The sequence below is a fragment of the Ornithorhynchus anatinus genome, chromosome 16, assembly GCF_004115215.2.
Source record: "Ornithorhynchus anatinus isolate Pmale09 chromosome 16, mOrnAna1.pri.v4, whole genome shotgun sequence".
In the NCBI taxonomy this organism is placed as follows: Eukaryota; Metazoa; Chordata; class Mammalia; order Monotremata; family Ornithorhynchidae; genus Ornithorhynchus; species Ornithorhynchus anatinus.
In genome coordinates, this window is record NC_041743.1 from 859,172 (window position 1) to 1,132,108 (window position 272,937).

Here is a 272,937-nt window from a genome sequence, read left to right on the forward strand (position 1 = left end):
GCCCCATTGGTGAGCGGTCTGCATCGGGGCAAGACCCGGTCCTCCACTGGTGAATAGGAGCAGTTCCGCAGGTCAGGTCAGTGACACTTGATCTATAAGTCCTGCAGACTTACTGCTGCCCACCCAGCAAGCCCTGAATCATAGCAGGAGTGACCTCTCAGAAGGGGATGTCCAGGGGTTCGTCGCCGCTCCTGGACACCTGCTCAGAGGCAGGCCAATGTGCCTGTAGCCTGATGAGGGGGAAAAATGGGGCATCGTCTTCTAGACTGTAAGCTCGTTCTGTTTACCAACTCTGTTATAGTGTACTCTCCCAAGAGAGCACTTAGTACAGTGCTCTGCACACAGTAAGCGCTCAATAAATAGAGTTGACTGATTGATCTTTCGACTTCAGCTCGATTGGGTGCCCAAGTCTGGAGGTGTGGTACAGGCCAGGCCCACCCCACTGTCCCACCGCGCCCAGTGGGTAAGGAATAAGCCAGATGGGGCCTCCTTCCCCTCTGCTTCAACCCACCCTTCCTCCATCCTGAGGTCTGGTGGATTTCTCGGCCTAGCAGGGTTTTCCTAGCCACCAGTGAAACACTGAACTCTGGAGGGTCAGAGTTTTGAAAACATGATGCAAAGGTCAGGCGTTACTTTTTGTACTTTCCTCATTTCTTTTGCAATCATGGCCATTTTCATCTGTCCCTCAACATTTGCGAGGAGATGGCCCAGAACAAAATCACGGCTAAAATGGCAATTGTCAAAGAGAGATGGAAGGCCCTTGGGCTGGCTTTCTCCGTTCCAAAAGGCCTCGGTCTCTCTATATCATCATCTTCATCATCGTCATCACCAGCATATACTGAAAGTCTACTGTGCGCTGGACCTTATGTTTGGTGTCTCCTGATCTCAGGGCACTCTACTGGAAGTCTTTTATGTGCAGTACTGGGGGTTTGGGATCAGAGAAGCAGCGTGGATCAGTGAAAAGAGCCCGGGCTTGGGAGTCACAGGTCATGGGTTCTAATCCTGGCTCCGCTGCTCACCAGCTGTGCGGCTTTGGGCAAGTCGCTTCACTTCCCTGTGCCTCAGTTCCTTCATCTGTAAAATGGGGATTAAAAACTGTGAGCCCCATGTGGGACAACCTGATCACCTTGTATCCCTCCAGCGCTTAGAGCAGTGCTTGGCACGTAGTAAGTGCTTAACAAACATTAAGCATTATTATTAGTATATAATCACAGGGGGAGCCTTCCTCTCAAGGGCCTTGCAATCTTTGGGGAAGACAGATGTGGAATGTGCACAGCACAGGAACAAGACATTATTGTCTCTGTGGCTGAACCGTACTTTCCAAGCGCTTAGTACAGGGCTCTTCGCCCAGTAAGAGCTCAATAAATAATAATGTTGGCATTTGCTAAGCGCTTACTATGTGCAGAGCACTGTTCTAAGTGCTGGGGTAGACACAGAGGAATCAGGTTGTCCCACGTGGGGCTCACAGTCTTAATCCCCAATTTACAGATGAGGTAATTGAGGCACAGAGAAGTGAAGTGACTTGCCCACAGTCACACACAAGTGGCAGAGCTGGGATAAAGACGACTGAACAGACGACAAGCGGCGTGGCTCAGAGGCAAGAGCCCGGGCTTGGGAGTCAGAGGTCACGGGTCGGAATCCTTGTCAGCTGGGTGACTGCGGGCAAGTCACTTCACTTCTCTGGGCCTCAGTGACCTCATCTGTCAAATGGGGATGAAGACTGGGAGCCTCACGTGGGACCACCCGATGACCCCGTATCTCCCCCAGCGCTTAGATCAGTTTTCTGCACAGAGTAAGCGCTTAACAAGTACCGACGTTATTATTATCATGAGGGAGTGTACCGGGAGGGCCGGGTTCCAGGCCCGGGACCGGGGCGGAGTGGGCTCCCGGAGGGAAGGGCGGCCCTCCTCGGGGGCGGGTCTGTGTGCGGGAAGGCGGGTCCGTGTCTCGGGGGTGCGGGCGGAGCTGGGCGAGCAGGAAGTGTGCTGCTGCAGGGAGCGGGCCACCATGTCCCGGGGGTGGCCGGCCGGGCCCGGCGCCTCCCCCGGCCCGTTGGCCGGAGGGACCCCGGTGCGGGAGGAGGATCTGGCGCACTGGGGGCTGACAGGTCAGTGGGGTCCGTTGGCCGGGGGGGAGCTCTCCCTGGGCCCGCTGGGCGGCCGGTCCTTCCCCCTTCCACGGTCACCCCAGCGGAGCGCCCGCCTCCCCGGCCTCCCTTCTCCTAATCAGGCTTTGAACACTTAGAACCGCGCTTGGCACATAATCATGTTGGGATTTGTTAAGCGCTTACTATGTGCAGAGCACTGTTCTAAGCGCTGGGGGAGATACAGCGTCATCAGGTTGGCCCATGTGAGACTCACAGTTGATCTCCATTTTCCAGACGGGGGAACTGAGGTCCAGAGAAGTGAAGTGACTTGCCCACGGTCACACAGCTGACGAGTGGCAGAGCCGGGATTCGAACCCATGAACTCTGACTCCCAAGCCAGGGCTCTTTCCACTGAGCCGCGATGTGCAGAGCATTGTTCTAAGCGCTGGGGGAGATCCAGGGTCATCGGGTTGTCCCACATGAGGCTCGCAGTCTTCAGAGTGGGCGCTTGACAAATAAAAATAATGTTGGTATTTGTTAAGTGCTTACTCTGTGCGAAGCGCTGTTCTAAGCGGTGGGGGGGATACAGGGCGATCAGGTTGTCCCACGTGGGGCTCCCAGTCTCCATCCCCATTTTCCAGATGAGGGAACTGAGGCACCGAGAAGTGAAGCGACTTACCCAGAGGCACACAGCTGACAAGTGGCGGAGGCAGGATTAGAACCCACGACCTCTGACTCCCCAGCCCGGGCTCTTTCTACTGAGCCACGCTGCTTCATCATTAGACTGTAAGCCCGTCATTGGGCAGGGATTGTCTCTATCTGTTGCCGAATTGTCCATTCCAAGCGCTTAGTACAGTGCTCTGCACGTAGTAAGCGCTCGGTAAATACTATTGAATGAATCATCATTATTATTAGTAGCCCGGAATCTCCCCGCTTACTGTCGTAGTGTCCCCTCCCGAGCGCTCACTATAGTGCTCGCCACTCGGTAAGCGCTCAATAAGCAGTGCAGCTCGGTGGAAAGAGCCCGGGCTCGAGAGTCACAGGTCATGGGTTCTAATCCCGGCTCTGCCACTTGTCAGCTGTATGACTTTGGGCCAGTTGCCTAACTTCGCTGTGCCTCACTGACCTCGTCTGGAAAATGGGGATGAAGACTGTGAGCCCCACGTGGGACAACCTGATCACCTTGTATCCCCCCCCAGTGCTTAGAACAGTGCTCAGCACATAGTAAGTCCTTAACAAATGCCATCATTATTATTATTAAATACGATCGACTGACCGACGTGCAGGTCCCGGACTGTCTTTCCGCGGAAACTCATGGCCCAGGATTCCCAGTGCCTCCAACAAGGAAAATTATAATGATGGTGTCGATCAATAATAATAGTTATAGGTGAATAGTTAATAGTTAGGTTAATAGTAATAGTTAATAGTTAAAGATTAATAGTAATGGTATGTGTTAAACCCTTACTATGTGCTAGGCACTGTTCCATGTGCTGGGGTATAAACTGAGGCACAGAGCAGTGAAGTGACTTGCCTAAGGTCATATAGCAGACAAGTGGCAGAGGTGGGATTAGAACCCATGACCTTCTGCCTCCTAGGCCCCTGCTCTATCCATGCCATGCTGCTTCTCATGCATTTAAGCACTTACTATGTAATAATGATAATAATAATAATGGCACTTGTTAAGCGCTTACTATGTGCCACGCACTGTTCTATGCTCTGGGGTAAATACAAATTAATCAGGTTGGATACAGTTCCTGTCCCACATGGGGCTCTCTCTCTTAATCCCCATTTTACAGATGAGGTTACTGAGGCACAGAGAAGTTAAATGACTTGCCCAAAGTCACCGCCAAGCACTGAGCTAAACTCCGGAATAGATACAATAATAATAATAATAAGATAATCAGATTGGACGCACAAACGGGCCTCACATTCTAAGGGGTAGGGATGTCAGGTATTATACCTGTTTTCCAGGTGAGGAAACTGAGGCACAGAGCGGTTAATTGACTTGCCGTAGGTCACATGGCAGGCCAGGGTCAGAGCCGGGACTAGGAGCTGGGTCTCTTGACTTTCGGTCCCATGCTCTTTCCAATGGACTACGCTACCTCTGAGCCCTCGCCACGTCTGTCCCTTTCCTGCCAGCCTCAACCGATCAATCAGTCAAACAGTGGAATTTATTGAACCCATACTGAGTCCAGAGCCCTGTGCTAAGCACTTGGGAGAGTATAGTACAACAGAGTTGGTAGACACACTTCCTACCCACAACGAGTTTACAGCCTACAGGGGGAAACGTATTAATATAAAAATACTTTATATTAATAATTTATAGATATGTACATAGTGCTGTGGGGCCGGGGTGTGTGTGTTGGGCAGGGGCGGAGCGTGACGGGTGGTGTAGAGCCCTACATTTAAGGAGCTTTCACTGAGGTATGGGATGCAGACATTAAAATACATTACAGATAGGGGAAGCAACTGAGGATGCTGTGAGGGTGAGGAGGTATGGACTTCCGTGCTTAAGCAAAGCAGGATGAAAGGAGGATAAGGCAGGGAGATGAGGTAAATCAGTGAATTCTTCCTGGATGATTTTAGTAGGGCTTTGAAGGTGGGGAGCGTGCTAATTAGACGTGAAGTGGGAGGAAGGGCATGATCACGGGTCGTCGGCAAGAAGGTCGAGATCGAGGTCCAGGGAAGTAAGATGGACTTAAAAGAGTGAAGTATCTGGACTGGAATGAAGTGAGAGAGAAGGCAAGGATAGGTAGGAGAGAGAGAGAGAGAGAGATGACTGAGTTCTTTTAAAGCCAATGATGAGCACTTAGTATACTGTTCTGCCATCAGTAGGTACTCAATAAATACCATTGATTGATGAGGAGTTTCTGTTCGATGTGGCAGTAGATGAGCAACATAATAATAATATCATTAGTTCAGCACTTAGTATGTATCAAGCATGTTCTAAGCCCCGAGTAGATGAGGTTAATCTGGTTGGACACAAACCTTGTCCCACAAGGGGCTCACAGTCTAAGTAGGAGGGAGAACAGGTATCGAATCCCCGTTTTGCAGATGAGGGAACTGAGACCCAGAGAAGTTAATTGATTTGCCCAAGGTCACACAGCAGGCAAGTGGCGGAGCCAGGATTAGAACCCAGGGCTTCTGACTCCTAGGCCTGAGCGCTTTCCAGTAGGTCAACTCCCTCTCCCCAAGGCCCCCAGTCCTCCACTGAGCCACCGTAGGCAGATCTGCTCTATTTCCAGGGATCCGGCTGCGTTCCTACCAGCTGGCCGGAGTCAACTGGCTAGTGCAGCACTATCGGCAGCAGCACGGCTGCATCCTGGGCGACGAGATGGGGCTGGGGAAGACCTGCCAGGTACGTCCAGGCTGGGTAGCCGGTGCCAGCCCCATCCCCTCCCCCTCCACCCTCCCAACCCTTACCAGCTGCATTTTCTGATGCTAACGTCCCCACGTGTCCACTCTTTTCGTTCACTCCACCCGAAATACTGACCAGCTCCAGAACGGTGGCCCGTTAGACTCCAGACCGTGGTCTGTCAGCTCCCGGACTCTTGGAGGCATGCGGGGCCACGAGTGGTCAATCCACCCTATCCGGGAGAACCTCCCCAACCCCATCGGCAGCTGGGCCTTCGCCCGCCTATTTCCCTTCCCCACGGCCCTTCGGACACTTACACCGCTGCAGCCCCGGTTTCAGTAGAACTGGACAGGTCCTGGCCTGTCCGACGTGCTCTTTCCCCTCGAGCCCGGACCCAGGGTGATGGCAGCCGGATGAGCCTGGGGACTTCCGGCGTGACCGCGGCCGGGCGATGCCTGGCCCTCTGGGATACCCCCGCTGAGGTGCCTCTGTGTCTGCGTTCCAGACCATCGCTCTCCTCGTGTACCTGAGGGGGAACTTGAAGAGCAATGGGCCATTTCTCATCCTCTGCCCCCTGTCCGTCCTGGGCAACTGGAAGGAAGAAATGGAGAGGTGAGTCAGAAGGCATCTGTGCTCAGAAAATTCTGCTGGGGCCTCTTGGGGAGCTGCCCCTTTGGATTCCCTCGTTTCCCCTTCCCCTACCCCCGCTGTCATCTCCCACATCCAGACTCCCAGTTCACCCCGGGGTGCCCGTCCTCAGAGGTTACCCGGTGAGGACGGTGTGATGGCGGCCGGAGAGATGAGCAGCAAAGCCGTCCAGTGCTGCAGCCGTTCCCCCAGAGGGACAGCTGTGCGTGATGAGGCCAGCGGGGAACGTCTCCTCGCCAGCCCCATATCGCTTAAGCCTGGTGCCGCCCCCTCATTGTCTGGGTGTCTCCGGGGAACAGGTTTGCCCCTGGTCTTTCCTGCGTGGCCTACACAGGGGCCAAAGAGGACAGAGCTGGCCTACAACATGAACTGAAACAGGAGGAGTGCTTTCACGTGCTTCTGACCACCTATGAGGTACCTACTTTTGGGCCCCCTCCTAGCAACCTGGGGCACTAACCCGGACCACTCCCGGCCCCTTGATGGGTGGGCGGTTTAGATTGGCCCGGTGGGTTTGAGGGAGTGCGCTCAGGGACCACTTGACTCTTCTTTGCTACCTAATGTGGAAAACATGGGTGGGTTCGAGACCCACAGGGCTCATTGGCCTCTCCTGGCCCTCCCCTTAGGCCCAGCATCCTGCCTACCTGAGGTGGTTGGTGGTCAGGGACCCCATGGGTTGCAAAGGGGGAAGATCTCCACCCCTTGGTTTCCTTTCTCACCAGCCACATTCCCCAGCTCTGACCTCGGCCCTGGCAGCCAGGCGAGAGTGGGGCAGCTCCCTTTGGGGCGAGAATCTGGACCTGATCCGGGGAGGTGGGCGGGGGCCCAAGTGGGGCTGTGACTGACCGCTCCCCTGGCCCTGATTGGGGTCTCTCTGCCATCCAGGTCTGTCTGAAAGACGCATCGTTCCTGAAAGCGTGAGTAGCCGCTGGGTCGTGAGCACCCACATTTAGGAGCAAGGTCTCTCCTTCCCATCGCTCCTTCCTTGGTCTTCAAGGGGCGAGGTGGGAGGAGACCACCAGGCACACACTCCCCGGACGGACCCAGGGGCACAAGGCACCTAACCCAGGGGCAGAAGCCCCCAAAGGGTTACTGCCATGGGAGCAGGAAGGCTATGCTCCCAAACAGGGGTGGTGGATGGGGCAATCAGGGCACGAGGGGACATTGTGTGCCCTCAGATTTTCGTGGTGGGTGTTGGTGGTGAACGAAGCGGTCAGGGAGTGAGGGGATATTTTGTGCCTTCAGGTTTTCATGGCGGGGGTTGGTGGTGGACGAGGCAGTCAGGGTGCGAGGGGACGCTGTGTGCTCTCGGGTTTTCGTGGTAGGCGTTGGTGGTGGACGAGGCGGTCAGGGTACGAGGGGAGGCTGTGTGCCCTCAGGTTTTCATGGCAGGCATTAGTGGTGGATGAGGCTCACCGGCTGAAGAACCAGAGCTCCCTGCTGCACAAGACCCTCTCCGAGGTAAGTGTGGGCATGTTTACTCCGGCTCTGGGGGCTCTTTGTTTACAGCTGAGGCCCACGAAGCTCTCGCGGTGGTTTTCCTGGGTCAGCGGGGCCCCCCGTGGGCTGGGCACAGGGCCTGGCTGCCGCTGGGTGGGGGCACTGACGTAGCCCCACTCTGTTCCAGTTCTCCGTGGGCTTCAGCCTCCTGCTGACCGGCACGCCCATCCAGAACAGCTTGCAGGAGCTCTACTCCCTCCTCAGCTTCGTGGAGCCCAGCGTCTTCCCTTGGGACCAGCGAGATGACTTTGTTCAGCGCTTTCGAGGGGTGGAGGAAGACACGGAACCTGGCAAGTGCCCTGGTCCGCCCCGGGTCCCCCCTCCCCGGCCTCCTCCCGGCCGGCCCCCCTCCCCACGGTCACTCTGGCCCTCTCCTTCCGCAGCCAGAGAACTGCGTCGCCTCCTTCAGCCCTTCCTGCTGCGGAGGGTGAAGGCGGAGGTGGCCCCCGAGCTCCCCAGGAAGGTGGAGCTGGTGCTGTTCCACGGGCTCTCTGACCTGCAGCGGACCGTCTACAGGGCCATTCTCATGAAAGACCTGGGTAACTGGCACCTGGCGGGGGCAGCCCTCTCCCGCTCTCTTTGGACACTCGAGGGAGGATTTGCCCCTCGCTCCTCCCGGGGGGAATCATGTCTGTGGTCTCCCCCGCTTTTCCCTTCTCCCAGCCCCCTGTGCTCCCCTTTCCGTTCTGGGGAGGTGGTGGTGGGCCATGGTGAAGAGCTCCCTGCTGACCAACGCGGGCTTCCTGCTGGCTCTGTTCTAGATGCTTTTGAACGGGAAATGGGCAAAAAAGTTAAACTTCAGAACATCCTGTCACAGCTGCGAAAATGTGTGGGCCATCCATACCTGTTTGAGGGTGAGTGGGTTTGGGGACTGGGAGCCAGAGGCTGAACTTTGACCTGCTTGCCCCCTAAACAAACAGCTGGTCTGGTGAGCCCCTGAGTCCTGGCCCTCTCTTTCCTCACCCATAGTAGGGCTTCTCCCTTGGGCCCAGGGTGGGGATAGGGTGGATGACAAGATGGTCATTTTTTTTTCATGGTATCTGTTAAGCACTTACTATGTGCCAGCCACTGTACTAAATGCTGGGGCGGGTACAGGATAATCAGGTTGGACCCAGTCCCTGTCCCATAGAACTCATGGTCTTAATCCCCATTTTCCAGATGAGGTAACAGGCACATGAAAGTGAAGTGCCTTGCTCAAGGTCACACAGCAGACTAGTGGTGGAGCTGGGATTAGAACCCAAGCCCTCTGACTCCCAGGCGCGTGCTCTTTCCACCGGGCCGAGCTGCTTCTCAGTCCTATAGGCAACCCAGCCTCCGTCGGTTGCATGATCGGGTGACCCTTGCACGGCCTCCGCCCCGACCCTGGCCCCAAGTGCTCTCTGAGGGCGACTCCGGGCCATCCCTCATGGAAGGCTTTAGGAGTCTGGTGGGGCCAGATAGGACTGGGTGTCCCTGGGCGGGGCCGAGTGGGGCTGGGGGCCAGAGCTACCGCTCTGTTCCAGGGGTGGAGCCGGAGCCCTTCGCCATTGGAGATCACCTGGTCGAGGCCAGCGGGAAGCTCCACCTGCTAGACAAGCTGCTGGCATTCCTCTATGCTGGGTACGTGCCCCTCCACCCCCGCCCCAACCCTAGCCTGCTACAGTTCCCCTGGGGACTCCCGGTGGGAGACTACCTGTAGCCCCCGGGGAGGGTAATTCCATTCAGCTCAGAATTCCAGCACGGCAGCTAAGTCAGAGTGGGAACAGGGCAGGGGAGGGTCCCCGGGGGGAAAAGAGTATGGCCCGCCGGGACACTCCCATGGGGAGGCACCCGAGGTCCGGGTGGTGCTGGAGCTTCGGAGGTCCCGGTGGACCTCTGGGGAAGAAGCTCTGGTCTGTTTTGGCTCTGGCTGTGGCCACGTGGGCCTGGATGCTGGATTCCTCCTTCCCAACATGCAGGGGCCACCGGGTGCTGCTCTTCTCTCAGATGACCCGGATGCTGGACGTCCTCCAGGACTACATGGACTACCGAGGTGACCCCTGCGGGGCCCGGTTGGGTGGACAACGAGGGCCTGGGAGGGGATCAGGGAGCCCGGCCCTTGGGACCCTCTGGGTGGTGATGGGGTTGGTGAGACAAGGAGCAGAGTGGTTGGGCAGGCAGGACTTGGGTCACTGCCGAATTTGAGGGGCCACAGGAGTCCAATCGCATGAGGAACAGATGTGGGAAGTCTCCCTCCACCTCCTCCCTGGGCTGGCAGGGACAAGGAGGAAGAAGACGGCCTGGGCCATTATCCACGAAGGACCGAACCTCTCAGTTTGCCATGTTTCCTTGCCGCCCGGAAAGGCTATAGCTACGAGCGTTTGGACGGGTCAGTGAGGGGAGAAGAACGACACCTGGCCATCAAGAACTTTGGCCAGCAGCCTGTCTTTGTCTTCCTCCTGAGCACCCGAGCAGGTAGGGGCTGGGCAAAACCAGGGCGGGCTGGGGATTGGGGGAACAGCCGAGTATCTCCTAGAACCAAGTCCCAACCCTCCCCCACTTAGGCAGGGGAGCAGGCCCGCTCCCCAGTCCTGCTTCCCGATTCCTGATCTCCACCCTTTGCTTCCCACTCTCTGACTGTAGGCTTGGGTCAGGCTGGGGAGAGAGCCATGACCTTGTTCTTGAGTAGGAGATCAGCATGACCTGGCGGGTCTGGGATTGTGCAGGAGCTAGTCCAATCAGTCAATCAGTAGTACAGTCCAGAAGTTCAGCCAGATGCTGATGGATTTCCACACTAGCTGGGAAGGGGTGAAACTGCTTGGCTAGAGGGAGGCATCCCGGCGGGGGCCACCTCGTGGGAATTTGCCCTGTGCCTGTGGGGGCGAGTGGATGTCCAGCACCATGCCACTGCCCTGGCCCGATTCGGCCCGTGTTGGCTTGTCGGCCTGTGGCTAACTTCTCTTTTGGGAGATGATTCCGGCCTCAGCTCTGACCTGGCTGGGAGGACCTTGAAGTATGAGGGCAGCTCAGTCCCCAGGTCCATGGGAACTAGCTCTGCCCTGTTTCAGTTAGCACTTCCTTAGGGCCTACTATAGGCCAAGCACTATAGACTGGGCCCCATCCCGACATTCAGAGCTCGGGTCTACAGTCCCGGTGCCCTCCTGCTCACAGCGGGGAGGGCTGTCAACTGGGCCTCTCGCCTTCCTGGCCGGGCTGCCTCCCAACCCCTGACTGGCCTCCCTGGGGTCCAGGTGGAGTGGGCATGAACCTGACTGCAGCAGATACGGTGATTTTCGTGGACAGCGACTTCAACCCTCAGAATGACCTGCAAGCCACGGCTAGGGTACACCGCATTGGCCAGAGCAAGTAAGCCGGGGGTGAGGCCGGGGAGCTCTGCCAGGGGCTCGGCCAGGGACTCTACCTTACCTCACTCTGTCCTGGCGGGAAGCTCCGTGGGTAACAGCAGGCTGGCCTGCCCCTGGTAGGGGGCCGAGGAGCTGGAGGAGCCGGCAGACCTGTCCTGGTGTTGCCGTTGGCCGGTTCGACCCCAGCCGCCACCCCCAGCACGGGGAGGAAGGGGAGCTCAGGCTGGGCGGCACTTCCAGAGATTGTTATTGAGGGCAGAGTCCATACTTTGGGGCAGAGATGGCCGAGGGCCAGTCCATCGGGGCAGCTGCCAGCCAGCTTGCTGGATGGAGCCCCACAGGGAAGGGAAAGGAGAAGCATCCGTCCTTCCGCTTCCCAAACCAACCCAAGGCGGGTGGATTTTCCCATCTCCCTGTGGCCACGCTCCAACACGGGGGTTCAGGGGGCTATCGGGGGGGGTCGAGGGGGTCCAGGGACCCATTGGAGTAGCTACCGCTTCGCGCCACGCCAGGCCCGTGAAGATCATCCGACTGATCGGGAGGGACACGGTGGAGGAGATCATTTACCGGACGGCGGTGTCCAAGCTGCGTCTCACCAATGCCATCATGGAGGGTGGCCACTTCGCCCTGGGCCCACTGGAGGAGCCCGCCCCCTCGGCCATGCAGGTGCCACAGGGCGGGGCGTGGTGAGGGGGAGTGCGGGAAAGGATGGAGGGCTTGGTTTCGGTGGGAGTTCGAGACTGGCCAGGGCATAGAAGAGACCGAATTCAGGGTCGAGGAGCAGAGGCTCGAGGGAAGCCTAGTGGAGGCAGGAGAAGGGTCTTACTTGGCCCCCCCATAGGAGAAGTGGAGGCTCGAAGGGCTAGGGCCCCAGGCCAAGTCCCTGATTTGCAGAGTGGGAGAGGGCTCTACGTGTGGGGACCAGTCCCTTTAGACTGTAAGCTCGTTATGGGCAGGGAGTGTCTGTTATAGTGTACTCTCCCAAGCGTTTAGTACAGTGCTCTGCACACAGTAAGCACTCAAAAAATACAATTGACTGACAGCAGATGGCCAGGCTGGGTGGGGGTCGGGGGGGGTTGATGAACAGGTCGGGCACCAGAGTGCAAACACGGGACATCTCCTGACCATCCTGCCAGTGGATCTCGGCTTTCCCTCCAGCTGTACCTTTCTGCTCCCCTCTCCCACTGCACCCCAGCTTTCACTCTTTGCTCCTCCCAAACTCATCTCAGCTGTCCCCAGAGAGCACCTTCCCCTTCAAATCTGCCAGACCACAGCTCTCCCCATCTTCAAAACCTTTTGACCGACTGCCTCCTCCGGGAGGCCTTCCCCGGTCGGGCTCTACCTTCCCAGTTAGGACTCCGCCTTTCCAGACGTGCAGGTACTCGAGCAGGTACTCCAGTCCTGTCAGTAGGCCACCTGGCAGGCGTCTGATGTGGTTCCCCCCACAACCCAGAGCGTGCCCGGTCAGTTCTGCTGGTGATGATGATGGCAGACTTGTTGGTGACAAACATCACCAGGCCAACCCTCATGCTGCAGCCCAACCAGGGCCCGCAGGGCTGACCGAGGCGAGGGGAGAAGGTGACCGGTGGCTGGTGGGGGGGATGGACGGTTCTCACGTTCTCTGCCTCCTTCCCCCAGCTGAGCGAGATCCTCAAGTTCGGTTTGGACAAGCTGTTGTCCTCCGAAGAGAGCAGCGGGGAGGAGGCCGACGTCGACCTGCAGAACATTCTGGGAGAGTCTGTCGGCGGTTCGTGGGTCGTGGAGGATGCTCCCTCAGCTGGGGAAGAGAGCCAGGAGTCAGAGGCCGATAGTACGTGTAGCCACATGAGGCCAGGAGAAGGGTTGGGCACCCTGGGACTGAAGGCGGGCTAGAGCGGCCGGGCCGGAAGGCTGCTGCGGAACTGGCACTGGCTCGGCTCTTACCTCCCCACAATTGGCCGCAGGAATACGAGCCCGGCCCACGAGGTTGTGGTTTAAAGGGGTCAGAATCCCCTCCCCTCAGCCACCTGCAGCCATGCTCCTTCCACTGCCGGCCCCCTCGGCCCTAAGTGAGCTGGAAGCAGCCGGCACGGTGCCAGTGGGGAAGGGTATTTGGAGCAGATGGAACTGAGGAGTCCTGTTTTTTGCCCCCCACAGTAGATCTCTGGAGCCCCAACAGCTGGGGTTCCCCCAGCTTTCCCAGTTCTCCCAACATGGATGGGGCCGCCTTTCCTTCTGCCAGGAGCAGCACAGTAGAAAGCTCGCTCACTTTAATACCCTGATCGGCTCTCGCCGTCGGTGAGCCAGGGAAAGTCAGAACCTTGTTAGTGCCTCGGGGCCAATTGGCGTGCCAGTCGGACGTTGGTCTTTTAGGCACCGTCTGGCGGCCCCCTTCCCGGCAGCCATCCCCCCGCCGCACTCTGACCAACTTAGACTCACTCAGAGGCTCAATACCTCCGAGGTTATTTTTTGATTACCCTCCATCCCCTCCATCCCCTCTAGCCAGCGGACCCTAGCCTGCCCAGACCACAGGTCCGGGCCCTCCGGACAGAGGGGGATGGAAGCTGAGGTGGCCCTTTGTGTCCGGGCCCCTGTGGGAAGACGGGGTGGTGGCGGGGGCCCTGACCCAGTTGCCTTGGTCCCCAGAGCACATGTACTTGTACGAGGGGAAAGATTACTCCAAGGAGCCCAGCGTGGAAGACAGGAAGTCATTTGAACAGCTGCTGGCTCTGCAGAAATCTCTTCTCACGGAGTCAGGCAGTCCAGCTGGCCCGTCCCTACGCAGCAGAGGCAGTGTAAGGCCTAGCGGGCTGGGTGGGCATCAGAGCGTGGGCTCGGGGGGGGGGGGAGGAGCATGCAGGAGGGTGGGGGGCTTTTTACCTCTTGGCCCTGTTGGTGGGGAGAAGCCGAGTGACTTAGGAAGAGTCCTGGGTCCTCTGCTGTGGTTGAATCGGGGTCTCCGTGGCCTTGACAATCAGTCAGTCCTGTTTATTGGGCCCCCACTTGGGGTGAGCATGGCCCTGACAATCAAGTCGATCGTATGGGTAGAGCACTGCAGATCTTGGGTGAGTATTCAGTACAGTTAGCAGACAAAATCCCTCCCCTTAAGGAGCTTAGAATCCAGCAGGGCCGACAGGCGCTGGAGTCCATGACGGATAGAAAGAAATGAGACTGGGAAGCTGGCTATGTGGGTTTTTTTTTTCTTATTGGTATTTGTTAAGTATTTTCTCTGTGCCAGCCACTGTACTAAGCATTGGTGTAGACACAAGCTAGTCGGGTTGGACACAGTCGTGGTCCCACATGGGGCTCACAGTCTTAATCGTCATTTTACAGATGAGGTAACTGAGGCTCAGAAAAGTGAAGTGACTTGCCCAGGGTCACACTGCAGACAAGTGGTGGAGCCGGGATTAAAACCCAGGTCCTCTGACTGCCAGGCCCATGCTCTATCCACTAGGCCACGAAGCTGCTCTAATGGGTAATGCTTACATCGTAGGGTCTGCAAGTCGATCTGTGCAGAGCACTTTCGGTGCTGTGAGTGGGCAAGGGCTGAGGTGGCAGACGGGAGGCTCCAGTGAACAGACCTTCTGCCCCAAGCTGGGGTGAGGGAGGGAGGGAGGGAGGACCCAGTGGGTTCAGGTTTGGGGGAAGGTTCCAGGCAGGGACTTGCAGAGCTGCCTCCCCCTGTCCCGGCCCCCAGCGGTCTCTGTCACCTGCGCGGATCTACAGGCTCTTCCCCCGGGGCTGCTGCGGCGAGCACCTAAGCGTAAACGCGTCCTGAGCCCGGAGGAGTTGGCCGACAGGCAGAGGAAGCGGCAGGAGGCGGCTGCTAAGAGAGCCAGGATGCTGGAGGAGAAGAAGAAGGAGAAAGAGGAAGCTGAGTATAAGAGAAAGTATGAGGGGGTCCTGGCGGCCAAGGGTCTCGGGAAGAGCCGACAGGGCAATCCTCCGTTTGTGGTCCCGGGTGACCGCGTTTTACGGGAAGGATGGGGACGGGCCTGAGGAGCGAGATCATGGCAACCTTCGAGCTGGGAGTCCCAGTCAGCCCTTCCTGGCCCATTCCAGGCTGGCCTGGTGGGAGACCAACCACTACCATTCCCCCTGCCTGCCTTCGGACGAGAGCGAGGTAGAGGAAGAAGAGGAAGACGCCGGGGAGCCTGGGACCTCGGACGAGTTCGAAGACGAAGATCCCGACCAGGCCGGCATCCGCTACGTCAGCGGCGATGTCACCCACCCGCAGGCCGGAGAAGAGGACGTCATCATCGTTCACTGTGTTGGTACGGAAATGGGGGGAGGAGGGTGGGTGGAACGCCAACCTTGTTCACTGCGTGTGTTGGTATGGAAACGTGTACGTGGGTGTGGAGGGGGGAAATGTCATCATCTTTCACTGCATGTGTCAATATGGAAAAGTGTGTGTGTGCATCTGTGTAAACTCCATCATTGTTCTCTGTATGTGTCACTAGAGAAATGGGGGGGGGGGCGGTTGCGGGGTGAACGCCATCATCATTCACTGCATGTGCCAAGTATGGAAACGTGTGTATGTGTGTGTGTGTGTGTGCCTGTGTATAAATGCCATCATCGTTCTCTGCATGTGTCGGTAGGGAAATGAGTGTGCATGTGTGCATATGGGAGGGGAATGTCATTAACATTCACTGCGTGTGTTAAATGGCGGGCGGGTCGGCGGTTAGTGGGGGTTTGTGGCTGAGGGGTGTGCAGTACATGCCAGTTAGCCAGAGGCGGGCCCAGCCAGAGCTGCCTGCCTCAGGGTGCCATCGGACACCGCTCCGGTTGCGGCATGGCCTCCACAATCCCCGCTGCCCTCTCCTCTAGATGACTCTGGTCGCTGGGGCCGGGGCGGCTTGTTCTCGGCCCTGGAAGGCCGGTCGGACCAGCCCAGGAAAACCTACCAATTGGCCGGAGAGATGCAGGGTAAGAGGGGAGGGCTGGATGTGGTTGGGGTGGCTGGGGTGGCCGGGCCGACGGGGGGAAGGTGGAGGGGGCTAAGCCAGGGTGGTAGGAAGGGTCCAGCCCTGGGAAATCCCTCACAGATCCAACCAGTCCTGGGATTGTCCCTTTCCCACCCTCCTTCTTGCTCTTGCCTGTCTTCCCTCCCCAGACCTGGCGCTGGGCAGCGTGCTGCTGTTCCCCATCAACGACAAGGAGTCCAGGAACTCAGGCCAGGACCTGGTGAGGACCACTCCCCTTTGCTGGGGGTCTCTGCTGATGCCGGGAGCTGAGTGGGTGGGATCCCGGAGACAGGCCGAAGCCCTGGACAGAAGTGAGCATCGATCAATGGTATTGATAGAGCGTTTACTGGGTGCAGAGCACTCTACTAAAACATCATTATTTTGGGGGCATTTGTTAAGCGCTTACTACGTGCCAGGCACTAGCACTGGGGTGCAAACAAGCAAATAGGGTTGGCCATAGTCCCTGTCCCACATGGGGTTCACAGTCTTACAGTAAAATAGAGTTGGTAGACATGATCCCTGCCCTCAAAAAGCTCACAGTCTAGTTGGGGAGACGGACGTTAAAAAAACTTTCAGAGAGGGGAAGTGGCAGAACATCCCTGTCTGTTTCAGCCCTTGGCCTGTCGCTCAGTTGACCCGTGAACGCACCTTTTTGGAACAAACCGATTCCCGCTGGCTGCTACTGTATCCCCCAGCAGAGAAGCAGCGTGGCCTAGTGGATAAGGGTTGGGCCTGGGGGTCAGAAGGACCTGGGTTCTAATTCTGACTCCACCTCTAGTCTGCTGTGTGACCTTGGGCAAGTCACTTCACTTCTCTGGACCCCAGTTACCTCATCTATTAAGTGGGGACTAAGACTGTGAGCCCTATGTGGGACAGGAACTGAGTCCAACCTGATTAACTTGGATCTACCCCAGCACTTAGTGTAGTGTCTGGCACATAGTAAGTGCTTAACGAATACCATACCAATACAAACACCATTAAACCTCCACCCCCCCCCCACCAAAACACAACTTTTGGGGATTGGGCCTCAGCCCGTGGAAGAGACCAAAAGAATAGTCACTCTGCTGTCAGCCCATTAAGAAGCCTAGTCTCAGCCCCTTTCCCCACTTCTCGGTTTCTCCATCTGCTCCTCTCACCACACCTGGATGGGCAGACAGTGGGAAACGAAGGAAATAATTGCCCACAAGTGGAACAGAGGGCTGGAGGAGTCTGCAGGGTGTCACCGCCATATAGAGAGGGTAGGTGAGGCAGAGGGGAGGGAGGCTGTGGAAGGCTCAGCCTCCCCAGCCCAGAGCACGAACCCCTGCACTTGCCCAGCTGGACTGGCCCGGGGCTTGCCCGGGGCTACATTTGAGCTTTCTGCCCTAGCTGGCCCTCATTGTGGCACAACACCGGGACCGGTCCAACAACTTGTCTGGCATTAAGATGTCTGCGCTAGAAGTGGGCTTGAAAAAGATCTACTTGGCTGCCAGGAAAAGGAACGGTAAATTGACGTATCGGAGCATGTGTGTTCATGTGTGTGCGTGTAACAAATGTCCTTCCCCGGGTAGACCTCCAACGAGCTGTTTCCCAAGGTGGCTGCCAGAATCCAGGGCCAGAACTCTAGGCAGTGCTGGAGGAAAGGTCCGAGCCCGGGTTCGGTGGGCACTTCAACCCCGAGCCCCAGGTGGGTTTCAGTAGGGCCAGCGCTTGACCCCTGGGGTCCCTGATGTAGGCTGCCAGCCTGGTTCATTCATTCTTTCGATTGGTATTGATTGAACAGTTAGAGTGGGCAGAGCACTTTACTTAGCGCTTGGGAGAGTACCATATAACAATAAGCAGATACATCGTCTGCTGACTTCTGCCGCCTTTTCCTTGACTCTGCCCTGAGGGGTGCCACCGGACGGCACTAGGCGTGTGGGCTTGCCCTGGTTTTGTGCACCCATGCCAAGTCAGCCCCGTCCAGTCCCGCTGGCCCTGCCCCGGCAGCAGCGTTTAATGCCATGTTGTGGGTGTGCCTGGCCAGGGCACCCCTACATCCCATCCAGGCGAAACCACACCCAAGTCCTTTTCCCTCTCTCTCTAGCCAGCGTCCACCTTCCCCGCATTGGCCACGCCACTGCGGGCTTCAACTGGTACGGCACAGAGCGTCTCATCCAGAAACACCTAGCCGCCAGGGGTATCCCGACCTCCGTGTATCCCTGCTCAACTCGACCCTCACCTGCTCGCCCCACCTCCCCTAGCCCACGCGCCCCGTCCCTCACCCGCTCACCCCGTCTCCCGTCCACTCGCTACACGCCTCGCCCGCACGCCCCGCCTCCCGTCTTATGGCCATGTACTTTGCCTGCGTGCCCAATTATCCTCCAAGCACTCCACCCCATGCTTGGGCTCCCTGCCCCGTGCCTGCACTCTCCCCGCCCCCAACCCTCTCCCCTTTTCCTGCTACGGGGGGGTTAAGATGTACGGGCTGGCCAGGCTCGGACCCAGGGCTGTGAGGTTCGCGTTTCTGTCTGGCTTCGCTGCCCCAGCCCAGGGCCGTGGGGCCAAGGGGGCAAATGGAGGTTAAGATGGGGAGCCCCACATGGAACAGGGACTGTGTCCAAACCAATTTGCTTCTTTGCAATTTTTCCCCAGTGCTTAGGACAGTGCCGGGCACCTAGTAAGCGCTTAAATGCCATAATTATGATTATCCGCGGGGCCGTGGGGACAAGGGCTTCCCCGGTTTGGTCCATTCTTTCTTGCTGTGTTCCCTTGACTCTCTCCCAGATACTACTTCCCGAGGGGCAGAGCCTCCTCCGCGTCTTCTCAGCCATCTTCATAGTCGGCGGGATCTCCGCCACCGAGATGGCCTGAGAAGCGCAGCCCTCCCACTCTCCCACCCTCGTCCCCTGAGCCGCTGTGGGGCCAAGGGTTGCGGGGGATCTGGGGAAAGAGGGAGTAGAGTGCCGGCTCCTGGTTGACTCCAGGTTCCGAATCGGAACTTTTTTTCCCAAATGTGGCTAGCTTGCTTCACCCCAGCATTGCCGGAAGACAGAGCTTGGAAAGTTGGGAGTCTGGATGGACTCGGGCCAGTCAGCGGTCTCCTGGCAACCCCCTTCCCGAGGCGCATAAAATCATAGTTTTGCTACGAGGAGTGTGACCCCTTCCTTCCCTTCCTCGCCACCTACCTTCTTTTTCCACCCTCTAGGGCGGTCCGTTGCCTTGCAGGTCTCCAAAAGCTGGGGCCGGTGACGCCCTGCACTCAGGATCTGCGTCGGGTGGTGGGAAAGCAAGTGAGAGAGCTGTCCCCTCTGGCCCCCCTGCTAGGCCATCCTAGTGCCTGTGATGCCTTCCTGGCTTGGAACCACTGTTCGGGGAATCGCCTTCACCCCCCGTCCCCAACTCCTGCGCTCCGGGGTTCCCACGGGACTCCCCAGGGTGAACTCGGAGCCAGCCGCGCCGGGCCCCCCGGGAGTCTGTTGCCTTTAATTCCTGCATCCTCTGACTTTTCCTCCCGGGCCTACAGATGGGACTCTAGCGCGAGAGCCGGGGCGGGGAGGAAGGGGGAGGTGTTTCCTGGCTGGACTTCATCCTGCATCCGCCCTTCCCCTTCCACGTGTTCCCAGAAACTCCCCAACGGCGCCGGCTCTGGGTTCAAGTAGGACCGGGGTCGCTGGCCAGTGGCCACCGGGCGAGCGGGGGCTCTTTGTGTGAAGGGGGCGCGCCGGGTAATGCTGCCGGCCTCCCACTAGAGGGCGGCAGACGCCAGCTGTGGCCTGGCCAGCAGGTGTAATAATCATAATCATGTTGGTATTTGTTAAGCGCTTACTACGTGCAGAGCACTGTTCTAAGCGCTGGGGGAGATACAGGGGAATGAGGTGGTCCCACGTGAGGCTCACAGTCTTCACCCCCGTCAGACGTCATGGGTTCGAATCCCGGCTCTGCCACTTGTCAGCTGAGGGACTGTGGGCAAGTCGCTTCGCTTCTCTGTGCCTCAGTGATCTCATCTGTCAAATGGGGATTAACTGTCAGCCTCACGTGGGACAACCTGATGACCCTGGATCTCCCCAGAAGCAGCGTGGCTTGGTGGAAAGAGCGTGGGCTTGGGAGTCAGAGGTCACGGGTTCAAATCCCGGCTCTGCCACTTGTCAGCTGTGTGACTGTGGGCAAGTCACTTCACTTCTCTGTGCCTCAGTTCTCTCATCTGTCAAATGAGGATTAAGACTGTGAGCCTCACGTAGGACAACCTGATTGCCTTCTATCTCCCCCAGCGCTTAGGACAGTGCTCTGCACATAGTAAGCGCTTAACAGATACCAACATTATTATTATTAGACCAGTGCTCTGCACATAGTAAGTGCTTAAAACAATGGCAACTAAATAGAATCAGGGTGATGTACATCTCATTAAACAAAATAAACAAAAGAAATAGGGAGATGAAGATATATACAGTCGAGTGGATGACTATTATTACCCTGTCTGGCTCTCGCCCCTCTGGCCCTTCCATTCGCTCTCCTCCATCCCCTCCCCCCCGGTGTATAACCCTACCCCCGCTCTGGCCATCACTAATTCCCCCCATCACACTCCCCCTCAACTCTCAGGCTCCCACTGCTTTCTCCTCCCTCTCTCTCTGGTCTTTTCATTCGCTCAGTCGTATTTCCCGAGCGCTTACTAGGCGCAGGGCACTGGACTGAGCGCGCTTACTAGGCGCAGGGCACTGGACTGAGCGCTTGGGGCCTGGACAACTGGGCAACAGAAAGGGCCCAATCCCGCCCAATGACGGGCTCACAGTCCAAAGCGGGGGAGCCGGCCAAGCGAAAGAGAACCAAAGAGAAAGATTTATGCGCGCTGCCTCCCTTCCCTGTCTCCTCATGTCTGCCGCTAGTCAGCTGTGTGACCTTGGGCAAGTCACTTAACTTCTCTGGGCCTCAGTGACCTCATCTGTCAAATGAGGATGAAGACTGGGAGCCTCACGTAGGACAACCCGATGACCCTGTATCTCCCCCAGCGCTTAGAACGGTGCTCTGCACAGAGTAAGCGCTTAACAAGTACCAACACTAGTATTATTAGACCAGTGCTCTGCACAGAGTAAGCGCTCAAAACAATGGCAACTAAATAGAAGCAGGGTGATGTACATCTCATTAAACACAATAAATAGGTTGATGAAGCTATATACAGTCGAGCGGACGACTATTATTACTCTGTCTGGCTCTGGCCCCCCTGGCCCTTCCATTCGCTCTCCTCCGTCCCCTCCCCCCCCCCCCCGGTGTACAACCCTACCCCGGCTCTGGCCATCACGAATCCCCCCCATCACGCTCCCCCTCAACTCTCAGACTCCCCCTACTTTCTCCTCCCCCTCTCTCCGGTCTTTTCATTGGCTCAGTCGTATTTCCCGAGCGCTTACTAGGCGCAGGGCACCGGACTGCGCGCTTGGGGCCTGGTCCACAGAGAGGGCCCGATCCTGCCCGGCGACGGGCTCACCGTCCCAACGCGGGGGGAGCCGGCCAAGCGAAAGAGACTTTTTCATTAAAGAAGGGGCGCTGCCTCCCTTCCCTCTCCTTCTCTTGTCCTCCTCTGCCCTTCCGCCCTCCCCTTGGCCGGGCGCGAGTCGCACCCCTTCGGGGCGGGTTCCCCGTGGTTTCTTCGAACCGCGGCTCCCTATTCCTCCCAAGCTGAGGTGGCTCTGGGTCGGGTCTGGGAACCCCGCCCTCCCCGGTGACAAAACCGGCTCCCTCAGCCCCCAATTCGGTGCCCGAAGCTTGTTCCTTGGGCCCCCAAAGGCCGGGCCCGGCCGGCTGAGGCGAGGCCGCGCGGGCACGTGCGCGCGCCCCCCGCCCCCGCCATTTTCTTGGCCCACGGCAGGCGGCGCGCGGCCGCGGCCCGCGCTTTCCCCGCCGCGTGCGCGCCGCTGGCGGTGCGTGCGCGCCCCCGCCGCCGAAGCCCGCCCGTCCGTCAGAGGAGAGTTGGCGGGGCGAAGAAAGGAGGAGGGCGGGGAGAAGGCGAAGCGAGGGACGGGGACGACGTCTCGTCTGGGGCTTGTCAGCGGCCGGCGGGGACGAAGCTCCGTGCGGGCCCGGGCCTCGGCGGGACCGGCCGGGGCGGAGGGGGTCGGGCCGGGCCCGCCCCCGCAGACAATAGGCCCCCGAAGGGCTCCCCCGAAGTGGCTTCCATGGCGTCCCGCGGCCTGGGGGCCGGGCGGCCGGGACCGGCCGGGGAAGGCCGCTCTTGCTCGTCGCCAAGGGGCCCTCGGCTCCCGCGATGAGGCCCCGCCGTCTGTCCCGCTGAGCAGGTGAGCGCCCGCCGAGCCTCCCCGGGGACCGGCGCGGGAGGGAGGCCTCGACCCCGACCCCGACCCCGACCCCGGGGGTGACCCCCTCCCCCCCCGCCCCCGACCCGCGGAGGACGAGGGGGCGGAGGCAAACTTTGGGCCCCAACGGTTGCGGAGCCCCCTTTCCCCTCCCCGCCCTCGGGCCCGCCGACACAAAGCGGTTCCCACCTGTTGGGGCTCTGCCCTCCGGCCCCTTTGCCGGATTTAGCGGCCGATTCGTTGGCGAAAAAGGGGAGAGACGGGGGTCGTCGTCGTCCCCCGCCCCGGGTCTCCCCTCTGCAGATCTGCCCCGGAGGAGGCCCCGGCCCACGTGGGGGCCCGGGGGTCGCCTCGCTGCCACACTGCGCGACGCCCTGCGGCTCCCGCACACGGGACCGGCCGGATTTGCGGACGAGGGGGTCCGTCGAGCGGAAGGGGATGGGCTCCCGCTTCGCTCGGTAATCGTGTTGGTGTTCGTTTAAGCGCTTGCTACGGGCCGGGCACTGTTCTCAGCGCCGGGATGGATGCGGGGGGTCATCGGGTGGACCCCCGGGAGGCTCACGGTCTTCATCCCCATTTTCCAGATGAGATAACTGAGGCCCAGTGAAGTGACTTGCCCGCAGGCACCCAGCTGACAAGTGGCAGAGGCGGGATTCAAACCCGTGACCTCCGACTCCCAAGCCCGGGCTCCGGCCGCTGCGTCTCCACGCTGCGTCCCGGGACAGTGCTCTGCGCATAGTAGGCGCTCAGTAAATACGATTGAATGAATCAGAGAGTGAAGTCGCCTCCCCGACAAGGGGGCCGCTTTCTGCCTGGCCGTGGGGGGCAGCCACTTGTCAGCTGTGCGACTGTGGGCAAGTCACTTCACTTCTCTGGGCCTCAGTGACCCCTTCGGGAAAATGGGCATTAACTGTGAGCCTCACGTGGGACAACCTGATGACCCTGTATCTCCCCCGGCGCTTAGAACAGTGCTCTGCACGTAGGAAGCGCTTAACAAATACCAACATTATTATTATCCAGGAGGGCGTGGGGATGATGGGCCGATGGCCCTCTCGCCGACTGTCTCGGTGGGTGGATCGGTGGGACCCAACGAGAGGGGAAACCCTTCTGGAGCGCCGCTGGGGCTTTCTCTTTTTGTAAAAATGGTATTTATTAAGCGCTTACTATGTGCCAGGCACCGTACTGAGCCCTGGGGTAGATACAAGCTCAGCAGATTGGACCCAGGCCCTGTGCCGCATAGGGCTCACAGTCTTAACCCCCCCCATTTTACAGATGAGAGAACTGAGGCCCAGAGAAGTGAAGTGACTTCGGCAAGGTCACACAGCAGACAAGGGGAGGAGCCGGGGTTAGAACTCAGGTCCCTCTGACTCCCAGACCTGTGCTCTATCTATTAGGCCACACTGCTCCTCCGAGCTGCTTCTCTTTGGCTCCCAGGACGCGAGTTATCCCCGGGTTTCTGTAACTCTTTCCGGGTGCCCATACAAACCAAGCTGGGTGTCGTGTTTGGTGCTGGCGGCGAGGGTGGTACGTGCTGGCAGTCCAGGCCCGAAGGCTGAGGTCTAGGATGGCAGAGGGGGCCGTGGAGTCCACCTGAGGGTGAGCAGGGACTCTGCGTGGTCCAGCCCTTCGGTATCCCCCTCCCCACTGGGCCCTGGACCCTGTTTGATGATCGGGAGCTTGGCTCCCTCAGTGGCCCAGCCCTGAGGCTCCGGGGTCCCTCTCCCTGCATCTTTCTCCACTTTGGCCGTGCCCGGTTTTTGCCCTCGTACAGCACGTGCCAGGGGCCTAGGGATACACCCGCCCGTGTAGCCGCAGGTTGCCCTGTGCATGGTTTTCTCATGAAGGCACGGCGCAGGCTACTGGTGTACAGAGCACGGACGGATGGGCCACTGGCACACACTCCCTCTATCCCCCCGATCCCATTTTGGCGACCCTTCCCACCCCCCATTCTCAAGTGAGGCCTCCCTGCTCTCCCACGCCGGGCTACTGTGAAGGGTCATCGGCGCTGGCAGCCCAACGACCCGTCCCTCACGTACTGACACCGGGCACCCCTCGCTCTGACCATCAGCCAACCCTTCTCCATTTGTGGGGACGGTGGCCAGGATGTCCTGGGGACCGGTGTCTGGGGCATCCTAGCTTGGGGACCATCGGGACTGTCCCCTGTGAGCTCCAGATCGGAGGGAGGAAGACCGGGTAGCCAACAGGACCCTGTTCCCTCAGGCCGGCCGACCTGCCCGTTAAACGGTGCCGAGCCAGGGTTGCTCACGCACAAACTAGCCACTTGACGCCTCCGAATTCTGAGCCCCCAGGCTGGGTACCGGATTCCTACTGAGGAAGCGACCCTTCTCCGCCCAGGCACCTCCAAAGTCGTTCTTTCTGACCGAGACTACCCTTCTAGACTGTAAATGGCTCGTTATAGGCAGGGGACGAGGCTGCTGATTTTGTTGTATTCTACTCTCCCAAGCGCTTAGTATGTGCTCTGCACACGGTAAGCGTTCAGTAAATGTGATTGACCGAGATGGTCCAGGCTGCCCCTCTGCCCTGACACGTGTGGGCAGAAGAGTTTGCCCACACAACCCATCCACTCTGACATGAATGTGTGGGCAAGATGATCCCACTTCCCCTCCGTCCTGACACGTGTATGTGTGCGCGTGCGCTTGTGTGCACAAAACCGTCCACGCTTCCCTCCACCCTGATATGTGCGCAAGGGAGACTGCCCACACAGCCCCTCTGCCCCAGCGGGTATGTGGGCATTTGGCCAACTGGGATATAAATGCCCCACAAAATGAAATGTATATAAGAGTAACCCGAATGCTCCACGAAGTGAAAATGAAACGTCAATTGAATAACGTATATACTCCAGGGAGGATGGCTCTAAGTAAGCGCCTAAGTGCTAGAGATGGCTGATGGGTTTCGATGACTTGGGAGCCGGAGGAGGCTTGTTGAAGGAGATGGGCTTTCGGGAGGGATTTGAACGTGGGGTCGGTCGGGTTTGGGGAGCAACGAGGTTCGGAGGGGACGGAGGCCGGAGAGTCGAGGGCAAGGTGCAGCTAGAAGGTTGGCTTGGGAGGAGTGAAGACAGTGGGTTGGTGCGTAGCGGGAGAAGAGAGCAGATTGGCAAGGTTGGGGGAGTTGTTGGAAAGCCCTGAGGTGGGGGGGACAGGATGTGGAAGGACTCGGGGTGCCGGTGGAAGATTTTGGGGAACCGAGAAATGTGTGCTTAGGGAGGAACCCACAGTGAGGATGGTCAGGACCTCGGAGGAGGTCGGGGAGAGGCCGGGTTGAGAGGGAGGCTAGGGAGAGGCTGGGGGGAAGACCTGGTTTCCCAGTGACCCATCACCAGGTTCCTCACTCTCTCCCTCCTCAGGTTCTGCCCCTCTCTGCCCTACCTTTCCCGCCCTCAGGCTTTAACGGGTCTCGGACTGGTACGGGGTGGCCCGGTGCTCTGAGCTGATGCGCATGGGGGCTCAGAGCTTGGCATAGGGTTGCCCACCGGGGCCCTCGTCCCCACCAGGTCCTGGCTTCTCACCAAGGCCCAGAAGGTTCAGTCAGTAAATTCAGTTGATTGATTGATTTTTGCAGACCTTGGGGGCCTGGATTATCTAGGGAATTGGGAATTGTCTGAGTCACTTCGCTCTGTCCCCACCCAAGAGCTCTTCTGGGTGTGTCTGTGTATTGTGTGTGTGTGGTTCTGGGAACCAGGAGGCCTGGGTTCTAGGCCCAGGTCCGCTGTGGGTTCGAGAGATGGAACACGGCTTTGGGACCCGGGAGACTGAGGTTCTAGTCCTGGTGCTGCCCGTGGCTGGCAGTATGGGAAGACCACATATGCACTTGGCCCCAGGCCACACTCCTGCCCGCCTCCTCAACTCATTGCACCCTGTGCCCGTCCAGGCACGTGACGGGCAGGGACGAGAAGAGCGTGCGAGTGGTGCCGCACAGGCCACTAGTACTGGCATCAACTCTTGCGTGTGCAGTCTCAGTGGCCGGACCGAGGCTCTCCAGTCTTTTGTGCCGGAAGATGCTTTCGACCTTCCAACTTTCTTAGAAAGTTTCCTTCCAAGTGGAAACCTCACGCCCCTCAGGCCTCGGGACACAAGATGTGGCCGGGGGGGCCAACGGGGCTTGCGGTCAGTCTCCCCCTGCCCAGAAATGGGCCCACCCGATCGAGCGACTGTCAGGAGGCGATCGTTCCTCCAGGAGGTTGTGAGCAGAGCTGGGGGAGCGGCCCTGGGGGGCCTGGAGACTGGCGTCCTCGTAGCGAAGATTCTCCTCCTCTAGACTGTAAGCTCATTATGGGCAGGAAATAGGTCTGCTAATTATGTTGTATCGTACTCGCCGAAGTGCTTAGTGTGGTGCTCTGCACAGAGTAAGCGCTCAGCGAATACCACTGATCGACTGGTCTGCTGCTTTCTGTGTGGAGAAGATGCTGGGTAGCAGTTCCACTGCCAGGTCTGCAAGAGAATGGGCATGACAGTTGGCTAACTGGAGGCTTTGGATTCTGTGAAGAGTTTGTTTCTGCTACTCCGATAGCGGAAAGGGGTGGTGTATATTTTTTTTTTATGGTGCCTGGCTCTTACTGTGGGTCAAGCACTGTTCCAGGCTGGGGTAGACGCAAGATAATCAGGTCAGACACAGTCCCTGTCCCGCATACGGTCTCTTTCGGAGGGAGGAGGATTTAATCCCCATTTTCCAGATGAGGTAACTGAGGCCTAGAGAAGTTAAGTGACTTGCCCAAGGTCACAAAGCAGACAAGTGGCAGAGCCGGGATTAGAAACGAGGTCCTCTGACTCAGAGGCCGGTGCTCTTTCCACTAGGCTTCGTTCCTTCCCTTCTATGATGAACCTGAGAGCACCTGAAACTGAAATGAGGCCCTGGAGAGCTTGGTAGGCTTCCACCATCAGTCAATCAGTCAGTGGTATTTATCGAGCTCTTGCCGTGTGCAGAGCACGGTACTGAGCGCTTGGGAGGGCACAGTACGGTGGAGTTGGCAGACACGATCCCCGCCCACAGGGAGCTTACAGTCTAGAGTGGGAGATACACGTTAAAATCAGTCGTGAATCTGTCCGTAAGGGCTGTGGGCCTGAAGGTGGGGTGGATATCGAGTGCTCGAAGGGTACAGATCCCAGTGCAGAGGTGACACAGAAGGGAGAGGGAGCTGGGGGAAAAGTGGGCTGAATCGGGGAAGGCCTCTCAGTCAGGGCACCGACCAATCAGTCGTATTTATTGAGCGCTTACTGTTTGCAGAGAACTGTACTAAGCGCTTGGGGGAGTACGGTTTAACAATAAAACCATGGCAGACACCGTGTAGACACTGTGTACCCCAGCGGTCCACAGGCCATAGGAGGCCAGCAGAGTGCTCCGAAAGCCCCTTGAGGTCAGGGAGGGGGACTCCCAGCTCTGTTGGACTCTCCCAGATGCCAGTACGGCGCTCTGCACAAAGTAAGAATTGAATTGATGGGTTGCACACAATCGGCGTCCGGTAGAACGCTCTGCTGGCGGCGGGAGCCCAGTACAGTCCTTGGCTCCTGATCCCACCTCAGCTAGGAGACTTTGGGCCCGTACCTGGAGGAAGGATGTCTTCGGGAACGTCGGTTGCGGGGAGTAGCGGAGTGGGGCCGAACCTCCGAAGGCGCCGGTAATCTGGGCTTCTTGACGCAGGAGGAATATTTGATTTCAAAAGGGAAACGTCAAATAGTGCAGGGATGGTACCGTCACCCCTGTTTTCCTCGTGAACGCCTAGAAGTCATCTTTGTTGGTATAAATGAGATCATTTAGCCTAATTAGTTCTGAGCTTAATTAGCAGTAATTATCCCAACATGGGAGTAATATCCGAGCAGGAAGTGCCGAGTCCTCGATTAGCTAAGATCTCTAATTGGTGTTACAATATTGTAATTAAAGCGTGTTTAGACGCCTCTGCCTCGGCGAGCGATTTGTTTCATGACTGATTAAACAGGGGGACCGGGCTGTGAGGCTGCCGTGTGCGTCGTGGACCGCGGGGCGGGGGACACATCTGGGAGAAGGGCGGGAGGGAGGTAGCGTGGCCTGGTGGAGTCCGGAGTCCCAGCTGGACCCCGGCCTGTTCTGAGATCTCAAGCAGGTGGCCTAACCTCTCTGGGCCTCAGGTTGCTCATCTGGAAAATGGGGATAAGAGCCCTGAAGGGAACGGGGACTGTGTCTGCCCCAGCCCTCGGTCCAGTGCTTGGCACCAGGGAAGCACAACGGTCATAATAATAATGATAAATCCAGGGACGGGGACAGCCTAGGCCAGTTGGGCGGTGGGGGCGGGTTCGGGATGTACCCCCGCGGGAAGCCCGAGGCAGACGGAGGTGACCTAACAGCCCACCTCCTCCGGGAGGTCTTCCCCACTCCATTTCCAATCCCCACAGTGGCATTGGCCCACCAGCCGCTCTTCCCCCGGTGAATTAGGATCCTGCCCTCAGCACTCGGGTGTACGCGTAGATTTATTCGTGATTCAGCCATTTCACCCTGTTTGTCATATCCTGGATCTTCCTCCTTTTTCTGTCTGGAAGTCATTCAGCTGCGTCGGTCTCCTCTGTTAAACCATGAGCTCCTTAAGGCCGGAGGCCGTGTGGACGGCTTAGCCTAGTGGAGAGAGCACGGACTGGGAGTCGAGGGGACCCGGGTTCTTAACCCGGCTTCACTGGTCTGCTGTGTGACCTCGGGCAAGTCGCTTCACCTCTCTGGGCCTCAGTTCCCTTATCGACAAGATGGAGATTCAATATCTGTTCTCCTTCCTACTTAGAGCCTACTTAGAGCCTACTGATTATCTTGTATCTACCCTAGCGCTTAGTATAGTGCTGGGCACATGATAAGTGCTCAACAAATACCCCAGATACTTTCCCAGTTGCTTAGGACAGAACCCTGCACTTGGGTACTCAGAAAATGCCACTGAAGGATTGAGGGATGGGTGAGTGGATGGAGGGACCGGGTGGATAATCATCATCACTGGAATATTTGGCGAGCTCTCACTTGGGGCCAGGCGTTGTACTAAACGTTGAGGTAGATCTAAGGTAATGAGGTCAGACACAGTCCCTGAGCCGTGTGGGACTCAGAGTCTAAGTAGCGGGGAGAGCAGGTATCGAATCCCCATTTTACAGATGAGGAAGCGGAGGAACAGAGAACTGAAATGACTCGCCTACGGTCACACATCAGGTGAGGGATGGAGGCGGGATTAGAATTCAGGTCCTTGGACTTCCAAGCCCGTCCTCTTTGCACTAGGAGGGTGGAGGGATGGAGGGAAATCCAATTGGCGAGGGATAAGTCTGACTGGCTCGTTAGGCCTTCGGAGCATCCCGGTAGTATTGGAACGGGGGGTGTTCCGGTGTCCCCCATTCACCATAGTCTCCGCAACGCCAGTGGTCGATAATTTTTTTTTTTTATGATATTAAAGCGATTCCTATGTGCCAGGCACTGTACTAAACGCTGAGGTAGATACAAGCTATTCAGATGGGACACAGTCCAGGTCCCCTATAGAGTTCACAGTCTTAAACCCCTTTTTCCTGATGAGGTAACTGAGGCACAGAGAAGTTAAGTGACTGGCCCAAGGGCCCAGAGCAGACAAGTAGTGGAAGCAGGATTAGATCCCAAGCCCTTCTGACTCCCAGGTCCGTGCTTTATCCACTAGGCCACGTTGCTTCTCACATAATGGTTAAGTGTGTGCCAGGTGCTAACCATTGTGCTAGGCAATGGGAGGGGTGGCATGGGCGTAATCAGAGCAGGCACAGAGGGGTGGCCTTGGTGCATAATGACAATGGTAACGGAGGGGTTGATGTTTCTGGAGCCCCATGCCACGTGCTAAGGCATCCCGGGGCTCGCGGTCAAGGAGGGGCAGGGGCGTTTCTTTGCCCTTTGACGCTCCGGCTGTACCCGGCCCCTCGTCGGTTTCCCGGCCCACCTCTCTGGCTGGAAAATTCGAGCTTCCCACCTCCCCCTGGCCAAACGTGGGGATTTCCCCTCTGAACGAGGGATTAGGTACACACCCCTCCCCGGCACGTAGCCCGGGCCGGAGAACGGTTTCAGATTTGTGGTCTTTGGTTGCTTGGGGAGGATTCTGGATTTTGTGGCTAGTGGCAGCCCTGGAAGTTTGGACTTTGAAGTGTCTGGTGACCAGAGGACGGTCCTGGATTTGGTGGCCTCTAGTTGCCCAGGAAGAACTCGGGATTCCCAGGACGTCAGTGACTTGGGAAGGGGCTGGGATTTTGTGGTCTTTGGTAGCAGCCACTGGAAGTCCACCACTGGAAGTCCACAGGGTGGAACAGGCTCGTGTTGGTCCCGGGGCCGGGCTCCGGAGCGGGGAAGGAAAAGGCATTTTCCCGTTCCGCAGCGAACGCGGAGCGGAGCTCCAGGCCCCGGAGCATCTGTGAGTAAGGCCTCGTAACCAGAAGGGAGGAGCTGTGGCTTCGGGTAAAAGCCACAGAGGAAGTGAAGGACGTTCCTGCCTTCCTGTCTGTGGGTTGAAGATTCTACGCTGGCACAACTGCCCGGCTCCGAGTCCTCTCCGAGGAATCGACTGCCGGTCCCTGGGTCCGGCGAAGCACTGGCTTCCAGCTGTGGGAGGGGAGCATTTGAATGTGATGATAATAATAACTGTGGTGTTTAAGTGCTTACTATGTGCCAGGCACTGTATTAAGCGCTGGGGTGGATACAAGCAAATCAGGATGGACACAGTCCCTGTCCCACGTGGGCTCACAGTCTCAATCCCCATTTTACAGATGAGGTAACTAAGGCACAGTGAAGTGACTTGCCCAAGGCCACACAGCAGACAAGCGGTGGAGCCGGGATTAGAACCCATGACCTCCAGACACCCAGGCCCGGGCTTTATCTACTCCTCCATGCTGCTTCTCATGAATGAGAGTGTCTTCAAAGGGCGTCTGTGTGTGCAGCATGCCTGGGATTTCTCCCTGAATTTCTCCATCACCGTGGCGGGTCTCTGACCCTGGGGACCCCCGGGGACCCCCGGGGACTCCTTGGGGGTCACCGACCCTGGGCCCCCGGAAGCCCGGAGCCTCTTCAGGAGGGACGGGAGGGTGGGGGTGGAGGAGAAGATGAAGCCTGAGCAGTGGGGAGGCCCAGGGGGCTTTGGAGGCTGAGGATAAAACCCTAGGATTATTGAAGACGCAGATAAGGTTTCAGAACACTTGCAGGGGGAGGAGTGGGGAAGGAGTTAGTAGTGGGGTACGGAGTTAGAACAGTTCCTGCTTAGTGAGAAGGGATGGGAAGGCGGAATGAAGAGGAGAATGGGATCCGGACAAAGAGGAGGAGGAGGAGATGGGGGTGAGTGGGTTAGCTAGAGGGAGGGGGAGATGGAGAGGCAAGATTTAGAAAGGAAGGGTCAGATGGTTGGGCGCTTTTTTTTTTTTTTAAATGTATGAAGTACTTTGTATCAAACACTGGCTTAGATACAAGATAATCAGGTTGGACACAGTCCCTGTCCCACATATAGGGTCGTAGTCTAAATCGGAAGCGGGGAGGATTTAATCCCCATTTTACAGATGAGGTAAGTGAGGCACAAAGAAGTAGCAAGCAGTTGGCAGGTTCGGGTTTAGAATCCATAGCCTTTGACTCCCAGGCCTGGGCGCTTTCCACTAGGCCACGCTCCTTGGGGTGCGGGGAAACACACTTGCTCATGCACACACTCACTCTCACTCACACTCATTCACACCCACTCACACTCACACAGAGCTTCAGGGACTGGGATCAGGGCAGCTGTGGGAACAAATCAAATGAGCTGAGGAACAATGCTCTGACCAGCACAGACATCCAGTAAATGCTATTGATCGGCGGGGGGGTGGGGTGGTGGTTGATCGATCGATTGAAGGAATAGGCTTGCCTGGGGCCGTGGCATTCTGGTTCACGGTGCCCAGAATATTTCTGAGGGCTTGACTCGGGCACAGGGGACAGGAGAGTTGGGGGAGATGGAACTGGTTAGCTGATCAGGGCATGGACCAGGAGGTGGGTAAGGTAATCCATCAGGAGACTTGGCCGGGGGGGAGGGGGGCAACCAGAAGTGGGCCAGAGTAATAATAATAATAATAAGTATGGTATTTGCTAAGCGCTTACTACGTACCAGGGACTGTACTAAGCTCTGGGGTGGATACAAGGAAACTGTGTTGGACCCAGCCCCTGGCCCACGTGGGGCTCACAGCCTCGAACCCCATTTTACAGAGGAGGTAACTGAGGCACCGAAAAGTGAAGTGACTCGCCCAAGGTCACACAACAGACAAGTGGCGGAGCCGGGATTAGAACCCATGACCTTCTGACTCCCAGGTCCATGCTCTATCCACTGTGCCGTGCGGCTTTCAGCCTAGTCCGGGAGACAGATGCTAAAACATATTACAAGTAGGAGGAGTAATAAAGTATAGTAACTCCTCCTCTAGACTGAAAGCTCCTTCTTTTTTATGGTATTGTTAAGCGTTGATTATGCGTCAGGCACCGTACTAAGCACTGGGGTGGATAGATGCTAGATGCTCACAGTCTTAATCCCCATTTTACCTAGATGAGGTAACTGAGGCAGGGAGAAGTTAAGCGTCTTGCCCAGGATCACACAGCAGAGCAGTGGCAGAGTCAGGATTAAACCCAGATCTTCTGACCGCCTTGTGGGCAGGGAAGGTATCTTCCAACCCTGTCTTATTGTAGTCTCCCAAGTTCTTAGTACAGTGCTCTGCATCCAGTAAGTGCTCAGTACATACCACTGATTGATTGGTCATGGGTTCGAATTCTGACTCTGCTGCTTGTCAGCTGTGTCACTGTGGGCAAGTCACTTAACTTCTCTGGGCCTCAGTTACCTCATCTGTAAAATGGGGATTAAGACTGCGAGCCTCACGTGGGACAACCTGATTGCCCTGGTATCATAGCCCAGCGTTTAGAACGGGGCTCTGCACGTGGTAAGCGCTTAACAAATACCAACATTATTATCATTATATTACTATATTATATTAATAATAATAGTGTTGGTATTTGTTAAGCGCTTACCACGTGCAGAGCCCCGTTCTAAGCGCCGGGGGATGCAAGGTGATCAGGTTGTCCCACGTGGGGCTCACAGTTTTAATTATTATTATTTAGGAATGGACTTGTGTGCCGCTGGGGGATTGAGTGACCAAGTTCTAAGATGATGATGTGGTAGTACTAAATTCTCGGCTGGGGGAATTGAATGGGGAGAGGTGAATCAGGAATGACCTTCTGGAGGAGATGGGCTCTCAGAATCAATGAGTCAATCAGTGGTATTTATTGAGTGCTTACTGTGGGCAGAGCACTGATCTGAACACTTGGGAGAGTACAATACAATGGAATTGGTAGACACGTTTCCCGCCCACAGCCAGTTTACAGTCTACAGATGGGTTTTATAGATGGGGAGAACTCTGGTCTGCTGGAGAAGCAGCATGGCCTAGGGGAAAGAGCCTGGGCCTGGGAGTCAGTGGCCCTGAGTTCTAATTTCAGCTCGCCGTGTACCTGCTGTGTGACCTCGGGCAAGTTACTTAACTTTTCTGGGCCTCGGATCCATCCTCTGTGTAATAGAGATTCGATCCTGTTCCCTCCTGCTTCGACTTTGAGCCCCATGTGAGACCGGGACTATGTGTGGTGTGTGTATATATATAATATATATAATATATATATACTATAAGAAAAGCAGTGTGGCTCAGTGGAAAGAGCACAGGCTTGGAAGTCAGAGGTCATGGGTTCAAATTCCAGCTCAGCCACTTGTCAGCTATGTGACTTTGGGCAAGTCCCTTAACTTCTCTGTGCCTTAGTTACCTCATCTGTCAAATGGAGATTAAGACTGTGAGCCCCATGTGGGACAACCTGATCACCTTGAATCCTCCCCAGCGCTTAGAATAGTGCTTTGCAACATAGTAAGTGCTTAAATGCCCTTATTATTATTTATATAATAATACATACATACATATATATATATATCTACCCTAGTGCTTAGAACAAAGTTTGGCGAAATAGTAAGTACTTTACAAGTACCATAATTTTTTTTATGAAAGGAGTGGGAGTGTGAGCAAGCATTTATGTATATAACCCTAATTTATTTCAATGTCTTTTTCCCCCTCTAGACTGTAAACTCCTTAAGGGCAGGAAATGTGTCTACCAACTCTGTTGTATGCTCGCATGCCCTGAGTACAGTGCTCTGCACACAGTAAGTGCTCAATAAATATCATTGATTGACTGAGGCAGGAGAGATAAAAGCAAAGTAAGAAGGTTGGTGTAGAGGAGCCAAGGGTGTTGTCTGGATTGTAGTGGGAGAGGAACAAGGATAGGGAGAAAGCTGACAGAGGATTTTAAAGCTAAGGGTCAAAAGTCTGGCTTCTTGATGAGGGGGCAAATGGGCAATCTTTGTGGGTTTTCGAGGAGTGGGGAGATGTGTGCACAATGATGTTTTAGGAAAAGGATCCGGGCATCAGCGTGCAATATGGACTGAAGAGGGGAGAGACTGGGGGCAGGGAGATTAGGGAGGAGGTTGCCGCGGGCATCGAGCTGGGGTTGCACTAGTGCCCGGGACCAGCATTGCTGGGAGCGGAAGAGGTGGATCTTGCAATGTTGTGAAGAAAATGCGAGTCCGTTTTTGAGTAGGGGTTGTCTCTTTTTGTTGTCGAATTGTACTTTCCAAGCACTTAGTACAGTGCTCTGCACTCAGTCAGTGCTCAATAAATACGATTGAATGAATGCAAATGCCCACGGGATCTGGTCACTGACAGAATTATGGGGGTGGAGATGGGGCGGATGGTGGTGGTGTCAAATGGGAGGGGAAGGTGAGGGAGGAGAGGATTTGGGAGGGAAGATGAGGAATTCAGTCCTTAGAAAAGTCTCAAGGCCTCCTCAGTTTCATAATCTGTGAAATGGGGCTGATGACCCGCCCTTCCCCCTGCCACTCAGGGATGTGTTGAGCACAGGAGGAGAAGAGCATTGATGGGGAAAGTGAATTGATAGATCAATAAATCAATGGTATTGAGCACCTACCAGGTGCTTGGGAGCATCAAAATACAACAGAGTCGGTACACATGACGAGAAGCAGTCTGGCCTGTGGGAGTCGGGAGGACCTGGCTCCTATCCCAGATCTGCCACTGTCTTCTGTGTGACTTTGGGCAAGTCACTTCACTTCTCTGGGCCTCATTTACCTCATCTATAAAATGGGGATTAAGACTGTGAGCCCCAGGGGACGGGGACTGTGTCCAACATAATTAGTTCGTACTACCAGTGCTAAGTTCAGTGCCTGGTACAGAATAAGCTCTTAACAAATACCATTTAAAAAAAAAAATGTTCCCTGCCCGCAAAGAGTTTACAATCTAGAGCCAGAGACAGACATTAAAATTAATTATGGCTATGTACGTAAGTGCTGTGGGGCTGAGGGTGGAGTGAATACAGGGTGTAAATCCACAAGCAAGGGCAGCGCAGAAGCGAGTGGGTATATAGGAGATGAGGGCTTAGTCAGGGAAGACATCTTGGAGGTGATGAGATTTTAATAAAGACTTGAAGGTGGGGAGAGTGGTGGTCTGTCGAAAATGAAGGAGGAAGAGGGTCCAGGCTAGAGGGAGAACGTGGGTAAGGGGTTGGTTGGCGACGAGAGAGACGAGATTTGAACAGTGGAGGGACCCGACACTGCCATGCTGAGAACCTGAGTGTCTTTGCCGTTCATTCAATCGTATTTATCGAGCGCTTACAATGTGCAGAGCACTGGACTAAGCGCTCGGAATGTACAGTTCAGCAACAGAAGAGGCAATCCCTGCTCAACGAGGGGCTGACGGTCAAAACGGTGAGCCGGTGAGCAGGCAGCCGGGATCCTGTGTCCCCCATTGCCTCCTGGCACTGCCAGTGGCCTGGGGGCCCAGAAGGCTGGTCAGGCTGCGGTCTCAGGACCCGCTGACCCAGTGCCCGCTGTTGTGGCCAGCAGGGCTCGGGCAGTAAAAGGGGGAATACCCCGAGAGACGGGGACCGCCTCTAATCGCCTCTTGTCTGCTGAGGGAACTTTACTTCTCTGGGTCTCGGTCACCTCACTTGTAAAATGGAGTTTGAGACTGTGAGCCCCACGTGGATGAGGGACTGTGTCCAAACAGATTTGCTGGTATCCACCCCAGTGCTTAGTACAGTGCTTGGCACATAGTAAGGGCTTAGCAAATAGCATTATTATTATTAATAATAATTCCCACCTGTGTATTCTTTCCTGGCACTTAATACAGTATTCCACACACAGTAAGCACTTAATAAATACTATTATTACTAACAATATGACGACTAGGCGGAGCTGGTTGTGATGGGCCAAGCCTCTAGGACAGTAGGCTACCATGGAGATGGCAGTGGCTGGCTCGTGTCCACCCGTGAGTGGCGGGACGGGACTGTACGCTCGTGGAACGCCTTGGTGACACTCAAACTCCAGGAGCGGGACTGCGGGCAGGGGCCTGGGAACGGGGAGGCTCCAAATTCACCCCAGATGGCCAGGTCCTTGGTGGAGCAGTTGAGAGTCCCTCAAAAAGCCACGTCTGTCCCGGCCACAGGGACCACTTGAAATGGCCGAGCACCCTTGAACTCTCAGTGGCCAGCGTTTTGGCCAGCGTTTTGTCTTTGTTTGAGGTCCCGCTTGGTGGTTGAGGAAGGGAAGCCGAGCCTGGGGCCACCAGCGGGTGATTCTGTGTTTAGGTGTGGTGATTGGGGGTATGGAGGGGGCTGTTTCTGTGACAACAGGGGTACAGAGCCCTGTCCTGGGGGCCTGTACTGAGGGCCTGCTGTGTGCTGAGCGCTGAATTGAGTGCCTGCTGTGTGCAGAGCCCTGGGCTGCAGTCCTGCCCTTGATAATCTTAAAATTGGTGGAGAATGGAGGAGGCAGAGAATGGCTGGATGATTTCTGCTACAGGGGCTTGGGCACCAGCATATCCCACCCAGCTTGGCTGCTCCTGGTTTATCCTGGACCTAAGATGACTCCACGGTGATTCAGCTGGCCAGTTCAGAGTCGGATTCACAACTGGATTTGGATTCTGGGGCCTTGTCACCTGGAGACCGAAGCGGGGTGGTGTGCTGGTTTCCGCTGCTCCATTCTCGATCTGCTACCCTGCTCCAGGATACGACCAGGATACAGGAACTGGGGTCGGAATGCCGGTCTGTCAGCCAGGATCTGGGAACTGGGGTCGGATCACCGGTCCGTCAGCCAGCGTCCAGGAACTGAGGTCGGATCACTGGTCCGTCAGCCAGGATCCAGGAGCTGGGGTCAGAACGCCGATCTGTCAACCAGGATACAGGAGCTGGGGTCGGAACACCGGTCCGTCAGCCAGGATTCAGGAGCTGGGGTCAGAACGCCGGCCTGTCGGCTGGGATCAAAATGCCGGCCTTGTCAGCCAGCATCTGGGAGACGGGGTCGGAACACTGGTCTGTCAACCAGGATCTGGGAGCTGGGGTCGGAATGCCAGTGCGTCAGCCAGGATCCGGGAGCTGGGGTCGGAACACCCGTCTGCCAGCCGGGATCTGGGAGCTGGAGTTGGAATGCCAGTCAGTCAGCCAGGATTTGGGACCCGGGAGTCGATGGCTGAATTCTGCTACCCAGGCAATGCACTGACCAGTGAGGTTGGAAACCAGGCCCAAGGGGCCCACTTGTTCTCAGGAAGACAAACGGTGTGGTCAGAGGTGGGCACTGGGCTTCAAACTGAACTGACCAATTGCCACCTACAACTTCTGGAGCAGTCCTGCCCAGACTCAGTGCCGCAGAGCAGAGCCGTTTCGCCGACACGACGAAGCAAAGCGTCAGGTGGGCAGCAGCGTCGGACGGCTCAGACTGGCCCTCGACAATAATGGATAATAATAATAATAATAATAATAATCAGGCCCGGGGAGACTAGGAGGACGTGGGCTTTGAGAAGAAACCTCCGTGACCCGGCAGCAAGGGCCATGCCAGTCCACTTCGTGGGTGTGTCAGAAGCATCTGTCAGTCAGTTATGTATATTAAGCGCCTCTTGGGCGTCTAGCTCCATGTGGAGAGCACCGTACTAAGTGCTTGGGAAAGTACCACAAAAGGGACACAGTCAGGGGTAGAGACTGGTAGGAAAGAGAGGGGACCAAGAGAAAAAACAATGCTGCAGGTGTGATGGGAGAGGTACCTGGCAGAATAAAGTCCCTGATAAACAGATTTGCTGCTTTGAACCCTTCGTAAAGTGGATGTTATCTTCTTAACCCCACTATGCAGGTGGGAAGACCGACAGCCTCCCGTTCAGTCGGGCCTAGCCAGGTGGGCCGCTTGGGCGAAAGGCCTTGTAGCACGAGGCTTAGCTTTCCGACTTAGCCCACAGGTGGGAACTGGAACCCGGTCGTCCCAGAATCCCGGCCCAGGAGAGGGTTTGGGGGGGGCCCGAGTGGCGAGGCCGGACCGAAGGATGGACGAGGGCAGGAGGAGGGCCACGTGCAGACCTCTCAGGACCCAGGGAGTTCCCACCAACTCCCTGGGTGTTTCTCAGCGAGTGCCCGGCAACCCCAGGCGAGGGTCTCGTGCTCCCTCTGCCTTGCGCTCCCCTGAAACCACCGCGATACCCTTTACGTGTGACCTCGCCCGTCCGTGTTACTCCGCGCGGCCTGCATCTCGTCGACGATCTCTCTCTCCCCCCGCCCCGTTAGCCAAGCTGTTGCCGAACTGTCCGTTCCAAGCGCTTAGTCCGGTGCTCTGCACATAGTAATCGCTTAACAAATACCAACATTATTTTTATGATTAACAGTGCTCTGCACCTAGTAAGCGCTTAACAAATACCAAAATTATTACTATTATTAACAGCGCTCTGCACCTAGTAAGCGCTTAACAAATACCAACATTATTATTATGATTAACAGCGCTCTGCACCTAGTAAGCGCTTAACAAATACCAGCATTATTTTTATGATTAACAGCGCTCTGCACCTAGTAAGCGCTTAACAAATACTAGCATTATTTTTATGATTAACAGTGCCCTGCACCTAGTAAGCGCTTAACAAATACCAACATTATTACTGTGATTAACAGTGCTCTGCACCTAGTAAGCGCTTAACAAATACTGTCAAACGGCAGGGACTGTCTCTATCTGTTGCCGACTTGTTCATTCCAAGCGCTTAGTACAGTGCCCTGCACATAGTAAGCGCTCAATAAATACTATTGAATGAAAATACCAACATTATTATTATGATTAACAGCGCTCTGCACCTAGTAAGAGCTTAACAAATACCAACATTATTATTATGATGGAGAAGCAGCGTGGCTCAGTGGAAAGAGCACGGGCTTTGGAGTCAGGGCTCATGAGTTCGAATCCCAGCTCTGCCACTTGTCAGCTGTGTGACTGTGGGCAAGTCACTTCACTTCTCTGGGCCTCAGTTCCCTCATCTGTAAAATGGGGATTAAAAGTGTGTGAGCCCCACGTGGGACATCCTGATTCTCCTGTGTCTACCCCAGTGCTTAGAACAGTGCTTGGCACATAGTAAGCGCTTAACAAATACCAACATTATTATTATTATTATTATGATTAACAGTGCTCTGCACATAGTAAGCACTTAAATACCCAAATTATCATTAACAGTGCTCAGCACATAAGCGCTTAAATACCAACATTATTATTATTATGATTAACAGTGCTCTGCACCTAGGAAGCACTTAAATACCAAAATTATTATTATTAATAGCGCTCTGCATATAGTAAGCGCTTAACAAATACCAACATCATTATTATTATTATTAACAGTGCTCTGCACCTAGTAAGCGCTTAAATACCAACATTATTATTATAATTAACAGTGCTCTGCACCTAGTAAGCGCTTAAATACCAACATTATTATTATAATTAACAGTGCTCTGCACCTAGTAAGCGCTTAACAAATACCAACATTATTATTATTCCGGCAGCGGCCTGGACTGTGCGGCCCCTTTCCCTCCAATTCCCCTTCCCCGTCGGGGGTGGGGGGAGAGCGCGCGGGGCTGGGGGAGAGGCGCCTGGCCCTTTAAGGGGGCGGGGCTATGCAGATGAAGGGGCGGGGGCTATGCAGATGGCAGGGGCTCGCCAGTGGGGGGGTGGAGGCGGGGAGCGGGAAGGTACCACGGCGGGCAGCCGCGGGGGGGGGGAGGCCCTCGTGCGTGCCGGGGCGCAGGCGCGCGCGGGCGATCCCCCCCCCTCCTCGCGCCGGGTGCCCGCGCCCGTCCGGACGGGCCCATCGGCGGGGGGGGGGGGGGGGCGGCGGACAATGGAGCCGATGTGCGGGGCCGCGGCCGGGAGCGGGACCCCGACCCCCACCGGGACGGCCACACGCACGGGGACGGCGCCGGGGGGGGACGCTGCGCCGCCCGTCCCCGCCCCCCGGGGCTGAGCGCCGCCTCCTGCCCCCTCCCCCCCCCCCGGCGGCGGGGTAAGTGGCCCCGCGGGGGGGGGGGGCGGGACGGTCCTCGTGCGGCCGGGGGGGGGGAGGGGCGGGGGCCCCAAGGAGGCCCCGCACCGCCCTCGCCCGCCCCCAAACTTCCCCCCCCTCCCCCCGCTTCATCATCATCATCATCATCATCGTGTTGGTTAAAGCGCTTACTCTGATCGCGATGATGTTTGGCATTTGCCAAGCGCCCACTGGGTGCCCAGCACCGTTCCAAGCGCCGCGGGGCCATGCAAGGTTAGGTGGGGCTCCCGCTCTTCATCCCCATCTTCCAGAGGAGGGAACTGAGGCCCGGAGGAGCGAAGTGGCTTGCCCGGAGTCACCCAGCTGGCCTGGATCCGTGACCTCCGATTCCCAATAATAACAATACTAAAACGGAGGCCCAGAGTAATAAAACGGAGGCCCAGAGGAGCGAAGTGGCTTGCCCAAAGTCACCCAGAGGGCCTGGATTAGAATCCGTGACTTCTGATTCCCAATAATAAAACGGAGGCCCAGAGGAGCGAAGTGGCTTGCCCAAAGTCACCCGGCTGGCCTGGATTAGAATCCGTGACCTCCGATTCCCAATAATAAAACGGAGGCCCAGAGGAGCGAAGTGGCTTGCCCAAAGTCACCCGGCTGGCCTGGATTAGAATCCGTGACTTCTGATTCCCAATAATAAAATGGAGGCCCAGAGGAGCGAAGTGGCTTCCCCAGAGTCACCCGGCTGACCTGGATTAGAATCCGTGACCTCTGATTCCCGATAAGAATAATGTTGGTATTTGTTAAGCACCTACTATGTGCAGAGCGCTGTTAATAATAATAATTATAATGTTGGTATATGTTAATAATGTTGGTATTTGTTAAGCGCTTACTAGGTGCAGAGCACTGTTAATAATAATAATGTTGGTATTTGTTCATAATGTTGGTATTTGTTAAGCGCTTACTATGTGTAGAGCACTGTTAATAATAATGTTGGTATTTGTTAAGCACTTACTATGTGCAGAGCACTGTTCTAAAAGCTGGGGGAGATACAGGGTCATCAGGTGGTGCCCCGTGAGGCTCACGGTCTTCATCCCCATTTGACAGATGAGGGAACTGAGGCCCAGAGAAGTGACTTGCCCACAGTCACGCAGCTGACAAGTGGCAGAGTAGGGATTCGAACCCCTGACCTCTGGCTCCCAAGCCCGAGCGATTTCCACTGAGCCACGCTGCTTCTCTGGTTAAGCGCTTACTATCATAATAATGATGGCCTTTGCTAAGCGCCTACTGGATGCCCAGATGAGGGAACTGAGGCCCAGAGAAGCCAAGTGGCCTGCCCAAGGTCACACAGCAGACAAGTGGCAGAGTGGGGATTAGAACCCACGTCCTCCGACTCCCAAGCCCGGGTTCTTGCCACTAAGCCACGTTGGGTAGGAGATGATTACGTTGGTATTTGTTAAGCGCTTACTATGTGCCGAGCACTGTTCTAAGCATTGGGGAGATGGCCTGAAGGCATTCATTCACTCAGTAGTATGCATTGAGCGCTTACTATGTGCAGGGCACTGTACTAAGCGCTTGGAATGTACAAGGAGTGGAGGGGTTTAGGCAGCGGGGACCCAAAATGGGGAAGGGGGTGGTGGTTGGACAAGGGACCGTTCCACACCTCAGGAAAAAGCTGGGTACAACTGATCTCCCAACTCTGTTACATTCATTGTCCTCTCCTAAGCGCTTAGTATAGTGCTCTGCACACAAGAAGCGCTCAGGAAGTGCGGTTGACTGATTGATGTGGGGTCTGTGGCTAGGAGGTGTGGATTTGTGGCTAGGAGGTCCGGTGCAGGTCCGGTGTGGGTGGAGGGCTGCTCTGTGGGTGACAGAACCAGCTCGTGGAATAATAATAATAATAATAATAATAATAATAATAAATAGTGGACAGAACCAGCTCATGGAATAATAACTACAGTATTCTTTTCAGCACTTACTATGTGCCAAGCACTGGTCTAAGCGCTGGGGTCATAATAATAATGTTGGTATTTGCTACGCGCTTACTATGTGCAGAGCACTGTTCTAAGCACTGGCGTAGATACAGGGTGATCGGGTTGTCCCACGAGGCTCACAGTTAATCCCCATTTTACAGATGAGGTGACCGAGGCCCAGAGAAGTGAAGTGACTCGCCCACAGTCACCCAGCTGACAAGTGGCAGAGCCGGGATTCGAACTCGTGACCTCTGACTCCCAAGCCCGGGCTCTTTCCACGGAGCCACGCTGCTTAGATACAGAGTGATCAGGTGGTCCCATGTGGGGCTCACAATCTCAATGCCCATTTAACAGAGGAGGTAAGTGAGGCACAGAGAAGTCAAGTGGCTTGTCCAAGGTCACCCAGCAGATGAGTAGCGGAGCCGGGATTAGAACCCACATCCTCTGACTCCCAAGCCCGTGATCTTTCCACTAAGCCAAGCTGCTTCTCTGTTTCAACCCTTGGTCTCTAGGCATGGCCCCCCTCTGGACTGTAAGCTGGTTATAGGCTAGTAGTGTTTTATTATATTCTCTCGAGTGCTTAGCGCAGTGCTCGACACGGAATAAACTCTCAATAAATACGCTTGACCGATGGCTAGGCAGAACGCCCACTGACGGGGACTGGAGCGAGAGCTTGCAATGATGGGGGCTAAAGCGGGTTTGCAAAAGACAGATGATCTGGGTTCCAATCCCGGCACTTCCCCTTGTCTGTTGTGTGACCGTGGGCGTGTCATTTAACTTCTCTGCGCCTCAGTCACCTCATCTGGAAAATGGGGATTAAAACTTAGACCCCCGTGAGCCCGTGGACCGTGTCCATCCTGATTCATTTGTTTCTACTCCAGCACTTAGTGCCAGACGCGTAGTAAGTACGTAACAGATGACATCAAAAAGAGAAGCGGCGTGGCTCAGTGGAAAGAGCCCGGGCTTGGGAGTCAGAGGTCATGGGTTCGAATCGCGGCTCTGCCACTTGTCAGCTGTGTGACTGTGGACAAGTCACTTCACCTCTCTGTGCCTCAGTTACCTTATCTGTAAAATGGGGATTAACCATGAGCCTCACGTGGGACGACCCGATGACTCTGTATCCACCCCGGCGCTTAGTACAGTGCTCTGCACATAGTAAGCGCGTAACAAATACCGACATTGTTATTATTTAAAAAAAAAGGATGGGAAGATGGAAGGGCAGCCGGGGTGACATCCTGGCCCAGCGGAAAGAGCCTGGGATTTGAAATCCGGAGGTCCAGGTTCTAGTCCCGCTTCTGCCTTTGACCTGCTGTGTGACCTTGAGGGGGTCGCTGAACTTCTCTGGTCTTCAGGGTCCTCCTCTGAGAAACGGGAAGGAGATTCCCTGCCCTCCCTGCACAACTGTGAGCCCCGTGTGGGATGGGTCCGATTAGATCCCTCTGGACCGTGAGCTCGCTGTGGGCAGGGAACGAGTCAGCCGACGCTATTGCATGGTACTCCCCCAAGCTCTTAGTACAGTGCTCTGAACAGAGTAAAGTGCTCAATAAATACTACTGATTATCTTGCATCTGCCCCGGCGCTTAGCGTGTTGTCGGCTTTTAATAAATACCGTCGTTAAATGGCTGCAGAGTGGTAGGAGGAGGCTTGGGTGACGGGGTGAGGATGTGCTTCGCTGGTTATCAATCAGTAGTTTTTACTGAACGGCACAGAGAGTGCGGTACCGGGTCCTCCAGGCCACAAAAGAGAAAACACAATCTCTGCTTTGACGTGTTTACGCGCCGGCGGCGGGGAGAGAGTAAGCCGGACTGTAAACTCGTTGCGGGCGGGGAATGTGTCCGTTATATTCTCTTCTCTCAAGTGCTCTCGACAAGTTTAATTGACCGCCTGAGCAAGAGTCCCCGAAATGGATCACAGAAGCGGGAAACAGTGCTACGGGGTTGCAGGAACCTGGCACTCGGGTGACACGGAAGGGTCGAAATGGTAGATGGGGGACAGAAGATGGCGAGAGTGTCGAGGCAGGTGGGAGAATCCCACGACAGATCCGGGCCACTTTGAGAGGCCTATTCCGGGTCCCGCGGGGAATTGTTGGTATTTGTTAAGCGCCTACTCTGTGCAGAGCCCTGTTCTAAGCGCTGGGGGAGATCCAGGGTCATCAGGTTGTCCCACGTGAGGCTCACAGTTAATCTCCATTTTACAGATGAGGGAACTGAGGCCCAGAGAAGCGAAGTGACTCGCCCACAGTCACACAGCTGCCAAGTGGCAGAGCCGGAATTCGAACCCATGACCTCTGGCTCCCAAGCCCAGGCCCTTTCCACTGAGCCACGCTGCTCCCCCCGAGCATTGGCAGCTGGTGCCGGGGAAGTAAACGCTCACGGTGGCCGCGCGGAGGCCTTCCCGAAAGTGGGCTGAGGACACGGAGCAACTGGATGGGGAAGGCCCCGGGTGTGATGAGTCAATCAGGAAATCGTATTTATTAAGCGCTTACTGTGTGCAGAGCACTGTACTTAGCACGTGGGAAAATACAGTACAACAGAGTTGGTACGTGTGCAGACCCTGCCCACGACGAGCAGTATGGCCTGGTAAAAAAAAAACCGGGGCCTGGGAGTCAGAGAACCTGGGTTCTAGTTCCGGCCCCGTCACTTACCTGCGGGGTGACTTTAGGCAAGTCACTTCACTTCTCTGTGCCTCAGTTATGTCATCCGTAAAATGGGGATTAAGGCTGAGCTCTGTTTGGGACAGGTACTATGGCCAGCCTGATTAGCTTGTATCTACCCCAGCGCTTAGTACAGGGCCTGTCACACAGCTTAACAAATGCTACAAAAAGTGGAGCTTATAGTCTAGTGGGACAGACACTAGAGAAGCAGCGTGGCTCAGTGGAAAGAGCACAGGCTTTGGAATCCGAGGTAGCGGGTTCTAATCCCGGCTCCGCCACTTGTCTGCCTTGTGACTTTGGGCAAGTCACTTAACTTCTCTGGGCCTCAGTTACCTCATCTGTAAAAATGGGGATTCAAAAATGTGAGCCCCACGGGGGACGATCTGATCACCCTGTATCTACCCCAGCGCTTAGAACAGTGCTCGGCGCATAGTAAGTGCTTAACAGATACCATAATTATTATTCTTATTATTAAAATAAGTTCCATGGGGGGAGACGGGAGTGTAAGCTTGCGTATATATAATGCCGTAGGGCTGGGGTGGGGTGAATATCAAGTGCTTTAAGGGGTACAGATTCGAGGGCGGGGTGATGCGGAGGGGAGGGCGCCTAGGGGAGATAAGGACTTGGGGAAGGCCTCTTAGAGGAGATTTGAGGAGGGCTTTGAAGGCGGGGAGAGCGGTGGTCCGTTGGCTGTGTAGCGGGAAGGAGTTCCAGGCCACGGGGAGGACGTGGGCGAGGAGTCGGCTGTGGGATGTTGAGATCGAGGTGCAGTGAGCAGCTTGGTGCTAGAGCAGCAGGTGGTGCATGTGGACAAGGCACTTGTTTAGCCCTCTCTATCCCACCTGCTGGAGCCGTCTCCCCTGCCTTTACCCTCCCCCCTAATCTGGCTCGACACCTGGGGGGGGGGTCTCGCTGACCTCTGAAAAAAATCTAGGCTTCTAGGGCATCCCTCGGGACCCAGACCCCTCCTCCCCTTAGTCAGTTGACCAATAGCATCGACTCAGTGCTGACAGCGTGCAGAGCACCGCTAAGCGCTTGGGAGGATACACTCAAGTTAGAAGACAGAAACCTTGACCTCTAAGAGCCTGCAGACTTCTGCAGGCAGAGCACTGTGCTAAGCTTTGGGAGAGTCTAGAACAGCCACACAAGACACGATCCCTGCCCTCTGGAAGCTTAGAGTCCGGCAGGGGACACGGGCCGGTCACTCCCTGTCTAGTTCAATCCATCAATCAGTCAGCGGATGACCGGTGGACTGGTCCCTGTGACTCTCTCCCTTCTCCTGCCCCCAGCTGGGTCCTGCTGAGGAGCAAGGGACCCTAGTCGATTTTGTGATGGGTGGGAGGGTGTGGGCGATGAAGAGATTGGAGGGGTCGGGGCGGTGGGCTACTCTGGGGTCGCTGGACTTCCTGATGGGTCCGCAGGGACAGCTTCTTGCTCAGGATGGGATGCAGAGGATCAGCGTCTGTCCCTCCCGCGGTGGGCGGCGTCGCTTCATAATCACGTGGCATCGATTAAGCACTTCCTGGGTGCCTAAGCACTGGGGCGCTCCCGATAATCGGGTCGGACGCAGCCGCCGGCTCCGGTGGCCCCAGGCGGGACCCCCGGTCTCGGACGTGGGGAGAGCCGGGTTCTTGAGCCTCGTTTTGCAGAGGAAGAGAGCGAGACCCGGGGGGCCTCGGTGACCTGCCAAGGCAGGTAGTGATCAAGCTGGGACGAGAACCCTCCCTCCTGCCTGGAACTTCCTCCCTGCCTTCGCATCTGGCAGACCACGGCCCGGCCCGCCTTCACAGCCCTTCGGAAATCCCACCTCCGATTCACTTCTCCTCGCCCCACCTGCCACTTCAGCGTCACCTAAGCCCTTGGGTACTCAGAACCCCCTGCTGCACCTAGCTACGTAACTTTCTACTCGTAGAGCTTCCTCCATCTCCGCTTTATCTTAGCGCCGGCTTTCCCGGCTCGACTGTAAATTCCTCGAGGGCCGGATTCATCCTGTTTCTGTGGTTCTCTCTGAAGCACAGAGTACACAGTGCTGGGCACACAGTAGGTGTGCTGCTCAAGACCTGGAGGAAGAGACTTCGGAGCCAGGGGGACGTAGGGGTGACACCCCTCTGAGGGACTGCCCTCTTCTCCCGAGTGAGGGCTCCGGAAATAGGCTCCGTTGGACGTCCAGGTCCAGCGGCGAGGGAAGGGGTGACCGGAAACCCGAGCCTGTGGGCGCCAGCCCCGGGGGAGGCAAGCGTCTGGGGGTGGGGTGGCAATCAGTTCCATTAACCTGAAAGAAAAAAAGAGCAAGGAGGGCCCAAGGGGACCCTTCTTCCCAAGGCTCTCTCTGTGTGAGTGGGGCCAGGGACTTGTCCGGAGCCTACTGAGAAGCGGAGCGCTGCTGCTAGGAGCGCCTCTCGCCCTTCCCTTCCCTTCCCCTGCCCTGCCCACCTCCTGCGGGAGCTGCCAGATATTTACCTACGTGTCACGCACCTGCCCACGAACAAGGGGGCCTCCGCCCCCGCCGAACCAACCAGAACGCCCACCTGCTCGAAGGGGAGGGGACGGATGGCAATGAGGGGAGTGAGGCCGTCAGTCAATCAGTCGTATTTATTGAGCCCTAACTGTGCAGAGCCCTTAACTGAGCGCTTGGGAGAGTACCGTAGAACAATAACAGACACATTCCCTGCCCACAACGAGCTTATCGTCTAGGTGGGGAGACGGGCATTAATATAAATAAAATTACAGATATGTATGTAAGTGCCATGGGGCTGGGAGAGGGGATAAATATGACTGAATGAGTGAATCTTCATATCTGACCTACAGATACTCCTTCTTCAAAGCCTTATTTATTGAAGGCACATCTCCTCCACCAAGAGGCCTTCCCAGACTAAGTCCTCCTTTCCTCTTCTCCCTCTCCCTTCTGCGTCGCCCTGACTTGCCCCCTTTGTTCATCCCCCCCACCCCAGCCCACAGCACTTCTGTACGTATCTGAGTGTCTGTTTATTGTTCTTTTGTACTCTTCCGAGCGCTTAGTACAGTGCTCTGCACACACTTTGCACTTAATAAGAATGAATGAACGAATAAAGGGTGAAAGGAAAGAGAGATGGGTCCCCTGGGTTGGTGCCAGGACCGGCGTCATGAGCGTTCTCAGAAAGGGAGTGCGCGGTGCAATCTCCGCGTTGGTCTCCGCTGCGTCGGCTCTTTTAAATGGCAAAATTCCGATTCACTCATTCGGTTGTATTTACTGAGCGCTTGCATGTACAGAGCACTGTACTAAGCGCTGGGGAAAGTGTAATACAATAAAGAGTCACATTCCAAGCCCGCGACGACATCCGAACTTGTTCTGGTATTGCACCTCTGGCCTATTTGATCTCGTCCCAGTCTTCTTCACTGTCTGTCTCCCCCGATTAGACTGTAAACCCATCAGTGGGCCGGGACCGTCTCTATCTGTTGCCGATTTGTACATTCCAAGCGCTTAGTACAGTGCTCTGCACATAGTAAGCGCTCAGTAAATACTACTGAATGAATGAATTCTTCACAGTCCGCTGAAGGTTCCATCATTAAGGGCAGGGAGCGTGTCTTGGGCTTTGGTTGTCCTTCCCAAGCACTTGGAACATTGTATCGTCCCTAGCGGGTGTGCTCGGTCCAAGTCGTTCCTGTTGTTGTTGAAGCGGAGGGTGGGCAGGAGTCAATTTCCGGAAGGTCACCCCTCTGAGGAAAGTCAGACCTGGCGGCCGGGACCCCGGGCATGACGCGAAAGAGAAAGTTGACTCTTCTCCTAAAGGGGCAATAGGATGGCGGGGTTCTTTAGAGAAGCAGCGTGTCTCAGTGGAACGAGCCCGGGCTTGGGAGTCAGGGTTCACGCGTTCGAATCCTGGCTCTGCCACTTGTCAGCTGTGTGACTGTGGGCAAGTCGCTTGACTTGTGCGCCTCAGTTCCCTCATCCGGAAAATGGGGATTAGGACTGTGAGCCTCACTCGGGACAACCCGATGACCCTGTATCTCCCCCAGCGCTTAGAAGAGTGCTCTGCACGTAGTAAGCGCTTAACAAATGCCAACATTATTTATCAGGGAAGCCCTCAGCCTTTCCGGTTTCTGGAAGGACAGAATCTCCGGGTAGGGACAGGGTAGAGCCGGGTAACGGTGGTGCCCAGAAGAAGCTGTAGGTGGGGTGGAGACTGTAAGCTCGTAGGTAGGGACCGTGACCGGGATATACATTGTACTCTCCCGGAAACTTACTCTGCCCACAGTAAGCGCTCAGTAAATACCGTAGACAGACCGACCGACCGAGGGAGGACAAAGAGGAAAGCGGGTTTGGGGCGGTGGGTGGGTCGGGCCCTGACATTAGGGACTCCCGGCGAGAGTGAGCGGAGAGGAGGGCAGGGGAGCCACTGGGACAAACTCTGGTGGAGACCCTCTAAATTCTGTTCATTCAATAGTATTTATTGAGCGCTTACTACCTGCAGAGCACTGTAAATTGGTCCCTCTAGAATGTAATCTCCTTGTGGGCAAAAAACATGTCTATCCACTCACTTAAAATGTATTTACTCTCCCAAGTGCTTAGTAACGTGCAATGCGTACAGTTAATACTCAATAAATCCAAGGGATTGAGAGTTAGGCTACGGGGAGTGGGGTGATGGTGGGGCCAGAGTTGTTTTTTGGGGTTTTTTTTCCCTCCCCTCCGGTCGCGGAGGCAATGAGTGAAGGTCCAAGGGCCGTCGGGGGAGTTCTCCGCGGTCTCCGGGGGCTCTCCACACTGGGGGGGACTTTCCGGGGGCGGCCGCGTCCACCCTCTCGGGGGGCTGCACGGCAGGCTGTCAGGTGTGCGACTTGGGTGCCGCGGTCTCGTCCCTGACTGAGCGGTCCTCGCCCGCAGGTGTGTCTGGCTCTGGCGGACCGGGCCCCTCGCGTCGTCGCCTCCGGGATGAACGGTGCAGTGTCGTGACGCCGGGGGTGTTGGTGAGCGGCCCGGCGGGAGGAGGGTGGGTGGGGTGCTGGGGGCCGGGGAGGGCGGGGAGGGGAGGTCCTTCGGCCGGGACCCGTGAGCTCAGGGCTGGACTCAAACCCCAGCTCGGCCACCGTCCTGCTGGGTGACGTGGGGCGGGTTGCCCACCCTCTCTGGGTCTGGGTTTCGACTGCAGTACAGCGGGGGTAAGAGTGCCCCTTCCTACCTCCCCTTCACAAATTAAGCGTGGAGAAACCGGAGGCTGCCCTCGGCTACGTCCGCCGCCGTGCAAGGTTGATCCTCAGTGACTCTTGCACGGAGGAGCGGTGTAGCCTAGTGGAGAGAGCCCTCTCCCCAGGCCGGCGGGGGCTTAGCAATCCCACTGGCATCGTTCCAGCGCTGACGCTGTGATGCATGCACAAAGAAGCAGTCGGTCAGTAATATTTATTGAGTGCTGACTGTGCTCTGTCTGCACTGTATCAAGCGCTTTGAAGAGTACAAGAAGCAGCGTGAACTAGCGGAAAGAGCATGGGGCCTGAGAGTCAGAGGATCTGAGTTCAAAATCCAACTCCGCCTCTTGTCTGCTGGGTGACCTTGGACAGGTGGCTTCATTTCTCTGTGCCTCAGTTACCTCACGGGTAAAATGGAGATTTATGACTGTGAGTCCCCTGTGGGACAGGGACCGTGTCCAACCTGATTATCTTGTATGTACCCCAGGGTTCCTGGAACGTAGTAGACGCCCGAACAAGTTCCATTTAAAAAACGAAACGAAAAAACACTGTCCGGCAGCTAGAAGACGGTCATGCATTCATTCGATCGTATTTACTGAACGCCGACTGTGTGCAAAGCACTGTACCGAACGCCTGGGAGAGTACACCGTTACAATAAACAGCCATTCCCTGCCCGTAACGAGCTTGCAGTAAGATCAAAATGTTGGTATTTGTTAAGCGCTAACTACGTGCCAAGCACTGTTCTAAGCGCTGGGGTAGATACAAGGTGATCAGGTGGTCCCACGTGGGGCTCACAGTCCTCATCCCCATTTTACAGATGAGGGAACTGAGGCACAGAGAAGTGAAGTGACTTGCCCGAGGTCACACAGCTGACAAGTGGCGGAGCCGGGATTCGAACCCATGACCTCTGACTCCCAAGCCCACGCTCTTTCCACCGAGCCACGCTGTGTCTGTGGTCCCCGCCTTTCAGAGGGGGCAGCTGAGGCCAGGAGAGTTTCCGGGACCAGCCCAAAGGACCCGCCCTTCAGCCCGGGGCTCTGTCCACTAGGCCGCACCGTCTGTCCACGGTGTGCCCCGGGGGAGCGCGCCGTTGCCCATCTAACAGACGTTTCCCCCCCGGGCCCCTGGCCCGGCGTGTCCCCAGCGTGCCCCGGAGATGCGAGAGTCCTACGCGACGGCCGCGGCGGCAGGCACCCGCCCAGAGGATGCTGGAGCTGGCAGCGGGGAGAGCCCACGACCGCAGCCGCCGAGAACGGCCCCGAGGGACGGGGCCCGCAGACAGACGGCGCTGAGGGGCACCCACGGCCCGCTCTGCTCCTCGGCCCCCGCCGGCCGCCCCCCTCCGCCGAGGGGCCCTCGGTGAGCCGTCCCGCCTGCCGCCCACAGCTCAGCGTCGATCAATGCATCCCAGCACCCCCAAAGTGAGGAACTCCCCGTCAGGAAACGCCCAGAGGTGAGTCGGGCGGGCGGGGGAGGGGGAACCGTCCCACGGGCACCGCCGGGCGCTCCCAAACCCGCCCTCCGGGACCCCGGCTGGTCGGCGGCGGAGCCGGCCCCCGCGATCCCCTCGCGTCCGGTGGGAGACGCGTCTGGACGTGCCTAGAAACCGCCGTCCCTGACCGACGGCGGCCCAGAGCCGCGCCGCGCTGCCCACCATCTGGCCCCTCGTCCTCCCTCCGCCCCCCCCCCCCCGTTGCCCCCTTCCCCCCCGAGCCTGACCCCCTCCCCGGTTCCTTTCTAGCAGCCCCAAGTCCAAGCAGGAGGTGATGGTCCGCCCCCCACCAGTGATGTCCCCGTCTGGAAACCCCCAGCTGGAGTCCAAGTTCTCCAGCCAGGGGAAGCCAGGGGGAGGCCCCGCCGGCCAGGTGCAGCCCGACCCCAAGCCCGGGACCCACACGGCCAAGACCCTGCCCGGGGCGGGCGGGGGCATGGGGCTGAAGAACGGGGCCGGCAACGGGGCCAAGGGAAAGGGCAAGAGGCCTCGGGGCGTCTCGGCCGACTCCTTCGACCAGAGAGATGGCGGGACTCCCGGCGATGATGCCGAAATCAAAGGTGAGCCCTCCCGTCCAGGCTGCTCCTCCCCCTCCTCGTCTTCCCCACCCCGGGCTGCCAGCCTCGCTCTCGGGAGCCCCCCCGGGTAGTCACGGGAGGTCTGGCCTCGGCCTCCGGTCCTTTCTTCCTCCCACCCTTTCTCTCTCTCTCTCTCTCTCTCCCTCTCTCGTCCGGCCCCGGCCCTCATCACAGGGCGGGAGCCGGCCGTGCCGGCCTGGCCCCCCGGAACCGGAGGGCCCGCTCCTGGGCCGGTGTCTGACTGAGGCCCGGGGGTTGCTGCTCTGTCTGGTGGGCGGCCCCGAGGGGGAATCCCTAACAGCTCTCGCCTCGCTACACCCCGGCAGACCTGCTTGGGCTGGGCAGAGAGCAGATGGCCTGCCCGGGACCCCTCTGAGGGACAGGTGTGTGGCGGTGGGGGTCAGGGGTGGTTCAGAGCACCCCACGGGGTTGGGGGAGCCGTGCCATCTTAGCCCGGAGCGGCTGCTGGTCTCCACGGGCTGGAATGGCTTCCCGCCCCTTCCTCCCTGGTGGCAGCCCTGCCCACATACCCCCCCCGCCCCGGCCTCAACAGATTGCAACTCCGCCGAGCACGGCAAGACGCAGGAACCCCCGCACCCGCCGCACCCCATGGCTCCTTCCAACGCGGCGACCCCCAGGTCTTCCACCCCCGCCCACAGCCAGCCCGCCGGGGTCGAGCCGGCTGCTGCCCAGAAGACGCCGGCAAAAGTGGTTTACGTGTTCTCTACTGACATGGCCAACAAGTGAGTCCCCGGCTAGGGGTGGGGCCGGCAAGCCGGTGTGTAGCGAGGGCCGTGGGCTGAGCCGGGGCGGGTGGGGGGGGCTCCTTCTCAGAAGCGGCCTCGTCTGGGCGCCCGGGTCGGAGCCCGAGACCTCCTCAGTCGTGGGACTCCCGCGTTTGCCGCTTGCTGGGGCCTCTCGCCTCTGTCTCGGACCCAGCTGGGGTGAGATTGGCTTGGGGCCGGCGGGAGGGAGGGACAGGGAAGCAGGGGGGACCCCGAACCCAACTCCTTCGAGCGGCTGCCTGTGATGATTGAAAACAGAAGGGCAACACGGCCTAGGGGAAAGAGCACAGGCCTGGGAGCACAGGCCTTCCCCTCCCCACAGCACTTGTGCGTATTTGTATATATTATTTATTACTCTATTTATTTTGTTAATGACGTGTATATATCTGTGATTCTATTTATCTTGACGATATTGACGCCAGACTACCGGTCTGGTTTTGTTGTCCGTCTCCCCCGTTTAGACCGCGAGCCCGTCGTTGGGCAGGGATTGTCTCTCTCTGTTGCCGAATTGTACCTTCCAAGCGCTTAGTACAGTGCTCTGCACGTAGTAAGCGCTCAATAAATACGATTGAATGAATGAATGAGTGAATGAACGAGTCAGAAGGACCCGGGTTCCAACCCCGGCTCTGCCTATTGTCTGCTGTGTGACCTCGGGCAAGTCGCTTCTCTTCTCTGGGCCTCAGTTCCCTCGTCAGTAAAATGGGGATTAAGCCTGTGAGCCCTATGCGGGACGGGGACTACGTTCAACCCAGTGATCTTGTATCTACCCCAGCGCTTAGAACAGTGCCGGGCACGTAGTAAGCACCGAACAAATACCACAGTTATTATTATGCTGATTATAATCATAAAGCCCTGCTCGGGTCCCGGGGGTTCAGCGGAGAGGGGAGGTGAGAAGCGAGAAGGGCTCGTCTCCTGTCTCCTCCTCTTCCTCCCTTCCCTCTGCCCGTGCCCCCCAGACTCCCTGCCCCCCGGGGAGGTTCCAGCTGGGAGGTCCGAGCCGCCCGTCTCGTTGCAGGGCCGCAGAAGCCGTGCTGAAGGGCCAGTCGGAAACGATCGTGTCCTTCCACATCCAGAGCGTTTCGAACGGCAAGGTGGAGAGGAGCGGCGCCCCTCAGGTACTCACACGGCCCGGCCATCCCACCCCGCGGACCTCTCCCTTTCCCCAGTGGGTCTCCCTCCCGCCGACCCCGTGGGCCTGATCCGGTCCCGGTGCGCAGCCTCGCCCTCCCCTCGGAGCCAAGGGCGCTGGTGAGTCTCCGGGCTCCGGTGCCCAGCTTGGGCCAGAACAGACTCCGTCCTGACCGAGACCAGCCCCGCTCACGCCCCTTAGTGGGATGCCAACTGTCCGAGCGGGATAGCCGGCCGTGTTTCTCCGGGATGAGGGCAGCACCGGGACTGCGGGAACGGCGATGTGCCTCCTTGCCCGTCCGTCCTCCCTGGAGTCTGCCCGTCCCCCCCAGCGGCCCTCCCTCTCGGCAACCAGGCGGCCCGCAGCCTCGGACAGGCCGGGCAGACAACCAGCGGGCGTCGGGTTGCCGCCCGTCCCTCCCTCCCTCCCTCCCTCCCTCCGTCCATCCCTCGGTCTCGGGCCCCCACGGCGGCGTGCCGCCGGCCCGTTAGCTTAGACGTGTTACCGGGCAGATCCCCGAGCGAATTGGACATGGGCAAGCGCGCGCCGGAAACCGAGCCCCGAGGCCACGCGGCCAGCAGCTTGCTCATCCCTCCCCGGGTGAACAGCCTGCCTCTGCTTAGCTCAGGGCGAGGCCGGGGGGCACGCGCTGGGTCGGGGAGCCCCCGGGGGGGGGGGGGCGCGACCCGGCAGCGAGCCACAGGGCCGGGCCGAGAGGAAGCACTCGGAGCCTCCCGCCGTACCGGGCGGGTTTGGGAGGAGGCCCCGGCCGGCCCCCCGTCCACCCGCCCCCTACCCGAACGCGGCCCCGCGCCCCGTGGTGGCCGCTGAGTGCCGGCGTCCTGCCGACCGGAGCGAGACGTGCGCCTCCGGCCTTCCGGCAGCTGCCGTTGAACTCCACCCTCTCCCCCAGAACGCACCGGTGGCCGCCCTCCGGAACGAGCCGAAGCCTCTCCCGCAGCAGCAGCCGCCGCCGCCGCCGCCTCCTCCTCCCCCACCGGCCCCCGCCTCCCAGGACCAGACCTCCTCCCAGAATTCCAAGCCGCAGCCCCCCGCTCCCATCCCGGCCCCCGCCGGCAAGCCCGGCGGCCCCCCGCGCCCCCTGGACCGGGACAGCCCCGGGGCAGAGGGCAAACTGCTCCCCGCGGCGGGCAGCCCCCCCGCCTCCCCGCCGCTGGCGCCCGAGGGCCCCGGGCCGGGCTCCACCCCCAACCACCGGGCCGGGAGCCCCGCCCCCCAGGGGGGCGGCGGGCCGGCCGCCGAGCCCAAGGGCCCGCCGCCGGCCCCGGGCCCGGCCGGGGACCCCCCGGCCCCGGGGGAGAACCCGGACGGGCTGTCGCAGGAGCAGCTGGAGCACCGGGAGCGCTCCCTGCAGACGCTGCGAGACATCCAGCGCATGCTGTTCCCGGACGAGAAGGAGTTCGCCGGGGGGCCCCCGCCGGCCCCCGGGGGCCTCGACGGCCCCGCCAAGAAAGCCGACGGCCCCCTCCAGGCCATGCTGGCCCAGTCTCAGAACCTGGGGAAGGCGCCCGGGCCCCGGGGGGAGGGGCCGGTTCCCTTCGGCCCCCAAGGCCACCGAGAGCTGGCCTTCTCCCCCGAGGAGATGGCCCCGCCCCCCGTGAGCTCCCAGGCCGGGCCCCTGGGCCCCGACCAGCTGGACCACATGACCCCCGAGCAGGTGGCCTGGCTGAAGCTGCAGCAGGAGTTCTACGAGGAGAAGCGGAGGAAACAGGAGCAGGCGGTGGTGCAGCAGTGCTCGCTGCAAGAGATGATGGCTCACCAGCACGGGCCCCGGGGGGTGGGCCGCGGCCCCCCGCCGCCCTACCAGATGGCCCCCGGCGAAGGGTGGGGGCCCGGGGGGCCGGAGCCCTTCCCCGACCCCATGGGCGCGGCCCACCCCCTGCCGCCCCGGGGCCTGGCCCCCCACGCCAACGTGGCCGGGGGCCCGCTGCGCCTCCAGGCCTTCGCCGGCGTGATGAACCCGGACCCGGAAGGCCCCGGCGTCCCCAACCCCGCCGTCCGGCCCGGCCCGGCGGGAGGCCCCTGGGCCGACGAGGTCCCCAAGATGGGCGACGGCCGGCCCTTCCCCCCCGGCCCCGGGGCGCTGAGCGGCCCCGGCCGGGGGGAGCGTTTCCCCGTCGCCCAGGGCCTGCCCCCGCCCGAGGAGCTCTTCCCCCAGCAGCTGGCCGACAAACAGCTGGGCCTGCCCCCCGGGCTGGGCCTGGAGGTCAACCGGCTGCTGCCCCCCGGCGCCCAGCGCCACCTGGAGCCCGGGGGCGGCGGCGCCCCTCTCTTCGCCCGGGGCGGGCCGCTCGACGGGCCCCCGAGCCCGCCCCGGAGCGACTTCCCCAAGGGGCTCCCGCCGCCGCCCCCGGGCCCCGGGCGGGAGCTCGACTTCGGCGTGGGCCCCGGGCCCGTGAAGGGGGAGACCGGCCCCCCGCTCGTACCTCAGAAGATGCGGGAGGCCGGCGTGGGGCCCGACGAGATGCTCAAGCTGCGGCCGGGCCTGGCCGAGCTGCTGCCGGCGCAGCCCAAGCTGGTGTCCCTGCCGTTCGCCGAGGGCCCCCAGCATCCGGACTACGGCCTGGCGGGCCGCCCCTTCCTCCCCGGCGCCGGCCCGGGGCCGCGCGGCCCCCGGGACCAGGTCGGCCCCGACCAAAGGACTAACAGCCGGCTCAGCCACCTGCCGGCACTACCTCTCGGCGGCCCCGGCGGCCCGGGCGGCCCGGGCCCGGCGGGGCCGCCCCCGGGCAGCGGGGCGGGGGCGGCGGCGGCCCCGGCGGGGCCCTGGGGCGCAAACCCCTGGATGTCGCGGTGGCACCCGGCCAGGTGCACTCGCCGGGCCTCAACCCCCTCAAGTCGCCCACCATGCGCCAGGTGCAGTCGCCCATGCTGGGGTCCCCCTCCGGGAGCCTCAAGTCGCCCCAGACGCCGTCGCAGCTGGCGGGCATGCTGGCGGGCCCCGCCGCCGCCGCCGCCGCCGCCTCCATCAAGTCCCCGCCCGTGCTGGGGTCCGCCGCTGCTTCGCCCGTGCACCTCAAGTCCCCGTCGCTCCCGGCCCCCTCGCCCGGCTGGGCCTCCTCCCCCAAGCCGCCGCTGCCGAGTCCCGGGATCCCCCCGAACCACAAAGCTCCCCCCCTCGCCATGGCGTCCCCGGCCCTGCTGGCCAACGTGGAGCCAGGTCAGTGAAGGGCGGACGCGGAGGGGGGAGTGGGAGCGGCCCGCCCCCTGAGTGGGGGCGGCTGGCTTGGCTCTCCACCCCGGGTAGGGGGGGAGGAGGAGGAGGAGGAGGAGGAGGACCAGGGGCCTCGCGCTCCGCTGGGCCCCGCCCCCTCCTCCAGATCCAGAGCGCAGCCACCGGCCCCAGGGGCCTGCTCGGTGAGGGTCAGGGCCTCCGCATCCGGCTCCCGGTCGGACTCGGAGGCCTTCGTGGCCCGGGTCCCCGAAAGGGTCCCAAATGGCGTTTCGTTGGAGGGGGCGCTCCGTCACGGGGCGCGGATGGCCGTCCGCCGGTCGCCCCCGCCGGGGCAGCCGGACCAGACCCGGACTCCGTCCGGTGGCGTCCTGGCCCCCCGGCGCCCGCGGGCGGCTCTCCCTCGGGCCGGCAGGGCACGGGCCTTCACGGGGCCGCTCTCCACCCGGCTCCCGAGGATCGCCCCGAAACGGCATCGGGGCTTCTGGGGGGGCGGCGGGCCCAGCAATCGGGGCGAGGGCCGACCGGCTCCTCCCCCTCCTCCAGGTGGCCCCCCGCCTCCCCCCGCCGGCCAGCCCTCGACCGGGACCCTCCCCGGGAGCCTGCCGTCCAGCGCCCCGTACGCCGTGCCCCCGGAGCCCACCCTCTCCCAGAACCCCCTGTCCATCATGATGTCCCGGATGTCCAAGTTCGCCATGCCCAGCTCCACCCCGCTCTACCACGACGCCATCAAGACCGTGGCCAGCTCGGACGACGACTCCCCTCCGGCCCGCTCTCCCAACCTGCCGCCGATGAGCAACCTGTCCGGTGAGGGCGGGGGCGGGGCGGGGCCGGGGGGCGGGGCCGGGGGCCGCCGGCGGGCCGGACCCACCGCGAGCCCCCTCTGTTCTCTCCTAGGAATGGGCCTGAACCCCCAGAACCCCCGCCTCCCGGCGCCCAATCCGGTGGTCCCTCTGCCCACCATGAGCCCCATGGGCCTGACCCAGCCGCTGTCCCATTCCACCCAGGTGCCCTCCCCGGGGGCCATGGGCCCCGGCCTCCCCCCGCACGGCGTGCCGGTGGGGCCCGGCCTCATGGCCCACGCTCCCATGATGGGGCCCGGGGCCCCCGAGTCGGCCCTCGGCCCCCCCGGGCGGCTGGGCTTCCCGCAGGGCTTCCCTCCGGTCCAGTCCCCGCCCCAGCCGGTGGTGCCGTTTCCCCACAACGGCCCCGGCGGGGGGGGGCCAGGGCGGCTTCGCCGGCGCCATGGGCTTCCCCGGGGAGGGGCCGCTCGGCCGCCCCGGCCCCCTGCCCCAGAGCTCCGCAGACCCAGCACTTTGCAAGCCCGGCGGGCCGGCGGGGGGGCCGGAGGCCTTCGCCGTCCTGGGCAACAGCCTGCCTTCGGTCTTCGCCGATCCGGACCTGCAGGAGGTGATCCGCCCCGGGGCCGCCGGCATCCCCGAGTTCGACCTCTCCCGGATCATCCCGTCGGAGAAGCCCAGCCAGACGCTGCAGTACTTCCCCCGCGGGGAAGGCCCCGGCCGCAAGGCGCCCCAGGGCCCCGGCCCCGGCTTCCCCCACGTGCAGGGGGTCTTGGGCGAGCAGGCGGGGCCCAGGATGGGCCTGGCGCTGCCGGCCATGGGGGGTCCGGGCCCCGTGGGCACGCCGGACCTCCCCCTGGGGACCGCGCCCTCCGTGCCGGGCCACAGTCCCATGAGGCCTCCGGCCTTCCTGCAGCAGGGCATGATGGGACCTCACCACCGCATGTTGGCGCCGGCCCCGTCGGCCATGCCCGGCCAGCCCGCCCTGATGAACAACCCGGCGGCCGCGGTGGGCATGATCCCGGGCAAGGACCGGCCGCCCCCCGGGCTGTACAGCCACCCGGGCCCGGTGGGCTCCCCGGGCATGGTGATGTCCGTGCCGCCCGGCATGATGGGCCCCCAGCAGAACCTCATGGTGCCGCCCCAGATGCGGCCCCGCGGGCTGGCCGCCGACGTCGGGCTGGGGGGTTTCGGCCAGGGCGCGGGCCACCCGGGGAACATGATGTTCTGAGCGGGCGGGGCCGGGCGCCGCGGGCCGGGCCGGGGTCGGGCCGGCGCGGACCCCGGGCCGCCTCCGCCCGCCCTCGCCGCCCGGCCTGCCGACCGCTCGCTCGCGTCCCCCGCCGGCTGTGTTTTTTTAAGATTTATTTTTTAAAGATTATTTTTGTGGACTGGGGCGGGAGTCTCCCCGTTCCCCTCCCTCCCTCCTCCTCCCCCCCGCCCCGTCCCGCCCCGTCCCGCCCCGGGGTCCCGGAGTCGCACCGTCTCTGTGTGTTTACGTCCTGTGGACCGGCTTCTCCCAGGACTCGCGTCTCGTTTTTGTTTCCTTTGGGGTTTCCGTTGTGGGCTGTACTATAATTGTGAAAGGGACCGGTCTGTGGGGCGCGGGAGGGCGCGCTGGCTCTCTGCTCCCCCTCCACCCCCGAGGGGGAGAGCCCTCCCCCGCCCTTTGCTCGTGGCCCGCCCCGCCCGGGTAGAGAAAAACCAAACTCCAACCTCAGAGCCGAGAATTAACGAAAAGCACAAAAAAGGAACTAAGTTCAGCGAGGGGAGGGAGAAAAATATTTTTTCTTTTAACAGAAAAAAAAAAAAAACCAAGTCACACAAGTTGGGGACGTTTTCCAGGGTGCTGTCCGGGGCTTTCTGTTGCTCCACGCACACACGCTCTGTCGTGCACTCATTCTCTCACCCCCTCCCCCCGCCGTCGTGGACTCTTGCGCATTCGCTGTCACGTTCCCACGTGTGCCCTGTCATGCACGTGCTCCATCGTGCACACGTCCTGCCACGTGCTGTCGCGCAACTGCTCTTTCCTGCCCACCCTCCCACGCGCGTCCTCACCTCGGGGCCTCCCTCCCCCGTCCCCGTCCCCCGTGGCAGCTGCGGTCCACGGGACGGCCTCGCTCCGTTCCTGCCCACCCGAGGGGGCTCCTCCTCGCCGAGGGGGGCCTTTGGGGCTGGGGTCTTGGCCTCCTCTGCTGTCTCCGCCCTCTGTCTCGTCTCCTGCTCTCCTCACGGGAGTCCCCGAGTGCTCGTGGGCGTGTGGGCGTGGATCTGGCACTCTGAGCCATCCGGGGTTTTTCTTTGTTTTCTCATTTGTGACCCCCCCCCCCCCCCCCCCCCCGTCCCTTTCTCCCCGCTCCCAAGCGTAAAAACGTTCTGTGTAATCTCCATTCGATTTGGTACCAAACCACTTGCCGGGGCTGTGGTGTCCGAAAAAATAAAATATATTGTTTCTTACAAAAGTGGCCAGCTGAGGGGGGGGGGGGTCCTCTTTCCTCTAGGCCCCCGGGGTGCGGGCAGCAAGCGTCGGAGGCTGGGTTGTGCGCCCAGCTCGGTGCCCGTCCCAGTGTAAACCCCTCGAGGGCGGGAATTATGTCAGCCAACTATTGTGCTCTCTCAAGCGCCTCGCAGAGTGCTCTTCGCACAGTAAGTGGCTCGGTCAATACTGTCGATTGACGACTGCTCCATGGGCCGGGCGCCGTCTCAAGGCAGAACTCTGCTCGGGGCCGCCAGGGAGCTGGGCTGGAGCCCGTCGGCTCGGCGCGCCCAGCCGCCGACCGCCGGACGGAGGAGAGACGGCTGGGCAAGACACCGGGAGCGGCGCCGCGCCGGTCCCCGTTGCCCCCCGAGCCACGGGGGACTTGGATGCCAGGCAAGGCCGAAGGTAGGTCCCGGTCTGTGGGCCCCGCCCTCACGAGCGGGTGCCGCAGGAGGAAGCGGCGTGGCCTAGTGGATGGAACGTGGGTGTGGAAGTCAGAAGGACCTGGGTTCTGATTCCGCCTCCGTCACTTGTCTGCCGTGTGACCTCGGGTCAGTCATCTTTCTGTGCCTCGGTTACCTCCTCTGTACAAGGGGGAAGGAGACTCTGAACCCCACGGGGACCGCGTCCAACCCGATTAGCTTGTATCTACCCCGGCGCTTAGTCCAGTGCCTGGCACATAGCGCATAACCAATGCCATCAAAAAAACAACGGAGGACGATAGGTGTGGGGCGGGAAGGGGGACCGAGTTCTGATCTATGCAGACTAGGGCTGCTCCACGCCCCTCTGCCCCAGGCTCTTTCCTCCCGGCCAGGGGTGGCGGTGGGGGATTCATTCAGTCATATATATTGAGCGCTTACCGTGTCCGGAGCACTGTACTAAGCATTTGGGCAAGGTGTGTGTGGGGCGGCAGGGAAGGATGGGGCCTGCTCTTCCCCCCCCCCAGGTGCTGGATGGGGTAGGAGAAGCAACTAGCAGCAGCGACCACCCTTAGAGGAAGGGCAAACCTGCGTGGACAGTGGCCCGGGACCCGCTGTGCGGTGGGGCGGGTTTGTGGGGGCCAGGAAGGGTCCCGGCACTGGTGGTGAGGTTAGGGGGGGAAGGAGTCCGTCGCAAGCTTGGGGAGGGGTTGGTGTCGTGAGCCGATGCCGAGGAGTGGCCGCTGGCCACGGGGAGGTCGGGGTCACCACCGTTGGGCACCGCCCTGCCCCGGGGACCGGCTCCTACGTCTGGGGTGCTTTGACCCCTCTCCCTTCACGCTGGGCCCACTTCCCACCCGCCTTCTTGCACCGTTTGACTCCCTGCCCTCCTGCCCCGGGGCAGCAAGAGTAGCTGTGCAGCAGTGAATAGAGAGAGAATGGGCCTGGGAGTCAGAAAAACCTGGGTTCTAATCCCCGCTCTGCCCCTTGTCTGCCGTGTGGCCCCAACTGCTCTGTACTCCTCACCTCGTCTCTAAAAGCGGAACTATGACCGAGTCCCACGCGGGACACGGACTGTGTCTAACCCAGTTCACCTGTATCTACCCCGGGGCTTACTATAGGGCCTGACATATAGTAAGCACTTAATTACTATTTTAAAAAAAGTTGTCTTTCCTGCCTAGGCCGAATCCCAGAGCCAAACCGTCCCCGTCCCCACTTTGACCATCCTACCTCCCGGGACCCACGCTGGGGGGATGCGCCGTGCACGTGGTCTTTGCTGGCCCCCAGAGGCCTCCTGGAATGGCCCTGGGCCCCGAGGGGGGAGCAACTCTCCTTCGGGCAGCCCAGGGAGGCGGCCACAGCCCAAGGTACCGTGTCCCCTCAGGCCCCTGCCAACTAGTTCTAGCTTCTCACACCCACCACCCTCCGATGCCTCACCGTGAGCGGGGCTGGGCCGGCCCCGGCCCCGCCTCCCCTTCTTCCTTCCGCCCACCGAGGGACGATTGGCCCCTGGCTGCCCACCCACGGACAGACGTCCCAGACACGTCCCAGACGCGGCTGCGGTAGCAGGGCCTGCCCCCAATGGAGGGACGGCAGAGGAAGCGGGAGGGAGAACCCGGTCGCGCACACCACCGGCCCGCGTGCAACCAGCCCGTTTATTAGGGTGACTGGGTAGCCCCGAAGCATCGCCTTTCCCAAGTCCCGGTTAGTCTGGGTGGAAAGCCCCTGCCCCTTCCTCCGCCTGCCGCTTCACGGGTCCCGGGCGGCCGGCAGTTCAATGCTCGTGCACAGGGAGCTGTACTGGTTCGGGCTGACGCTGTAGGGGGCTAGCGCGCTCAGGAACTCCTCCAGGGGACACATGCCGGAGCTGCAGCCACGCGCTACCTGCTCCTGCGCATACGGAGACAGAGGCACAGAGAGCATCAGGCTACTCCAGCTGGGCCCGCGTGAAATGCCATGGGGTCCTCCCTCCAAGGGCCAGGACCCCAGCTGGAAGACTGGACGGGACCCTGCCCTCCCGTTAGCTGCCCCCACCCCTGAGACGAGAGGGTCTGGGGATCACGTCCACGTTTCGGGACCAGGGGTTGCATCCCTGACGGGGACCCGCTCACGGACGGGGGAGGACCGGGGGAGGACGAAGACGTCGGGGGGGTGGGGCGGGCGCGGCCGGGCCGTGTCGCAGTAGCCTCACCTGCCCCAGGTAAGACAGCCGCACAAACCACTCCCGCGACTCCTGGTGCTGATACAGTTCCAAGGCCAGGTCCGCCGCGTAGGGGGGCCACTTCTTGTCGAAGATGCCCAGGGCCATCAGGAGGGGCATGAGGGTCACGTCATGGGCAGCGTACAGATAGAGCTTCCTGCACGGAGATACGGTTCTGGGGAAGGCAGGGTCACTGCCATCACCGCCCCCCCACCGGTTCTGTGAACCCTTGCTGTTCGGGGGGAGGGAGAAGATCCTCCACCCCATCCCTCACCTCCCACCCACCTCCGCTTCTCCTCAAGGGCCAGAGCCACCTCAGTCCGACCCCTGCCCCTCTCGAGTGTCCCAGCTCCCCTTCCCCGCAGCCAGACCCCACACGTGATCCGGGGCTTCCCGTGGGCCGGGCCACAGCCTGCCAGCCTCCACCCCAGCTCATCGCTCTGCCCCACTACCTGGTCTCGCTGGACGGGGGGTCCGAGCCCACGGCCTCGAGGAGGTTCCGCTGCAGGGTGTAAAGCAGGGGACCGACGGCCATCTGCAGCCCTTCGCTGGGGAGGGAAGGGAACTGGTCACCGGGATGGGGAGGCAGAGAGGGTACCAATATACCCTGCTCCAGTTCCCGCCCCATCACAAGAGGGGACACTTGGGGACAGGATGTGCCAAGGGGCTGTGGAGGTGTGTTGGGGGAGAGTGGGCAGGGGACAGAATTTACCCATCTCGTCGTGTGGCCCACTGGTCCGGGGGGGGTGGCGCCTTAGAGAGAGGCAAGGGTGCCTGGGGACACACCGCCGTCAGCCAGGACAAGACTCAGCTCACTCTGCTCAGGCCTCGTACCCCCCACCGCCATTTCTCCTGCCCCTCCCCTTTTCCCTAACACCCACCCGTCCTCCGTTCTAGAGGTTTCGGAACGGGACCAGGAGCCTCCTTTTTCACGGTGTTTAAAGCGGTTAAGTGTTTACTCTGCGTCAGGCACCGTACTAAGTGCAAGGGCGAATACACGGTAACTAGGCTAGACACAGTCCCTGCCCCACGGGGCTCCCAGTCTTAATCCCCATTTTACACATGAGGTGACTGAGGCACAGAGCAGTGAAGTGACTGGCCCAAGGTCATACAAAAGACCAGTGGCAGAGCCAGGATTAGAATAATAAGTATTGTGGTATTTGTTAAGCGCTTACTATGTGACAGGCACTGTGTTAAGCATTGGGGTGGATACAAGCAAATGGGGGGGGGGCACAGTCCCCATCCCACATAGGGCTCACAGTCTTAATCTCCATTGTACAGATGCGGTCATAGGCACAGAGACTCTAAGTCATTTGCCCAAGGTCATACAGCAGACAAATGGCAGAGCTGGGTCCTTCTGACCCCCAAGCCTTTGCTCTACCCACTAGACCACACTGCTTCTCTTCTACCGAGGGAGCTGGGGAACTGTGAGCCACAGCTCCTCCCAACCCACAGATTTGGTCTGATGGGGCCCCTAGACTCAAGAAACCCAGGAGCGGGGCACACAGGGCTCTCCAGGAGGAACTTCTCCCCTCTCACCGGTCACCTCTCCCCATCATGTAGAGGATCGTGTCCACCGCTCGTCGTTCGATCACCGGTGTGAACTTCTTTAGCAGGGGGCAGCTCGGGAGCCCATGAATCTGGAATGGGCACCGGCGCAACTGGTCACCTACTCTGTGGTGCTCTCCCCCCTCGCTCAGAATGGCTTGGCCTGATGCCACAGGCCCTTCCACATTCTGCCCCCTTGATATGTGCCAGGAGCCCCCTAGCCCCGACCCCCGGTGGGGTTAGTCAAGCATCCGAGGGGTAATCCTGTTCCACAGATGGGCACGCTGAGGCTCGGAGTCGGGGGGGAAAAACCCATCTCCCTCCATCACTCAGTCTCAGCCCCGGCTACCCATCTGTCCCAGTCGGGTAGCGTCATCTCCAGGCAGGTCTGTTCAGAGCCGGCTCAGTCAGCTCCCCTGAGGGCCTGGGGATCGGGGGACCCTGGCCTCACTGGCAGAGGGGGTGGGGGCAGTCGGGGAACGGGACGTCTCGTCCGACCTGCTCAGCCAGGGCATTGTCCAGGAGAAGGAAGAAGTCGACGTCCTCGCGCCCCTGGAAACCCATCTCTTCCTGGACCTTTTTCAGGTCTGCGGAGATGCCTGGCTGCTGGGAGGCGGCCAGCTTCCTGTCCCTGCCAAGAGGAGATGAACGAGCCTCAGCCTCCCCATACGGTGGCCGCTGGTCTTCCGGGCCCTGGTCCCCTCTCCCATCTGGCCTCCCTCCAGTCCCGCAGGGCCACAGTTGTGTTACCTTGTAATATGTCTCAGGCTGCGGCAGTTCAGGGAGTTGGGGTAAAGGATTTCGGACCCAGCTTCGTCCGTGAGGATCGTGACCGGTCCTGCGGGGGCAGTCCGGACGGCGGGTTGGCAACGATGGTACAGGAGTCGCTGGTTTGGCCCCAGCCTCGAGGCAGAAGGCAGGGCCAGGGCCTAGCCCAGCCGGAAGAGGTGAGATGGGAAACCCCTCTCCTTCGGGAAGCCGGACTGTGTCACACCTAAGCCGGCCTGGGGCCGGCTTCAAGCCCACAAAAAACTCCTGACCGCTTTGCCCTCTTCTCCCTCTGACCGGTCACCAGGGGAGGGGAGAAAAGGGGGTGGGGGGCCCGCGGGTGTGTGTCTGTCTGTCTGTCGGGGTGCGAAGGGCTGGCCAGGCCAAGCCCTGGCCATGACTGCTCCAACTCCAGCGTTGGGAGGAGGAAGGGGGGTGTGGATAGGGTGTGCTGCCCTTTACCCTCTGACCTTCTTTCTGGCGCTGGAAGAGGCCGGCCAGGAGGCACCGAGTGGACTCTAGGTTCCGGTAGATGTTTGTGGAGCGGACACTAGGAGACAGTGAAGTGAGGGAGCAGGGGGATGGAGCAGGGTGAGGGGAGTTAAAATGAGCTGGCGCTAAGAGGACAGAGAGCTGAGAGCAAGGGGTGAGTGCTGAGAGGAATATGCTAAGCGGCAGAAGGGGCACTGAGATGTGGGGTCGATATTAAGCGGCACTAAGAGGAGGGAGTGTTGAGGAGGAGGCGGCTGGGGAATTCAGGAAGCTGCTTTAGACCGGGCAGAACGGGCGGGCCGGGGTGCGAGGTCCACGGACCGGAGCCAGGCCGAGTCAAAGCCCTCGAAACCACGCCTCCCATCGCATCTGGTGACTCACGACACTTCCACGGGCTTGAACGTCGGGGAGAGGAAGTGGACATCCTCCACGTAGCTCCTCCTGAGCCTCTCACCCAGGGCGAACATTTGCTGCATCCCCACCGTGGTGAGCTGACCGGCTACCACGCCGCCCTAGACACAGACAGCCATGTCGCCGTCAGGGCCCCGGCCGGGCCCCCCACCCTAGATCCGACTCCCCGCCACAGGGGCCCCGGGGCCTGACCTTCAGCTTGGTGCCCTGGTACTGGTTGTCGTAGGGAGACGGGGGTCTCGGCCCCCCGGCCAGGTCGGTCACAGTGTAGTCGAAGCGGGTTTGGGCCGGGACCTCCAGCAGGGTCGGGCTCCACTCCACCTGCCGCTGCGACGAGGCAAGAGGACCTCTAGCCCGTAAGCTCATTGTGGGCAGGGAATGTGTACGTTATATTGTTGCGTTGTACTCTCCCAAGTGCTTAATACAGTGCTCTGCTCACAGGAGGCACTCAATAAATGCGATTGGTTAATTGACTGATAGAAGCGCCTCACGGGATGTGAGGCTCAGGCTGCGGCTGCGGACTACCCCGGCCCAGCTGAGGGGGGGCTCGGGAACCTGGCTGAGAAGGCCCTCACTCCTCTCAGGAGCCTCTTCCAGACCCCTGGGAGGCCCCCCCAACCCTCCCCAAGGGGCACCACAGCGTCCTGGGCCTGCTCCAGATGGCAAGGAGAGGCCCATCCCCTGGCAGGGGCGGCCGCTATCCCAGTGTAAAGCGCTGGAGTGAGGGGGAATGGGAGGCCCCCCCCGGAGAAGCATCTGGGTTTGGGACTTCAGATTCTCACTCCTCATCCTGGAGACTCTCTGGGCGGGGGAGAAGGGGACGGCGTCCGGTCAGCCGGACAGGGAAGTGGCCAAAGTTTCCTGAGAAGGAGCGTGGCCTAGTGGAAAGAGCCTGGACTTGAGAGCCAAAGGAGCTTCGTTCTAACTTCTTGGTGCCTCGGTCTCCTTATCTATAAAACATAGGTTAAACACTTGTTCTCCCTCCTCCTCAGACTTTGAACTCTATGTGGGACAGGGGCTGTGTCCAGTGTGATTATCTTGTACCTACCCCTGTGCCTGGCACTTAGCAAATACTGCTAATTCACAGATCACCACTCACTCGGGCCCGGGTAGGGAAACAGGGTCCAGGAAATGGGTACAGCAACAGCGACTCTCCGGGGATGCTCTGCTGTCTGAGAGAGGGCAGGCGTGGGGGTTTCAGATCCCAGGAAGGGGATGCGTGGGGGAACCAGGGAGCCACTCCCAAATCCCAAACCCCCAGGGCGAGTGGGACCCACTGGACTGGAGGGCAGCAGGTCCAGGGAGAAAACCAGGAAACACAGTGTGGTGGGAGCGAAGTCCGGGAACTCGCTCCCAGAAGAAGGAAGCTGAACGGCCATAAACAATGGCCAATTCAAGAGGGCTTAGGGCGTGTTCCTGGACCCCAGGTCCAAATCGAGAGAGTGATGGAAATGTGAGGGGCATTGGAGGCCCATCCCTGCCCGTGAGCATAGGGGTCCAGGAAGGCAACCAGCTTACGGTTAAAAATAATTAATAGTAACTGTGGTATCTGTCAAGCATTTACTAAGTGCCAAGAATGAAGTGCTGGGGGAGATACAGGATAATCAGGTGGAACACAGTCCGTGTCTTACGTGAGGCTCACGATCTAAGTAGGAGATGGAACAAAGTATTTAATCTCCATTTTATAGATGAGGAAACTGGGACAGAGAAGTTTCATGACTTAATGTCACATAGGCAAGATGCAGAGCGGAGATTAGAATCCAGGTCCTCTGACTCCCAGGCCTTTGCTCCTTCCAGTAGGCCACACTGCTTCTCAGGCTTATCTAACTCTCTCTCTGCCTCTGTCACTCAGGGTCTGCCCTCTCCCAACCCCCCGACACTGAGGCAGGCACCCTCTCCACTGTCTCCCGGAGCAAGAGTCGGACCCTGCCAGACCTCCTAGGGATCACAGAACCAGGCAGGTGCTTCAAAGGTCATCTGGTCCATTCCCCTGCCTTCTGGCTGTCCCACATTTCAGCCATCCCTGAACCATTTGGAATTTGTAACCCTTTCCCTCTCTGAGCCCAGGACTCGACCTGAGAATCTGCGTTTGCCTTTCAATAGTCGCACACACGTACACCCTTCTCCATCAGTTGAACAACTGACCACAAAGCCGGATACATCGGAATTCTAGATACGAAACAGTCCCCTTATATAGGAGGGAGATACATCAGATTTTGAGTTCAAAGGATACGATTTAAACTTGACTTTTATTCTTGATATCAGCACCTCCTGCGGGTCCCATCCCAAGCCTCTCAGGACACATTCCGTGCCCACGGCCAGACCTCGGCCAGGCCCCGGGCGGCGGCGGTACATAGACTTACGTGTACACGGGACTGCCGGTACCCAAACAGGTACACAGCCGCACACTCGAAATCATTTCCTAGGGAGGATGGTAGCCTTGGCCCTTCACCTCTCTGGAAGATGCCCTCACCTCACTCCCTTTGGGCTTCAAACTTTCGCAACCTAACCGGGAGCCGGCGGATTCGGGGCTAAAGGGCACGAGGGAGATGCCCAACATCGCAACTGGAAAACTCCCCGGGGCCGAGGAGGGAAGGTTGCGGGGAGGGAGGGGAGGTGGCAGCTACCTGGCAGTTGAGTTTTACCCTAAAACTTAAATATTTGCGGCCCAGAAGTCAGCTAGACCTTTGGCAGCGGGAGTCTGAGGGGCGGATCGGATGCGGACGCTTATCAGCCCATCAATCAATTGATGGGATATATCGAGCGCTTACTATATGCAGAACGCTGTACTACGCGGAACTCGTTTCACCTTTGGGCGCTGGGTCTTCTCCCCACCCCCAACCCCACAGCACTTAGGTCCACATCCTTGGGTTATATCTGATATTCAATGGTATTTATCGAGCGCTTACTATGTGCAGAGCACTGTACTAAGCGCTTGGAATGTACAATTCGGCAACAGACAGAGGCGATCCCCGCCCCACAACGGGCTCCCAGTCTAGGCTGTAAGCTCGTTAGAGAAGCAGCGTGGCTCAGTGGAAAGAGCCCGGGCTTGGGAGTCAGAGATCACGGGTTCGAATCCCGGCTCCGCCACTTGTCAGTCGTGGGACCGGGCGAGTCACTTAACTTCTCGGTGCCTCAGTTACCCCATCCGTAAAACGGGGATGAAGACTGGGAGCCCCACGTGGGATAACCTGATGACCCTGTAATAATGTTGGTATCTGTTAAGCGCTTACTATGTGCAGAGCGCTGTTGTAAGCGCTGGGATAGACGCAGGGGAATCAGGTTGTCCCACGTGGGGCTCACAGTCTTCATCCCCATTTTCCAGATGAGGGAACTGAGGCCCAGGGAAGTGACTTTCGTTCAACAGTATTTATTGAGCGCCTACTATGTGCAGAGCACTGGACTAAGGGCTTGGAATGAAAAAGTCGGCAAGAATGAATGACCAAGACTTGCCCCCAGTCACACGGCTGACAAGTGGCAGAACTGGGATTCTTACTCATGACCTCTGGCTCTTTCCTCTGAGCCACGCTGCTTCCAGCGTTTAGGACAGGGCTTGGCACATAGTAAGCGCTTAACAAGTACCATCCTTATTAGGGGCAAGGGTGTACCATTCGGTCGCACCGTCCCCCGGCAAGCGCTGCGTGGAGTGCTCCGCACATGGTGAGGGCTCCCCGATTGAGGGGAGGGGTCCACCGCACACCCCCCGGAGGCCCCCGGCGACCTCGCCCACCTGGTGCTGCTGCGGGAGCGGCTTCAGCGGGGTGCGGGCCCCGTGTCGGAACACCACCAGCACCAGCCGCAGCTCCAGCGGCCTCCGCCGCTCGTCGCCGGCCTCCGCCAGGACCGCCCGGCTCCTCCCGTGGAGGCAGCAGGCCAGAGAGGTCAGCGAGGTCAGCACCCCCACCGGGGCCCACAGCCGCAGGCCGAAACCTCCGGGTCTCATGGGGAGGGGAGAGGCTGGGAAAGCCCGGGCATGCGTTTGCACCTCCCTCCCTCCCTCCGTCCCTCCCTCCCTCCCTCTGTCCGTCCTTCCCTCCTTGCGGCCCGCTGCACTGCAGCCGCCGGGCCCCCGCCCGGCCTCTCCCCTTCTCCTTTGCCAGAGCCCGAGCGCGCGGGGGCCGACGGGAGAGCGAGTCCTCCGCCCCGCCCCCTGGGGGCCACCAGCCGCGGGGCCCCCGACCCGGGAACTACAACTCCCAGGGGCCCCCGCGCGACACGGAGCCGCTCCCCCCCTCCCCTCTCGGGGTCCGGCGCATGCGCCCTTCGCTCCGGCCGGGCCACCTTCATTCATTCGCTCGGATCTAGTAAGGACGGTGGCGTTGGTGGAGCCCTTACTATGTTCATTCAATAGTATTTATTGAGCGCTTCCTATGTGCAGAGCACTGGACTAAGCGCTTGGAATGAACAAGTCGGCAACAGATAGAGACGGCCCCTGCCTTTTGACGGGCTTCCAGTCTAATCGACTATGTGCCAAGCACCGTTCTAATAATAATGTTGGTATTTGTTAAGCGCTTACTATGTGCCGAGCACTGTTCTAAGCGCTGGGGGGGGGGATACAGGGTCAACAGGTTGTCCCACGTGAGGCTTACAGTTAATCCCCACTTTACAGATGAGGGAACTGAGGCCCAGAGAAGTCAAGTGACTTGCCCACGGTCACACGGCTGACAAGTGGCAGAGCGGGGATTCGAACTCATGACCTCTGACTCCCAAGCCCGTGCTCTTTCCACTGAGCCACGCTGCTTCTACTTCACTTCTCTGGACCTCAGTCACCTCATCTGTCTAATGGGGATGAAGACTGTGAGCCTCGCGTGGGACAACCTGATGACCCTGTATCTCCCCCAGCGCTTAGAACAGTGCCTTGCACATAGTAAGCGCTTAATAATGATAATAATATTGGTATTTGTTAAGCGCTTACTATGTGCAGAGCACTGTTCTAAGCGCTGGGGGAGATACAGGGTCGTCAGTTTGTCCCACGCGAGGCTCACAGTCTTCATCCCCACTTGACAGATGAGGGAACTGAGGCACGGAGAAGTTAAGTGACTTGTCCACGGTCACACAGCTGACAAGTGGCAGAGCTGGGATTTGAACCCATGACCTCTGACTCCCAAGCCCGGGCTCTTTTGTTAAGTGCTTACTGTGTGCAGAGCACTGTACTATGCACTTGGAATGTACAAAGCGGTAACAGATAGAGACAGTCCCTGCCCTTTGACAGGCTTACAGTCTAATCTACCTCATTTTACAGATGAGGGAACTGAGACCCAGAGAAGCGAAGTGACTTGCCCACAGGCACCCAGCTGACAGGTGGCAGAGCAGGGATTCGAACCCGTGATCTCTGACTCCCAAGCCCAGGCTCTTTCCACTGAGCCACGCTGCTTCTCTAGTGGGCAGCATAGGGAGGACGTCGATTCTTTGGAAATGTGGTGTTGGAGAAAGCTTTGGCAAATGCCACAGACTTCCCGAAAATCAAACAAATGGATTTTTAGAGCAAATTAAACCAAAGTGGTCTTTGGAAGGTCAAATAACTCGACTGAGATTATAGCAGATTGCGGACACATCATTGGGAGGACCGATTCTCTGGAGAAAACACTAATGCTAGGAAAAGTCCAAGTTTTCCCTGGACGAGGCAGACCAGCAGATAGATGGAGGGAGACCATAACGGTGATGACTGAAGAACCGATAGAAAGGTTGCGGATTATGAGGGAAGACAGGACGTTCTGGAAAAAAGAATATTCATTCATTCATTCATTAGTATTTATTGAGCGCTTATTATGTGCAGAGCACTGAGGTCGCTATATCCATGGGCTCGCTAGGAATCGAAGTCAATAATAATAATAATAATTACTATGTGCATAGTGCTGTACTAAACGCTTGGAAAAGTACAGCATAACAATAAACAGTGACATTCCCTGCCCATAACGAGATTTGCTTGGATCTACCCCAGCGCTTAGTACAGTGCTTGGCACATAGTAACAGATACCGAGCTGGGGTCTGGGTCAGGGTTTCTAGCTACCTTGGTGAGGTAGTGGAGGGGTCGAGGAGTAGCAGACAGGGCTGGTGGACGGGAAAGAAGGGTCCCTGGGACTTCTCAATCAATCAATCAAACGTATTTATTGAGCACTTCCTGTGTGCAGAGCGTTTGGAAGAGGACAATACATCCAAATTAGTGGACAGATTCCCTGCCCATAACGAGCTTACAGTCTAGAGAGATGAGCTCCTTCTAGGCCTTGGGCTCCCGATGTCTCTGCGGCAAGGTGATTCCCTGCTCTGTGATTTAGTTTCTCTTCTTGATGGGAAATAGAAATAATGGGGGTGGAGACAGGAGGCGTTTGGGCAAAGTGTGACGAGCAAGTTGGACTGACCCCTCTTCCTCGGAACGCCACACTGCCCTCCACTCCCTCCCCCCATTTGAGACCACTAGATAGCAACACCCAGCCCTGCGTCTGGGGGCCCGAGTTTCACTGCGAAGTTCATCTAAGGGGAGAATGTGTTTAAGTTTAATTAGAGAAGGCTTCCTGGAGGAGGGGGCCTTTCGGGAGGCCTGGAATACGGGGAGAGCTGTGTTTGGAACATTAAGTACTTAATAGTAATTAGGAGAACTTTTTCAGTCCAGAGAATCTCACTGCCTTGGGGCTTTCAAGAGAAGCCCTTATTCCTCTCTTTTGATGGATCCGGAAAAGGCCGGGACATGCTTCATTGGCTGTTGAGGATTTTGGGGGGGAGGGGATAGGAGGACAATTTCCCTCCCCCACCCCATTCGTGCCTGAGTCCCGGGGGTCTCAAGTCCCTGGAGACAGAAGCAGGGAGGAATGGATGTCACCAGCCTCCCTAGCAATTGCAGCTCACAATACAGAGTGGGAGACAATGCCTGAAGGAGTAGATGGGCCGTGGGAGTGGGGCAGAACTCTCAGTACGGAACAGAAAGGGAGGGAACGGGACATTGGGAGGGGAAGATCTATGAGGGAGAAAGAGTCACGGAAGAAAAGGAAATTAGAAACCAAGCAAGCAGAATATTCAAAAGTCAATCACCCACTCCAGGCCATAGCAAAATTTCCCTGGATGCCTTAGGCTCATGATGACATTTTTCATTCCTTAATCTCTGGGTGTTCTCCCGGTTCCTCCTTCTCCCTCTCCCCTTCCTTCGCCTCTGCCACAGCTGCCTTCTCCTCCCACTGAGGAGAGCGAGAATGTGGGTGTTTGATGGGCCCAGGGCTGTGGTTGTTTTTGCTCTCTGGTTGACAGGGCCAGCCAATAGTGACCAGTACCCAGGCATGCTCTCTGTCTATAAATAATAATAATACTGATTGGGGTATTTGTTAAGAGTTTATTCTGTGCCACATACTGTACCAAGCACTCAGGTAAATATAAGACAATCAGGTCCTATAGTACATGGGCCTCCCAGCTTAAGGAACAGCTATTGAATCCCCATTTTACAGATGAGGAAACGGAGGCACAGATGAGTTGTGACTTGCCTAAAGTCACGCAGCAGACAAGAGACAAAGAAAGGGTTAGAATTTAGACTCCCTGACTCCCAGGCCCGTGCTCTTTCTACTAGGCCACACTGCTTCTCTTGCCAACCTCTCTTTGTGTCTCTCAGTCCCTGCCTGCCTCTCTTTGTCTGCCCCGTCCCTCAGGCTATGACAGGTGCTTCAGTTTCCTTCTAGTCCTGTCCACCCCAATCCCTATAACATTCACTTTGGTCTTGTCCCCTGCCAGCCTGTCTCTCCAGCCGGCAGTGCTCTTACCCTTTCTACCTCTCCTTCCCCACCACCACCCTGGATCCATCCTACTCTATCCCTTCTCTGGCTCCTTTGTGTCCGGGAAGCTCACTCCATCTCTATGACATTTCTCCTCCACAAATCCAGTGTTCCCTAGACTCTCCCTCTTCTGGAGCCCTCTGAAAACGTTGAACTCAGCAAAAGTGCAGCTTTCTTTCCCAAGCGGGAGCTCTTTCCCTTGCTTTTGTTCCCTCCTAAAAATCCCACCTCCTCCAGGAAGCCTTCCCTGACTAATTATCCACCTCGAGTCTTACCGACACTTCAACTCCCTCTTGCACTTATGTATTTATTTATCTACTTATGTCCATCCTCAAAACCTGTGGGCCAAGATCTCATATATGTACCTGTATACGCATTTGAACATTCCTTATAATGTACTCTGTTGCCCTTACTTGTGAATCTTTCTGCCTGTCTCTCCAGTTAGAGTGGAAACTCTTTGTGTGCAGGGAAAGTGGGTCTTGGGCTTCCCCTATTCTCTTTCAAGCATATAGTAAGGTGCCTAGCACCCAATAGGCTCTCAGTACATTATATTTTGTCTACGATGACTATTTCTACTACGGCTCTTTTAGCCGTTTTTTGGGTTCTGGCCCGATTTCCCCTCTATTCTCCTGGTCGCTGAGGATTTTAAAAGTCAAAGGCGGGGGAAAGCTGATGAAAGACCTTCTGAAAATCTACATCTGAACGCCTAAGCAGCGTGGCTCAGTGGAAAGAGCCTGGGCTTCGGAGTCAGAGGGCAAGGGTTCGACTCCCGGCTCTGCCACTTGTCTGCTGTGTGACTGTGGGCAAGTCGCTTCACTTTTCTGTGCCTCAGTTACCTCATCTGTAAAATGGGGATTAACTGTGAGCCTCATGTGGGACAACTTGATTACCCTGTATCTCCCCCAGAGCTTAGATCAGTGCTCTGCACATAGTAAGCGCTTAACGAATACCAACGTTATTATTATTATTATTAGCGACTAATAACTGCTAATTCTCAAGTCTGGCTCTGGAGGAGCAGTTACGAGTTCTGACCTCTAGAGGGCGGCCAAGGGCATCGCATCGGTTTGGGGTTTTTTTTAGCTTTTTTATGATTTTTATTAAGCGCTTAATATGTGCCAGACACATGGTAGATACCAGGTAATCAATTTGGACTCAGTCCCTCAGCTGGGGCTCACAATCTTAACCCCCATTTTCCAGATGAGGTAACTGAGGCCCAGAGAAGTGACTTACCCAAGATCGCCCAGCAGACAAGGGGCGGAGGTGGGATTAGAACTCGTGACCTTCTGACTCCCAGGCCCGTGTTTTATCCATGGGCTACGCCGCTTCTGCAGCCCTGTTGTAAATTGGCGACCTTCTCTGCTAATCCCCAAGCTGCAGAGTCAGCCAGGGGCCTTCTTGGCTCTGGAGCGATGTGTGCGCGGAAGGCTTTGGCCTGGCTTTCCCCTGGGGAGGCTGGGAAGCCCCGGAGTTTCCGTGGCCATCACTGTCCCACGGGATGTCAATCTGGGAGTCAGAAGCAGTAAAATCTTTTTAAGCGGCCTGGCCCCTTGAGACAGACCAAACCTAAGAGAGGGCCCAGCTGAGGTGGCCAACGTCCGGGTTTACGACATGGCTACAACCTGGATCTATAAATATAGTGAGTCTGATTTTATACCATGGCAACAATCCAGTTCTATACCGCCGTGGCAGGCCACTTTCCAGCCGATCTGGCTGTGTCCAGTGTGAAAATGGCACCGGATGCCTTCACGTCCGGTATTTTTATTTTCAGTGTCCAGCCCCCCCCCCCCCCCCCAGTCCTGCAGCTTGGACGTGGTTATCATGTTCACGAGGACCTGGGAAGGGAACGCGGAAGATGGCTCTGGAGAGAGTCGGGAACAGTGCATGTGACATCATCCCGTGACGTGAGCCCCGCATAACGTTCGTGACATCACGAGTACACCTGCTCATTCACTCAATTGTATTCACTGAGTGTTTACTGTGTGCAAAGCACTGTAATAGCTTGGGAAAGTACAATATAACAATAAAGAGACTCCCAGTTTTGGCAAGGACAGTCCGTGGCCAACCGATGGGATGGTCGCAATGGACAGGAAGGAAAGGATGAAAGGGGCGGGGGAAGGGGAGGGTGGAATTCTGCTCCGGTGAGCTGGAAATGACTGCAGGGACAGAAAAATCGCCCCACTCGGGGTGGGCAGGAGGCCCATGCAGGGGGGGTAGAAAGATCCTCGAGGGCCAGCCCAGGCCGGAATGGAGAAGAAGCCCTCACCTCCACCCTCACCTCAGAATCCCTCTGAGGATGGAGGCGGCGGGGGTCTGTTGAGGCTCAGTTGGTGGGGAGGCGATGGGGGTCTCTGGCGACTCCTCAGGACTGGCAGCCAGCTCTAGAGGTCCAGGCCGGAATGGAGAAGAAATCCTCACCTCCACCTCCCACGATCACTACCACGTCAGCGATTCCCTGGGCCTCTCCCACCCAGCGGCGCTGTGCCCAAGCGCCCGCCCCGGGGCCTGAAACAACATCCTCGCAGCGCCCGGCCGAGGCCCCTAATCCCGCTCGCCTCCCTCCCCCGATATAGCCACACAGTGCCACTCGATGGCCCCCGGGATTACCGAGCCGCCCAAAATACCTCTCTCCCAACAACTGCTCCAACAGAAACGGCGCAAACGGACATTCCCCGGGGCGGCGGGCCAGCCTCGAGCCCTCTGATCCCCTTCCTTTCGGGGCAAACCCCACCTGCCTCTTCCCTCCACAAAAGCCTCCTTTGGTTTCCCACCTCCCCTCTGTCTTCCCCGATAGTGGGTGAACTCCTTAGCCATGAGGATCATGCGTCTTGCTTCTATTGTAGTCATTCAATCGTACTTATCGAGTGCTTACTGTGTGCAAGAACTGTACTAAACGCTTGGGAGAGTACAATACGACCATAAACAGACACATTCCTCGCAGGCACCTATTACAGGGCCTAGTACTCAATAGGCATCCAGTAGATACCACCAGGAAGCCTGAGAGTAGCAGGGTGTTTGGGAGAGTTGGGAGATTAGGAAAAGGTGACCATTCATGGCTCCTGGCAGGTTGAATGAGCCACTCTTTCGCTCTGAGTCTGCCCTGGAGATCGGGCGACTCAGAAGTTGGGGTCCCCTCGAGTCCTAGCACCACACATGGGCTCCAGAGGGTTGGGGAGGGGACTCCTGGGTCGGCCATAGGGATCGAGAGGGGTTTGGGCACCTAAGGTCCCCCTGACCCTCCAGCCTGGTGCTTCTCCCCCAGAGCTGGGCTGATCCTGGGGAAGGGACTGTCGCAGGTGCCTAGTACAGGGCTATGCATTCAGTAAGTGCTCAATAAATACCACTGATTGATGAGGGACCACTGACCTCCACCATCTCGTGCTCACAGATGTTGCCTCTTTCTCTCAGACAGAATCCCCCTGAGGATGAAGGGGGCGGGGGTCTGTTGAGGCTCAGTTGGTGGGGAGGCGATGGAGGTCTCTGGCGATTCCTCAGGACTGGCAGCCAGCCCTGGAGGTCCAGAAGGCCCAGGGGACCAGAGACCCGAGAGCCTGGATGGCTGAGGACACAGCAGGGGCTGGAGACCTGGGGGACTGCATCTTGGCAATGGGGATCTTCAGAGCTGGGCACCTAGGAATCTGGGGATCCATAATCTGGGGGTCTGGTGATCTGGGTCTCAAGAGGTCACTTGGCTTTTTGTAAATCACTCTGTAAGTCTAGCCTTCTAGACTGTAAGCTCACTGTAGGCAGGGAATGTGTCTACTTATTGTTATAGTGTAGTCTCCCAAGCACTTAGTACAGTGCTCTGCACACAGTAAGCTCTGAATAAATATGATTGAATTAATGCACCCTCAACTCCCTGAGAAAGGCGGAGCAGGGGTCCCTGTTCCCAAACCCCCTTCCACGCTCAGGCGACTGACCCGAGCAGGTGGCCTCTGGCCGTGCCTTCTCCAAATAGTCAGCAGCTGCTGGCCGCCGAGTGGGTGAGCTCACTAGCCACGGCAGGTTGAGCTCCTTCTAACCCCTCTGACACCCCCCTAATCCAACCGGGCTCCCCACTAGAGCCCACTCAATCCCTCCCAACACACACTTGATGACCTGTCCAGGTCTCAAGTGGCACCCGAAGGAGATGTCGTGGCTCTAGGCCACCGAGGGCACCTCAAGCCTTGTCAGTCACCCTTGAAAGAACCGGCTCCTCAGAGCACCTAGTGAAGTCAGCTGGACTTGGGCCAATTACAGGGATGGAGTGAACAAAAGGGAGGGAAGAAGCATTTAAGAAGCCGGCACAGGTGACCTGACCTTTTCCTCGGTTTTTGGCCTGTGGGTTCTGCCTCCCTCTACCATGAAAATGAAGTCTGTGCTAGTGGCCTCGCGTCACGGGAGTCTTGCCGAAAATGCCTCCACTCTAAGTCAGGGCAAGTGGATGTTGGCTGCTACTTTGGGGGAAAGCTGCAGATAGATTAGGGTTTAGAATGGATCTAGGGCCAGTCTGTGGTTTAACCTGGATTTATTTCTAAAACCTCTGCTGACTAATTTCTGGCTTCATAGAGTATTTGCATATCTCTTTTTCCGGATGAGGGAACCACTGTAGCGTGTCTGGGGACTCCATGCTTCTTTTGCAGGGTGGGAGCAGAGGCCTTCAGCTGAGAAGCAGACTGGCTTAACGGATAGACCATAGCCCTGGTAGTCAAAAGGACCTGGATTCTAATCCCGGCTGTGCTATAATAATAGTAATAACGCCTGTCCTCACTCTATGGATGCTGGGAAGACAGTTTGGACTTTTTATAAAAAACAGCACCAACAGCTCAATATCTATGGCTCTTTATTTCTCAAACCATTGCATCTCCTACTGTATTTCATTCTCACATTTTACAGGTGAGGAAAGTTTGGCCCAGAGAAGACAAGCAACTTCTCCAGGGTCACACAGCAGCGTGGGAGCAGAGCTGAACCCAAGTCCCGAGCCACAGACCTGCAGGATACAGTTAGTTTTTCTGTCCTCTGTGGAAAACGTCTCCTCCGGGGAACCTCCTCCCAATAATTCTGACCAAAGAACACCAGGCTTTTAGAGTGGGACGAGAAGGGAGTGAAAAGGGAAGTGAGGAAAGGCTCAGCATTGATTGACTGAGGAGCAAGGGAAGAGGCTGGAGGGCGTGAGGAAGACGAGGGGCCGAAGTGTTTGGAAGGGGGGTGGGCTGGGGGCAAGAAGGGGAGAGAGCACTCGCGTGAAGGTCTTCAGGGAAGACCCTGAAAGATCGGCTGGGAGGTGTCTGGGTGGTCTCCGACGGCTCTCCGGCCGTCACTTCTGGGTCTCCGCCTGTGGACCCCTTTTTCCGATGGGGGTGGGGAGACGGGGGTCCCGTGCCCCTAGGTCCTTGGAGACCAGGGTGCTGGGGCGACTCAGCGTACTTGTGGATGCGGGGCATCCTGGGTCCCTTCAAGAGCAGGTGCAAGGGGGCAGGACTGGACCCTCTCAGTGCCCCCATTCACTCCACCCCCCAGGTCGGACCCACTCGCCGTTTCTGCCCCTCTGTACCTGATCCCGGACCAGGCTCCCGGCACTGCTGCGACTGGAGGAGGGAGGGTCGAGGCCGGGGGTGGGGGACGCTGTTTGAGTCGGGCGTCGGTCTGCGCACCAGGCTGGGTCCTGGGCGGACCCCAGGGGCCGAGGTCGCAGTGGTTCAGTGCCAGTCTCAGGGACCCAGGTGAAGACGGGGGAACCAGAGCTTCCCCGATCCTTCCCGCCCAGGGCCTGGGACCTCCCCCAGGGGTCTCTACAGCCCCCGCGGGAGCTACACGGACAGATCGTCCGAGCGGGCCTTGCTGCTGGCGTGGCTGAGACGCCGCTTGTCCCTGGCCGCCTCTGGGCCCGGCAGGGCTCGCCCCCCACGCTCAGCTGCCAGGTTGGCTGTGTTCTGCCGTGCCGCCAGCGCGGGCCCGAAGAAGAGGTCGCCCTCGGCCCCCGCGCCCGGCCCCCGCAGCCGGCCCCGGGCCTTCCTCCAGCCCAGGTGGTAGAGCTCGGCCAGACTGAGGCCCAGCGACAGCGCCGCCACGGCCAACATGAACACGATGAACACGTTCTTCTCCGTGGGCCGTGACACGTAGCAGTTGACGGCGTGGGGGCAGGGGGCGCGGCGGCACACGTGCAGCGTCTGCAGGAAGACCCCGTACAGGAGGTACTGGCCCACCAGGAAAGCCACCTCCACGGCCGTGCGCACCAGGATGCTGCACACGTAGGTGTGCAACAGGGCGCCCCGGAGCACGATCCTGCCCTCCTCGGGTCCCCGGCGGGCCTGGTCTCCCTCCCCGGCCCTTCCCTCCTTCTCTCCCGCCCCGGCCCGGCGCTCCCTCCGCTTCTCCTCCATGCGCACGTGGTGCACGGCGTGGCCCATGTACACGAGCGACGGCGTGGACACGAAGATGATCTGCAGGACCCAGTAGCGGATGTGGGAGATGGGGAAGGCCTGGTCGTAGCAGACGTTCTCGCAGCCGGGCTGCAGCGTGTCGCACTGGAAGTCGGCCTGCTCGTCGCCCCACGAGGACTCGGCCGCCGTGCCCAGCACCAGCATGCGGAAGATGAAGAGGACGGTCAGCCAGACCTTGCCCACCACGGTGGAGTGCTTGTGCACCTCCTCCAGGAACTCCCCCAGGAAGCTCCAGTCGCCCATGGCGGTTCGGTGGGCCCCTCTGCGGAGAACAGAGACCGGGAGGTTGGCAGGAGCGTGGCGGAGCCGGGAGTGGCTCTGGGAGCCATAACCACAGCCCCCGGGGAGCTCTAAGCCTTCCTGCTCTCTCCGAAAGCTCCTGTGATCCCGCTTGAGGCTCAGAACATCTCTGGGAGACCCAAGCCTTTCCGTCCCCCGTCCCCTTTTTGTAATATTTCCTTTCTGCCCCTTTATGGTACTTGTGAATAATGACGGTATTTGCTAAGGGTTTACTGTGTGTCAAGCCCTGATCTAAGCGCTGGGGTAGATGCAAGCTTATCAGGTTGGATGCAGTCCCCGTCCCATATGGGACTCGTAGTCTTAATCCCCATTTTACAGATGAGGTAACTGAGGCACAGAGAACTTAAGAAGTGACGTGCCCAAGAGGTCACAGCAGGTAAGTGGCCAAACTGGGATTAGAACCCAGGTCCTCTGACTCCCAGCCTAAATACTGTTCTAAGTGCTGGGGTAGGTACAAATTCATTAGGTCGGACAGAGATCCTGTCTCTCATGGAGCTCACGGCCCAAGTAGGGTAGATAAGGAAGCAGCGTGGCTTAGTGGAAAGAGCCCAGGCTTGGGAGTCAGAGGTCATGGGTTCTAATCCCGGTTCTACTACTTTTCAGCTGTGTGACTTTGGGCAAATCACTTAACCTCTCTGTGCCTCAGTTACCTCATCTGGAAAATGGGGATGAAGACCGTGAGCCCCACGTGGGACAACCTGATCACCTAGTATCAACCCCAGCGCTTAGAACAGTTCTTTGCACATAGTAAGCGCTTAACAAATACCGTAACTATTATTATTATTATAAGGAATAAGGAAGGAAACCGAGGCTCTGGACCCCTAATAATAATTGTGGTAACCTTTAAATGCTTACTGTGTGCCAAGCATTGTACTAAGTGCTGGGGGAGATTTAAGATACTCAGGTCTCATATGGAGCTCATAGTCTTAGTAGGAGGGAAAACAGGTATTGAATCCCCATTTTGCAGATGAGGGGACCGAGGTACCGAAAAGCAAAGTGACTTGCCCACGGTCACACAAGTAGACATAATAATAATAATGTTGGTATTTGTTAAGCGCTTACTATGTGCCGAGCACTGTTCTAAGCGCTGGGGTAGACATAGGGGAATCAGGTTGTCCCACGTGGGGCTCACAGTCTTAATCCCCATTTTACAGATGAGGGAACTGAGGCACCGAGAAGTTAAGTGACATGTGGAGGAGCTGGGATGAGAATCCAGATCCTCCGACTCCCAGGTCCCGGGCTCTTTCCCCTAGACCACGCTGCTTCCGTTACAAACATACACGATGTCAGCACCAACTAAATTCTGCCCCTGTGCTGGAACTAGGGCAGGCCAGTGACGGGGCGCAGTCTGCTGATGAAGAGATTGGAAACTCCTTGGGGACAGGGAATGTGTGTCTGGCTGCTGCCATTCTATTCCAAGTGCTCCGTACAGTGCCTAGCATTAATAATATATATTAACGGACCTTATTAAGCGCTTACTATGTGCCAAGCACCGTACTAAGCGCTGGGGTGGATACAAGCAGATCGGGTTGGACACAGTTCCTGTCCCACATGGGGCTCACAGCCTCAATCCCATTTTACAGACGAGGTAACTGAGGCCCAGAGAAGTGAAGTGACTTGCCCGAGTCACCCAGCAGACAAGTGGCAGAGCTGAGATTAGAACCCATGACCTTATGACTCCCAGGCCTGCGCTCTGTCCACGACGTCGCGCTGCTTCTCGTGCCATTGATCGAGGAGAGAGCGGGTGGCCGAGGACTCTACAGTCTGGGGAGTCGCGGGCTGAGAGGGGGCAGGGTTGTAGCTCACAGAATTCGGAAGTGGAAGGGGGGCAGGGCGAACACGGATTTGTCATTCCCCAAATCCCACCCCACCAGTGGGAGGTTTAGAACAAACGGCAGGAAAGACTTCTCGGCCGGCCCAGAGGATCCAGCCCCACGGGAAGCCGGAAACACCCGCGGGGTCCAAAGACTTTTGGGCAGATCCACGGACGAGCATTTGTGTCGGGCCACGGGGGAGATTCGGAGATAGAGAGGGGAGAGGTGGAAGTGTCGGTGTCCGAGTCAGGGAGGGAGAGTCGGGGATGAGAAGAGAGAGTCAGGGGTGCTGGATGGACCCTGTTGGGTCACTGGGGGAGGATCGGGGATGTTGAATGGTCACTATGGGAGAGTCGAGGAGGGAGAGGGGAGAGTCAGGACTGTGGGATGGGTTTATCCTTAACCCTGCCGACTGGCTTCCAACCCTTCGGGCCCGGGCCGTCAGGGACGGGCATTCCTGGCTCCCATATGGCCGGGCTGGGCTGGCGGGCCTCTTCCCGGCTAAACGCGGGGTGTCCGGACTCAGGACGCCCGGCCGGGGCTCACGGGGTCCGACCTACTGAGGCCGCCATCAAACCCTCCAATCTACCCGCCTTCCCCTCGACCAAAGCGCTTCCACATTAGTGTCCCGTTGTGACACGTTGGATTCTCCCCATTCTTCAGATGGGGAAAGGGAGGGCCGGGATGATTGACAAGCCCTCTCCCTCCCCGCCCAGGGTCTGCAGCGTCGGTCCGGGGAAACGCGCCCAGGGGAGTAGGCGGGACGTGCAGGGAGCGGAGAGTGAAAAGAGAAGATAATAATAACAATAATAATAATGAGTGGTATTTGTTAAGCGCTTACCGTACTCTCAGCGGCAAGAGCACGGGCTTGGGAGTCAGAGGACGTGGGTTCTAATCCCCGCTCCTCCACTTGTCTGCCGGGTGACCTAGGACCAGCCACTTGACTCCTCTGTGCCTCAGTTCCCTCATCTGTAAAATGGGGTTGAAAACTGTGAGCCCCACGTGGGACAACCTGTTGACCCTGTATCTCCCCCAGAGCTGAGAAAGGTGCTCGGCACATAGTAAGCCCTTCGCAGATACCGTCATTATCCTCATCATTATTATCATTCCCCCGGGGCCGCGGGGGGGAAGGACACGGAGCCAGGAGATGGCCGGGGAAACTTTCTTTCCCTCCTTCCTCCCCGGGGGATCCCCCTCCCCGGGACCCTTCTCTTACCCCGGCTCCTCCCGGTGTCTCTGCGGTCCCGCTGTCTCTGCGCTCTCGTCGTCTCTGCGCTCTCGACGTCTCCGGGGGCTGGTCCGGGGGGGGGTCTCTCTCGGAGGGTCCCTGCCCTCCTCCGGCCGATTCCCTCCCCAGTCGCCCCCTCGGACCCCGGTGGGGGGGTCTCTCTCCCTGACTATCTCTCTGCCCCCGTCTGTCTCCTCGGCTCTCTGTCTCTCCGTGTGTCGCTGTCCCTGTCTCCCTTGAACGCCCTGTCTCTGTCTCTCCGAGTCTCTGGGGCTCTGAGTCAGCCTTGCCCAAGGTCTGTCTGTCTGTCTGTGGGCTTGGCCGCCTCCTCTCCCCTCTGGCCCCCGGCCCCCGCCCCTTCGTCCCTTCCTCTTTCCCGCCCCCCTTGGTCCCCGGCGGCCCCCCGGTGGTCCTCCCGCCTTCCCTCCGCCCCCTCTCGGGGCCCGGCGGCAAAGCCAGGCCTGCGGGGGGCCGGGCAGAAATGAGGAGGGGGCTCCCCAACTCACCTGCCCCACAGGTGCCCTTCGGGAAGCCCCACCCCCGCCCAGCCGGCCCCCTGGCTCCCGCGGGGACGGCTCAGCGCAAACCATCGCCGCTAATAATACTAATAATAACGTTGATATTTGTTAAGCGCTTACTACGTTCTAAGAGCAGGGGGAGATCCAGGGTCATCAGGTTGTCCCTCGTGAGGCTCTCAGTCTTCATCTCCATTTGACAGATGAGGGAACCGAGGCACAGAGAATAATAATAATAATGTTGGTATTTGCTAAACACTTATGTGCAGAGCACTGTTCTAAGCGCTGGGGGAGATACAGGGTCATCAGGTTGTCCCTCATGAGGCTCGCAGTCTTCATCTCCATTTTACAGATGTGGGAACTGAGGCCCAGAGAAGTGAAGTGACTCGCCCACAGTCACAATCACCCAGCTGACAAGTGGCAGAGCTGGGATTCGAAGCCATGACCTGTGACCCCCAAGCCCACGCTCTTTCCACTGAGCCACGCTGCTTCACTATTGGAAACGCAAGTCAAGGGCCCGTCCTGCTGCCGGCGGGGACGGCTTTCCCTCCTCGCCCCTCAGCCCGGGGCTGGAGATCTCCCTCCTCACTTCGGGCTGAAGGAGAGACGGCAGAGTCTGGGGGCAGCCCCCTGGGTGCCTGACCGGTGCCCACCCCCGTGGCAAGGGGCCGGCCGTACTGCCGTGAGCCCGGGGGTTGAGCGTGCAAGAGATTATCTCTCCCCGACGCTCACAGGGTACGGAAACACCCTCACCACCGGCATCCAAGCCGGGACGGTGCCTTCTCTATACCTGCCGTCCCTCCACCCCCTATCTTCACGATGCCGAGCTCCACTCTGCGAGCAGAGCACTGTGCTGATCTCTGCCCTTTGTGCAGAACGTCGTACTGAGCACCGACTGTGTCCATAGGGCCGTATTGAGCATCTTCCGTGTGCAGAGCACTACTGAGCACCTGCCGTGTGCAGAACACTCTTCTGAGCACCTACCATGTGCAGAGTGCTGTTCTGAGCACCTACCGTGTAGAGAGCACTATTCTGAGCGCCTGCAATTTGCAGAGCACTAGACTGAGAATCTACCCTATGCAGAGGTGGATTGAGAAGGTGTCGATCGGTGTACCGGCCCCGACTGGCTCTCGGCTCCTGGATTCTGGGTGGTGGGATTGGGCTGCCGGAGAGGAAGTCAGATTGTGTTGGCTAAACAATAGCCAAGCCATAACTGCCCCTCGGCTTCCGCTCCCGGGAAACCTGGCCCACTGGCAGCGTGGGGCTCAGACTGGGTTGGTCCAAGCTCCCTCCTCCCCAAAGCCCATTTATTGTGGCCTTGTCGGCTTGGGGCCCTCTGTCATATGGAGGGAGATGAGGCACAGATTCTGCTGGGATGGCCTGCCAGGATGGGTCTGGGGGAGAGGTGGGCCATCCCCTCCCTAGCTCCCTGGGTTTGGACCTGCTCTCCAGTGGCCCTGGGCAGCCAGCCCTGTCCCACGAGTGTGGGATGGAGGGTGACCCCATTCTGGGGGGCCGCTGACAGCACACCCACGTCTGGGGCTCTCGGATCCGGTGGGGACCAGAAGGTCACCACTGATGGTCGTGGACACCCGGGGACCAACAGGAAGGGCGGAGTTGCGGTCTTGCCCTGGAGGAGGAGGTTCGGGCCTGAACCACAGACGGGTGTTTGGATTACCTGAGGCATCGGCTAAGACTCCGCCCTGCCCTTCTTCACCCCGAGCTGGAGGCTGGGCTCGTGGCGGTTCCTACAAAGAGGGGGTCGGGTGAGACCCGAGGTCCAAAATGATGGTCTGAGCCTCCCTACTAGAGGCCCAGAGGGGCAGATGGATCAACCCCAGGCCCCTTGTCCATCTCTCACCAGCTCAGCCCCTCCCTCCGGTTGAGCTGAGCCCCACTGTCCATCTCTTTCTGGCCAAACCTGGCCCCGCTGTCCATGACCCGCTGGCCCCAGCCTCTCCATGGACCCCGACCCCGGGGAATGGATTGGAACCAAGATCCTCCGAATGCTAAAGCACCACTCTAAACTCTTTCCCAGAGCCCGTGGGAACGGGAACATTTCAGTTCACCACAAAAAACCTCCACCAAACAAAGCCCGGAGGAAATGTCAGGGGATGCAGGAGACATAGGGAGAGATAAGCTTGACCTCAACCAGCCTGAGAAAGCCCATTTTGAGATCGGGGGGTGGGGGGTGATTTATGAGAGTGGGAGAGAGGAAGGGAGAGACCCAGAGACAGTGGGAGAGAGGCAGAAACAGCAATGGAGAGAGGGCAGGGACAACAAGGGAGACTGTAAACTCTTTAGGGGCTGGGAACATGTCTACCAACTCTGGTACTCTCCCAAGTGCTTAGTACAGGACTTTGCACACAGTAAGCTCTCAATAAATACCACTGATTGATGGGGAGAGAGATAGAGCCTCTTTCACTAGGCTGTTATGGAGGCCAGGGAAAAGACTCTTGTTTTTGGCATATTCTCCGAAGTGCTTAATACGGTGCTCCGCATTCGGTGAGTGCTCGATATTCAACATTTCCAGATTGTCGGTTTGTTGGATGGATGGATTAATGGATGGATTGATGGAGAGAGAGATTGATGGATGGTTGGTTGGATGAGTGAGTGAGTAAGTTGATGGCTGGCCACGGTGGTCCTCTGTTCCTGCAGACCAACCGACACATCTCCCCGTCCTGGCAGGGAGCTGCTTCAGGTAAGGACCATTTGTGGCTGGGTGATCTGGGAAAGGGAGGGGATCGACCAGCCAAACATCCTCTTTCTTCTGGAGAGCCCGATCCTTTAATAAAGAAAAATGGTCACTGGCAGGAGGGGTGAAGTAGGGATGAGAAGGAAGAGTGAGGGAGCAGGGGATAGTTCAGCACAGTGTCCCCCCGGGCACCACTCTCTCCCCCTCTCTGCCCTGTCCCTCCCATTTGGGATGCACAGGACCCAGGCTCCTTCTCTCTCCCTGATGGTCCCCTTGCCCGGCCCAGCCCAAGACCCAGCGCCCAGGACCCTGTGCCCAGAAGCCAGCTCCCAAAGGCCAGTGCCCAGACGCCAGCACCCAGAGCCCGCTGCTGTTCCCGGCTGCTGCTAAATTTGTCCAGCCGAGGAGGAAGCCAGGAATTCCATGTGGAAAGTGGCCGTCTCTCTCTGGGAGGAATGTTTCCATGTGCGGAGGTTGGGAGTGGGGGTTGCCCACTGTCTCGGTCCCTCCAGATGAAGAGGGTGACAGCTGGGCCACAGTGACCCGGGGCAGCCCCAGGAATCTGGGTCCTGATTCCTAACCTTGGTTCCCACAACAGAGCGGTCCGCTCGGCCGGAACACGGGTCTTCCCTGGGCTCGGTGGGGCTAAGCATGAGCGGAGGCCAGGAAGCGTCCGGCCGGAGGTGTGAGCCGCGTCTGCAGGAGGACACGGAGGAGCGCCCCGTGGACCTGCCTGTGTGGGGAGACTGGACGGCCTCTCGGAACCGGGCAAATTCTTCATGGGAGGTCTCGCAACACTTCAACCTGGGATGCAGGGAGGCCTAGGGAAAAGAGCCCGGTCCTGTCAGTTAGAGAAGCTGGGTTCTAATCCTGGTTCTTCTGTATGACCTTGTGCAAGTCCTCATCTGTAAAATGGAGATTCAACTTCCGTTCTCCCTCCTACTTAGACTGTGAGCCCCAAGAGGGACAGGAACTGTGTTTGACCTGATTAACTTGTATCTATCCCAATGCTTAGGACAGTGCTTGGTGCATAATAAGTGCTTAACACATACCGTGGTCATCATCATCAACCGGGAGAAGTGATGGTGCCGGCTTCAATTCAGCACTGACTCTGTCAAGCAATGGGGCTGATACAAGGAAATCAAGTCAGACACAGGGCTCGCGGTCTTAGGGGGAGAGGGAGGAGGGATCTTATCCCTATTTCAAAGAGGAGGAAACTGAGGCCCAGAGAGGTTCAGTGACTAACCCCAGGTCACAGAGTAGGCCAGGGACAATGCTGGAACTAGAACCTGAGTCTTCTGGGTGTCTCCTTCTAGAATGTCAGCTCCTTGAGGGCGGGGATCATATTTACCAACTCTATCGTGTTATCCTCTCCCAAGCGCTCATTACAAGGTTCTGCACACAGTAAGTACTCGAAAAATAACTGATAGACTGATCCTGACCCCTAGACGTGGTCAATAATAATAACTGTGGCATTTGTTAAGTGCTTACTGTGTGCTGAGCACTGGGGTAGAAAAAAGACACTGAGGTTGGACATAGTCCCCGTCCCACAGTCTAAGGCAGGAGGGAGAACAGATTTTCCTATTAACCCCATTTTACAGAGGAGGTAACTGAGGCCCAGAGAAGTGAAGGGACTTGCCCAAGGTCACAGGGCAGGCAGGTAGCAGAGCCGGGATTAGAACCCAGGTCCCTTGACTCCCAGGCCAGCGCTCTTTCTGCCGGGCTGCACTGCTTCCATCAGGCCAAGCAGCCTCGCCGCAGGGCTTAGCCTTCCAGGGGCAGACCCGCAGTGGTTCCCGACATCGTTTTTGTCCCGGCTGGGGCCGGGTGGTACCGATTGCTGGGGGCCGCCGCCCACGGGAAGACCGGAAGGGAACTCTCCTCTCCCCTCTGAGCGAGCGCCATTCCGAGGCAGCTGGGGCCGACCCGGGGCTGGTTGGGGAGGGGGCCCGGAGGTCTTCTTCCGACTCCCCTGCCCCTCCCCTGTCTCCCTGGGACAGCTGAGGCTTCGAAAGAGGCCGGGGAGGCCGGGGGAGGGGCTGCCCAGCCGCCCCACTCATCGTTGTCTGGCGGGGCTGAGGAATGGGCCCCCGCGGCCACCGCCGCCAGCGCCGGAATCGCCAGATGGTCAGCGGCCGCCCCGAGACGCCGATAAAGATAGCCGGCCTCCGACGGAGAGCCGGGGTCCGAACCGGAGGGATTTGGTGGGAAATGCTTGTCGAGGACCTTCCCTCCCCAGATAAGATCCACTCTGCTCTCAAACTCTGCCCTCACCCCCAGCCCCTCTTACCCCCGTACTCTCTCCGTCGCTCTCGTTCTCTGTCCCCATTTCACTCTTGCTACTCCCCTCTTGTCCCTCATCCCTCTTCCAGCCTCCACATTGAAGTATGGAGTCCCTAGTAAGGGGCTTGTTAACCAGTCTCGGTGCCTCTGGGAGCAAAGCCAGAGCCGGAGCCCGACCTGGAGGCGGAAATGAGGCTGGAGCCGGAGTTGGAGCCAGAACTGAAGTCGGATCTGGAACTGGAAGTGGAGCTGGAGCTGCAGACAGGCCAGGGCTGGGCCTGGACCCAGAACTAGAGCTGGATCTGGAGCAGGAGCAAAAGCTGGAGCCGGGGGTGGAGGTCAACCTGCAGTCGGAACTAGAGCTGGATCTGGAGCTAGGCTGGAGCCAGAACTTGCTGTCTCATAGGAGGGGCTTTTGCTCCAGGTTGAGGTGGGGAGGGGGCCTCTTTGGTCACGGGCTCGGGAAGGTGGTAGGGGAACTCTGCTCTCGTCTCTTCCGAGGTGGGGCTTCTTGTGGGAGTTCGGGTCCCCCGCCTGTGCAAGGGAGAGGTCCCCTGGGAACTATTGGGTGGATGGCAGAGAGACAGGCCCAGGAACACCCCTTTTCCATCCTGGCCCTGCTGCCCAGACAGAGCGGAGCCCTGGCCTTGTTAGCAACACTTCATTATCATCATCATCATCATCATCAACAATGGTATTTATTGAGCACTTACTGTGGGCAGAGTGCTATACTAAACACTTGGGAGAGGACTACACGCCAGAGACGGCAGACCCATTCCCTGCCTCTGCTGGCTGAGGATCCCACCTTGGCCCGCCTCGGCTCGGCTCCCGGCCCTTCTGATACCGGCTGATCTCACCGGCGTTGGCCGCGCCACTGACATCACGCCATTACTGCCACCGCCACGGCCGTACCACCTCCACGCTCTCCGCCGTGACCTTGCCGTGTATTCCCACCTCAGCAATGCCACCGTGACCAAACCATCGCCTCTTCACACCACCGCCAGTTGGGTCTTGGGGCTTCTGGCTTGTTCCCCTCAGCCCATGGGGCCTTCTCCTATCTCCATCAATAATAATAATAATCATGATACTTGATAAGGCCTTTCTATGTGCCAATCACTGTTCCAAGCGCTGGGGTAGATACAAGTTAATCAGGTAGGACATAGTCCCGGTCCCACCTTTGGCTCACACTCTTATCCCCATTTTGCTGATGAGGTAACTGAGGTAAAGAGAAGTGAAGTGACTTGCTCAAGGTCACAGAGCAGACCTGTGGTGGAGTCGGAATTAGAACCCAAGTCCTTCTGATTCCCAAGCCCGGGCTCTATCCACTAAACCACGCTGCTTCCTTGGCCAGTAGCCCCCCTTCCCCGAGCCCCTTGAGGATTCTGGCTCCTGCTCCACCCCCGGGGCTCAGTGGGCGGTCGCAGTGATCAGGGAAGAACCTGGAATCACCACTGAGGCAGCAGCTCCCACTGCGAGATAATTGCACATTTGAATTCCCATTGTAAAGCCCAGCTGGAAAAAGTTGGGGCTTCTTTTCTGCTTCCTTCCTTCCCTTCTGCTTGACCGGCAACTCCTTGAGGACAGGGATTATGTCTTTTACTTCTGTTGTATGTTCCTAAGCACCCAGGAAAATGCTCCACACACAGAAGGCATCCAGTACAGTGTGCTTTGCCCATAGTAGAAGTCTAAAACAATGCTCTACCCAGTATGGACACCCAATATAATGTTCTGTATACAGTGGACACAGGACAGCAATCTGAACTCAGTAGGGTGCAGTGGGGGATGAAAACTCCAGGGAGAAGAAGAGAGACTGAGACCAAGAGATACAGGGGCCCACACCGCAGAGACAGGGACTCAGAGAGATATGCCCAGAGACACATTCACAAAAATAGATACCTACTAGAAGACAGGCAAAGACTAGAGAGAGACACACACACAGAAAAAGATAGACCCAGAAAGAAGAGAGAGCGACAGATATACAGAGACAGGGACACACGCACGGATCTAGAGAGACTGTGAGCCCTCAGCACTTTGTTCCTCGACTTACCCACCAGGATCCTCAGTCAGCAGGGAGCCAGTTACTGGAACCCAGGTCGGGGGGAGCCTGGTCTCCAAGCCCCCATCTGTGGGGAGCCAGTTATCTGAAGCCTGGCGGCAGGGGGTCGGTTATAGAAACCAGCTGGGGAGAGCCAACGCAGACGACGGGGAGCTCAGATGATGGAAACCAGCAGGATTTTGCTCTCTCAGACAGCCATTGCCCAATCAGGTTCATTTTTCCATTTGCCCCCTGAATAACTGTGCTTCGGAGGGTCAGATTGGGTCACTGACGATCTGCTGGCCCTTTGAGCCCCATGACCCCAGTGACCCCAGCCCAGGGCCTCGCCCTTGGGCCGCACGTGCTCCTCCTCAGACCTGGTGATCTGGCTGGCCATCCAAATCTCTTCCCTCCAGTCTTGGGGCCCCCAGACCTACCTCTCTCTCTACCCACTGTTCTACCCTCTCCCACCCAACCTCAGGGGCGCCACTCCGACTCCTCCCAGAGAGACACAGCCCGGGGGTCATCAAGCAGGATGTGTCTGTTTATTGTTATGTTGTACTCCAGCAAGTGCTTAGTACAGTTCTTTGCACACAGTAAATACGATCGACTGCCTGACTGAATGAATGAGCAGCATTGGGAAACAGAAGTGGCACGGAGGCTGCTGCTTGCTGACTGAGCCCAGGGCAGCCCCCTACCATGGGGGGTACAAACACAGGGCAGAGTCCTCTCCACTCTTGGAGGTGCCGGGGTCCCAGCCACTGGAGGTCTGGCATGGGTTAGGGTTGGTCCCATTTGCACAGGGGACCTCCCCCCGCTCCCCTCGGGCCCCACAGGGGTTTAGGGGGCTGCAATCCAGCAGAGAATCTGGGTGAGGACCCGCGTTCCCAAAATGGGGTTCCCGCCAGGGTGGGAGGAGCAAAACTCCACTCCCCATTTCACTCCCGCCCACCCCACCTGTCCTACCAATCTTCCCGCGTCCACGATGCTAGCTCTGCCGGTCAGCACCGAGTCGGTCGCCTCATCCTCACGATCCGGCTCTCAGGGAGAGCTCCAGGGAGGAAGGCTGGTGGAGGGAAGGGGGCAGGGGTTAAACTTCAGTGGTGGCTCCAGGTTTGCGGGAGAATCAAAGGCCAACTATGGCTACGTGGTTGTGGAGGATCAAAGATAAGCTGTCAGATTGAAGACTCAGAAGTGCCAGACTGGGCACCTCCTGTGTGCAGAACTCTGTCCTGGGCACCTGCTGGGTGCAGAGCTATTTACTGGGCACCTACTTGGTGCAGAGCTCTGTACTGAGTGTCCCTCTGGACTGAGTTGTATACTGAGCAGCTACTGTGTGCAAAGCTCAGCACTGAAGACCTCTTGTATGCAGAGCTCTGTGTGCCTAATTCTAAGATCAGTGCTGCCCTGAGGACCTGCTGTGTGCAGAGTCCTGAACCTAGGTACCTGAGGAACACAATAATTAATAACAATAATAATAATACTAATAATAACTGTGGTATTGGTTAAGCACCTACTATGTGCTAAGGACTACACTAAGCCCTGGAGTAGATACAAGATAATCAGGTCTTACATGAGGCTCACAATCTAAATAGAAGGGAGAACAGGTATCGAATCCCCATTTTGCAGATGAGGGAAGTGAGGCATAGAGAAGTGAAGTGACTTGCCCAAGGTCACAGCACTGGTAAGTGACAGAGCCAGGATTAGAATCCCTGTCCTCTGACTCCCCGGCCCCTGCTCCTTCTGCTAAGCCCCACTATTTCCCTGTCATACGGTAGAAGAAGATACAGTCCCTGTCCTCTAAAAGCTTCAGAGTGATAGCAGTTCTTTTGCAGGAGAAATCAGAGGAGCTTCCAGTCCTCCCTTGTTATTTTGTTGTTGTTTTCTCTCCCAAGCACTTAGTACAGTGCTCTGCACACAGTAGGTGCTCAATAGATTCCACCGACCGACTTTCCCAAAGCTTTTATCTCGCAAGTCTTCTTGTTGGTTCAGGAGTCGTCTGCATCCCGGAGCTCTCCCGGAGCCCTCCCCGTTCCCAGATCTGGCGGCGCCGGAGTCACCGGAGGGCTCTTCTGACATCCAGCAGGGATTTCTCCATCATCCCATCTGCCTGCCGCCCAAGCCTCCGAAGAATGGCCCTCCCAACGACCGCGGGGCCCGGCCCCGGATTCCGTCACATCCTCGATCCGCCTCGTCTCCCGCCGCGAGACAGGTGCTCTGTCTCAAGCCTCGGCTCTGATTTGGTGTGTCTTGGCTCTCTAGTCCATGCGAGCTGTCTGAGTCAGCGGCGGTTTCTCGCACGTGGGTCCCCAACACCAACCTCTCCCGTTTCTCTCTGTCCCGTCAGGGAGACGGGCCCTGGGAAACGGCATTCATTCGTTTTCTTGAGTAGTTGCTATTTCGGACTTGGGTAAGCCTCCCCAGCTGTGTTCTGAGTGGGCCCGAACCTTCCCTTGGCCGTCTCTCTCCACTCCGGCTCTGCCCGGCTCTGGGGCGAGGAGCTGTTTTCAAAACCAGTCAATCAGTCAATCGTATTTATTGAGCGCTTACTATGTGCTACCGAGCGCTTGAGAGAGTACAATGTAACTATATAATAGACACATTCCCCACCCACAATGAACGATCTAGAAGGGGAGACATGTCAAGCAGCATGGTGTAGTGGACAGAGCCAGGGCTGGAAGTCAGAAGGTCGTGGGTTCTAATCCCCTCTCCACCACTTATCTGCTGTGTGTCCTTAGGCGAGTCACTTTACTTCTCTGCAACTCAGCTACTTCATCTGCAAAATGGGCATTAAGACTGTGAGCCCCACGTGGGACCACCTGATCTCCTCGTATCTATCCCAGCGCTTAGAACAGTGCTCTGCACATAGTAGGCACTTAACAAATACCATTCTTCTTCTTCTTCTCTGTGCCTTAGTTATCTCATCTGTAAAATGGGAATGGAGACAGTGAGCCACACGTGGGACAGGGATCGCGTCCAACCCCATTTGCTTGTATCCACCCCGGCACTTAGTACCGTGCCTGGCACGTGGTAAGCGCTTCACAGATCGATTTATCTATTTATTTATTTCCCTTAATGTCCGTCTAGATGGTGAGCTCTTCGTTGGCAGGAATGAGTCTGCTTGTTGTTATACCGTCCTCTCCCAAGCACTTGATACAGTGCTTTGCACCCAGTAAGCGCTCGATAAATATGATCGAATGAATGAAATGCCATTATTATTATTTATATTTAAAAAGGCATTCATTCAATCTTATTTACTGAGCGCTTACTGCGTGCAGAGCACTGTACTAAGCTCTTGGAGAGTACCATTGGGCAACAGATAGAGACCATCCCTGGCCACCAACGGGCTGACGGTCTAGAAGATATGGAGGGATAGGGACATAAGTCCTTTGGGGCGGGGTGAGTATGAATAAGGGAGCAGGTCAGGGCGTCGCGGGAGGGAGTGGGAGAAGAGGACAGGAGGAGGGTTGAGGCAGGGAGGAAGGGAGGGAGGGAGGGCCTCCTGGAGGAGGCGTGGGGCGGGGTGGGCCCTAGGGTGGGGTCGGGGCCCGCGGCGGCTCGGTGGGGCGCGCGCGCCCTCTAGTGACCATACTCCCCCTGTTCGGGCCCTCGGTTTTCTTCTTCCTCTTCTGCTCCTTCTGCTTCTGCTGCTGCTGCTGCTGCTGCATCTCCTTCTTGTCCTTCTTGTCCTTCTTGTCCTTCTCCTTCTTCTCCTTCTCCTTCTCCTTTTCCTCCTTCTCCTCCTTCTCCTTCTCCTCCTCCTCCTTCTCCTCCTCCTCCTCCTTCTCCTTCGTCTTCTCCTTCTCCTTCTCCTCCTTCTCCTTCTTCTCCTCCTCCTTTGTCTTCTCCTTCTCCTCCTTCTCCTTCTTCTTCTCCTCCTCCTCCTCCTTCTTCTTCTCCTTCTCCTTCTCCTCCTTCTCCTTCTCCTCCACCTTCTTCTTCTCCTTCTCTCCTTCTTCTTCTCCCTCTTCTTCTTCTCCTCCTTCTTCTCCTTCTTTTTCTTCTTCTTCTCCTCCTCTTCCTCCTCCTCCTCCTCTTCTTCCTCCTCCTCCTCCTTCTTCTCCTTCTTCTCCTTCTTCTCCTCCTTCTCCTTCTTCTCCTCCTTCTCCTCCTTCTCCTTCTCCTTCTTCTCCTTCTTCTCCTCCTTCTCCTCCTTCTTCTCCTTCTTCTCCTCTTTCTCCTTCTTCTCCTCCTTCTCCTTCTTCTTCTTCTCCTTCTTCTTCTTCTCCTTCTTCTTCTCCTTCTTCTTCACTACAGGCCCTGAACTATGACTACAAGCTCTTTGTGGACAGGGATTTTCACTGTTTATTGTTGTATTGTACTTTCCCAAGTGCTTTGTACAGTGCTGTGAGCACATAAAGCGTTCAGTAAATACAATCGATTGATTGAATGAATGAATAAATACTAAGCACTGGGGTGGATGCAAGCAAATTAGATTGGACAAAGTTCCTGTCCCATGTGGGGCTCAAACTCTCAATCCCCATTTTATAGATGAGGTAACTGAGGCCCAGAGAAGTAAAGTGACTCGCCCAAGTGCACACAGCAGGCAAATGGCAGAGCCAGGATTAGAACTCATGACCTCCTGACTCCCTGGCCGTGCTCCCTCCACCACACCATGCTGCTTTGAGGTCGATGGTGTTGAGAACTCCCTTCCTCAGGGACCTCTGATTTTCCAGGCCCTGGCAGGGGAAGAGATGGGAGAGGCTTCCTGACCGGGCCCGGGGTGCCCCCCTCTCTTACCGGGGGGGCTTTTGGGGGGATGGTGCCGAAGGCTGATTTCTGGCTAAGCAGATTGAGGAAAGATAGCTTTGTGCCCTGGGAACTGCGACGAGAGGAGGTCATGGGGTCGTGCGCCCTGGAGCCAACCCAATCTGCCCTCACGCATGAACTGCTCCGCTCAATGGGGCCGCCCCCGTCTGCCTCGCCTACCGTCTGAGTGGAAAATCCCCACGGAATTCAGAGCCCCCTGGCCCCCTGCCCCAGGCCCCTCTCTGAACAAACAGGGCTGGAGCCGAGCCTCTGCCTTCTCCGGAGGGGGTCCACCTGACACCGAAATCCCCTCTTGGATGGTCTGGGGTGGGTCCCTGGAAGGAGAGTCAGTGGTGGAGAGGGGAGAGTCAGGAGTGTGGGATGGTCCACGCTGGGTCTCTGGAGGGAGAGTTAGGGATGGAGAGGGGAGAATCAGGGGTTTTGGTTGGCCCTTGCCTAGCCATGAGGGTGGGTATCCAGGAAAGCGCATTCGCGACTCTCCTCTCTATCCTTGATTCTCCCTCCAGTGACTCAGCGTGAACCATCCCACACTCCTGACTCTCCCCTCTCCGTCCCCGACTCTCCCTCCAGTGAGAGTCTGGGGCTTCACTTGGAGTCTTTATGGGGAGCAAACCCCACCCTGCTCCCCCCACAAGGGTCTCTGAGCTCCCCGGGGGCTCCTTGGAAGTCACGGAGGACCACGAGTGACTGCCTTTGTGCCAAGTGCCGGGGAGAACTCTGAACTTACACCCACTGTGGAAAATCCGCTCCGAAGCCCTTAGCCAACCATCATCAGCCTACCTCGGTCCCATGGCCGCCCGCTAGCGGGTAGGCAGGCTCAAGTGGGGTCACCTCTCACTTCCCTGACTGTACATGGCTTCTCTCTAACCCTGCCTGGGATTGGGAGGTGGAGTGAGGGGAGAGCAGAGCCTCCCTTGCCCTGAGGTAGCAACTACCACTCAGGTTGACTCTGGTCAATGAACAAGTCCAACCGAAAGGCACTAAAGACCTGGCTGCGTATCCCAGGCTAATGTCTTTTCAATCTTTCTTGGGGGAGTAGGAGGGAGTTAAAACAGCAGCAGCAGCAGCCGCCCCTCGCTGATTGTTAGTTAAGGAGACCTGCTCTGTGTAACTATCTGTAATTCTGATTTATCCCTTTGCTCTTCCCTCCTCCCAACCTCAAAGCGCTTATGTACGTAGCTGTAATTTTATTTATTTGTACTGATATCCGTCTCCCCTACTGTAGACTGCGAGCTGGTTGTGGACAGGGAATGTCACTATTTATTGTTGTATTGTACTTTCCCAAGCGCTTAGTACAATGCTCTGCACACAATAAGCGCTCAAGAAATACGACTGAGTGAGTGAGTGAATGTGGGTTGAGTCCGATGAGGTGCATTTGGCCTATGACTCTGATTTGGGGGTTCCGATCCCCCTATGCAACATTCCTGTGGCGAGGGGAGAGGAAGACTGGTGTGTCTGTTGTATTGTTATATTGTCCTCTCCCAAGCGCTTGGTACAGTGATCTGCACACAGTAAGCACTCGATAAATACAACTGACCGAAAACAAGGAATTTCCTCGGCCAGGGAAGGTGCCCTTGTGTGGGTTGGGCTTGTGCCCACTGCTCTCCTCCCCAACCCCCCACTCCTGAGGCCAGCACCCTGCCCAGTCTCCTCTCCCCTATTGTTTTTCTTGTGACACCCACCCCCGCCCCGCCCACCCTCTCCCTTCATAAACGGTGTCCAGACGCCTGCAGCCCACAAACCCACCCTTTGGTCCCGTTGCACAGACGTGCCCAGAAGGAGAGGCCAAGGAGAATCATCAAGGTAGGCAGCCACGCCCCCTCTGCTCCCTCCCACACTGGGGGGTGGGGGGACCCAGGCACACGCACGCGTACACACACATACACACACTCTCATGCACATGGTCGGTTCCCTCTGGCGAGTTGTATCTCTCCCCCTTCCCACCTCCTGTCTCTGCTGGGGACCTGGAGATATTCCAGAACTGGAGCTGGGTTCTAATTTGGGTTTGGGGGCGCTGGGTGTGGGATGTGGCAAGGGGGGCGGGCTGGGATGCCAAGCTCAGCCTGGAAGGTTGGAGGGTCCTTCGTGGGGAGCCATGAAACCGGTGGGCCCAAATGAAGCCTCCCTCTCGAACGAGCCTCCCTCTCGAACCCTGCTCCTGGAGGCCCAGAAAAGGAGGCTGCTGGGTGAGGAGCCGGTGGGCCCGGAGCTGGACCTGAGAGGGGGTTGTGGAGCCCGGTGGAGGACTCGTGACGACTGAGTGAGTTGGGGTCTCTGGGGGCCTCGCAGAGCTCTTTAATAACCCTGGAGTCTGCTATGATAGCCAAGGGCTGGGGGCTGCTGGCTCAGGTTGGGATCAGGAGCTCTGGAGGGAGGGGAGATGGTGCCGTTGCGTCCTCTGGGGGCGGATGGACCCCGGTTCCCATTGGGAGGTGGGACCCCCCACGTGAGATGCCCCCAGGCTTGTTCTCCACCTCAGGACCCCATCCGGGGGTTTTGCTTTGCTGTCTCTCTCTCTGAGCAGGTCTGGTAGTTGATAGTCCCTGAGAAGCTCTTCTCAATCCGTAATCAGTTGTATTTGTCCAGTGCTTATTGTGTGCAGAGCACTGTACTAATCGCTTGGGAGAGTACTATATCATAGACACGTTCCCTGCCAAGGAAACTTCCAGTCTAGGGGACAAGAGCTCACTGTTTATGTATGTAGACACATACAAACTTGATTATATTGTTATATTGTACTCTCCCAAATATTTAGTACAGTGCTCTGCACACAGTAAGAGCTCAATAAATGAAGCTGATTTATTGATTGATTGATTGATGGAGGTATGGACACCTATTCAGATGCTCCCGCTCACCCAGGAGAGGAAGGGGTTTGCCTGGAAGCCTCTTTTCCTTTCCAGGGACCCCATCGGGGTCCTGGTTAGTGGTCAGTCCCCTACCGGGGCCTGTCTGAGGGCTCAGGGAGCTTTGCGAATAAATTCTGGGCTTTGGCATTTCGTTTGGTAAACTTTCACCCGACCTCATTCAGCTGTAGCATAAGTCCTGGGGAGGGTCCCTATCTTTATGCAGCTGCAGCAGGGGTCCCCGGTGGGGGGGTCTTCAGCTCTGTATGCAGACCTGGTCGGGGGGAGTCACTGTCTTTTTCATTCAATAGTATTTATTGAGCGCTTACTATGTGCAGAGCACTGTACTAAGCGCTTGGGATGAACAAGTCGGCAACAGATAGAGACAGTCCCTGCCGTTTGACGGGCTTACAGTCTAATCAGGGGAGACGGACAGACAAGAACAATGGCAATAAATAGAGTCAAGGGGAAGAACATCTCGTAAAAACAATGGCAACTAAATAGAATCAAGGCGATGTACAATTCATTAACAAAATAAATAGGGTAACGAAAATATATACAGTTGAGCGGACGGGTACAGTGCTGTGGGGATGGGAAGGGAGAGGTGGAGGAGCAGAGGGAAAAGGGGAAAATGAGGCTTTAGCTGCGGAGAGGTAAAGGGGGGATGGCAGAGGGAGTAGAGGGGGAAGAGGAGCTCAGTCTGGGAAGGCCTCTTGGAGGAGGTGATTTTTAAGTAAGGATTTTTGCCCCCTCAGTCTTCCCTCCCCCCTCCACCCCGCAGGCGGAGAGAAATGGGTGATTGGAGCTTTCTGGGGAACATTCTAGAGGAGGTGAACGAGCACTCGACCGTCATCGGCCGGGTCTGGCTGACCGTCCTGTTCATCTTCCGCATCCTGGTGCTGGGTACGGCGGCCGAGTTTGTCTGGGGTGACGAGCAGTCGGACTTCGTGTGCAACACGCAGCAGCCCGGCTGCGAGAACGTGTGCTACGACGAGGCCTTCCCCATCTCCCACATCCGCCTCTGGGTCCTGCAGATCATCTTCGTGTCCACGCCGTCGCTCGTGTACGTGGGCCACGCCGTGCACCACGTGCGCATGGAGGAGAAGCAGAAGGAGCGCGAGGCGGAGGCGGCAGCCCGGAGGCCAGCGGGAGAAGGGGATCGCTCACCCCCGGCCGGTGGCGGCGACCAGGGCCACGGGAAGCGGGGGCCGTCCAAGGGCACCAAAAAGTTTCGGCTGGAAGGCACGCTTCTCCGCACCTACATTGGCCACATCGTCTTCAAGACGCTGTTCGAGGTGGGCTTCGTTGTGGGCCACTATCTCCTGTACGGCTTCCGGATCCGGCCCCTCTACCGCTGCAGCCGCTGGCCCTGCCCCAACGTCGTGGACTGCTTCGTGTCCCGGCCCACCGAGAAGACCATCTTCATCCTCTTCATGCTGGCCGTGGCCTCCGTGGCCCTCTTCCTCAACCTCCTGGAGATCGGCCACCTGGGCCTCAAGAGGGTCCGGGCGGCCTTCGGCCGGCCGGCCGAACCCCGGTCCCCGGGGGGCCCCGCCGAGACGTCCGTCCGCTCCGTCGCCGTGTCCTCGGTGCAGAAGGCCAAGGGCTACCAGCTCCTGGAGGAGGAGCAGATCGTGTCCCGGTACTTCCCGCTGACCGACGTCGGGGTGGTGGAGACGGGGGCCCTGGGGGACCTGGGTCCGGTCTACGCCGAGACCCTCCCTTCCTACGCGCAGGTGGAGGGGCGGGAGGTCGGTGGGGAGGAGCAGGAAGAGAAGCCAAGCCCAGTGGAGAATCAGGGGCTGCGGGAGAAGCCTGGGCTGGGGGATACACCGGGACTTGGGGAGACCCTGGGACTGGAAGAGAAGCTGAGGCTGCAGGAGAAGCTGGGGTTGGAAGAGAAGCTGGGACTGGAGAGGCTGGGGGTGGGGGGAGAGAAAGAGGGGAACGGGGAAGAGAGGAAGGAGGAGAAGGAGGTGGCGGAGGAGGAGACAGAGAATGGGGAAGACGAGACCTCCTCCGGAGAGAAGCTGGGACCAGCAGCCGCCGAGAAGCTCCCTTCGCTGCCTTCCGAGTGGACGTCCGACTCCCCCAGGCCCCTCAGCAGGCTCAGTGGGGCCAGCAGCCGGGCCCGGTCAGATGATTTGACTGTCTGAGAAGGAGGCCCCGCCCCGCCTGCCTGCCCCTGGAGCTGAGTGTGAGATCTCCTCAGCCCCTATCTTCCTACCCCCTCGCTGTCCCCCCGGCCTTCAGACTGGAAGGACACCAAAGTGGGGAGGGTGTTCTGAGAATCCACATTTCCAGGGATCAGAAGTGTCCAGTGTTCTCCACTCTCCCTACCGCCGGCTCCCTGCCCCTCATCCAGCCCAGCCCAGCCCAGCCCCTCCTCCTGACCACCGGCACAGGGACACTCTGGGCCCAGGGCACATGTGTGTGCAACTGGGTGTGCGCATTGTGGGAGTATGTTTGTGAGCAAGTGTGTGCACATGAGTGGGTCGTATAGGTATAGACGTACAACTGTGTGCATGAATAACCGTGTGGGGGAGGTTGGTGTGTGCATAAATATGTGTATCAATCGGTGTTCCTCTTGATGCCTTTGTAAACGGTCGTGCGCAGGATCTGTGAGGGAGCAGGAATTTGGCTGTACCTCTTCCACTCCCGCCACAGCTGGTGTGGTGGAGGAAGGGGTGGGCACTAGCTTTGGGGAGAGGGCAGGGCTACACAGAGTCAGGGATTTTTCTTTTCTAATGGTATTTGTTAAGCACTCACTATGTGCCACGCACTGTACTAAGTTCTGGGGTAGATACAAGATAATCAGGTTGGACACAGTCCATGTCCCACATGAGATTCACAGTCTTAATCCCCATATTTACCGATGAGGTAACTGAGGCACAGAGAAGTTAAGTGAGTTGCCCAAAGTCACACAGAAGACAAGCTGTGGAACTGGGATTAGAATCCAGGTCTTCTGACTCCTAGGCCCGTGCTCTTTCTGTCTCCTGTTACACTGCTGTGTAATTTTTGTCAAGTCTCTTAACCTCTCTGGGCCTCAACTTCTGCTCTGTAGAATGGGGGCAACCCTATGCCCCCTGCCCTCGACCTCCCCGAGACCTGTGTGAGGATGTGGCCCTGCCCCAAGAGGTTTGAGTTGGGGGGAGAGGGCCTCCGAGTAGAATGCCTGCGCCTTCTGCCTCTGCCTCGTCCTTCCTCCGGCAACCCTGCCTAGTGGGCACTGTCCAGGGCATTGTTTCCGCGTGGCAGAGGCCCCTAGGAGTGGGAGGGAGACCGTCCCTCTCTTCAGGTCTCCGAAAGACCAGCTCCGAGCCTTCGGGGTACATTTGAGAGCCTGAACTGCTGGGTAGAGTGGTGCTAAAGGTGGGCTGGGCTCCACCCTAGAGATCCGTGCATGTCTGGGGACGTGAAACATGGAAGGTGGAGCCCTTCCACCTGCTCCGGGGCCTGGCCCCTCATGGGGAGGGAAATGAGCTAATTGGGGTAGGGGGAGACCAGCCGGGCCCTGAAAGGGCATCGTGGTATCTCTGTTGCCCAGGGGTTGTGGTAGGGACCCTCTTTCTGGGGCATTTAAGGTAAGAGGGTATGTGTGTTTGTGTGTGTGTGTGTGTGTGGCAGGGGAGGGTTGCCTCAGAGAATGACACATGGAGAACCAGACCCTCATTCCATGCTCAAAAGGAGGAAATCTCCTTCCGGATCCCTAGACTAATGGAGTAGTGGCAGGGTGGGGGCTCCTGGATTGGTCGGAAAATGGTGGGAGCGGGGTCTTCTTCTTCCAGCCACCCTTCTGGGTACTCATCAGCCCCGAGGGGCAACCTGGGCCTCAGGAAACCCAGCGTGACCCACCCCTCTCCCTCTTTCCTCCCACCCTTCCTGCCCCTGCTGCTCCCGCCTGCACCCACCTCCCAAAACACTGCCCCAAGGACCCCAGGCTGAAGTTGGGACCAGGCCCAGAAGCTGGGCATCTTCTCAGAGCCGGATTGGGGCTGTTCTCCTCCCTCCAGCCTTAGAGGTGGCCCCGGGTGAGGAGAAAGCAGTCTCCTGGTCCAAAGCTGAGGTGTCCCGGGAAGAAGGGAGAGGGAAAGGAGGGGGTGGAGGGCATTACAGGAGGCCAGACCACCCCCCATCCCCACCCTGAGTCTCCCAGGCTTATCTCTGCTTCCCGGCTCCAGGAAGGGATTCCCAGAGGGAAGGGGGAAGGGACCAGGTTGGGGGCAATGCTAATCGAGCCATGTGACTTTCTCCAGCTTTGGTTTTCCCTCCTGTGAAACGGGATCTCAAACCACCTCCCGGAAAGCCCTTGGGGAAGAGGCTAGAGACGGTAGAAAGGCCTCTTGCTCCAAGCCCCGGCCCTGGGCGGCCCCCTACGTGTTGGGGTTTGAACCCCAATAAAACTCCCCTTGACTTTTCCGTGTCGGCGGCTGTCCTTTCCCGTTCGCCTGCATCAACCGAGACTTTCCTAACTCCCGTCCCCCGTGTCTCCCATGGTAATAATAATAATAATAATAATTATGGTATTTGTTAAGTACTTACTATGTGCCGGGCACTGTACTAAGCGCTGGGGTAGATACAAGCAATCGGGTTGGACACAGTCCCTGCCCCATGTGGGGCTCACAGTCTCAATCCCCACTTTACAGATGAGGTAACTGAGGCACAGAGAAGTGAAGAGACTTTCCCACGGTCACACAGCAGACAAATAGCAGAGTACAGATTAGAACCCATTCCCTTTTGACTTCCAGGCCTATGCTCTATCCACTACACCATGCTGCCCCCTGCTCCCGATTCTGACCTGACTCCAGGATGCTGCCAGAGTCAAAACCCACTGAGGGCCCTTAGAAAGGCTATTGTGCCCACCCAGGCCCGCCCGTGGCCCCCCTCATGTCTGTCCCGGCCCAAGGGAAGAGCCCTGGTCTCTGGGCTCCCACGGAGAGGGGCAGTGGGGATGCAGCTCATGGCCCAGCCAAGACGGGTGTGCCCGCTGGGACTCCCAGTTGACAGAAGGGGAGCAGGCACTTTGGGGCTGGGGCATCTCCAGAGTGGGGTGGAGGGAGGGAGGGGGGGAAAGACAGCGGGGAGGGGCATCCTGGAAGCAACCTCCCCTCCCTCCTGCTAATTCCAGCTTCCCTGATTGACCCCAGCTGGGGGAGGGAGGACCAGGCTGCCCCAGGGCTCTAATTAGTGCTCACCCTCTATAAACCCCAGCAACGAGCTAGCTTGTCCCCTCCTGGTGGGTGGGCGCCGGAGCAGCCAGATTCCTTGGCTCCTGATCCGGTGGCTTGCTGCAGCCGTGGGCCCAGATGGCCGGACTCAACCCCTGGCCGGAAGGGCCGGTCTGGGGTGCACAGAGTGCCCACCTGCGCTGTGGCCTGGCTGAGTTCTGGGGGACTTTTGTGCTGATTGTAAGTTCAGGTGGGAAAACTGGGGGTGAGGGCAGGGGTGGGAGGGGTCCCTGCCTGCCTGTCAGCTTCATGCCCTCCCTCTTTCCGTCTTGGGGCTGAAGCTGTTGCCCTGGCTCCACCTGGTATCAATCAGACAATCAATTGATCAAAAAATGGTATTTTTATGGGCTTTTTCTGGGCAGAGCACTGTACTAAGCACTCGGGAGAGTACAGTGTAAACAGAGTTGCTAGACATGTTTCCTGCCCATAGAAACTAAAATAAGCACTTGGGAGAGTCAAACAGGAGCAAGATGTTTGCCCTCTGTCCTCACAGAGTTCATGTGCTAAAGGGGGAGAGACAGAAAAACAGACAAATGATGTGCAGGTAATGAAAACCCTGTGAGAGTTTAGGGCTGAAGTAGGATGAAACTGTTGAACCAGTGATTGCGTAAACAGATAGGTTATAGGTAAAAAGCAGATGGTGGCTTTTATTGAATGTTTACTGTGTGCAGAGCACTGTACTAAGCGCTTAAGTAGAGAGAACTCTACATGCTTCCGAGTGCTGAAGACAGGCTTGTAATTCACACATGCTAAGGTGAAGTGATTGGGGTGATGAGGATGGATCAGGGAAGGCCCCCTGGGGGATGTGGGTTTCTAGGAGACTTTAAGGGTGGAGTGAACTGGGGTCTGTCTGGGTGGGGGGCAGCGGAGGATCCGAGTGAAGGGTTGGAGCTGGGTTTGGGGGTTGATAACAACAGCCCAGGTGACCTCCCTTTGATAACTAAGCTTGCACCAGGTCGGGCTGCTCTCTGGGCTTTGAGGACCTGCTTCCCTGCCGGGCTGGACTGCTGTGGACTGAGGTCTTGAGCTTGCAGAGAGGGAAATAGGGCAGCGGGGTGTCCGGCATCTGTTTATTGTATTCTCCTAAGTGCTTAGTACAGTGCTCTGAACACAGTCAGTGCTCCACAAATACAATTGAATGAATCCAGGTCAGTGGGAGAAATCAGTCCACAAGGCTATAGGCTGTTTCCAGCACCCCTGGATCCACCCCCTGGCTAAAGAGCGGGGACCACCACCTGGGCCTGGATCCCTGACCCCTTGGCCCCCAGAAGGAATGTTTTGTGAGCTGGGGGGATGGGGAGAAGGATCCCGGTGGTGAACCCAGCCGGGGCTGGGGGCCGGTTACTCGGGTGGATGTGGAGACATTGGAGGGGGGGCTTAGATGGGGGAGGTGACCCCACATGGCGGTCACCACAGTCTTTCCCCGCTCTGTGTCCTCTCTCCCCTTCCCACCTTCCCATACACCTCCCCCGTCCCCCCGGCCAGCTGCTCGGCTGCGGCTGGGTGGCCCAGGCTGAGCTGCGAGGCTGGACTGGGGGTTTCCTTCGAGCCAGGGGACCCGGGGCTCAAGTGGAGCGGCGGCTCCTGGCCCACGTGAGACTTCTCGGCGCGGACAAGCCCCTCCGGTTCATGGTCTCTGCGGGAGCCTACATAGGCTCCGGAGCCTCAGGTAGATGGAGCCCAGGGCCTGGGGTGGGCACCACCAGGGGGAAGATGGGGGAGATGGGGATGGGCAAGCCTGGGGTGGGTGGAGACATGAGGAGGATAGTTAGGGAACCACTCACTCAGGGGAAACAAATACGTAGCCCTCCCTCGCCATCTCCACCTCCCGACGTGAGCTTTCCTTCCGGGCCCATCCCATCCCGTCCCGAAGGCACTCATCTGAACCCCGCCGTGTCCCTGGCCATGTGTTTCCTGCGGCGGCTGGACTGGAACCTCCTGCCCACTTTGTGCTTAGCCCAGCTGGCCGGGGCCTTCTGCGGCGCAGCCACCGTCTTCGTCTGGCACTACGGTGAGGGGCTTGCCCACGGGTCGGGGGCCACAGACCTGATTGGGGGGTGGGGAGAGGAGGGAAATGCAGGCAAAGCTGCTGGGTGTGGTGTGGGGGTCTTCACTCTGTGGGCTCCCCACCCCCAGACCAGCTCCTGAGGCCCTGGCCCCCACGCCAAGGAGAAATCCTGGGATCCGCAGCCTGGAACCATCCAGGGGACCAGCAGGACAACCTGACGGAGCACTTCTCTTTCAGACGGTCTCCAGGCCCTGAGCGCTGGTGCCTGGACAGTGGCGGGACCCAATGCCACAGCTGGGATCTTTGCTTCCTACCCCTCCGGGCAGCAGAGTTCACTCAGCTGCTTTGCTGACCAGGTGAGAGGCTGCGGAAGTCTCAGGCTCAGCCCACGGCCCACCTAGCCTGGGGCACTAAATAGGGGCATCGGGATCTGTGGAGGAACTTTGTACCGGTTGTCCATCTGGACATCCACCATCTTGCTTATAGATGGGGCAATCCAATCCTTCAATTCTCTCTTCTCTGATCAGTCATATTCATTGAGTGCTTACTGTATGCAGAGCACTGTACTTGGGAGAGTACAGTATAGCAGAGGTGGTAGAAATGTTCCCTGCCAACAACAAGCTACAGTCTAGGGGATGGGACAGACATTTAATATAAATTTTTGGGTCTGTAAGTGCTGTGTGGCTGAGGGTGTTATAGGAGGTTCTCATGGCTACAAAATTCTGAACTTGTTAAACAGTTATGTGCCCTGCGCTGTACTAAGCCCTGGGGTAGATACAAGGTAATCAAGTTGGACACAGTCTCTGTCTCACAGGAGGCTCACAGCCCAAATAAGGAAGTTGGATGGAATCTCTCCTTGACAAATGGTGGAACTGAGGTTAGAACACAGGTCCTCTGACCCCAGGCCTGTGCTCTTTTCTGTAGTCCAAGCTGCTTCCTGACGATAAGAGATGTAAACGGGGGCATGCTCGGAAGGAGGGTCCGGTTTCCAGGCGCAGTTTGTGTAGCCCTCGGGCAGGGGACTGGACAGCGTTATGGTTGGACTATTTCATGGCCCTATGTCTTGAGGATGCTTAGGCTGGAGGCAGTTAGCAGATCGCCTTGCCTGCTGGCCTCCTCTAGCATAATAATAATGTTGGTATTTGTTAAGCGCTTACTATGTGCCGAGCACTGTTCTAAGCGCTGGGGTAGACATAGGGGAATCAGGTTGTCCCACGTGGGGCTCACAGTCTTAATCCCCATTTTACAGATGAGGGAACTGAGGCACAGAGAAGTGAAGTGACTCGCCCACGGTCACACAGCCGACAAGTGGCAGAGCTGGGATTCGAACTCATGAGCCCTGACTCCAAAGCCCGTGCTCTTTCCACTGAGCCACGCTGCTTCTCCAGCAACAACAACAACTTCTCTCTAGCAACAACAGATGGTCAGCGCAGCTCAGCACAGCTCTGGCTACCCACCCTCGGGGGTCCTCACCTGGACAGGTGTCTTCCGTTCTGCGGTCCTCCCTTCCCCTCCTTTATTCTTTCTCTGACTTGTGCTCTAGGTGATGGCGTCGGCAGCTTTTCTCACCTGTGTCCTGGCCGTGCTGGGCGAGGGAGTCCCAGCCCCCCGCCACAAGCTGCAGCCCCCCGCCCAGCGGCTGGCCCTGTTCCTAGTAGGCTCGGCCTTGGGCTCGAGCTGTGGGTGCCCCATCAACCCCGCCGAGGACCTGGGCCCGCGGGCGTTCGCGGCAGTGGCCGGCTGGGGGCTGGAAGTCTTCAGGTGAGTGAGTCTCCTGCCCCAACCTGGGCCTCCGCGGCCCCGAAGCTCATGGCCCCGAGTGGTCTCGGCACAGACTCCGCCGGCCTGGACACCCAACGTGTCTGGGTCCAGAGCCTTAGGGATGCCATGTCCCCCAGCCGGGTCTCTAGCAGCTCGGGGCATCCTCGCTTGCAGATTATCCGGAGGTCGGCGTCCAAGTCCTGCCCCGTCCCGTGGGGGTGCCAGGCCGTGCCAGGACCGAGTTGCTAGCCTTGCCCACAGAGAGCAAAGGTCACCCCCACCTCTTTGGCAGCGTGCTGGAGGTGAACGACTTAACATCCGTGTCTAGATTCACCCAAGGTCACAGCCAGTAAGCGCTCGATAAATATCGTTGATTAAGCTATAGCAGGCCGTGGGGTCTCCTGATTCCCGGGCCTTTCTTTCTGTGAGTTGGACTAACTCTTGGTTTGGCCCTCTGTGCCAACAGGAGCTTGGTAGGCCCAGCCCCTGCAGATGTCATCTGGTGCCAGGCCCCGGCCCCATGGCCGGGGGGCGGGGACAACTGGCAGTGTCACTCATTTGTATTTATCGAGCGCTTGCCCACAAAGCACTGTAGTAGGTGCGTGGGAGAGTACAACACAATATAATAGACATATTCCTTGCCCACAATGATCTTAAAGTCCAGAGGGGGAGACATCCATTAATATAAATTTACGGATATGTACATAAGTATTGTGGGCCTAGGTGGGGAGTGACCAAAGGGAGTGAGTCAAGGTGACGCAGAAGGGAGTGGGAGAAAAGGGAAATGAGGGCTTAGTCAGGGAAGGCCTCTTGGAGGAGATGTGGCTTTAAATAAGGCTTTTAAGGTGGGCAGAGTAATTGTCTATCAGATATGAAGAAGGAGGGTATTCCAGACCAGAGGCGGGATGAGGGCAAGATAGAAGAGATCGAGGTCCAGTGAGCAGATTGGCATTAGAGGAGCAAAGTGTGCGGGCTGGGTTGTAATAGGAGAGGAGCATACTGGTTTGTTTATGTCAATGTCTGTCTCCTCCTCTAGACTATATAAGCTCATTGTGGGCAAGGAATATATGTTGTATGCTCCCAAGCACTTAGTTCAGTGCTCTGCACACAGTAAGCATTCATTTAATATGATTGGATGAATGGATGGTGTCCCCCCCCCCCCATGCCATTCACTCCCCAGCCTGGCAGCACCAGCCACGGGCTTAGCGGGGGCCCTTCCTGCCTAGGCTTGTGTGCCTGCTGACGAGGGGCTTTCCTCCCCTGGCTGCCAGCGAGGGGATTTAGCTTTCTATTGTCTTCCCTGTGGGGCCTGGCTTCTTAATGGCCAGCCGCTGCTGTGTTTTGTTTATCTCCCCGACCCCAAACCCCCATCCCAAAGCAGGCTGGCCCCTGGGCTGCTCTCCTATTTGAGGATGTGTGTGTTTTAAATTGCCCCCAGGCTACCTCTTTTTTTTTTTTTTTGGTCATCAGTCTAACTTCTTTTCGGGCCAGCGCCTGGGCGAACTGGGTCAGAACTGTCCCAGGCTGCATCCTGATAAAAATAATATTTTTGGTACTTGTTAGGTGCTTACTATGTGCCACACACTGTTCTAAGCACTGACGTGAATACCTTTTTAATCAGGTTAGACACCACACTCTACAGATGGGGGAACTGAGGCCCAGCGAAGTGACTTGCCCAAAGCCACATGGCAGAAAAGAGGCAGAGCCAGGATTAGAACCCAGGTCCTCCTGACTCCCAGGCTCAAGCTCTATTTACTAAGCCATGCTCCAACATGGTCTCAGGGTCTTCATCCCACTCCTCCCCACTCTAGTCCCCTCCTCCCCTCTCTTCCTCTTTCCCAATGTTTCCCCCATCCCCCTGCCTGGCCACAATTGGCAGTCCTGCATCTCTGCATGCCAGTCCGCTAATATAAAAGTCCCCACCACCTGCAGATGCCATGGGTTGGTCTGGCCCCCGTGGGAAACCTGGGTCACACAGAGCGTCGCCCCCATCCATTAAGGACTCTGGCCTGGGGTGGGTGGGGGGTGGGATGTGCATGTGTCTGTGTGGCTTTTTCCCTCCAGCCTCCCCTTCTCTGTCCTGCAGGGTTGGAAACCACTGGTGGTGGATCCCCGTCCTGGGGCCCCTGGTGGGCGCCCTGCTCGGGGCCTCCGTGTACCACCATGCCCTGGCCCTACCTGTTCTGCTCTCGGGGAGAAAGAAAACTGCGGCCTGACCAGCCTCTCTGCCCACCCTGCGGATCCTCGAGCACACGTGGCCCCGGCCGGGTGTCCAGGAACACACTCTGGCCATGGGGAGCCAACGCTGCGTCGACGGTTTTTATCCTCCCTGGCCTCCACCCGGTTTTAGCACCCATTGCTTCTGCCTGCCCTTGTGAGACACCCAGCAGAGGTTATGTGAATATTAAACTCATGCTTGGTTTGTACCGAAGACCTGCTCCCTTGCCTCTTTCAATTAGACATTCCCCTGAGGTAATTCTCTTAACGACCACGGTGTTAAAGCATTTCCTGGTGCTGAGGACTGGACTGAGTCAGACCAGACCCAGTCTCTGTCTCCCGGGTTGCTCCCAGTCTCAGAGGGAGGGAAAACAGGCATCTTATTCCAGTTGGAGAGAAAACTGAGGCCCAGAGAAGTTGAGTGACTTATCCAAGATCACCCAGCAGTCCAGGGGCAGAGTTGGGAATAGAACCTAATTCTCCCTACTCCCCATCTTGTGCTGTGTTGCCTCTTTTTCTGAAAATCTCCCTTTTAGGGGGAATCTGTTTTCACTCAGGGGCTTCCTGAAGTTTTGGTGACAGCATCTCTCCTCCGGGCATCCCTCCCGGATTAATTCCTAATCTTCCCCACTTTCTTTCCCCAAGTGCCACTCCATTATTTTGGTACATGAGTACCTACTGGGTGCAAAGCATTATACTAAGCGCTCGGTAGAGTCTAATACAACAGAATTGGTAGACACATTCCTTGCCCACAGTGAACTTATATTCTAAAAGGGGAATAGATCAACTACTTAAATTCTCACAGCCTCTTTGTAGCACCTGATGTACCTATGTTTAGACTTAACCATTTTTTCCTGTCTGTGATTTTTATGTCTGCCTCCCCCAAGATTCTAACCTCACCGAGGGCAGCAGCAATTATTTATACTAAGTGTTTTCTATTCAAAGGCTCAGTATAGAGTTCTGCCTATAAGAGAGATTTAATTGATATTATTGATGAGAGAGTTGGTGCTGGAAGTAGGACTAGAATGCCTGAGGCCCGGGCTAGGGCTCAGAGTCCATCACCTCCTCCGGGATCTGGTCTAGGCTGCAGCGTGGCAGGGAGGGGAACCTGGGGCAGGCCAGACAAAGTACACTCAGTAAGTAAGTCAGTCTGAGCAAGGGGGAGAGATTGCTAGCTGGGGCTCCAGTAACCTCTCGTTGTTCATTCAATTGTATTTGAGTGTTTACTGTGTGCAAAGCTCTGTCCTGAGCACTTGGGAGAGTACAATACAACAACAGACATATACCCTGCCCACAATGAGCTCATTTAAGCGCTTACTATGTACCAAGCGCTGTTCTAAGCTCTGGGGTAGATAGAAGCTAATCAAGCCGGACACAGTCCCTCGTGGGGTTCATGATCTTAATCTCCATTTTACAGATGAGGTGACTGAGGCACAGAGAAGTCAAGTGACTTGCCCAAAAAGACAGGTGGTGGAGTCAGGATTAGAATCAAGGTCCTCTGGCTCCCAATCCCCAGCCCTTGCCACTAAGTAGGTCCATATTAGCAGGGCTTTGAGGCTTCTCCCTCTTGTTGGGTGTGTGGGAAGAAAAGGAAATAGGGTTAAGTCACATTGATGGGGATGGAGGGTAGATTTGTTGGAATTTTCCCAGTTGAGCTGTTGAAAATGAGAATGGTTGCTGCAGGGTGGAATGCTGTCCTGGGGGCTTTTGGGGGGGGGGGGAGGATAGACTTCCCAGGGTCTGGTTCTTGCTTGAAGGTAGGGGAAATAAATTAATTGGGAGAGGATTGTCTACCTGACCTAGCGTACCACAATAAGTGCTCAATAAGTACCACCACGGACTGAATAATTCACACCGCCAAGATTCATTACAGCCTTGGGAGCCCCCATCAGCGTGGCTTAGTGGCAAGAACAGAGGTTTGGGAGTCATAAGTCATGGGTTCTAATCCCGCCTCTGCCACTTGTCAGCTGTGTGACTGTGGGCAAGTCACTTCACTTCTCTGGGCCTCAGTTTCCTCATCTGTGAAATGGGGATGAAGACTGTGAGCCCCACGTGGGACCACCTGATGCCCATCTCTCCCCCAGCGCTTCGAACAGTGCTCTGCACCTAGTGAGCGCTTAACCAATAAGCCCGTCAAACGGCAGGGCCCGTCTCTATCTGTTGCCGACTTGTTCATCCCAAGCGCTTAGTACAGTGCTCTGCACATAGTAAGCGCTCAATAAATACTATTGAATGAACCAATACCAACACGATTAGGACCTTGCATGACCCTCGGCGCTTCGAACAGTGCTCTGCACCTAAGTAAGCGCTTAACCAATACCAACATGATTAGGCCCTTGCATGTCCCCCCGGCGCTTACAACAGCGCCTGGCACATAGTAAGCGTTTAAGGGCTGCTCTCATGACTACTACGATGAGGCTGGTCCTCTTAGGGGGCCTCGCCCCGCCCCGCGGGGGGGGAGGGATGACGTCACCCTCCCTCTGATTGGCTGGGGCGGCCGGCGGGGGGCGGAAGTGACCCGGAAGAGAATGGCGTCGGCCTAGGCGGGGTCACGGGGGCCGCGGGCCTGGGCCTGCGGGCGACGGGGGGCCGGTCCTGCCCGGGCGGCGGCAGGAGCGGGAGGAGGAAGAAGAGGAGGAAGAAGAAGAGGAGGAGGAAGAGCCGTCACCATGAGCTTCCTGCTGGACTCCGGCATCATGGTCACCTCCCAGGTGACCCCCAGCCCCCCTCCCCTCCTCCAGCCGACCTCTCTGCACCCACCCCGGGAGGCTCGTGGCTTCCCGTCCCGCCGCAGCCACTTCAGTAGTATTGATTGAGCGCTTCCTAGGGGCAGAGCACTGCACCAAGCATTGTTCGTTCGATAGTATTGATTGAGCGCTTCCTAGGTGCAGAGCACTGCCTAATCACTGTTCATTCGATAGTATTGATTGAGCGCTTCTTAGGTGCAGAGCACTGCCTAATCACTGTTCATTCGATAGTATTGATTGAGCGCTTCTTAGGTGCAGAGCACTGCACTAAGCACTGTTCGTTCGATAGTATTGATTGAGCGCATCCTAGGTGCAGAGCGCTGCACTAAGCACTGTTCATTCGATAGTATTGATTGAGCGCTTCTTAGGTGCAGAGCACTGCACCAAGCACTGTTCGTTCGATAGTATTGATTGAGCGCTTCCTAGGTGCAGAGCACTGCCTAATCACTGTTCATTCGATAGTATTGATTGAGCGCTTCTTAGGTGCAGAGCACTGCACTAAGCACTGTTCGTTCGATAGTATTGATTGAGCGCTTCCTAGGTGCAGAGCACGGGACTAAGCACTGTTCATTTAATAGTATTGATTGAGCGCTTCCTAGGGGCAGAGCACTGCACTAAGCACTGTTCGATAGTATTGATTGAGTGCTTCCTAGGTGCAGAGCACGGGACTAAGCACTGTTCATTTAATAGTATTGATTGAGCGCTTCTTAGGTGCAGAGCACTGCACCAAGCACTGTTCATTTAATAGTATTGATTGAGCGCATCCTAGGTGCAGAGCACTGCACTAAGCACTGTTCGTTCGATAGTATTGATTGAGCGCATCCTAGGTGCAGAGCGCTGCACTAAGCACTGTTCGTTCGATAGTATTGATTGAGCGCGTCCTAGGTGCAGAGCACGGGACTAAGCACTGTGCATGCGTTCATTCGATCGTACTGATTGAGCGCTTCCTAGGTGCAGAGCACTGGACTAAGCCCTGCTCATGCATTCATTCGATAGTATTGATTGAGCACTTCCTAGGTGCAGTGCACTGGACTAAGCGCTTGGAATGGACAATTGGGCAACAGATAGAGACCATCCTCGCCCAATGACGGGCTCACGGTCTAATCGGGGGAGACAGACAACTTTGGGCAAGTCACTTTACCTCCCTGGGCCTCAGTGACCCCATCTGTCAAATGGGGATGAAGACTGGGAGCCCCCCCGGGGAACCACCTGATCACCTTGTATCCACCCCAGTCATTAGAACAGTAATAATATTAATGTTGGTATTTGTTAAGACCTTACTATGTGCAAAGCGCTGTTCTAAGCGCTGGGGGGATACAAGGTGATCAGGTCGTCCCACTTGGGGCTCACAGTCTTCATCCCCATTTGACAGATGAGGTAACTGAGGCCCAGTGAAGTGACTTGCAACAGTGCTTGGCCCATAGTAAGCACTTAACAAATACTATCATTATTATTATTATTACCCGCTGCTCCCGTTCTTTGGCCTACTAAGTGGCATTTGTTAAGGGTTTCCTCTGTGTCGGGCACTGTATTAAGCCCTGGGATAGGTAGAGCATGGCTGAGTGGAAAGAGCCCGGGCTTGGGAGTCAGAGGTCATGGGTTTGAATGCCGGCTTTGCCACTTGTCAGCTGTGTGACTGTGGGCAAGTCACTTCACTTCTATGGGCCTCAGTTCCCTCATCTGTAAAATGGGGATGAAGACGGTGAGCCTCATGCGGGACAACCTGATTACCCTGTATCTACCCCAGCGCTTAGAACAGTGCTCTGCACATAGTAAGCGCTTAAATACCAACGTTATTATTATTATTATACAGGTTGGGCCTGGTCCCTGTCCCCCATGGGGCTCTGCCACTTGTCAGCTGGGAGACCTTGGGCAAGTCACTTAACTTCTCTGTGCCTCAGTGACCTCATCTGTAAAATGGGGATGGAGACTGGGAGCTCCACGTGGGATAACCAGATGCCCTTGTATCTACCCCAGCGCTTAGAACAGTGCTTAACAAATACCAACATTACATTTTTTCCCCCCGTTTAGACTGTGAGCCCGTTATTGGGCAGGGATTGCTTCTGTCTGTTGCCCAATTGTACACTCCAAGCGCTTAGTACGGTGCTCTGCACGTAGTAAGAGCTCGATAAATACTATTGAATGAACAGTCTTCACCCCCATTTTATGGATGAGGTGAATGAGGCTCAAAGGCAACTGACGTGCCCGAGGTCACACAGCAGATGAGCGGTAGAGGTGGGATTCGAACACAGGTCCTCAGGCTCCCAGGCCCGTCCTCTTCCCACTGGGCCACGCCGCCTCCAGGGTGCCCAGACCCTGTCCCCGCACCTGTCCCGGGGGGGGGGGGGGGTGCGACTTCCACCTGGGCCTGAAGTCTCATCCTCCGTGGCGTGGCGGTGGGATCTCTGTCCTCCTTTCAGTGTATCAGTCAGTGGTATCTATCGAGTGCTTACTGTGTGCAGAACACTACACTAAGCACTTGGGCAAGTACATTGTAACAGAGCGGTAGGTGCGATCCCCGACCTCAAGAAGCTTACGGTCCACAGTGAGAGACTGACTTAAAATAAATTGCAGATAAGGGAAATAGTAGAATACAAAGATATTTGCATAAATGCTAGGGAGTTGTGGTGGGGATCGAGTGTGGGAAGCAGCGTGGCTTAGTGGAAAGAGCCTGGGCTTCGGAGTCAGAGGTCATGGGTTCGACTCCCGGCTCTGCCACTTGTCAGCTGTGTGACTGTGGGCAAGTCACTTGACTTCTCTGTGCCTCAGTTACCTCATCTGTAAAATGGGGATTAACTGTGAGCCTCACGTGGGACGACCTGATTACCCTGTGTCTCCCCCAGCGCTTAGAACAGTGCTCGGCACATAGTAAGCGCTTAAAAAATACCAACATTATTACACAGCTCAATGCTTAGGTGCTGGTGACAGGAGGGCAGATGGGGAAAGACAGAAACCGGAGCCCGGAGAAATTAAATGACCCTCCCAAGGTCACCCAGCCGGCAAGTGATGGAGCTTGGATTGGAACGCAGGCCCTCTGAATCCTGGACCCGTGTTCTTTCCACTAGGCCACACTGCTTCTTGATTCCTGTCACATCCCTAGTTTTCAGATGGGGAAACTGAGGTCCAGAAATGTGCAGTGACTAACTCAGAGTCACCCAGCAGGTCAGACGTAGAGCTGGGGCTAGAACCTGGGTCTCCTGACTCCCAGCCCAAGGTCCTTTCCGCTAGGCAACACTACCTCTGGGAACATTTTGCTGGATTTCAACCTATGAGTTCTTTCGACTCGGGCCGCTGTCGTAGATTTCTGCCTCTGCTGCCTCTGCTCAGTCCTGACTCAACGGCCGCGAGGTCCGGTGCCATTTTCCCCGCCCGCCACCGCACCTCCGGGGTCAAAATCCAACCGGTGCTGTTCACCCCGAGCGGTGCCTCCTTCTTCGCCCTCCACCATTTGGTTTCGCAGGCTGCCGAGGTTGGCGGCATCTCAGGCCTAAAGGGTAGAGCCCCTCTGTGGGGGGAAGAGGGGGGCTCTCTGTTGGGAATCCTTTCCAGGAGGGAGAAGCAGCGGGGTTTAGTGGGGGCAGAAGGACCTAGGTTCTAATCCCAGTCCCGCCACTTGTCTGCTCTGTGACCTTGGGAAAGTCACTTTGCTTCTCTGGGCCTCAGTTTCGTCAGTTGCTACGTGGGGATTAAGACCGTGCGGGAGAGGGACTGTGTCCAACCCAATTTGCTTGTATCCACCCTTAGTACGGTGTTTAGCACATCGTAAGTGTTTAACGAATGCCACAATTAGTATTATTATTATCCTCCGCCCACCCCCGTCCGACCCTGCTGTGGCTCAGATGCTCTTTTCGAACTCCAGTTCTTGCTCTCGCGGACTTTCTCGACTTCCCCCTTCAGTACTACGTCGTGGACACCAACGGCCCTTCCCGGGCGCCGGCCGTGGGCCGGATGCCATGCCGGGTGTCTGTCGTGGACTGAGCTCCGAGCCGGGCACCTGGAGGGGGTGACGGGAAGCGGGGAGCAGGGGACGGGTGTCGGGGGGATGGCGTCAGTGCACCAGGGAGTGGGGGGACCACCACCAGTGATCCTTCACGGACGGGGCTGCAGCTCCAGTTCCCTGAGTCCTTGCATCCTGCCCACTGCGACCCAGCAGAGAGAGAGCCTCTTTGCTCAGGGCCCTCTGCTTGCAGGGTTTCCTCAGTCAGTCAAATCAGTGGTATTTATGGAGCGCCTACAGAGTGCAGACCGCTGTACTAAGCACTTGGGAAAGTACAATGTGATCGATGCCCACAAGGAGCTTAGAGTGTGCGGGGGAGACGGACATGAAAATCAGTTATGGAGAGGGGAAATGGTAGCGTATAAGGATATTTACACACGTGTGTGGGGCTGGGGTGAATATCCTAGCGTTCTCTGGGAAGATAGGTCTTCTCCTTGGGGACGTTGGATCTTTCCGAGGCTCCGGTCGGTCGCGGAGCTCCCTGTGGAGCGGACGGTCCGCCCTCCAGCCCACCACTCCCCCAGGAACGACACGGCCCGGGGCTGGACCACGTCCCCTCCCCTCGCCAGCGGACCCCAGCCCGAGTTTCTCCGAGCACTGACGGGCTCTTCTCTCCTCCAGGTGCTTTTCTTTGGGTTCGGCTGGCTCTTCTTCATGCGCCAGCTGTTCAAGAACTATGAGGTGAGGGGGGAGACCGTGCCATCGTCCCCTGAGCGCGGGAGGTGGGAGCACCTCCGCCCCCATCCCTCACTGGTGTCCCACCTGTTGCGTGCATTGCCTGGGCGTCGGCTGTGGGAGGTCGGGGGGTGGCCCGGCACCGACGGCCAGGTCAGGCCTCCATCTCGGCCAGTGAGATCGGCGGGACCCCGGCCTCTGCTTGACGTCCCCCCCTTGGCTCGGGCAGGTCCGCCAGTATGTGGTTCAGGTGGTCTTCTCCGTGACCTTCGCCTTCTCCTGCACGATGTTTGAACTCATCATCTTTGAAATCCTGGGAGTGCTGAACAGCAGGTGGGACGCTGGGCTGGCCGGGAATGGTTTGGGGGGACTGAACCTCACCACAGAGAAAGAGTTGCCTTGACCTGTGGGCCACAGAAGGCGACAGCGGAGGGGGGGGATAAGAAATGGAGTCCTGGCCCCAGCTAGCAAATCAATTAGATAGTCAACAAAGGATATAGAGAAGCAGCGTGGAAAGAGCCCGGGCTTGGGAATCAGAGGTCGTGGTTTGAACCCAGGCTCTGCCACTTGTCAGCTGGATGACTGTGAGCAGTCACTTAACTTCTCTGTGCCTCAGTTACCTCATCTGTAAAATGGGGATTAAGACTATGAGCCCCACGTGGGGCTTGTATCTCCCTCAGTGCTTAGAACAGTGCTTGGCACATGGTAAGCGCTTCACAGATATCATCATTGTAAGTATTATTATCTAGTTCATCATCAGGGTTTGCTCTCTCTGGGCCAAGCCCTGTCCTCAGCACTGGGGTCACTACAGGATGTCACATCCCTATCCCCTATGGGATGCAATCTGAAAGGGAGGGAGAGCGGGGTTCTACTCCCCATTTTGCAGAGGAGGAAACTGAGGCTCAAAGAGATTAAATGACTTGTGCAAGATTACCAAGCAGGCAAGAGGCAGAGCAAGCACCAGGGCCTCCTGACTCCCGGAAGGCTCTTTCCACTAGGCCGCACGGCCTCCAGTCTCTTCTCATCCCGCTGTTGGGGCCGGCCCTTGGGTGACAGCAGTGGCGGGCCCCTGGTATTTTAAAACCCCAAAGGCACGGACCAGCCCGCGGCGGCCCAAACGGAGCCGATTCGGGCTTCCCCGGCCCCGGGGACCGCCGCTCCCATTCCGGGTGGGGTTCCGGCCAGGACCGGGGCCGTGGTGGGACCCAGGGGCGAGCCCGTCCGACGGCCCTTTCAGCTCCCGCTATTTTCACTGGAAACTGAACCTGTGTGTGATCCTGCTGATCCTCGTCTTCATGGTGCCTTTCTACATCGGCTACTTCATCGTGAGCAACATCCGGCTGTGTGAGTGGGCCGGGGGGGGAGGAGACGGGGCAAGGGGAGGGGGGCCGCTCTGGGAACTGTCTTCCCTGGCCGAGCGTCTCCCTCCCGGGAGCCCGGGGGACCTTCTGGGCTCCGGACGCCCGAGGAAAGGCCGAGGCCGGTTTGGCGGGGAGGAGGGCGCTGACGTGAGTTTCTCCCTCTCCTCAGTGCACCGTCAGCGACTGCTCTTCTCTTGGGGGCTGTGGCTCACCTTCATGTATTTCTTCTGGAAGCTGGGAGACCCGTTCCCCATCCTCAGCCCCAAGCATGGTGAGCGTTTGCCACTTGGGAGGGCCTCGTCCCCCCTGCTCCCCCTTCCCTCCTCCCCTGCCTCTCCGTGCTCCCTACCCTTCCTCTGCCGCCTCTCCGTGCTCCCCTTCTCTCCTCTCTTGTCTCGCCGCCGGTACCTCTTCCGCTGCTTCACTGTGCTCCCCTTTCCTCCTCTGCCCGCTCTCCGTGCTCCCCTTCTCTGCTGCACCGCCTGCTTGTCCCGGGGGCTCATCTTGCTCCATCCTGGCAGGGATCCTGTCCATCGAGCAGCTCATCAGCCGGGTGGGCGTGATCGGGGTGACGCTCATGGCTCTGCTCTCGGGCTTCGGCGCTGTCAACTGCCCCTACACCTACATGTCCTACTTCCTCAGGTAAGTAGAGCCGGCCCTCCTCCTCCCCTCCCACCGCTGCCCCAGCCCTTTGGCCTCCTCCCCTCCCCTTCAAGTCCTCCAGTGTCCCAGCCCTTTCCCACTTGGTTTGTTGGAGGGAGTGAACGAATCAGCCAAGACCCCCGCTTCCCACCACAGTCCCGGGGAGGCTGGGGGAGCCCCCCCCCGGAAAACGCCATCTCACCGGAGCCCGACTCATGCGGTCTCTGGCTGCTTAGCCTAAGATCGCTGGTCGGTGACTCCTCAAAAGCAGGAGTTGAAACGCGTATCCGAGGGCAGCCTGAGAGGCTTCTAGTGCGGCCTCCCATCCCGCTCTCTTCCTCCTGCTCCCTTTCCCCAGCCTCGTTCGTAGGCCCCCGCCGAACTGGCCCCCTAGGCCAGCGGGGCACACGTGAGAGCTGACCAGAGTCCCAGGCTGCCGGGTCGTCTTCCAGGGGTCCTGCCAGGAAGCTCTGCGAGCCACGATAATCAGCCCCAGAGCCAGGGTCATCAGGCATCCCATTAACCCACCAGAGGTATCTTTTAAGTGCCTGGTGGGTGCTCGGCACTGTACTAAGCACTTGGGAGAAGACAGCAGCAACAGGACAGACGTTCCCTGCTCTCGGGGCGCTTCTCCTCCGATGGGTTCAGGCCAGCTAGGGCCAGGTAGCATTCCCATCACCCGCTGACATTACCAGCTCCTCTGAATGGCAGATGACTTTCCTCCGTCATCTTTTGTCTCCCTTAAACGAAGGCTCCCCTGTTTCCTTCCCGGGCCCCTGTCAGTCGAGCCTCTGTCGGCCAGATCGGCTCGGCCGGAGCCTCGAATCACGTTCCCACGTGGCTCGGAGCTGCCTGGGGTGTGGGATTCCCCGTCCCCCATCTCCCATCCCCCTCACCGGTCGCCCCTGAGTCTGGGCTCCCCCACGTGCCGCAGGAATGTGACGGATGCAGACATCCTAGCCCTAGAGCGGCGCCTGCTCCAGACCCTGGACATGATCATCAGCAAAAAGAAAAGGTGAGCGACTTGGGCCTCCTTCCCCTAACCCAGCCATTTCCCCCCTCCCCCCGCCGGCGGTCCACTCTCCCCGCCACCTTCCTCAGTTGGGCGCAGAGAGGGGCCGGGGCCTCTCCCGCAGACTCCCCCGCACTCCCTTTCCCCACCTCCTTGGAACATGCAGGGCAAACCTCCCCGGTCTCTGCCCGGGACTTAGTACTCAGTGCCAGCCTGCTGGAACCGTGCAGTAATGGAGGGAGTTGGTGTAGTGAGGCGGGCACATCCTGGGACCTTGGGGAGAAAAGGCCAAGTCAGTCAGTCATACTTTTTGAGAGCTTACTGTGTGCAGAGCATTGTTCTAAGCACCTGGGAGAGGGAAATATAACAATAAACAGACACATTCCCTGCCCACAACTAGCTTGCAGTCTAAAGAGCCAAGATGAGAGTTGGCCTTGGGGAAATAGAGGCAGGGGAGAGGGGAACTGTACCAGGAAGGGGAGAAGGGTTGGCGGGAGAGGGAGGAGCAGGGCCCAGAGCCGGTTTTCCGGACCGGGGAGGCTCGAGCGGGTGTGAAGGGGCCGCCTGCCACAGCTAGTGGCGGGAGGAGACCAAACTCAGCTTCTGAGTCACGGCTGAGCCCCCTTTCAAGTGGAAAAATCAGAATTTGGGCATTTCCTGTGCATCACTGTTTGGGGCTCCGCGGTGTCCCAGCAAAGGTCTGAGGGGGCGAAGGAAAGACTGGCTAAGCCGGGCTCCCGTTCTCCCCACCTCCACAGAGGAGTTTCCTCCTTTCCCGGGGAGAACACGCGACGTGCAGGGGCCCACGGGGGCGGGGCCTCCTCCTTTGCTCGGGACGTGAGAGAGCGGGTTTCTTCCGGCCCCGGGTCCTTCCAGCTGTGGGCCTCCTCGGGGGGCCGTAGCTATTCTCCGGGAGCGGAGTGTGGCTGCTTCCTGCCCCTGCTGCCCCATCGTCCCCCCCACCCCTCACCAGGCACCGCTTTTTGTATTCTTTCAGGCTAAGCCCACTGGAGGTGGCAGTGGAGCAGGAGGGTGGAGTTAACACCCCTCCCAAAGTGCCTAAGTGGGAGAATTGGGCTCACTGTTATCTTCGGGAATAATAGACATGCCAGGAAATGAGGCCTAGCCCACAGCCGACTGTCCACAACGTGGATTATCCACGCGGGCACGGGGCCGGTCTCTCGGTCCCCACCCCGGTTCCCAGCCTTCCCCGGGCCGGGAAGCCTCCGGGCCCGGTCCGTCTCCGCCCCCTGAGCAGCTGGCGGCGGTGGAGTTTTCCCAGGGTGTCTGCCCCTGCCTCGGCAGAGCGGGGCGGAGTGGGGTGCAGCCGGCCCGGGCCGTACGGGGGCTGTGGCCGCTCTCTCCAGGATGGCGGCGGCCCGGCGGACCATGTTCCAGAAGGGGGAGGAGCAGAGCAGGCCCACGGGGTTCTGGGGGATGATAAGGAGCGTCACGGCCTCCTCTCCGGGAAGTGAGAGTATCCTTTGTCGTGCATTGCCCCCAGAAGCAGACCAGGAGAGCGGGTCCTTGGGCCCGCCGGAGTGGAGGAGGTGGGGAGGGGCCCTCTGAGGGGCATGAGGATGAGGGCAGGGAGCTCTCGGCACCACTGCGCTGGGTCAGGATGGTGTGGATTGCTGGGGCGGGGAACGGTTAAGAGAAACGGGGGGAGATGGATCTGCCACCTACAGCTGCGGGAGCATCAGGATGGGGATCGGGGAGCCCCCTAATCTCGTTAACATCCCGGACCCCAGTTGCCGAATCTCCAGGGTCTCAGCTGTCACGGGGAGCACTCTGAGAAGAGGGAAGGTGTGGGGGATCCAGCTGTGGGGGTGCCCACCGGGCCTGGTTTGGGGGGGGGGGTCCCCCAGCGCTATTTCTTGGGGCCTCCAGACCTTAACCACCCGGGCACCAGATCTCAGTCTGGTCCAGCAGGAAGTGGATGCGCTGGAGGAGCTGAGCAGACAGTTGTTCTTGGAGACAGCCGACCTGTACGCCACCAAGGTCGGGACCCCGGAGCGGGGCGGGGGAGGGAGAGTAGCAGGTGGTGGAGGGCCGGGAGCGGGACCCGGGATAGGTGGGTGGGTGGGCTGGAAAGTTGAGAACAGCTAGGGTGGTTTGGCTGGGGGCAAGAATAGCTTTTCTTTCTCCAGGAGAGAATCGAGTACTCCAAAACCTTCAAAGGAAAGTACTTTAACTTCCTGGGCTACTTTTTCTCCATTTACTGCGTCTGGAAGATTTTCATGGTGAGGCTGCCGTCCGCGGCGGGCAGGGGGCTGAGCCCGTTGGACGTCTGATGGCGGGTGGCGGATCGGGGGGGTGGGGCGGCTGCGCTTCGTCTCGGTGAGGGCGCTCTACCCTGTTCCGAGTACGGCTCTGAGCCTCCCTCTGCCCCGCTCTCCCCAGCTGCGAGCCGGAGGCAACGCCGCAGAGCCCGTGTGCCTGCTGCCCTCACTGTGAAGTGAGCGCTGCGGCCTTGTCTCCGAGCAGTGCCCGAGTTACCGCCCCGATGCCTCGGCCCTCCCATTTCCGCCCTGAGGGTGTAGGGGGGCACCCAATAGTAGGGAGACGGTGGTCTCTTGGGCATCCCTACAGGCCACCATAAACATCGTGTTTGACCGCGTGGGGAAGACCGATCCCGTCACAAGAGGCATCGAGATCACAGTCAATTACCTGGGAATCCAGTTCGATGTAAGTCCAGCGGTGCTTCTTCCTCCTCCTCCCTCTTCCCAGTGGTGCTCCCTTCTCCTCTCCTCCCTCTCCCCGGTGATGCTTCCTTGTCCTCTCCCCTCCTTCTTCTCCCCGATGATGTTTCCTCCTCCCCCTTCTCCTCCTTCCTCTCCACTCCTTCTTTTTCTTCTCATGGTGCTCCACTCCCACCCTCCCCCTCCCAGGACGGTCAGAACCCTGGTCCCCTTTGGCCGGGCGGGAGGAAACCGGTACCGCACCGCACTCCAGTTGTGCCTTCCGTGCGACTTTTCCCCAGGCCCGGCTTTCCCGTTTCGATAGTCGGGGAGACCGGGAAGTGGGGGGACGGGGAGGTGCCCTGGCGGGGAGTGCACACCTTCCCCCCGGTACTTGTTGCAGGTGAAATTCTGGTCCCAGCACATTTCCTTCATCCTGGTTGGCATCATCATCGTCACATCCATCCGAGGGCTACTGATCACGCTCACCAAGGTGCCGCGGTCGACCCGGCCGCCGGAGGCGGGGCCCCGGGGGGTGGGGGGGTCCCGAGGTGGAGGGGGCCCCTCTGGAAGTCGGGTGATGGCGGCGGGCGGGCTTAGGTGGAATTCCCCCCAGCTGCCCGAAGGACTGAGCTACGAGGCCTGTTCTTACTTCCCCCCTGCTGCCACCTTGCTGCTTTGACTCAGGGATTTCCTGTCAGGTGGCGTTGCCGGGGGCAGTACCAGCCTGCCGCCAGCTGCTCCCGGGCACGTCGTGCTCAAAGCTCCCCGAGACCACACGGGGAAAAATAACTGCCTTTCGGGTTGTGTCGTTGCTTTCCCGTCCCTTCCCCCGGAGCCTCTCCCCCGAATCCATCCTCCGCTCTTCAGCAGGGGCCCAGGTTCCGGCCGCCCGTCTTGGCCCAGCTGGGAAATGCTTCCCTGGTCCCCTGTGCTGCAGGAGGAGGGCTAGACCGGGGCTAGACTGGGGCTGGACTGGGCCAGACTGGGGCCTGTCTGGGGCCTGACTAGTCTCGTGGTTACATCCCTCCTCTCTCCAGTTCTTCTACGCCATCTCCAGCAGCAAATCCTCTAATGTCATCGTCCTGCTGTTGGCCCAGATCATGGTGAGTGCGGGAGCCGCCCGGGGACGGGGCGGGGAGGCCGTGGCCCGGCGGGGCTTCGAGGGGAGCTGGGGAACGAGACCCCGCCGCAGCTCGCGGCCTCCGGAGGGGCCCGGGGCGGCTCGGTCCCACCTCCGACGCCCCCCCCGGGTCCCGCGGCAGGGCATGTACTTCGTATCCTCGGTGCTCCTGATCCGCATGAGCATGCCGCCCGCCTACCGCACCATCATCACCCAAGTCCTGGGAGAGCTGCAGTTCAACTTCTATCACCGCTGGTTCGACGTCATCTTCCTGGTCAGTGCCCTGTCCAGCATCCTCTTCCTCTACCTGGCCCACAAGCAGGCGCCCGAGAAGCACATGGCGCCCTAAACCCAGCCTGCCCCGCGGGCTGACCCGGGGGCTGGCTTCCCGGACAGTGGGGACGGTTTCTGGAGAGGGCTCCCGCCACCCGGGGTGGGGGCGGAGGGGCAGCGGGCCTCGCCAGGTGGGCCGGGAGGCCTAGGTGAGGCCGGCCCCCTGACCGAGCCGGGACGGGAGGCCCGGGTCGGCTGCCGCCGTCCCCGTCGGATTGCGCGGCTCCGGCTGTACCCACACGATTGCGTAGCCGGGGCGGGGCCCGCGCGACGGGGCGGCCGCCGCGGAGCTGCTTGACTCTGTGGCTGTCGCAGGGCCCGTCGTGTGATTGTGCGACCGTGGTAGGGCCCGTGGAAATGTGCAACCGCCGCACAGCTGTGCGATTGTGTGGCCGTGGGGTGTCGGGGAAGACCGCCCCAGAGCCGTATTAAACATCACGGGTTTGGTGACTGCCCCTCGGCGGCCTTTTTCCACGCGCCGTCGGTCCCGCTCCTGGAGCCCGAGGTGTTGCCGGTGCCTCCTCTCCCCAGGGTCCCCAAAGCCCCTCGCGTTGACCCCAGAGCAGCTCCCCAGGCTGAGAGACAGATGGCTGCCGTTTCCTCCGAGATATCTCGAACCCAGCTCCCACCCTCCCCCCGGGGGAGGGGGGGTATTCTTGGTCTCGGCCCCCGCCAGGAGGCGCCCCGGCTACGGGAGGCAGCGGCGCAGGAAGACTCGAGGCTCGATCGGGTCAATCTCCCCCAGCCCCCCGGCGCTCGAACCCTCCCGAGAAAGCGTTCACACAACCTGCGAGTCGCCCCGATGTTTATTGTGGGGGCCCACGCCTCCCGGCGTTCCGATCCCAGGGGCGGCTCGGGCGGGCGGGGGCAGGGGAGCGGGTGCCGCTGCACCGAGTGGGGCGGCGGAGAGTGGGGAGCGGGCGAGGGGCAGCGGCGGCTGGTGCGGGGGAGAGGCGGCCGGGACCGAGGGCCCGTCACAGCTCCGTGTCTTCCGAGTCAGAGGAGGCGTGGGAGGCCGTGCTGGCGGCCTGCGTGGAAGCCGGGAAGGGCACGTTGGCCAGCGCGACCCCCACGCCCGGCCCCGCGCTCTTCCCCGCCCCGGGCGCGGCTCCCGCCGGCTCGCTTACCCGTGCTCTTGCCAGGTAGGGGGAGGCCGTCCCCGGTCCCGGCGCGTCAGGGGGCTCGCAGCTGGGGACGTCGGCCGGCGGGACCCCGGCCCGGGAGGGTGCCCCCCCGGCCGCCTTCTCGCCCACCAGCAGGGTCACGCCCCCCCCGCTGGCCTGGATCCTGGTCACGACCTGCTCGTAGGGCTCCCCCTGCACGTCCACCCCGTTGACCTCGAAGAGCACGTCCTCGTCCCGCAGGCCGGCCAGCTGAGCCGGGCTCCCTCTCTGCACCTGTGGGCGGACGTCAGCCCCAGCAGAGACCCTTTCCGTCCCCGTCCCCCAGCCCCCCCGCCCCGCACCCCACCCGGGGGCCGGGAGAGGCCTTTACCTCCTTGATGAAGCAGCCGGGCTGGCCGATGATAGAATTCAGGCGGAAGCCGTATCCCCCGGGGCCCTTGACCAGCCGGCACAGCCGGGCCTGGGGGCCGGGGACTTCTTCCTCGGCGGGAGTGGGGTCCGGCTGCCCCCCTGGGGCTGCACCGTTAGGAAGGTCGTGGACGGACCGGTAGTAGAGGAATGGGGAGACCTGGGCCTTGGGAAGGAGATATAATAATAGTAATAATAACGTTGGTATTTGTTAAGCGCTTACTCTCTGCAGAGCACCGTTCCAAGCGCTGGGGTAGATACAGGGTAATCAGGTTGTCCCACGTGAGGCTCACAGTTAATCCCCATTGTACAGATGAGGTCACTGAGGCACAGAAAAATAAAGCGACTTGCCCACAGTCACACAGCTGACAAGTGGCAGAGCCGGGAGTCGAACCCGTGACCTCTGACTCCGAAGCCCAGGCTCTTTCCACTGAGCCATGCTGCTTCCCGTGTATATGAGGGTCAAAGGGGTATCGGGTGGCCCTGGAGAGCGATAGGCAGGGGGCGGAGCGGGAGCCGGATCCCAGGGCTCCGGGCTCCAGACCCGACCCCACCATGCTCAAATCTGCGAGGGGCCGGCCTGGCGCCATGGACGTGACTTCATCCGCCCAGATTTGACATTGGCTGAGACGGGTCTGGCTTCGTCCTCCTTCCCGGGCCTCGGAGCTGGCTCTGGTGCCCTCACCCGCCCCGGTGGAGGAGGCCCGGGGCTCGGGTGCCCGGCGGACCCAGCCGGGCCCTGAGCACGGCCCACCAAGGGGCTCGGAGGGTAAGGCCGACCGTCGAGCCTCTGGGGTTGCAGCCTAGTGGGAGGTGTTTTGCAGGCGGCATCACCGGGGCCCTGCCGTCCTCTCGACAACCCCCCTCTTTGTCACCTGGGGACGGCACCTAAAATTAGAACTCGGTAGCTCATTGCCGTGCCAACCACAAAACCACACTGACCTCACCAGGTCCGCAGCAGCAGCAGCAGATACGGCAGCTTCAGCTGGCTAGATCCGGAACTCCCACCCGACACCTAGTCGCTTCTTCCTCAGCCGGCTCCGCCGCCTTGCTCTCCGAGCCCCTTCCCCCTTCCGCCCGCCCGGCCTCGGCCCTCCCCCGTCTTTCCACGCCTATTCCTCCCTCCCACTCCCACTGCCCGGAAGTCCTCCCTGCTTTCACTTCTGATTAGACTGCAAGCACCTGGGGGACAGGAATTTTCTAGCACATCCGCTGTCCTCTCCCAAGCACCCAGTTCGGTGTTCTGCATGTAGTAGGTGACCAATCCAGTGATCTTTACCTAGGAGGTGCTCTGCACACAGGGAACGCTCAGTCAACTGACCGAAATGGGATGTCCAACACTTTCTAGAGGAGGGAGCCTGACTTAGGGGAAAGGACACTGGACTGGGAGCTAGGAGACCTGGGTTCTCATCCTGGCTCTGCCCCTGGCCTGTGGTGTCACCTTGGGCAAGCCACTCCACCGCTCTGGGCCTCAGTTTCTTCAGTAAAATGAAGTGAAACTCCCTGCTCCTCCACAAGAGATGAGGGCAAGGGGAGAGGGGGACCTAGTTGATCTGCTTATTTTGCATTTCCCTTGTGGGCAGGGAATGTGTCCGTTTATCGTTATATCGTACTCTCCCAAGCGCTCAGTACGGTGCTCTGCACAAGGTAAGCGCTCCGTAAATATGAATGAATGAATAAATGAACAAATATCCCAGTGCTTAGTAAATATTGCCATCACTATTGTGTGTAAAGCACCGAACTCTTGGGAAAGTACACCGGAAACTAGGCACACGTTCCCTGTCCACAGGAAGCTTTTATCTCATGAGAAAACAAGACTGCAATTCTCTGCAGCCAGTGCAGGCAGGAGATCAGTAAGGCGTTAGATCTATTGATGGACCGATTGGTTGAAATGTAACGATCCTCACACCACACCAGCTCTGCTGTAGGCACTGAACAGAGCTGTTAGCGGAACCAGAACCCTGGTTCCCCAAGCCACGCGTGGTTTCATCTTGGCAGGAGAGGAGCCCGGTGAGCCTTTAAAGGACCCAGTCTTTTTGCCCCCTCCGATCTCACCTCACTGATCTCCTACTTCCAGGCCAGCCGGCACACTCCACTCCTTTTAGCACCAGCTCCCTGTACTTGGATTTCATCTGTCTTGCCGCGGACCCCTTTTCCCACCCCTTCCCCCCTAGACACCAGATTCCCACCCTCCCCACCTGCAAAGCGTTAAGGTCACATCTACTCCAAGAGGCCTTCCAGGGTTCAACACTGTTTTCCCTGGCTGCTCCTCCCTTCCATGTCATCCGTGACCTTTGGGCATTTGATGTTCACCCCACCCTCTACCCCACGGTACTTGTGTATGTGTCTCTATTATAAATGACTTATTCGGATTATCTGTCACCCCTTCAAGACGGTAAGCTCACTGTGGGCAGGGAACATATCCGCTAACTTGGTTATACTCTCCCAAGTTCTTATTACAATGCTGTTCACGTAGTAAGTGCTCAATAATAATGACGATGGTATTCGTTAAGGGCTTACTATGTGTCGAGCACAGTTCTAAGCGCTGGGGTAGATACGCGCTAATCAGGGTGGACATGGTCCCTGTCCCACATGGGGCTGACAATCTTAATCCCCATTGTACAGATGAGGTGACTGAGGCACAGAGAAGTCAAGCGACTTGCCCGAGGTCACACAGCAGACAAGTGGCGGAGTCAGGACCCAGGTCCTTCCGACTCCCAGGTCCGTGCTCTATCCAGTAGGCCACGGCTGGGGCACCGTCCCTTACCAGTTTGTACATCGAATCGGTCTCCTGGTCCACCACGAGGAGCGAGGTGTGGTCTCCGCCCTCCTTGATCTTCTCCACCACGCTGTCATGGTTCAGGCCTTCCACGGACTCTCCGTTCACAGCCACCAGCCGGTCATTGTTCCTCAGGCCGGCCTTCTCCGCCGGGCTGCCCGAGTCCACGTCCTTGATGATCTGGCCTGAGCCCCCGACAGATGGTCAGACGGGGCTCCGGCCCAGTCACCGGGAGAGTGAGAGGGTGCCCGGGACCATCCCCCCACTGGTTAGCAAGGGCCGGGTCCCAGGAGGTCGGGGACCCCCGACTTCTTATTTAATGGTATTTAATAAGCACTTACTATGTGCCAGGCCTGTCCTAAGCACTGGGGTAGATGCAAAGTGATCAGGTTGAACACTGTTCCTGTTACACTTGAGGCTCACAGTCTTAATCCCCATTTTACAGTTGAGGGAACTGAGGCCCGGGGAAACGAAACGACTTGCCCAAAGTCACACAGCAGGCAAGTGGCGGAGCTGGGATCAGAACCCAGGTACTTCTGACTCCCAGGCCCGAGCACTACCCCCTAGGCCGTGCTGCTTCCTCTCCCTGGCCCGTCCCCGCCACCTGCTTCCTGCTGCTCTTCAGCAACTCTGCTGTCGCAGAGGAGCCCGGCCCCGCTGAATGTGTCATTCTATTGTCCCGTCGCCCTCTCCTAAATGCTTAGTACAGCGCTCTGCACACAGCGAGCGCTCAGTAAATACGACCGACTGACCGTCTGACCGGACCGTGACTCAGGCCGCGTCCCGGCCCCCTCCCCGGGGATTCCCGCGGGTGGCCGGCGGGGGAAGGCCCCTCTCACCGCCGAGGCCGGGCTGCACGCGCAGGTAGAAGCCGTAGCCGCCGCTGCCCTTGCTGATGTCCACCAGCCGGGGCTTGTGCGGGAGCAGACCCAGGCTGGCCGTCTCCCTCCGGGGCCGCCGCCGCTGCTCTCCGTGCTGCTCGTCTGCCTCCTTGTCCGCCAGCAGGAACATCACCCGGCTGCCTGCCCGCCTCACCTGCGGCGATCGAGGTAGGGATGGGGCTGGGAGGGGGTGTCTATGTGTGCTTGTGTGTGTGCGCGCGCGCACGCCCCTCTAGACTGGAAACCAGAAGCAGGGAATGTGGCTACCAACTCTCTTAGGCTGTACTCTCCCGAGCGCTAAGTAACAGTGTCCTGCACGTGGCAGGTCCGCAGTAAATCCCATTGATTGTGTGTGTGTGTGTGTGTGTGTGTGTGTGTGTGCACGCCTGTGCCTCTGGGGGGTGGGAGGGGATGGGGGGGCTGGAGATACCTTGTCCACCACCTGACTGTGGTTGTCGTTTTCCACGTTCTCACCGTTAACCTCGATCAGGCGGTCATTGGGCCGCACCCCAGCCCTGGAGGCCACCCCTTGGGGGGTCAGGTCGACCATGAACACGCCCTTCTGCCCTGAAACGGGACCAGGGTTGGTTTCGGACCCCCAGGGCCCGTCTCCCTCCCCGCCCACCCACCCCCGATCCCGGGGCCCTGTCTTCCCCGGTGGCACAGGAGTCTCAATCTACCTGAGGATCTCCTCTTGCCCCGTCTACGGCCACATCCCCTCACTGGCCCTCGGGATCGGCATCCCCAAGCCCGCCCTGCCCCATCCTCCTTGCCCCTCCCAGCCTCCTCAAGTAGACAGCTACCTTGAGAGGTCTATTAGTCCATCCCCCTGCCTTTGGATGGGAGTCCCTCGGTAGGGGTCAGGGAGCCGAGTGGGGGGCCAAGCGGCGGAGAGGGCAGGGGTCAAGGCCCGGCCAGGAGGAGGGGAGGGGGCCCAGAGGAGGAAAGGGAACCCCCCACTCGGTGGTCCCCAAGCCCCGGTCTCACCTTGGACAGTTTTCAGGGAGAAACCGAAGCTGTCCCCGTCCTTCACCAGGTAGCAGAAGCGAGGCCGCCTGCCCCCTGCCCCCGCCACGCCATTAGCTACCGGGCACGGGGGCTCCTGACTCGGCCCCAGCTCCTGCAAGGCCACCCCCTGCCTCACAGCCTCCTCGTAGGACGGTCCGTCCAGCACCAGGAACGTCACCGTGTTTCCGCTGCTCCGGATCAGCTCCACCGTCTGTGGGAACCCGCGGGTGGGCGGAGGAGAGGGGGCGGGTGGCAGGCGGAAGGTTGGACTCCTCTCCCACCCAACGGTGCCAGTTCACCCTGATCCCCCAGATCCCACGCCATCCACCGTCCCCGAGTCTCCTCTCCTTAGGAGTCACGGGGTGCCCCCTGGCCCAGCCCGGGGGATCCTGGGAATTCAGTTCCAGCTACCTCCGCCTGACCTTTGGCCCATCCTGATTAGCTTGTATCTATTATATAAGATTAGATTATTATACAAGATTAGCGTGCACCTACCCCGGTACCTTGTGCAGTGTCCGGAACAAAGTAAGCATTTAACAGATACTATTTAAAAAAATAGTGGTCCGCCCGGGGCCTGCTTGTTGGACAGTGACAGCGAGATGGATTGAGGAGCCCCAGGGAACGGGGCTCTGGGGAAATCGGGGTCGGGTGAGGAGACGTGGTGCCTGCCCTCGAGGGGCTGCCTAACAGGCCTCCTGCTACCTCTCCCGATGGGGGGGCCTTCCCTGACGGCCCTCCACATCCCGCCGTATCCTCCGTCTCCCTAGTCGGCTTCACTGCGGACCGGCTTCGCCGCGGACCCCCTGCCCAGCTCCAACCTGAAGCCCAGCCAACGTCTGACGCGGTGCACTCCTCCTCCCCGACAATCAGCCCCACCAGCAATGCGTCTTCCCCACCCAAAGGCCCCAGAGAGTCGATCCAGTCAGTGGGTGGGGCCCATCCCCCAGACCAGCACCCCCTGGGCTATGGGGCCAGGCCCCTCAAGAAGGGGGTACTGGAGTTAAGGGGTAGGAAATGGGGTGGGGTGAGGCGGCAGGGATGTGGGTAGGGGGAGGGGGGGCCTGGGGGTGTGCCTCACCCTCGTGTGCCCGTCCTGGTCCACAAAGGTCCCGTTGACCCTCAGGACCCGGTCCCCGTCCCGCAGGCCGGCCTGTTCGGCGGGGCTGCCAGGCTCCACCACGCGGACCAGGTGGCCGGCCGTGTCCTGCTCGATGCGGAGGAAGAATCCGTAGCTCTGCCCATCGTCCTTGGTCAGCTGGCACTGCCGGGGCCGGAAGGCGGAGGCCATGGCGGTGTCGGGCAGGGCTGGGTGGGAGGGGGATGCTGAGTCGGGCAACTGGGGGGCGGGGATCAGGGGACACCCACACCCAGCCGGGCCCACCCACCCACTTAGTGGTAGGAGGTTGTCTGTGGGTCAGAGGGGATGGTCCAGGCGACCCCCAACCTCTTCCCACAGAACCGGAGGGACAGCATCAGCTGGGCCGGGGCTCATCGATCTCCTGAAGGACAAGCCTGGGCCCCACTTTCTGCCCCCTGCTCCCCCTTCAAAGGATCAGCCCAGTCCCTGGCCTCAGCTTCCCCCCAACACACACACATCTCCCCTGAAGCACCCTTCTGGCTCCTTATCCTCAGCTTTCTGCCCTCCCATCTGCCCCACCAAGAGAAGCAGCATAGCCTAGTGGGTAGAACACGGGCTTGGGAGTCAAAAGGACCCGGGTTCTAGTTCCAGGTCCGTCTCTTGTCTGCTGTGTGACCTTGGGCAAGTCGCTTAACTTCTCTGGTCCTCAGTTACCTCATCTGGAAAATGGGGATTAAGATGGTGAGTCCCATGTGGACATGGATCGATTAGCTTGTATCTATCCCAGCACTTAGGTCCTGGCACATACTAAGCGCTTAACAAATACCATAAAAAGCAAAAAAAAGCATCAGCCCGGGGTCTAGCTTGCGGAACAGTGACAACGAGGTGGATCGAGGAGCCCCAGGGAGAGGGGCTCTGGGGGAATTAGGATCAGATGAGGAGACTACGTGCTGCCTACCTTTGAGGCGCTGCCAGGCCAATCGGGGAGTCAGGGCACACACATTCACACACACTCCCTCTCTCTCTCTCACAAACTGACATTCCCCTTCAACCCCCAGTGAATGTTCCTGGGATGGATGTACTACAGGAGTCAGTCAAAAGGGCTGGGCCTCTCACCCTGAGCTGAGTCAGGTTCCATGGGGAAATTTCTGGACCAATGTATCCAAACCTGTAGTTCCCATGACACCGGAAAACCTGGCTGTCCTGGGCCCCCGGTGCCAAGGGCCAAAAGAATTGCCAGTGGCCATTCCTCCTGCCTGCAGCTTGAGTTCTCTGGACCCCGGCCTAATTTCTCCCCGGCCTAGTCCGGCCCAGGGGTTGTGATAGTGTGGCCAGCTGGACTATGAGCTCAAAGCGGCAGGGGCAATGAGGGCTGGGGGCCTGAAGCTGAGAGCCACGCCGGGCTAGGCCAGCCGTCAGCGGAGCTGGGCAGGGCCGTGCTAAGTCATCAGATTCCTGGGTTGCTAATCTGGAAAACCTTTAACCACCAGCAAGACTGTGGGGGCCCCCAAGCCCCGGGTGGCGTGGCCTCCATGACCTGGAGGATTGGAGGAAAGTGAGCAGGGACAGAGGAGGGAGAACAGAGTGTTTTCCCCCAAACCCCCAGCTCTCTCCCCCTTTGTTTTTTCAGGAGACGATGAAGCTCCAGCTACAGCCAAGCTTTCCTTTGGTTTTCTGCCCAGAAGTTAATGGACGCACTGAATTCTGCTACCCCGACAGCGCCTCCCCCTCGCCCCGCACGTCTCCCCCTCTAGATTGTAAGCTTGTTGGGGGTAGGGAATGTGTCTGTGCTGTTGTACTATTGTACGCTCCCAAGACCTTAGTACAGTGCTCTGTGCACAGTAAATGCTCAATAAATACAATTGATTGAAGTAGAAAATTAGGTTGGTGCAGCTTCTGAAAGATTGACAGGCAGAGTGTGGTGGCACTGAGGCAGGGAACAGGCTCATTCCAGATCATTCGCTCCTCCCTCTAGACTGTAAACTCCTCGTGGGCAGGGAACGTGTCTATCAACTCTGTTAAATCATACTCTCCCGAGCGCTTATCACAGTACTATGAACAAGGTGAGCACTTGATCGAATGATTCCAACTGCAGGTCTGCAAAGCCGGGGAGTCGGCCAACCTTCGATCTGTCCCACCTGAGACCCGGGACTCCCGTCGAAGAAGCGTCTGGCTTTTTGAGCATCAGGAACCACGCTCGACGGGGCAGGGCGGGCTCACTAGTCTTAAGGTCCTGGAGCATAGGGTGCATAGCAGCACTGAGCCAAAGCTCAGCAGGACACGGCTCCGCTGGCCACGCCCACGCCCCTCCTCTCCTTCAAAATCCTCTGATAAAGCTGCCTCCTCCGGGATGAACTCCCTGATTAGTCACCCACCTTCCCAGCCAGGCCATCCGTCAGATTCCCGTTGCATTCGTGGTTGCTCTGCATCCATGATTAAGATCTATTTTCTCTCTCTGCAGCACTTCGTGCCTCTGGCCTCCCCGCATAGAGCGGAAGCATCTCGAGGGCAGGGACCGTATTTTACTCTTCTGCCCTGTCCTCATAGTGTCGGCTATCCCGGTCCTCCTGGTACTGATTTTTGGGTCCACTACATGAGATTCTGGTTCTTCTGGACCTGCCTTGTTTTGGCGAGGGCCAGTTGCCCCACCCAACGTGAGGGCAATGAACTCTCTCTGACAACTTGACTAGGTTTAATGACGGATGATTCTATAGGTCATGATTACATCCTCCTCAGCTACAATCGAAGGTTTCTCCATCAGGACTGCATTTTTGCTGACAATCCCAATTTGCTCTCCTGTGAAGGGACTCCTAGCAGTCCAACACCACAGCGCTGGATCCTGCTGTTCCCCAACCCGCTGTCGGGACTCCTCCCGAGCCAACCTCCTTCTCGCTCGTGCTGGGGGTTGTTTATAGTATTTGTTATTCCCTTACTACATATCGAGTACTGTTCTAAGCGCTGGGGTAGATACAGGTTTATCAGGTTGGACACAGGCCCTGTTCCACATGGGGCTCACAGTCTAAGTAGGAGAAAGGAAAGCTATTTAATCCCCATTTTACAGTTGGGGAAACTGAGGTACAGGGAAGTTAAGTCATTTGCCCGATGTCACACAAGAAGCAATTGACAAGAGCCGGGATTAGAACCCAGGTCCTCCAGCTCAAAGACCCGGGCTCTTTCCAAGCCAGGGATAACTCCTTCCCTTCCGACGTGACAGACCGCATCTCTTCCTACGTTCAAAGTCCTCCTAAAACCCCACCTCCTCTATCAAATTTTTCCAAATTAATCTCCCAGCACCCTAAACAATAGTAATTGCTTTGGTCAAATCTAGCACTTCTGAACTACTTAACTATTCAGTTGTTCTTAGTGAGCGCTTACTGTATGCAGAACACTGTACTAAAAATAAAAATAAATTGTGGTATTTGTTAAGCTCTTACTATGTGCAAAGCACTGTTCTAAGCGCTGGGGGATACAAGGTGATCAGGTTGTCCCACGTGGGGCTCACAGTTTTAATCCCCATTTTACAGATGAGGTAACTGAGGCACAGAGAAGTTAAGTGATTTTGCCCAAAGTCACACAGCTGGCAAGTGGTGGAGCTGGGATTAGAACCCGTGACCTCTGACTCCCAAGCCCGCGCTCTTTCCACTGAGCCACGTTGCTTCTCAAGCAGCGTGCCCGACTATTTCAGCCCTCCTTAGCGCTCATTCATATATATACGCTCAGTTATTTATTTTGATAGGGCTGGATATATTTCTATGCTTGCCTCTCCTGCTAGAGTGTAATCTCCTTCTGGGCAGAGAAAACGTCACCTTGTTACGTTGCACTTCCTAAGCACTTAACCAGTGACCCGCACCAAGAGGGTGTTCAATAAATGCTGTTACTACTGTCAATCAATCAGTAGTATTTATTGAGTGCTTTCGTGTGCACTGTGCTAAGTTTCTGGGAAAGGACAATACAGTAGAGTTAGGAGACATGAATGCTGGCTACAAGGATTATGTATTATTTTTACTATTCCTATCTGTGATGTATTTTATTATCTGTCTCCCCACCTGAACTATAAGATCATTCATTCGGCCACATTTATTAAGCGCTTACTGTGTGCAGAGGACTGTACTAAGCTCTTGGAGAAGTACAACATAACAATAAGCAGGGACCTTCCCTGCCCACAACGAGCTCACCGCCTAGATCATTGCGGGCAGGGAGCGCGTCTACCATCTGTGCCGTATCGTGCTTTCCCAAACGCTTAGTACGGTAAGAGTTCAATAAATCTAGACTGACTACTACTTCCACCTCCTTCCACCTCCACGTATGTTGCCGAAACATGGCGGTAGGAAAATATTTTTCCCCACAGCTCCTCCTCCGAGCTGGGGAATCTTCCCAGACCTGTTGTTCCTTCAGCCCGTGGCAGAAGGAGACAGCGGCTCTGGGCTGAAGGTCTGGGCCCACTGTGGTGGCAAGGGGAGTGGAAGGAGGACTGGCCCTAGTGCCGGGGCCCCAGGGCCAGAGTGTGTAAGAGATTGCCTTTCACCTACTCTTAGGCTTGTGGACCCAGACTCGCCGCCAGCAGAGTGGCTGGAGCCCTGGGATGACCCTCCCCGCTGCCCCTTGTTGCCTCCTGGGCCCCCCTGGAGACATCCTGTGCCCTCCCTGGTGTCCCCTGCTGCCCCCTGGGGTTCCTTGGCACCCTGTACCCTCCCCGGTGCCCCACCCCGGAACTCCCCGGCTCCCCCCCGTGCCCTCGCTGGAGGTCTTTGGAAGAAATTCCTCCGGAAGGGTGGGATGCTAAGGGGTGGTCGGTCCTCTCCCGGCTGACGGGACTGTGGCGGCCTAGCCCCCCAGCTGACCCAAGGGGCCAGAGGTCAGGGGCTCTCCAGGACGGAGGGGGGCGGGCGGCCGAGCGGGCCAGCGCAGCCTCGGTTGCCTTCGCGGAGGGAGGCTTTGGAGAGAGCCAGCCTCTAGCTCAGCCTCTGCCTCCAGGTGGACCCCTTCCAGGGGAAATCCCTTCTTTCCAGGGACAATCTCACTGTGTTGGGGTGAGGGGGAGGGAAAAATCCCTCCCGGGGGGAAATCCCTATAGAGGGGAATCCCCGCAGGGATGGCAGTGGCTCCCAGCTCCCTCACACCCACCAAAAGAGCAGGACTGTATGTTCCGGGGCTGGGCCCTGAGTGGGGGCTGTTCCCTCCTTTTTTATGGGGGTCCTCCCAGTTGCCAGCCAGGACCTGAACCCCGGCCCCCACCAGACCAGTCTTGCCCGTGGCCGTAGGCCCTGTGTCCGGTTCAGGAAGCTCTGGGACAAAGAGGGGGTCTAAGTCACCCCAGAAGCTGGTCACCCCCCAACCCATCCGGAGAGGCCGGAGATGTGGAATGCCCCACCTCCGCTCCAGCCCCCCAGGCCCGGCTCTCGGCCAGGGGAGAGGGCAGTGCCAGCCCATGGGCAGCGCCAACCGTGAGCCAAGGGCCAGACCCGGTGTCCCTCTCTGGACCCGGCCGGGTGAAGATGGGAAACAGTGTCCCGGGAGGACTTGCCCGAGCAGGACGCCATCTCCACGGAGCGGGAGAGACCGACCGACGGAGGAGCGAGAGGGTGGACAGAAGCGCTTAGTACAGTGCTCTGCACACAGTAAGCACTCAATAAATACGACTCAGTGAATGATGGTGGCCAGACGGGCAGACGAGTCCTACCTGCGCCGTCGGATGAGGCACTCCCTCGGGGGTCCGCTCTCGGTCACCCTGGGTCTCTGTCTCTGGCCGTCCCGCGCCCTGGCACGATTCTTGAAAAGTGCTGGACTTTGGTTGGACAAAGGTTGATTTAAAAGCTGATCTATTTAACAGGACCCAACAGCCCGGCGCAGACCGGCTCCCATCCCCCCGCCCATCCCGGGCTGGAAAGTCTGAGCTTCATCTGCCCCCGAGAGCCCACTGGGCCGACAGTTCTCAACTGGCGCCCCCAGCCACCCCTGGTCCTCCTAGCCACCCCCACTCCCACCTCCCACCCCCGCACCACCATCCAAGCCCTCCAAGCCCGGGATTGAGGGGCTCCTGAGAGCTTCCAGCTGGACACTGGGACCCGGAGGGAGATGGGGCCTCTCCAAGAGGGACCTTGACTGCCGGATTCCCTGGAGCTTGGGCTCGTTCATTCATTCCATCATATTTATTGAGAGCTTACTGTGTGCAGAGCACTGTACTAAACACTAGGGAAGTATAATACAGCAATAAAGAGAGACGACAGTGAGCTCCCACAGACATCATTACAAGTAAACAGACATCAATATAAATAAATAAAATTACAGATACATACGTAAGTGCTGTGAGGCGAGGCGGGGAGAAAGAGCAAAGGGAGAGAGTCAGGGTGACGCAGAAGGGCGTGGAAGATGAGGAGAAGTGAGGGTTAGTCTGGGAAGACCTCTTGGAGATGGACCTTCAGTAAAGATTTGAAGTGGGGGAAGAGTAATCGTCTGGTGGATTTGAGGAGGAGGGCGTTCCAGGCCAGTTCTATTTATTTATATTGACGCTACTGATGCCTGGTCTACTTGCTTTGTTCTGTGGTCCGCTCCCCCCTTCTAGACTGTTGTTGGGTAGGGGTGTCTCCGTTACCGAACTGTGCTTTCCAAGCACTTAGTACAGTGCTCTGCACCAAGTAAGCACTCAATAAATGCGATTGAATGAATGGATGAATGACATGGGCCGGGGGTCGGCGGCGAGACAGGCGAGATGGAGGCCCAGTGAGAAGGTTAGCGGCACTAGAGGAGCGGAGCGTGCGGGCTGCGCTGGAGAAGGTGAGAAGCGAGGCGAGGTAGGAGAGGGCAAGGGGATGAAGAGCCGGGCTCCTTGTGTCGGGCCGGCCCTGTCCTTCGTGCTCCTCTCTGTGCTCCCTTCGCCCTCCCCGCAACTTCTCCATCCCCGGCCCCCACGTCCCCCAGTCCCTGCCCTCCGTGCTCCCGAGCCCTGCTGCGAAGCAGCATGGTCTAGGGGATAGAGCCCAGGTCTGGGAATCAGTAGGACTTGGGTTCTAGTCCTAACTCTGCCACTTGTCTGCTGTGTGACCTTAGGCAAGTCACTTCACTTCTCTGGGTCTCAGTTCCCTCATCCGTAAAATAGGGATTGAGACTGTGAGCCCCATGTGGGACAGGGGGCTGTGTCCAACCCGATTTGCTCGTACCCCCCGAGTGCTTAGCACAGTGCCTGGCACATAGTAAGCGCATAAATACCTTAAATTCCCCCTGCTGGGTCGCCCCGGCCCCACCGGCCCCAGGATTTGAGTTGGGGGAGGCTCTGCCTGCCCCCTCGACTGGGGGAGCCCATTTTTCCAGAGTGCCTTCTCCTCCTCCTTTTCCATCCTCCTCCCCTTCTCCCCTTTCCCGTCTCCCGCATGGCCCTCGCCGGCTCGGGCCCTCCTCCTTTACCTGCAGCCGCCACCGCCGTCTCCGGGTCCCTCCCTCTCCGCCGGCTTATGTCCAGGGCCTGGGAAGGGGGCGGGAGGTCAGGGGCGGAGGGGACCCGGACCCGGAGTCACCCCGCAGGTCTCCCACGGCCGGGGCGGGGTCGACCCAGTTGGGAGGCTTCTCTGGCCTCCCAACTGGTGCTGGGCCGGACCTCCTGGGCAACGGGCCTGGGCACGACACCGCCCTCGGGACCAGTCCACCCCGTCCCTGGGGTCCATCGCGGGCCAGTCCCTCCTGAGACACCGAGGAGGAGGAGGAGGAAGAGGGGAAGTGGGGGTCCCTGCCGGGCCCTGCAGGGCTAGGGGCCAGGAGCCGTCGGCCGGAGCCTCGTGCCTTCCAGAATTTTTAAAAGACTGAAAGACTTTTCGACTCTGAGCCCGTCGTTGGGCAGGGATTGTCTCCAACTGTTGCCGAATTGTACGATCTAAGCCCTCAGTCCAGTGAACTGCACATAATAATAATGTTGGTATTTGTTAAGCACTTATTATGTGCCAAGTACTGTTCTGAGCTCTGGGGTAGATATAAGGTGAATCAGGTTGCCCCACGTGGGGCTCACAGTTTTCACCCCTGTTTTACAGATGAGGTAACTGAGGCACAGAGAAGTTAGTAATAATAATGTTGGTATTTGTTAAGCACTTACTGTGCGCAGAGCACTGTTCTAAGTGCTGGGGTAGATATAGGGTAATCAGGTTATCCCACGTGAGGCTCACAGTCTTAATTCCTATTTTACAGATGAGGTAACTGAGGCACAGAGAAGTTAAATGACTGCCCACAGTCACACGGCTGACAAGTGGCAGAGCCTGGATTCGAATCCATGACCTCTGACTCCCAAACCCGGGCTCTTTCCACTGAGCCACGCTGCTTCTTTGACTTGTCCATGGTCACCCAGCTGACAAGCGGCGGAGCCGGGATTAGAACCCGTGCACATAGTAAGCGCTCAATAAACGCGATTGAATGAATGAATGAAGTAGCTCTGGAGGCCAGCCTGGCTCCTATTTTCTAACTCCTCCGCTCACCCGCTGTGTGACCCAGAGCAAGTTGCTTAACTTCTCCATGCCTCACCTGTTGAAGGAAGACAATAGCCGCCCTCCCCTGACCTTGGCGCCCCCGCTGGGCCCCGGGCCCTGGACGGTGACTCGTCCGGTCCCCGCACCGTCGAGAGCAGCCCGGCCGAGGGGGCAGAAATTCAGCATTTTAACCGGTCCGGCAGTTGTCGGGGGGCTCCCCGCGGCCTACGGCCTTCCCCAGGAACCCAGCTGGGGTAGGGGGCCCGGAGGGGGCCGGGCGCGGGCGCCGTTTCGACTGGCCGCTACCCACCGGCTCGGGGTAGAACCACCCCCACACGCCTCCGGACTGGGGCTGGGACTGGAGCAGCCCGGGGGTTATTCCCAGGAGTAATAACGATACTCAACGGTATCTGTTAAGCGCTTACCACGTACCCGGCACTGTACTAAGCTCTGGGGTGCTCACAAGCAAATGGGGTTGGACACGGTCCCTGTCCCACGTGGGGCTCACGGTCTCAATCCCCATTTTACAAATTAGGGCACTGAGGCCAGAGAAGAGAAGTCATTTGCCTAAGTGCACGCTGCAGGCAAGTGGAGGAGCGGGGATTAGAACCCATGTCCTTCTGAGTCCCAGGCCCTTGCCCTTTCCACTACGACGCGAAAATATGGTATCGGTTAAGCGTTTACTACGTGTCAAACGCTGTACTAAGTAAGAAGCAGCATGGCATAGTGGATAGAGCCCAGCCCTAGTATGGTGCCTGGCACTTATTACCACTATTATTGTTATTATCATTAGATGAGGAAGAGTGGATAGAGCACGCGTCTGAGAGGCAGAAGGTCGTGGGTTCTAATCCCGGCTCCGCCGCTTGTCTGCTGTGTGACTTTGGGCGAGTCGCTTCGCTTCTCTGGGCCTCGGTTATCTCATCTATAAAATGAGGATTTTTATGTGGGACAGGGACTGTGTCCAACCTGATTTGCTTGTATCCCTGCTCCCCCCAGCGCTTAGTACAATGCCCAGCACGAAGTAAGAGCTTAACAAAGACCACGATTATTATGATTATTACTAAGCGCTGGGGCAGATACGAAAACTACCTCCCCCTTCACATCAGAAAGACCGCCACTCTCCCCACCTTCAGAGCCTTATTAAATTCACCTCCCCTCCAAGAGGCCTTCTCCGACTAAGCCCTCATTTCTCTTACCCCCTTCCCCTTCTGCATCACCGTGGAGTCGAGATCTGTCACCTCTAAGCCCCCGATGTTCACGCCACCCTCACCCACCCGGCACCTACGTGCAGAGCCGTAAACTATTTCCATCCGTCTCCCGCTCTGGACAGTAAGCTCGCTGTGGGCAGGGAACGAGTCTATTAACTGTTACACTGCACTCTTCCAAGCGTTTAGCACAGGGCTCTCCGCAGAGTAAGTGCTCAATAAATTGCATCGATTGAGGATAGTGTTATCTCGGTTGAGGTTTGAGCTGAGGGACCCGCGAGGATTAACTAGAACAGGGGGCAGCGGAGGGACTGGGAACTTGAAAGTGAAAACCTTTTTCTGTATTGCGGTGGGGCTAAGCGAGAAGATCCCAAGAACTGAGGAAGCGAGTTGGGGGTGGAGGGGGGCGAGGTGAGGTCGGGCCGGGGGCCGGGTAAGAGGGGGCGGTCCCAGCCCCCCCCCGACCTGACGCTCCAGAACGGGTCCAGGCGGCCGGGGAGAAAGTCCTACAGAGAGGTGGGTGACCGGGGGGACCCAGAAAAAGGGTATGGGGGTGGTCACTGAGTCCCAGAAAGGGGTGGGGGTGGTCACTGAGCTCTTTAGGCTTGGTGAGGGGTCGGGGGTGGGTCACTGAGGCCTTTAGGCTTGGTGAGGGAAGGGGGCTACCCCAGGCCCGGCGCTTGAGAGGCGCCAGTCCCCTCCAAGGGCTGTTTGCTGTGGCTACCGAGAAGTGTGAGGGTCTTGGGGGGGGGGGGGTCTCCCCTCCTGCATCGTCCCTATCCAGCGTGGCATAGTGGCTAGAGCCCGATCCAGGGAGTTAGAAGGTCACGGGTTTGAATCCTGGCTCCGCCACTTCTCTGCCGTGTGGCTATGGGGAAGCCACTTAACTTCCCTCATCTGTAAAATGGGGATTAAGACTGTGAGCTCCATGTGGGGACTGGACTGTGGCCAACCTGATCTGCTTGTATCCACCCCAGCGCTTAGTACAGTGCCTGGCACATGCTAAGCGCTTAACATAGACTATAATTGTTACATCCCAGCTCGGCCGCTTGTCAGCTGTGTGACTGTGGGCAAGTCACTTCACTGACCGAACTGACCGAACTGACTCCCCGGGCCCGGGGCTTCCCCAGAGGTCGGTTTAGAGAAGCAACGTGGCTTTGTGGCAAGAGCTCGGGCCTGGGAATCAGAGGACCTGGCTTCCCATCCCGCCACTTGTCTGCTGCGTGACCTCGGGCAGGCCACTTTAAGCCCGTCAAAGGGCAGGGACCGTCTCTATCTGTTGCCGATTTGTCCATTCCAAGCGCTTAGTCCAGTGCTCTGCACAGAGTAAGCGCTCAATAAATACCATTGAATGAATGAATAATAATAATAATGTTGGTATTTGTTAAACGCTTATTATGTGCCGAGCACTGTTCTAAGCGCTGGGGTAGACACAGGGGAATCAGCGTGGCTCAGTGGAAAAGAGCACGGGCTTTGGAGTCAGAGGTCGTGGGTTCGAACCCCGGCTCTGCCACTTGTCAGCTGTGTGACTTTGGGCAAGTCACTTCACTTCTCGGTGCCTCAGTTACCTCATCTGTAAAATGGGGATTAAGACTGTGAGCCCCACGCGGGACAACCTGATTCCCCCATGTCTACCCCAGCGCTTGGAACAGTGCTCGGCACATAGTAAGCGCTTAACAAATACCAACATTGGAGAAGCAGCGTGGCTCAGTGGAAAGATCACGGGCTTTGGAGTCAGGGCTCATGAGTTCGAATCCCAGCTCTGCCACTCGTCGGCTGTGTGACTGTGGGCAAGTCACTTAACTTCTCTGTGCCTCAGTTCCCTCATCTGTAAAATGGGGATTAAGACTGTGAGCCCCACGTGGGACGACCTGATTCCCCTATGTCTACCCCAGCGCCTAGAACAGTGCTCGGCACATAGTAAGCGCTTAACAAATACCAACATTATTATTAATGAATGCTCTGGGCCTCAGTTCCCTCATCTGTCAAATGGGGATGAAGACTGGTGAGCCCCACGGGGGACAACCTGATGACCTTGGATCTCCCCAAGCGCTTAGAACAGTGCTCGGCACATAGTAAGTGCTTAACAAATACCATTATTATTATTATTATTAGTATTATTAGGGCTCGACTTCCCCAGCCTGAGGCAGAAGGCGCGGGGCCGTGAGGTGCTGCCCCCTAGTGGTGGAGCCGCGCTGGCGCGCCGCTCCCGCTGCTCACACCCCCGCCTAGCGGAGGGATCGGGTACTGCGGGGCGGCGCTCCCCACTCTGCCCAACGAGCCAATTATGATCATTGTTAAGCCCTTAACCAGGTGCTAAGCACTGTTCATGCGTTCATTCAATAGTATTGATTGAGCGCTTCCTAGGTGCAGAGCACTGCACTAAGCCCTGTGCATGCATTCATTCAATAGTATTGATTGAGCGCTTCCTAGGTGCAGAGCACTGCACTAAGCCCTGTGCATGCGTTCATTCGATCGTATTGATGGAGCGCTTCCTAGGTGCAGAGCAATGGACTAAGCACTGTGCATGCGTTCATTCGATCGTATTGATGGAGCGCTTCCTAGGTGCAGAGCACTGCACTAAGCACTGTGCATGCGTTCATTCGATCGTATTGACGGAGCGCTTCCTAGGTGCAGAGCACTGGATTAAACGCTCGGAATGGACAATTGGGCAACAGACAGAGACCATCCCTGCCCATCGACGGGCTCGCAGTGCTTCTAGTGAGAAGCAGCGGGGCTCAGTGGAAAGAGCCCGGGCTTGAGAGTCAGAGGTCATGGGTTCGAATCCCAGATCTGCCACTTGTCAGCTTTGTGGCTGTGGGCAAGTCACTTCACTTCTCGGTGCCTCAGTGACCTCATCTGGAAAAGGGAAATTAAAACTGTGAGCCCCACGTGGGACAACCCGATCACCTTGTATCCCCCAGCGCTTAGAACAGTGCTTTGCACATAGTAAGCGCTTAACAAATACCCCCATGTATTTATTATTTTTTAATCGGGGGAGACAGATGGACAAAAACAAGACAACATAATCATGAAACATAGAATGAAGGGGATGGACATCTCATTAACAAAATAAATAGGGTCATAAAAGTATCTCCAAATGAGCATAGTGCTTAGGGGAGGAGAAGGGAGAGGGGGAGGAGCAGAGGGAAAGGGGGCTCAGCTGAGGGGAGGTGAACGGGGAGCAGAGAGGGAGCAGAGGAAGCAGAGGGAAAAGGGGAAGTTCAATCTGGGAAGGCCTCTTGGAGGAGGTGAGCTCCCGTTCTAAGCGCTGGGGTGGATACGAGTTGATCGGTTTGAACACGGTGCCTGTCCCACAGGGGGCTCGCAGTCTTGATCCCCACTTTACAGAGGAGGTCACCGAGGCCCGGAGAATAATAATAATAATGTTGGTGTTTGTTAAGCGCTTACTGTGTGCCGAGCACTGTTCTAAGCGCTGGGGGAGATCCAGGGTCATCAGGTAGTCCCAGGTGAGGCTCACAGTCTTAATCCCCATTTTCCAGAGGAGGTCACCGAGGCACTGAGAAGGGAGGTGACTGGCCCAAAGTCACACAGCTGACAGGTGGCGGAGCTGGGATTAGAACCCATGACCTCTGACTCCTAAACCCGTGAACTTGCCACTAGCGTTAAACGCTTACTATGTGCAAAGCGCTGCTCCAAGCGCTGGCATGGATACGAGTTGATCGGTTTGGACACGGTGCCTGTTCCACGTGAGGCTCGCAGTCTTAATCCCCAGTGCTTAGAACAGCGCTCTGCACATAGTAAGCGCTTAACAAATACCAATTCATTCATTCAATAGTATTTATTGAGCTCTTACTATGTGCAGAGCACTGTACTAAGCGCTTGGAATGGACAAATCGGCAACAGATAGAGACGGTCCCTGCCCTTTGACGGGTTTACGGTCTAATCGGGGGAGACAGACAGACAAAAACAATAGCGATAAATAGAATCAAGGGGATGTACATCTCATTTAAACAATAGTAATAAATAGAATCAAGATTATTCTTGTATTATATAATATATGCTATATATATTATATAATATGTAAGATTATTATAGAACCAACGTTATTATTATTATTATTATTAATCCCCATTTTACAGAGGAGGTCACCGAGGCCCAGAGAATAATAATAATAACGTTGGTATTTCTTAAGTGCTATGTGCCAAGCACTATTCTAAGCGCTGGGGGAGATAGTTAGAACAGCGCTCGGCACATAGTAAGCGCTTAACAAATACCAACATTATTATTATTATGAGCACGGTCCCTGTCTAGACTGCGAGCTCTTCGCGGGCAGAGATCGTCTCTCTTTATTGCTTGTATTGTGCTTTCCCCAGTGCTTAGCAAGGTGCTGTGCACACAGTAAGCGCTCAATAAATACGACTAAAGGAATGAACGTCCCCCATGGGGCTCACAGTCTCAATGAGCTCAGCGAGGCCCAGGGAAGGGAACTGAGTTGCCCAAGGTCACACGGCCAAGTGGCGAAGCAGGGTTTGGAACCCAGGGCCTTCTGAATCCCGGATTCTAACCACTAGTCCATGCTGCTTCTCGGAGCCTTGGGCCCGGAGATTTCGGGCCGGGGGCGGAGAGCGGGCGGAGGGCGACCCACCCCTGCGGGTCCAGAAGCTCTGAGATGGGGGGCTTCCGTGCCGTTACAGGCGATGAGGACCCCCGCAGAATGGAGGAGCCTCATCCTGCCGGTCCTGGCGGAGCTGTGGGCGGCGGCGGGTAAGGGCGGCTTCTCTTCCTCCTCCTCCTCCTTCCCCCCCCGTTTATGTCCATATCCGTAATTTCTCTATATTAATGTCCACCTGACTGTACCTGACTGTTTACGGTTACATCGTCCTCTCCCAGGCGCTTAGCACGGTGCTCTGCACACAGTAAGGGCTCAATAAATACAATGGGTGAAAGGAGAAGATGGGAAATGAGGAGGGAGGGGGGAGAGCTGGAGCTGGACCCCCGGGGGGTGGTCTGAGGGTCTCCGGGGGTCCCACCCGCTCTTTCGGAGCAGGCCGACACGTCCCCCCCCCGTCCTCCCGCAGACTGCTTGACCACCCACTACCGGAGGACCGACATCACCGTGCAGGAAGGAGCCCCGCTCACTCTCAGCTGCCCCGTGAACTATGGCGGCGACCCACAGCAGAGGACGAGGGCCTTCTGGTGTAAGGGGAGCCACGGGGGCTGCTGCTCCGGAAAGGACACACTGGTGCAGTTGGAGATGAAGGGGAAGTCCGACCCCGACGCTCGGGAGACACTGTGGTTCAACCTCACCGGCTCCAAGCCCTCCGACAGCGGCATTTACCAGTGCTGTGTCGTTAACCAGAAGGCCATCGTCTCCGGCCATCAGATCTCCGTGTCGGTGACAGGTCAGCCGGGGGGGCCGCCCGGGCCTCCTCCCTTCTCCCCTCTAAACACCCAGTCGCTTCCTTGGAAGCGGAAGGGGAAGATTCAGTTCCCAGGGTGGAGGGGTTTGAGTTCGGCCGCGGCGGCGGTTGCGAAAACTCGGCGGAAAGAGCCCGGGCTTAGGAATCGAAGGCCGTGGGTTCTAATTCCGGCCCTGCCGCTTATCTTAACTTCTCTGTGCCTCGGTTCCCTCTTCTGGAAAATGGGGATGAAGCCCGTGAGCCTCGCTGGGGACGACCTCATTACCCTGTGTCTACCCCAGCGCTTAGAACGGTGCTCTGCACATAGTAAGCGCTTAACAAATACCAATATTATTATCAGCTGTGTGACGCCGGGCAAACCCCTTCTCTGTGCCTAGATACCTCATCTGGAAAACGAAGATCAAGACTGTGAGCCCCATAATAATAATGATAACGATGGTATTTGTGAAGCACTTACTATGTGCCGAGCACCGTTCTAAGAGCTGGGGGAGATCCACGGTTATAAGGTGGTCCCACGGGGGGCTCAAAGTCTTCATCCCCATTTGACAGATGAGGTAAGTGAGGCCCAGAGAAGTGAAGGGACTTACCTAAAGTCACACAGCTGACCGGGGCGGAGACGGGACTAGAACCCACGACCTCTGACTCCCAAGCCCGCGCTCTTTCCACCGAGCGACCCTGCTGCTACGGTGACTGTGCCCAATCCGATTTACTTGCATCTAACCCAGCGCTCAGAACAGTCCCGGGCACGTTGACTTTCCTTAGGGAAGCAGCGTGGCTCAGTGGAAAGAGCCTGGGCTTCGGAGTCAGAGGTCACGGGTTCGACTCCCGGCTCTGCCACTTGTCAGCTGGGTGACTGTGGGCCAGTCACTTCACTTCTCTGGGCCTCAGTTCCCTCATCTGGAAAATGGGGATTAACTGTGAGCCTCAGGTTGGACAACCTGATTCCCCTGTCTCTCCCCCAGCGCTCAGAACAGTGCTCGGCACATAGTAAGCGCTTAACAAATACCAACATTATTATTATTCGGTCGTATTTATCGAGCGCTCACTACGTGCGGAGCAATTCGGCAACGGATAGAGGCCATCCCTGCCCGACGACGGGCTCACGGAATAACGGATATCGCAGTTATTAGATGATGATGCCAATTCATCGGGTAGAGAGGGTCCCTGTCCTCGGGGAGCTCGGAAGTCTGGTGAGCTTACACTGAAAATGAAAAAGGAACTAACGGCCCGTCGGGGAATTCTGTGTCCGAACCAGAGGGAGGGAACGCGGTCGACCCCTCGCTGAACTCGACCAAGAACCGACTGGCCGGCGGAAGCCTCTCCAGCCGCGGCAAGGGGTCCCCGCCGTGGGTCTTCGTCCTTCGGTGGGCGGCCTGGGCGGTGGCGGTGGACGTACTGGTCGCCCTCTGCACAGGTGAGCCGGGGGGGGGGGGGGGGGGGGGGCGGGAACCTGGGGCCGGCTTCCTCCGGGAGGGAGGCGGGGAGGGGCCGAGGGGCCGGGACCTACCCCCTCGGGAGGTGTGCGTGTGTGTGTTTTCATTCGTTCGGTCGTATTTATTGAGCGCTGCGTGCCGAGCGCTGTGCTAAGCGCTCGGAACGCACAATCCGGCAACAGAGACAAGGGGCTCCCAGTCTAACAGACGTGTGCGGTGGGCCGGGGGGGAGATCCCTCCTGAGCCCTAGGGCAGAAAGAGTAAAACTGACCCCTCAAAATGGTCTCCCACCGCAGCGTGGCCTAGTGGCTGGAGCACGGGCCCGGGCGTCTGAAGGCCCTGGGTTCTAATCCCGGGTCCGCCACTTGTCTGCGGTGCGACCTCGTCTGCTTTGCCACTCTGGGCCTCAGCTCGTCGGTAAAATGGGGGTTAAGAGTGCGAGCCCCGCGCGGGCCGGGGACTGTGTCCAGCCCGATTAACTCGCATCTAGCCCAGCTCTAAGAGCAGCGCTTGGCACATAATGAGCCCTTAACACGGTCCCCCTCTCCTAGGTCGCTGAGGACGACGGCACCGCGGGGGAGTTGGCCGTGACGTTCCGGGTCCTGCCGAATCGCCACCGGGCCGGATGGGGCCGCGGGAGGCGGGGGTGGGGATGCGGGAGGGAGAACAGTGTGATGGACGCCCGAGCGGATGGCGCCGGGGGAGCCTCTGCTCCCCTGCAGCTGCAGAACTTTCTCCATGTCAGCCTCTCTGGGGAGTTTTCGGTCCATCGGGCTGCCCGCGGTGGGGGGTCTTTCTCCCCTCTGGACTCTAAGCTCGTTTTTTCAAATGGCATTTGGTCAGCGCTAACTATGCGTCGGGCGCTGTACTAAGCGCCGCGTAGTTCTAAGATTATCAGGTTGGACCCAGTCCCCGTTCCCGCATGGGGCTCGCAGACTGAATCACCATTTTACGGATGAGGCGACTGAGTCCCCGAGACGTGAGGTGACTTGCCCGAGGTCACGCAGGTGACACGGTATTTGTTAAGCGCTTACTAGGTGCCGAGCACTGTTCTAAGCGCTGGGGGAGAGACAGGGTCATCAGGCGGTCCCACGTGAGGTCACAGTCTTCATCCCCATTTGGCAGATGAGGGAACTGAGGCCCAGAGAAGTGAAGGGACTTGCCCACGGTCACACAGCTGACAAGTGGCAGAGTCGGGATTCGAACCCATGACCTCTGTCTCCCAAGCCCGGGCTCTTTCCACTGAGCCACGCTGCTTCTTTAAATCTGATTCGGGGATTCAGCAGGGCCTAGTGGAAAGAGAGCAGTCCTGGGAGTCAGGAGACCTGGGTTCTAGTCTCAAGCCCGCCTCGGGCATGCTGGGTGCGAATTTGGCCAGGTCACTCGACCTCCCTGTCTCCCCCTATTTATAATGGAAATGCAGTAGAAGAGAAGCAAAGAGAGGTAAAAAGAGAAAAAAGAGAGAAGTTAAAAGAGAAGCAGCGTGGCTGAGTGGAAAGAGCCCGGGCTTGGGCGTCAGAGGTGGTGGGTTCTAATCCTGGCTCCGCCACTTGTCTGCTGTGTGACCTTGGGCAAGTCACTTCACTTCTCTGGGCCTCAGTGACCTCATCTGGAAAATGGGGATTCAAAAATGTGAGCCCCACGTGGGACAACCTGATGACCCGGTATCCGCCCCAGCGCTTAGAACGGTGCTCAGCACATAGTAAGCACTTAACAGATACCATCATTATTATTATTATTAAGTCCTTGCTCTCCCTCACTTTGAGACCGGCCGTGAGCCCCATGAGGGACGGACATTTTCCAAGAAGCAGCAGCAGCACGGCCTCGTGGACAGACGCGGGTTCTAATCCTGCCTCGGCCACTTGTCTGCTGGGTGACCTTGGGCGCGTCATTTCACTTCTCTGGGTCTCAGAGAAGTGTAAAATGGGATTAAGACTGTGAGCCCCACGGGGAACATGGACTGCATCCAACCTGATTAAATATATCTGGCTCAGCGCTTAGCGCGGTGCCTGACACGTAGCTTAGCAAACGCCATTAAAAAAAAAATCGATTATCCTTCATCTACCCCAGCTTAGCTTAGCACGGTGCTTGTCATGTGGAAAGCACTTAATAAATACCTTTGTTTTGTTGCTTTATTACTATTATCTCTTTTCTTATGCCAATGGAGTGCCCGCCTCGGCCCAGCCTCCGTAAGCAGGCGGGAGTCAGGCTCAGGAAGGTGACTGTTTCCCCCTTGGTTTGGAGGGTCCAAGTCACTGGAGGCTGATGGTGGCGATTAGTGTGGAAGCTTCCCGTGGGCCTGGATCGTGTCTTTTGTTTTTGTTGTACTTTCCCGAGCGCTCAGTACAGTGCCCGCGCCCGGGAGGTGCTCGCTACAACTCCCCGAGCTCCGTAAGTCCCCTGCCCGGCCTCTACTCGTGGTAAGGGCTCAGGGCCGGTCTCTGCCGAGAACTGGTGTTCAATACAGTACCTTTCATGCACAGTAAGCGCCCAGGGCAGGTCTCTGCATAGAGCAGGTGTTCAGTACAGTATCTTTCAGGCACAGTAAGCGCCCAGGGCGGGTCTCTGCATAGAGCGGGTGTTCAGTACAGTACCTTTCACGCACAGTAAGCGCCCAGGGCCGGTCTCCGCATAGAACGGGTGTTCAATACAGTACCTTTCAGGCAGAGTAAGCGCCCAGGGCCGGTCTCTGCATAGAGAGGGCGTTCAGTACAGTACCTTTCATGCACAGTAAGCGCCCAGGGCCGGTCTCTGCAGAGAGCGGATGTTCAGTACAGTTCCTTTCATGTACAGTAAGCGCCCAGGGCGGGTCTCTGCATAGAACAGGTGTTCAGTACAGTACCTATCGCGCACAGTAAGCGCCCAGGGCCGGTCTCTGCAGAGAGCAGGTATTCAGTACAGTATCTTTCATGCTCTAGACTCTCAGTAGAGCGCTACACACTCGGTGTCCATAATTTCCTCCAAAAAGTAATAAAATGAGTCAAACCTCGGCGGCTCGATCGAAACCACTGATAGGATGCAGAAGAGAATGGGAGCAGCGTGGCATAGTTGATTGGGCCTGGGAGTCAGGAGGTCGTGGGTTCTAATCCCGCCCCCGTCCCTTGTCTGCTGTGTGACCCTGGGCCAGTCACTTCACTTCTCTGGGCCTCAGTGACCTCATCTGCAAAATGGGGATGGAGATTGCGGGACAGGGGCGGCGTCCAACCCCATTTGCTTGTACCCACCCCAGCGCTCAGTAGAGTGTCCGGCACATGGTAAGCGCGTGACAAGTACCACGATCACTATCATTTTATTACTCTTGTTGTTGTTGTTAAGCATGAGAAGCAGCGTGGCTCAGCGGAAAGAGCCCGGGCTGGGGAGTCAGAGGTCACGGGTTCGAATCCCGGCTCCGCCACTTGTCAGCTGGGTGACCTTGGGCAAGTCACTTCGTTTCTCTGGGCCTCAGTGACCTCATCTGCAAAATGGGGATGAAGCCTGTGAGCCTCACGGGGGACCACCTGATTGCCCTGCAAAATGGGGATGAAGCCTGTGAGCCTCACGGGGGACCACCTGATTGCCCCGTCTGTCCCCCAGTGCTTAGAACAGTGCTCTGCACATAGTAAGCGCTTAACAAATACCAACATTATTATTATCATTATTATTATTATTATTATTATTATTATTAGGCCTCAGTGACCTCATCTGCAAAATGGGGATGAAGACCATGAGCCCCACGTGGGACAACCTGATGACCCTGTATCCCCCCAGTGCTTAGAACAGTGCTCTGCACATAGTAAGCGCTTAACAAATACCAACATTATTATTATTATTATTATTATTGAGCCTCAGTGACCTCATCTGCAAAATGGGGATGAAGACTGTGAGCCTCACGTGGGACAACCTGATGACCCTGGATCCACCCCAGCGCTTAACAAATACCAACATTATTATTATTATTATTATTATTATTAGGCCTCAGCGACCTCATCTGCAAAATGGGGATGAAGACCATGAGCCCCACGTGGGACAACCTGATGACCCTGGATCCACCCCAGCGCTTAGAACAGTGCTCTGCACATAGTAAGCGCTTAACAAATACCAACATTATATTCTCAAATACCAACTTTATTATTATTAAATACCGACATTATCATGATAATTGTTGTTAAGAAGAGAGGGCGAGGGAAGCGGAGGCGCCGCTCAGGAGGCAGGACGGCGGGGCTGTTGTTGAGGCCTCCCGCCGCACAGCGGCGCTGTGGGCGCGGGAGACACCCCCCCCCCCCGGGGCCGCTCTAGCTCGGGCCCGACGTTCGGTGGTGGGCGGGGCTAGGTCCGGGATGACGTCATGGAGGGCGGGGCGACGATGGAGGGGCGGGGCGACGTCGGGGAGGGGCAGGGGTGGGAGGGGCCGTGACAAGAGGCGCGGTGGGCGGGACACGTCGGGATGACGTCACGGAAGGCGGGGCTAGGCGGGTGGGAAGGGGCGTGGTGGGAGGGGCTACGTCGGGGTGGAGGGAGGGGATGGCGTCGCGACGGGCGGGGCCACGTCGGGGAGGAGGGAGGGGTGAAGCCGTGGTGGGCGGGGCCACGTCGGGGTGACGTCAAGAAGGGCGGGGTTAGGCGAGTGGGAAAGGGCGTGATGGGAGGGGCTACGTCGGGGAGGCGGGAGAGGATGACGTCGTGGTGGGCGGGGCCACGTCGGGGAGGGGGCGTGTCGACGAGAGGCGTGGCGGGCGGGGCCGCGCAGAGGAGCGGGGCGCGACGGGCGGGGTTTCCATGACGACGCGCGCGGGGGGGGGGAGGGCGGGGCTACGCCGTGATGGACGCGGTCGCCATGACGACGCGGAGGAGCGGGCGGGGCTGGGCGCGGGCCGGCTGGGGCGGCTGCCATGCTGTGCGGGGCGGTGGAGCTGCTGCCGGGGCTGCTCCTGGGCGGGGCGGCGGCGGCCCGGGCGGCCCGGGCGGCCCGGGCGGGGGCGGGGGTCACGGTCACCGCGCTGCTCACGGTGCAGGAGGAGGAGGAGGAGGCGGCGGAGCAGGAGGCGGAGGAGGGGGGCCTGCAGACCCTGGTGGTGCCGGTGCGGGACGAGCCCCGCCAGGACCTGCTCGGGAGCCTCGACCGCTGCGCCGCCTTCATCGGCCGCGTCCGCCGCGGCGGGGGCGCCGTGCTCGTCCACTGGTGACCGGGGGACAGCGGGGAGGGGGGAGCCCCCGCTACGTTGGAAGCCCCCTTTCGTGCATGCATTCCGTAGTATTTACTGAGCGCTTCCTAGGTGCAGAGCACTGGACTAAGCACTGTTCAGGCATTCATTCGATAGTATTGAACGCTTCCTAGGTGCAGAGCACTGAACTAAGCACTGTTCGTTCCATAGTATTGATTGAGCGCTTCCTAGATGCAGAGCACTGGACTAAGCACTGATCATTCAGTAGTATTGATTGAGCGCTTCCTAGGTGCAGAGCACCAGGCTAAGCACTGAGCCTGCATTCATTCAATAGTGTTTACTGAGCGCTTCCTAGATGCAGAGCACTGGACTAAGCACTGGACATGCATTCATTCAGTAGTATTTACTGAGCGCTTCCTAGGTGCAGAGCACCAGGCTAAGCACTGAGCCTGCATTCATTCAATAGTATTTACTGAGCGCTTCCTAGGTGCAGAGCACTGGACTGAGCACTGTTCATGCATTCATTCGATAGTATTGAGCACTTCCTAGATGCAGAGCACTGGACTAAGCACTGTTCATGCATTCGATAGTATTGATTGAGCGCTTCTTAGGTGCAGAGCACTGGACTAAGCACTTGGAATGGGCAATTCGGCAACAGATAGAGACCGTCCCTGCCCATTGACGGGCTTGCAGTCTAATCGGGGAGACAGACGGACAGAGAACAAGACAACTTCATCACGATAAATAGAATGAAGGGGTTGGACACCTCATCAACAAAATAAATAGGGTCATAAAACTATATCCAAACGAGCATAGTGCTGAGGGGAGGGGAAGGGAGGGGGGACTCATCATCATCATCATCATCAGAGTGATGGCATTGTTCAGCGCTTACTAGGTGCCAGGCTCTGTTCTAAGCGCTGGGGGAGATGCAAGGTTGCCCCCCTTGGGGCTCCCGGTCTTCATCCCCACTCAAAGATGAGGCCACTGAGGACCAGAGAAGTAAAGCGACTCGCCCAAGGTCACCCAGCAGACGAGTGGCAGAGCAGGGATTAGAACCCAGGTCTTTCTGACTCCCGGGCCCCTTCTCTATCCACTGTATCGTTATACCGTACTCTCTCAAGTGCTCAGTACAGTGTCACGCACACAGTGAGCGCTCGGGAAATACCATTGACGACTGACGGGATCTAGATGATCCAAGGCCAAGCACAGCGGGGAACAGGATCCCCCTCCTTCCACGTAAAAGGGTCGGTTTCCCTCTTCCAGCCATGCGGGGGTCAGTCGGAGCGTAGCCGTAGTGACCGCTTTCCTCATGAAGACTCAGCAGCTCAGCTTCGAGGAGGCCTACGCGAGGGTGCGGGCCCTGAGACCCCAGGCCAAGTGAGTTCGTTGTGGTCGGGGGTCCCCGGGGGCGACGGAGCCTCCCCCCGAGTCCCGGCACCTCTGGTTCCGCTCTCGTGGTCCCCCCCCCCGTCTCCCGGGGCCCCGGTGATGCCGGTCAACCTGTCGTTTCAGAATGAATGAGGGTTTCGAAGAGCAGCTGAAGCTGTATGAGGCCATGGGCTGTCAAGTGGACGCTTCCAACCCCAGTTACAAGCAGTATCGTCTGCAGAAGGTCACGGAGAAGTACCCCGGTGAGCCTGATTTTTTAGCCTCGGGGGATTTCTTTCCCGCTCCTGGGGCGGCGGGGATGCAGCGCGACACGGCGGCGCCTGAAGCCGCTTGGGTCGGTCCCTGCAGAGCTGCGGAATTTGCCTCGGGAAGTGTTTGCCGCCGACCCCGACGCCGAATCCCCTGGTCTGAGAGAGGAGACCCTCTACAGATGTAGAAAGTGCAGGTAAGACCCTATATCGGGCCCTAATCAATCAGTCAATCCGGCCATATTTACCGAGCGCTCGCTGTGTGCGGAGCACTGGGCCGAGCGCTTGGGAGGGTAATAATAATAATAATGTTGGTATTTGTTAAGCGCTTACTATGGGCCGAGCACTGTTCTAAGCCCTGGGGTAGATACAGGGTAATCAGGTTGTCCCACATGAGGCTCACGGTTAATCCCCATTTTACAGATGAGGTAACTGAGGCACAGAGAAGTTAAGTGACTTGCCCAAAGTCACACAGCTGACAGTTGGCAGAGCCGGGATTCGAACTCATGACCTCTGACTCCCAAGCCCGGGCTCTTTCCACTGAGCCACGCTGCTTCTCTAAGGGTACAATACAGCAGAGTCGGTAGGCTCACAACGAGCTTAAAGCGTAGGGGGAGAGACTTGATTACTGTAGATAAATAGCGGATATTCACGTCAATACCATGGGATGAGGGAGGGATGAATAAAAGGCGCAAATCCCAAGTTCAAGGGTAACACGGGAGAGAGTGGGAGAAGAGGAAATAAGGCCACAGAGACTTTTCCGTGGGCTCCGGTTGGAAACTGTTACTTTTTCCACTGCTAATAATAATAGAGTATTTACTGCGTGCCCAGCACCGACGCGAGATAATCAGACTTGGACCTCACAGTCTAAGCAGGGAGAGAGGACGGGAATTTTATCCCCTCTTATGGATGAGGAAACTGAGGCACAGAGAGTTGCAGTGACCCGGCTGAGGTCACGCAGCAGGCGTGTGAGGGAACCAGACGGAGAATCCGGGTCTTTTGACCCCCAGGCCAGGGCCACTTGGCCGCGCGGTTTTTTAAGCAAAGCGGAAACTCAGGGTACGACCGAAGGGCGTAGGCTCAACCCCGTTGATTGGTCTAGAGTCAAATGGGGTACTGGGACTCGGGGACAAATCTGTCCCCGTAGTCACGGAACCAATAGTGGACGTAGATAGTGGATGTGCACTCGCTGTAGTAAGCGCTGGGAAAGCAAAGAGAAGCTTGAGGCCTCTTTCCCACCTTCAGGATTGGCACAAGACTCAATCGGTCAGCTCCTTGAGGCGGTCAGTCATATTTACGGAGCGCTTACCGTGTGCTCTGCACTTGGGAGAGTAGCATATAGAGACTACAAACTTAGAGTCTAGAGGGAACGTGTGTTCTCTCCCAGGCGCTCAGTAAGGCACTCAGTCCTCAGTGGGCCCTCACTTGAGACCACCGGCTGACCAGCTGGGGTCTTTTGGTCGGTGCTGTCAGAAGGGTGCCGTGGTGTGTGTCCCGGAACCCCGGGCGTCCCGGTCACCAGCGGGCCCGCGCCTCTCTTTGTGTCCGTCCTTCCGTCCGTCCACGTGTCGTGGCGGTGGCAGGCGGGCCCTGTTTCGCAGCTCTAGCGTTCTGGGGCACCCCGGCGGCAGCGGGCCCGCGGCCTTCGCCCACAAGAGGAAGACGCCGGTCTACCCGCCGGCCGCGGCGGGCCCGGCCTCCTGCACGTCGCACTTCGTGGAGCCGGTGCAGTGGATGGAGGCCGCCCTGCTCGGGGTGATGGAAGGACAGGTGAGGGCAGCGGGCCCTGCCTCCACCTCCCCCCTCTCTCCCCACATCCCCCCTTACCTGCCTCCGCTCTCCCTTCCCCCGCGTCTCCCACCTCCCCCGGCTCCCCTAGCCTCCCGGCCCTCCCCTGCGACCTCTGCCGAGGCCCCCCCATCCGGTCTCTCCCACTCAATTCCCGAACCCCTGGAAGGATCACCTGCCCGGCCCCCCGTGCCCCCTTGGCCAGCCTGCCCGGCCCCTCGGCTACCCCTCAGCCACGCTGCCCACCGAGCCCTTCTTTCTTCTCTGAGCCCCGGTCCCTCTCTCGGCCACCTCCGGCCCCGCTGCCTCCGAGGCAGGGAACGGGGGTCGGGCTGCCGCCCTTCTCTGGGGCGGTTCTCTCGCCCCGGTTCCGCTCCTCCCTCGGACCGGGTCCGTCAGTCTCTCAGGGGGATAAACGGGAGAGGCGGACGGCCGGTCTCTTCCCTCCCTACCCGGCCATCGCCGTGGTCACCAGGGTCCTCGGGACGCTCGGCTCCTCGGTCTGCTGCCTCGGAAGCCCGGACGTTGGCCCTGTGACCCCGAAGTTCTTGGCAGACGGGGACCGTTTGGCCTTCCCAGCTCCTGGGGGTGGGGGAACCGAGGCAGAAGCGCCTCCCGGGATCCCGGAGACCTCACGACCGGCTCCCGGGGTCGGGGTCCTCGGGGGTCCCGGGATCCGTCTCTGAGTGCCGACCCCCCGCTCCGCTTTTCAGCTGCTGTGCCCCAAATGCGGCGCCAAGCTGGGCTCCTTCAGCTGGTGCGGGGAGCGGTGTTCCTGCGGCTCCTGGGTCACGCCCGCCTTCCAGGTCCACAAGAACCGCGTGGACGAGGCCAGGGCGTTGCCCGCTCGGGTACCACCCGCCGGCAGGCCCGGAGCCTGCCCGCCCTGAGGGCTCGGGGCCGAGGGGCTCGCTCGCGCCGCCCGGACCGTGGATCGTCGCCGTCGAGGCGCCCGGGGCTGAACTGGACTCCCGCGGGGGTGGGGAGAGGAAGAGTCGATGCCTCAGCACCGCCCTCCTACCTTCGCTCCCGCCCGTGCTCCCAGTGAAACGGGCTCCGGGGTTCCCCGCTCCTTCCCCGGCACCCCTCGCCGAGTCTCGGTTTCCCATAAAAACTCCGAAAGTTCCCAGTCCGCCTCCACCGGGTCCTTGGTCCTAAATTCTCGCTCGTGCAGTGGTGAGGCTCGGTCTTGGGAGGGCGAGAGCGGCTGAAGCTCCCCGGGTCCATACGATAATAACTCTGGTATTTAAGTGCTTACTATGTGCCAACCACTGTACTAAGTGCTGGGGTAGATAGAAGATACTCAGGTCCCACATGGGCCTCGCCCTAAGTAGGAGGGAGCAAAGGGATTGAATTCCCAGTTTGCAGATGAGGGGACTGAGGCCAAAGAAATTCATTCATTCCGTAGTATTAAGCGCTTACTAGGTGCAGAGCACTGGACTAAGCGCTTGGAATGGACAATTGGACAACAGATGGGACGATCCCTGCCCAATGACGGGCTCCCAGTCTAATCGGGGGAGGCAGACGGACAAAAACAAGACAACATAATTACGATAAAAAGAATGAAGGGGATGGACACCTCATTAACAAAATAAATAGGGTCATAAAAATATAAAAAATGAGCAGAATGCTGAGGGGAAGGGAGGGGGGAGGAGCAGGGGGAAAGAGGGCTTAGCTGAGGGGAGGTGAAGGGGGAGCAGAGGGCAAAGGGGAAGCTCAGTCTGGGAGGCCTCTTGGAGGAGGTGAGCTCTCAGTAGGTTGTGCAAAGCCCCATGGTGGTAAGCTTACTGTGGGCAGGGAATGTGTGGACATTTAGAAATGACTCGTCCAAGGTCACATAGACAAGTATAGAACAAGATAAGAGACGCATTCCCTGCCCCGGGGGCCGCAGCTCCAGCAGGCTCCGGGGAGTCCGGGAGCTTCACCGTCCGCCGTCCCGCCCAGTCCCACCTTGGAAGAGCAGAGGGATCCGTTGGTCTCTTGCCCCGCTCCGGAGGCCGCCCTCAGCCCCAGCGGGCACCCTCAGGGCCGGCCTCCCCTGCCCTCACCCCTCTCTACCATCGTTCACCGACCACGGGCCCGGCTTTTGCCCCAACCGTCTTGTCAAACGCCCCTCCTCTCACCCCGTCTCCGTCGGTTCACTTTTCCAAGTCCTCGTCCGGAGAATCGGAGTGGTCTAGCGGAGAGCGCGCCGGCCTGGGGGTCCCAATCCCGACTCTGCCGCTTGTCTGCTGCGTGACCTTGGTCAAGTCACTTCATTTCTCTTCACCTCAGCTCCCTCCTCTGGAAAACGGGGATCAAGTCCGGGAGCCCCATTTGGGACGCGGACCGTGTCCGACCTGGTTAGTTTTTACTTATCCCCTTGCTTAGTAGAGCTTCTGGCACGGGGTAAGCGCTTAAATACCGTTTGAAAAAAAAAAAAGTCATAGAGAAGCAGCGTGGCTCAGTGAAAAGAGCCCGGGCTTGGGAGTCAGAGGTCATAGGTTCGAATTCCGGCTCCGCCACCTGTCAGCTGTGTGACTGGGGGTAAGTCAGTTCCCTTCTCGGTGCCTCAGTGCCCTCATCTGTCAAATGGGGATGAAGACTGCGAGCCTCACGTGGGACAACCTGATGACCCTTTATCTGCGCCAGCGCTTAGAACGGTGCCCAGCACATAGTAAGCGCTTAACAGATACCAACATTATTATTATCTGCCTTGTGGCTTGGGAGCGCTCCTCTCTCTAGCAGCTCCAAACGAAGACGGGTAAGGAGCAGGGTCCTGCGGAAAACAGCAAAGTGTTTCCTCCAATTCTGCATCTCCGTGGGTGAGAACCGGTGTTTTTCCGGATTCTGTGACCCGACTGTGTGAGATGGTGAGGGTGGGGTTTTCCCAGCTCAGGCTGATGACGAGCCTGCCGTCTGCTAAGAGGAAACCACTGGTGATGCAACTGAACACGGAGATTTCCACTGGGCTCTTTCTCCCCTTCGAATGGGAAAAGAGCTTCCGGGAGCTCAAGCCTGGATCCTTTTGGGTTTTTTTGGAGGGAGAGGGTGGGAGCGAAGTGGGAAAAAGTGAATTTTGCTACAGATGACTGTTAGGGGGCAAGGAAAACGCCATTTGGAAATCGGCGGGACAGTCGTTCTTCCCTAACCAACGATATTGTCTGAGAACCTAACTGCTGTGCTGGACACCTACGTACTATTCATTCAATAGTATTTATTGAGCGCTGACTATGTGCAGAGCACTGGACTAAGTGCTTGGAATGGACAATTGGGCGACAGATAGGGACGATTCCTGCCCAGTCACAGTCTAATCGGGGGAGACAGACGGACATAAAACAAGACAACGTAATTACGATAAAAAGAATGAATGGGATGGACACCTCATTGACAAAATAAATAGGGTCATAAAAATATAAAAACAAATGAGCGCAGTGCTGAGGGGAAGGGAGAGGAGGAGGAGCGGGGGAAAAGAGGGCTTAGCTGAGGGGAGGTGAAGGGGGAGCAGAGGGCAAAGGGGAAGCTCAGTCTGGGAAGGCCTCTTGGAGGAGGTTGCCGACTTATCTGTTGCCGACTTGTTCGTTCCAAGCGCTTCGTGCAGTGCTCTGCACATAGTAAGCGCTCAATAAATACTATTGAATGAAAGGAGGTGAGCACTCAGTAGGTTGTGCAAAGCCCCATGGTGGTAAGCTTACTGTGGGCAGGGAATGTGTCCGCCGGCTATGTTTTATTTTTCCAGGCGTTTAGTATAGAGTCTGCACACTGCTCTGTGACCTTGGGCAAGTCACTTCACTTCTCCGTGCCCGTCACCTCATCTGTAAAATAGGGATTGAGGCTGTGAGCCCCAAGTGGGAGAGGGATTGTGTCCAAACTGATTACCTTGTATCTACCCTAATGTTTAGAACAGTGACACATAGTAAGCGCTTAGCGAATATTATTATGATCTTGAATCTACCCCAGCGCTTAGAACAGCGCTTAGCGCTGGAGAAGCAGCGTGGCTCAGTGGAAAGAGCCCGGGCTTGGGAGTCAGAGGTCATGAGTTTGAATCCCGGCTCTGCCACTTGTCAGCTGTGTGACTGGGGGCGAGTCACTTCACTTCTCTGGGCCTCAGTTCCCTCATCTGTAAAATGGGGATGAAGACTGTGAGCCCCACGTGGGACAACCTGATTCCCCCGTGTCTACCCCAGCGCTTAGAACAGTGCTCGGCACATAGTAAGCGCTTAACAAATACCAACATTATTATTAGTAGTAGTGGGTGGGGAGGCGGGGGGGGGGGGTGGCGCCCCCTGGCGGCGGGCGGGAGGGAAGCGGAGTCGGGAGGCGCGGCGCCCCCTGGCGGCGGGCGGGAGGGGCGCGGCGCCCCCTGGCGGCGGGCGGGAGGAGCGCGGCGCGCGGAGCCGTTCGGCGCGGTGTAGTGTCCGCGCGCGGCCACCGTCCGACGGCCATTTTCCCCTGCCCGCCCCCCCCCCCCCCCGCCCGGCGGTGGTCGCGAGACCGGAAGTAGGAGCAGGAGCGAGAGGAGGCCGCGGCCGTCGCCATGGAGGCGGGACCAGACACCGCCTGGGGTGAGACCCCCGCCCGCCCTGCCCCTCTTTCTCTCTCTTCGTGGGTGCGACTGTCTATCGGGATTAACAAAGGCCCACCGAATTATTGGCCCTGAGCCACGCCGCTTCTTGGGAGTCAGAGGCGGTGGGTTCTAATCCCGACTCCGCCCCTTGTCTGCCGTGTGACCCTGGGCCGGTCACTTCACTTCTCTGGGCCCCGGTGGCCTCATCTGGAAAAAATGGGGATTGAAAAAGGTGAGCCCGTATCTCCCCCAGCGCTTAGAACAGTGCACGGCACAGAGCAAGCGCTGAACAGATGCCATAATTATTATTATAATTATTATTCTCATGTATGGAGGGGGCGGCGTGACTCTGGGTGTGAGGCTCTGTGGATTGGGTATCCGTGCGACCGGGCGTGACACGGTACTGGACTCGTTTTGTCCCGCCGTCTGTCTCCCCCTTTTAATAATAATAATAATAATAATGTTGGTATTTGTTAAGCGCTTACTCTGTGCCGAGCACTGTTCTAAGCGCTGGGGGAGACACAGGGGAATCAGGTCGTCCCACGTGGGGCTCACCGTCTTCATCCCCATTTTGCAGATGAGGGAACTGAGGCCCAGAGAGTAATAATAATAATGTTGGTATTTGTTAAGCGCTTACTATGTGCCGAGCACTGTTCTAAGCGCTGGGGTAGACATAGGGGAATCAGGTCGTCCCACGTGGGGCTCACCGTCTTCATCCCCATTTTATAGATGAGGGAACTGAGGCACAGAGAAGTTAAGTGACTCGCCCCCAGTCACACAGCCGACAAGTGGCCGAGCTGGGATTCGAACTCATGAGCCCTGACTCCAAAGCCCATGCTCTTTCCACAGAGCCACGCTGCTTCTCCAGAGAAGTGAAGTGACTTGCCCACAGTCACACAGCCGACAAGTGGCAGAGCTGGGATTCGAACTCATGACCCCTGACTCCAAAGCCCGTGCACTTGCCACTGCGCCACGCTGCTTCTCGCTGCTTTTAGACTGTGAGCCCATTGTCGGGCAGGGAATGTCTCTCTCTGTCGCCAAATTGGACTTTCCAAGCGCTTAGTCCAGTGCTCTGCACACAGTCAGCGCTCAGTAAGTACGATGGAACGAATGAATGGGAGAGAGACTGTGTATCGGGTGTGTGGGTGTTAGAGATTGTGTGTATTGGGGATGTGTGTGACTGTCAGGTGTGTGGGTGACTGTTGCAGGTGTGTAGGATACTGGGGGGGGGGGGGGTGACTGTTGCAGGTGTGTAGGATACTGGGGGTGTGGGGGTGTGACTGTTGCAGGTGTGTAGGATACTGGGGGGGGGTGACTGTTGCAGGTGTGTAGGATACTGGGTGTGTGTGTGTGACTGTTGCAGGTGTGTAGGATACTGGGGGGGGGGTGTGACTGTTGCAGGTGTGTAGGATACTGGGGGTGTGTGTGTGACTGTTGCAGGTGTGTAGGATACTGGGGGGGGGGGGTGACTGTTGCAGGTGTGTAGGATACTGGGGGGGGGTGACTGTTGCAGGTGTGTAGGATACTGGGGGTGTGTGTGTGTGTGACTGTTGCAGGTGTGTAGGATACTGGGGGTGTGGTGTGTGTGTGGCTGTTGCAGGTGTGTAGGATACTGGGGGGGGTGTGTGTGACTGTTGCAGGTGTGTAGGATACTGGGGGTGTGTGTGTGTGACTGTTGCAGGTGTGTAGGATACTGGGGGTGTGTGTGTGATTGTTGTGTGTGTCAGCCCCTGTATGTTATTGGGGGTGTGTGTGTATTTTGGGTGCGTGTGACTGTTGTGTATGTGTGTGGGCTCCTGTCTCTATGGGAAGCAGCGTGGCTCAGTGGAAAGAGCCTGGGCTTTGGAGTCAGAGGTCATGAGTTTGACTCCCGGCTCTGCCACTTAATAATGATAATGTTGGTATTTGTTAAGCGCTTACTATGTGCCGAGCACTGTTCTAAGCGCTGGGGTAGACACGGGGGAATCAGGTTGTCCCACGTGGGGCTCACAGTCTTTAATCCCCATTTTACAGATGAGGGAACTGAGGCACCGAGAAGTCAAGTGACTTGCCCAAAGTCACACAGCTGACAAGTGGCCGAGCGGGGATTCGAACCCATGACCTCTGACTCCAAAGCCCGGGCTCTTTCCACTGAGCCACGCTGCTTCTCTTGTCAGCTGTGTGACCGTGGGCGAGTCACTTCACTTCTCTGGGCCCCAGTTACCTCATCTGTCAAATGGGGATTAACTGTGAGCCTCACGTGGGACGACCCGATGACCCTGTATCTCCCCCAGTGCTTAGAACAGTGCTCGGCACATAGTAAGCGCTTAACAAATACCAACATTATTATTATTATAATGACTGAGTGTGAGTGTGTCGAGGCAGGGAAGGGCAGTTCATTCAGTAGTATTTATTGAGCGCTTACTAGGTGCAGAGCACTGGACTAAGCGGTTGGAATGGACAATTCGGCAACAGATAGAGACAATTCCTGCCCATTGCCGGGCTTACGGTCTAATCGGGGAGACAGAGGGACAAAAACAATAGCAATAAATAGAATCAAGGGGATGGACGTCTCATTAACAAAATAAATAGGGTAATAAAAATATATACAGTTGAGAGGACGAGAACAGTGCTGAGGGGAGGGGAAGGGAGAGGGGGAGGAGCAGAGGGAAAGGGGGCTGAGCTGAGGGGAGGTGAAGAGGGGGAGCAGAGGGAAAAGGGGGAGCTCAGTGTGGGAAGGCCTCTCGGAGGAGGTGAGCTGTAAGTAGGGTTTTGAAGAGGGGAAGAGAGTGAGTTTGGCGGAGGTGAGGAGGGAGGGCGTTCCGGGACCGCGGGAGGACGTGGCCCCGGGGGTCGACGGCGGGACGGGCGAGGGCGGGGGACGGCGAGGAGGTGGGCGGCGGAGGGTGCGGGGTGGGCGGTGGAAAGAGAGAAGGGAGGAGAGGTAGGGCGGGGCGAGGTTGTCTGTGTGTGCCTGTGTGTGGGGAGGAAGGGGTGCGGGGTGTGTGTCTGTCCCCTTGGGTGTGGTGGGAGGGGACCCTGCGTGGGGGTGACTATCTTTGTGTGACTGTATGTGTGCGCACACGCCTAGGTGTATGTGACTGCATGAGGGATGAAGGTGTGTGAGTCCACGAGCGCAGCTCGGTGTGACCGCGCCCCTCTTTCTGCTCTGCGCCTCCCAGGGCCACCCTGGATGGGTAGAGCGCTTTTAACGTATTTCCAAAGTGCCTTCACGTCAATTATGGATCAGTGCCTGGATCGGTGATGCCCTTTTATCCTCGCGGCACCCGTTCCGCCGGTCAACCGGCCAGGTCCAGAGGGGACCGGGCCAGGACCCCGCCGGGGGTGAGATGCGGGGGGTTGGAACCCCCTAAGGGAGACCGGCGGGGGGGGCCCCTTCCTCCCTGCTCAACCCCCTCCGCTCCCCCCCCCCCCCCCAGTCCATTGGCTCGGCCTGAGAACTGGCCGGATCAGGGGTGACACGGGGCGGCCCACACCCCGGCCCCGATCCCCGTGGCCCAGGCTGCATAGCCTAGTATAATAATAATGTCGGTATTTATTAAGCGCCTCCTACGTGCCGAGCACCGTTCTAAGCGCTGGGGCAGATCCGGGGTCATCAGGTTGTCCCACGTGAGGCTCCCGGTCTTCATCCCCATTTTACAGATGAGGGAACTGAGGCCCAGTGAAGTGACTCGCCCACAGTCACACAGCTGACGCGTGGCAGAGCCGGGATTCGAACCCATGCCCTCTGACTCCAAAGCCCGGGCTCTTGCCACTGAGTCACGCTGCTTCTCTCCCTAAATCACAGCTAGGGCGAAGGGAGAAAAGGAGATGGGGGTCTGACCTAGTTTTGAAGTACCGAGGGGATGTTGGTCGAGCTGGTGGGGAGCACCTTGGGGGGTTTAGGTGGTTTACGTTCACGAGCGTATTGCCGGCTTAGAATAAAAAAAAATAAATGTCGGTATTTGTGAAGCGTCTACTATGTGCCGAGCCCTGTTCTAAGCGCTGGGGGAGATACGGGGTCGTCGGGTTGTCCCGCGTGAGGCGCTCAGTCTTCACCCCCATTTTACAGATGAGGTCGCTGAGGCCCAGAGAAGTGACGTGACTCGCCCGCAGTCACACAGCTGACAAGGGTCAGTGCCGGGATTCGAACCCGTGATCTCTGACTCCCAAGCCCGGGCTCCTTCCTCTGAGCCACGGAAGCGCAGCTGGGGCAGCGGGGGGGTGGACGGACAGGAGGAGGGAATTGGGGAAGACCTCCTGGAGGTGGTGGGGTTTCAGAAGGGCTGTGAAGAAGCCCAGGTTCGGCATGGTGCCAAGACAGGGTTAAGGTGGCGGGGACCGCCCGCCTCGCCCTCCGGGCACGGGGGGCTGCGGGTGCCCGGCCCCAAGGCCTCCGGCCGAGCCGGGCAGGCGCTGGCATCCCCGGCGCCCTGGATTCCCCTGGGCGGGAAGCGGCCTCTGTGGGCCATTCCAAGCGCTTAGTCCGGTGCTCTGCACACAGTAAGCGCTCGATAAATACTATCGAATGAATGAACGAATGGGCCGCTCCCGGCCACCTTGACCCCACGGCCCCTGGGGAGGGCGGGCAGCGGGAGTCGACCGAGGGTCTCCCCGGCTCCGATCCCCGGGGGGTCCCGGGTTAAACCGGGGGTTTCTTTCACCCCCACGAGGCCCTGCGAGGGGACTGGGAGCCGACTGGGGCGCCCGGGTCGTTCGGGGTCCTCATCTCCCCTGCCGAGGCTCCGGGGCCCAGGAGGGAGACCCTCCCTGTTGCCCGGTGCCGCCCACCTTCCGACCGAATCGCCACGCTCCGCTACAACCCCGCACACGCCCCTCTCCCTCCTCCCTTCCTCCCTCCTTCCCATCCCTCCTGCCGGAGGCGGCGGACCGGACGGGAAACGTGCTCGGCCGCTCCGGCGGGGCCGGCGCTTGCACCGGGTTGCGTAAGCCGGCGGCCGGGCCCGGCTGCCAGCCGGCGGCCTCCCGCCGCCCTCCGCCCCACCCGGAACCCGGCCCCGCCGGGTTCCCGTGCCGCCCGCCCCCAGGCCCCCATCCCTCTGAAAACCCTGCCCCGGGGGACTGTCAGACCCAACTGGCCAAACACGCGGGAGTAAGGGGAAGGTCGGACGATTAGAAACGAGCGGGGAACTCAGTAAACAGCCAGGTAAACAACAGCAGCTGCCGCCTCCTGGCAGAGTCCCAGGTGCCGGCCCCTGCCCTGCGGTGCTCCGTGGGGGTTCCGTGCAATTCGAGTTGGAGTCGGGACCAGCTCGGTAGCTTGACTGCCCCACCCCGAACTCCAAGGTCCGCCCGGCTCCGCCGTCAGCATGTGACAACGGCGGGGGCCGCCGGCTCGTGGCCGGGGTGACCCGCCGGGGCCGGCGGCTCCGGCCCCGCCGCCGGCCCCGGGTTCGCCGACAGCTCCGTCCCCGCCAGGAGAGAAGCCGGGGTCCGGGCAGCGGGGGAGGCGAGGCGGCCCTCGCCGGGGTCGGCCTGGCTCCAGCGTCCCCCTTCTCCCTCCCCCGGCCCCAGAGTCGACTCTCTTCGCCGAGCTCGGAGACCTGATGGATATGGAGGAGCTGCGGCTGGAGGTGGAGAACGAAACCTACGTGAGTGACTGGCGGGAGGAGCCGCTCGTCCCGAGGCGGGTCCGGGTGGGGCCCGGGCTCCTTGCCCCGGGCCGGCCCCCACCCAGGGCGATGCTCCCGGCGTCCGGGGTCCAGCGCTCGCGGCCTGGCTGGCTAGCTTCTCCGATCCCTCCCCCGGGGCCGCCCTGGGCGGGGGAGTCTTCTGCGGACTGTCTCCCCCTTCCGTTTCGGGGTTCCTGCCGGGCCGAGGATGTGGGGGAAGCCCCTCGGCCCGCCCCAGGGACGCGGGGCCCAGGGCTCGGCCTCACCCTCCTGGCGTTTCTGTCGGCCCTCCAGGAGAATGACTTCTACAACCTCGACTTGGATCTGGATCTGCTGCCGTGGGACGCGGCCCCCTGGGAGGACCCCCTCCAGCTGTGCGCAGGTAACGTCGTCCGGTCCCCCCCAGCGAAACGCCCCGGAGCCCGTGGGCAGCCAGCCCGCCGGCTCTGCCCCGTCCTCGTTCCCCTGGGGAGCCGAGGGGCCCGCCCGGTGCACGGGGAGATGGCGTTGCGGCGTGGGGTGGTGACGGCCGTGGGTGGGGGCTCTGGGGTCGGGGATGGGGTTCCCAGAGACCCCCTCTGGCTGCCGCAGGGGGAACCCACTCCCTAGGACTTACAGAAGAAGACATCAAGACAGAGCCTCAGCCTGCCTCTCCGGCCTCCTCGAGTTGCTCCATCTCCTCCCCTCGGTCAGTGGACTCCTCCTCGTCCACCCAGCATGTTCCCGTAAGTAGCCGCCGCCTCGCCCCAGGGATTGGCCCGGTGAGGCTGCCCTGCCAGGTCTCTGGGGGACCCACCCTCTCGGGACCGCTTAGGGGGCTACGGCACCTCCGGTTTGGGGTGTTGGAATTGGGGTTCAGATAGACTGTCGGGTAGCCAAGGGTGCCCGTGGGGGAGGTGTCGCCGGCGGTCGGGAGCGCGAGGCCACGGGGGCGTGGGAGGGGAGGGGGAAGAGAGGAATGTCCCTCTCGGGTGGGATTAGATGAATCCAGCACCGTAATAGAATTGAGGGAAACACTGGCAGAACTTGTGCCCGGGAGGCCCCCCTTCCCCAGGACAATCCCGTGGTCTAATTCCACCGATCCGGGTGGCCCCTGCCCTCCTGGACACCCACCCTTATGGTCAGGGTCAGACTGACTCCTGTTGCTGTGCTGGAGTCTAGTCTACAGCGTAGTCCCCTCTAGGCTCTCAGTCCCAACTGAGAAGCGGCGTGGCCTAAAGGAAAGAGCCTGGTCCTGGAAGTCAGAGGACCCGGGTCTAATCCCGCCTCTGCCAGTTGGTTGCTGTGTGACTTTGGGCAAGTCACTTAACTTCTCTGTACCTCAGTTCCCTCATCGGTAAAATGGGGATTAAGACTGTGAGCCCCATGTGAGACAGGGACCGTGTCCAACCCGATTATCTCGTAATTACCCCAGTGCTAAGTGTGGTCCCTGGTATGAAGTAAACATTTAACAAGTACGATTTAAAAAAAAAAAAATGTTGCAGTGTACTATCCCAGCTGCTCGGTACGTTCTCTGCACAGTGCTCAATAAATGCCGTTGATTGATAGATTGAGTGATTGACAGCTCCCGGTCCAGAGGGCACACCCAGTGTTTCCCACTCGCCTCCCTCAGCGCCCACCCCATTCAAACCCCCGGGCACCCGGGGGACAGCGTATCCACCTGTCCCGTTGTTTTCTCTGCTTTATTTGCTGCAGGAAGAGTTGGATTTGTGCTCCAAGTCCCAGCTGTCCCCTCTCTCCTTGTACAGCGAGGGTTTGGGCAGTCCCTCCTCCTCCTCCTCTTCTTCCTCAGAATCTCTAGCAGACCACAAACCCATCAGCAGAGCCGGACGCAGGACTGGTACTTCTCACTTGCGAGCCTTTCCCCTTTCCCGGGGACGCGTTTACAGCTGGTTTGCGAAGGGACCCTCCGCAGCCCAGCGTGGGGGAACCGTGCCAGCTGCTCTGCCCAGAGCTTTCCTCGGCAGGCCCGTCGCCACCGACAGCGGCGGCCGTGCTCCCGCCCAGGCTTTCCTCGGGGCCCTTCCTTCCCCTGGCCTGTCCCCAACGATTGTCCTGATGTGTCCTCACAACGCTTCTGGGAGAGCAGGGAGTACTTTCCCCGCCTCATAGAGGGGGGAACAGAGGCCCGGAGAGGTCACCCGGCGGGCCCTCGGCCGAGCTGGGATCAGGCCCCGGGCCTCCTGCTCTGGAAAGGGGCACGATCTGGGATCGCCTTAATGAAATCTGACACCTGAGGGTCGGCGGGCTTAAGGATGCCTTGAGGGCCCCTCTGCCCCTCTCCTCGTCCCTGGTCCTCATGACGCCCCCAGGTGTGGCCACGTCGGTCAGAGCGGGCCCCTGTCTCCTAACAGAGCCACCCCTTGCTATTGGGACCAGGATCAGCTTTGGGCAGGGATGGTGTTCTCAGAGGCCTAAGGGCAGGGGTGGACCTGGGCTTTGATTTTCAGGCCTCTTTCCCCTTCCCACTCCCATGATTCAGCACCGGGTGGGGCCCGGGCTGGACACGGGCACCGTGCTCCGTAAATCTAGTAATGAGGTTATTTCTGCCTTGGCCTTTCTGCCTCCGTCCCTGTGTCTCTTCCTCCTTCCTTCTGTCCCTCCCCCAGGGAGCGGCCCCGGGCTGACGCCGAAGAAGCCGCCTCAGCCCATTTCCAAGCCCCCGCTGCAGCCCAAGCCCTTCCTGCTGCCAGCGACCCCCAAGGCCCAGGCCAGCCCCAGCCTCCCGGCCAAAGCCATCATCATCCAGGCCCTGCCGGCCATTCTGCCGCTGGCCAAACAGCCGCCCGTTATCAGCATCCAGCCGGCCCCAGCCAAAGGTACGGCCGCTGGGGCCGCGACCCGTGGGACCGGGCGAGGGCTCAGCAGGCCGGGGTGTTTTGGGGGTGGGGGCGTCCCGGTGGCCCTGGCGGAGGGGTGAAGAGCATCCGGATCTCCTGGCCGTCTCTGTGCTGGCCGTGACCGTACAGGGCACAGCGGGTCCCTGTCTTCCTTCTCAGTTTTTTAAAAGTGAGGGGGAGGTATTAGGGGGAAAATAGGGTGATGGCCCATTTGAGCTTCTCAGGGTCTCGGAAATCCGAGGGCTCTCCGAGAGACCGGGGATCTGGGGGCCGATATTTAGGGCTTAGAACGTGAGTTCATTCATTTAGGAGTATTTATTGAGCGCTTACTGTGTGTAGAGCACTATAGTAATGCTTGGGGAGAGTACAGTAGAATAATAAAAAGACACATTCCCTACCTATAGTGAGTTTTTGGATTGCTAAGTCGCTTTTGCTGCATGAGCTCCAGCTCTGGGATGAGAGGACCTTGACCCACCTAGCGTCCCCCTCCCGATATCCCCACATCTCCCTCCGGCTGTGGCGAAATTCCCAGTGCCGGGCCCAAAGCCGCCCGGGGATAAGCGAGAGTCTCTCTGGCTCCAAGAAATGTGGGAGGTGGGGTGGGTAGGCACACGTTTGCCCCTCACGCCAGTCCCTCAGGGCCACAGCGACGAGAGGGGTTCCGGCAGCACTCGGCTGGAGCTTTCTTTCCGGGGAAGACATGCTGGTTGGCTCCCCTTCATAATAATAGTAATTGTGGGATTTAAGTACCTCCTATGTGCCAAACAGTGTGCTGAGCTCTGCGGTTGATTCAGGATAATCAGACACGTCCCTGACCTACCTGGGGCTCACAGCCTAAGAGGGAGGGACAACAGCTACTCGAATCCCCATTTTACAGGCGCAGAGAAGTTCACTGCCCGGGAATCCCAAGGTTGCAAATAGAGAGGACGGGAATCTCCCGTATCCTTCCCTCTTGAACCCACCACCTTGGGCTTGCTTAGCGGCTCAGTCCCCAAAGCCAAATGGGTTTGGGCAGTTCCTTAGAGTCGAACCCGCCCGGGGACTTGAGAGCTTGTCTGGGCCCTTCGCCGTCTTGGCCAGCCGAGGGATCCCCGGGGAAAGGGAAGCCAAGGGAGGATCCCGCCCAGCAGAGCATACACCAGGGTGCCGCCTTATGTTCAGCCCGTCAAGGCAGCGGCGAGGATCGTGCTCCTGGAATGCGCGCGGGACTCCCTGCCGCGGCTCAAGCGGATCGACCCCCCCCTTGTGCCCCTCCCCAGGTCAGCCCGTCCTGTTCTCCCAGCCGGCCGTGGTGCAGCTGCAGGCCCCCCCGGTCCTGCCCTCCCCACAGCCCGTCCTCACCGTCACCGGGGAAGCAGCCCAGATAGCCAGCCTCACGGTCAACGTGCTGCCCACCCCCGTGGGGGGCCTTCCGGGACCCGGCAAACCGTCCCCGGCCAAGCCCGTCCTGCCGGCCGCCCTGAGGAGCGACCCCCACGACGTGAGTCTCTCTCTCTTCTCTCTTCGGTGATGGCGTCGACTGTGCCGGACGTTGTGCCGGACCCTGTTCCGGGTGCTGGGGCAGACACGGCAAGCAGATCAGAGTCGGTCCCTGCCCCGTGCGGGACTCCTGGTCTAAAAGAGAGGAAGAGCTAGGAATCCTATCGCCATTCTGGGGGGTGGAACCTGGAGCACAGAGAGGTTCGGTGGCTTGCCCAAAGTCACCCAGCAAGCCAGGGACAGAGCTGGGATGAAAACCCGGGTCTCCTGCCTCTCCACTCTGTGTCCCTACCGGAAAACCATGCATCCTCCCTCGGGGTCCTGAGGTCTGGAGCGACCCCTGGGGTGATTCCCCAACCCACCGTTGCCCGAAGTCTGTCCCGGCCACGTAACCCGAGCCGACCGCCCCGCCCCAGCCAGCCAGGCAACGAGCCCATCCAGGCAGCGGCCCTCTGCTCCGCCGGGCTCAATCCTGACCGTGGGCTCATCCGCGCGAATCTAGGCCGGCGGAGAGGGAGCGGACGTTCCGACTCGTAATGGGATCCCCGTGCGGGCTCACTCGGGCAGGCTCGCTGCCCTCCCGCAGGCCCGGGCCGGTCGGCCAGCTCCCTCAGGGGGCCCGCGCCGTTTCTGCGGAGGATGGTCCGACTGCTCAGGCTCCCTCTGTGGGAGTGAGGGCTCCCTGCTCCGTGGAGACCCTCGGCCCTAATGACCCGCTCTGGCCCCTGGGGCCTCCAGTAACCCCGCTGGGCCCCTGCGGGCTCCAGTGATTCACGTGAGCTCTCGGGGGCTTCGATAACCCACCCGATAACCCCCAGCCGCCCCGGTAACCCACTTCACCCCCGGGGGGCTCAAATAATCCCTGTCCCCAAGCGGCTGGGGGAGCCCCAGCTCACGCCCTCCACCCCCCGCTGCCGGACGTACCGACTCCCTGCTGGAGGAGGACGTTAGGTTAACCCCAGCAGTAGCCCCATGCTGGCCTGTGGCAGCGGGTGGCCGGCCCCTCGTGGCTGTCACTCCAAGGGCTGCCCCCAAGCACGGAGCACCAGCGCCTTGCCTAGGGCCCGGGGCAGCCCGCGAGTCAGCCGGTGGACACCCGAGGCCTCACCGGCCGGTGCCGTACGACCCAGGTGACCGTCCTGCGGAGGCAGCAGCGCATGATCAAGAACCGGGAGTCAGCGTGCCAGTCGCGCAAGAAGAAGAAGGACTACATGCTGGGGCTGGAAGCCCGGCTCAAGGCCGCCCTGTCGGAGAACGATAAGCTCAAGCGAGAGAACGGCTTCCTCAGGCACCAGCTGGACCAGGTGGTCTCGGAGGTGGGCACCGGGCCAGGGGTCGGCCCGAGGGATGGTCGCAGACCCGGCCATCCCGGGTCATTGATGGGGATCGATCGGGCCAGGGGACGGTGGCTCATCCATTCCCTCCCGGTGGCCCGAGCACCTGGCCTAGCCGAAGACTAGACTGGGGTTGACTTCTCTTCGTGGGGGGGCCGGGGGCGCCGCGGGCAGGGCCGCCGTGTCCTCGGATCGGGGAGGCGCTTCCCAGCTCGGGTGGGGGGCCGACACCGCGGATGACCCATCGGCGCCAACTCTTTCTCCTTCCTCTGTAGAACCAGAAACTCAAAGTCCCCCCTGCTCCAAAGCGCAGAGCCGTGTGCGTCCTGGTGGTGCTGGCCTTCGTGGTGCTCAACTTCGGCCCCCTCGGGTAAGGAGCCGGGGATCGTGGTTGGGGAGCTGCTCCTGAGGCCCCACCGCGCAGTTCCCCAGACGGTGATCACTGCTCATCGTTTCCCGAATCGCCCTCGGTCCATCCGGAGGCTGTCCCGGGGTCTGGCCCCTGCCGGGTGGACAGGCGGACCAGGCTCAGAAAAGCGGCAGGATGGCGGTGGGGAGCTGACAGAGCCAGGACTACTCCCGGGGGGTGGGCGGGGAGAGACGGCACACTGCGGACCCTGCCCCCCGTCGCTTTCCTCCGAGGAATCCCTCACCGTGGGCAGCAGGGTGGCGAGGGAAGCGGCCCTACTCCGCGAAGGGTTTGCGCCCCCCGGTCCCTGGAGGGCCTTCCCCGGACCCCGACGGACAGGACTTTGAGCGGGAGGATCCTCTGTTGGCACGTTGAGCTGTTGCCGTGGCCCCCCGGGGCTGTCGAAGGGGAACGCCGGAGCAGGAGAATAGGTTTAGTGGAGACCGCGGATCGGGAAGCCTGAAGGTCAGGCTGGGGCGCCAACAAAGACGGAGCCTCCTCTAGCTCGCTTTCCTCCCCTCTGATCCCCGCCTGCTCGCTGACCTGAGACCTCGGCCGTCTCCTCTTGCCTGCTCGCTGACCTCGGACCTCTCCACGCCTCCGGTCTCTCATCTAGAGCCGTGGGGATATCGATCCCTGCCCTCCTTCCCCGTCCCCCGTTCCTCTCCCCCGGGGATCCCGGGAGAGTGAGATCAGGCACGTGAAAGGACCGCTCGTATCTGAGGGCGATGGCGACGGCCAGCCCTTCTGCTGCCCGTTTCAGGAATGGAGGGGGGCCTTTCTCCTCCACGAGGGTCTTTTGCTGCTGCTGTGGACAGCACGCACCCCCTCACCTAGGACCTGCCCCCCTCCAGGGCCCCTTCTCCCTGCCCTCTTCCCCTGGCATCCCCACGCACAACTCGGGCTGGGGCACCTAGCGCACACCCTCATCCTGGGGCTGAGATTGGCGTAGGTTACTGGGGGGCGGGCTGGACTTTTGGGGGGGTCAGTCTGCCCCAACTCCAACTCAGGGGCAACCGAGGCAGCAGACTGTAGTGGCAGTGGCCGGCCTGCAGGTGTCGCTGCCCCCATGCTCTTTCATTCATTCACTGGTATTTATTGAGCGCCTACTATTTGGTATTTGTTAAGCGCTTACTAGGTGCAAAGCCCTGTTCTAAGCGCTGGGGGATACAAGGTGATCGGGTTGTCCCATGTGGGGCTCACAGTTTTAATTCCCCTTTTACAGATGAGGTCACTGAGGCACCGAGAAGGGAAGTGACTTGCCCACAGCCACACAGCTGGCAAGTGGCAGAGCTGGGATTCGAACCCATGACCTCTGACTCTCAAGCCCGGGCTCTTTCCACTGAGCCCCGCTGCTTCTCACCGCAGAGCACTGTACTAAGCGCTTGGAATGTACAATTCGGCAGCAGATAGAGACGATCCCTGCCCAGTGACGGGCTCACCGTCTAATCGTCCCGCTGGTCCCCCTGCTTCTCCCTTTTTTTTTTTATTATAGTATTCATTTTGCGCTTCCTTTGTGCCAGGCGCTTTCTTTAGCTCTGGGATAGATACAACGTTGTCAGGGTGGACACAGTCCCTGTCCCGCCTGGGGATCGCAGCGTAAATCCCCACTTTGCCGGTGAATTAACTTAGGCTTAGGCAAGTTGGGACTCGGCCAGAATCACACGGCAGACAGGTGGCGGGGCCGGGAATGGAACCCAGGTCCGTCTGACTCCCAGGCTCATACTGTCTCTACTAGGCCGCCCTAGTACGCCCACTGTGCCTCCCACTCATTCTAATGCCCCAGGGGCCCGGCCCCAGGGCATGCGGGCCAGGGAGGGAGCACGGGAGGCATCCCAGTGGTCCTGGGAGGTGCAACGTTGCGGGGATGTGTGTTACCTCGTGCTCTCCCAAGCATTAGTATAGTGCCGTGCACACAGTGAGCCCTCAGGAAATACACCTGACTGATTGACTGTTGGGAAGACCCTCACCAAGGTTGTTATAAAGGCAGGAGGAGATGGGGGTGTCTTTACTGCAGGGGCGAGGGTGAGGGCGGATGACGCCACGAGAGCCTCGCTGAGGATCCCCTCGACCGCAGAGAAAGGGTGCCAGGGGCTGGTAGGGGTCTGTGTGGGAAGGAGGTGTATGAAATGGCTATGGGCCGGACCAGGGACTCGCAACTCCAGCCTCTCTCTGGGATTTATGCCCACCTTCCGGGGCGAACGGCCAACTCTAACTCTCCCTTTGGCTGCTCCAGAGGTAGAGGGGATCGTGGATCTCACCCCTCCGATGTCCGCCCGGACTCCGACCTGGTTTCCGGACTCTGTCTCCTCCCTCTCTCTGCCGAGGGGGAGAATCCGCAAGGTGGGAGAATCCATGCCTGCCAGTGGCCGGCAGAAGGCACCAGGCACCGGTATTGCCTCTCCGGCCTGTAAGCTCATTCTGGCCGGGAAATGCATCTGTTTTATTGCTATAGGGTACTCTCCTTCGTGCTTAGTACAGTGTTCTGCACAGAGTAAGCGCTTAATAAATACGACCGACTGACCGGCCGACTCAGCGGTGGAGGGGGGCCCCGGGTGGCCAGTGGGGGCTTTGGGATTTTGACCCCGAGCACCCTGCGGCGCACCTTTCCTCAGCTCCTCAGCCCTTAAGTCCATATGCACAGTTGATAGAAGAGCAGCATGGCCCAATGGATCGAGCCTGGGCCTGGGAGTCAGAAGGTCATGGGTTCTAATCCCATCTCTGCCACTAGTCTGCTGTGTGACCTTTCATTCATTCATTCAATAGTATTTATTGAGCGCTTACTATGTGCAGAGCACTGTACTAAGCGCTTGGGATGAACAAGTCGGCAACAGATAGAGACAGTCCCTGCCGTTTGACGGGCTTACAGTCTAATCGGGGGAGACGGACAGACGAGAACAATGGCACTAAACAGCGTCGCAAGTCCCTTCACTTCTCTGGGCCTCACTGACCTCATCTGGGAAATGGGGATCGAGACTGTGAGCTCTACGTGGAACGGGGACTGCGTCCAACTCGATTTGCTCGAATCCACCCCGGCCCTTAGTTCAGGGCCTGGCACGTAGTAAGCACTTGATCCGTCATCGTCGTCATTACCCACGTGTGGCATTCTCCGTCCACTGACGGGTCGTGTGCTTGTGTCTTGCAGCGTGTTTGAAAGGCACCCTGGTCCGGCTCCTCCCCGGGCTGCCCCTGCCCCCCAGAAGAGGCACCTCTTGGGGTTTTCGGCCAGCGGTGACCAAAGCACAATCCCTGAGACGGCGGCGGACCCCCCTCCTGAGGATAGTTACGGGTAAGCCATTGACCGATCAGCCACGCGCCCTCTGCCAAGCAGACACACCTGTCTCCCCCCGACGCCCTCCGGCCAGTTTCGTTCCCGTCCTCGGACCTTCCGGCCAGATGGACGGTGCCCACGCTGCTGGAAGTCACCTGACTTCGCCGAGGCTCAGGAAAAGGGCCGGTCCACTCAGGAGCGGCGGCCGCCTGTCTCTTCTTGTCCGAGCGGCCTGTTCGAACCCATCCTGTAGCAGGGGCTCTGGGGGTTTGGCCTCTGCCTGGCTTTTCCGAAAGCGTCGACCCCAAGATACCCATTAGGCACGGGGACGTACCACGGTGGTCTCCAGACCGAGGAGAGGGACAGACCTGGGGAGGCAGGGGTGGCCACCTTCCGAAGCCCGTGATTTTTGCCCTCCTCCGCGTTGCTCGGGGGGCCTGTCGGGACCCTGCCGGTTGCCCCTCTGCCCTCTGTCAGGCAGCCGGTGACGCGGCGGGGTGTGCTCGCGTTGCAGGTTTGGCCAGGCGGTCTCGAATGACAAGGCCTTGATGGTGGTGACGGAAGAGCCGTTGCTCTATGTGCAGCCCCCGCCCCCGTGCCAGCCGTTCGTCAACCGGACAGAGTCCCTGCGGTAAGACCGCGGCCCGGCCCCCCTTCTGCCATCAGGAGGGAACGGGGCACCGCCGGAGGGAAGGAACGCTCGGGCCGGAGGAGGACCCGAACGTGGCTGCCGGGTCCACGCCCTGGAGCGACGAGAGATCTCCCTTCCCTCGGGATGCTGGGACCAGGTGGAACTCACAGTGTTAGAGGGAGGGTGAACAGGGGTCTTCTCCCCATATTGCAGGGGAGGAAACTAAGGCCAGAGAGATTAAGGGACGTGCTCCAGGTCGCACAGCAGGCAAGTGGCAGAACTGGGACTCGAACCCGGCTCCCCCGGGTCCCAGCCCCAGGTCCTGGGTTCTTCCCATCAGGCCCCACTGCCCTCACGGTTGTGTTGGGATGGGGCTTCTCGTCGTTTTCTGGGGTGGAAAGCCTGAATTTTGTGTCCGTGTTTTTTCTCCACTGTCCATTTCTCCCCTGCCCCGCTCGACCCCTCCCACGACATTGGTTTCCTGGCGGCCGGTCTGGCTCTTTCCAGCCGCTCGGGGGCTGTTGGGGGCGGGGAGGTGAGGGGGGAGCCTCACTCCTCCCATCGTCAGAGCCCAAACCAGATGCTGGATGGAGCCCACGTCTGGGGAAAATCACCATCCATTCCTGGCAGGCACCAAACAGGGAATTTTCTCTGGATTTCTGCCTTGTGCTGGGGGAAGCCGCCATAAGGGAGCGGGGGAGTGCAGGGTGTTACCAGGGTCAGCGCCTTCTTGTCGAAGCGGTAACGGTGGCTTCCACTGTCGTCTGAGACAGAGAGCCCCGGAGAGGTGAGAAGGCCGCCGCTCCCCCCACACCGCGGCCCAGCGTGGGACTCCGCCCCGACCCCGGCCTGGGGTGACCCGAACTTGTGTTGGAACAGGTTAAACCACGAGCTCCGCGGCTGGGTGCACAGGCACGAGGTGGAGAGGACCAAGTCCCGGCGAGTGACCGACAGCCAGCAGCAGCAGCAGCAACAGGAGCACCAGACACGGCTCCTCCAGGTGCTCCTTCGCCCCCGCGCCCAGGCGGAGAAGCGCCTCCTCTCGTTGGTTTGGCCCCGCCACCCGCCGGCTCCAGGGTTGCCCTCGCTCCGCTGGAGTGAACTTTTTGGAAACCACACTTCTGTGCTGATTCCTTCCCCCGTGCCTACTCCACCCTGCCCCTCTCTCCCCCTTCTTCCCCGCCATATCTGTCTGGACCCACCGCGGAGCTCTGACCCTTCCACCTGGTCCTCCACCAGAGCTGCTCCTCCCCCGACGGTTGGGATCTCACTGCCCGCTAGCCTCTCCTGTGGCCGGTCGGTCATCCGTCTCTAACCCGAGGCCCCGGTGGGAGCCTCGATTGCAGGCTTGGGCTACCTGCTGCGTCCCCTGCCCGCCGCCCCCTCCGGCCCCCGCGCTCTCCTTCCCACCTCGGCGCCGTGCCCAGCGGTGGTGACTGGAGGAGCCTGTACGGGGAGGATTTGGCCTGGTGGGGTTGGATTGAACTGTGTGTCCCGTGAGCGACGGAAGAGGCCTTCGTGGCTTCCCGTCGCCCATCAAAAGCCGATTTCCTCTTTCAGAGCTCCACAGCCCCGGCCCCCACCTCCCAGCTGATGGCTGTGAAGTACACCGAGACCACCGGCTCCAGGTGAGTGGGCCGGGGGCCCCATCCTTCTCCCGCCTTCCTCCACCGCCCTCCTCCTCTTGCTCCCACCTTCTCCCCTCCCTTCTCCTTCCGCCCTCCTGGGCTTTCCCCGTACGCGACTTGGGAGGGAGAAGAAAAATCAATCCAGGATGGCCTCCAGGAGGAGGTGGAATTTCTGAAGGGCTCTGAAAGTGGAGAGCACTGTGAATTTGAAAGGGAGTGGGGTTCCAGGCGGGAAGAAGGGCGTGAGCGAGAGGTCGGAGAGGCTGGGGAGAGGAGAACGAGGCACGGTGCGCAGCTTCGCTCGAGGGGAACGAAGAGTGCAAGCTGGCGTGTGATGGGAGAAGAGAGTAGATAGGTAACAGCGAGAAAGTAGTCATTTTTGAAGACAGAAGACGTACCGTGTGCCAAACCTTTTCCTAAACTCCGAAGTAGGTGCGGGATAATCCAGTTGGACAGTCTTTATCCCACAAAGAGTGGAGGGAGGGAGAGCAGGTATCTTAACCCCATTTTCCAGAGAAAGAAACCTGGGCCCACTGAAGTTCAGTGACTTATCCAAGGTCAGGCGGCAGACCAGAGGCAGAGCCGGGGCTAGAATCCGCGTCCCAGCCCAGCGGTCCCTCTACTTGGCCACAGTGCTCTCTCGATTATGGATGTTTGTCGTGCGTGGTGGGCACTGAAGAATAGCGCATAGAGGAAGGAGCAGGTGGCGCTCCCTGGCCTGGAAGCCCTGGGAGGTGGGGGGGATACGCGCTGAGGATTGACCTGTGCTGCTTACGGGATCCTACTGTCCAGCGGGCCCCGTCCTCCCAAGCCCACGGCTGGTTTCGGGACAAGGATCGGGATTCCGCCTGGGGTGGAGAGGTGGCGGATGGCCCCTCTCCCCTTCCCCCCGACCCCAGGCAGCCCTTGCAATGGCCACGGCTCTTCCCGACCCTCCTCTCACGGCGTTTCCCCCTCTGGCCCGGCAGGAACGCCAGCAGCGAGCTGCAGGTCTACTACGCCTCGCCTCGAAGCTACCAAGACTTCTTCGAAGCCATCCACAGGCGGGGAGACACCTTCTACGTTGTGTCTTTCCGGAGGGTGAGTGCCACCCCCCGCCGCCGCTGTGCCACCCCCGGCTTGCAGGTCCACCCCCCGCGGTGCCGCCACAGCCCCGCGTTCTTGGCCGCGTGGGCCCGATCTGACGGTCTCGTTCTGCCCCCGTCCCTGCGTGATTGTCACAGATGCGGGGAGAGGCCACTGTGTCCCAGGACCTCGGGGACCCGTGGGGGCGGGCGGCTGAGCGGGCCAGCCCATCCCGGGGCGCCTCTCGGTGCCGGGCCTGCTCCCGGTGGTCTGGTTGTTTCCCGCCTGCTCGTGTAGGAGGGGATTGGGTGTCTGGATCACGGGAGTGCCGGGCACCTGGAAATGGGGCCGTGAGGACTGTGCTGGGTCCAGGCTTGGCCTCCGGCCTTCGTGTGGTCAGGCGTCCCCTGGATTGTAGCACCGAGGATCCGGCGAGGGGTCGGCGGGGTCAGGCCCGGGGAAGGGGCTGCAGCACGGCGGCTGGAGAGGGTCTCCCAGGCCAGGGCTGGCTCTCTGATCGCCGGGGTTCCATTCTCTTCAGCCGCTCCCCTGACCTGACAGGCCCGGGCTTGGGGTGGCTTGGGGGTCGAGGCCGGCTGACCCAGGCCGGGGGGGTTCCCGCAGAGGAGCTGGTCCGCTGTGAGCAGGCGGGCCGTTCTCTGCCAGTGCGTTTTGTCAGCCACCAAGAAGAGCTCTGTCTGGGTTTATCCCTTCTGCACGACCAGCTAGGAAACCCACCGTGGGTGGAGACGCTAGGTGCCCCAGGCTCTTAGTGGCCACTCGCAGCTTCATGGCCCCTATCTGGCTCTCCTCCCAGCGGGAGGATCCAGCAACCCTGCTGCTTTTCGGTGTCGGGACCCGCCCGGGCCCTGCGACGTCCCAAGCTGCTCAAACTCCAGTGTCCCAGGAGGAGCCCGTCGCTCCGGTCGGTCCCGTCGGTCCGGTCGGACCGGGGGGCCTCACGGGCCGGCCTGCGGCCCGGCGCTTCGGCCGAAGCCCCGCGAAGTGCAACGGGGTGGTCGTTGGCGTGGGAAGGGAGCCCCGCCAAGCCTCCAGACCCTGCTGCCCAAGCCCAATCCAGGTCGGGAGCCTGGATTCCCCCAGCCGGGTTTTCCGGAGCCGGGTTCCGCAGAGCGGGCGATCCTCGTCCGCTCGTCCGCTCTGCTCCCGCTGTGTTGTGCTTCGTTACTTCGTTATTCAGCCGGTTACTTCGTTATTCAGAGTTTCCTTGCGGCGTCGGGGATACTGGGTTTCCGCGGGCTGAGGCTGCGGCCGTCCCGCGCACGGGGAGCGAGGCGGGCCCGCTGGCGCCGCTTGCACCGGGAGGACGCGAGTAACTGGAAGCAGATGTCCCAAGCCTGCGGTCCCTGGAGCCGGGCTCCGGCGGCCCGGGCCGTCGGAGCCGCCCACGCCAGCCCGCCGCACCGGGGAGGCTTCCTCCCTCTAGGGGCCTGGGGGGCGAGAAACCCGGCCAGAAGTGACCAGCTTTCGGGCGGGGCCTGGGCGGGGCTGGGGCCTGCTGTGATCTGGAACCCCTCCCGACCGCGAACCCGAGCCCCCCGGCGCCATCCCGCCTTGCCGGGCGAGGCCCCCGATAGGGCAGGAGAGGCCGGCCCGTCGGTGCAAGTCCCAAACCTGGGGAGGATTCAGCTCCGCCGGGAGCGATTCCGGAGGGAGATCGGGGCCTCGGTTATCCAGGCTCTGCGAGGGGCTGGGGTGGGCGGAGGCCCCAGGGAGGGGAAGGGGAGCAGCCGTTGGGTAGACAGTGCCCTCGCTTGTCCACACCACAGTCTGAGCCAGGGGTGCCTCCAGATTCAGAGTAGCAGTGGCATTGATAAAGTGCCTACTCCATGCCACGCACCGGGACCCGTTCGAGGAAATCAGATCAGTCACGATCCCCGTCCCTTAAGGGGCTCACGGCATAGGTAAAAGGGAGAGCGGAGATCGCATCCCCATTTCCCAGAGGAGGGCGTCAAGGTCCAGAAAGGTGAAATTCATCCATTCAGTAGTATTTATTGAGTGCTTACTCTGTGCGGAGCGCTGTACTAAGCGCTTGGAGTGTACAATTCGGCAACGGATAGAGACCGTCCCTGCCCACTAATGGGCTCACAGTCTAAACGGGGGAGACCGCCAGCAAAGCAGAACAAAACAGGCAGTCTAGCGCAGACATCATCAAGATAAATAGAATCATAGAGATCTACACATCTTGGGAGTCAGAGGTCATGAGTTCGAATCCCGGCTCTGCCACTCGTCAGCTGTGTGACTGTGGGCGAGTCATTTAACTTCTCTGTGCCTCAGTTACCTCATCTGTAAAATGGGGATTAACTGTGAGCCTCACGTGGGACAACCTGATTACCCTGTATCTACCCCGGCGCTTAGAACAGTGCTTGGCACCTAGTAAGCGCTTAACAAATACCAACATTATTATTATTATTAAATAGGCTAATAAATAATATATGCAAATATGCACAGTGCTGAGGGGAAGGGGGAAGAGCAGAGGGAAAGGGGGGCTCAGTCTGGGAAGGCCTCCTGGAGGAGGTGAGCTAAGGTCACACAGCAAGGCAGGATCAGAACCGGGCCCGGAACCCCACTCTCCTGACTCCCAGTCTCACGTGGCGTCTACCGGGCCACGCGTCTTGGCCAGTAAAACTGTGTCGGGATCGCCCAGCCCGCCTGTGGAGGTGCTCTGTAGATTCCTCACGGCAGCTCTGGTTGGCAGCTCGGTCACTTGGGCTTTAGCGAGGGAGACCCGTCTTCCAGGAGCGTGTTTTTGGGTTAAAGGGCGTGAGCCGAGAGCCCGGCATCTCGGCCAGTTTGGAGTGGGGACCGGCTTCGGTCGGGGCTTTCCCCGGGCCTGGCCACCGTAACAGCTGGTCGCTGACCGGTCGCTGCCCGGCTCGGGGAACTTTGAGATGTGTTTTTGTTTTTTGTTTTTACCTCTTCTGTGCGGCCCTTCGAAACCTTCCCCTTCCGCCGGTGCCCGAAGTCCCCAGCCAGGGTCCCCAAAGCCGCCCACCCCGGAGGCTGGTTCCAGCACCCCGTTAGCCAGGCGGAGCCACAGCCGCGACAGAAGCCGTTATCATTTTATTCCATTTATTATTCCATTTTTGCCAGCATAGAGTTTTCTCAGTGGCCCCCTTGCTTTCCCTTTTATCCCTGCCGTATGTGTTCCGTTCCTGCCCGCCTGTCTTTCCCTGGAGATTGCAAGTTCTTCGAGGGTAGTCGTCCCATCCCCTACTTCTTTCGTATTCTCTCAAATGCTCAGTACAGTGCTCCGCTCGTAGTCGGGTACTTCTGCTTTTGTGCGAACTCCCTGCTTGAGGGAGGGGAAACAGGCCTGGGGAGCCCCCGTCCCCTTATCCGGGGGGGGGGGGGGGAAGGAGGCACTCTGCCACCCTCGTTGACCCAGGGCCGGCAAAATCGGGCGGGTTTGACGGGAACCCCGGGCTCCCAGAGGGCAGTTGACCTGTACTCTCATCCTTTTTACCGATCTTGAGGAGACCCGGGCGGTGGGTTGGGCGGGAATAGGTCTTGCACCCGGAGCCGGGACGAAGCGGTTTGAAGTTGGGTGGCGGTCAGGCCGGCACCGCGTGAGTCGAACATATTTATCGAGCGCTTACGGTGTGACTAAGCGCTTGGGAGAGTACAGTCTGCCAATATAGGGAAGCAGCATGGCTTAGCGGCAAGAGCTCGGGCTTGGGAGTCAGTGGTCGTGGGTTCTAATCCTGACTCCGCCACTTGTCAGCGGGCAAGTCACTGAACTTCTCTGTGCCTCAGTTACCTCGTCTGTAAAATGGGGATTAAGACTGTGAGCCCCACGTGGATCAACCTACCTTGTATCCACCCCAGTGCTTAGAACAGTGCTTGGCACCTAGTAGCGGTTAACAAATACCATTATTATTATCAATAATAATATGACCGACACACTCCCTGCCCACAACGAGCTTAGTCTGTAGCTGAGCATACAGTCTAGAGGTTGCCTGTCCTTCCGTCTTTCTGTCCGTGGAGCAACGGCTCTCTCTCCCCGGCTCCCTGCCCCTCCACCCGCCAGCAATTTACATCACCTCTCAAAGGCCTTAACTCCAGCCAGGAATTAGGGTTTCCCTCCGTTTTCTGGAAAAGACCAGTGCAGACAGTTGGGGTTCACACCCTCCTCCCAGGGGCTGCAAACACATTCTCTGGTGGAGAGAGAAGCTTCCACATATCTGAGAGATGTGTTGTAGTGCAGATTTTGCCCCGAGGAAATACCTGGGTGTGTTTGGGGGACAGCCTCCACTCGGCGGGTGGGCCTCCGTGTTTTCCAGGGCAGCAGCAGAGCGCCCCAAGTCAGGGTAACCAGCTTCGGCAACGGGCACAGTGTCTTCAAGACCTGCCTTTTCCCTTTCCTTTTTTGCTGTCTGCTCTTCTCCCTGAAATGGCAAAGAGAAAATGCTGTGTGTGTTTCTGCGTGTGTTTATGGACGCACGTGAATGTGTGCGTGCGTGCGTGGTGTGGAGAGGGGGAGGGCAGAGGGAGGGATGACGGTAGAGGTCTGGGCTCCGTCCCCAGCCTCTGCGTGTCTGACCGTTTGGAAATAAAACCGGAGTTAGAAAATGCACCTGATCGACCTCGGGACGTTTCCTGCCCTGACGGATCCGCTTGCTCCGAATGCACAGTAAACGGTCGCGTTCCTCTCTAGAGCAGCCGGTAGCCTGATGAAAAAGATGGGCTCAGGGCAACTTGAATCCTGATTTTCATTCTCTCTCACACACACGCACACACACTCCCCCTCCCCACCCCTTCCCCCACCACAACTGCATTTCAGCCAAGTCCATCCGCACGACTCATTTTCTTGTTCTCCTTTGAAGGTCTTAGCTCTGGTGAGGCAGGTCTTCCCTGGCCCTGATCTCGGCTACTAGCCGGGAGCTCCCGAGCAGGATGGACAGCATGTGACAGGAGCGAAGGGCAGCAGCCTGTGGGACACATTTGAGGGGAAGCGACTGGCAAGCTGTTGCTGGGATTCCACGGGTCAAGTTGCCGCTGTGCAAACACTCTGTCAGGCTGGAAGCCCCTGCAGATGCCCCGTGGCCCTGGGCGAGAGAAAAGTGGGAAATGAGCTAATCATCTTGCTCCGTTCTAAGACCAGGGCAAGCACGGTGGCAACGGAACAGGATCCAGGCACCCTGATTAACCCTGCCCGCCCGCAGCTTCCCGTGGAAGCCGGCTTGGCAGTGCCCGGAGAGAGGACGGCCCCATTCACAGGCAGCGTCCAGGAATGACAAACTTGGCAGTTGGTGGCCCTGGCTGGGCACCGGGGCCGGAGGGAGGGCGGGCCCGAGGCATCGGTTCCCGAAGCATCAGTTCCCTGCGGGGGTCATGGGTCAGACCCTGTCCCCAGTGGGCCCTGCTGCCGGCCAGATGGGCCCGGGGACAGACGCTCCCCCCCGCCCCCACCAAAAAAAAAAAAAACAGGCCCGGCTGCATCGTGGACTCTGGGGCCCCCAGAATCAAAGCGACCACAGACCGGCCCGAGAGCCGGTGAGTCACTGCTCTAGAGCCATGTCCGGGAGCCCCGGGAGAGAGAGAGAAATCCGAAACTGGGGGCTTGTGAGCGCGGGGGCAGTGGGCAGCTCTGGGAAAGTGCTTAGCGGCCGCCCGGACTGGAGAGGGAGGGGAAATGCTGCCGCCGGTCGGACGCCGTGATTGCTTTGGCAGGAGACAAGGCCAGCCTGGCTCTTGCACCGAAGCGCGAGAGGAAGGGGGTGCCGCCGTCCCTCCCTACCTTTGGGCGTGTGCGTAGCTCCCTCCAGCCCTTCTCTGACATTCCCAAAGCCCCCGATGGCCCCCACCAAATGTTGCCCCCGTCCATCGAAAGCTGTCCAGCAGCTCCCCGGGCGGCCCCCAGTTCAGCCAGCCCAGAACCCCGCCTGCTACCAGGGCACTGGCTTGCAGCCCAAACCAAGGCACCAGCTCCCAGTTAGGGGCGAAGCCCATCTTTATCCGAAAGGCTCGGTTCAGCCTCCCTTGGGGCTTCCTCCAGTTAACCATCCCAGGAGTGCGATGGGTCTGTAGCGTCCCCATCCTGTACCCTCGGAAAGGGGTCGCCGATGGTGGGGACTGAGCGTCAGCCAGCAGCGACAAGTAGGACCCTACCAGGCGCCACCACAAAGAGGATTTCCCGGAGCCTCAGCTTCCCTCATCCCCTCCACCCCTGAAGGGATCATCAGCTGCTTTCCCCTCCCCCAGCCATCTGAAGGGAGGGTTGGGTGTACCCCCCTCCCCAGTCTCCCGAGGGGAAAATCATCAGCTTCCTTCTCCCCTGCCCCTCTGAGGGGAATTATTCACTCCCCAACCACCCAGGAGGGGAGCATATTTTTCCTTCTCTCCCACCTCTCTCGTGGGGACATTCATCCTCTGTCTCTGGAGAAGATCATACCTTTCCTCACCCCCCCCCAACTGAGGGGAAATATTCACCCCTCCCACCCCCCAGGGGAGGATCATATGTTTCTCCCCCACCCCTCTGAGGGGAGTTGTACACCTCCCCTCCCCCCCCCCCCCGCTCCTCTGAGGAAGCTCCAGCCCCTGCTTCAGTAGAGAATGATGAGACAGAGGAGTTTCCAGGGGGTCTCAGGACCCCAGGTGTGGGGTGAAGGTTGGGGAGAGGGCAGGGGAGAGCCAGAGCCTGATACAGAGTCAGAGGAGCAGTGGGCCGTGCATGGAGCCGTGAGGCGGGCACTCTGATTTGATTTAGCGGAATTCATCTCCGCCCGCCATTAGTTGGACGCTTGAGATTAGATGCTCAGTAAAACCGGGCAGTGGGAACTTGGTTTTCATTCTCGAAGTTGATGCATCTGTGCAGTTGGTCGCTGCTGAGAGTGCAGAACCGTGTTTTCTCACGGGGGTGGTCGTTATCTCGTGAAATATCTCAAAAATGTGTGATCTCGGTGTCTAACAATGCGCTTTGTGCAGGCCTTGCTGCTGCCTTAAAACTGCAGCCCGGGGCAGCCTTCCGGCCCCCCGCTGCCCTTTCATCCCTGAAAAGGGCCCATTTGGAGGGGGCGGGTCCCGGGGTGGGGGGAGGGCCCCAGAGTCCAGGGGTTGCCGAGAGGGGTGGGATAGGAAAGGCTGGGTCCCTGGGTGGGGGCAGGGGGCAGGACGGGGTGGATTCTCAGGTCGGGGTGGGTCCCAGGGTTCGCGTGGGTCAGGACCCTTGGGGTTGTCCGACCCCACGTTTCACCCCCCCCGCCCATCATTTTCAGGACCACCTGCTGCTCCCGGCCACCACCCACAACAAGACCACGAGGCCGAAGATGTCGATCGTGCTCCCGGCCATCAACGTAAACGGTGAGTGGCTCCAGCATCGGTCCGGGGAACCTGGGACGTCGGGGCCTTGGGACCCCGGTGCCGTTTCGGGAGGGGAGCTGGCAGGATTTCCCACCAGAATGGTTGCGGGAAAACCCCAGCCCCGAAGGAGCAAGCTGGCTGCCTGTGGAGCTCGGGGCGGAGGGAGACGTTGGGTCACCGGGTTCCCGGAGGGCTTCTGGGCTCGATCCCCCAGCACCGCTCGAAGCTCTGGCCTGGGGGTTCTTCACTATTCGGGGAGGATGGAGCACTTGCCTGGCGTGACGCAGGTGGCTAGCGAACAGATCAGACCCAGTCCCCGTCCACTGGGGCTCCCGATCCGGGCCGAGGGAGGGGATGTCTACACGGACATGCAGACTGGGGTAATTACTGGCTGCGACCGCGGGCCACGGGAGTGGTGAAAACAGCCACCGTCACGAGCCCCGGCCGTCCCGAGGCGGCTGACCCTCCGTTCTCGCCGAGCCCGGCCCCGGTCCTTGTGACAAGCGGCTCAGCCTCCCGGGGTTTCCCGGGTCCTAGGGGAGATTCTCCCCCGGGGTCCTATTCAGCTGAGACCCCCTGCGCCAAGTCTCTGACTGGGGCCTGGGGCCTCTTGAAGGCTGTCAGGAAACCTTGGATAAACTCCTCACACACGTACTGTAAACCACAGTCTCTTTTGCCTCTCTGAATCTGAGTATCTGGAGGATTATGCCTCTCAGTCTGTCAGTCGGTCTGTCAGTGATGAGGTCCTGCCTACAAGGGACTTCCAGTCTGAGGGGGGAGGCCGACTCAGAAGCGTTCCCAAGCCGTGGGAACACAATAAGTAAAATCAAGTGTTCAGTCGAGTGTACATTATTACCATTTGCTCAGGATGGACCTAAAGAGGTCATTTACTGTGTACGAAGTGCAAGAGATGCCTTGAGGGTCGCTGAGATGCTGATAATTAGAGGCTTATTGGAGGAAGAGGGGAGAGCTGAGGTCTGGTACTTTTTTTTTTTTTTAATGGTGTTTGTTCAGCGCTTACTGTCGTGCCAGGCAATTTACTAAGCACTGGAGGGGAATTTGGAGGGAAAGGAGCTCCAGATCCCAGGGTGCTGTGAGGGAGGGGTTCAGCCAGATGGGGGCTGGGAAGTAGGGAGTCAGGAGAGCGGTGAGTAAGGTGGAGAGAGCTTCCTTGAAGCCCTTAGGAAGGATCTCAGCGGAGAGCGAAAGAGATAGCAGCCCCTGGAAGGACAAGTGCTCATCCTCGTCCTCCAGACCGAACCCTTGGGTCGCCTCCCTCCCTGGGTGTGTTCGCGCCCGGCTGCAGCCAGCGGCTGGGGCTCGGCCAGCAGCGAGCTGGCCATGTGTCCGACCCTGTGGCCGCTTCCGCCTGCGTCTCTGCGGTTAGTTCTGGCCCACAGGGCGGGTCCCGGGGCTCCTGAGGCCACGGAAACCCGGAACCTAGCAGGTCCGTTTCCTTGCCGTGGGTCTTGGTGCTAAATTGAGAAGCTTTTTTCTCTCTTGAACTTGCCCTCCGACCCTTGGGAGAACGCCTCGCCGTCTTTAATGGTTGACTGCGAACATTGTTCTCGTCCAGCGGGCCGGGGGCGGTGGGGACGGAGGTCAGGGAGGCCGGGAGGAGGCTGCACTGACCACTGCCCTGTCGGCTGGGGCCGCGGCCCCAAGCACCTGGCCAGAGGCGGCTGAGTGATGCTGTAGGGCCTGGCTCTGGGGGAGGGAGTGTTTCTGGGGGGTGGCGGGGCCGTTCGGTGGGAAGGCGCGTGGACTTGTCCGTCTCTGAGTAGGGGCACTTTCAGCTTTCTCCTCCTCCTCCTGCGGACCTCATGGCCGTGCCCCTAGACCCAGGGGCTCGACGCCCCCCGCCGCACGAGGTCACGCCTGTGGGGCCGTGGCGCTTCGGGGTCCGTCCGCTGGACCGGGGTGACTCCGCCCTATCCCGGCAGGTCAGACCGAGCCCCAACCCCGCCGCCTCGGCTCCGTCTTCATCCGGGGTCCGCGGCTCCCCCCGGCCCTTCCCCCCAGTGCCGGCCGGTGCCCTTTCCCACGCCACCCGGTTGCCGTAAATCCCCCGCCACGGTTTGGAGGGGACATTCCCGTCGGATTCGTCATGGTTGTTTTTGGCAGCCGCCGGCCTTCCCGCGAGCCCACTGCCGGGACGCGGGCCGGGATCCGGCCCGCCCCACGTGGCCGACGCGGAGAAACTGGCGGGCTGCTCGGCTCCGGGAGTCGAGGCCCGCCGCTCCGCTCGGCAAGGATCGGGTTTCTTTTCAAAAATATGACTCACTCGCGTCCCGGGGAAGCCAGAACTCCCCTCCTCCCCGACGATTGGTCTGTAGCGCGGGCAGATGGGATTCCGGGCCCGTCCCAGCGGCCCCGCTTTGGCTCATTAGAGAGAATCCATGGAAAATGACATAACCAGAGCGAAGTAGGGCAACAGCTCTGTGCAGCCTGGGGGCCTGGGAGAGACCCTCCCCTCCCCCCGTCTCCGGCACCCCCCACTCCCCGACAGGCCTCTCCCGTCGGAGCCCTCCCCAGGAAAGGAGTCTGTACCCATCAGGCTCCTCCCCTCTTCTCCTCCTCATCCTCCCCCTCATCCTTCCCTCCTCCTCCTCTTCCTCCTGCTCCTTTATGGTATCGATTAAGTGCTTACCGTGTGCCATAAGGTAATCGAATCGGACACAGCCCTGTCCCAAATGAGGCTAACAGACTAAGAGGGAGGAGGAGCAGGTATTTTATCCCCATTTTCCAGAAGAGGAAACAGAGGCCCACAGGGGTTCCGTGACTTGCCTGAGGTCACAGAGTCGGCCAGTGGCAGAGCTGGGATGAGGGCCCGGTCTCCTGAATCCCCGTCTCCTGCTCTTCCCACCGGGCCACACTGCTTCCCTCTACTCCCCCTCCTCGTCGCCCGCTGTATTTCCCAAGCATTTTTTAAGAGCTTCCTCCTGGCTGAGCGTTCTTCTAAACTCTAAGGAGAGAGAAGAGCCAGTGCAGGAGGGACCACTGGCCACTCTTACGGGGAAGATGGAGTCAGTCGGTCAGTCGAGTCTATCGAGCGCTTATTGTATGCAGAGCACTGTACCAAACGCTGCGGAGAATACGGTACGACAATAACGGACACATTCCCTGCCCACAACAAGCTTACAGGACAAAGAGACCGGTCGGGCAGCTCAGAAATGCAGCCCGGCTGGCCATTTATTCATTCAATAGTATTTATTGAGCGCTTACTACGTGCAGAGCACTGGACTAAGCGCTTGGAATGGACAGTTGGGCAACAGATAGAGACCATCCCTGCCCATTACCCCAGTGATAGGTGTCGCCACCTTTGTGGCGCCCGACAGTTGTCACTGGGCTCACGCCACCGGGTTCAGATGGTCTTCAGCCGGCCTCGCCGCACTCCTTTGGCCGTCCGCTGCTGGGGCAGCGTCCCCTTTCCACCAGCTCCGCCTCCGGCCTCCCGACAGTCCCGTCGCTTCCCTCCCCCAGAACTGTCCGTCACCGCTTTCCCCGGCCTCGCTCCCTCTTGGATCTGGGGCCCCGGCGCCCGGCCCGCGCCGCCTTTCCCCGGTCTGGGTGACCCCGCTGAGGACCCAGCCGGAAGAAATGAAAACGGGCCTGGGGCGGAGAGCTTCGGCTGGAACCGGGGAGTGCCTTATGGATGGAGGGTCCCCGGGTGGCAGTCCGGAGCGGACTGGCCCGGACCCACCGTGCCGGGGGCCCTCGGGATACTCCGGTTGGCCCTCCCGTGGACTCGCAGCTTCACCCTGGCGGGGAGCGCCCACGGCGTGTCGGACTTAGGTGCCGCTTGCTCCGGGGAGCTGGCGGTGGCGATTTCACAGGGGGTTTGTGTGGCGATCTCCCCTTCCCCGCGCCTCACTGACTTTTACAAGCTCGTGGCCGGTGACGGGAGGTGACCTCATCACCCGAGCTCTCGGGTCCCTTAGGGCCCGGGACCGGGACGGGAGGCTTGAGCAACCCTTCTGGACCTGGGCCGCCTGCGGAGAAATGCTCTCTGTCCCTAGCTGTGGTCGTCTCTGGAACCCCGTCCCCTCTCCCCCTCCATCCCTCTGCCCATCCTTGGGGGCCGCGAGCACCGAACAAGCCCAGGCTCTTTCAGCGACAGGGGCGGGGGCAGGTGGGGAGACTGGGGTTTCAGCGACGGGGACGGGGGGTGGACGACGAAGAATCCCCCTCGGTCCACCCGCCAGTAGTGTGCCCGAATGTCTGGTGTGTGCCCCGAGCGAGCCGGGACAGTAGGGTTGCTAGACGCTATCTCTGCCCTCAAGGAGCTTACGGTTCTGCGGGCGAGAGGGGCGCTAAAATCAGTTTCAGACAGAGGAAGTGATGGATATGAGCGCCGCGGTGTGCGTGTCGGGGAGAGTTGTGTAGAATGAGTTCCCAAGTACTCTGGGTGACGGGTCCCCATTCCCCTTTCCCGCTGTCTCTCTCTTCCCCTCTCTTTCCCTTCCTTCCTCCCTCCCCACCGTTCCTCACCCTCCCCGCGGAGCTTCGTACGCCGGGGGAGCCTCGACGGCCGCTAACGCCGGCGACTCTCCCCTCCTCTCCTGCCGCCCTCCCCCCGGCAGAGCATGTGGTGCACAGTCAGGACTACGAAGTGATGATGCAGATCGACTGCGAGGTGACAGACACCCGGATCCTGCGCATAAAGAGCTCGACCGTCCCCCCGTTCCTCCGGGACCCCCAGCGGAACCTCACCCAGCCCCTGGATGGCTCCCCGCCGGCTCCCCACCAGACGGCCCACGTGGTTGCGGCCATCGTGGAGTCCCTGCAGTAGGCCCCGGCCCGACGCCGCCCGCCCGCCCTGCCCGCCCCGGCGACCGCTGGTCCGTGGGACCGTGGCGCGCCCGGGCCCGGCCTCTGCCACGGATGGGGAGGAGGGAGTGGCAGCAGTAACGGTAACAGCCGACGCCGGCCGCAAGGGCCGCCCCGGTCAGCGCCGCGACCTGGCGCGGCCCGAGCTGGCGAACCGGTTCGGGTCCGGCCCCCGCCCCTCCGCCCCCGTGCACTGATCTCGGCCTCAGGAGAAGCACTTAGTCCCGGGAAAACCGTCCCTTTCCTGAGCCCCGGTGACACCAAACGCCCCCTGCCCCCGGAGCCCCGATAACACCATCCCCTTCCACCTCTCCACAGCCCCTAGAGTCAAATCACTGCCAGCGCTCCGGCCCCAGCGCCACGGTGGGCAACGGTCGCGCTTTCAGAGGCCGGGGGCTCCCGCTCCCGGCGAGGAGTCTGGAGCCCAGTGAGAACCGGACTTGGTCAGTTTGGCACTTTCTGCCCCACTCTGATGCTCTGCCCATTGTCTAGCGGAGAGCGAAATAAAAGGAGCTGGACTGTCTCCCGTCTTCTTCCCGGGCATGACGACGGGGAGGGGCTGGGATGGAGCGGGTGACACAGATTCCGTGTGTTCCGTGTGGCTGGGGAGGGAGGACTCGTTGGAAGGACCTCCTAGAACCTGCCATTCGTCCCCGCTTGCAGAGGCGCTCCCCCAACCCTTCCCGGGACCCCTCTTTCCCCGGGCCGGCCCGGGGGGGACAGGGGACCTCCAGGAGCCGGGGGATACTCATCTCGGAGCGTCCGGCTCGAGGATGACCCGAAGCGGACCCATCCGGCTCCAGGGTCACCGCCAGACCAGGTAGTCAGAGCCCCTGCCCCTCTGCGGAATGGGATGTGGGCGAATTTCCACGTGGCTCCGAAGGCGCAGAGCCGGGCCTCGCCCTGGGCACCACCGGGCCTTGGGGAGCTCCATAGGTGCCCACGGTGAACCCCTAAAAGCCGGCCCAGAGGAAAATGGCTGCTGTGAGGCCCGGGTGGGTGGGCCGGGGGAGAGGAAACGGGGGGCCGGAGAACAGGGCCCTCTTGTTCCGTTCTTCCACACAAGGGACCACTGTCTTCCTGCAGGAACCATCCAGTGTAGTCAGGGTGACCCGGGCTCCCGGAGGTGGGGTCGGCACTTCCCGGGGCAGAGGGCAGACCCCATCCCACATCCCGCCGCCATCCCTCATCTGCCTGACCCGAGACCCCCAGCGCCACAGCTGGACAAAGTCTCTTGGGTCTGAGCTCAGCACAAAGTCCATTTTTCATTCTGTTTTATTTCTTTTTGTTAAAAAAGGCATTTTCCTGTGTGGCTTTTTTTTTTTTTCGGCCAGTCCAATACAATGTTCAGTTTTTGTGGTTAAAGGGGAAGTGGGGGGAGCGTGACCCTGTCCTCCCTCTGCTCCCTCCCGTCTCCTCGAGAGCCTAGGAAATCTCCTTCGTCCGGTCTGGGGAGAGGGGAGGGGGCCGGGGGAAACCGTGTGAGGGAGGCAGAGACCAGCATGTGGGTGGATCGATCTACAATCCATCTGTACGGAATCATACTGTTATCATTAATATCTTTTTTCCTCTTTCCTCGGTTTTTTAATTCAAGACCCCCAACCCGCCCGAGCAGGGGGCCGAGGGCCCCGGGACAACCCCGGCGTGGTCAGTAGGCGAAGATGACGTGGTAGTTGACCTGGTGGCCGTTGTCCCACGCGTAGAGGAGCCGGTCCTTGGGGTTGTAGTCGATCTGGGTGGTGAAGGAGTAGCGGTTCTCGAAGAGCAGGCGCGGGGCCATCTGTGTGTTGGTGTGGGTGTCGAAGGCGTAGGAGATGTTGGCTTGGCGCTGGTCGTAGCTGTCCACGGCGTACAGCACCCCGCAGATGACGAAGCAGTGGCCGTACAGGTTCCGCCGCAGGCCCGTTCGCCACGTGGTCTCCTTGTGCGTGGACAGGTCGCCGGCGTGGAGCTTGGTCAGCACGACGACCTCCTGGCCAAAGCCCTCGTCGTCCAGGGCCGGGTAGACGAGCCACAGCCCGTTCTCGTCCACGGCGAAGTCCACGTCCGAGTGGCCTTGTCCCCGCCGGGGCGTGGCCTCCTCGTAGGCCATGTCGTGCAGCATGGCCCAGGCCGCCACGTAGCGCTGCTTCAGGTCGTACTTGATGATGTTGCGGGTGGAGGCCCGGTTGTAATAGAAGGCCCCGCTGTAGACCACGTGGCCGGTGCCGACCCAGTTGTAGGGGAGCTTGTAGGAGTTGCTCCAGCGGCCTGCGGGAAGAGGAAGCGAAAAGACACGCCGTCAGTACCGGAGCCTCCCATCGACACGGTCCCCACGGGTCGGGGTGGGTCCGTGGAGAGGCTGGGTCACCGAGGGAGAGGCGGGAGCGGTGGGTGGTCTGTACCGGATCGCCGCGGGAGAGTCAGCGACGGAGAGGGGGGAGACGGAGGTGTCGGATGGGTCTGTGCCGATCACTGGAGGGGAGGGAGGGAGAGGGGGAAGCGGGGTGTGGGATGGTCAGTGGCGGATCTCTTGGGGAGAGTCGGGGATGGGGGACGGTCCGTGCTGGCTCACTGGGGAAGAGTCAGGGAGGGAGAGGGGAAGAGTCGGGCATGTTGGTGGTCCATTTTTGACCTCGAGGTGAGTGTCCAGGTGGGCCACCGGCACCTGGATCCTCCCGGTATCTTGGGGCCATTGCCGGAGCCAGAGTCCTACGCTGGACAGGGGCGGTCATGGTGGGGGCGGAGGGCGCTGCAGAGGGTCTTAGGTTCTTACACGGTGTCCTGTGCTCAGGCCACAACTCCATCTGTGGCCCAGCCATTTCCATCAGGGGACCCAGACCGCCCCCCCGCCCCCCGGCTCGTCCCCAAACCTCCTCCACCTTCCGAGACCTGCAGGTGTCTGAGTGGCACCTCGCTGCTCCCCCGACCCAGAGGACAGGGTGGGCAGGCAGGCGAGGGCGGAAGGAGGGGGACCGGCCCCAGTCAGGCGCCCGCCCCGGGCAGCACAGCCCCGTACCCTGCTTGAAGCTCTCCAGGTTCCGGAACTCCACCAGCGTGTTTCCGACGTAATTGTTGGTGATGTAAATGCGCTCATCCTGGGCCAGGGCGTCCTTCATCCACGCACCCTCGTTGTGCCCGTAGGTGTTCTGGGTGGTCGGGCCCGTGATGGTGGACAGCGTGTCCTTGCAGCGACCTGTGGGCAGCCACGGCGGTTTTCAGCGTGAGCGGCGACGAGGAGCGAGGGACCCGGGCACTCTGCGGGGCGGGCTCGGGCCCCGCGGCCTCAGACGGCCCCGGCGGCGGGGTCGGACACCCGCTCTGGGTGTCCTCAGGGCGGGGGGATGGTGGTGGACCCCCGTTCCCCGGGCCCTACCGTTCACGGGTCAAGGGCCCGGCACCCAGCAACGGAGTCTGAGCTTGGGCCCACCCGGGGGGGCCCCCAAAGCAGAAATCGGAGCAAAGGTCAGAGAGCAGCCAGTCACACCAAGAAACAATCTGGACCGGAGCGAAGAGCCACTACTGCCCAACTGCTGGGGTTCTCCCCCTGCAGATGCCTGAGATGTGCTCCTTCCCCCACAGGGCCGCTCCAGGAGGGCCCCCCGCCCGCAGGGGAGAGGTCTGACTGAGGATGGGCAGAGGCGGGTGAGGTATCAGGCCCCGGGGGCGGCGCCCGGGACAAGGTGGAAGATGCGCACAGTGTTGGCGGGGCGGAGCCCGTGGGTCCTGACCGACCGTGGGGCCGGGCCTTGAGGGCCTTCGCTGGGCAGTGCCCGGGTCAGCTGGACGGCATGAGCCGGCTCCCGGGCCGGCGGGGCTGAGCGCCAGAGTCCCCGCCTCCCTCGCCCACCAATCCAACCTTCCAGCCGGTCCCCGCCCCGGCGGCCTCAGAGCCCCGAGCGACAGACGGGGAAGAGCCTCCCCGGCCATTCCCTGCCCCGACCCCGCTGCTGTCCAGCTGGCCACGTCCGTCAGCCTTGGTGGGGCCGACCTGCCGTGGCGGGGGCGGTCAGAGGGACGGCCGACCTACGCGGTCCGGGCGCCAGAGCTGGGGCAGGATGGCGCGGGACGCGAGGTCCCGGGCCAGGAAGGGGAAGGGGCCGGCTCTCCGAGTGGGGCCACGAGCTGGCCCTTGAGGGTGGAATGCGGGATCCGTGCTGCCCTCCAGAACCCCTGCCTCTCTCTCTTTCCCCCGACCCCGGACCCCACAGCTCAGCCCGCCAGGGCCCTTGAGGGGGAGTGTGCCAATTAATTATATTTATTGAGCACTCACCGTATGCAGAGCACTGTACTAAGTGCTTGGGAGAGTACAAGAGAACGAAGTTGGGGCCAGCCACGGGCAACGTGCTAGAGGGGCGCGGACTGGAGGTCTGGGCAAGCCACCCTCCACCCAAGGAGCTGAGTGCCCGAGCCCAAATCCGGCTCCACCGGGGCTCGTGCCGCAGAGAGGGCCAGAGGACGGCGGGTTTGTGGATTCTGGGAAATGTCTCTGCAGGAGAAAATGCTCCTCTCCCTCTCCCTTCCCCCGATCGTTGTTGGGGAGTGGGGGGCTGCGGGAGGGCTTCACACCCTGGCCAACAGCCGGGAGGAGGTGCCCAGTGCCCAGCGGAAGGGGAACGTGAGGAGACCCTCTCCCTCCCCCAGGAGGCTGGACAAAGGGGAAGGAGGCTGCGGGCCGGTGGCTCCGGGCCTGGCCGAGGCCGGCCACGGGGGCTGCTTCCCGGCATGTTTCCCTGCCGGTCTGTGGGTTTTGCATTCCTCTCCTCTGAGCTCAGGCGGCCTGCGGGCGCGCGGGCGTGGGTGTGCACGTGCAGGGTCGTGCACGCGGGCCGGGTGCGTAGGTGTGCCTGTGCCCGCCACTCGCCCACTTGGCCCCCGCAGCGCCCCGGACCCTTTGACCCTGGCTAGGGCTGAAGAGAGCGATGGGACGAGCCACCCGAATGAGAGGATGGCCACCTGCGCCCGGCCTGGGACCGGACCTCCGTCAGGCGCGGGGGTTGACCGGACCTCCATCGGAGAGAGAGAGAGAGAGAGTCTGTGTGTGTGGTGTGTGTTGAGGGGGAGATGGCACTGACCCAGGGGGTGGTTTTAGGGGCGGGGACAGAAGGGGCGTCGGGCTGGGAAAGGGACTGGCTCGGGAGCAGCGGCAGGGTGGTTTAGGGGCGGGGACGGAGGGGGGTTGGGCCGCCCTGGCCCCACAGGACCCCACCGGAGCCGCACGCAGGGCTCATTCCCAGCAGCTGAGCTCATTGTTCGGAACAATCAAGTGGGAGTTGCCGGCAGCCCCGGCCGCCCCCAGCGAGCGGAGAGAGCGAGAGACGGATAGATGGACAGAGACGGAGAAGGCGCGAGGTTACGGCGGAAACTTGGGGCCCGTCTGGCTCGGAGCCACCGGGACCCCGCTCCTTCTCCACCACCCCCTTCTCTCGGAAACATTATCCAACCTCGGCTTCACTGACCGTCCTCTCCTGGATCTCCTCCTATCTCTCTGGCCGCTCGGTCTCTTTCGGGGGCTCCCCCTGGGCCTCCTGCCCCCTAACTGGGCGAGTCCCTCAAGGCCCATTTCTGTATCCCCTTCTATTCTCCATCTACATCCACGCCCTTGGAGAACTCATTCTCTCCCATGGCTTCAACTACCATCTCCATGAGGATGACTCCGGCCCTGATCTCTCTTCTCCGCAGTCTCACAATCTCCTCCTGCCCTCGGGACATCTCTACTTGGGTATCCTACCGACGCCTCGAATGTAATACGTCCAAAACACAACTCTGTATCTTCCCACCCAAACCCTGTCCTCCCCATGACTTTCCCGTCGCTGTAGGCAGCATCGCCAGTCTCCCTGTCTCACAACGTTGGCGTTATCCTCGACTCGTCTCCCACTCAACCCAGCTGTTCAATCCGTCACCAGTTTCTTTCAGTTCAACCCTCACGACGTCGCTAAGATCCACCCTTTCCTCTCCATCTGAACTGCTAGCGTGTTAATCCCAGCACTTATCCTATCCTACCTTGATGACTGCATCATCCTCCTCGCTGAGCTCCCTGCCTCCCGTCTCTCCCCACTCCAGCCCCCTCCCGCCCCCCCCCAACCTTCCCAAGAAGCAGCACGGCGTAACGGATAGAGCGCGGGCCCGGGAACCGGAAGGTCGCGGGTTCTAATCCCGGCTCTGCCTCTTGTCTGCTGTATGACCTCGGGCAACTCACTTCACGTCTCTGGGCCTCAGTTACCTCATCTGTAAAATGGGGACTGAGACTGTGAGCCCCATGGGGGACAAGAACTCTGTCGAACTTGATTTGCTTGTATCCACCCCAGCGCTCGGTACACGGTAAGCGTTTAACAAATATCGCTATTATTATTATTCTCACTCACCACCTCTTCTCCCACCCCAGCCACAAGAGACGGGGCCCAGGGTCGGGACAACTCACCGATCACGTGCCTGATATCTTCCTCTTCATCCTCCTCGTCCTCGTTCGGCGCGGGGGCGCCCGAGGGGCTGGCCTCTGCCGGCGGCGACTCCGGCCCGGTGGCCGTAGAGTCGTTGGCCACGGAGGCCGGGTTGCCCGCCCCGGTGGTGGAGGGAGGAGGCGAGGCGGTGAGGAACCCGGGGGCCTCGGTTCCCGGGGTTTCCCGGGCGGCGGTCCGGGCCGCCGCCGTCGCCGGCCCGTCGGCTTCGGGACCGGGGGTCCCAGGAGGGCCGGCGAGTCGCTCCGGGGAAGCGGTGGAGTCCGGCCTCGCCCCCACCGAGGGCTGCGGGGAGGCCGGGGCCGTCGAGGCCGACCCCGCCTGGGCGCCACCGTCGCCTGGGGTCTCCGGGGTGCGATCGGTGGTGGCCCCCGCCACGGCACTCCCGGTGGGGCGGGCGGACGGGCGGTGTCGCAGGAGCTGTTCTTCGATCAACAGGTCTATCGTGTTGTCTCCGCTGAAGAGCTCGTCTGCTGCCGGGAAGGGGAAGGTGGATGTCGCCATTACGGGTGGAGGAAAGAGACGGAGGAGTTTGAGGGCAAAGTCCCAGAGGGAAAAGCCAGAATTCACGCCGGGGCGGGGGGGGGAGTGTCTTCCCTTTGTGGAGCTGCCTCACCGATGACGTCTGACTCGCAGCCGGGTTTCCTGGAGCCTCCCGAGGGAAGATGCCCACCCGGAAGACCCAAGCAGGGCTCTTACTAGGTCCAGATCTTAATTCTGGCCCCGACGGGGCCACCGGGGCACTTGCAGAGACCGGGTTCTGTTTGCCCCTCTGGGCACCCACTCGCATGCTGACAGATGGACCGTCCACCACCACTGACTCTCTCCCGGTGACCCAGCACGGACCGTCCAACACACCTAACTCCCTTCTCCACCCCTGACTCTTCCCCCAGTGACCCAGAAGGAACCATCCCACACCCCTGCCTCTCCTCTCCATCCCTGACATTCCCCCAGTGACCCAGCACGGACCATCCCACACCCCTGCCTCTCTCCTCTCCCTCCCTGACTTCCCTGCCAGTGTGTCTCCCCTCTAGATTGTAAGGTCCTGGAGAGCGGGGATCGGGGCCGCCAGCTCTATTCTCCCAAGAGCTTAGTACAGGAGCCTAGTCAGCGCTCAATAAAAAGGCCTAATAGATAATAGTAATAATAATTGTGGTATTTGTTAAGCACTTACTATGTTCCAGGCACCGTACCAAGCGCTGGGGTGGATACAAGCGAATCGGGTTGGACACAGTCCCCGTCCCACGTGGGGCTCACAGTCTCAATCCCTATTCTACAGACGAGGTGTCCGAGGCCCAGAGACGCTGCTTCTCGCCGGAGGATTTAGGGAATGGCAATTCTGTGTTCTCCCTCTCTGTGCTCCATGTGATTCTGTAAAGTCCAACCCCATCCTCGCTCAGCCTGTGCCTCTCCCACCGCAGAGCCCGGGCCCCTTCGCCACCGTCTCTAGGGAAGCGAGGCCACCCCTAACCTCCTGAACTTCCTTCTCTGTCCCCCCTCCGGCTTCGCTGGGGGCAGGGGTGTCAAAGATGCAACATGGCCTAGCAGATAGAGCCCGGGCCTGGGGGTCCTACGGATCCGGGTTCTAATCCCGGCTCCGTCACTTGTCTGCTGTGTGACCTGGGCTAGTCGCTTCACTTCTCTGCGCCTCAGTTCCCTCAACTGTAAAATGGGGCTAAAGAGTGTGAGCCCCATGTGGGACAGGGACTGTGTCCAACCTGATTTGCTCGTAACCACCCCAGCACTTACCACAGTGCCTGGCACATAGTAAGGACTTAACAAATAGCACAATTATCATTATTGTTATTAAGCCGGGCGCAGACGTGAACACGGGCATGTGCGAAGACGTACGCGTAGGCCCGTGCCCCCTGCTGCCAAGGGAAGAACTGGGCAGGGGGTGGAGAGGAGCGACCTGCCTCCCCAGTGGCCCAGATGCCCTACCGGCTCTGGTCGACAACCCCCGTTCCCCGACCCCCCAGCCCACCCACCTCTCCCCCTCCCACCTCCCTGGACACTGACCCCGCTCCTCGATGTCGTTGTCCTCCTCGGGGACCTTGGCCTTGTAGTAAGTGACTCCCCGGATGACGGTGGGCTGGGACGCCGGCCGGCTCCGCAGGTGGATCTGCCGGGTCAGGGCCCGCCGGGGGGGCCCCGACTCGGATGGGGACGGGGGACGCGGCCGCGGGGGGTCGATGGCGTTGACCTGCTGGGAGACCGTTTCGTCCCGAAGGAACCGCTCCTCATACTGCTCCTGCGGGAGGCCGGGACAGATGTCACGCCAGAGGGCGGCGGCGTGGGGAGTGTAGGATGGCGGAGGGGAGGGGTGGACAGCGGAGGGAAGGGGTGGATGGGGGAAAGGAGAGGCGGTTGGTGGAGAGAAAGGGGTTGACGGCAGAAAGAAGGGGTGGATGTAGTCGGGAAGGGGTTGGATGGCGGAGGGCAAGAGTTGAGGAGTGGTGGGGGTGGCGAATTTGTTCCTACCCCAGAGCCCAATCAATCAACCAGTCGGCGCTAGGTACCGAGCCTCTCCCGCAGGGCCAGGCAGAGGGACCCAGGGAGCACCCACGGCTTGCGATTAAGGGGCTCGGCCCATGGCCAGGGAGCCAAGGCCAGCCCCCTCCCTCGCCCCACCCTCAACCCCGCATCCTTCGGCATCGAAACGACAGGTCCCCGCAGTCGGGGGGGACCCAGGCCGGTCCCTGCCCCAGCTGGCAGCCCACCCGGCCAGGTTTCCTGCCCGGCTAAATGGGGCCTGCCCTCTCTCTGGCAAGCGTCTGAACCCCTCCTCCTCCCTCTCTGGGCCCACCCGACCCCGCCAGGCCCGTCCCCTTCGGCCGCTCACCTTAAGGAAACGCTGCTGACGGTCTCGCCAGCCCCCGCCCCTTCCCTGACCCTTGCCCGCCTCTCCTCCGACCTCGGAGAGGAAGGGGTGAGGAGGGAGGGTTGCCCCCCGCCCCACCGCACCGTTCCCGGTTCCGGCTGGATTGCGCTTACTTCAGCAGGATGATGGATGTGGGGGTTGAAGAGAGGAGATTCAGTTTTGCTGAGCAAGGAGAAAGCAGGAATTTGGGTTTGGTGTGTGGGATTTGGTTTGCTGCTGGCCCTCCAGAAACCCTCAGCCAGCTCCCGCTCTCCTTCAGAGATGAGGGGGGAGCGGGGCCCTTCGGCCAGCCCACCGGGGCCACTGGCGGCCCAGAGCGTCTGGCCCGTGGGAAGGTTGCGGCTCAGACTGTCGGCGGCGGGCGAGGAGGAGGAGCCCGGCGTGGTGATGGGCCCGGTGGTCCCGGGAGGCTCAGAGCCGCATCCCAGGAACAGCTCGCGGTGCTGGGGCTCAGTGGCCAGCCTCGCCTTCCCTCCCCTCCCCGGGTGCGCTGCTGTTTGCGGCCCGTTGGGTCCCACCGTCCAAGAGGTCCCGTGAGGTACCTGGGGCGAGCCCACGGCTTGTAGCCGTTTAGGAAGCTGATTGTCAGTTCAACTGTGAGCCCCTTGAGGGCAGGAAGTGTGTGCTGCTGAGGGTGCCCTTAGGGAGAGAGTCAGGGCCTGGGAGTCAGAAGGACCTGGAATCTCATCCTGGCTCCGCCACTTGTCCGCTGGGTGACCTCGGGCGAGTTCATTTCTCTGGGCCTCAGTTCCCTCATCTATAAAATGGGGATTAAATCCGTGAGCCCCACGTGGGACGGGGACTGCGTCCAACCGGATTAGCCTGTATCTCCCCCAGCGCGTAGTACGGTGCCTGGCAAGTGCTTAACAGATACCATAAAAAAAAGGTCGGATTACTTATTTTTCTAATTTGGGCTATGGCATACTTATCTCAAAGGGGAGGGGACTTGAGGGGGTGCCTATAAGAGGCAGGACGGGCCAAGCAGTGGAGAGGAAGTGGTGGAGCGAGGAACGGGAAGTGGGGAGCAGAAAATGGAGTTGGGGCTGGGAGCAGCGGCAGGCAGAAGCCGTGTCGGACATGGTCTTGAGCAGATCAACAGGTCTTGCTGCCCTCCAAGACCTGCCCAGCCGGGGCACGGTGACAGGGCTGGGCCAAACCGGCTCTGGACTGAACCTTGGTTGAACCTGGGGACAGCTGACCCTGCCCATCTCCCGCTCCTTTTTTCCCTCTGCCTTCCCCCACTCACTTTTCTCGAGATAAACCCCCAGGATCCGAGCCCTCTCTGGGTCTCCCTCGGCCCACTGCGGGTAGAAGCCCACGGAAGAGGAGACCAGGAGGGTAGCGTGTGTCTCCCCACCCCGGCAGCGGTAAAATCAGTGATATTTATTGAGTGCTCACTATGTGCAGAGCACTGTACTCAGCGTTCCAGAGGATTGAAACATCACCCCCTCGGGGGGTGGCCGGCATCTGGGGTGAGGGGGCCATTCCCCCTTCATCTGCTGTGGAAGTGAGGGGGCAAGACGAATCGTCCAGGCAGGGCAGCGCCCCAGCAGCTCTCGCCCCACCACTGGCTGCTCGAAGATCCCCGGGGACCGTCCTCGGCAGACGGCGGGCGGGCCTGCCCGCACGTACTGGTGGCCGTGGCCGCGGAGCCAGGGCCCGAGCGCCGACCGTACCTCGAGGGGGGCGTAGGCCGCGGCGGCGTCTCTCTGCAAGGCGGCCCGGATGTCCGGAACGTCCCCGGTCACGTCGGCAGAGCAGTTGGCCCCGGTCCGGTTGGGCCCGGTCGGGGTCGCGTCTGGGACTTGCCCCGTGTTCTCGCTCAGCCGCTCGTTCTCCTTGGTCAGGTTTTTGGACACTTCCTAGGTTTTGGAGACTTGGTCAGGTTTTTGGAGTTGTGGGGGGGCGGTCAATTCAGTTCAATTCAATGGTATTTATTGAGGGCACGGTACTAAACACTTGGGAGAGTACAGTATAACAGTGAAGTCACCCCCAACCCACCTGGAAGCCCGGGTGACGCTGTCAGTGCCGAGAGCTAAGCGTGTCGCCCACCCCCGGGTCTGAATATTGCCAAGATTCCACCGCGGTCCTCCGTGAGCCCACAGTCAGGAGGATCCCACTTCTAGGCTGTAAGACCGACCTCTAGACTGGTGAGTCCTTTGTGGACAGGGATTGTCTCTATCTGTGCTGAACTGTACTTCCCAAGCTCTTAGTTCAGTGCTCTGCACACAGTAAGTGCTCAGTGAATACGACTGAATGAATGAATTCTGTCACCGTCGGGGGAGATCAGGGCTGCAGAGCTGGTGGGCGTGGGACAGAGGGCAGGGATCAGGAGCAGAGGGGAGCGGAGGGAGCAGGGGGTGGGAGATTTCAGCCGTCACCAGCTCTGCTGCCCCCGGGGCAAGGGATCTGTCTGTATGCATGTGTCTGAATCGGTATGTCTGGGGCAGGGGGCGGTTTGTGTGCACATCCGTGTGTGTGTTGACAAAGGTCTGACTCCCTGCACCTCCATCTCCCCATCCTTTTCCCTACAACCCTACCCACACACTTTGCTCCTCTAATGCCAACCTACTCACCGTACCTCCATCTCGTCTACCTCACCATCAACCTCTCACCCATGTCCTGCCTCTGGCCTGGAATGCCCTCCCTCCTCTCCCCGCCTTCAAAGCCTTATCGAAGGCACATCTCCTTCAAGAGGCCTTCCCTGATTTAGTCCCCCTTTCCTCTTCTCCCACTCCCTTCTGCGTCGCCCTGCCTTGCTCCCTTTATTCATCCCCTGTCCCAGCCCCACAGCATTTATGTACATATCTGTAATTTATTTATATTGACGTCTGTCTCTCCCACTAGACTGTAAGCTCGCTGTGGGCAGGAAATGTCTTTTTTTTGGTTTAATGTACTCTCCCAAGCGCTTAGAAAAGTGCTTTGCACAGAGTAAGCGGCCAATAAACATGACTGGATAAATTAATGAATGAATGCAGCACATTCCGGGGCTCTCTGGGCCACTGGAGGAGAATTATCCCAGTAGCAACACTTGGGCTTTTTGTCGGGACCTGGTACACCTTAAACTGGAACCGGTCGGATGCCCACGTGAGGAAGGCAATCGTGACGGACACGTCGTCGTCACTAATCGGGACAACATTCCCAGGTAGACTGGAATCCCATACGGGACTGGTGAAGTCCCTGGGCGGCCCCGGGGAGAGGGTGTCAGTGAGTTCTAGACTGTAAAACTGTAAGTCCTGTGTGGGCAGGGATTGTCTCTCTTTACTGCTGAATCGTACTTTCCAAGCGCTCAGTACAGTGCTCTGCACACAGTAGGCGCTCTGTAAATACGATCGAATGAATGCATGAATGAATGAGTTGGGTGGGACTGCGAATGGAGGACGATGAACCTAGCAAGGCGGAGCTGGACCCGCGGGGGCCCAGGAACTGGGGCTGGTTTGGGCCTCTCTTCTAGAAAGGAGGAGGAAAGAAGCTTTCTGGGGTCATTTGCACTTCCCGTTGATCAAGATTTCGGCGGTCACAAGTTTTGCATGGGGCCTCGCAGGCAGCTGATGGGGTAGGCTCTCACCTCCCACTCAGTTCTCGGGATTGGCCATGCCCCCGATCGGGGTGAGGGGAGGAGTCCCATTCTCTCAAGAGTCTGGGTACCAACGCCTGGCCAATCGGGACAGAGAGACTCTGCCCACCCTGTCCCCCCAGGATAGGGGGGTGCTGTTGTTTCTTCTCTCATTTGCCCCTTTCCTGCTCATCACAATCAATCGATAGTATTGATTGAGTGCCAATGATGTGTGGAATGCTAAACTAGGCACTCGGGAGAGCACAGTAGACGAAATCCCTGCTGCCCCCAATCTACTGGGTGCAGAGCCCTGTACTGAGCACTTGAGAGAACAGAGGAAGAAGCCACAATCCCTGCCTTCGGGAGACTTCCCTCCCAAACCACAATTACTCAGTTTGTCCAAAACCTTCCGTACGGCACCTTGCCAAAGGCCTAAAAAGATCCAAGTATTTCCCGTTCATTTGTTCCCTTGCCTGCTTGACCCCGTCACGGAGTCCAAACAGTCAGAGACTGACGATCTCCCCCGATGGAGCCTGCTATCTTCTCCTACCTACTGCCTTTGAGGGCCCGGGCTCGGGTAGAGTCGACCGGCTGGCTTGAGACAGAGGTTAGGCACGCCACTCTGTACTCCCGCCGTGACCGCTGGACCCTTTTGTGCGCGAGGCCTCGGTTATCTGCCAGTCCACTGATGTGGGGCTATTTGTATATATTTTCGTTACCCTATTTATTTTGTTAATGAATTGTACATCGCCTTGATTCTATTTAGTTGCCATTATTTTTATGAGATGTTCTTCCTCTTGACGCTGTTTAGTGCCATTGTTCTCGTCCCCGATTAGACTGTAAGCCCGTCAAACGGCAGGGACTGTCTCTATCTGTTGCCGACTTGTTCATCCCAAGCGCTTAGTACAGTGCTCTGCACATAGTAAGCGCTCAATAAATACTATTGAATGAATGAATATTTGTGATAATAGGCCGCACAGTTCATGGGGACTTCACACCTGCTGAAGCCGGGCGAGGCGGGAAGTTGGGGTGGCCCAGTTCTCGGTGGACTGGCCGAGGGAGCGGAACGAGCTGGGTATTGAGAAGGCCCTCAGTAACGATAACTGTAGTATTTGTTAGGTTCTTATTATGTGCCAAACACCGTCCTGAGCACTGGGATAGATACACGATAATCAAGTCGGGCACAGTCTCTGTCCCACGCGAGGCCCACCGTCTAAAGGAAGGGGAGAGCAGATATTTAATCCTCATTTTACAAGGGAGGCCGCTGAGGCACCGAGAAGTTAAGTGACTTAAAGTCCCACAGAAGGAAAGGAGCAGCACTGGGATCAGAACCTAGGTCCCCTAACTCCCCATCCTGTGCTCTATCCCCGTGGCTGCGCTGCTTCTCGCTAAGGTACGCTGACCCAGTGTGTTTATGCGGATATGCAGAGAAGCAGCGAGGCTCAGTGGAAAGAGCCCGGGCTTGGGAGTCAGAGGTCATGGGTTCGAATCCCGGCTCTGCCACTTGTCAGCTGTGCGACTGTGGGCAGGTCACTTCACTTCTCTGTGCCTCAGTGACCTCATCTGTAAAATGGGGATTAGTTGTGAGCCTCACGTGGGACAACCTGATTACCCTGTGTCTACCCCAGCGCTTAGAACGGTGCTCTGCACATAGTAAGCGCTTAACACATACCACCATTATTATATGAGTGGGCCGAGTGCCGAGGTGCACGCACAGACAGGGTGAGGACACCACTGTGACCCGCGCACTGAGGACCCCAGGTGGGGAGCGCAGGGGGAGGAGAGTGCCCGGGCTGCGGGACCCCTGGGGAGCCGGTCAAGGAGGTCCGGGGGGGACGGAGCCGAGCCCACACCGTTCCCATCTTTGCAGAAAGATCCATCTGCCGGCCCCTTCCCTGGCCAACAGATGTGACCCTTCAGGCCGACAGCCCCAGCCGTCAGAGAACCATTCCCCTGGCTCCGGGCGGGCCACGCCAGCTGACACCTGTCCTCTGCACCTGCCGGGGGGCCAGGGAAGAGTCGGCTGAGCCAGCTGTTCGCAGAGACCCGGGATCCCACTGAGCTGGCAGCTGCAGGCCGAGGGTGCGGGAGGGCTGCCCGGCTTCCACACTCCGGCCCAGACGCATCCCGTTCCCTCGCTGTTTCCCGGAATTCCCTTCAGCACCCCTGGACCCTGGGCCAGGCACACTTTCCCCTTCCTCGTCGTTTCCCGGAATCTCCATCTCGACCCGGGGACCCCGGCCCCCAGCTCCGCCCGCGGTTGGTGCTGACACCCGCCCACCCTCCTTCCTTCCAGAAAACCTCTCCTGCCCTCACGTTTGGGGAGCTTCCTTGTCCTTCCCCAGAGTTTTCTTGCTGATCCCTTGCTGTCCCTCTCCTCCAACCAATAATAATAGGAATTATGGTACTTGTTAAGTGCTTACTGGGTGCCAAGCACTCTTCTAAGTCCTGGGGTAGATACAAGTTAATCAGGTTGGAGCAAATAATAATAAGGATGATACTTGTTAAGCCCTTACTATGTGCCAAGCACTGTTCTAAGGGTTGAGGTAGATACAAGGTCATCAGTTGTCCCATGAGGGGCTTCATCCCCATTTTACAGATGAGGGAACTGAGGCCCAGAGGCGTTGAGTGACTTGTCCGAGGTCACATAGCAGACATGTGGCAGAGCGGGGATTAGAACCCAGGTCCTTCTGGCTCCTAAGCCCGTGATCTATCCGCTAAGCCACGCCACTAAGCCGTCTCCCGGGAAGGTGGCTCTAAGCTTCTCCCACCGCGCCCCCCCGGCCCCCAGCTGCCGGCGGAGAAGAAACAGCTGCCCGAGGAAGGGGAGGCGCCGGGCCGGGGGCCCCGACGGGTCAGAGAGCCGGCCCGGCTGCTAGGGCCCGGACAGAGCCCGGTAAGGTTTCGGCTGCTCAGCAGGCTCTGGGGAATCGCATCCACGGCTCCGGCTGGTTGTGTCCTCTCTCTCTCCCTGCCACGGGGTCGCTCTTGGGAGGTGGAGCGGCCCGACCCTAACCGGGACCCCCTTCGCCGTCCCCGTCCAGGCGCCCCATGGAGCCGGTCCTGAGCCGGGTGGACGGTGGGCCTGGCCTAGGCTGGCCCCGCTGGCGGACCCCGGGGAGGGAAAACGTCAGGCCGCAGCCGATCCGCCAGCCAGTTCTCCTCCTCCCGCGGCAGCGACCCTCAGGCGCTCGCAGTCGGGGGACGGGGAAGGGCGGGAGCAATGGGTTTTCCATCGGTCTGGGCGGAGCGGGGGCAGGAGCAGAGACCCATCATAAATCCAGGCTCGGCTTCAACCTCGGATGTCTTGCTGTCGGCTCCGTCTGGCGGGGGCCGTCACCTCCCCCCCACCAAGTACACTCACACGCAGGCGCACACGTTCCCTGACCCCAAGATGATATATCCTGTGCTCTCTTGACCAGAATGTCCCCCACCCCACCAGCTGACCCCCTTCTCTTGCCCGGCCTCCGTGGGGCCCCCGCCGCCCGGGCAGACCCCCGAGCGGCGGCCTCTCCTTGAGGCCCGTAACGTTTGCTGGACCGACGAGTCTGTTTCCATTCCCGGCAGCCCTGCCTTCTCCATCAGCACAGGGAAACCCAGCGGCACAAGCCCAGACCCAGACGTCTGGATTTCGACTTAGCACGTGGCTCTCCTCGGACAGGGCCATGCTCCTCCTCCTCCTCCTCCCCTTCCAAACCACCAGGTCCACATTAGCACGTTTCAACGCGGCCAAGACCATCTCAAATCCCTGCCAGTCTCCCTGCTGCCCGGGGCTTTGGGTGGGAGCAAGTGGAGGACTCTGTCTGGGCAGTGGCTGAGTTTGACACTGACCGACCCACTGTGACAGCCCCCTCAGCCCCCGGGAAGGAACAGGCCTGGCCTCACCGATGCTTTAAAAGCAGCCTCAGCCCTTCGACAAGCATCCTGAGCCAAGGTCGAGGGCCCGCTCCTCCCCGCTCCTCTTCCTCCTCCTGCTCCTCTCACTCCTCCTCCCACTCCTCTCATTCTCCTCTTGCTCCTCCCCAAACTGCAGAGGCCTGGGAGTTTTCTGGAGGTAGTATCCGGGGACGCTCCGTGGGGAGGAAGAGGATTCGGACGGGCAGAGGGCAGTGGTCTGGTCGCAAGTGCTTAATACAGTGCTCTGCACACGGTAGATTGTAAATTTCCTGTGGGCAGACAGTGTGTCTGTTATCATACTCCCCCGGTGCTCTGCACATAGCAGAGGCTCAGTGAACGCTATCAGTTGGTCGACTGAGTTGGTTCTTCCAGAAGCTGAGGACCTTTTGGCTCACACTACCGGTCAAGCACTCCCTCCCCCACATCCTTGCGCTACCGGAGGACTCACCGGGGTCCGCTTCCCCCGGCCAGGAAGGCGAGGCCCAAACGGGCCACGGTCTGCACACGAGACCGGGATCTGCCTTACCTCCTCCAGTCTCTCCACCCGCCCCACCAGTTTCGACGTGACCGAGTGCAGCTTCAGGAGGTCCAGGCCGTAGAACGCCCCCTCCAGCAGATCGATGACCGTGGAAAGCTGGGGAGGGAAGACCGCGCTTTCGTCATCCCGCCGGAAGGGTCCGCGACGCGGACCCGGTGCTCCCCGCGGGCCCGCCCGGGAGATGCCGAATCCGGCGGCGGAGCCCCCACCCCGATGTCCCGGCTGGCCGGCGTGCCCCTGGCACACCCCGGCACCTGCCGCGGCTTCTCACACGGGAGAAAGCCTTTTCCTCCCTCAGGGGGATTTGAGAGTTTGTACATTTCCATATGTGAAATATGAGGCTGGAACAGGCCCCGTGGCCGGCCGGCCACGCGGGCCGAGGAGCTCACACCTGGGCTCAGAGCAGGCGCCCAGCTGGTCAGCCGACGGAAGGGGCAGGGAGGGACGGAGGAAGAGAGGGGAGCCAGCGAACCCCCTGGGGAAGTGAGTCAGGCGAAGCCAAGGAGGGCTGAAGCCAGCCTACCCCAAATATTCAGAGGTCAACCAGGAGTGGGAGCAGAGAGCCGTCTCCCCGGGGCGGGGCGAGGGGACGGGGCTGTTGTTGAGGGACCGGGGGAGAACAAAAAATCCCAGGGGCCCAGACAGACAGACGGCCTTAGAAAGATTGTTCCGGTCCTGACCGGAAGGAGCTGCCCAGAGAACTGCTGGTGGACCCGGACTTGTCCCCGCCGAGGGGATCTGGGCAGGGGACCGGCGGGGGGGGGGGGGGGGCGTCCCCTGGCCGGTCCCCGGGAACATTCCCAGGCTGGGTCCCCCATCGGACTGGGCACCTTCTTCTCTTCAGAGTCGTCCGGGGCCAGGGGATGGGACCCGGCCTTGCCCCCGCTGGCGGCATAGACACTAGGGGATGGGGACAGCGGTCTAGCCAGTGAAAACTGACCTCCCAACCCGCTTCCTCCCCGGGTGGACCCATCCTGTTCCACCGCCCGCGGCCCCAGCACGCCCTACATCTAAGCAGCCCCTCCGGGCCCAACTGGGAACCTCCGTGCCCCCATCCCCCCTACTCTGACTTGGTTTCCCGCCCTAGCCGGCCGCGGGGACGGCAGCCGGTACCTTGAGGTCCCGGCCGTCGGCCTCCCGCAGCTTCTTGAGGCGGTAGTCCCCCTCGCAGGGGTTGAGGGCCGAAGGGGGTGCGACGCAGGCACACTTGCAGTCGGGGCCGGAGGTGATGGTCTCCACGGTGTAGGTGTCTTCGGTCCGCGGCGCGCCCCGGCCCATCCTCTGGCAGGCGCCGCGGTCCAGCGGCCGCACCACGCACTTACAGCGGCAGTCCGTCCCCTCGGACACGGCCTTCACCTTGTCGTAGTCCCCCAGCAGCTGGTCCCCGGGGCCGCGGAAACACACACGCACACAGAGACGGGCAGAAGGGAGACGCACGGACCCGGGGTCAGCGGCCCGTCTCGGGGTTAGCTCCGGAAGGCGTCCGTTCGACCCGCCCTCGTCCCCTCGGCCACGACGCGGGATTCGGGGCCGGGGAGAGGGGAAGGCCCGGCTTTCTGCCGGAGAGGGTGGTGCGGCCCAGGTCCGGGGGTCTGTCCCTCCATCGGCCCCCGCCGCCCCTTCCCCACCCTCCATCCCGAGGCCAGGAAATCCCCGTTTCCCGGGAAATCCCTGTCGGCCGTTGAGGCCGCGGGACGGGGAGAGCGGCCTGTGCCCTCACCTGCCCGGGGGTCAGAGGGTCTAGCCGACCGTCCCTCCGGGACCCGGTGGGGGGGGTTCCCAGATCCCGGGGGTCTCCCCCCTACCGGGATCCCCGACCTCCCTAGGGATCCCCGACCTCCCTAGAACTCGGGCCTCGGGGAGGGCGACCTCAGGCGACCCGAGGGGGCCCGACCGTGCGGGTCTGGGGGTGTGGGAGGAGTCAGGGGAGGGGCGCCCGAAGAGGGGCGAGGGGAGTTGGAGGGACACGTAGGGAGGGGTTCGCTCGCGTCCGGCCCGGCGCTTAGGACGGCGCCCGGCAGGCAGCGAGCGCTCGACCGACGTGTGACTTTGTGCCCAAGTCTTCGACTGGGTGACTCTGGGCAAGTCGCTTGACTTGTCTGGGCCTCGGTTCCCTCATCTGGAAGATGGGGCCGAAAACTGTGAGCCCCGCGGGGGACCACCCGATGACCTCGTACCCCCCGGGCGCTCAGACCAGTGCTTGGCAGAAGGCGAGCGCCCACCGACCACCACCGTCCTTCTTATTCCCAGCAAGCCTACCTGGGAGAGGACGTTCTCCTGATTGTCCGCCTCGTTCTGCAGCGGCGACTCCTCCTCCGGGGGGCCGTCGGGGGGCCGGGGGGGCGGGGGCGCCGACCCCCAGCACCAGGACACCACCAGGACGTAGCAGCAGCCGCCGAGGACCAGCGGCCTGGCCATGGGGGCCACGGGGAAGGGGGGAGGGCGGGGAGGTCCCGGGGTCCCCGCTCCGGGGCTGGGGGGGCTCTGGGGGGGGAGGGTCCCCCTTCGCTCGGGGGGGGGGGCGCCTTGAGTCAGGGGCGGGGAGGGGCTCCGGGCATCTCCGTGCGGGCCCGGGGGGCGCGACGGCGGCTCTGCCTGGGCTCCGGCTCCCGGGGAGGAGAGGCAGCGGGAGGAGGAGGAGGAGGAGGAGGAGGAGGAGGAGGAGGAGGGGGGCGGGTGGTTTTGGGGGGTGGGGCGGAGCCTCCCGCGGGGGCCGCGGGGGCAGGCGGAAGCTCCGACCCTCGGCTTCCACGGGCCGGACTCCGGGGAGGGGGCAGGCCCACCTTCGGCAGAATGCCGCGGCTAGGCGCCAACCACTCTTCTAAGCGCTGCGGTAATCGTAATAACGTCGGTAGCCGTTAAGCGCTCACTATACGCAGAGCACTGTTCTGAGCGCTGGGGGAGATCCGGGGCCATCAGGTGGTCCCACGGGAGGCTCGCCGGCTTCAGCCCCGTTCGACAGGCGAGGGAACTGAGGTGGCCAGGAGGTCATCAGGTGGTCCCACGAGGGGCTCTCAGTCTTCACCCCCATTTGACAGATGAGCGAACCGAGGCCCAGAGGGGCGAAGTGGCTTGCCCGAGGTCTCCCGGCGGCGGAGCCGGGGTCAGAACCCAAGTCCTCCGACTCTCGTGCCCGGGCTCTTGCCACTGGGCCCCATTGTCTCTCCGTGGCGGAGCCGGGATCAGAACCCGCGTCCTTTGACTCTCGTGCCCGGGCTCTCGTCACCGAGCCGACCTTGCGCACAGAGGATGCGGGAATCCGTTAAACGCCTACTGTGGGCCGAGCACCGTTCTAAGCGCCGGGGGTAGATACGAGGTCAGCAGGTTGTCCCACGTGGGGCCCACGGTCCTTCATCCCCATTTTGCAGATGAGGGAACTGAGGCCCAGAGAAGTGAAGCGGCTTGTCCGAGGTCACCCGGCAGACGAGGTTAGAACCCGCGACTTCTGACTCCCGGGCCCGGCCTCTTGCCGAGAGGCCGCGTTGCTTCTCAGTGGGCGGGCGGGGATGCGCCCCGCCAACTCCCCCAGAACGGACAGAGCGGACAGAAGCGCTTTCCTCTCGGAGCCTCGATTTCTCCATCTGTCCAATGGGTACGCATCTCCCAGACTGCCACTTGTCTCTCTTCTACCTCAGATGTCTCTTCTGTGAAATGGGGATTGAGACTGTGAGCCCCTTGGGGGACCTGGACCGTATCCAACCCGATTAGCTTGTATCTACCCCAGCGCTTAGGGCCGTGCCTGGAACATAGTAAGCACTTAAGAAGCACCATTAAAAAATAATAACACTTATTAAGCACTTGCCTGGGGCAAAACACTGTACTAAATGTTGGGAGATGGATGCCGTCTAGCCACGGTCCCTGATCCCTAAGGGGTTCACAGTCTGAGTATGAGGAGGGGAGCTCCGCGTGAGCAGGGAACACGTCCACCGACTGCGTTCCGTTGTCCTCTCCCAAGTGCTTCGTACAGTGCTCTGCACTTAGTAAGTGCTCAATAAATGCCACTGATTGATTGGGAGTGTGTGTGTGTGTGTGTGTGTGTGTGTGTGTGTGTGTCTGGGGGGGAAGGGGGACGTTGGCAACAGATCCACAAAGAAAGATGAGCCAAAATGCAGAAGACCATGGAGCCATGGGGAGGCATTTATTATGGTAATATTAATAATTGTGGTATTTATTAAGCACATACTCTGTACCAAGCCCGGCACTAAACGCTGAGGTTAAGGACAACACAATCAATGCAGTCTTCTGCATACTTTGGGGGAAAAGACAATGTGTTTCCCTCCCTGGGGGGGGGGTCTAAGCCAGAGTCAGATAAAAGGATTTGTTTCCTTATCTCTCCTAGATTATAAAGCAGTGGAAGGAATGGACTATGCCTTCAATCTATGGTATTTATTGAGCGCTTACAATGTGGAGAGCACTGTACCAAGTGCTTGGGAGAGTACGGGGAAGCAGCATGACCTTGTGCACAGAGCATCGGCCTGGGAGTCGGAAGGTCGTGGTCTAATCCCGGCTCTGCCGCTTGTCTGCCGTGCGGCCTTGGGCAAGGCCACTTCTCTGTGCCTCTCTAAAATGGGGATTGAGATTGTGATCTCAACATAATAATAATAATAATGTTGGTATTTGTTAAGCGCTTACTATGTGCCAAGCACAGTTTTAAGCTCTGGGGTAGATACAAGGTAATCAGGTCATCCCACGGAGGGCTCACAGTCTTCATCCCCATTTTACAGAGGAGGGAACTGAGGCCCAGGGAAGCGAAGTGACTTGCCCAAGGTCACTCAGCTGACAAGCGGCGGAGCTGGGATTAGGTCCCGTGTCCTTCTGACTCCCCAGCCCGGGCTCTTTCCACTGAGCCACGGGACAGGGACCGGGTCCACCCTGATTTGCTTGTATTCACCCCAGCGCTTAGAACAGTGCCTGGAACATAGTAAGCGCTTAGAGAAGCAGTATGGCTCAGTGGAAAGAGCCCGGGCTTGGGAGTCAGAGGTCATGGGTTCGAATCCCGGCTCCGCCACTTGTCAGCTGTGTGACTGTGGGCAAGCCAATTCACTTCTCTGTGCCTCAATTACCTCATCTGTAAAGTGGGGATTAACTGTGAGCCTCACGTGGGACCACCTGATGACCCTGTATCTACCCCAGCGCTTAGAACAGTGCTCCGCATATAGTAAGTGCTTAACAAATACCAATATTATTACTAACAACAAATACCCTTATTATTATTATAGTTGTTGTTAGAACCTGGCACTCTCCCAATACTTAGTCCAGTCCACTGTGCAGTGCAGGAGCTCAGTGCATGGCGTCGATGATGCCCGGTCTCCTCCGGATGATGCCCGGAGGAGACCGGGCAGGCGACTGGAGGTCAAAGAGGGGTCGGGGGGCAGGACCGGCGACCCTCGTGCCCACGGGACCACCGGCCTGGGTGCAGGCTCCGCTCCACTTTCCCGCTTTCTTGCCACCCGAGGGCCGGGTGAGGTTTCCATCCTAGGGCCGTGGCGCCCCTTTGTGGCCAACCCCCTGACCTGACCAAGCATCTCCACCCAAGGAACACCCGGCCAGGCTCTTTTGACTATTAAAAGTTTACTAGGTGCCCAGCTCTGTGCCGACCGCTGGGGTAGATAGAAACGGAACACTTAGTACAGTGCTCACGTAGTAAGCGTTCAAGAAATGAGATCGATCGAGCGAAAGACTGAATGACCTTTCCAGTGGTCCAGGGAAACGATCCCCAGCTACAAACCATCACTGGGATCCTGTCTTCTACCTCTTGGGAAGATGTTTATCAGAAAAATGGAGGGACCTTGGAGAAGGTGACCAGAGTGGGGGAAAGGAAAGAGGGAGGGTTCGGAAATAGGCCTTCTCCTATATCGTTTTCTGTCCACGTCATCTGGCTTCTTTCGAGAGGAAGGAGGGAGCCGAGGAAACTCGTTCGCCTTGTTACGAAACCCAAAGAGCAGTGACTTCGGCCGGGAAGGCCCTGGAGAGGGGCATTCCCTCTGCTCCCTCTATCCCCCTTCACCTCTCCGCAGCTAAACCCTCTTCTCCCCCCTTTCCCTCTGCTCCTCCCCCTCTCCCGTCCCCTCCCCTCGGCACTGTACTCGTCCGCTCGACCGTATATATCTTCATCACCCTATTTATTTTGTTTAATGAGATGTACATCACCCTGATTCTATTTATTTGCTCTTGTTTTAATGAGATGTTCTTCCCCTTGACTCTATTTATTGCCATTGTTCTTGTCTGTCTCCCCCGATTAGACTGTAAGCCCATCAGTGGGCAGGGACTGTCTCTATCTGTTGCCGATTTGTACATTCCAAGAGCTTAGTACGGTGCTCTGCACATAGTAAGCGCTCAATAAATACTATTGAATGAATGAATGAATTCTCATGCCCTCCCTCCTGCCTGGAACTCCCTTCCCCTGCACATCCAGCAGATCAGAGCTCTCCCCATCTTCAAAACACTTCTGAGAGCCCACCTCCTCTTGGAGGCCTTCCCTAATGAACCTCTCCTAGACACCTATTTTCCACTGCTACTGCCTCTTCATTATTTCATTCATTTAATCACATTTACCGAGTGCTCACTGTGTGCAGAGCACCGTACCGAGCACTTGGGGAGAGAGTACAATACAACAGTACATATATAGTCCCTGCCCACAACGAGCTTCCAGTCTAGATGGGAGGAGACAGGCATTGATATCAATAAATAAATTACGGATTTGTGCATAAATGCTGTGGAGCTGGGTGGGGAAGAACAAAGGGAGCGAGTCAGGGCGACACAGAAGGGAGTGGGAGAAGAGCAAAGAGAGGGGGCTTAGGGAAGGCTTCTTGGAGGAGGTGGGCCCTCAATAAGGCTGTGAAGTGGGGGAGAGGAATTGTCGGATTTGAGGAGGGAGGGTCTTCCAGGCCAGAGGCTCGACGTGGGCGAGGGATCGGCGGCGAGATAGTCGGGATTGAGGCATAAAGAGAAGGTTAGCTCCAGGTGTGCGGGCTGGGTTGTAGTAGGCGAGTAATAAGGTGAGGTACAGTTACCTCATCTGAAAAATGGGAACAATGCGACTGGGAGCCCCTCGTGGGACAGAGAATGTGTCTCTGATATCCAGTGCTTAGTACAGTGCCTGGCACACAGTAAGTAAAAATTGTGGACAAGGAAAGTGTCTGTTATATTTTTGTGTTGTACTGTCCCAAGTGATTAGTACAGTGCTCTGCACCCAGAAAGTGCTCAATAAATATGACCGACTGCACTCTCCCCAATCCGTAGTACAGTGCTCTGCACCTAGTAAGCGCTCAATAAGTACCACTGATTGATCGATTGATTATCAAGCCCCGGTTAGCCCGGGACCTCTCTCCTCCCGACTTATTAATAAATACCAGTGATCGATAAACACCACCGATTGTTTGGCTGGTTTGGCCTCTCGTCCCCCGCCCCGGCTGAGGGTCAGTGCTGAGGAGGGGCTGCAGGGGGAAGGGCCACTGAGGCCTGCGGGCTCCACTTAGAAAGCCTGCGCTCATCCCACGAGTCGCCCAACTCGAGGCTTAGAGGCAAGAGCACAGGCTTGGGAGTCAAAGGACACGGGTTCTAATCCCACTCCGCCACTTGTCTGCTGGGTGACCTTGGGCAAGCCACTTCACTTCTCTGGGCCTCAGTTAATGATAATAATAATAATGTTGGTATTTGTTAAGCGCTTACTATGTGCCGAGCGCTGTTCTAAGCTCTGGGGTAGATACAGAGTAATCAGGTTGTCTCACGTGAGGCTCACAGTTAATCCCCATTTTACAGATGAGGTAACTGAGGCACAGAGAACTTAAGTGACTTGCCCACAGTCACACAGCTGACAGGTGGCAGAGCTGGGATTCGAACTCATGACCTCTGACTCCCAAGCCCGGGCTCTTTCCACTGAGCCACGCTGCTTCCCGTACCTCGTCTGTAAAATGGGGATGAAGACTGTGAGCCCCACGTGGGACAACCTGATTACCTTGTAACTCCCCCAGCGCTTAGAACAGTGCTGGGCACATAGTAAGCGCTTAACAAATACTATATTTATTATTATTATTATTATCCCTGATTGGCTGCAAGTCCGCCAGGTGGCACTCCATGCATGCCCCCGAAACAAATACCCTCACGCTCTCTCTTTTTCCCTCTCTTTCCCTCTCTCCCTCTCCTTCTCGCACCCCCACCCCATCCCATCAGATTCCAGCAGTCTAAGGAAGGAATTCCACATGGGAGACTGCGCCTCTACGACACGTGCAATTATCACGTTACATCAAGTTGTGGATGTAGAGACCAGCCTTCTCTTCTCCAGTCTTACAAGAGACCGCCTGGACTAGGGAGAGCACGGGCCAGGGAGGCAGAAGACCTGGGTTCTAATGCCGGTCCTGCCACTTGTCTGCTGGGTGACCTTGGGCAAGTCACTTCACTTCTCTGGGCCTCAGTTCCCTCATCTGTAAAATGGGGAGTAAGACTATGAGCCCCATGTGGGACATGGACTCTGTCTAACCTGATTAGGTTGTACCTACTCCAGTGCTCAGTACAGTGCCTGGCACATAATGAGTGCTTAACAAAAACCATAAAAGAAAGAGAGCGAGGCACGCACAGGGAATTTTCCCCAGTACCTGTCTGAGCTGGGATGGAGTGGGCAGAAAACCCCTCTAGTGCTTCTGTTGCATCTCTCAAGCGCTCAGTACAGTGCAGTGGACCCAGGGGCTGGATGCTCAGGAATTACCACCGCTGCTACTAATTTTATTTTAAAATATGGTACTTGTTAAGCTCAATGCACCAAACACAGTTCTAAGCACCGGAGTGGATCCGAGTTAGGTTGGATGCAGTTCCTGTCCCACATGGGGCTCACGGTCTAAGAAGGAGAGAGTGGGATTTAATCCCCATTTTACAGATGAGATAAATGAGGTAAAGAAGAGGGAAGTGAGTTGCCCAAGATCCCACAGCAGGCAGGGATTAGAACCCAGGGCGGGTAACTCTCAGGCCTGGGATCTTTTTACCAAGTCACCCTGCTTATACGGTTCCCATTTTTCTCTTCAGAGAAAGAAGTCTTTCCCACTTCTTCCCTGCTCTGCCGCGGGAGGCCCTGTGCCGTCTGTTCCGTTCCAGGTCTCCCGGGAAGAGGAAGAGGGCAAGTGTAGGAAGGATGCCGGGCCCTCCAGGGCCCTCAGTTCCGAGGGAGCCCACGCGTGACCGAAAATCGTTTCCTCGCTCCCAGTCTCAAGGACGGCCCCTCCCTGCATCGTCGACTTGCAGTTTCCTGCCCCGGAGCTGCTTCCAGTCAATCAATCGTATTTATTGAGCACTTACGGCGTGCAGACCATTGTACTAAGCACTTGGGAGAGTACAACAGATTTGGTAGACACGTTTCTTGCCCGTAAGGCGTTTACAGTCTAGAGGAAAAGGCAGACGTTGATTTAAATAAATGAATTATGGATCTGTACGTAAATGTTACGAGGCTGAGGGAGGGGTGATTAAAGGGTGAATCTCCAAGATCAAGAGTGATGCAGAAGGGAAGTCTCAGTATTGGGAAATAAATATGATTGATTGATTGATTTGAGGAATGCTTCCCCTGTCCTGCCGGACAGAGAGGTATTCCAGCTGCTCCAATAATTACGATAGGGATTAGGTGTTCCTCCCTACAGTGGACTGTGATAAGCACTGGGGTAGGAACAAAATAAATCAGAATAGACACAGTCCCTGGCCCAGGCAGGGCTCACACTCCAAAGGATAAGGAGATGAGGTCTCTCATCTGTACAACTGGGTGTTAATAACTCCCAGTTATACAGATGAGGAAACTGAGGCACAGAGAATAATAATGTTGGTATTTGTGAAGCGCTTACTACGTGCCAAGCACTGTTCTAAGTGCTGGGGAAGGTACAGGGTAATCAGGTTGTCCCACGTGAGGCTCACACTTTTAATCCCCATTTTATAGAAGTTAATCGACTTGCCCAAAGTCACCCAGGGGGATAGTGGCAGGGAAGCCCGGGCCTCCCGACGGCCTGTCCCGGGCTTTTACCCCTAGATCTGGCTGCCCCTCACCACCGCCTCTCCCACCCCACCCCAGCATGGATTCTAGGAAGCCACAGCCAAGAGGTGGGGGAAGAGGCCAGCGGGGAAGCCAGAGGGCTTTACTCTGGAGATTACCAGCCCTTTTAAGGCCAAGAGGCAGTTGGCAGTGATGGGAAGCAGGCTAAAGCTGGATTTGGATAAAGCAGGGTCACTTTACCAGACCGCCCTCCTGAAATGCTCAGAAAACAACAGGGTTTGCTTTTATTAACACCCAGGGCCTCCCCTTTCCTGCAGAGTTGGAAAGATAACAAGTGTGTGCGTGCGTGTGTGTGTGCACACGTGTGTGTGTGTGTGTGTGTCGTGGGGGGTGGGGGTTGGATGACAAGGGGAGCTCAGCTAATCACATCTGGGCTGGCTGCTTCTGACTTTTCACCCCCAACCCAAAGTCCAAAGGGAGACAATGGGTCACAGAGAACACCAGCTCGCCTTCTTCGGCGCACCCGCTTTTCTCTATAGAACATCTCCAAGGTTTGGAGTTTTGTGTGGAGGTGCTTTGGGGTTGATAAGACAGCCCCCAGACTAAGCCCCAAAGGCCTTGGGATGGATTCGGCGTGAGGGGGTTGGACCTTTGATAGGGGGTTGGGTTGCACTAACCCGATTTTTACCTCCCCAAAATCATTACTTTTTTAAACGGGGGTGAGACCTGTACCCCCCGCAGATGTAATTTTAAAAACTTGTTGAGTTTTCTTCCCCCCGGGGGAGTGCTGCAGCACCACTTTTCCTTAACGCCAGATCCTAGCTCCCCAACCCCCCACCCCCTCGTTCTGGGAAAGACTGAGTGGGTGTGGGCTTGTGGACGTGGGTCTCTCACCCCTCCCGGCCTCCTTTTTCTACTCCCCCCCTCTGCCTCCTCACTCTTTCCGAGAGTGTCTGCCTGCTTGTCTGTCTCTAGCCTCTGCCTGTCTGTGTTTGTCTCTGTCTCTCTCCCCCCACCCCGTCTCTACTATCTCTATGGGTTTTTGTCCCACATTCTTTCTGACTGTCTCTGTTTTTTCCCTTCTCTCTAAATTTTTGTTGGTCTCGCTCTCTCCCCCAGTCTCTCCCATCTCTCCCTGTGGGTTTTGGTCCCACATTTTTTCTGAGATTCTCTCTGACTGTCTCTGTTTTTGCCCTTCTCCCTCTGAATATCTCTCGGTCTCTCTCTCTCCCCAAGTCTCTACCCTCTCTCTCTGTGGGCTTTTGTTCCACATTCTCTCCGAGTCTCTTTCTGACTGTCTCTGTTCTTTCCCTTCTCTCTCTGAATTTCTGTTTCTCTCGCTCTCTCGGCCCCTCCCCACAGTGGACACCAAGGGGACATAAAATAAGGGGAAATAATAATAATGTTGGTATTTGTTAAGCACTTACTATGTGCAGAGCCCTGTTCTAAGCGCTGGGGTAGATACAGGGTAATCAGGTTATCCCACGTGAGGCTCACAGTCTTAATCCCCATTTTACAGATGAGGTCACTGAGGCCCAGAGAAGTGAAGCGACTTGCCCACAGTCACACAGCTGACAAGTGGCAGAGCCGGGATTCGAACCCATGACCTCTGACTCCCAAGCCCATGCTCCTTCCACTGAGCCACGCTCCTTCTCTACCGAGAGAGATTCACAGACAGAAAAAGGGAGAAAGGAAGAATACGAAAGAGAGAGGAGCAAAGCGGGGGAGAGGGAGAAAGGAAAAGAGGAGATGAGCAGAACAGCTGGAAAGGGGGAGAAAATAGCCAGAGAGAGACGGAGGATCCAAAGAGGGGACACCCCGCCGGGGCTGGGCCGCCCCGATTGATTGATCGATTGATTGACTGCTACGTTGAATGCCTCAGTGCCCCGTCCCCCCTGCCCTGAGGAGGCCAAACCCCGTCTGTGGTGGCCAAGGCCTGTCTTCCCGCTGGAGCTGAGGGAGGAGGGACTGTCCACTCTTTATGAATTCCAGCCCGGTGAGAGGAGTGGGGCGGGGGTCTCTGGGTCCCCGTGGGGTCTTGGGACAGCTCTGGCCCCTCATGTTCAGCCGCGTGGTCTAGTGGTTAGAGCACAGGCCTGGGAATCAGAAGGACCTGGGTTCTAATCCCAGTTTCTCCATTTGTCTGCTGCTGTGTGGACCTGCATAAGTCACTTCACTTCTCGGGGCCTCAGGTGCCTCATCTGTACAATGAGGATTAAGACTGGTAGAGAAGCAGCTTGGCGTAGTGGATAGAGTACGGGCCTGGAAATCAGAAGGTCATGGGTGCTAATCCCGCCTCTCACCCTTGTCTGCTGTGTGACCTTGGGCAAGTCACTTCGCTTCTCTGGCCCTCGGTTGTCTCATCTACAAAATGGGGATTGAGACTGTGATCCCCACGTGGGACAGGGACTGTGTCCAACCTGATTTGCTTGTATCCGCCGTAGCGCTTAGTACAGTGCCTGGCACACCGTAAGTGCTTAACTAATACCACAGTTATTATTCATTATTATTACCTTCTATCTACTCCAGCGCACAGAAATAATAATACTATTATAATAACGCTGGAAAAGCAGCGTGGCTCCGTGGAAAGAGCACAGGCTTTGGAATCAGAGGTCATAAGTTCGAATCCCAGCTCTGCCACTTGTCAGCTGTGTGACTGTGGGCGAGTCACTTAACTTCTCGGTGCCCCAGTTACCTCATCTGTAAAATGGGGATTAAGACTGTGAGCCCCAGGTGGGACAACCTGATTCCCCTGTGTCTACCCCAGCGCTTAGAACAGTGCTCGGCACATAGTAAGCGCTTAACAAATACAAATACCAACATTATTAATAATAATGAATATTGATGGTATTTGTTAAGCGCTTGCTATGTGCCCAGCACTGTTCTAAGCGTACAGTGCTGGTACATAGTAAGCATTTAACAAATGCCACATATCATGATCATCATTATTATTATTATGTTCAGCTGTCGCAAATGGAATCGTTGAAGTTGAGGATCGTGTGTTTCTGGGTCTGTCTTCGCCTTGGGCTGCACAAGCTCTTGGAGGGCGGGAGGCGGGGGGCGGAGGGGTGCGGGGGCTGAGTCTAATTAATTACCACTCCCACCCTTGTCCAGCTCTCTCTGCCCAATGCAGACGCTCGTTAACTTGGATGACGATGATGGTGATGGTGCGTGACAGGCCGAGGGCAGGAGGGGCAGGGAGAGACGAAGGGCCCCCAGCAAACAGCCAAAGGAATGGGAGCGGGGAGGGAGCCCACGGGACAAAAGCTGACGCTAACAGGGGAAGACAGAGAGGAATTCTGGGGGCAGAGGTTCAGGAGCTGAGGAACCGGGCGGAGGATGGCAGTGGGGCAGGGACAGATGGTAGGATGGAGAGGGAGGGAGAGGAGTAACCAGGCAGACCAAGGGTTAGGCCGCCGCCAGAGACAGCTACAGAGGAGGCCAGGGCCCCGGGGGAGAAGGTGGGAAAATATTCAGCCTTTACAGCCTAACTCCATTAGATTTTTAAACCCCTTGGAGGGGCAGGGAGCAAGTGTTTTTCTTTTCCCCAAACTCCATACCATCACCTTCCTTTCATCCCCCCCTCCCAGCCCCACAGCACTTCCGTCCATATCAGTAATTTATTTATTTATGTTTGTCTCCCCCTCTGGACTGTAAGCTCACTGTGGGGGGGAATGTGTCTGTTATACTGTACTCTCCCAAGCGCTGAGTACGGTGCTCTGCACTCAATAAATACAATCGACTGCCTGACTGATTTACCGTCGGTTTTAAAACACTCAATCCCCCTGCCCCCTCCTACCTTAACTTGCTGCTTTCTTATCCAACCCAGCCCACACACTTCACTCCTCTAATGCCAGCTTACTCACTGTACCTCGATCTCATCTATCTCACGGCCGACCTCCCGCTCACGCCCTACCTCTGACCTGAAACCTTCTCCCTCTCCATATCCGACGGGTGGTCGCTCTCCCCACCTTCGAAACCTTATTAAAAGCACGTCTCCTCCAAGAGGCCTTCCCTGACCAAGCCCTCGTTTCCTCTTCTCCCAAGATATTCGGGCTGGGAAGAGTCCCCGGGCCACACACTACTCACACTTTTAGAGGGAGGGAGAGCAGGCGTTATTATCCCAATTTTACAGAGGAGGAAATTGAGGGCCAGAGAGTGCCCAAGGTCACCCAGCAGGCCGGGGCAGGGCGGAGATTACAACCGGCTCTCCTGACTCCCAGCCCCGGGTTCTTTCCCTTAACTTGTTCCACGGCACACATCCCACACACATAATGCACACTCTCAAGTTGTGATTCATTAAGCTGAAACCAAAGATGTCACTGACTGTATGGCCTTAATTCACCCTCAACTGGTGGTATTTATCGAGCGCTCAGTGTGCGCAGAGCACTGTCCTAAACAGTTGAGAGAGTAGAGATGGTAGGCACAATTCCGACCCCGAAGAAGCTTATCGTCTAGTGGATTGATTTTCACACTTTCCACACCCCTCACCTTATAGACATCAAATTATGGTAACATATGATCTCGCCGCTTGGAGAGTAAACCGGGGTGGGGAGAAAGCAAATTTGCGGGCTGCAATCAAAACCTACGTTTATTTCATTAAGCGAATGGGGAAATGGAAGGAAAAGAGTTAAAGTTTCCCATTTCAGTGAACTTGTGGCATTATCTGAGAGGGGGGTATTCTCAGATCTCAGAGACACTGGCCTGTAGAGAGGTTGCACCAGCCAAAGTGAATGTCTCTGTTTGTTTTTATAAAAAGATCTCAGTGGTGCCTTTCTCCGGGAGACGGGACTGGGGACTTCTGTTAATATATGGGAACGTAACACAGCCTCTCCGGCATAATGTGCGTGATTAACTTCTCTGAGTCTTCAGCACGCCGTTATTTAAGGAAACAACCCATGGGTGGGACATTTGTGTCAGGGATCTGAGCGACCGGAAAAGGAGGAAGCCCTGGCTGGAAAGGGCAGCGGTACATCCCGAACGGTGGAAACGGGAGAGGAAGGAAAGTCCCTTCGGCGTGTAACACGGTTCAGGCCCGGTCACGGACGGCTCCCAGGCCGGGACGGGAAGCAGGTTACGAGCGGCGGAAAGGTCGTGCTAAGCTACGTGCCACCACTTCGCTGTGAACTTTCCAGTCACTTAGTACAGCGCCTCCACCCCAGCGGGTGCTCGATCACCAACTCCGCCGTCATCCGTCGCCCTGACTTGCTCCCTTTGCTTTCCCTCCCAGCTGTGATTTTATTTATCATCTATAGGTGTCTGTTTATATTGACGTCCCTCTCCTCCCCTCTAGAGAAGCAGCGTGGCTCAGCGGAAAGAGCCCGGGCTTGGGAGTCAGAGGTCATGGGTTCGACTCCCGGCTCTGCCGCTCGTCAACTGTGTGACTGTGGGCCAGTCGCTTCACTTCTCTGTGCCTCAGTTACCTCATCTGGTAAAATGGGAATTAAGACTGTGAGCCTCACGTGGGACAATCTGATTACCCCGTATCTACCCCAGCGCTTAGAACAGTGCCCCGCACATAGTAAGCGCTTAACAAATACCAACGCTATTAGACTGTGAGCTCGTCGTGGGCGGGGACGGTCACCGTTTCTCGCCGTAGAGTACTTTCCGAAGGGCTCCGTGCGGCGCTCCGCACACAGTGAGCGCTTCGTAAATATGACTGAATGAAAGAATCATCGCTGCAGTGACTCGGAAGCCGGGGGGGCTGGGGGAAGAGGCCTGGGAGGGCCAGGGTAGGGGGGTGCCCGTTCATACTGATGTCTGTCTCCCACCGAGACCGGGAGCTCGTTGCGGGCAGGGACGGTCCCCGTTTCTTGTCGTGTCGAACCTTCCCGAGCGCTTGTTGCGGTGCTCCGCACCTAGTAAGGGCTTAATGAATTCATTCATTCATTCAGTAGTGTTTATTGAGCGCTTACTCTGTGCAATGGGGCAACAGATAGAGACCATCCCTGCCCAATGACGGGCTCCCAGTCTAAACGGGGGAGACAGAACAAAATGAGACGAGACCATCGAGCTAAACAGAATCAAGACGATATACACCTCATCACCAAAATAAATAGGGTAATAAATACTATGTACAGACGAGCGCGGTGCCCAGGGGAGGGGAAGGGGGAAGAGCAGAGTGGCAGAGGGAAAGGGGGCGGCTCGGTCTGGGAAGGCCTCCTGGAGGAGGTGAGCTCTCAGTAGGGTTTACGATTGAATGGCTGACTGACCGAATGCAGTAAGTCGGTTGGCAGGGGCCTGGGGGGCGAGGGTCAGGGCACGGGGACCCCCGTCTCCCGCAGGCTGGGGAGGGGTGGGGGCTCGGCGCAGGGGTCCCTGGCCAGCAGGAGGGGCGGGAGGGGGGGGAGGAGGCCGCGACCCCCGGAATGGAGGGAGGGATGAGGGGAGGAAGGAAGGGAGGGAGGGAGAGATGGGGGGAGGGGGGAGGTCGACCCCCGGGCTGGGGGGAGGGATGAAAGGAGGGGGGAGGGAGGGAGGGGCCAGAGCCGTTGGGGGGCGCGAGGGGGGTCCCGAAAGGCGGGAAAGGCTTGACGGGCCGACCGGCCGAGGGGCGGGGGCGGGTCCGGGGGAGACCCCGCCCCCCGAGGAGGAGCGGCCCGGCGGGGCGGGGAGGGGCGGGCCGGGGAGGGGTGCGGAGGGGAGGGCCCGGCCGCTCGGCCCGCTGACAGCCGCCCGCCACCCCCGCTCCCCATCGCCCTCGCCAGCGCCGCTCGCCCCTCCGTCCGGCCGTCTGGGTCCGGCCGGCCTCGGGGGCTCGGGGGGCTCGGGGGGCTCGGGGTCTGGGGCTCGGGGGGCCCCGCGCTCGGCGGGCCGGGGCCGCGGGGAGGCCGCCATGCCCAGCCAGACCAAGTACAACCTGGTGGACGACGGGCACGACCTCCGCATCCCGCTGCACAACGAGGACGCCTTCCAGCACGGCATCTGCTTCGAGGCCAAGGTGCGGCCGCCGGGAGGGCCCGGGGCCGGGGACCGGGGGCCGGGCAGGGCAGGGCAGGGCGCCCGGGGACGGGGGGTGGTGCAGGGGCACAGGGGGTGGAGGGGCAGTGAGTGAGGACGAGGGGTTGGGGGCGGAGGGCGCGAGCACGGGGGGTTGAAGGGCAGAGAGTGAGGACGAGGGATGGGGGGCAGAGGGCGCGAGGACGGGGGATTGAGGGGCAGAGGGCACGAAGACCAAAGGGTGGAGGGGCAGAGGGCGTGAGGATGAGAAGCTGAGGGGAAGAGGGCACGAAGACAAGGGGCCGAGGGGCAGAGAATACGAGGAAGAGGGGTCGAGGGGCAGAGAATGAGAGGAAGAGGGGTCGGGGGGCAGAGAACGAGAGGAAGAGGGGTCGGGGGCAGAGAACGCGAGGAAGAGGGGTGGAGGGGCACAGGGCGCAAGGATGAGGAGCTGAGGGGCAGAGGGCGTGAGGCCAAGAGGTTGAGGGGCAGGGCGTGCGAGGCCGAGGGGTTGAGGGGCAGAGCGTCCGAGGCCAAGGGGATGAGGAGCCGAGCGTGCGAGTACAAGAGGTTGAGGGGCAGAATGCCCAAGGCCGAGGGGTTGAGGGGCCGAGCGCGCAAGGCCGAGGGGTTGAGGGGCGGAGCGCACGAGACCGAAGGTTTGAGGGGCAGAGCGCCCAAGGCCGAGGTGATGAGGAGCCGAGTGTGTGAGTACAAGAGGTTGAGGGGCAGAGCGCCCGAAACCGAGTGGTTGAGCGGCAGAGGGCGTGAGGACGAGAAGATGAGGGGCGGGGGACGCGAGGCTGAGGGGTTGAGGGGCAGGGCACGCAAGGCTGAGGAGAAGGGCGAGCAAGGCCAAGGGACAGGGCACGAGGTGTCCACTCTGGGTGAGAGTGCACGTGGGAGTCCATGGCGTGAATGCGCGGGCCAAAGTGTGGCATGCATGAGAATCCGCCTAGTGAGTGTGAGTCCGCCCTGGGTGAGCGGTAGGGGCAGTGCGGGAGTCCACCGCGTAGGGGTGAGTCCATTACGTGAGTGTGAATCCGCTGGGTAGCTTAGTACAGTGCCCTGCGCACAGTAAGCGCTTAATGAATACGATCGAATGACTGGATACGTCCTCCGTGGGTGTGAGCCCGTGGGAGTATGTTATCGAAGGCCCTGAAGTCTGAGTGAGAGTCCTGTCACTGTTGAGAGTAAGCATCTGTGGGAATGCACATAATTGTCTGTGCTTGGGATGGGGGCTGGATAGGTGAGCGCGGCCATGGGTGATGGATGGGCGATCCTGAGGTTTGGACCCTCCCTCCACAGTTCCCTTAAGGGGTGGTTTGGATCCTTGGCCGCTGGGACCCATCCTGCCCCAGGGTCCTCACTTCGGGGTAGGGGCCGGGGACCACAGGAGGCCTCCCCGACCCACCCCCGCCGGGGACCTGCCGGCCTCTCTGCCCTCTGAGACCGGGGGCCCCCCGATGTTCCGGCCGAGCCTCCGTCAACCCCACGCACGTGATATCGGGATGTGCCCCTCCCGGGAGGACGGCTGGAGGTTTCTGGAAGTTGGGATCGGCAGCTCTGACACCTGTGTCCTTGGGAAGGGGGGGGAGAGGGAGGGTGGCGGCGACCTCCCGCCGGCAGCAAGGCGGACGTCAGCAGCTGGTTGAGAGCTGTTTTGACTGGACCCAGAGACTCTCTCTGAAGGACCGGGCACACTGGCAAGCCGTGCCCTGGGCACGCGCCCCCATCCCTTCCTGTGAGACCGAGCCATCCGGCAAGACTTGAAACCCTCCGGGGGGAGGTGAGGGTTAGGTTGGCCACCCCTGTCCATTACTGCATCTTTTCCCTTGCAACCACTGTGCTTCGTGGGAGCGGAGAAAGGCTTATTACCTGTGCAGGTGAAGTGGTTTCTGCGAACCCCGCCGGAGAGGGTCCCAGAGTTTGTGCCACCTCACCGCGGAGCTTCTCACTTAAGCAAGCTTCTCCATCAGCAAACGCTTTCTGATGTACAGCCAGAAATTCCCCGCATCTTCCGCCCTTCTGTCTCCCGTCTGGGTGGGAGAAGTGACAAGCAGGGTGTTTTGTTCTACCAGATCGGGCCCCGTGCTTGTCCTGGAATTTTTTTGGCACCGGGAGGATTTCTGCTTCTCCCTGTTCCTCCTCTTCCTCGTGGCTCAGAGGCAGCCGGTCCTGGCCTGGGAAAAAGAGAGTTTGTGGGAGCCATGGAGCTTGCCTTCTACCTCCTCCGTTGCCCTCTCCGAAGCTCTCGGTACAGCAGCGCTTTGCTCTCTGTAGGCATGCTAGAACAAATACCAACATTATTACTTACAATGGTGATGGGATTTATTAGGCGCTTACTAGGTATCGAGCACAGTGGTAGATACAGGGTCATCGGATCGGTCCCATTCCCTCCCCGAGGAGCTCAAGGTTCAAGGGGGAAGGAGAACTGGTGTTTTACTGCTCATTTTATAAATGGGGAAACGGAAGACTAGAGAGGTCAAGTGATTTACTCACGGTCACATGGCAGGCAGGGGCAGAGCCTGGACTAGAACCTTTGTGTCCTGGTGTCCGGTCTTCTGCTCTCTCCCCCAGGCCACGAGATACTATCGGTTGACCTGGGATGGTTGGGTTAGTCCTAAGCGGGTGTCTTTTTCCCCTTCCCTTCCTGGCCCACATTCAGCCGTAAGCATGGGGCGACCCTGGTGGGTGCAGGCCAAAATGGCCCCAGTGCCCCTCTCCGAGCAGTGCCCAGTCTCGGCCTCGAGGGAGGCCCCGCTGGAGAAAACGATTCCCGTGGGGACTTGTGGGGGTCCTGGGGTTCGCAGGGCGAGTGGGACCAGACCTCGTGAGTGCTGACGGGCCTCCCGTAACCACTCTGAAGCTTCAGTCTTCTCTGTAAAATGGCGTTCAAACCCCCGGTCTCCCTCCCTTGGACCGTGATCCCCATGCGGGACGGTGAACGGTGTCCTCTGCCATCATCTCGTGTGTACCACAGCGCTTAACATGGAGTAAGTACTTACTAAACGCCGTCGCTAATAGAACCTCGTACTTCTCGGTAGGTCCGGGAGTGAGAGACTGACTATAAAAGATGAGGGAACTGAGGTACGGAGAAGTGAAGCGTCTTGCCCGAGGTCACACGGCAGGCACGTGGCAGAGCTGGGATTCAAACCCAGGTCTTCTGACTCCTAGCCCTGGGCTCTTTCCACTAGGCCGTGCTTCTTCTCCAGGAACGGGAGCTTATAGTCTACTGAGTGCCCTTGGGAGAGTCCAGTAGAGTTACTCATGATTCCAGCCCTCAAGGAGCTTATAAATGGAGCAGGGAGACTGAACTACAGATGAGAGGAAGGAGAAGTGGATGTGTCGATGACCGAGTGCTTAAATATATAAACTGCTGTGTATATAAGCACTCTGTGAGTTTGTGAGTATACAGGTGCTGAAGTGGTTGTCGGGAATTCAACCTGTGGGGAGGAGAAATGAATCTGGGAAGGCTTCAAGGAGGAGATGGGTTTGCAGAAGCTCAGTGCCCAGCGAATGTTCTAAGAGGTCCCAGTCTTTCTGTCACGTCATGGCTGAGGGTCATTCATTCATCCAGTAGTATTTATTAAGCGCTTACGGTGCGCAGAGCGCTTGGGAAAGCACAGCACAACAATAAAGAGCGATAAGCCCTGCCCACAACGAGCTCACAGTCTAGAGAAGCTTCGTGGCCTAGTGGAAAGAGTGTGAGCCCGGGAATCAGAGGACCTGGATTCTAACCCCGGCTCTGCCACCTGCCTGCTCTGTGATCTTGGGCAAGTCGCTTGAGAAGCAGCGTGGGAGTCCGAGGTCATGGGTTCGAATCCCAGCTCTGCCACTTGACAGCTGGGTGACTGTGGGCAAGTCACTTAACTTCTCTGTGCCTCAGTTACCTCACCTGTAAAATGGGGATGAAGACTGTGAGCCTCACGTGGGACAACCTGATTACCCTGTATCTACCCCAATGCTTCGAACAGTGCTCTGCACACAGTAAGCGCTTAACAAATGCCAACTTTATTATTATTATTATAATTATTACTTCACTTCTCCAGGCCTTGATCTGTAAAGCAGGGATTCAATATCTCTTCTGTCTCCTACTTATACTGTGAGCCCTGGGTGGGTTGGACGCTGTACCCGATCTGACTGTCTGGTATCTACTCCAGCACTTAGTACGGTGCTTGGTGCAGAGTGAGCACTTAATTCCAATGATGATTATTACTATAATAAAGTACATTTCAGCTGCTCCCATCTCTGTTGAATTTCTTCAGCCTCTGCCTCTCTCTCCCTGACGGCAGCCGCCACTTTGAATCAGACCCGGAGCCTCCCGGGGCCCAGCAGAGATGACTAACAGAACCTCCTCCACCGGCCCTCACTGGACCGGCCTTTTTCCCCTGCCAAATCGCTAATAAGTCTGCAGCATTTCAAATGGATTCTCCCAGCATGGTGGCACCGTGTGGAGAATCTAATCTGGGAACACCTGTGGTTTGAGGGGTCAGGTCTTCCTGAAAGCAGGCTGCGCATGCCTGTGTTTTCCTGTGTGTTATAATAATAATAATGATAATAACCGTGGTATCTGTTAAACACTAACAGTGTGCCAGGCACTGTTCTAAGCACTGGGATGGAGACAAGCAAATCGGGTTGGACCCAGTCCCTGTCCCAGATAGGTCTCACGGGCTTAATCCCTGTTTTACAGATGAGGTAACTGAAGCACAGAGGAAGTGAAATGACTTGCCCAAGGTCACACAGCAGTCAAGTGACAGAGCTGGAACTAGAACCCAGGTCCTTCCGACTCCCAGGACTGTGCTCTGTCCTCTAGACCACGCTGCTTCTCTATGTATGGATGTGCATCTGTGTGTGGGAGAGAGAGGGAGAGACACACTCTATTTTTAAAGAGCAGTGTTTTATTTGCAAGGTGAAGTAGGATTCTGCCTCATCTCCCGGGCCTTTCGACGGATAGCCAAACCTCCCGGGGGACGGCACCCTCATTGGCCAGGGGAGCTTAAAGGCGCTCCTTTGGTGGCCTGTGGGGGGGAAGGGGCTGGACCAGCGTCACCTGGGTGCTGCCCGTCGGTACGCCTGGCCCCAGGGACGTGTGGGAGACCAGCGGGACTCCCCACAGCCCAACCGACTTGGGCGGCCCCCGGCCTCCAGCTCCATGCGCCCAGATGCGGCCACCTCCCCCAACTTGGGGTCTCTCTTGCTGGTCCTGCCCCGCGACTAGCCGGAAGCTGGCCCCCAGTGAGCACTGCAGCCCCACGGGAGCCGGGATCATGGGATCGTCCTCTCCGGTCACCGCCCACTAAAAGGTGCGGGGGGGCCGGAAAGCTCCCTCCTTTTTTTATGGCATTCATTACGCACTTACTATGTGCCAGAAACTATTCTAAATGCTGGAGTCATTAGATTGGAGACAGTCCCTGTCCCGCATATGGTTTCTGCTAGAGGCCTTCTCTGATTTATCTCTGATTTTCCTGTCACAGTGCCCTGCTCCCACTTTCATTCATTCATTCATCCAATCGTATTTATTCAGCGCTTACTGTGTGCAGGGCACTGTGCTAAGTGCTTGGGAGAGTATAGTACAACAATAAACAGACACATTCCCCTCCCACAACGAGCTCACTTCAGCCCCATCCCGCCACCTAAGCATTTGGGCACTCACTACCCCCCAGGGCCTATGTCCCTATCTTTATACCCCATTACTCTTTCCTATCTGTGGGTCCCTCTCTCCGGCCAGACTATAAGCTTCTCGAGGGCAGGGACCATGCCTACTAATGCTAAAGGATTCTTCCAAGTCCAGTGCTGGGTACCCAGTAGGCACGGTGTAAATGCTATTGATGGATGGATTGGAGGGAGTCCGGAGGAGAGGGGCAAATGTTACTAACGAGGGCGGAAAGTAGACCCGATGAGGAGTTGTTCTAGGAATTCGGATTTCATCTAGAGAGGGAGATGGTCCGTGGGTAATTGACCAACAGGCAGTGCCCTCTGCCTGATGAAAGGAAGGGAAGGGAAGGGGGTGGGGAGAGAGAGAGAACGAATGCTTGCACTGGAATGAGGCATGCCTTCTGGCCGTCAGGACCATAAAACGCTGAAACGTGCTACAGAGGGAGATTGTCAACTCCTTCACCCTCAGGCCCTTCAAGAAAGAATAGAAAAAAAACCCATCTGTTCTGGGTGATTGAATCGTTCCCCTGCTTGGAGGCAGAGGCTTGGACCAGATGACCTCTTGAGGACCTTCCTTTCTGGGAGTCTAGACCTGGCCGCTCCCATGCCGGCCGGCTGGTTCAGGCACCCCCCCCTCCACCCCACTCCCCGCCCCCACCAACCCTCCTTCACTTCCTCTTCCCCATCCCACCGCCCTCCCCCAGGACTATCCGATCCTTCCTTCTTCCTGGTTCTCCTTTGGCTGGCAAGAGGCATTGGCGCCGAGGCATTTCACTTTTCGGCGGGGAGAAGATAAATGTCCTGTGCGGGCCAGGCGACAGACAGCAGATCAGCTCGCTCCGGTGCTTTGTTTCTTATAAATGCACACAACCCGTGTGGCGGTGGCTGCTGCGCTTCCTGCTGCATCGTTGGTCTTCCCTCTTTCTGGGTCGGGATGGGCCGCAGCTCCCGGAGCCCGGCCTCGATTCCGGGAGGAGTCCGGGGCTGCCCCCGCCAGGCCCGAAGCCTGAGGTGCTGATGGCCTGGGTGTGGTGGGGCATCGCTGGCCCCACTGGGGGCTGCCCCACCGCCCCGTGGTCAGAGGGTGCCCAAATCGTGCCCTAAGCGCTGCGGGCCTGAGCCACCTGCCGCATATTCCAGGCACCTGTTGGCTGATTTGGACAGGGTTGAGACTCCAACCTCCGCGGTCAAGGTCGCTTGGCTCCCATCCTTCCCCCCACCCCCACCCCCTCCGACCGAGGACTTTGTAGCCTTGCGGGAGGAAGGGAAGAACCTGGTTTTTGTTCTGTTGTTGTGGGCCAGGAATCTATGCTCCTTCTTGGCAGGTGCAGTGAAATCCAAACGCGGCATTAAGATTCCCTCTGGGCCGAGAGAGAGAGCTATCCTGGGAGGGTGGGTATCGGCCCGGCCCCAGCTGCTTCCTCTCCTAAACAACATTAACCGGTCCCAGCCCGGCCTTCCCTAGTCTGCGAGGGCCCTCCTGCTCACAGCCCTCGGTTGCAGCGTGTTCTAGCTTTCGCGCTTATTAAACGGAGGGTGGAACTCCCACCTCCCACCCCAGAAAGCCACCTCGGAATCCTTCAGCAGTACCGACTGAGTGCCTGCCGCTCATTCATTCATTCGTTCATTCGATCGTATTTATCGCGCTTGGGAGAGTACAACACAACGAACAGACACCTTCCCTGCCTACAACGACCTCACAGTCTAGAGGGCGAGCTGTGCCGGCCACTGAGCGCTTGGGAGAGTACCAACAGGGTGACTAGACCCGACTTCTGACCTCGGGGTATTCTGTGTGTAGGGAACTGTACTGAGCGCTTAGGAAGTACATCAGATCTGTGCGCAGGACACTGTTCTGATCGCTTTGGGGAGTACAACAAAGTGAGTGGACTCGATCCCTGCCTTTGGGGTGTACAGTATTCTGTGCGCCGAGCGCTTCGGAGGGTACTACAGAGTAGATCTGATGCCTGCCCCGGAGGGACATAGAGTCTAGCGGTTGGAGTTGGTCCCTGGCTCCTAATGTGATCGGGACGTGTGGGTGAAGCGGAGGGGCTGTAGCCTTTGGGCTGGATAGGCAAAATGGAGCCAAAGGGAGGGCCATGGGGGAGAAGGGGGGTTGTGGAGGGGAGGAGCTGACCCTCCTGGCCAGGAAGAATGTCATCCCCCTCTCCGCGGTCACCCCCCAGAACTTTGGGGTCTGGCTGGCTCAGGCAGGTCCTCCCAGATGAGCGGGGTCTGGTCTGGAGGGAAAGGGGAGGGAGCCGGAGGGGAGAGTCCCCACCTTCCGGGCCGGTCGTCCGTGGGGCCCGGTCCAGCGGGGGATGGCCGTGGCGGTGCAGCAGTTGGGGGCGGGGGCGGGCGGGGGGATTTCGGGAGAGGAACCAGGCCCGTGGCTTGAGCTTTCCCAGGCTTGGGGAGGGTCTGTGAATGGAGCAGGAGCCCTGCCCTGCTGGGGAAGGAGTAACAGCAGTGTGGGCTCCAGTGGACCCTGGAGCTGCTCAGGTTACCTGAGATGGGTGGTGGGGGAGAGGAGGGGAGGGGCTCTCCAAGGAGACCTTAGTACAGTGTGTTGCACACAGTAAGTACTCAAATACAATTTTAGGAACTGAATGAAGGAATCTGCAGCAGGTCAGGAGCTCCTGCAACTCCTTCTTACAAGACTCTCCTCTCCCCTCCCCTGCCCTCCTTTCTCCTCTCCTCTCCCACTTCCCTAAGGTGTTGAAGAGGCAGGCGCCCCCTCCCACACACAAACACACACACACACACACACACACACACACACACACACACACACACACACACACGCCCCACATCCTGTCTTCCCTTCCCCAGCTCCCACAAGGGGATGTCACCCCTCCTGTTTCCTCTCCACCCCATTGTTTGCAAGGAGGCCTCAGCAAGTCTGGTGTTTGAGGTGATGGCCATCCCAGACACCCCTGCAAAATTCTCCTCCCTCCCTCCCTCCCTCCCTCCCAGCCGGTGTGACTTCTGTTTCCTTTTGGAACTATCCCGGGGGAAAGATCCGATGCGAGGAATCTGACCAAGTTCCCTGTTCTGAAGAGCTCCAAATGTACGTCTTTCTGGCCCGGGAGCCCCCACCCCCCGTCCCTGGGAAAGCCCTGCCTGCTTTCCACCCTCATGCGCCAGATGAAAAGTTGGCACCGTTGAGCGGGGAGCCTTGGCAGCCGGGCACGGCCAGGGAGGGAGAGTGCCAGGGGACCTGCAGTTGGAATAGGGAAATGGATGGGGGGTGCGGGGAGCATTGAGAAGGGAGGAGCAGCTGCTTCTGGGGTGTTGCATGCCGACACCTCTCATGGAGAGCATTTTGAAGAGGAAAATCAGGTTCTGACTGGGGAGAAGGAGCTGCAGAGGGCCCACTATCTGATCCAGGGGAAAGTACCAGGCGGCTTGGCATCTACACTCACGCCTGGTAGTTCCTGGGAGGGAGGAGCTCTCTCCCACTGGCTGGAATTGGGCAGGAGAGCGGGCAATATTTGCTGAGCGTCTTGGGTGCCGCGCGCTGTACTGAGAGCTTGGGAGAATGCAGTAGTGTTAGTAGACATGATCCCTGCCCTAAGGAGCTTACAGTCTATAATGTATAGAGCCCTGAACCAAGCACTACAGAGTGCAAGAGAGTAAGAAGACCTGATCCCTGCCCTCAAGATGCTTACAGTCAAGTGTATGTGGAGCACTACTCTAGGCGCTTGGGAGAGCTCAGTGGAGTTAGTGGACCCAATCCCAGGAAAGTCAGCTAGTCCACCTGAACCTGACCCGCACCCCCTTGGTCTGAGGGTGGCACCTCCATCCTGAGAGGATCCTGGGAGAGCTGTCCTTCCTTTCTGTCGTGAGAGGGACGCTGGGCTTCCCCTTCCCCTCCTCCTCTTAGAAGACCATTTCAAAGCACTGTGGTTGGCTCCAGTGGGCTTCTCGTCCTGGGTAGTTCTGGAGTGCTGGAGCGAGGTGAGAAGGCCCATTTCCTGCCCAGGGTGGGTGGGACCGAGGATTGCTCCTGTCGATCTCGATCGCGTTAGTGCTGGATTAGGCCCCCGGGACTCCGTCCTCCGTGGGTATCTGCCAGCAGGTGTCCCCTGGGGCAGGAAGACCAGCCCTCTCGCCTTCCCTCCCTCCTGCTTCTTGAAGATGGCCGAGGGTCTGGAGTGGCTGTTTCCTACTGTCTGCTTGGCAGATGGGGCCTGCCTTCCTACTCCATGAGAGCGTAAGCTCCTCCAGGGCCGGGATCTCCGCTTTGAGTTCCGTGGCGGGTCCCAAGTCCTCAGTGATTTACTTCAGCACACACAGGTGCTCAGGAAAGGAGGTTCCCCCAAGAGGTGACAGTATTGACTTTGAGGTCCGAATGATGCCTAGGGTGCCTGCCCTCCAGGAGATATCGGCCCTGGAGGGTGCAGGTCCATTTTGAGAGGACCTCGCCCCTCTTGGTTGGAGCGGTCTCTCTCTTGAATCGGGCAGGGGTCCACCGTGAGTGGAAGGGGTGCCAGGACACCGTGGGCAAAGTGGGAACGGACCCCCCGGGCAGTATGGACGGGCATCCAGGTTGGGACCGTCCGGGTTCCCGCGGAGTGTGAGGACCTGACCTGGAAGGAGTCAGGCAGCAGTGGGAACTCTGAGTTTGAATAATGTGATTCACCTACCAGGAAATACTGGCTGGGGGGGGGGGGGGGGGGCGGGCAGCTCGGCACCACCTGCAGGGGTTCCATCTCTGTAGGAGGGAGAAGATTTTATGAGTCACCCATCTGGAGGAGAGTTTAAAGGTTCTCAGAGTCGGGCAGAAGAGTTCAAAGGTTGCTTGGGGTAATTATGTTTACAGTAAACTCCCAATTTTGGGATTAAGTTTCACCCTGAGCCTTCCCCTCCCTAGTGTTCAGGCCCCCAAGGCCTCTCCTCCAGCCCCCTCATTCTGGAGGGGACCAAAAGGCCGGGGGCCCCCTCCCCACCGGCTCTGCCGAGACCTGAGCCGAGGTGGACGGGGGAGCCGTGACCTACTCTCTCCCCGCCTTTCCCAAGACCGCCCCGTTTCCTGGGGGAGGGGTGAGCCTCGACAGCCTGGGCTCCCAGGCTCAGAGAGAAGCTTGTGGGGGACCCTGGGGGCCAACGGGGTGCCAGAGAGAGGGCCGGGTGGGCTGGTAGGCCGGGAAATCGGCTGTCTTGGCTGCAGGGGAGAGAGGACCCAGAAAGACCCTCCCGTCCCTAATGACCAGCCCTCTGCCTCCAGCTCCTGGTAGCGTTCCCTCACCAGCAGCAGCTGAGAGCAGGGTGACAGGAGAAGGGGAAGACCAGGGGGCTCAGCCATGGGGGTTCCGGTCTGGATGTAAGATGGAAGTTGGATCCCTGACAAGGGTGTGAGGCTGCAGGGCCAGCCTCAACTCCCCCTCTCCACCTCCCCCCGGCCCCTAGGAGGTCCTTTCTCTTTCCCATTTCCCAGCCGAGACCTAAGGCCACCTCTGCATCTTCCTTCTTGGACTTGACTCTGTGGCAGGCTAAAAGGACGTGTGCCGGTTGAGCCCACTTGTGGAGCGCGCAGGGTGTGTGGGGATCTGGGTGTCGGCAAATGTTGGCACGGTGCCTCTACTTATCCGTTTGTTGGTTTGATGTCTTGTCTCCGTGTGGCTCTCTCTCTTTCCCTGTTGTTGGGTTTGCTAATTGCCCGTCACGTGATGCACGTCCATTGACATCTGGCCATATCTGTGCGCTAATGTGTATAGTTTGGCATGCTAGTCATAGAGGAGATTCTGCCTCTGGGCATCACCGAGCGTTCCCAGTGGTGCAGAGGGGGCTCCGAGGTGACGATTGGCTGGGAGGGATGGGATCTGGCAGGAAAAGGAGCCGAGCGGGGATGAGAGCGGAGGGAGGGAGTGGTGGAGGAGGAAGAGGAGGGAGTCAACGGGACAAGGAGGTCTGGGCTCAGAGAGCCTGGAGCCCAAAGGATCAATGGGAGGAGTAAAGTGGAATAAAGGTCGTAGTTGGAGACGGTCTGGCTCCTGACGGGCCAGGACCCCAAGAGGGTGGTGTGTGGGATGGGGGCAGTGCCTAGGAGCCCTGGAGTGGAGGGCAGGGCAGGGCACTTTTCTTTGGAGGAATTTTTATCTCTTTAGAGAGACAGGATAGGTCCCGAACACCCTCCTGGCTGCCCTGGGCCCCCTGTCGTGGTGGCTAGTCGTGACTGTGGAGGGGCCAGACTGGTTCGGCAGATCCTAGTGGAAAGACCCCAGGCCTCAGTTGTAATCCAGGCTCTGCCACTTGCCGGGTGACCCTGGGCAAGTCGCTTCACTTCTCTGGGCCCCAATTTCCCAATCTGCAAAATGAGGATTCAACATCTTGTCTCCCTCCTACTTAGACTGCGAGCACCCTGTGGGTTAGGGACTGCGGCCAACTCCTGATCTCATATTAACCCCAGCGCTTAGTTCAATCTGCCCCGGTGTTAACGTGTGTTTTCTCCTTCCCGCCCGCAGTACATCGGCAGCCTGGACGTACCCCGGCCGAACAGCAGGGTGGAGATCGTGGCCGCCATGCGGAGGATCCGGGTAGGTACTCCGGAAAGCTGTCTGCTCAGCGGCTGAGTGGGAGGGAAGGGGTCACTCCTGGTCTCATTGGGAGCTGCCCCATCAGGCTGAATCTGCCCTGTGCCCCCTTGGTGTCCCCAGGAGACCCTGCAGGCCCCTGCATCTGGCCGGGCTTGAGGTGCCCCGGAGTCAGCCGGGGTGAGGCTGAGGGAGTTGGTGTCTTTGTGCCTCGGGCGGGTGAGGCTGTTGAATGAGAGGGTCAGGCGGGTCCCTTTCCCTCTCCCCCTCCCGCCGCTGCCGTGAGGCCAGGCCAGGCGGCCCTCCTCTCTCCCCTCCCGCTTCTTGGCATTTCCCTCCAGATCCACCACTCCACGGCACACGTGGGTGTCACCAGCAGAGACGTGATCTTGTCCACCAGGGTCTAGCAAAGCCGGGTTCGGGGATCTGGGCCTGGAGGCTGGGCCACGGTCTCCTGTCTCGGTTCGGGCCGCAGGAACTGAGAGTTCAGCACACGGTCTCTCACTCCGCTGCGGGCCCTGGAGCTAGGCACCCAGACCCCGCCAGCGCCGACGGGGACTCCCAGACGCATCCTGGCACCAAGCCTCCTCCCGCCTGGGCGGCGGTTGCAGGCGCCGGCGCCAGTGGCTCTGCCTCACGACCCCCTTCCCGGGAACCCTGGGTTGGATTGGAAGCTCACTGTGGGCGGGGATGGTGTCTATTGTTATATCGCGCTCTCCCAAGTGCTTAGTACAGTGCTCCTCACACAATAAGCGCTCGATAAATACAATCGACTGACTGATTGACTTCCCAAGGGATGACTTGCGGGTCACAGAGCATTCCGGGGGAGCCGGGAGAGGAACAATGGAGGCTGGCGCTTCCTCCCCGGGAGCCCGAACCCTTAACTCGTCCTCAGATCCCCCTACCCCATCTGTCCGCTCATGGCTTTTAGGGGGTCCTGTCTCCCCTCTAGGCCATGAGCTCCTTGAGAGCAGGGGTTGGCTCTTCTCCCTCTAGGGTCCTCTCCCAATCCTTTAATGCAGTGTCTCGGCACACACGGGAGGCACTCAGTCGGAACTATTGATTGATGAATGGCTCCATAGGGAAGGCCTGGGCTCCGAGGGCCTGGCGGAGTGGGGGAAGGGTCGCTTGGGATCCAGAATCGTCCTGTGGGCTTCGGGCCCACCGCTTGGCTCAGCTCTCTCATCCTCGGCTGAGCCACTGACTCTCCCCTGCTAGCGCGGCCCCCCCCAACCCCCAATTACCTATCCACAAACACCTCCTCTGGGCGCTGCCTCCAGCGGCTCTCTCCCTTTGAACGGCCGCCAGGATTTAATGAGGAACTCATTAAATCGGAGAGATAAATTAATTGGCGAAAATGAGGTTTTCTTTGGCTGAAGCTTATTTAAAGTGGAGGTTCGGGTTTCTACCCCGAACGGCACGGCTAATGTTGGGTCCTTTTTGCTGCTCTCTCATGCTGCCCCAAGTGTTCTCCGCCTCCTCTTCCTCCTCCTCCTCCCTAAAGTGTAGCATTCCCAGGAGCCCTCGGGGAAACCAAAGCCACAGAAGCTTGGCAAGACACCCAGGCCTTCGGGGAAAACGACCCTATTGAATTTGTCTTTCTAAATTTAGTAGTGAGCCGGGACCCCCCCCCCCCCAGCCCTCCAGCGTGGGACTCCCCCGACTCCCAGAGAGGCAGTGAGGCCTGTTGGAAAGAGCCGGAGGGGCCTGGGTTCTAATTCTGGCTCCGCTACTTGCCTAATGGGTGACCTTCATTTCTCTGAGCCTCATCTGTAAAATGGGGATTTAATGTCGGTTCTTCCTCCTAATCAATCGAGAGAGGTGGCATGGCCTAATGGATAGGGCGTGGGCCTGGGAGTCAGAAAGACTTGGGTTCTCCTCCTGGCTCCTCCACTTGTCTATTGTGTGATCTTGGGCTAGTCACTTGACTTCTCTGTACCTCAGTTCCCTAATCTGTAAAATGGGGATTGTGACTGTAAATCCCATGTGGGACAGGGACTGTGTACAATCTGATTTGCTTGTATCCATCCCGTGCTTAATACAGTGCCTGGCACATAGTAAGGGCTTAACTTATACCACGATTATTATTATTGTTCTCTGTGCCTCAGTTTCCTCAACTGAGCCCTGGAGAAGACTACCAGGCTCTTCCATCAGGGCACCTCCACAGGCAGAAGGGAAGAACAGTCAGCCTGAAATAGGCAGACAACCCCAACACACGTCACCGGATTTATTTGCCCTCACCCCCTCGCACAGAACTGGTTTCTCTTGAACCTTGGTCCAGGGTGAGCATCGAGGCTTTACACCCCCAGGGTCTGTGAATGAACACATCCCATTTCCCTCATTAAAATACTCCCGCTCTACTGGCCAGTCCGGCTCTGTTCCTCCAACCCTATGGCTGACAGATACCCGCCTTCCTGATGAGGAGGTACATTCCGCTGGGGGATGGGGCAGCGGGTCGACAGGACTCAGACTGCTGCTGTGGGCATTTGCCCGGATTCAGCCTGCCTCGGTGGCAGTGAGAAGGGGCCAGGAGCTGCCAGGGATTTTTGCCCATTTGGGTCAACGGGGAAGGGTCGCTGGGACCGTGTCAGCCAGCCTCCCTCCCTACCCCGGGCCCAGTCTCCGAGACCCGTCCCCTCAAGACCCTCTGCTGGGTGGGTCTTTTCCTGCTCTCTTCCTCCGGCCCCTTCCTCTGGCCTACTTAACCCCTTCCCATGAAGTCAATGCCCCGAGTCTGGGAGCCTAATTATAACAGAATGGCGTCGGCAGGGGTTGTGTTCAGGGCTCAGAGTTCCCCCAACAGATTCTCTATCCCCTAATTTGGCCAAGAGTCCCAAAGTTCTGGAGCTTCTTCCTGACTCTTCTCTCTCCCGTCCACCCTCCCTTGGAAATCCTCGGAGTCAGGGCTGGCTTTGCCGCCAGCCTGAACGGGACCGGGCCTGGACCCGTGGGCAGGAGCCCAGGGGTCATCGGGGCCGACAGGGTTGGGTCATCTCTCGCCCTTGTCCAAGGATCTCTCCCTGACGAGGAGGCTGACGCTGTTTGGGGCAGCTGGGCCATCAGGTGGGGCGAGGTGGGGAGGGGAAGTTGTGGCAGCTGGGACACACCAGGCCTCACGCCACACCAGAGAGTCAGAGCGGGATGCAGAGCCCTGCCGGGCCCAAGTTGATGGGGGCCACAGAGATGGCACGGCCTGTCCCGACCACAGCTGGCCAGACCCGTTCACCCCACCCTGGTAGCCCTGCTCTTGGACTTTTCCGTGCAACGCACTGTCCGGTCTTGGGTCACTCTGCTCCAGCATCGGTGGCAAAAGGCACCGGAGGCCTGAACCGGGGTGACCAGAGGGGCTTCCCCACCCCCAAGGCTCTCTGAACTCTTCCTGAGAGCCTGGGATTTGTGCCTGGCAGGGAGGGGATAGATAAGGGATTCCTGAGATTCCAGCCACTCTCTCCCTGAGCCTGAGAGGTAATTAAAGAGGGGGAGAGGGCTGCAGGGTCAGTATCTGCGGTAGGTACCAGGGCCGTCTCACCATCTGTGCCTACCCGTGGCTCGCCCACGTACGATTCGGGCTATTGCTGAGGATTATTTACTCTTCTGCTGTGTTGGCCGGTTCCGTCCCCTCGCCTCACGGGGAGCATCTCGTGCGGGATGTTTCCCACAGCTCTCCCCGGATGGCTGCCTCTGGATCCATCTGCCCCTGATCCGTTCTCCCCCTCTTCTCCCACCTCTCCACCTCAGCTCTCCACCATCTGGTGGAGGTCCTAGACTGGTCCGGGGCTGGAGAGTTGGTCCTGGAGTGTGTTTGTGTGTGTTTTGGTGGGGGGATGAGAGAGAGAAAGATGAGAGAGAGAGATGGGGAGAAAGAGAGAGTTGTTCAGGCCAGCGCTCCGTTCGTGCAAGGGCCGAAAGGCTAGTGGTTGTTATTGAAACGGGTCAAGAGTGTCTTCTGTTTGTCCTTCATCCTCTTGGAGGAAGGAGGAGGAGAAGGAGGAGGAAAGCGCTCTATTGTCTCTTTTATCTGGATGGTGAAACAGACCAAGTGAGATTAAGCAACTTGGCCCCAGTCCCAGGGCAGATTTGGGGCCGGTACTCAGACAGTCTTGCCTGTCTGTCTGTCCAGCGCGCCAAAGTCACTGACGCGGAGTTCTCTCAGTGCCGGGACCCCGTTGGGCATCGCATCTGACTGGGGCCCCATAAGGTGGGCATCGAGACTGGTATAACTTGTCCTTGGCTCTGGTCCGGGGTGTCCAGCCTGGGCCCGAGGGGGTCACCAGGGGCCTGGAGGGGGGCGAGGAGTATCCGGATAAGCTTCTGCTATGGCTGGGAGACCTACCTCGGCTTCTGGAACGGTTTCATTCGCGACTCCTTAGAACATATTCCACCTCAAACGGCAGGGCAGACACTCTAATAATGAGGTTAGGGAATAGGGTTGGCTCTCCAGCAGCGAGTCGGTGCTCATCGCAACACCACCCCGCTGGGCGGGCTGTGGGAGGGGAATGGATATGTCGGCGGGAGACCCAGGTGGCGGCCCCACGCCGATCCCGAGGGGGCCGTGCGGGCCGGCCAGCAGGCGGAGAGGGCAGAACAAATATTTGAGAGACACGAGGAGGCGCGGTCTCCGACGAGTAGCGTGGGCGGCTGGGAGGTCCCGGGAGCGGTCAGACCAGCCTGGTGCGCGGCAAGCGGAGTGGGGGCTCTCCTCGAGCGGAGCAGAGGCGGAGCGGAGACTGGGAGACTGCGAGGCAGCTGCCCCGTCGGCGCCAGACCTCGTGTGGAAGCGCCGGATGGAATGGAGAGTCATACGTGTGACATCCTGTGGGCCCGGACGGCTTCTCGCTGACAATCCCAATCACCTTCGAATGGGAAGTCTGGTTCCAAGCCTCCTTGCCGTTGTCCAACACGGAGGAGCGAGGGGAGGCGGGTGGGGAGAAGGGTCTGCCAATCCAGGCCTCCAGGTGACTGTGCCCCAAACACTTTCTCTGCCTGCGTGAGGTCTCACCTCTGCACTCTGATCGCCCTTTCCCCATCGTCCCTTCCTGTGCGGGGCCGCTTGACGGTGTTCAAGCACGTGCTCACACTTGTGCCCCAACTACGCTCACACTCGTGCACGCACACGTTCGCTGCGAACCGCCGCCGGAAGACACCGTGAGCACCGTAGGTTTCCGGCCCGCCTCTTGCCAAGCTGATCTCTCGGCAGACACTCTCCCTTCACTTACAAATTTGGGCAAGCGTGTCTCGCGTTTGGGCAAGTGTGACTTCGTCCCCTCCCCGCCCCGGTCCCCCCCGACTTTTCCAGAGCTTTTCCCCAAGGCTCCAGGCTGCTCTCCCACCCCCAGGTTGGGGCTTCAGCGACAGCTCTACTCCCCGAGGCCGGGTGGGTGGATCATTTCTCAGAAAGGGGGGTGGCTGCTGTTGGCAGCTGGGAGCTGTTGGCAAATATTTGCCGGGAGGCGCGAGGCAGTACTGCCAGTTTCCGGGCGTGGGACTGCTGAGGTGGAGCGACGCCACCCGTCTGGCAGGTTCTGCAGAGGTCGTGCTGCCCGGCTCCCTCCGTGTCCTCCCCGGCCCGTCCGTGGACCGGCCCGTCCCCGATTCCCTGGGCCTCGGCCTGCTCTTGCGCAAGCGGCCTCGTAAACACTTTCTGCCCGCTGTCCTGGTCCCCATTTGCCCCTCGGGGCAGGCCCCAGGGAGCCCAAATCCTGACCCGTGTGGGTGGGGACCGCTCTGGGCCCCGGGCGGGGGCCGAAGTAACAGTGACGGGGACCGTCGTTCCGGCTCCCGGAGTGTCCCGACACCCCCATCTTGCCTTCTGGGGATTGCCAGGAGGGTGAGGCCCGGGTCCCGAGACCTCTTTCTGGCTGTGACTTGCCTGAGGAGGCGGTCCCAGCCTGGCTGCCTGCAGACAGAGTCCAAGGGTCTCTGAAAGGTAAATCATTTGACAGGCGATTCTGGCGCGTGTTTCCTGCAGAGAGGCCATCTTTGCCCGCTGGCTACGGGGAATAGAGCACGAGGAACCGGAAGGCCAGCCTTAGTGCTAGAAGAGAACTGGGAGACCCTCCGCCCCGCTCCCCCACCCCCCCGGTCCCTGGGCCGCTGAAAATCTCTCACGCTCGACATCCGGGCCCTCTCCTCGTTGGCGGAGCAGTGGTGCTGCTGCCGTGCGAACAGGAGAGGGGAAGCAGCCTGGCCCCGGGGCAGAGGGGAGGGGGAATTCTCCAAACACGGGCAGGAGGGCCCGCTTCTGGTCCGTCTCCCCCTTTGGAGGGTAGGGATCAGGGTCTGCCGCTTCCAAGTGCCTCGTGCCCAGGGCACAGTGTCCTGCACCCAGTGCAGTGCCCGCTCCGCCGCGGGGCAGTCGGCTGGGAGTGGCCCCGTGCCAGCCCCGGGCAAAGAGTGGCAATGGGTGGGCCGACAGTGCCCTGACAGCAGTGGATCCTGGGAGAGTCCTCTCGTTCGGTGGCTTGGCCACGCCCCCGTTTTCCTTCGCCTTTAAAGTTCTGCAGCTCCAACCCACCCGGGGTCCCAAGAAATGTTTTGCCGAGAGCAGCGACGTCCCCCCACGTCCCTCGCCCCTCCGTAAAGTTAGTCCAGGGCTTAGCACAGTGCCTCCCGCACGACAGATGCTCGCTCGATACCGCCGATGGATCGACAGGTGGATCGGTGACGGGATCTGGGCAGAGCGGATCCGGGAGGAAAGCACGGTTGTCTGGGAGCGTCTTGGGCTTCTTTGGTCGGCGGCCGCACTTCCACGGTCGAGGCCCGGAAGAGCGGCTGGCTTATGGTGGGGTTCCAGGCGAATGAAGCCCAGGACCCAGCCGATATCACCGCCGACCCAGCCACCGATACTGGCGCTTCCGTCGCCTGTGCCTCTCGTGGGACGTTCAGGGAGGGTATGGGGAGGGCGTGTTGGTCCCATGAAGGAATGTGGGGATTGGCGTGTGAGTCCTAGAGTCCTGGGAGCAGAAGCTGCATGGAGGAGGAAGAGAGATGTGTGGGGAAGGGGGGAGAATGAGAGAAAGGGGCAGGGGGAGGGGTAAGGTGGAGAAGGAAGAAAGGCAGAAGGGGAAGCGAGGAAGGGCGAGGGGAAGGAAGAGGTGGGAATGGGAGGAGGAGAGGCAAGAGCGGGGTGTGGGGAGTGGAAAGAAGGGCACAGGGAACCGGCTCATTCCCCCGTTTCCAGATGCAGCAAGCAGTGAAGTGATTCGCTCCAGGCAACACAACGAGTTAGTGGCGAAGCCGGGGAGCAGACGGAAATCTCCTCACTTGGAGGGAAGGGCATCGGCCCGCCTGGCCACAGTGCCGCCGGGTTAACCCTTCCCTACCCAGGGGGGCTTTCAGGCCCCAGAGAGCCGCGGAGCCGCGGTTGTGTGGGCAGTGGCGGTGAGGTTGTTAATCGTGCAGGTCATCCTTCACTGGGGAGGAGAGAGCCGTCGGCTGCAGAGCCCTCCTCGGGGAGGGCCGGGCCGTAGGCTCCTGGTACCGCACTCCTCTCCACCCGCAGCCTGCAGAGCACATTCCAGGCCGGGGCCGGGGTCGGGGCCCGGGAGGGGGCGAGGCCTGAAGCTTTAAAGTCGCACCTCGCAGCCCAGTGTCGTGGGCATTTCTCCAGCGGAAGCCGGAAGATCCATCTCCCCCCTAAAAGTTTTACGACTCTGCCCGAACCTAGCGCAAGTGTCCGGGGGGCCGAACCCAAACCACCCCCAGGGGAGCGTGGCCCGGAACTGAGCCTGCCAGCCCGGGCTGGGTCGGGGGGAGGTGAGATGGCAGGGCACGCACTCGGCAGAGGAACGCGGGACGACGGTGGAAGCGGAAGCTGGACCCAGCCTCTCCCTGGCCCCGGGCCAGTATTCACTCCATAGTAACTACTCAGACACTGGGCGGTGTGTTTGTGCGTGGGCATGCATGAAGGTGACCTAGGGAAGTAGGGGAAGGGAGTGACAACTGACTGAGGAGCAAGCGGCCTGGTCCGCGACCTTCCCTCTGGCCTCTCCCTCTTGTAGGCCAGCTTTCAGCTGGCTCTGGGAAAAGAGAGAGCCCCCCAGCGCTCCTCGCCTCCCGGCTAGACGCTAAAGCCTGGCTGGAACGGGCCCCCCACCCCCATCAAATCCCTCCATCGTGGAGTTCATTCCATCCGTAGTGGTTAAATCCAGGCATTCATCAGCTCTCCTCGTGGTGCTGGACTCGCCACTCCAGAAGAGTCGTTGGGCCACCTGGAGGGGTTCCAGGAGCCTAGCCCCGTAACCTGGAAGCTTGTTGTGAGCAGGGAACGTGTCTTCCCAGTCAGTACAGTACAGTGTACCGAAGTATGAAGTACAGTGCTTCGCACTCAGGAAGCGCTCCGTAAATACGACTGACCGACCGACTGGGTCGGTAGCCTGGGCCAGGCTGCCCTCTTCCTTCCCCTGCCCGCTGTTCCCTGTCTCTGGCTAGGGAGAGAAGGCCTAACCTTGCCTCCCTGTGGGTTGCTGGGACTCCCCAACATGTCCCTTTAGGTTGCTGGGACTCCCCCCAAGTAGGAAGCCCCTTGTCGCCTCTGGCCCTGCTTGAATCTGGCCCAAGTAGTGGGGCTTGGCGTGCGGGGGGCAGGACTGAGGGTTCTCGGGCCGTGCTGCGCCCCGGGAGAAGCTCGGACACTCCAGGAGCAGCCGGCGCTCCCGGCTCCGGGACGGTCACGGGTGGCTCCCCAGAGATGGCCCCCCGGGGCCGACGAGGAGGAGAGGCAGGGGCACGATTAGGGACAGGCAGGAGCTTAGCAGCAAACAAAGAGCCGCAAGCGGCGGCGGGCTGTTTGCCCCGCTGCCGCTGGGCCGGGGGAGATTGGTCTGCAGCACTGGGAGGGTTTTTACAGAAACAGCCCCGTGTGCCCGAGAAGGGGCCGGGGAGGGGGGCCTGCCGAGAGCCGGGGAGAAGCGGGAGGGCCGGGTTGGGCGAGCAGGGGGAGCCAGGCCCAGTTTGGAATCTCAGAGCCCTTCAGGAGAGCTTTCTTTGTGGCCAAAATCTTGGGACCCCACCTGGCCGCAGCCCAGCGTTCTCCCCGGGTAGCTAACGGCCTGGCCGAGACAGTGACGCCGGTCATCTGTGCCAACGGCAACTTTGGTGCCCACCTACCCTGGGGAAGGGGCGAGAGGGGATAGTTAAGCCCTTCAACCAATCCAGCGACAGTATTGACTGGGGACCTACTGTGTGCAGAGCACTGTGCTAAATGCTTGGGAGAGGACAATAGAAAAGTTAGTAGCTACGACGCCTGACCTCCAGGAACGTCTTCACAGTCCAGCAAGGAGAGGGACACGAGACAATTTATAAATGGGGGAAGAGAGGATGGAGAGCTGGCTCGGTGAATAAATAAGCATTTTGTGGCTGAGTCCGCAAATCGACCCCACCGCTCGGGGGACGGTATTGCTTGGTGGTGGGGTGGAGGAAGCTTGGGCAGAGGGGGTGACTGAAGAGCAAGGAAGGGTGACTGTTGGGAAGCTTCTCCCTGTCCCCGTCTGCTGACTGTCACTGGCCAAACAAGACTGTTGTGCTGCATCAGACCCGAGCTAATAGCCCCAAGGGACGGCTAGTCGCAGGGGAGGCTCCTGCTCTCCTCCTCCGGATGATCTTGACACCCCCACCCCCGCTCTCCACTGAGGGGTCCCCCAGGGATGGAGGGGGGCACCGACCCAGACCTTTCGGCACCGGCCCTGGGGTGGTTGGGAGGGATCCTGCGGGGAGATACCTGCCCCCTTGCAGCTGAGATGGGGCAGGGGCTGGAGTGGCGGGGAGCCGAGGGGTACGGGAGTGGGGACCGGCTGCTTATTTACACTCCCTGGCTAGTTGTGGCCCACGGGGATTCAGAGCCAAGCGGGGGGCGGGCCTTGGCTCCCCGCCAGCTGTCTGAACATCTCTGCCCGCCACGCACCAGGCATCCTAGGGACCCAGAGCCCCTTCCTCAAAGCTCACCCTCACCCTCTCCATCACACATTCATGTTCATGGGCTACATAACCGGGGCCACTGATCACAGCTGGCCAAGTCACTCATCAGGCTGAGGCAGGGAGGAAACGTTCCTGGATAGGCAAGCAACTTTTCGGGAATGACCTAGTCCTGGAGTCTGCCAAGGGTATTTTGAACACTGGACAGTCCTTAGGGTAGGGCCATTCTGCGGTGCGGCTGATTTTATTAACAAGATTCAATTTCCCATTCTTGCCGGAGAGGGCAGGCCCGTAAGCTCGGGGTGGGTAGGGAGTGTGCCTACCAACTCCGTCGTACTTTCCCAAGCGCTTGGTACAGTGCTCTGCGCACGGTCGACGCTCAATAAATACCATCGATTCATTTGTAGAAGAGCGAACTCTGATAAAGTGGAAAGCTTGGCTAGGAAAAGCTGGGGACAAGTAGCTGAAAAAATTAGCTCCCAAGGACCCGGCTGACAGTTTAAAAATACTGTATGAGACGCCCGGGTTAAAATGTGCCACAGAATTGAAAACAGGTGATCAAACAGAAACCCCGCATGGGTAACTGACAAAGACAAAGAGGTCACCGGCAGAAGAGAGTCCCTTCTGAAGGTTGGAAAGCTCCCGGAAGAGCAAGCGGGTCAGATCAGCGAAGGGGAAATCGGGTGGATCAAATAGGTATTCAGAGAGTGTTTTGCAAGAGCGCCAGAGCTCTGAATTAAAGAGTCTTTAAATGTATCAAGAGCAGGCGGCCGGCTCGGGCACCCGTGGAGGACCTTGATGCTTGTAGGATAAAGAGTGACTCAGAGGCTGGGACGGCGTGAGCAGGGTCCCGGAAGAAATTCTCTAGTTCGTTATTGACCGGCATCAGTGTTCGGGCACCTGAGGGAGAAAAAAACCATTCACAGCGATGACTCTGAGAGAGCTTGGGGTCAGTGGTCCTCAAAGTCTACCACGCTGGGCAGAGTAAGAGCATCATTTTCTACCCGGGGAGAAGCAGCATGCTTAGTAGATAGAGCACAGGCCTGGGAGTCTGAAAGACTAATCCCGCTCTACCACTCATCAGAAGGTCGCTTCTCTTCTCTGGGCCTCGGTTACCTCATCCGTAAAAGGGGATTAAGATTGTGAGCCCCACGTGGTACAGGGACTGTGTCCAACCTGATGATCTTGTAACTATTCCAGCGCTTAGTACAGTGCCTGGCCACGGAGTAAGTGCTTAAAAAATAGAGTCCATTTGGGTGGGTGGGCGGTGGGCACCTTGGAGACAAGCCTGGCTGGGAAGGCCCGGACAGGGCCGGGTGAAGAAACTGATTTCCCAGGGACTGAATTTCAGATTTTGTTTCAAACTGGGCCCGGGACTAGTCCCTAAGAGACAGATAATGGGGCTCTTAATTAAACCTTGGCTTGTGAGGGGATGAGAAGGGGGCTAGTGGACTCACCTTGCCAGAGCCGCCCAGCGCAAGCCGAGGTTAGGCCGCCGGTCCCGTTCGTGGCTTCCTGGATTCGACTCTGACTGTGGAGGGGATCTGGGAATTAAGACTGTTTTCAGAGCTGATTTATATCTGTTTTTCTGATATAAAAGGCACCGGCCTTTTTTTTTTTTTTGGTGCCTTTCAAATACAGATATTTCTCTCCTCCCTAGGAAGCGGAGGCTGGGAGAGGTGGGTTTAGCCCTCGGGGAAGGCAGGCATCGTCGGGGTCTCAGCCCAAGCCCTTTTCGGCCCAGGACCCTTGTGCTTAGGGGACTCTCTCAGTGCAGAAAATGGCACAGGCATATTTTTCTCATTCAGCTCCCTGTTTCGAGGCCGTCTGCCCCGTTGGCCTCTTCCCGCTGGCCTCTCTGCCAGGGGGGATCTGGGCTCTTTGGTGGAGATTGGAATCTCAGTTTCTCCCTGGCTTTGGCTGAGTTTCCCGCCTAAACTGCATCCTGGTGCGGACCCGGTCACCAACACTTAGGTGCCACTTGACAGCTGGGTGACTGTGGGCAAGTCACTTCACTTCTCTGGGCCTCAGTTCCCTCATCTGTAAAATGAGGATTAACTGTGAGCCTCACGTGGGACAACCTGCTTACCCTGGGTCTACCCCAGCGCTTAGAACAGTGCTCTGCACATAGTAAGCGCTTAACAAATACCAACATTATTTGCGGGGTTCCTTGGCCACGCGCAGCGGCTAGCGGGGCGGCCGGCCGAACGGCCGGGGCTTCCAGCGAGCCCTTCGCAGAGAGGAGATTTTGTCTGGGGCGGCTGTCCGGGCCCCCCCAAGTCCCTCCTGCACCCACCTGGCATCCAGCCAGAAGATGGGTGTCACGGGAAGCAGCCGAGGCCTGCAGGTCTCCGATTCTTTTCCGGCAGCAGTTTGCGGGTCCGGGGTCGGAGAGAGCCTCGGGCAGCTCCCTCTCCCTCCGAGAGAACTGAGACCCAGTCTCCTCAAAGCTCCCCTAGCCAGGGTAGATCAAAACCCCTGGCCCGCTTTCCGCGGGCCGCGCAGTCCAACCACCTCCAAGGTGAGCATCACCGGCTCAGTCTCTGAGGATCAAAGAAGCAGTGAAGCCATGTTGTGTCCTCACCTCTTCCTACAGGGTGCGTTCAGACTGCCCTTCCCCTCAGCCCTGCCAACCTTTGATCCCTGGGTGCTGCACTCATCTTGGCGCCTGGCAGCCTCGGGCCTATTCCGGCCACGGCCAGTCCCTGTCACTGCCGGACACACACACTCATCTAGCCCACTCCATTCTTCATCTTGGAACGGCGCTGGGTAGAGAGAGGCCACTCCAGGACATCCCAGACCAGTGGCCGTTCCTCTTCTGACTGGCATCCCCATCGGCCAGGCCCCTCCAAGCATTACCCCCCCCACTCCACCAGAGCCTCGGGGGAACGTCAGCGCCCTTGCGCGTCGGTGATCTGTATCGTACGTATCGAGCGCCTACTGTGTGCAGGGCACTGTACTAAGTGCTTGGAGGAGGACAGGAGAGTAGGTGAGCAGGATCCCCGTCCTCAAAGCTTTCGAGCTAGCAGGAATCACGGGTAATCGTGAAAGCGAAACTCTGGCCAAGCAAGGGGGAGTTAGGCAGGGATATTTGTAAGGCCCGAGTCCCCCCTCGAGCCGGGCCAGTTGGCCCGGTGTCCGCACGCTGACCTAACCTCCCCATTGGCACGTCTGAGTCGGGCGGGGAGGTGGGCGACCCCTGGGCACCGTGGATCGTCTCTCATCACCTGAGCCCCCTTGGGGCCGGTGGGGTCGGGGGTTGTCAGGCGCCTCCCCCCCGGGGTCCCCCGAGTCCCTCGGTTTGGAGTCTCGGGCCGGGGCAGGGGCAGGGCTGGTGGGACTCTGCTGTCCTCTCTTATCCAGAGTCCCGGTCCCGGGAGGGGGAAGGGGAAGGAGTGGTTTGTCCTTGGAGGCATCACCATGGCAACAAGCACAAACAACTCTGGCCTTTATCTCTCTCCTGCTTGCATCTTCCTCCTGCCAGGGTTTCTGCTGCTCCCCTCTTCCTCCTCCTCCTCTCTCTCCCCCTCCGAGCCCCCCGCTTCTCATTTCCCTTTCCAGCCTATTGTTCTCTCTCCGTCTGCCTGTTCTGGCAGGTTTAGCAGCATGGAAAGTCTGCTGACTGCAGATGCAGGATGCTGACTAAATTCCGCCTTCTCTCAGCCGTCTCCACGGGCATGGACGTGGTCCCGAGGGCAGTCGCTCCCCAGCCCGGCCCCTGGCGAAGTGACGATGTTCACCCCCATTCCAGGAGGCTCCCGAGAGCCTCCCGGGCCCCTGTCCTGCCCCCCCGTGTGAGTAGAGGGTTGTGTCTGAGACTATCTTCGTGGAGCCGCGGCCTCCAGATCGTCGTGACGGAGGGCTCACGGAAGGAAGGACACGTGTGTCCGCCTCTCACTCCGGGGTCTGCCTGGGATGCCATCCAGGCGCGGGTCCTTGAAATGACTCCCTTCCTCCCTCCTCCAGTGCCAGGGCCTCCCGGAGGAGGAGGAAACAGCATCCAAGAGGCTAAGCCCGAGGTCACACAGCTGGCCAGTGGCAGAACGGAGTCGAAAGCCCGGGTCAGTGGGGCTGCCCTCCGGCAGAGGGAAGGGGGACGACGCTGTTGAAGGTGACGCGGTGGCTCCCCTGCCCATCGTGCACAGTGCCCACGACGATTCGGTTGGCCGTATTTTCTGGCCCCCCGCCACTCGGGAGACGTTGCTCGGACGCCAGGGTTGAAGAGGGGAGGGGTCTTTCCGACCGCCTGCGGGACACATGTCGGAGTTGTGTTTGGAGCAGTGGCGGTGGTCCGCGTTGAGTCACGCACACTCTCCCCATCCCCGGTCTCGCGTGCCTGGTGGCGTGAGCTCGGAGTCGGCCAGTAAGGAGAAGGAGGGGTGCGGCCTCTCCCTCCTTCGTGTCCAGCGGGAACTTGAGGAAGACCAGGAAGAAATAATAATAATGTTGGTATTTGCTAAGCGCTTACTATGTGCCGAGCACTGTTCTAAGCGCTGGGGTAGACACAGGGGAATCGGGTCGTCCCACGTGGGGCTCACGGTCTTAATCCCCATTTTACAGATGAGGTCACTGAGGCACCGAGAAGTGAAGTGACTCGCCCAAAGTCACACAGCTGACAAGTGGCCGAGCGGGGATTCGAACCCATGACCTCGGACTCCAGAGCCCGCGCTCTTTCCACTGAGCCACGCTGCTTCTGGAAGAAAGGCAGAGAGAGGGTGGGTTGGGGTGTGGGGACTTTGAGCTCCCTACCTGTAGGCTCTTTCTTAGGTTGTACCTTCCCAAGCATTTAGTACAGCGTACTGCCCCCAGTGAGCGCTCGATAAGTGCCACTCCTCCTCCTACTGGGGTGAAATGGGAGGGATCTGGGCAGGAGCTCGGGCCAAGGTGCTTAGTCTGTGAACCTCATGAGGGACAGGGACTGGATCCGACCTAATTAACTCGTATCTACCCCACGCTTAGAACGGTGCGCGACGCATAGTAAACGCTTATCAAATGCCATTAAAAAAAAAAGGGCTACTTTGGTGAGTGCCGAGAGAGGGACAGGGTGGCTGGCGATGAGCTAGCATTCTAATGAATCAGTGGTATTTATTGAGCACTTACTAACGAGCACTGTAGTAAACGCTTGGGAAAGTGCAAATATAATAAAGTCCGGGCCCTTCCCCCTTGGAAGTTGTGTGCCTCTTCCCCCATCCCGTATTATGGAAATAGGATCCCGTTACCATCGCATTACCCCATGTGTACCTTGGGGTACCCAGTTGGCCAGCCACGCTCCCTTTCCCCCAGCTGCCCTGCCTTCTCCTTTCGGGGCCCGAGCCGATTGGACCACTCGGGGGGCGGGTGATGGAGATGCACTCAATCCTCCACTTCTTTAGGGCTCTACCCATCTGCGGGCAGGAAGAGTCGTGCCACGTCAGCTGCCCTGCCCCCCGACTTCTGGGCGGCCGCCTTCTGGCGACCAGGGGGCTCTTCGGGGGGTTGAAGGGGACCCCGACGTCAGGCTCATGAGCCCCAGTTGGGCTTGGGACCTGATCGGATCTGATCATCTTCGATATACCCCGGCACTTAGCGCAGTGTCAGCCTGGCACCTAATGGGTACCGTGATTGTCAGGCAGAGCGGAAGGGATCCCGGGGGGGGGGGGGGGGGGGGGCGTTTCAGAGTCGTAGTCTGAGGCTTTGTTCTGCACTTCAGGATCGGCCCGGGGGCTGCTGCTGTTGGGGTGGTTGTCTTGGGGGCTGGGGGAAGGGGACGCAGGCCGCGTGATTGGTCACAAGGAGCCTGTCCCTGCCACAGGCCGGGGACCAGCAGTTTCTCTGCCTCTCCTGACCCACCTCCAAGAATAGACTATGAACCAGTCCTGCCCGAGGCCGGGGATTCTCCTCACCCGCTCAGCTCGGCTCCTCTCTGCTCTCTTCCCATGGCCTTGATGTAGATACCATCGTGGGGGCCCCCGATGGGGAGGGAGGACCGGGGGCTGGTTCAGGGAGAGGAGCAGCGGGACCAAGTCGCTCCCTGCACCGGGAACCTGGCAGATGCCAGCGCACCCCGCTTCCTCCCCATCCCTGCCGCAGAGCAGAGAGTGGGCCGCCTTTGGCATCAGGAACCACCTGCAGATATCCCAGTCTTTCTTCTTCCACCCTGAATATCCTTGCTCCCCTTCTCCTCCACCACACACGTGCACGCACGCACGCACACGCACACACTTTTCTCTTTTTGGGTGGAGGGACAAAGGTTAACAGTGATGGTCTCTATGGCAACCGCATCCCAGGCATCTCCTTGGGAACGTCGATAAAGGCCTCCCATCCCGAGACTGGCTGAGCGCTGTGCCGCTGGGCTTTGTTCCAGGGAATGCGGCGCTCGGACCAGTGAGCCCGACCCTCACCGGCTCTGGCGGCCATGAGAGCGGGCCGGCCCCCAATCTCTTGCTGGGTGACCTTGGGCAAGTTGCTAAACTCTCTGGGCCTCATTGCCCTTCTCTGTAAAATGGGGATGAGATCCCTGGTCTCCTGCCATTTTAGTCCATGAGCCCTGTACGACACCGGGATTGCATCTCACCCATTTATTTCGTATCTGCCCCAGCCTGTGCTTAGCACAGAGTAAATGCCTACTAAATACCATTATTATTATTGCTGTTATTTAATAAGGAGATCGGTGGAGCCAGAGTAGAGGCTTAGCGCTCTGGCCTCTGAGGAGCGAGTGCCGGAGAGAATTTTCTTGGCCTCCCTGTGCAGCGTGCCAGGCACCTCCAAGCCAGTCAATCCCTTAGCGACCCGATCCGATCCGATCTGATCTGCAGCCCGGCCAGCAGGATGGTTGGAGGTTGCCCGGGAGGTTGGACCGGAGCCTCGGGGTCCGGGAGACGTCAACCGACCCCTCCGGTTGGGTGGCCGCCGAGAGCCCTCCCCCGACACGGATCCCGAGAGTGGCGTCGACCCCCGCGGGAGCTGCTGTCAGGACGGAGCCGGGAAAGGGGTTGGCGCTGAGGGACGTCGCCCCCGACCGCCCCGGGGACTGGAAACCCCCCTAGCCTCTGTGAACCTGTGAGAAGCAGCGTGGCCTAGTGGATACAGCACCGACGTGGGAGTCACAAGGATCTGGTTTCTAAACACGGCTCTGCCACTTGTCTGCTGGGTGATCTTGGGCAAGTCACTTCACGGGGCCTCAGTTACCTCATCTGGAAAATGGGGATTAAGACCGTGAGCACCAAGCGCTTAGTACAGTGCTCTGCACACATTGAGCACTCAAAAAATATGATTGAATGAATGAAGGCGGGACAAGGGACCGTGACCAAACTTGTATGTACCCCAGCGCTTAGAGAAGCAGCGTTGCTCAGTGGAAAGAGCCCGGGCTTGGGAGTCAGAGGTCGTGGGTTCTAATTCCGGCTCCGCCACTTGTCTGCTGTGTGACCTTGGGCAAGTCACTTAACTTCTCTGTGCCTCAGTTACCTCATCTGTAAAAAAAATGGGGATTAAAAAACGTGAGCCCCACGTGGGACAATCTGATTACCCTGTGTCTACCCCAGCGCTTAGAACAGTGCTCTGCACCTAGTAAGTACTTTACAAATACCATAATTATTATTATTATTATTAGAATAGTACATGGCACGTAATAACCACTTAAGAAGTATAATTAATTACTTCCCGGTCCTGCCAGAGCTAGAGACAGGAACACACCAACACATTTCCTTTGGTTTCTTTTTGATCTGCTGATCGAAATAAACGTCCTTGGGCTCCCACAATGCTCAACCTTCCCCGCCCCGGTCCTCATCTCTCTCCCTCAGCCCTCTCCACCCTGGTCTTACTTGCCCCATCTCTCCACTCCCCGCCTGCCTCCTGCCCCCCAGGTTCCTCACCACCCTGACGGAAGAGCCCGGTTATCTTCTGGAGAGGAAGCCCGAGTCCAAGGTTCTCTCGGCCTCGTGCGTTTGGCTGGCTGGCTCAGCCAGGCCCTCGGTGGGAGCGATACATTATCCCCTGGACGGGAGCCCAGTCCAGCCCCGAGGCCCACCGAAATCTGCTCGGCTGATTGCTGCTCTCGGTTCTCCTGATTCCAGGCGAGACTGGGTCGTCTTCTCCCGCCTGCCCAAAGGCAGGACCAGGAGTTGTGGAGTCAATCAGTCCATCAGCGGGGTTTACTGCGCATTTAGTGCGGCGCAGAGCTTGGGAGAGCCGTCCAACAGAGTCGGTGGATATGTTCCCCGCCTACGGGGACCTTACAGTTGAGAAGGTCAAAGTTGACGGAAAAATTGGGGTGGGGTCTCTGGGATTTTCTGTGGGCCTTTTGGGGTCCCTCAGGACCTGCCGAGGGGCCGATGCCCTGCTCTGAGCCCAGCCAGGAAGGGAGGGACAGACTGACTCCGTTTGCTCTGCGGGCAGCCCTTCTTTCGAGGTAAACCTGGTCGTCCCCCAATTCTTTCAAAGGCTCCAGGCCGCTGAGGCCTGTCGAGTTTGCTCAGCTCAAGCGTCCCTCTGGTTTCTCGCCCCCCAGGAAGGACTGGGATGTGGTTACTATGGAAACAGAGACGGCGGCACTACCCTGAATGGGCTCGGTGACCTCTCTCTCTCCGGAGGTGACGGCAGCCTCCCTCCCCGGCACTCGACCCAAGCTCCGATCCCGCCCCACGTTCCTGTCCTGACCCTCCTCTCCCCGCCCCTCCCCACCCCCAGATTCCACAGATTCCCATAATGACCGGGGCAACGTGGAACGTTTTCTCGTTCGTCTTACGACACATCCATCACCACCTCCGTTCCAGTATACGTCTCACTGGGGGAGAGTTAGCTTTTTCGGACCAGGCCTGGAAAACACGAGATCGTTCGAATGTCTCCAAGGCCGATGGTACCTCGGGATTTGGCTGAGCAATGCAAATAGGCCTGGACTTCCAAGAACTGTTCTTTGTCTTGATTTTCTCCACAACATAATGCGACGGCAGTGAAATAAAGGGTCTCCCCACGGTCCCTGCCTGACCCTTTGGTGGACCCCAGCCAAATGGCCCAAACGGAACATATAAATAGAGCAGAGCGGGCTGCAGCGGGCTACTGGAGGCAACGACGAGAACAATACCAATGTTGGTATTTGTTAAGCGCTCACTATGTGCCGAGCACTGTTCTAAGCGCTGGGGGAGATACAAGGTCATCGGGTTGTCTCACGTGGGGCTCACAGTCTCCTTCCCCATTTTACAGATGAAGTAATTGAGGCACAGAGAAGCGAAGTGGCTTCCCAAAGTCACACAGCAGACAAGGGGCGAAGCCGGGGTTAGAACCCACGTCCTCTGACTCCCAAGCCCGTGCTCTTTCCACTAAGCCTAGAATAAGCCCTCATCTCCTCTTTTCCCACTCCCTTCTCTCCTCCCTTCTTGTACTTGGATTTTCACCTCTCCCTCAAGTCCCACAGCACTTATGTACGTATTTGTAATTTATTTACCTACATTAGTATCTTTATCCCCCTCAAGACTGGAGGCTTATTATAGGCAGGGAACACGCCTACCAATTCTGGGTACTGTCCCAACTGCTTAGAACTATGCTCTGCAAACAGTTAGTGCTCAATAAGTGTGACCGATTGATTGATCATTGGATTTACAGATTTACCCAGGCCCCAGCCAGAGAGGAGAAGCTTTTTATGGCCTACCAGGAGGATTGTCAGCCCCCACCCCCAGGGCAGGGGTCATATTGAGCTCTCCCAAGTCCTCAGTACAGAACCCTGCACACGATAGGGGAAGCATTGTGGTCTAGTGGAAAGAACACAGACCTGCCTTCTAATCCCAGCTCCCCCACTTGCCTGCTTTGTGACCTTAAGCAAGTCTCTTAGCTTCTCTGTGCCTTACTTTCCTTAAATGTAAAACGGATTCAGTACCTGTCCTCCCTCCTCCTTAGACTGGGAACCCCATGTGGGACAGGGACTCCGTCTAGACCTGATTATCTAGGGTCTACCCCAGCGCTTAAACAGTGAGTGCCGCGTAGTAAGCGCTAAACAAATGCCATTAGAAATTCTTTTTTAATAGACTGTCTGCTCCTCGAGGGCGGGAATCGTCCCTATTAACTAACTCTGTTGTATTCACCCCAAGCGCTTAGTCCTACGGAGCTAGGACGGGGAGACTTGGTTAAATGCAAGCCGGCTGGTAAGTTCTATTGGAATCTGCAAGATCAGTTTAAAATGTGACTCGGGTTCCCTGGGAAGTTTCATCAGGTGGCCCGACTCCCTGAAAGGTGGCCTGGCTCGCCCCAGGGTTGGGGGCTGACTCTCCAGGAAGTGACTCAACACCAGGTCTGGGGCCGGGGGAGGGTGTGTGTGTGGCCCAGCTCCTCCTGTTCTCCTCGGGGGACGGGGAACTTGTGATTCCCCTCAGACAGCTGAGCTCTGGTAGAGTTCTGTTGGCAGTGTCCCCCCGACACACACCCACTCCTCTCCACCCTGCCAGCGCTGACCGAGTACCAAGCTTCTTTCTGTTTCCAACCTTTTCTCTCGTCGGACGCCTGCAGGTCTTTGCGTGCTTGGCGGAACGTCGATGCCTCTGGTCCACCCAATTCAGTGGGATTTGTCTTCCCCCCATCCCCACTTCCAACCCCATCCCTCCCTAAAGGCGGGGGCTTAGCCCTCTAGCCCCTCAGTGAGGAAGGGGTCGCATAAGGGGGGCAACCAGGGAAAGCTTGATGATTTCCAATGGGTGGCGGACTCAGAGCTCGGTTCTTGAGTGCTCCGGCTGAGGCCCCTGGCACCCCATGCCCCTACCCACATCCGACCGCTTCTGCGTACAGCCCTGGCCGCTCTTCCTCCCAAGGGGTTCAGGGGTCTAGCTCGAAAGCTGACTCTCTCTAGTGCCAGCCGGCCGACGGGGCTGGCACGTAGAACCCCGTGTGCCTTCAGCCTGGCAGCACATGCCTCATGCCAGCTGCCTCCTGTTCACTGGCACCCACTCCAGACACCCTTCCCCTGCCTGGAAGGAGCCACTCAGAAAGTGGTCGGGGGGTGTGGGCACTGACTCCGACAGCCACGTGAAGGGGAGTACCTGTTCTCTGGAGTGGGGAGCTGGCTCGGGCCAGGCTGGGCACCCCCCAGCCCCCCGTGGGTACCTGACATGGAGCCTGTCCCCCAGGAGTCTCTGACCCAGTGGCCCCCATGGGCGGGGCGGGAGGGAGGGTGTTTTGTCACGGGAGGGTGTTTTGTCACGGCCCCCACATGTCACCCTCCTGCCCTGGGGGCTGGTGTGTGCCGGGATTGGGAGGGACTCACCGGCCAGGAAAGACTCCCACAGCTTGGCTTCTTTAGGAAGAGGCTGGGCACACGGATGTCCTGTCAGCTGCCCAGACCGGGCAGCCTGCCCTACCCCACTGACCAGACCGCACCAACCTTGCACTGCCCTGCTGATCCCTGATGGAGGGCAGAGGGATGGAGGGTGAGAACCCAGGTGGCCCTCGTGTCTGTCGATCATTCAGTCTGTCTCCCCTGCTGGACTGGGACTCCTGGCGAGAAGGGATCAGGCTCTCCTCCTCCTCCTCCTTCCTTCCTCCTCCTCCTTCCTTCCTCCTCCTCCTCCGTTGCCCGTACGGCAGCGAGGCTGAAGGCCGAGAGCCCCGTCCCGCTCCTGCTTCCCTCTGGCTGTGGCGGGTTCTGTAGAGCTCAGCACCGTGTCACTTCGGGGTGAGGGCCAGGGGTCGGTCTGCGCCCCCGACAACCCTCGGGGCCAAGCAGCCATGCGGCTCACAGGCCTCGTTTCTCTCTTCTCCGCAGTATGAATTTAAAGCCAAGAACATCAAGAAGAAGAAAGTGAGCATTATGGTGTCAGTGGATGGCGTGAAGGTGATTCTGAAGAAGAAGAAGAAGGTAAGTGATCTCAAACAGACATTCGGAGGAGGACGGGGAGGCGGTGGGCTAAAACTCTGCTTCGTTCCGCGGTCCGGGTGCTTCTCAATCGACCCGAGCGGCCCAGGGTTAAGGCTGTCCGCGGAGGGTGGATTGTCCCAGCGGCAGGGACCCTTTGGGAGCGGTTTCCCGGGTCCCCTCATCCCTCTCTACAGAGGGAGAAGCCCACACTCCCTCTAGCCACCCGGGCTCTTGCTGTGGCCCTGCTGCTTTTGGGTCCCCTAGGTCTGAAGGTCCTTTCTTTGAGAACAGAGTTGCAGAGGAGAGGGCTCGTGAGAGGAGGGCGTAAAGACATCAGGGACCTTGTTTCAGTGCCCGTCTCCCCCGCTAGATTGCAAGCCCCTCCAGGGCAGGGATAGCGTCTGCTCTATTGTACGTTCCCAAACGCTTGGTACGGGGCTCCACACACAGTGGACGCTAAGCTCCTGGAGGGCAAAGGACTGTACCTACTAGCTCTATTGGACAGTGCAAGTGTTCAGTATAGTACTCTGAATCCGGCAGGTGCTCAGCAAATACAATTGCTGGAGCGGTTCGTAGGAGAACCGTGCATAGTCAGAGCCCTGACCTCTGAGGGCAGCACAGATGTGCTCGCAGTGTTCTGGTGGGCTAGGGATAATAATGATGGCATTTGTTAAGCACTTACTATGTGCCAAGCACTGTTCTAAGTGCTGGGGGAGATACTGCACACAGTAAGTGCTCAGTAAATACGATTGAATGAATACGAGGTAACCAGGTTGTCCCACATGGCGCTCACCGTCTTAATCCCCGTTTTACAGATGAGGGAACTGAGGCCCAGAGAAGTGAAGTGACTTGCCCAAAGTCACACAGCCGACAAGTGGCAGAGCCAGGATTAGAACCCATGACCTCTGGCTCCCAACCCCGTGCTCTTTCCGCTAAGCCACGCCGCTTCTCGCACCTCACAGTCCCCGCCCTCAGCTCCTGTTTGGTTCCAGCAGCAGCCTGGGGGGAGTTTGAGTTGGCCCCTGCCCCAGGTGGCCGGCTAGGGCAGCCTCTGCCCTCTAGCCATCTGTCCCCTTAGACTCTGGTGTTCAGTTCCGCCTCTCCTCGCTCGTTTTAGCTGCCCAGAGGGCTCTGCCCACCAGACAGGGGTAGCTCAGCAGGACAGACTCTGCCACCTTGCGGGGCAGAGCTCAGGCAGAGCCTCCCCTTGAAGTTCCAGATATGCAATTACTTAATATTTATTTCTATTAATGTCCGTCTCCCCCTCTAGGCTGTACGCTCAGGGAGTGTGTTATATCGTACTATTTTCTTCTCCCAGGCACTTAGTTCAGTGCTCTGCACGCAGTAAGCGCTCAATAAACACGACTAACAGGCTCCTATCCTGCTAACCTCCTGGAGATGGCTCCGGATGGGGTTGATGGGGGCCTCCATTTCTCTGTGAAATCCCGTCCCCAGTCTAGAGCGAGCAGCTCAGCTCCTGTGGGTGGGCTCTCTTCCCACCTCACGGGGCTCAAGCTGGCTACCGAGAGGCTGGAGAGCCCAGGACACCCATCTTCAGACGGTGGGACGGGGAAGCGAAGATGCTGGGAGGCGGCTGGAGCTGGTTCTGGAAGGGGTGAGAGAGAGAGACAGAGAGAGGGTGCTTGTCAAGCCTGAAAAATCGGGTCCACTGGGGAGGGAGCGGGGTGGCGGATACTTGACAAGCCTGAGGAATCAGTAACGACACCGGAACCGGGAGTGGGGGCGGGGGCAGAGGCGGTCGCCAGGCTGTAGAATCGGGAATGACACCGGAACCGAATCGATTTTCCCGTGCAGCCGCTCCAGCAAGCGTTTGGAGCTTCTCCTGACCTAGGGTTTGACCTCCGGGTCCCTGGCAGACAGATCCTTGGACCGCCCTCCCTGCCGACCCCAGCTCAAAATAAGATGCCCTGCAAATCCGTTAGCCCTGAGGCAAAAAGCTGAAGCTGCAGGGGCCCCAGGCCAGAGCTGGGAGGTTGGGGGAGTCTGAGGGTTTGGGTGTTTGGAGTCCGGGGGCTTGGGGGGCTAGGTCGCTGCTGCCTTTCCCGTGGGGGAACGAGTCGCACAAACCGTAGCTGGCCGTGTTCCCTGCTCCCTCCTCCTCCAGCCGCCTGTCCGGCTGAGCGGGGCAGAAGCGTGGGCCGGCCCCCTCTGGACGCTGGGACGGGCTCTCACCTCTGGTCACGACGCCAGACTTACTCATTTACAGCTTCTCTTGTTGCAGAAGAAGGAGTGGACGTGGGACGAGAGCAAGATGCTGGTGATGCAGGACCCCATCTACAGGTACGTACCTGCCGGGCGAGGCTGGGGTCCCCAAGGGCCTAAAACGACCTCCCCAGGGACACCCAGCGGCTAGACTTCCCTGAGCCCATCCCTCCAGGGCCCTATTCCTTCCCTTGCAGCCCCCAGAGCTGCCCCGGTTCTCCCTTGGTGGGTAAGAGGACACGTGGTGAGGGAGGGATGCCAGGGCAGAGCAGGCAGGTGGGAGACACCAATTCAGCTCCAGTGCCCACCTTCCCCAGACACCCCATCCCAGCCCCCAGACAGCTTTGAAGTCAGAATGCCCCCTCTGCCCCCAGCCTTTACTAAACTCATCTTGACAGTCTTCTCTCCTTCTCAGGGCCATCTCAGGACAGTACCTGCCCCCTGTGCCACCCACTCCCGCCCCCCAATGCACTCACCTGTCCATGGCCTGGGTCATACCATGTGTTGGATGGAGTGAGAGGTCGACTTTCCCACCCCAGGGCAACTGGCGCTGGTGGAGGCCATGCCATGGCCTGTGTGGGCACCTTTGGCTGGGCTGGGCTCATTTTTGGGTGGCCACAGTCTCCCTGGGCATCCAAGCTAAGAACGGGCCCTATCTCTGGATTTGGAGTTCCGGGTGGCTCAGTGTTGGGTAGTAGACCCTCTCCCCAGGTCTCTTCCTCTTTGTCTCCCTGTGTTCCCGAAGGATCTTCTACGTCTCCCATGATTCCCAAGACCTGAAGATCTTCAGCTACATCGCCAGGGATGGCTCCAGCAACGTGTTCAGGTGTAACGTCTTCAAGTCCAAGAAGAAGGTAGGCGGCCGCCAGTCCCTCCGAGCTCCGACCGTCTGGGGAGGGCTGGGGGAGGCCACGAAGGTCCGGTTGCTCGGAGGCCTTGAGGGGACGGCGTTTTGGTGGGGCTAGTTCAGGGCAAAATGAAGGAAGCCGGCTGAGCGAGTGCCCCTGCACGTACACACGCCCACACACACGTGAACTGTGGTGTCCATCACATCATCCAGTACAGGCTTGGTACTGTCCCGGGAGCCCAGACACCCGCCCCGGGGACGGAGCAGTGGGAGCCAGGGACGGAGCAGTGTCGATCACCCCGTTTGCCTCTCGGGAAACTGAGGCCCCGGAGGGTAAAGGCGTGCACTCAGTGGATCGGGCCCGGGACCCGGAGCGCCTGGAGATTGGAGTTGTGGTGCAAGTTCCGCTATTGAGTCTAAGGAACCTCCTCTGTGACTCAGTGACTCTGTCTGTACAGCGGAGAGGCCGAACCCCGCTCTTACCTGTCACACCGGAAGTGAGATGTAGAGGACAGACGGTGCCTTCCGGGCCAGATGAGTCAGAGCGTGTGGGCCGGGTCCCGCCCAACCCTTTCCCCACTACCGCAACGGTAAAGCAGAGATTCCTTGCCGTGATCAGCACCGCCGCCAACCACCACCGTCACCACTGCTTACACCGCTGACCCCTAAGCCAAGTCTACCGTCGCCACCGTCGCCGTCTCCGCCACCCTCATCCTTGTCACCGCTACCGTCTCCGTCTCCACCGCCATCGCTGTCGCCGTCGCCACCATCACCCTCTAAAGCACCCTCGTGCTGCCATCGCCACCCCCCGTCGTCACCGGACGCCTCTGGCACCAATACTGTCACCTCCCTCCTCTCCACCGCCATCACCAACACCGCCAACCACCACCCACGCCACCAACACCGCCAGCCGTCACCGTCACCACGGTGAAAGCCACCTCTTTTGTCTGGCAGCGGGTCTGGGACGGCTCCCCGCCGCCAGAAGACTGAGGTTGGGAAGAACGAGGGCCGCTTCGGGGAGGTTCCCTCCGGCTGGCGTGTGGGCGGGGCTGGGATCCGATCCAGTCTCTTCCCACCGGGCCGCTCAAGGAGCCATTAGGTCTGGGGCTCGGGGTGACTGGAAGCATTTTGGAAGGTCTCTGCCCTTCCTTTCGCTCCGTGTGTGTGTGCGTGCGTGCACGTGCGTATGTACTTGGGGTGCGTGTGTGGCTCTGGGTTGACCATGTGTGGCTCCTTCCTTCCCTTGGTGTCTCCTTTGTTCGTTTTGTGTATCGCTGCCACTTGTCCTAGGTTAACTGGTTCTCCCATCCTTTATCCCCCCTCCCCCGCCTCTCTCCCCCGCCCCCCGACAGAGCCAAGCCATGCGGATTGTCCGGACGGTGGGTCAGGCCTTTGAAGTCTGCCACAAGCTGAGCCTGCAGCACACCCAGCAGAGCGCGGACGGCCAGGAGGACACGGACCCCGAGAACAGCGACAGCTCGGTGGGCCCAGGTAGGCTGCCGCTCCGGCCGCTCTCCCCCCGCCGCTGACCCTGCCGCCACCAGCCACCGAGATCTGGGTGGGGGGGCAGAGACCCCAGGGGGCCAGGACCCCCGTCATCCCACCCCAGGTGTCCAGAGGAGCTGCACTAGGCACACGGGCTGGGAGAGCAACCCGCCATGCCAGGATGTGCCAGCGGACTCGGCGTCCTCACGACCCCGTCCTTGCCGCCACACTCACACCCCCATGGGGGTTGCCTCTCCTCCCCCCACCCCCCAAGTAGTGTGGCGGGGGGGGGGGGCTGTCTCTGTCCTGAGGCCCTGAAGGGACAGGTGTTTCCTAAGCCCTCACCCGGCCTGGGGCTTATTTATACACCGGAGAATCGGAGAAGGAGCCTCTGACAGCAGGGGGTGATTAATCCAAGCAGATGACTTTGGAGATCTCCTTTGGAGGATGAGTTTCCACCCTAGGTCTGGGGCCAGACCGACAGTAGGCATCCCCTCCCCGCCCAAGATGGCAGGATCAGGAGCCAAAATGCCTCCCCCTGACGCGGGTCAGGAGTGGGCCCGACCCCCTGAAGCCCAGCCCCGTCGGTGGCGTCCCATCTCTCTAGGGCCCGCCGAAGCCGCGCCGGGGACGGGGCAAACTAGAACGAGGGGTGGCCCCCGCCGCCCACGAGGCCGGTGCTCCTGCTGGCGGGGACGGGGCCAGCCGCCCACGGAGGTCCGCAGTCGACCCCTCTCCGTTCCCTTGCAATTGGTCCCCAACGGGGTTCTGAGCGGCGGCGGCCAATCTCCGAGACGGCTAATCGGAACCTATTGTTTCGCCTGCCTGCCGGGAAGCCGCAGGAGGGTGGGCCGCCCGTCTGACTGGGGCTATGGGGTCGTGGAGACCCGGGATGGGGAGACGGCCTACTGCAGGGAAGGAGAGGGAGGCACAAGTGGACAGGAGATTATAGGGAGAGGCTGCAGGTGCGGATTGGGGGCAGAGAGAGAGCCACCAGCCGAGGGGAACAGAGGCGCGAAGGTAAGGGGCTCGAGGGGGGAGACGTCAGGGAATATCCCATGGCAGGTTTACAGAGCTCTGGAGGAGCTGGAGGAAGAGGGCGGGGGGTACAGAAGATTGAAAGAGGAGAGGCTGGGCCGCCCGGAGCCAGCTTCCTCTCCGTAGGGCTCGGTGCCGCAGCTCGGGCTGGTCACCGCAGCGTGGACCGGTGTCCCTGCGGGGGTGCCTGCCCCAGGCAGGAAGGACCCCGGAGCTCACGGCGGCCAGGTGGCTCTGCTCCCGAGGGCTCCAGCCACGCCGTTTCCGGGAACCCTCCCCACTGAGACAGCACCCGCGTCTGCCCAGCCTCGTCTCCTCCTCGTCTGCCTTCCTCCAGGGACAGGGGTTCGAGGGGGTCTGTTCGTGGTGCTCAGATGGATCCCCGGTGGCATCGTGGGGGGGAGAAGAGACTCTGACCGTAGCCACCCTCGCTACCCCCAGCACCCACCGTCTCACTCAATCTCTCGCCCCATCCCCCAGCCTGCCAGCTGACCTGTGCTGAAAGAGCTGTGGCCGCCTCCACCGAGGAGACCGACATCGACGCCGAGGAGACCCCGCTCCCGGGCGTCGGCTCCCTGGAGTTCAGTCGTGGGGTGACGGACCTCGATGCCGTGCGGAGGGACGGGGACTCCCTTCCGGGCTCCCAGGTGGGCGCGCCCGCTCCCCGCCCCGGGGAGGCCTGCAGACCTCAGCTGCTAGTTCCCCGACCTGGGTCTTCGCTGTCTGCGCCCTCGCTCAGCCCCTCCTCACCCTCGCTCGCACCCCTGCTCACGGGGGCCGGAGGTCCCATCGGCCTTTAGGCAACCCTGGGTGCCAGTGCCCGGCCAGCCGTGCCCTTCCACTTTATCGGGGGGCCCCGAGTCCTCACGTGGCTTCTCAGAACTGCATCTCCTCGCCCTTGTCTCCCTCCCCTTTCCGTATCTGACAGATCACCCCCCTCCCCTCCTTCAAAGCCTTACTAAAATCACATCTCTCCAAGGGGCCTTTCCCTACTATGCCCTCATTTCCCCTACTCCCTCTCCCTTCTGCATCTCCTAATAGAGCTGTACTCTTCAAACGTTCCCACCCTCAGCTCCGAAGCACTTATGTACATATCCATAATTAATTTCAACGCCCGTCTTCCTTTCCAGACTGTAAGCTTGTGGGCAGGGAATGTGTCTACCGACTGGGTCGTACGACCGTGTCTACCGACTCTGTTGTACCACACTGTCCCAAGCACTCGGTACAGTGCTTTGCACACAGTAAGCACTCAATAAATACCATCGCTAGATCGACTGATCGGTTGATTTCCCCCTTCCCCTCCCGCAGGCCTCGCTGACCCGTCAGGAGAGCATCCTGTCGGCTTCGCCCAAGATCCCGCTGCCCTCATCCTCGCAGCTGCCCGGCCCGGGGACCCCGCTCTCCAACCACCACCAGCTGCAGCTGCTCCAGGAGCTCCTCCAGCAACAACAGCAACAGACCCAAGTGGCCGTGGCCCAGGTCCTGTTCCGTCTCCTCGTCTCTTCCTCTCCCTCCCCTCGCACCTCTCCTGCCAGGGCTCGGGGGGCAGGGGCACTGCTGGGAAGGGATGAGAAGCCGTCCTGGCCCTCCCCATCTCTGCCCTTTATCCCCCAATACCACAGAGCCGCCAGTTGGAGAAACGTGGGGCCCTGCTGCTGGGCCTCCGGCCCGACTCTCCCCGCCTGGGGCAGGAGGGCCTGGTGGTAGGGAAGCGGGATCGGATCCTGCAGGTCCCCCCACCCAGGGACGGAAGGATCGCTGCCAAAACCAGCACCCAGACATAGAGAGGAACGTACCGGGACCACCTGAGTGTCGTCCTGGGCCGGGGCGGGGAGGCTCCGGGCCGCCAGCCGACTCAGCTCGAAATCTCCGGGGGGCCGCGTGGGCGGCCAGCTTGGCGGGTCTCTCGCGTGGGTGGCCAGGTTGGCCCCGAGTAGAAATAGATTCCCCGGCGAGCCTCTTCCCCTAGATGTGTTTCATGGGCGTGGAAACGCCTACTGCCCAGGAGCAGTTTTGAGGCTTCTTCGCGCAGGAGGAGGCAGAGAAGGTGTTGAAGCCACCGCCCACCGCCGAGAAACGAGGTTGCGAAACGGCAACCAGGGCAGCAGAGAGAGCGATCGTGCTCCTGAGCGTTCGCAGCGGCACTGAACTGAGGGCCCAGTGGGAGTAGGTGCCGTACTGAGCACCTGCTGGGGGTGAGGCACCGTCCTGGGGGCGGGATGCTGTCCAGAGCACCCGCTTGTTCCTAGGTGCTGTACTGAGCTCTCCAGAAGGCACGTGTCCCGCCCACGAGGAGTTTTGAGCCCCTGCCGGGTGCGACAGGACAGCACCGATGCTCATACCCTCTGCTTCTGGGGAGAGTTCTGCTGCCCCCCCACCCCCGCTCGTTGGTGCCGAGGGGGCTCCAGTCGGGGTCCCAGCGTATCCTCACAGTCTCCTCCCTGTCTCTCTGCCCCCCCCATCCCCGATCCCTCCCCACAGGTGCATTTGCTGAAGGACCAGCTGGCAGCCGAGGCCGCCGGGCGCCTGGAAGCCCAGGCCCGCGTGCACCAGCTCCTGCTGCAGAACAAGGACATGCTGCGGCACGTCTCCCTGCTGGTCAAGCAGGTGCAGGAGCTGGAGCTAAAGCTGGCGGGACACAACACTAGTAAGAGCGGACCCCCGCCCTCGGTCCCTGCTCCCAGAGACCCCCCCGGCACACTTTTAGGTGGGGGTAGGGCCCTTCACCCTCCGCCCCGGGCCTCCCACCGCCATCCCCATTCAGATCTAGAGCTGCCACGGCTCTAGGGACTCCACCGTGCCGGACGCTGGGCGCTATCTCCAGCTGGGGGTTGAGGAGAAAACCCAATTCTCATCGTCATCATCCTCATCAATGGAATTGAGCCCCTACTGTGTGCGGAGCACTGTACCGAGCGCCTGGGAGAGTACAATACGGCGGAGTCGGTAGACACGTTCCCTGCCTACAGCGTAGAGGGATGGTCCCGCTCGAGGGCTTCAGTGACCTCACTTTCTCCTCGCGGCCCGCTGGGAGGGGCGGACCGGCAGGGGTTTCTTCCCCATTTTACCGACGGGGAAGCCGAGGCCCAGAGAGGTTAAGGGGCTGGCCTCGGGTCACCCGGCAGACGTGACCCGGCCCCCTTGGCTCTGCTCTCCCTGCAGCGGGCTCCCAGGACAGCTTGCTGGAGATCACCTTCCGCTCCGGGGCCCTGCCCGTGCTGTGCGACCCCACGACCCCCCGGCCCGAGGACCTCCACCCGCCCCTCCCGGGGCCCGGCGGCGCGGCCGACTTCGCCCAGGCGCTGGGCAGCCCCCTAGGTAGGCGCGACAGCTCGGCGAAGCTGGAGTGTTTCCGCTTCCTGGCCCCCGGGGACCGGCCGCCCGGGGCGGAGGCGCGGCGGCTCCTGGGCAGCCTGGAGCCCATCAGGTTCCGCGAGTCGGGCATCGCGTCCGAGTACGAGTCCAACACGGACGAGAGCGAGGAGCCCGACCCGTGGTCGCAGGAGGATCCGCCCCCGCTGCTCAACGTCCTGCGGGGCCGGGGCCTCGGGGACAGCCTGGACGACGAGATCGCGGTGTAGCCGGGGGGACCGAGGGGTCGGAGGGCGCGAAGGGGCGTGGAGGGCATGAAGGGGTGCGAAGCCCATGACCTCGGCCTCGGTCAAGGCCCGGGTATTTCTGCCACCACGTCCCGGCCTGAACCGGGCCCCGCCCCAGGCCGCGGGCTCAGGGCGCGACCCGGACGGCGAATCGGCGCGGGGTCCGAGGCAGGGAGGGTGGTGATTGTCCAAAGCCCCGCGGGAGGGTTGGGAGCTCGGAGAGTAGCTTGGCAGCCAAATCATTGTCTCAGTCCGCGCCTTCCCGCCAGCCCGGTTTGCCCCACCTCTTTCTGGCCGTGCTCACTGAGGCCACCGGCCCATCCCTCCCCCGACCCCTCCCCCACCCCTCAGCACGGGGGAGACCCCCTGCCAGTCGATTCGTGCCCCCCACGTGCTCAGAGGTGCTCAGTGGCCGCGCGGGGGCCGGGGGATTCCGGATGACGCCACGCGGGTCAGGAATCACAGCCACGCGCCCTTTGACCCGTCGCCGGCGGAGGGCGGAAAGGGTGGGGGCGGCGCCGGCACCCATGCCCGTGTCAGGAGCCGAGTAGGCCCGGGCCTGCTGCGGGCTTCGGGGGGCGTTCGGGGAAGGGCAAGGCCCAGTCTGGTCGGGGAGTAGGAGGTCGGGAATTGGGACTCCGCAATAATTAAGGGAGGGAGACTCTCTAATAGTCGGACACGCGCGTTTGCACATCGGTGGCCCCTGGTGATGACCGGGAGGTCCGGGGATTTCTCAGGGAAGGCCTCTGGGAGGAAGGAGCCTTCGTTACCGGGGGGAGGTCAAGGGAGGAGCAGAGTAGGCTGAGGGTTGAGGAAGATGAGAGCGGATAGTTAAGGGGAGCCTGGAAACGAAGGGTCCATCTAATAAGCATCGTCTTCATGGTTTTTACGAAGCCCTTGCTGTGTGCCAAGCACTGTGCTAAGCACAGGGTAATCAGGTCAGGCATAGGAGAACAGTTATTTCATCCCCATTTTTTAGGTGAAGAAGCTGAGGTCCCAGAGAAGTGACTCGCCCGGGTCACAGAGTAGGCAAGTGTCAGCGTAGTTTTCCTCCCTTTCTGTTTCCTCTTTCCAGGCAGTGTTTGTTTGGGTTTAGAGGGGCAGGGAGATATGGGGGGGGGGGGAGTGGGGGCTCTGGGGGCCAGAGAGGTTCTTGATCTCCCTTGCCATTGGCCTGTTTGCAGCGCTTGGGTGACTAGAGGGTGTTGGGAGGTATCAGGGGGTCCTCAGGGCCGAGGGGGACGAGGCGGGAGGGCCCACGCTGAGGGACTCGAGCTTCAGGAGACAGGGCCTGGGCCTGGGGTGGCCAAGTCAGGTTGGAGAGAGAGGGGAGAGGGTTTGCAAGGACGCTGGGCAGGAGAGCCAGAGGATGGAGAACGGGGTGGGGGTGGGGGGCGTCACAGACGCGCCGCCTCAGAGAGAATCGTAGAAATCCAAGAGAGGAAGAGCAAAGTCAGACTCGATGGGTTCCGACTCGGAGGCAGGAAAAGAAGGTTTGAAATGCCTAGCTGGAGCCGGAATCGTCCTTCTCAGCCCTAGGTCCTTGAGGTCCTTCCCTCCTCCTATTGTCCCGGTTTCCTGCCCCGTGGGACGTGGGGCTCTAGGCCCCCCCCCCCCCCCCACTGTGTGAAACAAAGTGAACAGCAAGCAGCTTTAGTAGTCACCACAGGGGCCTGTCGGGCAGGGACATTTAGGATCTCCTGACTATCCCAGAAGGGACCTCTTCTGGCTGACCCCCAGCCCCCCACCCCCAGCTAACAGGGTGTCACGCAGAGGCCAGAGAAGAGGGGTGCTTCCAACCCCTAGAGCGGGAATGGAGACCGTGTGTTCCGCCGCCCTCTTAGCCCTGGTGCTGCCGGGATTCCCCCTCGCTCTGGCCTAACTCTCTCCTGCTGCTCTTCTGGCATTTACTCCGTGTCCCTTTCCCTCGACCTCTTCTCCCCTCTCCCTGCCCCCTGCTCCCCTCTTTCCTGCACTTGTGACCATTCACCATTCACTCTACTGGATCATATCTGGGAAGCCAATTCCATCAATGTAAGTGCACTTACCCCTGGGTGTTGTCTCTACTCTTGGCTTTTGCTAAATAAATCTTTCTTATTTCCAAAACCTTTTCTGTCGTCCTTTCTCGTTTCTTGCTCTCTTTCTCTCTCGCTCGCTCTTGTGTCCCTTCCGCTTCCCTCCCCAACCCCAGCAGGGCAGACTAAGACTGTGAGCCCCAGGATTTCAGCGAGGAGTCTGTGCCGAGGGTCAGGAGGAGTTGGGGGCGTGGGGGGAAGGAGGGCAGGTGGTCTCCTTGGACCAGCCCGGAGTCAGATGGTCCGAACGAGGTGGGGGCGGGAGGAGAGGGTCTGTGCTCCTGTGGGGAGGGGAAGGAGTAGGGACTCTCGCCCCCAGGACAGGGCAGGACCCAATCTGGAGTCTGTCCCCATCCTTCGTCCCTCAGCTCCATTCCCCACAGGTTCATGGAAGTTCCCGGAGAGGGGGCGATCCTGGGGACGGGGCCCAGTGGCCCGGCCCTAGAGACCGGGGCTCGGATGTCCCTTCCAGGGGGACGGGGCAGGAGGAAACAGTCCCGTGGCTCAGCGGGCCGCGTCACCGGCCCGTCTCCCCAGTCTTCAGTGGTGGGCGCCTGAGTTGGGGGGCTGGCAGGGAGGGGGCTGCCGGGCGAGGCTGGGTCACCAAGCTAGGGTCCTCTGGGGCGGCCGGGCATCCCCCATCACGGAGGGCCCAGGACCCCCGCCTCGACGGGCAGGTCTGGCCAGTCGGCCGGGGCAGCGGCTGCAGATGGCGGAAGCGACCGGAGGTGGGGGAGGGGGATGTGCCAGAAGGATCCCGCCCTCCCTGCTGCCTCCTCTCGCTCCTTCTCCCCGACGACCGCCCTCAGCCTGGACACCGCTCCTTGTGGGTCACCCGTGGGGTGGCCCTGGTGGCCCTGCCCCTGAGGCCCCGAACCCGTGGGCCTAAAGCCCGGGATGCTTCAGGGGCACCAGGCTGACAAGGAGGCCGTGACTGATATTTCCGTTTATTCTCGCTTCTCCACCGGTGTAACGTAGGCTCTCTCCCGGCTCGCCACCGGACGGGGACGGGGACCGCAGCCCCCCTACTTGAGCAGCCAGCAGGCGCTAGCGGCCCGCCGCCCGCCTCCGCCCCGGTGCTCTCTGGCCCTCAGGCTTTTAAGTTTGCGGTAGTAAAGCTGGCAGCTGAAGCCCTCCTTGTGCCCGCCTTCGACGTGGCTGTGCAAGGAGGCCAGCGTGGGGAACAGGCGGCAGCAGCCCAAGCACTTGTAGCCATTGTGTTGTCCGGGCTGGCCCTTAGAGGCGGCCAGGATGTCCCAGGCACTGACCGAGTCCACGCAGGGGAGGCCGG

At 59.0% G+C, this 272,937-nt stretch overlaps 14 protein-coding genes across 21 annotated transcripts in view; 9 read left to right on the forward strand and 5 right to left on the reverse strand.

The window, feature by feature from the left end:
- The first annotated feature begins 1,972 nt into the window (after positions 1-1,972).
- On the forward strand, positions 1,973-18,964 carry CHD1L (chromodomain helicase DNA binding protein 1 like). The gene is made up of 23 exons (XM_029081065.2): positions 1,973-2,107; positions 5,332-5,444; positions 5,947-6,053; positions 6,389-6,503; positions 6,972-7,003; positions 7,466-7,547; positions 7,714-7,876; positions 7,970-8,125; positions 8,348-8,440; positions 9,089-9,185; positions 9,524-9,597; positions 9,909-10,019; positions 10,796-10,910; positions 11,422-11,575; positions 12,548-12,719; positions 13,535-13,683; positions 14,615-14,778; positions 14,951-15,162; positions 15,716-15,814; positions 16,002-16,072; positions 17,221-17,335; positions 17,918-18,026; positions 18,598-18,964. Exons 1-23 carry the CDS (start codon positions 2,008-2,010, stop codon positions 18,650-18,652), a joined length of 2,658 nt encoding a protein of 885 aa, XP_028936898.1. The 5' UTR covers positions 1,973-2,007; the 3' UTR covers positions 18,653-18,964.
- A 2,779-nt stretch (positions 18,965-21,743) lies between these two features.
- Positions 21,744-59,461, forward strand: BCL9 (BCL9 transcription coactivator). Its single transcript, XM_029081273.2, is given in 11 exon segments — positions 21,744-22,097; positions 49,935-50,017; positions 51,378-51,686; positions 51,975-52,285; positions 52,857-53,046; positions 54,104-54,203; positions 55,131-56,964; positions 56,967-57,398; positions 57,957-58,217; positions 58,308-58,621; positions 58,623-59,461. Coding segments are annotated over 9 exon segments (4,314 nt in total). The 5' UTR covers positions 21,744-22,097; positions 49,935-50,017; positions 51,378-51,633; the 3' UTR covers positions 59,442-59,461.
- A 3,266-nt stretch (positions 59,462-62,727) lies between these two features.
- Positions 62,728-70,515, reverse strand: ACP6 (acid phosphatase 6, lysophosphatidic). Its single transcript, XM_029080182.2, has 10 exons — positions 70,258-70,515; positions 66,720-66,854; positions 66,498-66,628; positions 66,095-66,174; positions 65,607-65,694; positions 65,355-65,487; positions 64,848-64,948; positions 63,761-63,856; positions 63,300-63,465; positions 62,728-62,998 (listed from the first exon to the last, which is right to left on the reverse strand). Exons 1-10 carry the CDS (start codon positions 70,468-70,470, stop codon positions 62,858-62,860), a joined length of 1,284 nt encoding a protein of 427 aa, XP_028936015.1. The 5' UTR covers positions 70,471-70,515; the 3' UTR covers positions 62,728-62,857.
- Positions 70,516-80,067: 9,552 nt separating this feature from the next.
- GJA5 (gap junction protein alpha 5) lies at positions 80,068-80,943 on the reverse strand. Its single transcript, XM_029080937.2, has one exon. The coding sequence runs from the start codon at positions 80,941-80,943 to the stop codon at positions 80,068-80,070; it is 876 nt and encodes a 291-aa protein (XP_028936770.1).
- A 19,031-nt stretch (positions 80,944-99,974) lies between these two features.
- Positions 99,975-101,339, forward strand: GJA8 (gap junction protein alpha 8). The gene is made up of 2 exons (XM_029080938.1): positions 99,975-101,108; positions 101,214-101,339. The coding sequence occupies exons 1-2, from the start codon at positions 99,975-99,977 to the stop codon at positions 101,337-101,339; spliced, it is 1,260 nt and encodes a 419-aa protein (XP_028936771.1).
- A 3,081-nt stretch (positions 101,340-104,420) lies between these two features.
- On the forward strand, positions 104,421-110,611 carry LOC100091878 (aquaporin-9-like). 2 transcript variants are annotated; one of them, XM_029081261.2, is made up of 6 exons: positions 104,422-104,591; positions 105,897-106,080; positions 106,285-106,422; positions 106,657-106,775; positions 107,963-108,180; positions 110,267-110,611. In XM_029081261.2, exons 1-6 carry the CDS (start codon positions 104,490-104,492, stop codon positions 110,394-110,396), a joined length of 891 nt encoding a protein of 296 aa, XP_028937094.1. In that variant the 5' UTR covers positions 104,422-104,489; the 3' UTR covers positions 110,397-110,611. The 2 variants fall into 2 exon arrangements, with proteins under 2 accessions (XP_028937095.1, XP_028937094.1); XM_029081262.2 differs by lacking the exon at positions 106,285-106,422 and having other exon boundaries at positions 104,421-104,591.
- A 2,349-nt stretch (positions 110,612-112,960) lies between these two features.
- On the forward strand, positions 112,961-125,423 carry GPR89B (G protein-coupled receptor 89B). The gene is made up of 14 exons (XM_001513355.4): positions 112,961-113,108; positions 117,763-117,822; positions 118,046-118,149; positions 119,054-119,160; positions 119,347-119,448; positions 119,699-119,819; positions 120,754-120,834; positions 122,199-122,308; positions 122,744-122,832; positions 122,982-123,074; positions 123,424-123,519; positions 123,916-124,005; positions 124,553-124,618; positions 124,778-125,423. The coding sequence occupies exons 1-14, from the start codon at positions 113,067-113,069 to the stop codon at positions 124,982-124,984; spliced, it is 1,368 nt and encodes a 455-aa protein (XP_001513405.2). The 5' UTR covers positions 112,961-113,066; the 3' UTR covers positions 124,985-125,423.
- Positions 125,424-125,756: 333 nt separating this feature from the next.
- Positions 125,757-138,025, reverse strand: PDZK1 (PDZ domain containing 1). The gene is made up of 9 exons (XM_029081095.2): positions 137,927-138,025; positions 132,247-132,473; positions 131,148-131,379; positions 130,591-130,727; positions 130,119-130,314; positions 129,268-129,464; positions 126,463-126,666; positions 126,096-126,365; positions 125,757-125,996 (listed from the first exon to the last, which is right to left on the reverse strand). Exons 2-9 carry the CDS (start codon positions 132,454-132,456, stop codon positions 125,943-125,945), a joined length of 1,500 nt encoding a protein of 499 aa, XP_028936928.1. The 5' UTR covers positions 132,457-132,473; positions 137,927-138,025; the 3' UTR covers positions 125,757-125,942.
- An 8,534-nt stretch (positions 138,026-146,559) lies between these two features.
- Positions 146,560-149,553, forward strand: LOC103167964 (CD160 antigen-like). The gene is made up of 4 exons (XM_029081097.2): positions 146,560-146,626; positions 146,941-147,264; positions 148,538-148,696; positions 149,267-149,553. Exons 1-4 carry the CDS (start codon positions 146,560-146,562, stop codon positions 149,272-149,274), a joined length of 558 nt encoding a protein of 185 aa, XP_028936930.1. The 3' UTR covers positions 149,275-149,553.
- Positions 149,554-153,583: 4,030 nt separating this feature from the next.
- On the forward strand, positions 153,584-158,413 carry DUSP12 (dual specificity phosphatase 12). The gene is made up of 6 exons (XM_029080939.1): positions 153,584-153,873; positions 155,120-155,233; positions 155,369-155,487; positions 155,594-155,690; positions 157,077-157,263; positions 157,995-158,413. The coding sequence occupies exons 1-6, from the start codon at positions 153,584-153,586 to the stop codon at positions 158,169-158,171; spliced, it is 984 nt and encodes a 327-aa protein (XP_028936772.1). The 3' UTR covers positions 158,172-158,413.
- A 3,328-nt stretch (positions 158,414-161,741) lies between these two features.
- Positions 161,742-192,772, forward strand: ATF6 (activating transcription factor 6). Of its 3 annotated transcripts, none has more exons than XM_029080805.2 (16): positions 161,742-161,825; positions 167,342-167,418; positions 167,734-167,821; positions 168,031-168,164; positions 169,135-169,279; positions 170,049-170,258; positions 171,539-171,759; positions 172,889-173,074; positions 173,368-173,462; positions 176,647-176,790; positions 177,287-177,403; positions 178,283-178,403; positions 178,964-179,031; positions 180,000-180,111; positions 187,335-187,419; positions 192,003-192,772. In XM_029080805.2, the coding sequence occupies exons 1-16, from the start codon at positions 161,798-161,800 to the stop codon at positions 192,209-192,211; spliced, it is 2,040 nt and encodes a 679-aa protein (XP_028936638.1). In that variant the 5' UTR covers positions 161,742-161,797; the 3' UTR covers positions 192,212-192,772. The 3 variants fall into 3 exon arrangements, with proteins under 3 accessions (XP_028936638.1, XP_028936640.1, XP_028936639.1); XM_029080807.2 differs by having other exon boundaries at positions 168,049-168,164; XM_029080806.1 differs by lacking the exon at positions 161,742-161,825 and adding an exon at positions 162,027-162,059.
- Positions 192,773-193,506: 734 nt separating this feature from the next.
- On the reverse strand, positions 193,507-211,976 carry OLFML2B (olfactomedin like 2B). Its single transcript, XM_029080808.1, has 8 exons — positions 211,818-211,976; positions 210,672-210,935; positions 209,547-209,654; positions 203,244-203,429; positions 200,706-200,937; positions 198,650-199,159; positions 195,248-195,424; positions 193,507-194,499 (listed from the first exon to the last, which is right to left on the reverse strand). The coding sequence occupies exons 1-8, from the start codon at positions 211,974-211,976 to the stop codon at positions 193,898-193,900; spliced, it is 2,238 nt and encodes a 745-aa protein (XP_028936641.1). The 3' UTR covers positions 193,507-193,897.
- A 14,337-nt stretch (positions 211,977-226,313) lies between these two features.
- Positions 226,314-272,937, forward strand: part of LOC100087340 (nitric oxide synthase 1 adaptor protein) — a 52,656-nt gene continuing 6,032 nt past the window's right edge. Inside the window, exons 1-10 of one of the 5 annotated variants that reach the window (XM_039914320.1) lie at positions 226,314-226,465; positions 238,587-238,658; positions 260,290-260,382; positions 262,610-262,683; positions 263,351-263,459; positions 264,805-264,943; positions 266,456-266,622; positions 267,284-267,454; positions 268,457-268,622; positions 269,135-269,290. In XM_039914320.1, the coding sequence (XP_039770254.1) occupies positions 226,361-226,465; positions 238,587-238,658; positions 260,290-260,382; positions 262,610-262,683; positions 263,351-263,459; positions 264,805-264,943; positions 266,456-266,622; positions 267,284-267,454; positions 268,457-268,622; positions 269,135-269,290 (1,252 nt within the window). In that variant the 5' untranslated portion in view covers positions 226,314-226,360. Of the gene's footprint in view, positions 226,466-238,586; positions 238,659-260,289; positions 260,383-262,609; positions 262,684-263,350; positions 263,460-264,121; positions 264,444-264,804; positions 264,944-266,455; positions 266,623-267,283; positions 267,455-268,456; positions 268,623-269,134; positions 270,538-272,937 lie in introns of those variants that run through there. The other 4 variants (XM_039914321.1, XM_029080999.1, XM_029081000.1 and 1 more) reach the window with 4 other exon arrangements.
- The window catches only part of SPATA46 (spermatogenesis associated 46), a 1,098-nt gene continuing 734 nt past the window's right edge, over positions 272,574-272,937 (reverse strand). Inside the window, exon 2 of the mRNA XM_007662007.3 lies at positions 272,574-272,937. This exon is cut by the window's right edge and continues 264 nt beyond it. Within this exon, the coding sequence (XP_007660197.1) occupies positions 272,672-272,937 (266 nt within the window). The 3' untranslated portion in view covers positions 272,574-272,671.

What these genes read in the sequence shown, in the direction of transcription:
- GJA5 (XM_029080937.2), bottom strand. Translation starts at nt 80,943, where the DNA reads ATGGGCGACTGGAGCTTCCTGGGGGAGTTCCTGGAGGAGGTGCACAAG.
- DUSP12 (XM_029080939.1), top strand. Translation starts at nt 153,584, where the DNA reads ATGCTGTGCGGGGCGGTGGAGCTGCTGCCGGGGCTGCTCCTGGGCGGG. An exon ending in GGCGCCGTGCTCGTCCACTG is followed by an intron (nt 153,874 to 155,119) that starts GTGACCGGGGGA and finishes TCCCTCTTCCAG; the next exon opens with CCATGCGGGGGTCAGTCGGA. An exon ending in TCGGGGTGATGGAAGGACAG is followed by an intron (nt 157,264 to 157,994) that starts GTGAGGGCAGCG and finishes TCCGCTTTTCAG; the next exon opens with CTGCTGTGCCCCAAATGCGG.
- GPR89B (XM_001513355.4), top strand. Translation starts at nt 113,067, where the DNA reads ATGAGCTTCCTGCTGGACTCCGGCATCATGGTCACCTCCCAG. An exon ending in CTCCTCTCCGGGAAGTGAGA is followed by an intron (nt 122,309 to 122,743) that starts GTATCCTTTGTC and finishes CCCGGGCACCAG; the next exon opens with ATCTCAGTCTGGTCCAGCAG. An exon ending in GCGTCTGGAAGATTTTCATG is followed by an intron (nt 123,075 to 123,423) that starts GTGAGGCTGCCG and finishes GCATCCCTACAG; the next exon opens with GCCACCATAAACATCGTGTT.
- LOC100091878 (XM_029081261.2), top strand. Translation starts at nt 104,490, where the DNA reads ATGGCCGGACTCAACCCCTGGCCGGAAGGGCCGGTCTGGGGTGCACAG. An exon ending in TCAGCTGCTTTGCTGACCAG is followed by an intron (nt 106,776 to 107,962) that starts GTGAGAGGCTGC and finishes CTTGTGCTCTAG; the next exon opens with GTGATGGCGTCGGCAGCTTT. An exon ending in TGGGGGCTGGAAGTCTTCAG is followed by an intron (nt 108,181 to 110,266) that starts GTGAGTGAGTCT and finishes TCTGTCCTGCAG; the next exon opens with GGTTGGAAACCACTGGTGGT.
- PDZK1 (XM_029081095.2), bottom strand. Translation starts at nt 132,456, where the DNA reads ATGGCCTCCGCCTTCCGGCCCCGGCAGTGCCAGCTGACCAAGGACGAT. An exon ending in CCGGCTGCTTCATCAAGGAG is followed by an intron (nt 126,366 to 126,462) that starts GTAAAGGCCTCT and finishes GTCCGCCCACAG; the next exon opens with GTGCAGAGAGGGAGCCCGGC. An exon ending in CCTACCTGGCAAGAGCACGG is followed by an intron (nt 125,997 to 126,095) that starts GTAAGCGAGCCG and finishes GCTTCCACGCAG; the next exon opens with GCCGCCAGCACGGCCTCCCA.
- OLFML2B (XM_029080808.1), bottom strand. Translation starts at nt 211,976, where the DNA reads ATGGCCAGGCCGCTGGTCCTCGGCGGCTGCTGCTACGTCCTGGTGGTG. An exon ending in CGGCCTACGCCCCCCTCGAG is followed by an intron (nt 200,938 to 203,243) that starts GTACGGTCGGCG and finishes GGCCTCCCGCAG; the next exon opens with GAGCAGTATGAGGAGCGGTT. An exon ending in AGATATCAGGCACGTGATCG is followed by an intron (nt 195,425 to 198,649) that starts GTGAGTTGTCCC and finishes GGCTGCCCACAG; the next exon opens with GTCGCTGCAAGGACACGCTG.
- LOC103167964 (XM_029081097.2), top strand. Translation starts at nt 146,560, where the DNA reads ATGAGGACCCCCGCAGAATGGAGGAGCCTCATCCTGCCGGTCCTGGCG. An exon ending in GGAGCTGTGGGCGGCGGCGG is followed by an intron (nt 146,627 to 146,940) that starts GTAAGGGCGGCT and finishes GTCCTCCCGCAG; the next exon opens with ACTGCTTGACCACCCACTAC. An exon ending in GATCTCCGTGTCGGTGACAG is followed by an intron (nt 147,265 to 148,537) that starts GTCAGCCGGGGG and finishes TGTCCGAACCAG; the next exon opens with AGGGAGGGAACGCGGTCGAC.
- CHD1L (XM_029081065.2), top strand. Translation starts at nt 2,008, where the DNA reads ATGTCCCGGGGGTGGCCGGCCGGGCCCGGCGCCTCCCCCGGCCCGTTG. An exon ending in GGACTACATGGACTACCGAG is followed by an intron (nt 9,598 to 9,908) that starts GTGACCCCTGCG and finishes CCGCCCGGAAAG; the next exon opens with GCTATAGCTACGAGCGTTTG. An exon ending in CACCGCATTGGCCAGAGCAA is followed by an intron (nt 10,911 to 11,421) that starts GTAAGCCGGGGG and finishes GCGCCACGCCAG; the next exon opens with GCCCGTGAAGATCATCCGAC.
- ACP6 (XM_029080182.2), bottom strand. Translation starts at nt 70,470, where the DNA reads ATGAGACCCGGAGGTTTCGGCCTGCGGCTGTGGGCCCCGGTGGGGGTG. An exon ending in CTTCCAGCGCCAGAAAGAAG is followed by an intron (nt 65,695 to 66,094) that starts GTCAGAGGGTAA and finishes CTGCCCCCGCAG; the next exon opens with GACCGGTCACGATCCTCACG. An exon ending in GGCTGTCTTACCTGGGGCAG is followed by an intron (nt 62,999 to 63,299) that starts GTGAGGCTACTG and finishes CCGTATGCGCAG; the next exon opens with GAGCAGGTAGCGCGTGGCTG.
- GJA8 (XM_029080938.1), top strand. Translation starts at nt 99,975, where the DNA reads ATGGGTGATTGGAGCTTTCTGGGGAACATTCTAGAGGAGGTGAACGAG. An exon ending in TGGGACTGGAGAGGCTGGGG is followed by an intron (nt 101,109 to 101,213) that starts GTGGGGGGAGAG and finishes TCCGGAGAGAAG; the next exon opens with CTGGGACCAGCAGCCGCCGA.
- ATF6 (XM_029080805.2), top strand. Translation starts at nt 161,798, where the DNA reads ATGGAGGCGGGACCAGACACCGCCTGGG. An exon ending in AGGTGGAGAACGAAACCTAC is followed by an intron (nt 167,419 to 167,733) that starts GTGAGTGACTGG and finishes TCGGCCCTCCAG; the next exon opens with GAGAATGACTTCTACAACCT. An exon ending in ACCGAGACCACCGGCTCCAG is followed by an intron (nt 179,032 to 179,999) that starts GTGAGTGGGCCG and finishes CTGGCCCGGCAG; the next exon opens with GAACGCCAGCAGCGAGCTGC.